The sequence below is a fragment of the Rhinoderma darwinii genome, chromosome 1 (genome assembly GCF_050947455.1).
Source record: "Rhinoderma darwinii isolate aRhiDar2 chromosome 1, aRhiDar2.hap1, whole genome shotgun sequence".
Taxonomy (NCBI): domain Eukaryota; kingdom Metazoa; phylum Chordata; class Amphibia; order Anura; family Rhinodermatidae; genus Rhinoderma; species Rhinoderma darwinii.
Window position 1 is genome coordinate 370,872,922 of NC_134687.1, and position 288,358 is coordinate 371,161,279.

Here is a 288,358-nt window from a genome sequence, read left to right on the forward strand (position 1 = left end):
AATCTATCTCCATTGGTGTGCATAATAGTTACTACATTCTATAGTGGGTTGGGCCCCTATCTAGACAACCACCTTTGAAAACCTGGTGCTAGCTAAACTTACTACATATCAGTATGTTTTATTGTAACTTTGTAAATACTTTTTATTAAAAATAATTTTTACTTTTTTAGATACAGCTGCTCTGTATTCTCTATACAGAGCAGCTATTCACTGAATCCATCAGTCTCGCGGACCTTGCGGGTTCTGTGACACGCAGGATTCCCCTGTAAACTATCACATAAAGCCTTAGGCTGGGTTCACACGACCTATTTTCAGGCGTAAACGAGGCGTATTAGGCCTCGTTTTACGCCTGAAAATAGGGCTACAATACGTCGGCAAACATCTGCCCATTCATTTGAATGGGTTTGCCGACGTATTGTGCAGACGACCTGTAATTTACGCGTCGTCGTTTGACAGCTGTCAAACGACGACGCGTAAATTGACTGCCTCGGCAAAGAAGTGCAGGGCACTTCTTTGCCACGTAATTTGAGCCGTTCTTCATTGAACTCAATGAAGAGCAGCTCAAGATTTACGATCGTCACAGACGCCTCGTATATTTACGAGGAGGAGCATTTACGGCTGAAACGAGGCAGCTGTTTTCTTCTGAAAACAGTCTGTCATTTCAGCCGTAAATGCCTGCTATCGTGTGAACATACCCTTAGGCTGAGTTCACACGTGGCGGAAACACTGCATAATAGTACGCAGCGCATCCGCCCTATACGCCGCAAGGAGTTCCGGCGAAAAAGCAAACCAAACTGTGGTGCAGTTTTTCACCCGCAATGTCCGCTGCGAAAAACTGCAGCACTTAGCTGGCAAGCTAGCAGGCCGGCCTCCAGGGATGACATCTTATCCCAGGAGACCGCTGCAGCCTGTGATTGGCTGCAGCGGCGCTCACATGGGATGAAGCGTCTTGCCAGGAAGATGAAACACAGACTACTAGGTAAGTTACATTTTTTTTTTCTGAGTTCCGTCTTTTTGCGGTGGGATCGCTGCGAATCCGCCGCAAAGAAACAGTACTGCTATTTGATGCAGGATTTATATCCCCATTGAATTCAATGGGGAAATCCCGCAACATATAAGCAGTGTGTAATGACGGGGTAGTGAGACAGACAGGTGAGCCCTAATCTACCCGCCACTCAGTCCGTGCCTACTTGCACGACCTGTCCAAGGTGATTGCGTACAACTGGGCGACAGTCCCTACGCTCAATATGTGACGGACTGACAAACAGACAAGGGTACACAGAAGCTAAGGGAAATGGGTCAGTTGCCCACGGCAACACCATGAGCAACAAGAGTAGTGAACGAGCCGAGTCAAACCAGGAGTGTACGAGGTACCAAACGTAGAGCAGGAGCGTAGTCAGTAAAGCCAGGGTCAATTTGAAGCAGAGGTCAATAGTACTAGCAGGAACAGCAGAGCCAGGAAACAAGAGAGAATCACAGGCAAAGACAAGAAGCTAATTAAGGTATAAATAGACCGAGGGCGGGAGCTAGAACCGTCTGGCCAGGCTGTGATAGGTTCTCCCACTCCTCAGCTTACCAGTCTAAGTGGTAGCAGAACGAGTCACTCTATCAGACCTAGGAGCAGATGCAGACTGATTAACCACGGGCGTCGACACAGAAGCTGTGTCTGGCAGATCCTTTACAGTACCCCCTCTTTTATGAGGGGCCACTGGACCCTTCCTCGGTGGACCTGGCTTATTGGGGAACCGAAGATGGAACCTCCTGAGCAATACTCCAGCGTGAACATCCTGGGCGGATACGCAAGTCCTCTCCTCAGGCCCGTATCCTCTCCAATGAACCAGGTACTGAAAGGAGCAATGGACCATCCTGCTGTCCACAATCTTGGCCACCTCGAATTCTACCCCTTCAGGGGTGAGAACAGGGACCGGAGGTTTCCTCGAGGTAACCAAGGACGGGGAGCAGCGTTTCAGGAGGGAGGCATAAAACAAGTCGTGTATTTGAAAAGACGGGGGTAACTCCAGCCGGAAGGAGACAGGGTTAAGGACCTCAATTACCTTGTACGGCCCTATAAACCGGGGAGCAAATTTTTTGGACGGAACTTTAAGGCGCAAATTTTTTGAAGTCAGACACACCAGATCCCCGACAACAAACAAGGGGTTAGCAGAACGTCTTCTATCTGCCTGAGTCTTTTGTATGCTCTGGGACGCCTCTAGGTTCTTCTGAACCTGGGCCCAGACTGTGCACAGTTCCCGATTAATGACATCTACCTCGGGATTGTTGGAACCACCAGGTGAAACGGAGGAGAACCCAAAATTACAGAAAAAGGGGGAGAGCCCTGACGAGTTACTGACCCGGTTATTAAAGGAAAATTCGGCGAGGGGAATGAAGGAGACCCAATCATATTGACAGTCAGAGATAAAACACCTTAAATATTGTTCTAGAGACTGATTAGTCCTCTCAGTTTGGCCATTAGTTTCAGGATGGAAGGCCGAGGAGAAGGACAGATCAATCTCTAACTTTTTACAGAAAGCTCTCCAAAACAATGAAACAAATTGTACCCCTCTGTTAGAAACAATATTGACAGGAACCCCATGGAGACGCAGGATGTGTTTGACAAACAAGGTAGCTAACATCTTGGCATTGGGTAGTTTCTTGAGGGGTACAAAGTGGCACATCTTACTAAAGCGATCTACTACAACCCACACCACCAACTTGCCTTGAGATGGAGGCAGATCGGTGATAAAATCCATGGACATATGGGTCCAAGGTCTCTGGGGAATGGGCAAAGAACATAGTAAGCACGCTGGACGGGACCTGGGATTCTTGGACCTAGCACAAATTTCACAAGCGGCGACGTGGGCCTTAACGTCTTTAGGCAACCCAGGCCACCAATAGTTTCTAGCAATGAGGTGCTTGGTACCCAGGATGCCTGGATGACCAGATAGTGCAGCGTCATGATTTTCCCTGAGTACCCTTAGCAGCAATTGCAGGGGAACAAACAGCTTGTTCTCAGGAAGGTTCTCGGGAGCTGAACCTTGATCAGCCGCAATTTCGGAGACTAAGTCAGAATCAACAGAGGATATTATTATACCTGGGGGCAAAACACAAGCAGGATCTTCCTCCGAAGGAGGGCTGGCCATGAAGCTACGCGACAGTGCATCAGCATCAATATTTTTAGACCCAGCCCTATAGGTGACCACAAAGTTGAATCTAGTAAAAAAACAACGCCCATCGAGCTTGTCTCGGGTTTAGCCACCGGGCAGATTCTAGGAAGACCAGATTCTTGTGGTCGGTAAGGACCGTTACCTGGTGCCTAGCCCCCACCAAGAAGTGGCGCCACTCTTCAAATGCTCATTTAATGGCTAAGAGTTCGCGGTTGCCCACGTCATAGTTACTCTCAGTGGGCGAGAACTTCCTGGAGAAGTAGGCACAGTGACGGAGATGGGTGAGAGTCCTAGTACCCTGGGACAAGACAGCACTCACTCCCACCTCGGAGGCGTCAACCTCCACGATGAATGGCTCCATTTGGTTAGGCTGAATCAGCACTGGGGCAGAGATAAAGCACTTCTTAAAGGGAATGTGTCGCAAATCTAAAAAGCCTGGACCGCCTCTGGAGGCCAGTGGAGGAGATCAGCACCTTTGCGAGTAAGATCCATAAGAGGCTTAGCGATGACCGAGAAGTTAGCAATAAATCTCCTGTAATAATTACCAAACCCCAGGAAGCACTGTAACACCTTCAGGGAGGCAAGTTGGACCCATTCAGCCACAGCCTGAACCTTGACAGGTTCCATGCGGAATTCATTAGGAGTGAGGATTTGACCCAAAAATTGTATCTCCTGCACCCCAAACACACATTTTTCGGATTTAGCAAAGAGTTTGTTTTCCAGAAGGGCCTGGAGCACCTTCCTGACATGCTCAATGTGGGAGGACCAGTCCTTGGAAAACACAAGTATGTCATCAAGGTACACTACAAGAAATACCCCCAGGTAGTCTCTTAAAATCTCATTTATGAAATCCTGGAAGACCACGGGAGCATTACACAACCCAAAGGGCATGACGAGGTATTCGAAATGACCTTCGGGCGTGTTAAACGCAGTCTTCCACTCATCATCCCCTTCTCTGATTCGGATTAAAGTTATATGCCCCCCCGAAGATCAAACTTAGAGAATCATTGGGCCCCCTGAATCCGATTGAAGAGATCATAAACCAAAGGAAGGGGATACTGGTTCCTTACAGTGACCTTATTCAAGTAATCGATGCACGGCCTAAGACCACCATCCTTCTTCCCTACGAAGAAGCCAGCACCTACCAGAGAAGTAGAGGGGCAAATGTAACTCTTGGCCAGGCTTTCCTGGATATATTCTCTCATGGCCTCACGTTCGGGACAAGAAAGATTAAATATCCTACCCTTAGGGAGCTTAGCTAATGGTACCAAATCGATTGCGCAATCGTATTCTCTATGAGGAGGTAACACTTCGGAGGCCTTTTTAGAAAAAACATCAGCGAAGTCCTGAATAAACTCAGGTAGAGTGTTCACATCCTCAGGGAGAGAAATAAAATTAACAGAAAAACAGGACGTCATGCATTCATTACCCTATTTAGTAAGATCCCCAGTAATCCAGTTAAACGTGGGATTATGCATCTGCATCTAGGGAAGGCCTAATCCCTGCATCACCAGTACAGAACACTGCTCCAAATGAATGGAGCCAACAAGGAGTTCAAAAACAGGGGTATGCTGCGTTAAATAACCATTAGGAAGTGGAGTGGAGTCGATACCCACTACCGGGACAGGTTTAGGCAAATCAATAAATGGCATAGCTAGAGACATAGCAAATTCCACAGACATAATATTAGCAGAAGACCCTGGCTCAGCAAATGCAGGGTCTCTTCCTACAGGTCCAAGACCTGGCTCAGAGGTGCAACCACCGTGATGCGACCCAGGTAGTGCCCCCCACCCCACCTCTTGAACCCCACCTCAAGTTGCCTGACCGGTTCTCAGGGGATCGGAAGACTTTTTTCTCCTTTCGGGAGAGTTGTAGGCTCTATTTCTGTCTAAGACCCCACTCCTCAGGTTCTAAGACCCAGCGAGTGGGTATAATTATGTCCCGGCTCCAGGACGGCCCCCAGGAATGGGCCTTCTCCTTGGCCCCTGACGCCCCTGGACTTTCTTCTGTTGACCTTTTTTTTTCGGCTCTCGGACTCATATATGACGAGACTGACAAGACTGCCTTTGTCGAGAGTCAGCTGGTGACCTTACGTCAGGGTAAGAGACCCATTGAGGAGTACTGTTCTGACTTTAGGAAGTGGTGTGTAGCTTCTCGGTGGAATGACCCTGCCTTGAGGTGCCAGTTTAGATTGGGTCTGTCGAACGCTCTGAAAGACCTGTTAGTTAGTTATCCCTCTTCTGACTCTCTAGATCAGGTTATGGCTTTAGCGGTACGTCTTGACCGACGTCTCAGGGAACGACGACTTGAACGTTTTTGTGCCTTCTCCTCTGGCTCCCCTATGATGGCTCCCGAGGCACCGTTGCTTCGTTCTTTCATGGAAAACTCGGATGTACCTATGCAACTCAGGGCCTCCGTGTCTCCCCAACAACATAGAGAGATCCGCAGGAAGTCTCTGCTTCAACTGTGTGGATGACAAGCATCAAGTGAACGACTGTCCTAGGCGTAAGAATAAGCAGCCGGAAATCTTCCGCGCCTAAGTGACCATCGGGGAGGTCGCTTGGGCGCACAGGTATTTCCCGTATATGGTAGTGGGTATCGACTCCACTCCACTTGCTAATGGTTCTTTTATGCAGCATACCCCTGTTTTTGAACTCATTGTTGGTTCCATTCATTTGGAGCAGTGTTCTGTGTTGGTGATGCAAGGATTATCGTCCGATTTGGTTTTAGGCCTTCCCTGGTTGCAGTTGCATAATCCCACGTTTAACTGGAATACTGGGGATCTTACTAAATGGGGTAATGAATGCATGACGTCCTGTTTTTCTATTTATTTGCTTTCTCTCCCTGAGGAGGTGATCACTCTACCTGAGTTTATTCAGGATTTCTCTGATGTTTTTTCTAAAAAAGCTTCCGAAGAGTTACCTCCTCATAGAGAATACGATTGCGCTATTGATTTGGTACCAGGAACTAAGCTCCCTAAAGGTAGGATATTTAATCTCTCTTGTCCCGAACGTGAAGCCATGAGAGAATATATCCAGGAAAGCCTGGCCAAGGGTTACATTCGTCCCTTTACTTCTCCGGTAGGTGCTGTCTTCTTCTTCGTAGGGAAGAAGGGTGGTGGTCTTAGGCCGTGCATCGATTACCGAAACTTGAATAAGGTCACTGTAAGGAACCAATATCCCCTTCCTCTGATTCCTGATCTCTTCAATCAGGTTCAGGGGGCCCAATGGTTCTCTAAGTTTGATCTTCGGGGGGCTTACAACCTTATCCGAATCAGAGAAGGGGATGAGTGGAAGACTGCGTTTAACACGCCCGAAGGTCATTTCGAATACCTCGTCATGCCCTTTGGGTTGTGTAATGCTCCCGCGGTCTTCCAGAATTTCATAAGTTAAATTTTAAGAGACTACCTGGGGGTATTTCTTGAAGTGTATCTTGATGATATACTTGTGTTTTCCAAGGACTGGTCCTCCCACATTGAGCCTGTCAGGAAGGTGCTCCAGGCCCTTTGGGAAAACAAACTCTTTTCTAAAACCAAAAAATGTGTGTTTGGGGTGCAGGAGATACCATTTTTGGGTCAAATCCTCACTCCTAACGAATTCCTCATGGACCCTGCCAAGGTCCAGGCTGTGGCTGAATGGGTCCGACCTGCCTCCCTGAAGGCTTTACAGTGCTTCCTGGGGTTTGCTATTTATTATAGAAGATTTATTGCAAACTTCTCGGTCATCGCTAAGCCTCTTACGGACCTTCCTCGCAAAGGTGCCAATCTCCTCCACTAGCCTCTGGAGGCGGTCCAGGCTTTTGAGGTCCTTAAGAGGTGCTTTATCTCTGCCCCAGTGCTGATTCAGCTTAACCAGATGGAGCCATTCATCGTGGATGTTGACGCCTCCGAGGTGGAAGTGGGTGCTGTCTTGTCCCAGGGTACTAGGTCTCTCACCGATCTCCGTCCCTGTGCCTACTTCTCCAGGAAGTTCTCGCCCACTGAGAGTAACTATGACGTTGGCAACCGCGAACTCTTAGCCATTAAATGGTCATTTGAAGAGGGGCGCCACTTCCTGGAGGGGGCTAGGCACCAGGTAACGGTCCTTACCGACCATAGGAATCTGGTTTTCCCAGAATCTGCCCGGAGGCTAAACCCAAGACAAACTCGATGGGCATTGTTTTTTTTACTAGATTCAACTTTGTGGTCACCTATAGGGCTGGATCTAAAAATATTAAAGCTGATGCGCTGTCGCGTAGCTTCATGGCCAGCCCTCCGCTGGAGGAGGATCCTGCTTGTGTTCTGCCCCCTGGTATAATCATATGCTCTGTTGATTCTGACTTAGTCTCCGAAATTGCGGCTGATCAAGGTTCAGCTCCCGGGAACCTGCTTGAGAACAAGCTGTTTGTTCCCCTGCAATTCCGGCTAAGGGTAGTCAGGGAGAATCATGACTCTGCACTATCTGGCCATCCAGGCATTCTGAGTACCAAGCACCTAATTTCTAGAAACTATTGGTTGCCTGGGTTGCTTAAAGACGTTAAGGCCTACGTCGCCGCTTGTGAAATTTGTGCTAGGTCCAAGACTCCCACGTCCCGACCAGCGGGCTTACTATGTTCTTTGCCCATTCCCCAGAGACCTTGGACCCATATCTCCATGGATTTTATCACCGATCTGCCTCCTTCCCAAGGCAAGTCGGTGGTGTGGGTTGTAGTAGACCGCTTCAGTAAGATGTGCCACTTTGTGCCCCTCAAGAAACTACCCAATGCCAAGACGTTAGCTAGCTTGTTTGTCAAACACATCCTGCGTCTCCATGGGGTTCCTGTCAATATTGTTTCTCACAGAGGGGTACAATTTGTTTCATTGTTTTAGAGAGCTTTCTGTAAGAAGTTGGAGATTGATCTGTCTTTCTCCTCGGCCTTCCATCCTGAAACTAATGGCCAAACTGAGAGGACTAATCAGTCTCTAGAACAATATTTAAGGTGTTTTATCTCTGACTGCCAATATGATTGGGTCTCATTCATTCCCCTCGCCGAATTTTCCCTCAATAACCGGGTCAGTAACTCGTCAGGGGTCTCCCCCTTTTTCTGTAATTTTGGATGTAATCCACGGTTCTCCTCCGTTTCACCTGGTGGTTCCAACAATCCCGAGGTAGATGTCGTTCATTGGGAACTGTGCACAGTCTAGGCCCAGGTTCAGTGGATCCTTGAGGCGTCCCAGAGCATACAAAAGACTCAGGCAGATAAAAGACGTTCTGCTAACCCCTTGATTGTGGTCGGGGATCTGGTGTGGCTGTCTTCAAAAAATTTCCACCTTAAAGTTCCGTCCAAAAAATTTGCTCCCCGGTATATAGGGCCGTACAAGGTCATTGAGGTCCTTAACCCTGTCTCCTTCCAGCTGGAGTTATCCCCGTCTTTTCAAATACACAACGTGTTCCATGCCTCTCTACTGAAACACTGTTCCCCGTCCTTGGCTACCTCGAGGAAACCTCCGGTTCCTGTTGTCACCCCTGAACGTGTAGAAATCGAGGTGGCCAAGATTGTGGACAGCAGGATGGTCCAAGGCTCCCTCCAGTACCTGGTCCATTGGAGAGGATACGGGCCTGAGGAGAGTACTTGGGTACCCGCCCGGGATGTTTACGCCGGGTTATTGCTCAGGAAGTTCCATCTTCGGTTCCCCAACAAGCCAGGTCCACCTAGGAAGGGTCCAGGGGTACTGTAAAGGATTTTCCTGACACAGCTTCTGTGTCGACTTCCGTGGCTCGATCTGCTACCACTCAGGCTGGTAGGCTGAGGAGTGGGAGAGCCTATCGTAGCCTGGCCAGACCGTTCTAGCTCCCGCCCTTGGTCTACTTATACCTTCATTTGCTGTTTGTCCTTTGCCTGTGATTCTCTTGCTCCCTGGCTCTGCTGTTCCTGCTGTTACCATTGACCTCTGCTTCATATTGACCCTGGCTTGACTATTCTCTTGTTCTGCATTTGTTACCACGTACACTCCTGGTTTGACTCGGCTCGTCCACTACTCTGTTGCTCACAGTGTTGCCGTGGGCTAATGCCCCACTTCCCTTGCTTTTGTGTACCCTTGTCTTATTTGTCTGTCGTGCACATATTGAGCATAGGGGCCATCGCCCAGTTGTACGCCGTCGCCTAGGACGGGCTGTGCAAGGAGGCAGGGACTGAGTGACGGGTAGATTAGGGCTCATCTGTCTGTCTCCCTATCCTGACATTACACAAGCACTCAATTCATGTATCACACACACTATCCCACACAAGAACACAGCAAGTCAATCCGGTTTAGTAACATCACTTGCTATACAAACCACTTGATTTAGCAAGCCAAAATAGATCAAAAGATTATTATTTAGTCCGCATGGTGAACGGTGTAAAAAATAATAAAATAAAAACGCCAGAATTGCTGTTTTTTTGTCACTTCATCTCCCACAAAAAATGGAATAAAACGTGATCAAGAAGTCTCATGAACCCCAAAATGGTACCAATAGAAACTACATCTCCCCCTGCCAAAAAAAAGTCCTCACACCGCTCAATCGACGGAAAAATAAAAAACGTATGCCTGTCAGAATGTGGTGACAAAACTCACATTTTATTTTTAACACTCAGTTTTTTCCTTGTAAAAGTAGTAAAACATGAAAAAAACTTTATCAATCTGGTATCGCTGTAATCGTCTTGACTCGCAGAATTAAGTTAATGCACCGTTTTTACCGCACAGTGAACGCCGTAAAAACAAAATATTGAGCAATTGCTGTTTTTTTCCTGTTTTACCACACAAATATTTTTATTCCAGTTTCCCACTACGTGTTATGGAACAACAAATGGTGCCGTGAAAATTGACAACTTGTTCCGCAAAAAAATCCCTCATATGGCAATATTGATGGAAAATTAAAAAACTTAATGGCTTTTGGAATGTGGGGATGAAAAAACTAAAGTGAAAATCCAAAAAATTGCTGCGGCGGCAAAGTTTGTGTATGTGTGTGTGTGTTTGATTGATTTGCTCGTGCACGAGTTAAAAGCAAAGCATCCTGGGATATAAGGGCACAAGATCTGGCTTCAATTCTCTTAGCTGATGTCACAATCAGGGAGTGCCCGCCCAATATACAGCAATAGAAAATTTTACTTTTACAGTCTGACAGGTATTATGGCTGGATCTCAGGCTAGGAAGGAGCTATCTGCATAATATAGGTATCGTTGGAATTGTAGTAAAAGGCTCTATTCAGCTATGGAAAAAAATAAATGATTTTTAGACAATGTCATTGGACGTACGCTTTAAAAGCTGTGTACACCTTTGAGGGGTGTTCTGTGTGACTGGTGTAACTTTATAATTAGTCTTTATTAAAAAAACAAAACTGAGATACAGCTGCCCTGTATTCTCTAGACAGAGTAGCTGTATCTATTGTTTTGACCTGAATCCGTCAGTCCGGGTTCAAAACATGGAAGAGGTGCAAATTTTTCTATTATAGGTTTCCCTGTTTATATTCCACTCCTGGGTTACAAAATACTAACCAAAATATGCAAGAGTGACTGAGACCTTAGAGCAGTGGTTCCCAACCATGGTGCCGCGAGAACCATTCAGGGGTGCCGCGACACTCCGCTTATCCACTGCAAAAAAAATAACAAAAAAAACCCATATTTTTTTGCTACAAGCTCCGCCCCCAACGCTTACTCTAACTATGCTTGTAGCAGCACACAAAAAATGGCGACAGCACACTGCAAACACCAATGTCACCTTAACTGCTAAATATAAATAAATATGCATTACATGCTAAATCTACTTACAATAGGGAGGTTCTTAGTGCACATTTTGATCAAAAAGTGTTTGCACATCTGCCACGACAAGGCGTCCTACATAGGTGGGGACCTACTCTGCACATACACCCAGAACAAGGACTAAGCCTACATATACCTGGGGATTGTAGGAACCAGCATTAAACTAATTAAAATCACGCAGGGCAGAATGGGAGGAGTGCAAGATCAAAAAATGGAGGCAGTCACTAACCCCACATATATGAATCACATAAACAACACAAAAGATGGAACAGCACATTCCAACAAAATGTGTATACAGGTGCAAGAAAGCCTGTGACTTGTAGCAGACGCCCACCACTTCCCACTAGAAGAGCCTGACGGAGAGAGAGGAGCCATGACTTGCCTAAGTAGAGTCGTGTGCTGTTGAACCTTTTATTCTCCTTTTTTCTCACCCCACCACCAAAGAAGACACGTAACAACAGAGGTTGGATGTGAAATGGCCACAGCAGCCGTTTATTAATTTACATTGGTTAGAAAAATGCAATTTAATCCGAAACATTCGGATAAGTACTTAGGAATTCAACCTGAGAATTCCTCCTATAATTCACATGACCCAACATGGGTCAGTATCAGTAAGAACAACAACATTACCACTAATGAGAGCAGGGGAAGTCCTTGAAGCCATTTTCCCGGGTTTTTACCTTGAGTTAGCCATCTGCAAACCACCACCAACTATTTACCTCTAGCTGTAAACCAGCTCGGAGGCACCGCTCACCTCTGCAGTTGGCTCCAACCACCAGAAGACCATTTCGAAGGGATAACACCCTATGAAGTCTTCCAAATAATATACCTTTTTGGGGGACGCATATCCCCTATGCGACCCCCCCACCAGTTCGTACTGACCAACCTCAAGGACTTCCCCTGCCACTGCGAAACAGGCCTTGACCACCTTAAGCCTGTGAGTCCCTCCAAACCACCACTGCCCGTTCAATTCCTTTTGCTAGGGCCAGGCTCCACAAATCCATCCCAACCTCGGTCAGATGCACTCCATCACTCCTCCAGTAATTTCCTTCCCCTGACTCCAAATCCCTGTGACGCACACAAATGCCCACGTTCCTGGCCACGAAACGGGACTATGTCAGACCAGACTATAACTAGGTGTGGATAAGATGCCTATAAACACAACATATCGTGTTTAATATCACGCACCAAGTCCCGAAAGGGGCGCACCCCCAAATCATTCCCGCCCACGTGTAACACCACGGAACCCTATCTAATTGAGAGTATGTCTGAAACTCGGTCAATACCCAGCTCCATAACATACCTCTGAATCCCAGCCAATGTAAGACAGCATCATTACGCGGAATGCGTAGCTGACGGCCATCGAGGCGGACATCCGCCCTCAGAGCCCCCCAATGCACATAAGAGTGTCCTAACAGCCATACCAAGCAAGGGTGCTGATCTGAAATGAAAAAAGGACAAGCACGCACACACGTAAGCCGATCCACTACGACCACAACAGCACAACCCACCTCCCAACAAACAAATTAACCGTACAATCTTATAACAAATGAGGGCGAACATAAATGCGAAACCTGTTGGACTCCCACCGCCCAATGCGACGCACACCCTCGTCATCAAGCCCCCAAAGCCCAGCCTCATTCGCCGCCCCGAAACGAGGGAGAAGTGTAAGAGCCAGAACCGACTCCGACCTCAGCTAAGCATTTTTTAAATACCGCATAAAATTGATACTTAGACAAAAACGATCCATTTTCATGACGGAGCAATGGCAATTCAGGCCCACCTACCCGTGGCTTAAAAGCAAACATGCAATCAACCGGACATATCGCCGACCCCGGGAGGGCAAACAACACTACGCGCTTCCCCTGTCCCAATTGATCAGTTTTGGACCGTAGCAGAAACAATTCGAGTCTGTCCCCATACAGACCCACATCCTCCTGTCTCAGACCCCCTGCCCGCGCTGTACTAGGAGAAACCAACTCACCAATTCGAAGTGCTCCAAAGAACGCTAGGGAAAAAGCTAAACGAAACAGCTTAACCTCAAAAGGTGAATTACAAACAGCCGACACAGATGTTCCCAAGGAACAGAGGAGAGTAAAAGACACGGGTCGCCTCTGATCTGCTTCAGCCCTACCTCGACGCAAACCCTTCAAAGCTTGCCCTACCAAAAAATCCTTGGACACATCCCTTAAACCCAGCAATTTAAAACCAAAAGCCAAGGCAGAGACGAAACGATTAACCTTAGCCAGAGAAAACCCCAACTCCCAAGCATCCCCCAACCAATACAATAATGCCACCAACCTGTTTCGATCCGTGCTGACGTTACCCAAACCTCTTACCTACTCCTCCCACAACCTCCAACAAGCAGAATAAGCACTCCACGTCGCGCTCGCCAATGACCTTTGAATCAACCATTCCGTGGAACCGAAACCAGATCCCAGAGATGTTCCGGACAAGCCAAACCGAGCCGATCCGCTCCCGGCGCCAATTGACGGAAACGATCCCACTGCGAGCGAGAAAGAGCATCAGCGATACAATTGTGAACACCCGGCATATGCACTGCAACCACCCACATATTTAAGGACAAGCAAACCAGTACTAAGTGTCGCAACAACTGAACCGCAGGTGGAGAAGACGCCGATATGTTATTAATCGCTAACACCACCCCCATGTTATCACAGTGGAAACAAACCTTTTTATCCCTGAGCCTGTCTCCCCAAATGGTTACCACAACCACGATAGGGAACAGCTCGAGCAGGGCCAGATTGCACGCAAGACCACTGACCACCTAGCTAGACGGCCAACTCCCCGCACACCATTGACCTCCCCAAACCGCCTGACCCTGCCACGTCAGTAAAAAGGTCCAGCTCGCTCGTATCCTGCACCAGAGACATCCATAGAGATCTACCATTATATTACATAGTTACATAGTTACATAGTTACATAGTTAGTACGGCTGAAAAAAGACACATGTCCATCAAGTTCAACCAAGGGAAGGGAAAAGGGAAGGAAAAATTTCTACACATAGGAGCGAATATTTTTTTGTTCTAGGAAATTATCTAACCCTTTTTTAAAGCCATCTACTGTCCCTGCTGTGACCAGCTCCTGCGGTAGACTATTCCATAGATTCACAGTTCTCACTGTAAAGAAGCCTTGTCGCCTCTGCAGCTTGAACCTTTTTTTCTCCAGACGGAGGGAGTGCCCCCTTGTTTTTTGAGGGGGTTTTACAAGGAACAGGATTTCACCATATTTTTTGTATGTGCCATTAATATATTTATATAAGTTAATCATATCCCCCCTTAGGCCTCATGCACACGACCGTAAAAACACCCGTTATTGCGGGTCGTTATTACGACCCGCAATAACGGGCTCATAGGCTTCTGTTAGCCACGGGTACCTTCCCGTTTGCTCACGGGAAGGTACCCGTGCCGTTAAAAAAGATAGAACATGCCCTATTTCATGCCGTAATAACGGCACGGGCATCCCATAGAAGTCTATGGGGCTCCCGTAATCATGGGTGGCTCCGTGTGTTCACCCGTGATTACGGGAGCGTTGCGAGGTGAGGCGAGGTCAGGGGACTACCCGGTCTGCAGGCCACAGCCCAGTGGCGTAACTACCGCCGGGACTACAATGAAAACTATGGCAGAGCGGGGAGGTATCTCCCCGCTCTGCCATAAACAAAAGACATGTATCCCCTATCCTGTAAAAAATAAAAATAAAAGACGTTCATACTTACCGACAACTTCCTGCTTCTCCAGTCCGGTCTCCCGCCCGTTGCCTTGGTGACGCGTCCCTCTCGACATCCGGGCCGACGTCCTGGATGACGTTTCAGGCCATGTGACCGCTGCAGCCAATCACAGGTCAATCACAGGCTGCAGCGGTCACATGGACTGCCGCGTCATCCAGGGATGTCGGACTGGATGTGAAGAGAGGGACGCGTCACCAAGACAACGGCCGGGTAAGTATGAATTTCTTTAACTTTTATTACAGAAAAGGCTGTCCCTTCTCTCTATCCTGCACTGATAGAGAGAAGGGGCTGCCGATTAGTGCAGTGCTATTTTGCTGCCAAAAACGTGCTCGTAAATACGGGTGGAATACGTGTGACACCGGACCCATATTTACGAGCACGGGTTCGTAAATACTGGTGCAAAACGGGTGGAATACGTGTGACACCGGACCCGTATTTACGCCAGTATTTACGGGTGTGAAAAAATACGGTCGTGTGCATGAGGCCTTAGTCGTCTTTTTTCAAGGCTAAATAGGTTTAATTCTTTCAATCTTTCCTCATAACTTAAATTCTCCATGCCCCTAATTAGCTTCGTTGCTCTTCTTTGTATTTTTTCCAACTCCAGGGCATCCTTTCTATGAACTGGAGCCCAGAACTGGACTGCATATTCTAGATGAGGCCTCACTAATGCTTTGTAAAGTGGTAATATTACATCCCTGTCCCGCGAGTCCATGCCTCTTTTAATACACCACAATATCCTGCTGGCCTTTGAAGCAGCTGATTGACACTGCATGCTGTTATTGAGTTTATGATTTACAAGTACACCCAGATCCTTCTCAACAAGTGAATCCGCCAGTGTAGCTCCCCCTAGGACATATGATGCATGCAGGTTGTTGGTACCCAGATGCATAACTTTACATTTATCTACATTAAACTTCATCTGCCAAGTGGATGCCCAAACACTTAGTTTGTTTAAATCTGCCTGTAATTCATGAACATCTTCCATAGTCTGAACTATATTACATAGCTTGGTGTCATCTGCAAAAATAGAAATAGTGCTATTAATCCCTTCCTCTATATCATTAATAAATAAGTTGAATAATAGTGGTCCCAGCACTGAACCCTGGGGTACACCACTTATTACCGGGGACCATTCAGAGTAGGAATCATTGACCACAACTCTCTGGATACGGTCCTTGAACCAATTCTCAATCCAATTACAAACTATATTTTCTAAACCTATAGTCCTTAATTTACCCATTAGGCGTCTATGGGGGACAGTGTCAAATGCCTTTGCAAAGTCCAAAAACACTAAATCCACAGCGGCCCCTCTGTCTAGACTTCTGCTCACCTCTTCATAAAAACAGATTAGGTTAGTTTGACAACTTCTGTCCTTAGTAAAACTGTGCTGGCTGTCACTTATAATGCTATTTATTGTCACATAATCCTGTATATAGTCCCTCAATAGCCCCTCAAACATTTTCCCCACGATGGATGTTAAGCTTACTGGTCTATAATTACCTGGGGAAGACCTAGAGCCCTTTTTGAAAATAGGCACCACATTTGCCCTGCGCCAGTCCCTTGGCACTATACCAGTCACTAGAGATTCTCTGAATATTATGAAAAGGGGTCAGAAATAACTGAACTAAGCTCTTTAAGAATTCTAGGGTGTAACCCATCTGGTCCCGGGGCCTTGTGCACATTTATTTTATTTAATATAGCTTGGACCATCTCTACATTCATCCAATTCAGTATATCAACTGATATATTAACAGCACTGGCACCGGCTACATCAGCTGCTCCTTCTTCAGTTGTATATACAGAGCTAAAGAACCCATTTAGTAACTCTGCCTTCTCTTGATCCCCTGTGATCAACTCCCCATTACCATTATCTAGGGTTCCTACATGTTCAGACGTGGGCTTTTTTGCATTTATATGCTTGAAGAATTTTTTAGGCTTTGTTTTACTATCCTTGGCCACCTGCCTTTCATTTTGTATTTTTGCTAATTTTATTACATTTTTACAGATTTTATTAAGCTCTTTATATTTTACAAAGGCTACAGCTGTACCCTCAGATTTGTATTTTTTAAATGCCCTTTTTTTGTCATGTATTGCCCCTTTCACAGAAGGTGTAAGCCATGTGGGGTTTAATTTGAGTCGTTTATACTTGTTACCTATAGGAATACATTTTGCACTATAATAACTCAAAGTAGATTTGAAAATCTCCCATTTATCATTTGTTCCATTATTTGACATTAGTTCTTCCCAGTCTATATCCTGAATTGCCGCCCTCATCCTGGGGAAATTGGCTTTCTTAAAATTAAATGTTTTTGCCCTCCCAGCCTGCGTTTGTTTTTTACAGTATAGGTAAAATGTAACTATATTGTGATCACTGTTACCGAGGTTTTCACGAACATTGACATTCCCAACAAGATCTGCATTATTAGAAATGACCAGATCCAACAGAGCTTCACCTCTAGTCGGGTCTTCCACAAACTGGCCCATAAAATTTTCCTGCAACAGGTTGAGGAAATGTCTCCCCTTTGCAGTTGAAGCTGAACCATGACACCAATTAATATCCCGGAAATTAAAATCTCCCATTATCACTACAGTACCCGCCTGTGCAGCCTGCTCCATCTGTTTATATATCTGACCTTCCATCTCCTCAGTTATATTGGGGGGGTCTATAGATTACACCAAAAGTAATTTTTTCAGTGTTTACCTCCCTTTCTAGTTCCACCCACAAGGTTTCAACCTCCTCACAGTATTCACCCACTATTGTCTCTTTCACACTCGCCTTCATATCACTTCTCACATACAGACATACACCACCACCTTTCCTATTTGTCCTGTCTTTCCGAAAAAGTGTAAAACCCTGTAGATTTACAGCCCAGTCATGTGAAGAGTCCAGCCATGTTTCAGCAACACCAACTATATCTATATTTTCTTCCAGTATCAAGGCCTCCAGCTCCCCCATTTTGCTTGCTAGACTTCTGGCATTTGTGAACATACACTTTAACTTGCCTGTCAGTTTTTCACTTTTATTATCAGAAATGTGATTTGACATTAATCGGGCCTTTTTATTTACACTGCTGTTTTGTAACGAAAGGATCTCCTTATCTTGTTGTCTAGTCCTCTCCCCACATTCTGTTTCTCCCCACAACTGTATTCTGCAGATGATTTGCACCCCCCACCAATATAGTCTGATCCCTCTCTAACCTGGCTACCCTTTTTTTTTCTACATTGACCTCCCTCCTCAGCCCTAGTTTAAATACTCCACCCCAGCTAGAATTCTCTCCCCCAGCACAGCGGACCCCCTTCCATTTAGGTGCAAATCATCTGCAGAATACAGTTTGTACCCCAATGAAAAGTCAGCCCAGTGCTCTAGGAACCGAGGAAATCGTCCCATACCTGGAGATCGGCCCGATATTCCACCCCTATCTTCACAAAATGATGTGGTGCGCGTACACCCGCTGTCGCTGCCGCCAATCGCCTACTAAAAACTCTACCCATTGGCATAATCCGACATGCAAAGTTCAGCTTCCCCAGCAGAGACTGAAGATCGCGCAAAGTGATTTTCTTTAAACGACAGGCTCGCCGCACCTCCTGACGCAACAACGTTAACTTATCCTCAGGCAGTCTACACTCCATAGCAACCGAATCAATCTCAATCCCTAAAAAACAGATATTAGTGACAGGGCCCTCAGGTTTTCCAGTCGCTAGTGGAATCCCTAATTCCCTCGCAACTTTTTGCAAGGAATACAATAAATTACCACAAATAGGCGAACCACTGGGGCCGACACACCAAAAATCGTTGAGGTAATGTATTAAAGAATCAACCCCGGCTACGCCCTTCGTTACCCATTCCACGAAGCTACTTAACGCCTCGAAATATGCGCAAGAAAGCGAGTACCCCATAGGAAGACACCGATCAACGTAAAACCCCCCATTCCAGAAACATCTAAACAACGGTTGACTCTCAGGATGAACTGGCAGGAGTCGAAAAGCCGCCTCGATATCAGTTTTTGCTAACAACGCGCCAGGCCACGCCCCGAACTAACACCACTGCTTTGTTAAATGACGTGTAAACTACCGAGCATAAATCATGATCAATCCCGTCATTCACCGACGACCCCCTGGGAAAAGACAAATGCTGAATCAAACGAAATTTTAGGGGCTCGCGCTTTGGCACTATTCCCAAGGGGGATACAATTAAATTCTCTATCGGCGGATCAACAAAAGGGCCCGCCATGCGACCTAACGAAACTTCTTTAAAAAGTTTTGCCGAAACGACCTCAGAGTGCAGATAAGCCGACTTAAGATTGCGCTGTGTAACCGGAACCTCATGAGGAGGAGGGGGAATAACAAAACCAAAACAAAACCCCTGATAAATTAACTTGGCCGCAATCCTATCTGGGTATTCATTTAGATACGGAGCCATCTTTTCCACCCTCACCGGCGACACCCCCTTGACGAGTCGAGGTGGACTGATTACCCGACCGTTTCTCTTTCCGCATATATTTTGCAGCCACGTGCGAGGATCCGTTGCATTCCAAACACACGTGCTTAATTTTACAGGTAGCCCCGAACTTACACTGGCCATCATTGAATTGCCAGCAAAAACCAAGTTTTGACCCAGAGCCCTGCCCGGCCTGGCTAGACTGACCTCCGTGCCCGACGCTCCCGGGAAAGGACTGCTTAACTTGAGCTGTCACCCTCAACTACAACGCAATATCTTTTTGATCCCACCGAATCGCCGGCTGAACCGCCTTCCGCTGGCGAAACTGCTCGTCGTAACGCAAGTACGCCTGACCACCATACGCCCTATGAGCTTCACCAATGGCATCTAAATAACAAAATAACGCCGAGCAATTTTCATGCGCCTTTTCCCCGATCACACTAGCGAAAATTGCAAAAGCCTGCAACCAATTGACGAACGCCTGCTTCTTACTCTCGTCCCACTTGCCCTTATCCAAATTGAACTTTGCAAGCGGCAGAAGAGAAAAAATTTCAACATACTTATCTTTCCAAATCCGCTCGCGTACCTCCTGTTTAAGGTGAGCCCCTGACGGGCACTCAAAACAAACGTAAACCTCGCCACGAGCACGATCATAAAGACGAATTCTATCCCCGTCCTTCTGCGCCTCGGTTTGTACAGACACCGCAACCGCCTCCCTGGACGCCCCCAAAACTTCCCTGACAATGGGACGTGACTGTATCGCCCCACCAACTTCACGAGAACCTTCCCAGACTACAACCGGGGACCGTGCCGGGACTACTGGCGCCGCTGCCCTATCTAAGTGCCCGACTAACTCCCGCAAACAACCCACTAAATCCGTTAAACTGTCACACCCGTCAGCGCCACTAACGACGGCCGATGCATCTGCGCTCGCTGACCCCCCACGACACCCGACATAAAAAATTGCTGGATACGGTAAAGAAGGAGTTACATACTCACCAAGCTGCCCAGGCGCTGTGTTCCCGCCAGCCAGAAAATCCAGACCACGCTGAGACACGTCCAACTCGCCATCTTCCAAGTCCTCCCTCGTTGACAACTGGCAATCACACCGACATCTACGACACGGGGACCCCGACGTGCTGACAGATGGCCCGGCGACCTGCCGCCCGACAGAAGGGACCCAGACTTCCGACCGTACCTGTTGCCTCACCGCTGCTGATGATCTTGGCGTCCTCCCTGAAGACCTCGAGGAAGCCAGTCCCCCGGCCGGAACATCACCATGCGGGGCGGCCGTGGAAATCCCCCTGGGAACGGCATCTAAAGGAGGTGACGTGACTGGGAGCCCGACCTGCGACTCCCTGTGGACCGCCAAGCCCCGTCGCGGTTGAGGATTCCTGCCAGGGCGCAGGACCTGGGAGGGGACGGCCATCCCAACTGCCTGGCCTGTAACGTCCTTAGTAGGGCTCCTCCTGCGATGCCGGACCCGCGGGACCACCTCCGGGCTAAGCCTCTCTGGTGGGCGAGAACGCCGGGAGCGGCGGGGTGACCGCTCCGACGGTGCACGCTCCTTCATTATAACAGGAGCATCATTCACTAATTCCCCTCCCGCCGCCATGCCACCGGAAGTAGAGAGGGGGCCGGGGGAGGGGAGCATGTCTGGCCCTGCAGTGGACACAGAGCGCCGGGCTCGGCGTGAAGAGGGGACAGCCTACGGTATCCTGGCTTGCGCACCCAGTCTCCTCTAGCCACCCCGGACCGTGAAAAACAGCTGCAGCACGGAGCTGCTTCAGCATCCTGTCGGCGGACGTCATGATTCAGGTAAGAGCAGGGGCAGTGAGAGCTTACTATTTTGCTGTTGTTCCTCCCGCTGCTTCTGGCTCAATGCCGAAAAAAGCAGGAAGAACCGTTATCCCAACCGCCAGCTCCTCCCTTCCCCAACTCCTCCTTGCCCTCCCCTGCACTAACCCCTTCCTGACCAAATTAATTAACCCCTTCCCTCCTATAGCAGTCATGGAGGCTTCCCTTTAAGCCCTCCGTTCTGCAGTCCAGCCTCTCCTTTAACGCTGGGCAGGGTAAGTATTTCTTATATAGTTTGTTAGCAATTTGTGAAAACTGGAGCTAGGGGAATGCTGGAAGTTGTAGTTCTCTCCTCTTATACTCCTCCCTGTAATGTCCTCTGATATCACATAAGTCTAGACATGATGGAAGTTGTAGTTCTCTCTTATACCTCCTCCCTGTAATCCTGTAATGTCCTCTGATATCCCTTATTAACAGTCTGGACATGCTGGAAGTTGTAGTTCTCTCCACTTATACCTCCTCCCTGTAATGTCCTCTGATATCCCTTAATAACAGCTTGGACATGCTGGGAGTTGTAGTTCTCTCCTCTTATACCTCCTCCCTGTAATGTCCTCTGATATTGATTTCAATGGGAGGTCAGAGGCGGAACGGCGAGCGGGCAAAAGCTGCCACAGAAAAAAATCGGATGTTTTTGGCGCTGATTCTGACGCGGTTTCCGCGTCAATCGGCGCCAAGAAACGCTGTGTGAACTGGCCCTTAAGCTGCATGGACAAGCATACTATATGTATGTATAATAGAAAAAATTGGCTTGGGGGGGGTGAGTAAATTGTACAGGTATTTAGTATTCAGTGCAATAAACAATAAACATGTGAATCCCATGAAACCTCTTTCATTTTCATTTGATATTTATGAGTAAAAAGAGCCTCTTCCAAAGAATACACAATACTCTTGGCAATGTTAATACAGTGTATTGAACACAAGACATGCTAATTGTGACCCCAAAGATATTACACTTTCAAACTCTGAGCACATCCTGTAAAAGTTATTGACATAGTCCTGGAGACCCCCTTTAACACTTCTTAATGCAGAGCTTGTAAATGCAACTTTAAGGGTATGTTCACACGGCTTATTTTCGGCTGTTTTTGAATTTGTGTGTGCACATACCCTAATAGAGTTCATTTTGCTTTATGCAGTTGCACTTGTATCACACTCGCACAACCTCGAACACTCTGCTGTGTGTTATGTGACAGGACTTGATCCCTTTGAACAAATGTTAGAACACACAAAACAGCATCTAGTTACACAGCCAAATGACAACAATTCGCAGCTTCTTTTTTTCACTGGGCTATTTTTGGCAGAGGCTTCTGTTGATTGCAAAGGTTTAGCCCTGTCAGTTTTTTGGGCAACCCCCTGTCCTTGTTCATATGCATTGTACAGACCCATGAGTCATGAGAGGGAGGGAGTGTGACCTGTGGGATAAGGCAGTAACTAGTGGGGTTACAGTAGAGCTCATCACAGACTGCGACTTCATAGGGATAATACTGTGCTTGTAGCTCAGGGAGAGGGAATCTCACACACTACTACATTCACTTATAGCATTTTCCTACACTGACAGGAGGAAACACTTGACAGCCTTGAAGACTGAGATTTCCAGGACTATCAGGAGTTCAGAGGAAATAAGTTACTGCAGTGGAATCTCAGCCAGGGAGGAGCTCATCGCCCCCTTCTCTTGGGATCCCCCTTTTATCCTGACATTCAGCTTGTTTTCCACATTTAAAGTGCAAGGAAGAATTCAGGGAACATTGGAAGGGAGACGAGCATGGAGGTGAACCCCATTCCTGTTGTAACAGTGCAGACTGTCCCCTATGATGATCAGAAACCTGGGAGCAATGGATTTAGGAAGCCGACAGCCGTCTTTGAAAGCAAGAAGAACTATTTGCAGAACTTCATCCAGAGTGTGCTGTCTTCTATAGATCTGCGAGACCGCCAGGGATGTACTATGGTAGTGGGCAGCGATGGCAGATACTTCAGCAAGACGGCCACCGAAGTCATTGTACAGATGGCAGCTGCCAATGGGGTAAGGCGGGCTTTACATGGCTTATTATAATAGATTTACATTATTTACAGATGTATAAAAAGTTATAATTTTCAGAACACAAGCTTATATATTCTTACGTAGTAAGTGAGGTCACTTGTATATTAGAGAATTTATTAAAATGTGATCGAAAATTGATTTGCTCCCTGCGTATACTCTCCCTGGCACAGCATACATGTGAATGGCACCTGTAAAGACCACTAAGAATCTGATTTCTCTTAGGCTGGGTTCACACGAGCATGTTACGTCTGCAATGGACGGAACGTATTTCGACCGCAAGTCCCGGACCGAACACACTGCAGGGAGCCGGGCTCCTAGCATCATAGTTATGCACGGACGTAACATGCTAGTGTGAACCCAGCCTTAGGCTGCTCCTTCCTAATGCCCAAATGTATCCTCGTAAGGGGAACGATTTTGGTAATTGGGGTTTAGTAGGGTATTGTTGTATTTGTAGTTGTGTAAGGTTAAGAGTAATCAATGCAAACTGGATATTTTCATTTTTGTACATATAATTCAGGTTCATTGACGCACACGCACACGCACACGCATACACCACAAAGAACTGCACTGTTTGAGCCTGGCCTAATGATGGTTTTTGCAGTTCTTTTGGGGGTAAGAAAACTGTGCATAAGAATGAATGGGGAGAGGTCATTCCCAAGCTATTGCAGACTAGGGTGCAGGTTTATCCAATGATAGCATGATAGAAAAGATCACCTGAGTCCGCAGTTTCTTATACGCTTAGTGGCCAGTTTATCATGAACACATGGTTGGACTTTTTGCAGTGGTTGTAAGGTCGCCACCTCCTAGCATAATGAAACGTACAGACATTAGTGGATGAGGTTGAAATACAAATGAACCCAAACACAATATTGCAGAAGCACAGAACTTTTTCAGAACGTAAATTTTCATTAGTCATCATGCTCTGTTAACATCTAGTTTTTTACCGTTCATTTAGCATATGTATATCGGGAAATGTTTCCAATGTATATGTCGAACGTATGGCCCTGACATATTTTACTGTATGGCAAACAGTTGCATGTGTCCCCCATTGACTTGCATTATAAAAAAAACCTTATACCACATGGTATTAGTTTTTTGTGGCGCACATCTGTATGGAAAAGTGCTCTATAGCCAACTCTTTTGAATACAGTAAAAAAAAAAAAAATGCTGACGCTTACCACCGAAATGTATGAAAAAAGGAAAACATTTTTGCCATACATTGGCCATTAAAGCCAGCCTAAAAATATGGTTTAAGGTTTTTCAGGATTTAGGCTTCAAAACCCTCATACAAAGAGCCAGTGACATACATAGAAGACAGGGGTTCCCATTATGGTGCAAGGTTTTGACAGAAAGGCTTGGTGTTTGTTTGGTTAAATGCAATTTCTATGGCGAGGCGAGTCCTGAAGACGTTCTTGCTACCCAGCAGCAGATGGGATGGGATTAAGCAGAGCTGGGCCCCCCTTTCTCCAAGAGCCCCATAATCTCTATGTTTTTGTGGTGTACACAGCAAACATGGAGATGGTTGTTTCCAGTTTGAAGATGCATTCGATTTATAAAGTGAAAAGAGGCTTTAATAAAACACGTTATCATGTATTTTGAAGATATTTACAATATTTCTACAATAGTAGCAACACAATACATATACCGGTAATACATTTCAGGAAATCCTAAAAGAGTCTTTGTTGTAGGGAATTCTGATAAATAAAACCTTGACTTTCCCAATATAATTATTCATTAGGGAGCACTTTAGACACACCTATGATTCATTTTGGCCACTGGTTGTATAGTATGGATAGTCAGATAAGTAATGTTTAATGTGAATTTTTACATTGTCTCCGAACACATAGTTTATATAATGTATGACTTAAATAAACCATACAAGTAATATATCAGCAGCAGATGTTTAAATCTCACATATATGGGGTGCTCAGCTCTGGGGCTGGCATGGAAAGCCTCTGATACCCTGCCGGACTGTAATTTCTCTTAATTATATTATTACATGTTAATAAATATAATATGCAACAGAGCTTCTTAGACCCCCACCTCAAAGAAAAGTATGAGTTGTCGGAATGTTACAAATGACATATTAAGGCTATAATTAAAGCGTCCATGTAGTACAACATTTCCCCTGCAGCAGTTAAATCTTCCACCAGATAATTTGAACTGTTTGCTCCCTAGGAGGGGAAGTCAACCACTAAGGTTCCTTGCTATTTACTTTTTAATATAGTCAACTTACATTGATTTACTTACTAAAATAATAAACACATACATTATATGGCCAAAAGTGTGTAGACATCTGATCATCTATACCTATATGACCTTGTTGACCATTTCATTCCAAAACCATTGGCGTTAATATGGAATTGGACCCCTTTTGCCCCTATAACAGCCTCCACTCTTCTAGGAAGGTTTTGAACAAGATTTTGCAGTGCATCCATGGGAATTTATTCCCATTCAGGCGTTCAGGAAAAATAGCATTTGTGAGGTCAGGCACTGATGTTGGACCATATAGACCTGCTTGCAATCGGCGTTGTAATCCTGCCCAAAGGTGATTGTAATGGGTTGAGGTCAGGGCATTATGCCGGCCACTCGAATTTCTCCGCACCAGATTCCTCAAATCATGTTTCTATAGACCTCGCTTTGTGCACTGGGACACAGTTAGGCTGGAACAGGAAAGGGCATTCCCCAAACTGTTGCCACAAAATTAGAAGCATGCACTTGTCTAAAATGTTTTTTGTTTTCTGTAGCAAAACTATTATCCTTCACTGGAAATAAGGGGGCCTAGCCCAAACCCTGAAAAATAGTCACAAACCCTTATCCCTCCTCCACCAAATATTACAGTAGGCACTAAGCATTCCGTCAAATCCAGATATGTCCATTAGACTGCCAGATAGTGAAATGTGATTCACTGCTCTAGAGAACGTTTTCACTGCTGCAGAGTCCAGTGGCAGAGTGCCTTAAACCACTCCAGCCGACACTTAGCATTGCTCATGGTGATCTTAGGCCTGTGTTCAGCTGGTTGACCATGGAAACCCATGTCATGAAGTTTCCGAAGTGCAGTTTTTTTGCGGATGTCACTCAGAGGCAGGTTGAAACTCTGTAGTGCGTGATAAAATAGATGGTGGGTGGTTTTTGTATGCCACTCACTTCAGCACTTTGGCAGCTCTGCAGGTTTTCATGGTCTACCGCTTTGTGGCTGAGCTATTGTTACTCGTAGATGCTTCCACTTCACAATAATAGCACTTACAGCTGACCGGGGAAGTTCTTACTGATCAGAAATTTCACAAACTCAGGCCCCATGCACACGACAGTAATTACGGACCCATTTATTTCTATTGGCCACGGACACCTTTCAGTATTTTTACCGATGGGTGTCCGTGCTGAAAAATTTATGGAACCTGTCCTATTCTCGTCAGTAATTACGGCAAGGACGCTCCCATAGAAGTCTATGGGAGCTTCCGTAAATACGGATGGCTACTGATGTCCATCCGTATACCGTCCGTATTTACGGAAGCGTTGCTATGCAACATGCTGATGACATCATTTGCATCCTCCCTCCATTGTTACGGATCCGTATATACGGATGGAATACGGATGCAATACGGATCGTATTTACGGACAGTATTTCGGGATAGATGAAAATACGGCCCTGCCCGTAACCACAAAGTATGGGAGCACGGCCTGCAAAAAACGAAAAGTAGGACATGCTCCATATTTCCCGGCACACCCTTCCATAGCGATACGGAAAGGTGTCCGTGGCTAATAGAAATGGGCGGGTCCGTAATTGCGGAACGTGTTATGGTCCGCAATTACAGAGTTTTTTTTATGGTTGTGTGCATGGGGCCTTAGGCTGGGTTCACACCTGCGTTGCTGTGTTCCGTTGTTCTGCTCCATCAGAGGTGCAGAACAAGGGAATAATGGAACCAACTGTTGCCGACGGAACCCATTGACTATGATGGGTTCCGTCGGTTTTCCGTGGGGTGTCCGTGGTTTTACCGGATACAATAGTGCAGCATGCTGCGCTATTGTCTCCTGTAGACTCCGGCAAACCCTGCCGCATCTGCGACGGAGGCCCCTATCGGAGCCTCTGACGGAGATGTGAACATAGCCTTACTTGTAGCAAAGATGGCATCCAATGACAGTGCTATGTTTAAAGTCACTGAGTTCTTGATTATGACCAATACTAGTAGCAATGTTTGTCTAAGGAGATTGCATGGCTGTGTGCCTGATTTTATGCATCTGTTTGCAATGATTAGGGCTGAAACACCCGAATTCAATAATTTGGAGGGATCTCCACATACTTTTGGGCATATGGTATATCTGGTCTATTTTTCAACATAATCACCTTCTCTGTTGAGACCATAGTTTCATCGGTAGACCAAAGAATTAAAGGGGTTTTCCAGCCACTAAAAATTGATGGCCTATCCTCAGGATAGGCCATCAATAGCTGTTGGGTCGGGGTCCGACTTTCAGGACGCCCGCTGATCAGCTGTTTTGAAGGGACTGCTTCCCCTTCATTTCTTCTTGCTCACTGTGAATCGTCGACACGGACTTAGCGGCGATTCACAGGTATTGCAGCCTTTTCTCCCATTACTTACTGGTAAAAAGATTTATCCTGTAGGCATTTACAAACTTTTTTTTTTAATCATCATCAGACTAGAAACATGAGGCTAAACGATATGTCTTCAGCTCCAAAGAAAAATGGGAATCAGATGGTGCTATAGGCAGGATGCTTCAACATTTCCCAGACCCATCTTCCCAAGGGATTCACAATGTCACAAGCAGGGAATTGTTATTATTGAAATGCATATATTGCACTGCCATACCATCAAGACCAGTACAAGTACATGTTCACAATGAATTCCAAATTGCGTGGAGCTCTTCACCCTCAAATACGAATTACAGATCAGACATGTTCTTTGGTCCACTCACGCAGCGTGGTCAACATTGCTATACCAGCTGTATTACATAATATGTTGTGCTAGGCGTTTTTCACACTGCCGTTAATATACGTTTACCTCTCTTCCATCAGAGGAAGAGAGGATCGAAAGATTAAACGGAAACCAACGGTTCCGTTAGAATTACCATTGATTGCAATTTCAATCACACTGTAAGGCGAAATTCACACGAACGTGTGCGTTTTGCACGCACAAAAAATGCTGCGTTTTTTGCGCGTTGCAGTTCCGTGTGTCATAAGTGTTTGGTGCGTGGCTGCGTGATTTTCACGCATATGCCATCCTTATGACACGTGGTTTTGAGGTTTAGAAAAAGAAATGAAGGAGGTGGTTTTATTTTTTCCTTAATTTCTTGATCTACTGTTTCGCGAATCACGCGCAGCACACGGAAGTGCATCCGTGTGCTGCGCGTGATTTTCACGCACCCATTGACTTCAACGGGTGCGTGATGCGCAAAACACGCTCAAGTATAAGACATGTCATGAGTTTTACACAGTGGACACACACTGCGTGAAAATCACGGACTATCTGAACGGCCCCATTGACTAACATAGGCCACACGCGTATCACGGACGTGAAACACGTTAGTGTAAATAAGGCCTAACAATCACGCTGTGCAGTGAAAGTAGCAGGGCTGGAACAATGAGAAGTGTATGACGCCGATTGGTCACTGATTGGTCAGCGTCATACACTCCTCTGTACAACGCCCACTTGGTAAAAAGTAAAAACACGCCCAGTTGTCTATTAAGAAACGAATTAGCATAAGGGCTTATTCAGAAACGTGATATACGTCCGTGCAACGCGCGTGATTTTCACGTGTCTCGCACAGACCTATATTAGTCTATGGGGCAGTGCAGACAGTCCGTGATTTTTACGCAGCGTGAGTCCGCTGCGTAAAACTCACGACATGTCCGTTCCTTGTGTGTATTTTGCGCATTACGCACGCATTGAAGTCAATGGGTGCGTGAAAACCACGCATGGCATACGGAAGCACTTCCGTGGGACGCGCGTTATTCGCGCAACAGCAGTGAAAAGTATGAATGAAAACAGAAAAGCACCACGTGCTTTTCTGTTTACAAACATACAAACAGAGTGTCATCAGGATGGCGGCTGCGCGAAAATCACGCAGCCGCGCATCATATGGTGATGACACACGGAGCTGTTAAGTGCCTTTTGCGAACGCAAAACGCTGCGTTTTTTTGCGTGTGCAAAACGCACACGCTCGTGTGAATCCGGCCTATATTTAAAATGGCTCATAACTTGCTCAAAAATGATAGTTTTTCAAAATAAAAACCACTGCTGTTATCTACATTACAGCGCCAATCAGATTATGTAGGAGATAGGCCATTTATAATCTGGTGACAGAGCCTCTTTAAGCCGTAGGTCCACAATTGCTCACTTTTTCTTAAACTTATACTTAAATATTAGGCCCTGTTCACACTGGGTTTTTTTGCAGGCAGAAAATTCTGCCTCAAAATTCCATCTGTAATTTTGAGGCAGATTTTGATCTGCCTGCATGCTGTTAACCGCGTTTTTAGCTGCATTTTTCGCCCGCGGCCATTGAGTGCCGCGGGCAAAAACGCCACGAAAAACGCTTTCTCTGCCTCCCATTGATGTCAATGGGAGGTCAGAGACATAAATGCCCGAAGATAGGGCACGTCGCTTCTTTTTCCCGCGAGCCGGATTTACCGCTTGTGGGGAAAAACACCTCCGCCTCCCATTGAAATCAATGGGAGGCGATTTTGGCAGTTTTTTTTGGCAAGTTTTCCGAATCAGTTTCCGTGTAAAAAAAACTCAGTATGAACAGGGCCTTAGGGAATTACATCTTACAGTAGCATAAATTAAAAAACCCCCAGCAGCTATTTTGTAAGTTGATTTGCAATGAATTATAATTTGATATCTTTGTAGTCGTGAAGCTTGTGAGGCTCCCTGCACACGTAGCAATAGTGTGCCAAGAACCATGCAGCAAAACCACATCTGGTTTTTCAGCAAATTACCACAAAGGCCACATTGCTTATACAGATGAAAACATGGTTTCATCATATTTCACCTGTAAAAGCTCCATGAACAAAAATGACAAAACAAAACTGAGGTAATGCGTGGTAAAACCATTTTGCGGTTCTTGGCCGCATGGCAAACTACTGCTCGGTGTACGGGCACTCTTATAAGAATGTGACTATAAAGGTAGCAATAGAAACGTGACTTATAATAAGAATATAGTAGAGAATTATTATTTGTGCATTTCCTGAATATGTTAGTGGAGGTTCACCAAAGAAGAATCTATACTTTAAGGCAACAGCTGTCTGAATTCCTTCTATACCGTTACTGTGAGCCATTGCACAGTAGTAACTAGCATCTGCTGAAAAATGTCAGCCATGAGTGACACGTGCACAGGTGATGTCACTTTAACTTAAACCTGCGATTAAACGTTCAGCTGTGACACGAATGAACCACAGTAGTGTTTTACATATATGAAAAAATATATATGGAATTATAAAAAAAAAGAATGGCAATATATTAGAATTATGACTCACTGCTTTATAACTATTGACTAAAAGGATGCCTCAAATGAAACTTTGAAAACATTTTCTTTCTATTTGGCTTTTTTTCTGAACCATCATTCGTAGTTATCATTGACTGCACCTTTCCTCTCTGTGGAGATAGGCCCCTTATTTGTTGGACACTATAGCAGCTGCTATGCCTGCTTACCTGGTCCCTTATGTCTCTTAGGGCCTGTTCACATCAGCGTTGGCTTTCCGTTCCGGGGTTCCGTGTGAGGTTTCCGTCGGGTGAACCCCGCAGCGGAAAGTCAAACTGAAACCACAGCTTCCGTTTCCGTCACCATTGATATCAATGGTGACGGTAACATTGCGGAAAGCAAACGCTGATGTGAACAGGCCCTTATTAAATGTCTGGGTAATGTCACGTACAGGTTCTATACTGCACGCCTTATTCATAAAAATTTCATGAGCTGCGCACATGAGCCATGTATGTTTTATTCTGCTATCTTTGTATATCATGGGTGTCACTTATTTTGCTTGCCACTTAAGCCTTCCATTAGCAAATACTTGCTCTGATAATATCCACTTTAACTATACAAATACTGAAATGGATGAAATATATGGCTTCAGAGTACATTAAGCAACATTTTATATAGACTGTAGTACATTCACATCATATTTTTAGCCAATGTTTAACGTATAAACCGGGAAAAGTTCCTTTCGTATGTGTTAAACATAGGCTAACAGTGGCATCCGTCACCCATAGATTATTATAGGATCCGTTTAATGTATACGTCATGAACTCTCATGACTTTTCATGACGTATATGTTAAACATATCCCATAATACTCTATGGGTGACAGAGTTTTATGGGACCCATTTAGCGTACTATATACCTCATGAACTTTCATGACCTTTTCATGACGTATATGTTAAATGGATCTCATAATTGTGTATAAGTGACAGATGCCACTGTTAGGCATCCATCACAGGCATCTGTCACCCATAGACTATAATAGTATCCATTTAACGTAAAAAATCTGAAACGTGAAAAATATGTTCTCTTCATGCGATGGACACACAGGTACGTGGCTAATAACACGACAAAGATCTGATAACTGTAGTGCACCTGCAATGAGCCAAACACCTACTGTAAAGGATCTTCATATGACCAGGAGGCAGAGGCGTAGCACCCAGGGCAAAGATTCTGTCCCCCCCCCCCGAACCTCTTTCCCAACATCTCCTTCCACCTCGACAGGTTTGCTTTCTCTACCAATCAGTGAGATAAGCATAAAACCATTTGTACATTTTACAAGCGATATAGTTATATAGAGTAGTTAACATAACAATAAATTAAAAGAAAATAAATAAAGAGGTCAGTGCCGGACTAAAACAGATTGTATAACTGAGGCTAATGAGACTATATGGTGACATAATGAACAACCTCCACTTGTAGATAGTGCCACACAGCCCCCTGTAGATAGTGCCGCACAGCCCCCTGTAGATAGTACAACACAGCCCCACTGTAGACAGCACCACACAGCCCCCCTGTAGATAGGGCCACAGTGCCCTCTATAGATAGTCATCCCCTTGTAGATAGTGCCACACTGACCCCCTGTAGATAGTGCCACACTTCCCCCCTGCAGATAGTGCCAGACAGCACCCCTGTAGATAGTGCCACCCCCCCCTTGTAGATCATGCCACATCCCCCCTTGTAGATAGTGCCACACACATCCCTTGTAGATAGTGCCACACAGCCCCCTTGTAAATAGTGCCACACACACTCCCCTTGCAGATAGTGCCACACAGCCGCCTGTAAATAGTGGCACACCCCCCCTGTAAATAGTGCTACATACACCCTCCTGTAGATAGCACTACAGCCCCTCCACCCTGTACATAGCACCATTGAGTCTCCCTAGAGGAGCCTCTGATATCACTGTCCATATATATGGATAGTGACGTCATGGGCTTCTCCAGAAGCGAAATCCCCGGGAAGAGCGTCGGCAACGCTTTGGCCAGGGATTTCTCCATACCTCCCAACTTTCAAGTATCACGCATAGCAACAGAGTATATAATGCCCTTCATTGCAGTATAATGACCTCTAGCTGCCACCATACAGTATAATGATCACATAGCTGCCACCATACAGTATAATGCCCCCATAGATGCACCCATACTGTATAAAGCTCACAGCCCACATAGATGCCCCCATACAGTACAATGCCCATACAAATGCCCCATACAGTATAATGCCCACAGAGATGCCCCCATTCAGTATAATGCCCACACAGATGCCCCCATGCGGTATAATTCCCAATCAAATTCCCCCATACAGCATAATGCCCCTATAGCTGCTCCCATACAGCATAATGCCCCTATAGCTGCCCCATACATCATAATCCCCCTGTAGCTTCCCCATACCATATAATGCCCCCATAACTTCCCCAAACTGTATAATGCCCCATAGTTGCCCCCATACAGCTTAATGCCCCCAAAGCTGCCCCATACTGCTTAATGCCCCCATGGCTGCCCCCACACGTATAGTGCCCTATAGCTGCCCCCATACAGTAGCATTCCCCCACAGCTGCCCCATACAGTATAATGCCCCTATGGCTACCCCTATACAGTATAATGCCCCCATAGCTGGCCCCATACAGTATAATGATGCCTTAGATGCCCCCATACAGTAAAATGCCCCATAACTGCCCCATAGAGTATAATGCCCCCTTAGATGCCCCTAGTGCCAGTGCCCATGTAGATAGTGCCACAGTGCCCATGTAGATAGCACCAGTGTCCCCTGTAGATAGCGCCCCTATATAGTGCCCATGTAGATAGTGCCACATCCCCTTGAAGAAAGCCCCACCGTCCCTGTAGATAGCGCTACCCCCTTCCCCCTGTAGATAGCGCCATTGGAACTCCCTCTAGGAGCGGAATCCCCAGCCAGAGCATAGGCCGGGCATTCTGCTCCTAGATGCTACTGTTCATATATGGACAGTGATGTCACTGTTCATATATGGACAGTAACATGAGGGGCTGCTCCTGGAGCGGAATCCCCTATCATAGCGTCGACAACGGAGATTCCGCTTCAGAGGAGCCACTGACGTCACTGTCCATATATGTGGACAGTGACGTCAGTGGATCCGCTGAAGCGAAATCTCCGTTGCTGACGCAATGGCAGGGAAATCCACTCCAGGAGTAGTGACGTCAGTGACTTCTCTGAAGCGGAATCCTTGTTGCCAATGCTATGGCAAGGGATTCCGCTTCAGGAGTAGCCACTGACGTTACTGTCCTGGAGCGGAATCCTTTGCTATAGCGCCGGCAACAGGGATTCCGCTTCAGAGGAGCCACTGACGTCACTGTCCATATATGGACAGTAACGTTAGAGGTTACTCCAGGAGCGGAATCCCCTGCCATAGCGTCGGCAACAGGAATTCAGCTTCAGAGGAGCCACTGATGTCACTGTTCATATATGGACAGTGTCGTCAATGGCTTCCCCGGGCACAGCGCTCTAAGTAGCGCTGTGCACGGGAGTCCTCGGCAAGCGGAGGAGCTCCCTCTGCTCCTCCACTCTAAACTAATGCTGAAGCAGGGAGCTTACTGTGCTTCTGCATTACGTTCAACTGTATTTGCGTCCCGAGGACGCAGATACAGTTGACTGCGTGACAGGCCGCCCGGGACGGTTGGGAGGTATGATTCCTCTCCTGGAGGAGGAGCCCCTGACGTCACTGTCCATATATGGATAGTGACGTCAGGGGGGATTCCGCTGCAGGAGGAGTAGTCAATTGTACCAGCGCCCGGCCCGGCAGCCCCCCTATCGTCTCTCCCATTTGCGCCCCGGGGCACATGCCCTGTCTGCCCCTACTAGCTACGCCCCTGCAGGACGTGTTTTTAAGTAAAAAATTAAGGTCCCATTCAATAACTTCAAGCAGAGATGTCGAATATGGTGAGGAGCTGATACAGAAAGTATATTGGAAAACTGTATAACTTTTCATTATTCAATGAATAAGTTTTACAATTGGTTACTTTTCTAGTGTGTCGTTCAAAAACATTTAATTTTAGATTTATAAAATACGGTTTGGATTGCAATACCAAGAAAGATGATCAAACTTGGGGCTATTCAATGTAGAAAAAAGACGACTTAGGGGCAATATACAATGTACAACTCTACAAGGGGCATTGTACAATCTACAAATATATAATTGGACAGTACAGAGATCTTTCTAATGATCTTTTTACACCTAGGCCTGTAACAAGGACAAGGGGGCATCCTCTACATCTAGAGGAAAAAAGGTTTCACCACCATCACAGATGGGGATTCTTTACTGCGAGAGCAGTGAGATTATGGAACTCTCTGCCACAGGATGTTGTGATAGTTCGTTCATTGAACAAGTTCAAGTAGGCCCTTGACGCCTTTCTTGGAAAAATATAATAGTACAGGTTATGAGTACTAGATTCTGGAGTTGGGATGCTGATCCAGGGGTTTATTCTGATTTCCATTTGGAGTCAGGGTGGAATATTTCCCATAATAAGGAAATTGAAATCCACCTCATGGGGTTTTTTGCCTTCCTCTGGATTATAGTTTGGACTTGATGGATCTGTGATTTTTTTTCAACCTTATCAACTATGTAACTATGTCAGGTGAAGTAATACTGTCATACAGTGCAGTACATTATTGACATAGCCATTAGTAATTTTTTTTCCCTGTTGTTCTCCAATTGCTACATCACATCATTCGTTTTATGGTTTTCACATTCATGTGCCTAGTCTACATGAGTGATTTCAGATTAACCGCTTCCTGTCACAGCACTGCCTATTTACGTCCGAATAGAAAGTGCCACTTACCATTAGGACATGAATAGGCGTCTGAGCATTGCCCCACAGAAAGCAATTTCCTGGCCTTCCCTTCTCTCACCACGCTTACTCCGTGCCACTATTTCCATACCTGTTTCTGCGAGTCTTTGCCCAATTGGCTTAGTTAACCTCTTAGATTCCTCTATCAATAGCAACCGTGTCAGCACATCGTGTCCCCATGGTTCCCTAGCAGCCGGGACCTGACAAAGGCCCCACAGGACTACCACAGGCATCTGTCTGTTAGACCATGCCAGAGGCATGGCCTAATAGTTTACCTTTCAGTCTTAGGTCAGGATCCCACAAACCGAAGAACAAAGCTCATAATTTTCCTTCAGTTTTTTTTTAGCCAAAGCTAAAAGTGGATCCAAAAGGAGGGAACGGTATAGAGAAAAGACCGATGCATCACTGTTCACTCCTGTGTTTGGCTAAAAAAAACTGATCCAAAAACTGGCATGGTTTCCACGTCAAAATCAGCGCCAAGAAACTGTGTGGACTGACCCTTAATGTTTTTGCGTCAGGCATGTACTATAACTATTCTTTTATTTAAGCTAATTAGATCCACAATTCTTTATAGAGGTCGGAGCTTTGTTTTGCTGAAACAGAGTTCCAAATTAGGCCTACTGCGCACGACCGTGGTGATTTTGCGGCCTGCAAAACCACGGATTTGTTGTCTGTATTTGCAGTCCATTTGTTTGCAAAAAAAAGTTCCATAGTACACAGTGCCATCAGTATTCACCGATCTGCAAAAAAAAAAGGAAGGCTGAAATTGAGGTCACCAGTTTGTGCCAATTTCCTGAGTAGGTCACTTGTATCAAATACAGACAGTAAAATTACATGTACTGACTTTTTGCAGCCTGGACGTGTGCATGGGGTCATATAAATGAATGAGTCCGTGTGCTATCTGCAACGTTTTGGATACCACATTGACAAAAAGGTTGTGTGCATTATGCCTTACCTGCTTCTCTTCACACATCATTAGAGGTACATGAAAAAATTCTGCCTGCCTGTCGCCACCACTAGGTGGAGTTCACTGCAGAAGGTTTTAAACATGTCCCATTGGACTGAATATGCAGTAAGCTGCCCCTAGAAGCGGCAGAAAGAGTTTTATCTTTCAACTCAATGTTACAGCACAGAAGGGGTTTCTAGGTACTAGGACCGCCTTCTAAGTTCACCCCCAGATATCAAATAGATAGATGGAGTAAAATGGGCTTTTTTTTGGTTCAAAATTTGGTGAGCCTTATGACTACATCTGCTTGAACAATTTTCTCTTAAAACCCTGCATGTTAATGTGTTTAGATCACTATAAAACGGAATGCAACTTTCCCAGGGCAGAGGACAAGAATGACTCACAAATCAGAATTAAGGATTTCAATGATTAGAGATGCTGGGATAGAGGATTTCCAAGTGCCTCCTTTATACAGAATGTTTACTTGTGGCTCTTGAGCTGCGTTTCTTTCACTTTTCCAGGCCTGTTTAAGAGCTGGAACGTCTAGTTGACAGCTGTGTCTGAGAGGTGAATATTTGCCATACATGGCAGGCTTTGCACAACTTTTATAATTAAACCGAAGAACAAAGCTCATCATTTTCCTTCTTATTTTTAATTGTATTACTATTATTATTATTATTATTATTATTATTATTATTATTATTATTATTAGAAAGAGAGGGAAGGAACTAGTGGGTGTATAGTGAAGTCCAGCGCAGTCTCCCAGGGATGCACAATGTTCAGTGGATGTGTACAGGGAACATTTTATTTGGCAGCTGCAGATATGTAACCACAACAATCCAGAGCCATTAAACAGCACAAATCAGCTGTACAATTGAAAGAACAACCATAGAAGGTTATACCATAGATTTTCTCATTGAGGCTACTGAACACTGATCGCATTAGTGCTTTTATGTGTTTCTATACCTCATTAAATGTGTTATATTAGATGTTTTTTTTTTTATAGAATCAACAAAAACTTCACCTATCATATAAAACTTATCAAAGCATACGAGTGCAATAATACTGTCCATAGATAAAAATAGTATCCTATCCACAGGATAGGGGATACATGTGGGATCGCTGGCAGCGTTAAGGAGAACGGGGGACCGAATGTCCCCTGAAGTCCTCCATGACAAACCTCGGACTTCCGGGGTCTGTCGGCAGCTCCATAGAAATGAATTGTGCACCGGTCGTGCCTGTGCGCATGCGTGACCAGCGCTCCTTTCAGGGGATACATTACTTTTGTAGGGCAAACTATAGGCCGTTTTTTGGGGGGGGGGAGTTGGGGGCTGTATGGCGTTACCTACAGGGGGGGCTGTATGGAGTTACCTACAGGGGGGGCTATATGGCATTATCTACAGGGGGCGCTGTATGGCGTTATCTACGGGGGGCTGTATGGCGTTACCTACAGGGAGGCTGTATGGCGTTACCTACAGGGGGGGCTGTATGGCGTTACCTACAGGGGGGCTGTATTGCATTATCTACAGGGGGGCTGTATGGCGTTATCTACAGGGGGCTGTATGGCGTTATCTACAGGGGGCTGTATGGCGTTATCTACAGGGGGCTGTGTATGGCGTTATCTACAGGGGGGCCTGTATGGTGCTATTTACAGGGGGCGCTGTGTGGCGGAATCTACAGGGGGGCACTATCTACAAGGGGGGGTTGTGTGATACCCAGAGGAGGGAGGGGGGCCCAGTCAAAAGTTTGCTATGGGGCCCAGTCTTTCCTAGTTACGCCCCTGCCTCCTCCACAGATGCAGTTTCCTAATTGACGTCGCCCCCTATATTCTCCTTTTCCCAACAACACAGATCTCTCCCACCAACAGCAGCACATTCTCCCTGTCCAGTTAGATATTAATCACATTCTGTTTTACCCCTTCCCCAGCAGCACATCCCCCCACTCCCACCTGAAGCCCTCCTGTTCCTTCTCCTGGTCTCTCTTTGATGCTGTGAGCTGCAGTACAGTATAATAACTGGCCAGCAGCCAATCACAGTGATGTTTATTCATTCCAGTTCACTGTAAGTGTAGCCTCTTACCATTGGCCTGTTTGACCGATAATAAAAGGGTACAGGCTTCACTGTGGTACACTGCCTGGCAGTCACACCCTGCAGAGCACAATATGAAACAATCTTTCCCTGTATTGTCGGTTATTTTATTGAAACTCGCACTGGAGAGAATGAAGAGTTTTTGGTAGGCGGTTAAAGACCCCAGGGTACAGCAGGTGCCCAAAGAAAGAGCTTCAACAGCACCAATGATGGTTTGGCCCTGTCTGAAGACTGCTAGAGGGCTCATAGCCCAGCTGAAATATGACATTCCCCAGAGCCCTGAATGTTATTGCTGCCACTGCTAAAGAGAATGACTTGAATAATGATATTGTCATACCTCCCAACTTTCAAGTATCACAAAGAGGGACAACCTATGCGGCACGCGGAGCGTGGCAAATGGTTTACCTTCTAAGCCACGCCTCTAAGCCCGCCCATACACACCAGGTTCAGCCCACACAGTATCATGCTCCTATAGTGCCTCCCCACAATATAAAGCCCCCCATAGAACCCCCAACACAGTATAATGCCACTATAGCTGCCCCAACACAGTATAATGCCCACTAGCTGCGCTCACACAGTATAGTGCCCTCTAGCTACCCTCATATAGTATAATGCATCCATAGATACACCTATACAGTATAATGCCGACACAAATGCCCCCATACAGTATAATGCCCACACAGATGCTCCCATACAGTATAATGCCCACACAAATTTCACCATAAAGTATAATGCCCCATAGCTGCCCCATACAGCATAATACCCCATAGCTGCCCCCATATATTATAATGCCACCATAGCTGCCCCATACAGTATAAGGCTGGGTTCACACGACCTATTTTCAGGCGTAAACGAGGCGTATTATGCCTCGATTTACGCCTGAAAATACGGCTCCAATACGTCGGCAAACATCTGCCCATTCATTTGAATGGGTTTGCCGACGTACTGTGCAGACGACCTGTAATTTACGTGTCGTCGTTTGACAGCTGTCAAACGACGACGCGTAAATTGACTGCCTCGGCAAAGAAGTGCAGGGCACTTCTTTGCAACGTAATTTGAGCCGTTCTTCATTGAAGTCAATGAAGAGCAGCTCAAGATTTACGAGCGTCACAGACGCCTCGCATAATGCGAGGAGGAGCTTTTACATCTGAAACGAGGCAGCTGTTTCTCCTGAAAACAGTCTGTCTTTTCAGACGTAAAAGCCTCTCATCGTGTGCACATATCCTCAGGCTGGGTTCACACGACCTATTTTCAGACGTAAACCAGGCGTATTATGCCTCGATTTACGCCTGAAAATACGGCTCCAATACGTCGGCAAACATCTGCCCATTCATTTGAATGGGTTTGCCGACGTACTGTGCAGACGACCTGTAATTTACGCGTCGTCGTTTGACAGCTGTCAAACGACGACGCGTAAATTGACTGCCTCGGCAAAGAAGTGCAGGGCACTTCTTTGCAACGTAATTTGAGCCGTTCTTCATTGAAGTCAATGAAGAGCAGCTCAAGATTTACGAGCGTCACAGACGCCTCGCATAATGCGAGGAGGAGCTTTTACGTCTGAAACGAGGCAGCTGTTTCTCCTGAAAACAGTCTGTCTTTTCAGACGTAAAAGCCTCTCATCGTGTGCACATATCCTCAGGCTGGGTTCATACGACCTATTTTCAGACGTAAACGAGGCGTATTATGCCTCGTTTTACGTCTGAAAATAGGGCTCCAATACGTCGGCAAACATCTGCCCATTCATTTGAATGGGTTTGCCGACGTACTGTGCAGACGACCTGTCATTTACGCGTCGTCGTTTGACAGCTGTCAAACGACAACGCGTAAATTGACTGCCTCGTCAAAGAAGTGCAGGACACTTCTTTGCAACATAATTTGAGCCGTTCTTCATTGAAGTCAATGAAGAGCAGCTCAAGATTTACGAGCGTCACAGACGCCTCGCATAATGCGAGGAGGAGCTTTTACGTCTGAAACGAGGCAGCTGTTTCTCCTGAAAACAGTCTGTCTTTTCAGACGTAAAAGCCTCTCATCGTGTGCACATATCCTCAGGCTGGGTTCACACGACCTATTTTCAGACGTAAACGAGGCGTATTATGCCTCGTTTTACGTCTGAAAATAGGGCTCCAATACGTCGGCAAACATCTGCCCATTCATTTGAATGGGTTTGCCGACGTACTGTGCAGACGACCTGTCATTTACGCGTCGTCGTTTGACAGCTGTCAAACGACGACGCGTAAATTGACTGCCTCGTCAAAGAAGTGCAGGACACTTCTTTGCAACATAATTTGAGCCGTTCTTCATTGAAGTCAATGAAGAGCAGCTCAAGATTTACGAGCGTCACAGACGCCTCGCATAATGCGAGGAGGAGCTTTTACGTCTGAAACGACGCAGCTGTTTTCTCCTGAAAACAGTCTGTCTTTTCAGACGTAAAAGCAAGCTAGCGTGTGCGCATACCCTCATGCCCACACAGATGACCCTTATACAGTAAAATGCCCATACAGAAGCCCCCATACAGTTTATTTCCCTATAGCTGCCCCCATACAGTATAATGCCCCATGGCTGCCCTCATACAGTATAATGCCCCCTTAGCTGACCCTAGTGCCAGTGCCCACATATAAAGTGCCAGTGTCCACATAGATAGTGCCACAGTTCATGTAGATAGCACCACAGTGTCACCTGTACATAGTGCCCATGTAGATAGTGACACACCCCCTTTGGTGATAGGGCCATACCCCCCTTGAAGACAGCACCAATCCCCCTGTAGATAATGCTACCTCCTCTGTAGATAGCACCATTGGGGCTCCCTCTAGGAGCGGAATCCCCAGCCAGAGCATCAGCCACGATGTGGCCAGGGATTCTGCTCCAGGGGGAGCCCCTGACATCATGGTCCATATATGCAGTCGGCAACACTCTGGCAGGAATTTCCGCTCCAGGACTAGTCCCTAACGTCACTATTCTTATATGGACGGTGACGTTAGGGGTTCCCTCTAGGAGCGGAATCCTCTGCCAATTCAGCAGTAGTCCCTGATATCACTGTCCATATATGGACAGTGACATCAGTGGTTCCCTCTAGGAGCAGCACTGTTCATATATGGATAGTGGCGCCAGGGGCTTCTCCAAGGGGGAATCCCCGACCAGAGCGTCGGCAACGCTCTTGCCAGGGATTCTGCTCCTGAAGGAACCACTGACGTCACTGTCCATATATGGACAGTGACGTCAAGGGCTTTTCCAAGACAGGAATCCCCCGGCCAGAAAGCTTGGGACAGTTGGGAAGTATGTTATTTATGCAATTGCTTGAAGGAATTGTACCAACTGTAAAACCCTTCTTAAAATGAAGAAATCAGCTGTTGACTGTGGATCTGGCTTCTATAGCACTCTCAACTGCTGAAGGGGAAATAGTATTAACCCCTTCCCGCTCTGCGCAGTACTATTACATCAGGCTAAGCATATCGTTTGCGCTCAGCTCAGTAATAGTATGTTGGGGATTTAATAAAGCGTAATTTTCCCCCGGCGCGTGTATGAGCTGTGATAACTGCTGTTTCCGACAGCAGGCTATCGCAGCTCAATCCCGAGGCCGATTGTGGTGGTCCCGCCTAGGTGATGCCCGCTATTGGTCAGTCAGTGACTACTGACCAATAGCGAAGATCGCTGACATCAGATCCTGCCGCTGACATCAGATCCTGTTGCATCCACCTTGAACTTCTCTGTTGGTGTTAGTGAGTCGTTCAGAGAGGGCGTTAGGAATGCTTGTGAAAAAAAAAATTGTGCTATGCTAAGAGCATTTTTGTCCTCCATCTACTTCACACTAGTGTCATCCCCCTCCTTGTGTCCCCCTTGTGTCTCCCTTGTCACCCCACATTTTTGGTCACTGATCTCCTATCACTGACCACTTTGCCATCTTCAGGGCCACATTTTTTGGTCTCTGGGGGCTTTTTTCCCATGTGTATATATATATATATATATATATATATATATATATACACTACCGTTCAAAAGTTTGGGGTCACCCAGACAATTTTGTGATTTCCATGAAAACTCACACTTATATTTATCAAATGAGTTGCAAAATGACTAGAGAATATAGTCAAGACATTGACAAGGTTAGAAATAATGATTTCTATTTCAAATAATCATTTTCTCCTTCAAACTTTGCTTTTGCCAAAGAATGCTCCATTTGCAGCAATTACAGCATTGCAGACCTTTGGCATTCTAGCTGTTAATTTGCTGAGGTAATCGGGAGAAATTTCACCCCATGCTTCCAGAAGCCCCTCCCACAAGTTGGATTGGCTTGATGGGCACTTCTTGCGTACCATACGGTCAAGCTGCTCCCATAACAGCTCTATGGGGTTGAGATCTGGTGACTGCGCTGGCCACTCCATTACAGATAGAATACCAGCTGCCTGCTTCTTCCCTAAATAGTTCTTGCATAATTTGGAGGTCATTGTCCTGTTGTAGGATGAAATTGACTCCAATCAAGCGCTGTCCACAGGGTATGGCATGGCGTTGCAAAATGGAGTGATAGCCTTCCTTATTCAAAATCCCTTTTACCTTGTACAAATCTCCCACTTTACCAGCACCAAAAAAGCAACCCCAGACCATCACATTACCTCCACCATGCTTGACAGATGGCGTCAGGCACTCTTCCAGCATCTTTTCAGTTGTTCTGCGTCTCACAAATGTTCTTCTGTGTGATCCAAACACCTCAAACTTCGATTCGTCTGTGCATAACACTTTTTTACAATCTTCCTCTGTCCAATGTCTGTGTGCTTTTGCCCATATTAATCTTTTCCTTTTATTAGCCAGTCTCAGATATGGCTTTTTCTTTGCCACTCTGCCCTGAAGGTCAGCATCCCGGAGTCGCCTCTTCACTGTAGACATTGACACTGGCGTTTTGCAGGTACTATTTAATGAAGCTGCCAGTTGAGGACCTGTGAGGCGTCTATTTCTCAAACTATGGACTCTAATGTACTTGTCTTGTTGCTCAGTTGTGCAGTGGGGCCTCCCACTTCTCTTTCTACTCTGGTTAGAGCCTGTGTGTGCTGTCCTCTGAAGGGAGTAGTACACACCGTTGTAGGAAATCTTCAGTTTCTTGGCAATTTCTCGCATGGAATAGCCTTAATTTCTAAGAACAAGAATAGACTGTCGAGTTTCACATGAAAGCTCTCTTTTTCTATCCATTTTGAGAGTTTAATCGAACCCACAAATGTAATGCTCCAGATTCTCAACTAGCTCAAAGGAAAGTCAGTTTTATAGCTCCTCTAAACAGCAAAACTGTTTACAACGGTGCTAACATAATTGCACAAGGGTTTTCAAGTGTTTTCTAATCATCCATTAGCCTTCTAACACAGTTAGCAAACACAATGTAATCAACAGCCATGATTAAGGACGTTGGACACGTCTGAAACGCGGAGGCTCCATCACTGGATCGATATTCCTTCTTGCACACTAGGACTCCATACCTTTGGACCTTTTTAACCAGAAGACTAGTAAAACTTGGAAATAGTTTCCGTTTTATTCCAAACACAGCGCTGAATCCAACTCTCTGTTACCCTCTACCATTAGAACACTGGAGTGATGGTTGCTGGAAATGGGCCTCTATACACCTATGTAGATATTGCATTAAAAACCAGACGTTTGCAGCTAGAATAGTCATTTAGCATATTAACAATGTATAGAGTGTATTTCTGATTAATTTAATGTTATCTTCATTGAAAAAAACTGTGCTTTTCTTGCAAAAATAAGGAAATTTCTAAGTGACCCTAAACTTTTGAACGGTAGTGTAGTAATAGAAAAAAGCAGCACTCAAAGATAAATTCCAAAATGGATATGGGTGCCCAGCAGGTAATCCTGATCCAAGGATAATAAATGTATATAGAAATAAATCACACAGCACTTCGGTATGGCAAATAAAGGTGATTTATTTCAAACAGCAAAACAGGATGCAACGTTTCTGTCCAACCTTAGGACCTTCAACCATGCTTGAAAAAGGTCCTAAGGTTGGACAGAAACGTTGCATCCGGTTTTGCTGTTTGAAATAAATCACCTTCATTTGCCATATTGGAGTGCTGCAGGATTTCTTTCTGTACTGTATATACATATATATATATATATATATATATATATATATATATATATATATATATATATATATATATAAAACAAAAAAAGATATAAAAATGTAAAAGTAAAAAAAAAGTTAGTTTAGATAGTTACCAGTTAGTTAGTTTAGTATTAGGGTTGGGTAGTATCAGGGAACCGTCAAAAAGCGTAGTTAGGTTTAGTGTCAGGAAATTTAGCGTCAAGAATCCATCAACGTAGTTAGTTTTCGCGTTAGGGATCCAGCACCCGGCACCAAAGTTAGTCTTCGTGTCAGGGAAGCTAGGAATAATCTAGTTAGGTTTAGTGTCAGGGAAGCTTCGAATAATCTAGTTAGGTTCAGTGTCAGGGTATCATCGCCATAGTTAGGTTTAGCATCAGGGAAGTTAAAAAAAAATCTAGTTAGGTTTAGTGTTAGGAACCCTTGTTAGGTTTAGCGTAGGGAAGTCCACTCATTCTATTAAAAAAGAAAAAAGTTTTGTGGACGTTTGCTTCTAGTTAGGGAAGTATATTTTTATTTTGTTTTTTACACGTTTTCTATAGTTTTTTTTGCTGTATACCCAATACCAATTTTTTTTGTTACACGTGTCACCTGAGCGAAGTGACCCCATTTGGACCCCTACACTAGACAATTATGAGCCCCAAATCCCCGAGTACACGGGTAGCCTGGGGATAAAATTGAATACGGCATGGTTCCGTTAGATGGACTTTTTCAAGTTCTTTTTCACTGATGTCTTTATAGAGCTTATGGTGTCCCAGACAAATTTATATGTCCAACAGTATATCACTAAGAACCCCACATCACTTTATGCCCAATCCCACAGGTGGACCCCTCCAGATGCAGCAAAGTTGGGCAAGTTCTGGGGACTTCACTTGAACATGGGACTTCTGAAGAAGCCATCCATTAGGGCCTACTGGAGCACAGACATCTTATAACACACCGTACTGCATTGCCATGTCCAGGGTGTGTTGTGAGGCAATACTTTGCTTCTTGCATTATGCTGATAATGAGCAGTGCCCACCCCAAGATAGCCCCAGTTTTGACAGTTTGTATAAACTGAGACCCATATTAGACCATTTCAGTGCCCGGTTTGACCAAATATACACCCCCGAGAAGTGTATTTCTATTGACGAGTCCCTGGTACATTTTAAGGGAGGCTTCTGCCAGTACCTGCCGAGTAAGAGGGCAATGTATGGCGTGAAGTTCTATAAGCTGTGCATCAGTGTATACTTACAAATTTAGGGTATATGAAGGAAAGGACACCAGTATTCAGCCCCCAGAATGCTCCCCCTTACTACTGGGAGTTAACACAACAATTGTGTGTGATTTGTTGCACCCACTGCTGGACCAGGGTTACCACCTCTACCTGGATAATTTTTATACCCGCTTCCCACTCTTCAAGTGGCTCGCTCCCAGAAGTACTGCGACATGCAGCACTGCTAGAAGACATCTGAGAGACCTCCCTAAGACTCTGCTTGGGCAAAAACTCAGAAGGGGTGAGAGCAGGGCACAATCTAGCAGCAACATATTGTGTGTCAAGTACAAGGACAAGAGAGATGTCCTTGTATTGACAACAATACATGGCCACACCAGTACCCATGTATCTGTACGAGGTACCACTACAGAGACCCCCAAACCAGACTGCATCCTGGACTACAGAAGGTACATGGGAGGGGTGGACTTGTCAGATCAAATCCTGAAGCCCTACAGCGCCATGCGGTGTGGTATAAGAAGCTGGCCATGCACATCATACAGATGGCATTTTACAATGCATACGTGCTACATAGATGTACATGCCAGATGGGAACTTTCCTGGAATTTCAAGAGGTGGTTATCAAGAAACTAATCTATAGGGATCATGAAGGGGGAGGGGGGGGCACCCAGTACTTCACATGCATCATACTAGGGCAACATTTTCCAGGATAAGTTCCCCAAACTGGCAAGAAGGAAGGATAATTATAAATGGAATATTCCTAGATCTATTCTAAGAAAAAAATCACAGCTAAATCAATCAAACAGGAACAATGTTCGTTCCCAAGATCTTCATGTCAGCTTTTCTTCAACAGAGGCTGAAACCTCTGACTTCAATTCTATTACAGATTTTACTGAATCAGAGAGAGTCTAGCACTCCGAAAAAATATACACCACAAAAAAATGGTGATTTGATTGTTCGTTCAAAAAACGAATACGGAGGGGTGGCAGGCAGAAGAAAAACAAAAAGATACTGGACAAGGAAAATACCAACTTAACTGGACATTCTAAAGATAACAGTGTCATCATATTATCTCCAACAATTCTATCCGAAAACTAAATATATGTTCTTTGAAAGGGACTAAATTTTGTACCTACATCTAAATTGAATCTTTTTCAAACTATACTGGATGTCAACAAATTTGCTTATCTTCTAACAGTAAGGCCTCATTTACATGAACGTGATATACGTCCGTGCGACTCGCGTGCTTTTCACGCGGGTCGCACGGACCTATACAAGTCTATGGGGGCATGCAGACAGTCCGTGAGTTTTGCTCAGCGTGAGTGCGCTGAAAAAAACTCACGACATGTTCTAAAAATCTGCGTTTTTCGCGCATCACGCACCCATTGAAGTCAATGGGTGCGTGAAAACCACGAAGGTCGCACGGAAGCACTTCCGTGCGAACTGCGTGATTCGCGCAAGAGCTGTCAAACTGAATGTAAACAGAAAAGCACCACGTGCTTTTCTGTTTACAAACATCCGAACGGAGTGTCTTAGACATGAGCGAACCGAACTTTACCGGGTTCGGCAGAACTCGTTTTGACCGAACCCGGCAGGAGACAGTCACTGTGCAGGGTGCTGAAAGAGTTAAACTGGTTCAGCACCCTGGACAGTGACTTCCGATTCCAATATACGTGAACGTGTAAAAAAAAAAAAGTTCTGACTTACCGATAACTCCCGGCTTCTTCCTCCAGTCTGACCTCCCGGGATGACAATTCAGTCCAAGTGACAGCTGCAGCCAATCACAAGCCAAGCACAGGCTGCAGCGGTCACATGGACTGCCGCGTCATCCAGGGAAGTGGGGCCCGATGTCAAGAGAGGCGCGTCACCAAGGACGCGTCACCAAGGACGCGTCACCAAGGCAACGGCCGGGAAGTTCTCGGTAAGTACGAACCTCTTTTTTTTTAAACAGGTTACTCGATATGGTGATCGGAATGCACTGTCGAGGGTGCTGAAAGAGTTACTGCCGATCAGTTAACTCTTTCAGCACCATGGACAGTGACTGACGTCGACTAGCCTCATCTCTATGATGGCGGCTTCGCGAAAATCACGCAGCCGCGCATCATACACGGATGACACACGGAGCTGTCAAGTGCCTTTTGCACACGCAAAACGCTGCATTTTTTGCGCGCGCAAAACGCACACGCTCGTGTAAATGAGGCCTAAAGAGAATTTTTTTTGAGAATGATCACCTTCAAGAGATCAAACGTAATTTCTGTAACACAAACAAAGAATCTGTTTCAAATCCCTTCACGTTAAACATCATGGACACAATTGATCATGGTTCACATGAATGCGGTTTTTCCAACAATGAATTTCAATATTTCAATTTTTCGGAACAAAAAACACTCTTGCATCTGACAGATGTGTAAAATTAAAGTAATAGAGTTGTTTCACATGATACACAGGTAGCTGAGTTCAAATTGTTGAATCCCAGTTTTTACCCGACTCAATCCAGGGTTAGTATCCTAGACGACTTTCAGTTTTATATATAAAGGGATTTGAAGTTATTGCATGATGAGATTTCAACTCCCATTTCGCATAATGCTGAAACAAATCCGGTCAGCCATAAACACAATCTTACAAAAAATGATTTTTTTTGCCCTAAATAAACAAAATAAAAATATTGTTATATGGAGAGCTGATAAGGGGGGATCAGTAGTGGTATTAGACTCCTGTTTATATAAAAAACAGGTATATGAACTACTGGTCAACATCAATACTTATCCTAAATTGACGCTTGATCAAACTTCAACGTGTACATTGTCCTTAGGTAAACTTTTAAAAGAAGGCTCCGGTTTGGGAGTACTTGATGAAAAAACTATGAAATATCTCACTCCAGATTTTCCAATTATGCCTATATTTCATGGACTACCGAAAGTCCACAAGGAGGTCTTTCTCTGTCCCTTACGTCCGATTATATCAGGCATATGATCTTTAAATGAAAGGCTTAGTGCATGGATGGACAATTTATTACAACCATTAGTTCAAAGAACCCCAGGTTTCTTAAGGTACAGCAAAGAAGTTTTAAAATATTTTCAAAACTTCACATGGTCCAATACCTTTCTTTGGATTACATGCGATGTCGTGGGATTATACCTTTGCATTCCCCACGATTTTGCTCTTCATGCTGTTAAATTCCATTTAAACAAATAAAGTTCCTATACTCCAGAATTACAGAAATTTATTGTTATGTCAATGGAATATCTCCTAAACCATAATTTCTTCAGCTTTGATAGTTTGTTCTATTTACAGATTGAAGGTGCCCCTATGGGCTCAAAATTTTCACATTCTCTAGCCAATCTATATATGTCATGGTGGGTAGAAAATGTAATTTTTTCAGAATTCAATATATTTAGTGGGGCCATCATGTGGTATGGACGCTACATCGATGACCTGCTCCTGGTTTGGGGTGGTGATGTAGCGTCCATACCGCAATTTGTGGACCTCATTAACGATAACACCTTAAATCGAAAATTTACCTTTAATGTATCCAACACTCAGACTCCCTTTCTAGATATACTTTTGATTGGGGACACCGACTGGAGATGTGTGTCTACTTCTCTATATCGAAAACCTATGGCAGGCAATACTATCTTGCATGCATCTAGCTTTCACCCTATTCACACCATCAAATCGATACTGCAGTGAGAATTAATCACAGCAAGAAGAGCTTGCTCTGATGATGTGTCTTTTGCTACACAATGCAAAGACATAGAAACGATTCTCACACATAGAGGCTATAAAAAGTGGATGTGGAAATGAGGTTCAAATTACATCAACAATAAATCACAGAGGTCTCTTTTGGAAAATAGCAGAGGAATTACTTCCCCAGCCATGTCCCCTATAGTTTTTTCCACTGCTCATAGCTCCAATTATACGGAAATTATTAAAGAGGCTCTGTCACCAGATTTTGCAACCCCTATCTGCTATTGCAGCAGATCGGCGCTGCAATGTAGATTACAGTAACGTTTTTATTTTTAAAAAACGAGCATTTTTGGCCAAGTTATGACCATTTTTGTATTTATGCAAATGAGGCTTGCAAAAGTACAACTGGGCGTGTTTAAAGTAAAAGTACAACTGGGCGTGTATTATGTGCGTACATCGGGGCGTGTTTACTACTTTTACTAGCTGGGCGTTGTGTATAGAAGTATCATCCACTTCTCTTCACAACGCCCAGCTTCTGGCAGTGCAGACACACAGCGTGTTCTCGAGAGATCACGCTGTGATGTCACTCACTTCCTGCCCCAGGTCCTGCATCGTGTCGGCCACATCGGCACCAGAGGCTACAGTTGATTCTGCAGCAGCATCAGCGTTTGCAGGTAAGTTGCTACATCGACTTACCTGCAAACGTGGATGCTGCTGCAGAATCAACTGTAGCCTCTGGTGCCGATGTGGCCGACACGATGCAGGACCTGTGAGTGACGTCACAGATCTGCCCTGCCAGAAGCTGGGCGTTCTGAAGAGAAGTGGATGATACTTCTCGCCAGAACGCCCAGCTAGTAAAAGTAGTAAACACGCCCCGATGTACGCACATAATACACGCCCAGTTGTACTTTTACTTTTCAACACGCCCAGTTGTACTTTTGCAAGCCTCATTTGCATAAATACAAAAATGGTCATAACTTGGCCAAAAATGCTCGTTTTTTAAAAATAAAAACGTTACTGTAATCTACATTGCAGCGCCGATCTGCTGCAATAGCAGATAGGGGTTGCAAAATCTGGTGACAGAGCCTCTTTAACATCATTAAAAAGTACATCCCAATGTTAAACCAGGATAATACCCTGTCTCAGATTATAAAACAAGGCTGCAAATATGTAGCTAAAAGAGGTAAAAGTTTGGGTGACATTCTTTCACCCAGTCTCTTTTCATCTAATACCACCAGTAAGGTATGGTTATCCCAAAAGTGTTTTTTAAAATGTGGTGGTAAAAGATGCAATGTTTGTAAGTACAGAATGAAGATCAGAGAATTGAATTTGCCTAATAACAAAATACAAAGAATAGATTCATTCATGATTTGTGACACACACCATGTAATCTATATGATTAAATGCATTTCCTGCAATTTAGGTTATATAGGGTGTACAACTAGAAAGCTTAAAATACGCACAACGGAACATATGTCAGATATCGTGAAAAATTCCTCAAAAACTTCTGGTGCTGCTAAAAATTTCATTCACAAACATAACTCTCTTGAAATCTTCAGGTTTTATGGTATTGAGTTAGTAGGGAAGCCTGTTAGGGGGGGGGGGAGGGTGACTGGTTTAAGACATCTCTTTAACAGGGAAGCCTTTTGGATTCTCCAAATGGAGACTCGTTACCCCAAAGGTTTAAATTGGAGAGGAGACCTCCTATATCTTTATTGAGGCCCCTTTATCTCCTCATAACCTGTAATTCTGAAGATATATAAAGTTATTTTGTTCTTCTTTTTTGCCGTATACAGGGATAATAGGTGTGTTCTGCATACTAACGTTCTTCATTCTATACAATATATCTTTAGTCAAAAAGCCTGTATGAAAATGGATACATACTGCTTTACCACTCCTAATATTTAATCTCTAGCAGTGTAATTCCACAATGAAATGCTTCATACACTAATACCGATAAATGATTTATAAAATTTGTATACCTGGAGTTTTTTTTGTCTAACTCTTGTCTCAGATGATACATTCTAAAATATTTTTCGTTTATAACATTTATTTCTAAACGACAGATATTTTTATTACTTAAAAATTTCTGAATAATATCTATATGTTTTTTCTTTCTGCACTTTTTGCCTAATATGCATAATAATTCATTTCTACTAGTTGTGGATTGTATTTATAGACACATTCTCTATTTGATTATATTTCTCTGGATATATTCCTTTCTTATATTCTAAAAAATATACTATATGTAACCTCATTACAAAGTAACATTTTCATAGGTTTCTATATGCACCCACATATATTGTGATTTTGTTATACATGAAACCTGTTTCTTTTTCAGATGGTATGTAGAGCTGTTACTGAGATAATGTATCAGAATTGGCTAGTTGTGATTTTAAAACACATGTATCGAATCTGTTACATATGCTATGAGTAAGAACAGATTTGTTTTGAAATGCGTAAACTGTGACACGCCTTACCTGTGTCCTCTATGGATTTTTTTTAGGATGACCTAATAAAGCTCCTTTTATATTATATATTGTATGGATGTGCTGAGGAACTTTCTTTCTTCTAACAAGGACACAATATACCAATGTGACACGTGTCCCGAAAAACCAGGGCTCTGTATGAAAGAGTGTTTTAAAATTTATCATACATCCCTTGATTTTTAATTTACCCCCCTTTTATTTACCCTGATGCACTCCGCACAGATTTTCCCCCTCATCTCTCCCTACTGAGCACTTCCACGTTCCCAGGCAGCAGATAACAGCAACACGTAGGTTATTGCCATACCCAGGAGAACCCACATTACAGTTTATGGGGTGTGTGTCTCGAGTGGCACATGCTGGGCACAATATATCGGACACTGAAATGGCATAGAATGGTATAGAAAATTGCAAATATCACTCTGCACCATTTGTTGCGCGTTACCTTTTACAAATTACCTGTGGGGTCAAAATGCTCACTACATCTCTAGATGAATGCCTTAAGGGGTGTAGTTTTTAAAATGTGGTCAATTCGCGAGGGTTTCAACAGTTCTGATACCTCTGGGGCTCTGAAAATGCGACATGGCAACCGAAAACCAATCCAGCAAAATGTGGACTCCATAGCGTTCATTACCTTCAGAGCCCTCCCATGTGCCCAAACTTCAGTTTATAACCACAAATGGGGTATTGTCACATTTAGGAGAAATGACGCAACAAAACGGGGTATTTTATTCCTTGTGAAAAGAAGATTTTTTTTTTTATTCACAGCCAACTTCAAATACATTCTGTGAAAAACTGGGGGTCAAAATGGTCACAACTCCCATAAAGAATTCCTTGAGGGGTGTCGTTTCCAAAATGGGTTCTTTTTTGGATTGTTTTTCTATGTCTTGGTACCACAAGACCTCTTCAAACCTGGCATGATGCCCAAAATATATTCTAATAAAAAAAAGAGGCCCCAAAATCCACTAGGTTCTCTTTTGTTTCGGAGGCCTGTTTATTAGTCCAATAGCACACTAGGGCCACATGTGGGACATTTCTAAAAGTTGCAGAATCTGGCAATACATATTTAGTTGTGTTTCTCTGGTAAAACCTTCTGTGTTACAGAAAGAAATGGATTAAATTTACATTTCTGCAAGAAAAATGTAATTTGCAAATTGCACCTTCACTTTTCATTTATTCCTGTGAAACACCTAAAGGGTTAAGAAACTTTCTAAATGCTCTTTTGAATACTTTGAGGGGTCGAGTTTTTAAAATGGGGTGTCTATGGGGGTTTCTAATACATAGGCCCCTCAAAGCCACTTCAGAACTGAACTGGTACCTTAAAAAAAGGCTTTTGAAATTTTCTTGAAAATATGAGAAATTGTAGCTAAAGTTCTAAGCCTTGTAAGGGCCTAGAAAAAAAAAAATGTTCAAAAAAATTATGCCAACATAAAGTAGACATATGGGGATGTTAATTAGTAACTATTTTGTGTGGTATTACCATCTGCCTAAGGCCTTATTTACCCGAGCGTTGCGCACCTCGGACGTGAAAAACGACAGTTTTTCACGTCCGAGGTGCATCTGTGCTCAGAGCTGTCACGCATCCCCCAGTTGAGAGTCTATGGAGGGATGCGTGATGCGTGAAAAGATAGGACATGTCCTATTTTCCCACAGACCCTTCACACGGTCCTTTAAAATAACGGCTGTGTGAACGGCCACATTCAATTACAAAGGTCCGTGTGATGGCCGCTGTTTCAACAGCAGTCCCACGGATGTTTAATACGCTCGTGTGAATTAGGCCTTACAAGCAGATACATTTAAATTCAGAAAAATACTGTTTTTCCCAAGTTTTCTTTAATTTTTACTATTTTTCACAAATAAACACGGAATAAACACATAAACACTGAATGTATCCACCAAATTTTACCACTATCATAAAGAAAATATGTCACAAGAAAACAGTCTCAGAATCGCTTGGATTAATAAAGGCATTCTAAAGTTATTACACATAAAGTGACACACGTCAGATTTGAAAAATTGTCTCTGAGCCTTAAAGTGTAGCTAAACGTTTGACAAACTTCTGACATGTCATAGTGACATGTCAGAAGTTTGTATTGGTGGGGGTCCTAACACTGAGCCGCTTCGTGTCTGTTCGGCTTTTTCCAGAAATAAATATATCTGTGTACGGATTCAATAGAAAGTCTAAGAGCCCGTACTCCAATGCATCGGATTTCCGGAAAAAGCCGAACAGACACGAGCGCTTCAGCTGCTTCAAACTAGCGATTGGTGGGGGTCTTAATACTCGGACCCCCACCAATCCAAACTTCTGACATGTCACTGTGACCTGTCAGAAGTTTGTCAAACGTTTAGCTACACTTTAAGGCCCAAACTAGGCTGCACCATTAAAGGGTTAAAGAGCGCCCATTCAAATAAATGGGCAACCATGTAGTACAGGGGCAAAATAGCCCTCCTCTAAAAGGGAAAACTTCCTCTCTAGAACCACCTATAGGTGACTACCTTGTAAGTCAATGTACGACCCTTTATAGAGCCTTGAAACATGACTAGGATAAATAGCCAAACTAGAAACACCCATCTGTAGATGGCTAATAACCGAGTCATCTTCCAAAGCTCTTTAAAAGGTCAGACATTCACTTACCGGGTAGTCACTTATAGGTTGCACTAGGGAGACCGTTTTTTTTCTTTTGAAGGAGAGTTATTTTTCCTACTTTTTCCCAGGGAGGATTGCCCTTAAAGAGACTCTGTTACCACATTATAAGTGCCCTATCTCCTACATGCTATTTATTTAGAAAAACGATCTATTTTTACCACGTTAGGAGCGATTTTAGCTTTATGCTAATTAGTTTCTTAATGCCCAAGTGGGCGTGTTTTTACTTTAGACCAAGTGGGCGTTGTACAGAGGAGTGTATGACGCTGACCAATCAGTGACCAATCAGCGTCATACACTTCTCTCCATTCATTTAGTCAGCGCATAGGGATCCTGCTAGATCAGTATGTGCTGTCTAAGGCTGGGTTCACACTACCTATTTTCAGGCGTAAACGAGGCGTATTATGCCTCGATTTATGCCTGAAAATACGGCTACAATACGTCGGCAAACATCTGCCCATTCATTTGAATGGGTTTGCCGTCGTACTGTGCCGACGACCTGTAATTTACGCGTCGTCGTTTGACAGCTGTCAAACGACGACGCGTAAGATGACTGCCTCGTCAAAGAAGTGCAGGACACTTCTTTGGACGTAATTTGAGCTGTTTTTCATTGAATTCAATGAAGAACAGCTCAAATTGACGGCCGTCAAAGACGCCTCGCATAATGCGAGGAGGAGCAATTCAGTCTGAAACTACTGAGCTGTTTTCTCCTGAAAACAGTCTGTAATTTCAGACGTAAAAGGCAGCTATCATGTGCGCATACCCTTATACTGACACATTAATGGTACTGAAGTGTTTAGACAGTGAATAGACATTCCTTCCAGTCAGGACGGGATGTCTATTCACAATACCTACACTACGGGAACGTTTCTGTGGTACTTACAGCAGAGCAAGCGTAATCTCGCGAGATCACGCTGTAAATGACAGGTTACAGCAAGATTACGCTTGCTCTGCTGTAAGTACCACAGAAACGTTACCAAAGTGTCGGGATTGTAAATAGACATCCCGTCCTGGCTGGAAGAAATGTCTATTCACTGTCTAAACACTTCAGTAACGTTAATGTGTCAGTATAAGACAGCACATAGTGATCTAGCAGGATCCCTATGCGCCGAGTAAATGAATGGAGAGAAGTGCATGACGCTGATTGGTCACTGATTGGTCAGCGTCATACACTTCTCTTTACAACGCCCACTTTATCTAAATACACGCCCACTTGGGCATTAAGAACGTAATTAGCATAAAGCTAAAATCGCTCATAACGTGGTAAAAGATAGTTTTTCTAAATAAAAAGCTGTCATCTACATTATAGCGCCGATGTCCTTATGTAGGAGATGGGGCACTTATAATGGGGTGACAGAGTCTGTTTAAGACTCCTTACATCAGCTGGATGTCCGCATGGAGAACCAGTACCTTTCAAAAGATGTGAATGAGTCTGCTAGAGTTACACTTTCCAATGGCTTACCATTCTTCCACACAGGGGCGTAACTAGGAAAGACTGGGCCCCATAGCAAACTTTTGACTGGGGCCCCCCCTCCCCTGGGTGTCACACAACCCCCCTTGTAGATAACGCCATACAGCCCCCCCTGTAGATAACGCCATACAGCCCCCTCTGTAGATAGCGCCATACATCCCCCTGTAGATAACGCCATACAGCCCCCCTGTAGATAACGCCATACAGCCCCCCCTGTAGATAACGCCATACAGCCCCCCCTGTAGATAATTCCATACAGCCCCCCTGTAGATAATTCCATATAGCCGCCCCTGTAGATAACGCCATACAGCCCCCCCTGTAGATAACGCCATACAGAGTCCCCCCTGTAGATAACGCCATACAGCCCCCCTGTAGGTAACGCCATACAGCCCCCCCTGTATGTAACGCCATACAGCCCCCCTGTAGGTAACGCTATACAGCCCCCCTTGTAGGTAACGCTATGCAGCCCCCCCCTGTAGGTAACGCCATACAGCCCCCCCTGTAGGTAATGCCATACAGCCCCCCCTGTAGGTAACGCCATACAGCCCCCCCTGTAGGTAACGCCATACAGCCTCCCCCCTGTAGGTAACGCCATACAGCCCCCCCCATGTAGGTAATGCCGTACAGCCACAACCCCTCAAAAAAATCAGAACTACAGTGTGTCCTACAAAAGACATGTATCCCCTATCCACAGGATAGGGGATACATGTGTGATCGCTGGCAGCGATAGGGAGAACGGGGGACTGAAAGTCTCCCGAAGTTCTCCATGACTAACCTCTGACTTCCGGAGTCTGCGTAGCTCAATAAAAATGAAAGGAGCGCTGGTCACGCATGCGCACAAGCGTGACCGGCGCTCCATTCATTTATACGGAGCTGTCGACACAGACCCCGGAAATCCGAGGTTTGTCATGGAGAACTTCAGGGGACTTTCAGTCCCCTGTTCTCCCTATCGCTGCCAGCGATCACACATGTATCCCCTATCCTGTGGATAGGGGATACATGTCTTTTGTTTAATGGCAGAGCGGGGAGATACCTCCCTGCTCTGCCGTAGTGTTCAGTGGCGTCACGCTGTAGCAGCCATAGCGGCTGCTAGTGGAGCCTCCGGCCATGGTGGGGGCCCGTGCCAGCGGGCGACACGGGCCCCCTCATGCCGCGGGCCCCGTAGCAGCCGCTACGGCTGCTACGGCGGTAGTTACGCCACTGCTTCCACATAGAGGGAGGGCCCGAGTAGGGACCCCCTTTTAAGATCTACATAAGCCCCAATAAAGTTTATGGACATGATGGGACAACCCCTTTAATAAATTCATGTCGTTTTCAAAAGGTGGGCATCCCCTTTAAATGTCCAGTTGTGACCTTAAAAATGTTATCTTCCTCATAATCTCTGGGTAATGATTATCTGCTATTAATTTCCTTTAGTGTTTGTTACTGGAATGCTTTTTAATTCTGCTCCATTAGGAAAGAGCTGTGATCTGTGACTACAAAGATTCTGAAATTAGCCTCCTATTCCATCCGTGGCTCTGATTTCCTATCCTGTTTTTTGCCTCCATGATTTGCACTGCTATTCTGCCTAAACAGAGTTGCTGCTATGTAAATAGACATGCACTCCACAAGTTGATCAGGAAGTTAATGTATAAAGATCTGATTACCAATACATCAGGGATAAAATGAGTATAAACGACATGCAACTAAACCAACAGTGAACAAAAGAAGTTTATTGAAGGGTGTCTGTCAGCAATTGTAGATCTCCGTAACTATATCTGTGGTGTCACTACTGAAAGTTGCATGACCAAGAAATCTACATTTAAATGTCCCCGGCGCCACGATTGCAGGTGCCACAGAGTAGGCCCCATTCATATTCAGTGCTCCAGGCTCTCGGCACTGAAAGCTGCCAGCCTCAGCAGTGACGGCTCTAGAGTCCAATCAGGAGATCGCTAGAGCTGTCACCCAGTCACTCAGAGCAGAGGGGGCACTTGCGGCACCTGGGGCATTAAAACTGAGATTTCTCGGTCATGCAAACTGCATGACTGACACCACAAGTATAGCTATGCTGTTCTCCCCCTCGTATTGTATATATAGCGCTGTCAGCAGTTTTGAGGGCTCAAAACTGCTGAAAAATTCCCCTTAACATATGCTGAGCCAAGTGAGCCTCAGTAAGAGGGATCCTGGAGATCCACTATGAAATCTCAATAATCAATAATAATAATAATAATTTGTGGGTGCTATGAGGACCACAAACAGCACAAGTACTATTGCAGCTTTGTAAATGGGAAATCCAGTCAAAATTTTAATTTGATATATAATAAATACATGTGGGAAGACCACCGCTTATTTGAATATATACTAATAAAATTCCCATTCAAATCAATGTTTGGTTTGGCAATTGTTACATGCAGACATGACAGAAAATAATTGTGGCCAGATTTCCCCTTTAAGTGTCAAGCAACAGTGTTAGCACTTTGCTATTGAGCGCACATATTTTAATGGATTTATGAATTTTTACTTTTCTCCATAGACTAAACAACTGCAAAAATCAATACTTTACTAATTAACTTTGTCATTATAAGCCACAAAGCAGGATAAAATATTGACTTTATCCTGTGATTGCTTTTTATCATTTTTCCAGCCCATCTTTGCCAGTCTATTACTTTCCCTGCCTTAATCAAAAAAGTTTTTGGCAATGTTAATCATTGAATAAGTGTCAACTAACAGCCTGTCAACAAATTACAGCCAAATATGGTAATGTTGGCTGAGCTTTTAGATTAAAAAATATTAATTATGTGTGCTGAAAATAACAAACGTATTCATGCCAAGTATGGACACTGTTACCATAAACAAGTTTCCAAGAGTCAATTACTTAAATGGGTTGTATAGGATTAGAGAGACATGGTTGCTTTCTTACCAAAACAGCGCTGCAACTGTCCACAGGTTGTGTGTGGTATTGCAACTAAGCCTCATTCACTTCAATGGAACTGAGCTGCAATACCAGACCAGACTATGGACGAATGCGGCGCTGTTTCTGGAAGAAAAACGCCATGTTTTTCTAATCCTGGACTACCCATTTAAAGAAACTCCTTAGTCGTAGGGTCAGTTTTTATAAAATGTCGTGGGTTCAAAGCTGTTACTACAATTTAATACTGATGAGATTGTAAGTATTCAGTGCCATCAAGAATCTTGGTACTAATTTTATAATAACTTTACAGTAATACTATTACTATTATTTACTGCCTTTTATATATTTACGGGGAAATCATTTATCCCCTGTGACCAAGTCCTTGTGGAACCCCAACAGGTCATGTATTGAGAAAACTTTCATGGTCAGGCATCAGGACAGGAGAGTTAACCCACTGTGTCACTATTAGATTTGGCTATGGATAAAATGGGGGACGGAGTCTAAGGGATTTTGCAATCTGGACATTAAAACACCTCTCGGATATGGAGTTTGTGCAGGAAATCCCCAGGTCATGGAGTAGTCTCCAAATAGGGACCGCTGACGGCTTGCAGATAATACTTTCAAAGCAATGTACCAAAATCAATGAATAGAAGCATGGTCATACAAATCTAAAGTCAGGGCTAGCAGAGTTTTTCCAACACGATAAGACAAATACAGGTTAGGGCAGGCAGAGTTAGGAAACAGTCAACAGGTCAAATCTAAAATGGCAAACAACAAACACCTTTACAAATGGACTTGATCAAAAGAATCTTGATGCTCAGGCAAAGTGTAGCAGTTCTGAGCAGGTTTAAATAATCAAAAGGTGTTCAGCCACAGGTTGAGGATCGATCTATTGACATAGGCCTGTACCTTAAGGCTGGGTTCACATTACCTATTTTCAGACGTAATGGAGGCGTTTTACGCCTCGAAATACGTCTGAAAAACCGGCTCCAATACGTCAGCAAACATCTGACCTGTCATTTTACGCGTCGCTGTCAAAAGACGGACACTTCTTGGGACGTAATTGAAGCCGTTTTTCATTGACTCCAATGAAGAACAGCTCGAAATTACGTCCGTAAATGACGCCCCGCATAACGCGAGTACATGCAATTACGTCTGAAATTCGGGAGCTGTTTTCTCCTGAAAACAGCTCCGTAATTTCAGACGTAATTGCAGTTATCGTGTGCACATACCCTTAGGATGTAGTAGAGCTTTGCGTGCCGCACTTTGGGGAGTTTGGCGGCAGTGAGACAATGAAAGGGATGTCGGCTACACAGGAATGAGAAGTTATAAAAACCTTTGTGCAATATTAAAGAAATCCTTACTACATGACCTGCTGGAGCTCCTTGAGGACTGGATTGGGAACAGATCTAGGTTAAAACTCAGCGTCTTTGGGCCATTATCACTGATGTGTTGTTTTTTTTTTTGCAGTGACCACTAGGGTGCACGAGCGAGCTCTTTCCCGGCCTTAAAGGGCCAGCGCGCACATGTAAAGGATTAAGTAATTATCCCCAGATCTCCCTGGACTATAAGTAGGGCCCTGCCTTTTCACTCCTTTCCTGAGCGTTGTTTGTATTCCTATGTTAGTCTTGCAAATGGTCCCTTAGTCGTATCCTGTTCCCAGTGTTCCCGTGCCCTGTTACCTGTATCCTGCATCCCGTGCTGTATTTGTTCCTGTGCCCTCTCTAGTGTTGGAGTCATGTTGTGCCGTCTGCTAAGCTTGCTGTCTTACACCACATCTGGTGTCATCTGCCATGCCTGGTACCTCCTGCCACGTTTTGCATCACCTGTCGTGAAAGTACCATCTGTGCCTAATCCGCTGCTACTGTCTGGATTATTGCAGGTACCCTTGTGCTTGGACTTTGTATAGACTTGGTACACTGTTGTTTGGCCATCTGCTACTCCGCTACGGTGGTGTGGCCTAGTGGGTCCACATACCCACAGATTGTGACAGTACGCTCAGGCCATGGACCCTTCTGGTCAACCCAAGCCCTTGACGATATCACAAGTCATGCAGGCAGATATGTGAGACCTTCAATCACGACAGGACCAACTCCTCCAGGTGGTGAACGCTATTGCACATCGACTGGCTACGCAAGCTGCAGTCTTCACTGCACCTGCTGCTATTGCTCCTGCTGTTCCTTCAACTACACCTCCTGGCGGGACCGATTCCCGATTCTCTCTGCCACTACCTCCTCACTATGACGGAGACGCGAGGACCTGCAGGGGATTTCTGAACCAATGTCAGATCCACTTCCGTCTGCATGCCAGAGCATTTCCTTCTGATGACGCAAAGATAGTCTCGATTTTTACTGGCAAGGTACTGGCATGGGCGAACCCCATCTGGGAGCGTCAGGGACCAGAAACCCGTGACTTACAGTGTTTCCTACTGACATTACGCACAGTATTTAAGGAACCTGGATGAGTCTCTTCTGCAGCTGCATCCCTGCTGACCCTGCACCAAGGCGACACCTCCGTGGGTGTGTACGCCATTCTGTTCCGTACCCTGGCAGCAGAGCTGACCTAGAACAAAAAAAGCCTTGGTGGCTACATTCTGACAGGCTCTATCCTCTGATATCAAAGACGAGCTTGCCGCTCAAGATCTGCCTTCTACCCTAGATGACCTCATTCTTCTAGCCACCTGGATTGACATGAGGATCCAGGAACGGTCTCAAGAGGTTCGCCGGGTCAGAAGATTTACTAGGCTGGATCCTACATTTCAGCAACCCCTGCTGTCCTCATCAGCTGTTCCACCAGTAGAGCCTATGCAAATAGACCATCTCAAGATGTCTGTCCAAGAGAAACAATGCAGACGCACTTCAGGACTTCCATCTGTATTGCGGCCTCTGAGGTCATTTTGTGCGTCTGTATCCCCAAAAGCCGAAAAAACTCCAGCGCCTGGGATTGTTTGGAGAGCTAACCCTAGGTAGAAAAAGACTAAATAGTAAATTTTTTCACAAATTGGCCATTTCTGTTACCATAGTAACTAGTGAGAAGACACACCTGGTCCCTACCTACCTGTGGCAAACGTTATCCAACAGGACCTAGTGGATCAGCTCCAGTTGCCAACAGTTCCCTTGGAGACACCCCTGGATGTTGCCTCAGTGAAGGGACTTTCTTTGCCCGATCCTTGCCCGATCCTTGTGTCTGAGACCATGCCTTCACACTGAGCAAATTGTATTCCTCATATTGCCGAAAGGCGTCAATCTTGTGTTGCTGGGTCTGCCTTGGCTCCGGCTTCATGCCCCGGTCCTGAACTGGAATTCCGGAGAAGTTCTCCAATGGGGCTCCAAATGTCTCCACCGCTGCCTGTTACAGATCCATCCTGTCCTGCCTCCTATGTCTCAGTCGTTAACAGGATTACCCACTCATTTTGCGAAGTTAGCAGACGTCTTCGGCAAGAAGGAGGCTGAGATGCTTCCCCCACACCGGGCGTACGACTGTCCGATTGAACTGGTTCCTAATGCTTCACCTCCCCGTGAACAGGTATACCCCCCCTCCTTGCCAGAGACTGAATCCATGTCGGCCTATATGAAGGAGAATCTGGAGAGGGGTTTCATACGAAAATCCTGCTCCATGGCCGGTGCTGGGTTCTTCTTTGTAAAGAAAAAAGAGGGATCTCTTTGACCCTGCTTTGACTACTGTGGTCTCAACCGGATCACGGTCAAAAAGAAATAACTTTTGCCACTGATCTCTGAAATATTTGATCATATATGAGGAGCCAAGATCTTCTCTAAACTAGACTTGCGTGGGGCCTACAACTTAATCCGAATCCGTCAAGGTGACGAGTGGAAGACGTCATTTAACACTCGAGACGGGCACTATGAATACCTGGTGATGCCCTTCAGCCTGTGTAACGCTCCCGCGGTCTTCTAAGAATTTGTGAATGATATCTTCAGAGATCTACTTTATGTCTGTGTGGTTGTCTATTTCGAGTACATTTTGATTTTCTCCCCAGATCCGATGACACATTGGAGGCATGTGCGTCAAGTCTTGCTGCGATTAAAGAAGAATCGCCTGTATGCCAAGTTGGAGAAATGCACTTTTGAAAAAAATTCTCTGCCCTTCCTGGGTTACATCATCTCGGCTCAGTGTCTCAAGATGGATCCTGAGAAAGTCAATTCCGGCCTGGAAGGGCTACATCCTCAGGGCTTGCGGTACATACAGCATTTTTTGGGATTCGCTAACTTACACCGGCAGTTTATCCCAAACTTCTCTTCACTGGCTGCTCCAAACTCTATCCTTACCAAAAAAAAAGTATAAACGCCAAGGTGTGGACTCCAGAGGCAGAATCAGCATTTAATAGCCTCAAGAGTGCCTTCACTTCAGCCTCGATCATCCTGATGTGTCTCGGCAGTTCTCGTTGGAGGTGGACGCTTCTTCTGTTGGTGCAGGTGCACTTCTGTTCCAGAGAAGCTTCAAAGGAAAGGCAGTAGTATGTGGCTATTACTTGAGACTCTTTTCCTCTGCCAAGCACAATTACTCTATTGGGGATTGGGAGTTACTAGCCATAAAATTGGCTCTGGAGGAGAGGAGACATCTGCTTGAGGGCGCAGCTCACCCCATCCTGATATACACCGACCACAAGAACCTTACCTATCTCCAGGCGGCTCAACGGATAAACAACCGTCAAGACAGGTGGTCGCTATTCTTCACCCGTTTCCAATTTGTGCTTCACTACCGTCCCGCTGACAAAAATGTGAGGGCCGATGCTCTTTCCAGGTCGTTTGAAACATAGGACACTGTAAAGACCCCTCAATAAATCATACACCTGTCCTGCATTATCACTGCCAATCCTCTGCAAGTTAGAGACATCCCTCCGGGGAGGACTTTTGTTCGGTTGGCAGACAGGAGAAGAATTCTTCGCTGGGAACACAGCTCTAAACTGGCTGGGCACGCTAGTGTTTGTAAGACTAGAGACCTGATAGCTTTTCATTTCGGCTGGCCCACGCTGCCCAAAGAAATTGTGGACTTTGTTTCTTCCTGCATTGTGTGTGCTTCTAACAAGGTTGCTCATTCCAAGCCTGCCGGTCTACTCCAATCTCTGCCTGTACCCAATGCACCCTGGCAGCACATTGCGATGGACAGACCTTCCTCCCTCAGCAGGATGCAATAATGTCTGGGTGGTGGTGGAGCGGTTCTCGAAGATGGCACATTATATCCCGCTGACTGGCCTACCTTCTGCTCCTTGACTGGCAAATCTTTTCATTCAGCACATCTTCCGCTTGCATGGCTTGCCCCTTCATATCGGGTCTGATCGGGGGGGGGGGGGGGTTCAGTTCACCTCAAAATTCTGGAGAGCCCTCTGTAGACTCCTGGATGTGAAATAAGACTTTTCCTCAGCCTACCACCCCCAGTCCAATGGTCAAGTTGAGAGGATTAAGCAGATCATGGAGAATTATCTTCGTCACTTCATTTCCATGCAGCATGATGACTGGGTACAGCTTCCTCAATGGGCCAAGTTCTCATATAACAATCACACAAGTGAGTCCACTACTTCCACACCGTTCTACATTGTCTACGGTCAACGAATCCTTCTTCATGTTTCGTCTACATGTCAGGTACCTGCAGCTGACTCTGCATTTGGGTACTTTCTACAAATCTGGCAGCAGGCCCGGTCCCCTATTCTGCTGGCAGTCGATCGCATTAAGCAAAATTCGAATACAAGAAGAAGAGAGCCATCTCAGTTTCTTCCGGGTACCAAAGTCTTTCTGTCCTCAAGAAATATCAGCCTGCATACCGGTGATCTCCATTACAAATTAATGTGGCTTCTAAAGGAATTTGGTGAGTGATAGTAAGAGTAGGCCACATATAACAGCCAAGGTTCAGCAGATGTGTGGCTGCGCTGTAGCCGAAAACTGCATCAACTAGTCCCCTTAAGGACGTGGACTAGTTGGCATGTTCAGGACGCCGCCCCATTTTTCAAATCTGACATGTGTGACTTTATGTGGTAATAACTGTGGAATGCTTTCACCTATCCAAGCGATTCTGAGATTGTTTTCTCGTGACACATTGTACTTTAACTGGTTCAGAACCAGGCTATTTTGAGCCTTCAGAACCAGACACTATTTAGCCATTTTTAACACGCATTACTTGAACGGCTATAACTTTTTTACTTGTTGGGCTAGCGATGTGATTTTTGCAATGTTTTTTTTCTTAGACAATGCAGGTTTCTTTTTTTTAATCATTTTTATACATCCTTTTTGCTATTTTAGAATTTCTAGGCTTAAAGTTTGAACATTTTTGTAAAAAAATATGCTTTTTTACATTTTAGCTATTTCTTTCTGGTAATAATATAGTTTTACTCTAAAATAGACCTTTTATTTGTGATCGTCATTGTATACCGTAAATTTAGATATATTACATGTCTATTTTAGGGTAATTGGGTCCGGGCTAGCGTTACAACAATAATTGGTGGGAGGGAACGTTTTTTGTCAGCCTTAGCAGTGACAGCTCTTGTGTCCAATCAGGAGATCGCTAGAGCTGTCACCCAGTCACTCAGAGCAGAGGGGGCACTTGCAGCACCTGGGGCATTAAAACTGGGATTTCCCAGTCATGAGGGCTAGAAACTGCTGCCAAATTCCCTTTAACATATGCTGAGCCAACTCAGTAAGAGGGATCCTGGAGATCTCGGCATCTTAGTGGCTAATGGCAGGGAGCAGAGCTAGCTCCATTCCCTGCCATTACAGCAGAGTATCAGCTGTAACATACAGATGACACCCACAGCTAATGGTGCAGGCTCAGCTTCTGAGCCCGGGCCATATTCTTTTTGCGAACAGAGGCCTTTTAGGCCTTGCCTCTGAGCGGGGATTAATAGGCCTCCATACTCGGCAGACAGGAGCCAATTGTTAGGCCTCCAGTTGCCAAAGCAGCCATCGGAACCCCGCAAATGTATCCGATCTACTAGTAACTACTAGTAACCCCATAGATGCAGCACTCGCTTTCGAGCGCTGCATCTAAGGGGTTAATCAGCCGAATCGGGGGTCCTGGCCTTGCAGCAGTGATAGTGTTAAGCTATCACTGCTTTAAAACTGTGTCTGCAGACACAGTAGCCCGTTAACGCGATAACATAAAAGTACGGCATTTCGCGTTAATAGGGCAATGCCCATGACGTAATTGTACGTTATAGGGCGTAAATGGTGTTAAGTGGTTAATGCTTGTTTTTAGCAGCACAGTTTCACAAGTGTTTGCTTGTTTTTCTTATCTGAAGAGTCCACAATGCGGGTATATATTTTATTTTGGTTCATTCTTGTTATACAGTATGATCTACGTACATTAATCTTTTATTTGAATATAATGGCATGCATGTGCTATAGGTGCATTATTTATAGATCTGTCTGTCATACAGTATCTACTTTATTTTAAATATTAAAGTTTATTTAACACTTATAAATTCAGTTTATTAAAACTCTAGTTAAACAGGACTTACCCACAGACAAATACCTGCCACATGCATACTGACATAGAAGTTTATAAACAGTACAGTATATGATTTTACAACATAAGTAACTTCACAAGATTAATAAGGTTGTAAAATAATAGTCTTCTATATACAGTAGTTAGAAAAGCCATGTTTATTGACTGTTTATGTACTGTTATGTAGACACCACTTTATATCTTTATAACAAGTTAATTATTAAAATGATAAAGATTAAATTATCATTGAATTTTTCAATTTGTTTCAGAATATTTTTCTACATGCTTTACAATTCAGAAAATGTAGGAATCATATTTGCATCATATATAATATTGATAATTTTGGAATATTATAAGGTATTTATATTCAGTTGTTTGCACTATATTTTATAGTGGAAATAGTGGGAATTTGTGAATAAAATATTATCAGTGCTATAATGACTGTTCTTTCCCATCCATGATTCATCAATGTGTTGCTGGTGTGGACTCTTGGCATTACATTACAGAAATATTTTTGTTGTGAAAATTTGTTCATTATAGATGTGGCAAACATTCTACATGCTGCTTCTTATTTGTCTCCAATTATAGCGTTTAATTGCATCGACCACCTATCATACTGTTTTGTACAGAAAAGCAGTGCTTACGATCGGAGTACACCTCCATAAAACAGTGCTGGAAATTACATATTAGAAAAATCCAGCTCGGCACAAACAATAAGCGCCTTCTACCTCATGCACACGAACGTAATTACGGGCCCATAGACATCTATTGGCCACATGTACCTTCCTGTATGCTTACGGGAAGGTGCCCGTGCCATTGAAAAATATAGAACATGTCCTATTTCAGGCCGTAATAACGGCACGGGCAGGCCTATAGAAGTCTATGGGGCTCCCGTAATTATGGGTGGCTACGTGTGTGCACCCGTAATTACAGGAGCGTTGCTAGGTGACGTCAGGGGATAGTCACTGTCCAGGGTGCTGAAAGAGTTAACTGATCGGAAGTAACTCTTTCAGCACCTGGGACAGTGACTACCGCTGGAGTTAATATTATTAAAAGTTAACTTACCTGCTTCTTCCTCCAGTCCGGCCTCCCGGGATGATGTTTCATCCCATGTGACCGCTGCAGCCAATCACAGCCAATCACAGACTGCAGCGGTCACATGGACTGCCGCGTCATCCAGGGAGGTTTGGACTGGATGTCAAAAGAGGGACACGTCACCAAGACAACGGTACGTATGAACGTCTTTTACTTTCAATCGCTGCGGAAACTCTGCCCGAAAGGGCTGCCGATTAGTGCAGAGAAATCGGGTCTGTAAATACGGGTGAAATACTGGTGACACCGGACCCGTATTTACGGGCACGGGTCCGTAAATACTGGTGGAATACGGGTCGAATACGTGTGACAAAGGACCTGTATTTACGCCAGTATTTACGGGAGGAAAAAAATACGTTCGTGTGCATGAAGCCTAATTTGGGGGCGCTGAGCAAGTTCACAATAACCATGGAGAAGGGTAAAAGAGCCAACCTGTGGTGGCCCTCCCTTTTCCCATTATGGTCGCCACTTTTTCCACCAAAAAATACCAACCAGGTTCAGGGTCTATTTAAACGAGCTGGTTTTGTGAAGGTTTTGCAGCGATTATGCACAAATCGCAAAAAAAAAACAACACAAAACCGGCATGTGTACAACACACCCTAACATGGGTAAATAGATTCTAAGGGTGCGCGGCCTGGCAAAGGAGTAGTATTCAATCCAATTAGGAAATAATCTGACTGCGCACCCACTGTTTTATTATTCAAAGATACAGGCACTTGCTATTATGGGTGTAAAATGTATACCTGCAATAGGCCGGCTAGGCTGGTGGTTTACCAGCATGGTGGCAACCATAATTCCCAAAGGCTCCATAAGTTGCAGGGGATCCTCTAAAGGACTGTATAGCCTTTTGATATTTAAAACAATGGGCCTATCTGAGGGCTGCAAAGAATAGAGGGGGAGACAACGAGGGGATATTTTTTTCTATTAAGCTCTCATACAAGAAAAGCTGTCACTCATTCTGTGTGGGAGGTAGAAGCAGTACTCAAAGGAGTTCTGTATAAATCCTGAAAGCATATAACCCCTTAAGGACGCAGCCGGTTTTGGTCTTGTGGCACAGCCGATTTTTTTCAAATCTGACATGTGTTACCTTATGTGGTAATAATTTTTCCTGGAACGCTTTTACCTATCCAAGCGATTCTGTGATTGTTTTCTCGTGACATATTGTACTTTATGTTAGTGAATAAATGTAGTCGATAAATTCAATATTTATTGAAAAAAAAATTTGAGATACTTTGCAAAACTTAGCATTTTTCTAAATTTAAATGTATTTGATGTAAGACAGATAGTAATACCACACAAAATAGTTACTAGTTTACATTATCCATATGTCTAATTTATGTTTGCAATGTTTTGTGAACGTCCTTCTATTTTTCTAGGACGTTACAAGGCTTAGAACTTTAGCAGCAATTTCTCACATTTTCAAGAAAATTTCAAAAGGCTATTTTTTCAGGGACCAGTTCAGCTCTGAAGTGGCTTTCAGGGCCTTATATATTACAAAGTCCCCATAAAGCACCCCATTTTAAAAACTGCACCCCTCAAAGTATTCAAAACAGCATTAAGAAAGTTTTTTAACCCTTTAGGCGTTTCACAGGAATTAAAGCAAAATAGAGATGAAATTTACTAATGAAATTTTTTTGCCAAAATCCATTTGTATAAATTTTTTCTGCAACACATAAAGTTTTACCAGAGAAACGCAACTCAATATTTATTACCCAGATTCTGACGTTTTTAAAAATATCCCACATGTGGCCCTAGTGTGCTAATGGACTCAAGCACAGGCCTCAGAAGCAAAGGAGCACCTAGTGGATCTTGGGGCCTCCTTTTTTTAGAATATATTTTAGGCACCATGTCAGGTTTGAAGAGGTCTTGTGGTGCCAAAACAGTGGAGACTCCCCAAAAAGACCCCATTTTTTAAACTACACCTCAAGGATTTTTTTCTAGAGTATAGTTAACATTTTGACCCCACAGATTTTGTTGCTAAATTTATTTGAATTAGTCTGTGAAGATGAAAGTCTACTTTTTTTCTGAAAATCGTACAAATGTGAAATTTTTGTAAGGACTAAAGGAGAAAAAGCACCCTATCATCTGTAAAGCAATTTGTCCCTATTACGGCAATACCCCATATGTGGTAATAAACTGCTGTTGGACCTACGGCAGGGCTCAGAAGGGAAGGAGCGTCATTTGGATTTTGGAGCGCAGATTTTGCTGGAATGGTTTTCAGTGCCGTGTCGCGTTTGCAAAGCCCCTGAGGGACCAAAACAGTGAAAACCCAATAAAAGTGACCCCAGTTTGCAAACTACACCCCTCAAGGAGTTTTTCTAGGGGTATAGTTAGCATCTTGACCTCATTGTTTTTCTGCTGAATTTATTTGAATTAGTCTGTGAAAATGAACATCTACATTTTTTCTGCAAAAAATTTAGAAATGTTACATTTTTACAAGGAATAAAGGTCAAAAAGCACACCAACATTTGCAAATCAATTTCTCCCGATTACGGCAATACCGTATTATCATATGTGGTAATAAACTTCTGATTGCACCCACGACATGGCTCAGCAGAGAAGGAGCGCCATTTGGAGTACAGATTTTGTTGGAATGTTTTTTGGGTGCCATGTCGTGTTTGCGTGTTTGTTAGGGGAAGACCCCAAGAAGTGACCCTATTTTGGAAACTGCACCCCTCTTAGAATTTATTTATGGGTGTGATCACTTTTATGACCCCATATTTATTTTTTTGCTGAATTTAGTGGAAATCTGGCATGAAAAATAAAATTTTACATTTTTCACAAATGCGTCATTTATTGGACAGATTTTTCAGACACAGGGCATGTAAGTGAAGGAAAGCACCTCAATATTTATTGGGTTATTTCTTATGAGTTCAGAAACTCCAATGTGGTCTAAATATGTTGTCTGGACACATAGATGTGACTGGAAATGAAGGAGCACCACAAGGATTTTGAGGCCTTATATTTACTTGGATGATTTTTGGGCACAAGCATAGGCCAAAAAAAATTGTGCAGATCATACACATTTGTTAGAGTATTAGGTATTCATCTAGGGGTATAATGAGAATTTTTAGTTTTGTTATACTTTTTTTTTAGAGTGTCCAATTTCAAAAATGGGTAAAAGACCAGTGGGGGTCTTAAAAGTATAACATTTTTAATCCAGGGAGGTGTTGAAGATGTGGAAGCAGTCCTTCATGCAGAGTCCGGGTTTTGATGAACAAGTGTCACACTGATATATGGCATCCTTTTGGATACCCCTTTTTACACAGACATAGCACCTTTTTGGTGCCCTGCATTTTTATGGTGTAGCAGGCACTTCACTTGAAAAGTGCTGCCCAGGAACGATACGGCAAGAACTACTTGATGCAGCAGAGGTTTCCCCCACCTCATCTCCAAGCAAAATAAATTGTATCATTTTTTCTTGGTATTCCAAGTATGTACCCTGGTGGCCAGTGTCACAACAGAGTACCCAATAATACAAAGTCCAGCACAAGGGTACCTGAATAGTCCAGACAGTTGCAGTGGCTAGGCGGCACAGATGGTATTTTAGACGGCAGATGATGCAAAGCCTCGCAGATGACACCAGGCGTGGTGTAACACAGCAGGCGTGACCAGAGGCACAACACAACTCCAATTTCTAAGGCACAGGAGCAACGGTAGCACAGGATACAGGTAGCAGGTACGGGAACACTGGGAACAGGATGAAACTAAGGAACCATTTGCAAGAGTAACACGGGTAAACACAACAACGCTCAGGCAATGGAGGAAGGGGCAGGGCCCTTCTTATAGTCCAGGGTAAGTATGGGCTAATTAATGATTCACTTCATGTGCGCTGGCCCTTTAAGGACCCTACTGGACACAGCAGAACAAAGCGAATGTGAGCGCTGGCGTCTCCTGAGGAGGAGATGCGGACCAGCGCTCACAGATCCATGGCTGCGGCCGTTGGGGGGTGAGTAATCCCGACGGTCCCTGCCCATGGGCGTTACAGCCAGCTTTACAGAAAATGTAAAAAGAATTGTATAATGCCATCTGGACAAGGTACACTGATAATTTCTTGTACCAGATTTAACTTTTTCGCATGCCAACCTCCCCATTTATTTATTATATGCCTGAATGCAAGCAGGCTTCATTGTGGACAATGTGAATCGACGTGTGGGGACAGTGGTGCAGCTGGCATCATGCATAGATGTCAACATGCAGACATTTTTTTTGTCCCTGTATTTTAGACAAAGTACCCGATCCTGCAGCAATGCCCCGCTTTCGCCAATTTGCAGGGATTGGCTGATTAGGGTCTTGAGGTGCCTCTGTTTCTTTCGGACCGTCCCACACGCCACAGTTTATTTGTCTTTTAGACATTTGAACAGGGGTACACTTGTGTACCAGTTGTCCAAGTACAAGCTGTACCCTTGATCAAACAGTGGGTGCAGGAGGTCCCACGCTATATTAACGCTGGTATTTATGCAGGATGGACAGTCTGGGGGCTATATTGTCCTGTCCTTCCGCTCATAGATCCGGACAGCGTATGTGTATCCGGTCTCAGATTCGCACAGCTTGTAGACCTTGATCCCGTACCTGGCGTGCTCATTGGGCAAATATTTTGGCAAAACTTCAGCCTGCCCTTGAAGTGCACCAGGGATTTGTCAATTGAAATGTCTTTTTCGGGGGTGTGGATGTCTGAAAAATTTTGGGGAAGAATGTTAACGAGGGGCCTAATTTTAAAATGTCTGTCGGAATTGGGGTCATCCGGGGGCGGGGGGGGGGGCATTGGGTGTTGTTGTTAAAGTGCAAAAATTTATGAAGGACTTCAAAGCATGGTCTTGTCATAGTATTGCGGTACAGCGGATAATGATATAAAATGTCTGTGGACCAGTAGAATATCACTTAGGGCTTTTTAGTGAGACCCATATTGAGTTCTAACCCTCAATATGTTTGCCCTTCTGTCTGCACATGAATTCCGCAGCAGTAAATTCTGGGATTTGGGAGGTGTACTTGGTTGGGGGTCACCAATCACTGCTGGCAGTACCAGGGTCAGGCAGAACGGCAGTTTCAGGGTCAGGCAGATTCTGGGCTCTAACCCTCTTGCGGCTACGAGGACATTCCTGGAGGAGGATGGGAGAATGAACTCTGGTTCCTCACCACACACACACACACACATACACACACACACACACACATATAGCTCAGTGAACTGTAACAAACAGTTGTATGACAAAGATATTTTTTATCATAAAACACTAAAAACACTAACTAACGCTTGTTAACACTAAGGGTATGTGTACACACAAAATAAAAAAACGTCTAAAAATACAGAGCGTTTTTCAAGGGCAAACAGCTCCCGCTTTTCAGCTGTTTTTTATTCAAAGTTGCGTTTTTCGCTGCGTTTTTAGCGGCCGTTTTTGGAGCTGTTTTTATGTAGAATCTATGAAAACCGGCTACAAAAAGTGACGTGCACTTCTTTTTCGCGGCCGTTTGTTTTACGCGGCCGTTCGTATAAACGGCCGCGTAAAAAAACGGCCCGTCGGAACAGAACGCTGTTTTTCCCATTGAAATCAATGGGCAGATGTTTGGAGGCGTTCTGCTTCTGATTTTACGTTCGTTTTTCGTCCGTTTACGGCCCGAAAAATGGCCGAAAATAAGCCGTCTGAACATACCCTAAAACTGACACACTAAGTTGTTTTTTTTCACGTAAAACACTAAACACTAACCAGCACAAATTATTTTTTTTATAACACTTAGTAAGGCCCCATGATATGGTGTAACTACCGCTGTAGCAGCCGTAGCGGCTGTTATGGGGCCCGCAGCATGAGGATGCCTGTGCCGCCCGCCGACACTGTCCCCCATGCCCAGTGGCGCTACTGGCATCCGTTATGGCTGCTACAGTGGTAACGACGCCACTATAGGGCCCACGCAGCCTGGCCTCTAACATTTATGGGCCGGGCTGCAGCGAGATGATGGGTGGTTTGATTATAATATGATTTTCTTTTTGTGAAACAGCATCTCCCAGCATATCCTTACCATTATACGGGCCATACTGGGAGCTGTAGTTTTACGCCGTACAAACCTATACAACAGGGGATGCACTAAATTGAGCTGTATTTGTATTCTTGTCCTGTATATATGTACTGAGCTTGGTTCTGGTGCTGTATTTATGTACTGAGCTTGGTTCTAGTGTTGTATTTATGTGCTGAGATTGGTTCTGGTGTTTATGTGCTGAGCTTGGTTCTAGTGTTGTATTTATGTACTGAGCTTTGTTCTGGTGCTGTATTTATGTACTGAGCTTCCTTCTGGTATTCTATATATGTAATGAGCTTAGCTCTCGTGCCGTATATATGTTTGAGCTTGATTCTGGAGCTGTAATTATAATAACAAAATTGCGGGGCAGATGGAATTGTTTTCAATTCATTGTATATTTAATGGGAGCCTGTCTGGTAGTTTTAACCTCTTGAACCGCCGCCATGCAGTAATACATCACTTGACATTATTTCCAAATGAATGTTTTTTCAGATGCAGCAAAATCTATAAAACCAACTTTTAAAAAAACGTGCACACTATATGCTAATTACTCATTAAAAGGTCATGGGGTGGTGTCGCTATCCTGAAGAGTCACATAATCCTGCCTCCAAACCCACCTTTCCATGTTTGATTGACACCCCCCTGGCTGATACAGCTTTCTCGGATGCGCCATTGCCTTGTACTACTTGGACACGCACTGTGCTGCTTCATCGCTGCACCGCACATGCCAGTGGAGTACAATGCAATGGCGTATCCGCAAGAGTTTGAGGGGGCTGCTAGTGATGTAGAACAGCCAGGGGGATTTCAATCAAAATCTGGGGGGGGTGCCATTTCAATTTTCGCCTCAGGCAGCAGAAAAGCTAGAAATGGCCTTGAGGCTGCAGGCCACTTAAAGAGGCTCTGTCACCACATTATAAGCGCCCTATCTCCTACATAAGGAGATTGGCGCTATAATGTAGGTGACAGCAGTGTTTTTATTTAGAAAAAAACGATCTATTTTTACCACGTTAGGAGCGATTTTAGCTTTATGTTAATTCATTTCTTAATGCCCAAGTGGGAGTGTGTTTACTTTAGACAAAGTGGGCGTTGTACAGAGGAGTGTATGACGCTGACCAATCAGCGTCATGCACTTCTCTCCATTCATTTAGGCAGCGCATTGTGACACTGCGTTGTTCACTATGTGCTGTCTAAGGGTATGTGCACACGACCTGTTTTCAGATGTAATGGAGGCGTTTTACACCTCGATTTACGCCTGAAAAGACGGCTCCAATACGTCGGCAAACATCTGCCCATTGCTTGCAATGGGTCTTACGATGTTCTGTGCAGACCAGCTGTCATTTTACGTGTCGCTGTCAAAATACGGGGTGTAAAATGACGGCTCGTCAAAAGAAGTGCAGGACACATCTTGGGACATTTTTGGAGCTGTTTTCTCATAGACTCTATTGAAAACAGCTCCAAAAACGGCCGTAAAAACGCAGCGAAAACTCAGCGAAAAACGTGAGTTGCTCAAAAAACAGCTCCGTATTTTCAGACGTATTTTGTTAATCATGTGAACATACCCTTATACTGACATATTAACGTTACTGAAGTGTTTAGACAGTGAATAGACATTCCTTCCAGCCAGGACGGGATGTGTATTCACAATCCCAGCACTTCGTTTACGTTTCTGTGGTACTTACAGCAGAGCAAGCGTAATCTCGCGAGATCACGCTGTAAATGACAGGTTACAGCGAGATTACGCTTTGCTCTGCTGTAAGTACCACAGAAACGTTAACAAAGTGCCGGGATTGTGAATAGACATCCCGTCCTGTCTGGAAGGACTGTCTATTCACTGTCTAAACACTTCAGTAACATTAATATGTCAGTATAAGACAGCACATAGTGAATAACGCAGTGTCACTATGCGCTGACTAAATGAATGGGGAGAAGTGCATGACGCTGATTGGTTAGCGTCATACACTTCTCTGTACAATGCCCACTTGGTCTAAAGTAAAAACACGCCCACTTGGGCATTAAGAAACGAATTAGCATAAAGCTAAAATCGCTAAAAACCTAACGTGGTAAAAATAGATCATTTTTCTAAATAAAAACACTGCTGTCACCTACATTATAGCGCCAATCTCCTTATGTAGGAGATAGGGCACTTATAATGTGGTGACAGAGTCTCTTTAAGGCCTGCAGCCTATAAGGTGCTGGGAAGACTCCCTGCGCAGGCCATTGTGATGACGTCACTGCATCACGCTGGTCTGCGCATTTGTGTCCGGACCGGAGCCTGTGCAGCGCTCCGTCCATCGCAAGAATGGGGCAAGGTAGGTACAATATAATTTTTTTTTTGGAGGGGGCGGGAGGCACTATATACAAGGTGGAGAAGGGTGGCACTATATACAAGGGGGAAACAGGGTTGCACTATATACAAGGTTGGAGCAGGGTGGCACTACATACAAGGGCAGCTGTGTGGTACTATATACATTTGGGGGCCGTGTGGCACTATGCAGGGGGGCTGTGTGGCACTACTAAGGGAGGGGCTGTGTGGCACCACTAAGGGGGGCTGTGTGCCACTGTCTACTAGGGGGCTGTATGGCACTATTTACAAGGTGGAGGGCTGTGGCGCTATCTACAGGGGGCTGTGCGTGGCGCAATCTACAGGGGTCTGTGTGTGGCACTATATACAGGGGGAGCTGTATGGAGCTATATACAGGGGGCTTTATGGCAATATCTACAGGGGGGCTGTATGGTGACTATCTACAAGGGGAGGTGGGGGGCACTATGTACAAGTGGGATGTGACACTGTCTACAGGGGGGCTGTATAGCACAATCTACAGGGGGCACTATCTATAAGGGGGGACTGCGTGTGGCACCTAGGGGGGGCAGTCAAAAGTTTGTTTAGGGGCCCAGTATTTCCTAGTTACGCACCTGGCCCCATGCACACGAACGTAAAAATCGTCCGTAATTGCGGACCACAATTGCTGTCCGCAATTACTGACCCATTCACTTTGATTGTCCACGTTTATTTACGGGAAGGTGTACGGCCACAGTAGTGTACCGCAAAAGATAGGACATGTTCTACCTTTTGCTTACATTGTATGGGAGCACGGGCCGAAAATGCAGGCGGCTGTCCACGGCCGGCCTTGCCCGCAATCGCGGTCCTTGATTACGGGCATGGCCGTGTGCATGGGGCCTCACACTTACTAGCTGACACTTACTGATGCTGACTGACACATACTGACTTTTACTAAGTGACGCAGACTAACTGATAAGTGACGCGACTGACCATTATGGATTGACACTTACTGACAAGTGACGTGACTGACAGTGACAGATTGACACTAACTGACAAATGATGCGACTGACAGTGACTGATTCACGCTGACTAACTGACAAGTGACGCGATGGACGATACAGATTGACACTGACAATGGATTGACGCTGAATAACTGACAACTGGCGCGACGAATTGGCGTAGACGAGCTAGACAACTACCTAACAACTAAATCTAATTATTATTTTTAGGGAATTATGATGGAAAAAAAATATTGAAAAAAAAAAATCTTCCTTATACACTGGGCGGGGGTGGGGACACTCACTGGGAACAGGGAGCTAGAGATGAGGGGTTAATGCTGTTTTTCACATGTGAGGGGCACATAATACAGCACAGGCTCTGATCTCTAAAAACGTATCTTCACATGCTAAGAGATCAAAGCCTGTGTCCATTATTTTTCACCTGCCCTAGGTGAAAACGCACTGTGATTAGTGGATCTGAACACACCCACCAATCACAGCAATCGCCGGCAATGGACCGCTTTTACGGGTCCATTGCCGGTGACTGGGGAGTGTTAGGGTATGTTCACACGGCCTATTTTCAGATGTAATTCGGGCATTTTACGCCTCGAATTACACCTGAAAAAATTGCTCCATTACGCCTACAAGCATCTGCCCATTGCTTTCAATGCTTTTTACGATGTTCTGTTCCCACGAGGTGTAATTTTACGCGTCGCTGTCAAAAGACGGCGCGTAAAAAGACGCCCGCGTCAAAGAAGTGCATGTCACTTCTTGGGACGTTTTTGGAGCTATTTTTCATTGACTCCATTGAAAAACAGCTTCAATAACGTCCGTAAAATACACCGCGAAAAACGCCAGTAGTTACAAAAACTTCTGAAAATCAGGAGCTGTTTTCAGGCGAAAACAGCTCCGTAATTTCAGACGTATTTTGCTACTTCGTGTGGGGACAGCTACTCCCCCTGTTCCCGATGCACACTGTCACTCACAGTGTGCACCGGGAACGTCTCAGTAACTGTAAAGTAAAAATTCAATTCCCGCCAGGACATACAGTTGCGTCCTGGTGCGCCAAGGGGTTAAAAAAAAATATTGAAGATAATACTGAATCAAATTATAGAAAACTGTATATTCCCGAGCTTAGCATCTCCCTCTCTACTGTATGCTCTGCTGCCATCAGATAGATATGCAAATGACTCATAACAAATGTAACTCATATCAAATGACATATTTCAACTTGAATAAGCTTCATGAAGGGAAAAAAGATCATAATGGCTGGTGCCAGATGGGCCAATATAAAAAAAAATGCAATTAGTTCCAAATTGTTATATAATGATAATAATTTTATTAAATGGCACATGTGGCTACTTGTACACACACCAATGAGGATGTAACTATTTTTCTTTCTTTCTTTGCTGTATGTAGATTGGCCGCTTGGTTATTGGTCAGAACGGATTGCTGTCCACTCCTGCTGTCTCGTGTATTATTAGGAAAATTAAGGCAATCGGGGGTATTGTTCTAACAGCTAGCCACAATCCAGGAGGACCAGGTGGAGACTTTGGAATCAAGTTCAATATTGCTAATGGAGGTAAAAGACCATTTTGCAAAAATATGAATCTCAAGTGGTATCAGAGCCATTCATGAGAATAGATACAGAAATGTGCTTCAGACATGCCTGCTGCGCTACATCAACCAGAAAGCTTTATCTGCCAACCTATTCTATTCTATCTTCAGGCCTTACTGTAAAATGTATTTGCATTAAAACATTGCATTAGAACATACATTTGCACCCCATATAATTAATGAAAGGGTCACTCTAGTCAAAAACGAAAAAATCACCAAAGTCTCATTTACTTGAATATTTCCATCACAGGGATCCCCTGGTGTCCCCCACATTGAGGCAGCAGACACCCGTGCTAGCCATAACAAAATAGCAGTGCTGTTCTGAGCCAGAGTCAGTGTAGCTTCAGAGTTAGTGTAGAAAATATACACGAGCAACATTAAATCATTTTACAATGATGACTACACCCCCCTATAGGACACTAGTAATGATGGTGCTTGGATAATGTTAACATGTGTAAATCCCTAATTTTTCTGCCAGTCAGGCTCTATGATGCTCATTTCTAACTAACAGTTTTATTTTCTCAGCCTGGGAGGGGCTTAGTTGTGTGCACCCACCCACTGACATCTATGTAAGGAGAGGTAATTAACAAGCAGTTGACATGTCATGGATTCATGGAGATAGAAACCACTTGATGCTGCAATCAGGGGCATAGCTAAAGGCTCATGGGCCCCGATGCAAAAGTTCTTCTTGGCCCCCCCCAAACTTCTCTTGGCCGACGGCCCGCAGCTTTCAGCTGCATCGCTGGGTCTCCTAAGTGACCCAACGATGCAGTACTAGCAGCCAGGTGCGTCACTAAGGTCTTAAAACGTCAGGAGAAATAGCCCCAATACATACGTGTCCCCCCCAAAAAAAACATGTGCGCGTGTATGTATATGCGTGTGTATATGTGTGTGTGTTTATACATAGGAGACAGCATCTATAGTGCTATGATCCTATAGCTATGGATAGGATTAGATACATTGGCTCAGCAGACTTTATCACATATGGCAAGCTTAGATATAGGGCCCAGCTCGCTGACATTGTGGCTCCAGCGCTGGACCCAGGAAAGGTAAGTATAAGAATTGTTTTGTTTTTTTATGTGTGTTTGTGTTTTTTTACAGGTTCGATTGTTGGACTACTTTGGATTCGAGGACTACTTTCATGACGGTCTTTTTTTTATTCTCAATAAAATGGTTAATGAGGAGACCTATAGACAACTGAATGATACTAATGTGTATAAGAGGGATCCTAAAAATAGCATTCAGAAATACATTAGGTTGCTGGTGTCTTTGCGAGTGACATGATAGATAAAGATTTAAATTCTTTTTTAACACCTACATTTCCAATAACTCCAATGCTGTATTGCCTGCCCAAAATTCATAAGAGCATTACTGCCCCTCCAGGTAGGCCTATAGTTTCGGGGAGGGAGTCCCTACTTAGTCCGTTAGCGATCTTTCTGGACAAGATTCTAAGGGAATTTGCTATATCTGCCAAATCCTACATCAGAGACACTGCTGATTTTTTACTTAAGATCAGGGGCATATATATATTCCTATAGGGGCCTTGGTAGTCTCTTTCGATGTGACTAGCTTATACACATCTATAAACCATGAAAGAGGTATGAGCAGTGTAGGTAGAGTATTTGATCATACTGAATTTTCCAATGACGGTAGGGAATTTTTAATGGGTCTTTTGGCGGTCGTGTTGACCTGTAACTATTTTTTATTCAATGACGAATATTTTATACAACTCAGAGGGACAGCCATGGGGTCAAATGTGGCCCCCACATACGCCAACATAGTTATGGCTGATATGGAGGAGACGTGGATATATGTATCCCAGCACTTTACTTCGGTACTTGGGTGGTGGCGATACATAGACGACGTCTTCCTCATTTGGACGGGTGACCTGCCCAGTTTGAACCTGTTCTTTGACTTTCTGAATCAAATTCACCCTGACATTAAGTTCACTGGTGGTCTCTGGCACTAACATCCAATTTCTTGACACTATGGTCTTTATACAGGACCAAAGACTTAGGACTGATTTACATGTCAAACAGACGGACTGTAATAATTTGCTTAGTTATGACAGTCATGATCCTAAGAGGATGATTAGGTCCTTACAGTATAGCCAGCTATTAAGGGTTAAGAGGATATTGGAGGACCCTAAAAGTTTGGATGATAAACTAAACATAATGGCAAAAAAGTTTCTGGAGAGAGGTTATCCAGGGAAGCTTTTACATAAACATCTAGAAAGAGTGAGGTTAACAGATAGAGATGAATTCTGTCAGGGTAACAATAAAAATAAGAACAACCATAAAAGTAATAGACTTCCTATGGTTTCCACTTATAATGTACTGTATGTAGCCCAAATATAGCAGGGATTATTAAGAGACATTGGAGAATTCTTGGCAACTACTATGACAAATAGTGGAATTTCAGTCTCCTCCACTATTTTCTTACAGAAGACCCCGTAACCATAGGGACAGGCTTGTCATGACGGACGTCAGCAAAAATTAAGGTCTCAATAGAGGTGGACAGTCTGATTTGACACGCAGGGGTTGTTTCCCCTGTCTATCATGCGAGAGTTGTGCCATAATGCTCAAAGGCAATGTTTTTGTACACCCTGCTACTGGAAAAACCTATAATATTAATTCTCACTATACATGTAAAAGTGATTTTGTTATATATGCAGTGCCCATACAATTTGATTTACGTGGGTGAAACTACAACTGAGTGTCGATTAAGGTTGAATAACCATAAATCTAGCATATGTACAAAGAAAAGTGAACTCCCTGTGTCACGACACTTCATGGAGGTGGGACAGACTGTCCAACAACTCAGGTTCACCCTCATTGATAGGGTTCCTCCATTAAAGCGTGGTGGCAACAGGGAACTGATCCTAAAACAACGAGAGGTTCAATGGATCAGTAGATTGAATTCATTATGCCCTAATGGCATATAGGAGATATTATCCATGACTTGGTCATAATACTGGTATAATTAATTTAATATATACTTGCTTTGATCGAAAATATGAGCATAATGTATTGGCAGCTTACCCTAGCCAAAGATGGTGCTATAGAGCATATCTAACTGCGCGGCAAGAACACTCCCTTATTTTAATTTTGTGACGTTTGTTGCCACACTGTTGTACTGTGTCATGGTAACCATAGAAAACGTGTATGGCTATACTCAATGGAGAGCTAGTGTTTGGGCATGCGCAACTCGGTTGTAATGACCGGGGGGTAGGGAAACGGACAAGTGAGCCCTAATCTACCCGCCACTCTGTCCCTGCCTACTTGCAACGACCCGCCCTAGGCGACGGGGTACAACTGGGCGGCGGTCCCTGCACTCAGTAAGTGCACGACAAACACGACAAACATACAAGGGAATACAAGCAAGGGAAAGGGGCAGTTGCCCACGGCAACACTGTGAGCAACCAGAGTGGTGAACGAGCCGAGTCAAGCCAGGAGTGTGCGAGGTACCAAACGAAGAGCAGAAGAGTAGTCAGTAAGCCAGGGTCTGTATGGAGCAGGAACAAAATAGAAGGAGCTGTAGCTGGGCCAGGAAACCACATGAAAAAGAATAACAAGCAAGGAGGAACAGGAAATGCAGGTATAAATAGACAGAGGGCGGGAGCTAGCTGAGTCTGGCCAGGCTGCGATAGGCTCTCCCACTCCTAAGCCTGCCAGCCTGAGTGGTGGAAGCTGGAGTCAGTCTCAGGGATGTAGATTCAGGTGCTGACTGATTAATTAAGGGAGTTAACCCCGAAGCTGTGCCTGGCAGATCCTTTACATCGGTGCTTGAAACCCCGAGAATCTCTTACTCGACACATATAGAGTCCGTTCAGGAGAAATATATGTTTCGATTGGTGAGTGTCAGCTTTTTCAAATTTTTATTATGATCACTATTTAAATTCAATTAGTGTATTAGACTTATTTAAATGCACATGGTTGTTATAATATGATACAACAGTTTTCTATATTATATGTCATGACTTGACTCTTAACCCCTTAACCCCTTAGTGACCAGCCCATTTTAGGCCCTAATGACCAAGCTATTTTATTTGTTTTTCTGTAGTCGCATTCAAAGAGCTATAAAGTTTTTATTTTTTCGTCTACATAGCTTTATGAGGACTTGCTTTTTGCGGGATTAGTTGTGCTTTTTAATGGCACCATTTTTGGGTACATATAATTTTTATATTAACTTTTATTAACCTTTTTGGCAGGGATTATAAAAAAAAAACTGAAATTTCGCCATTGTTCTATGCGTTTTTAAATTGACGCCGTTCACTATGCGACGTAAATAACATGTTACCTTTATTCTATGGGTCGGTACGATTACGGCGATACCACATATGTAGAGTTTTTTTTATGTTTTACGACTTTTGCACAATAAAAACACTTTTGAACTAAAATTATTTGCTTTTGCATCGTCGCTTTCCAAGAGCCGTAATTTTTTTATTTTTCCATCAATGTAGTGATTTTTTGGGCTTGTTTTCTGTGGGACAAGACGTAGTTTTGAATGGTACTGTTTTGGGGTGCATGGCTCTTATTGATTCATTTTTATTATGACTTTTTTGGGGGGCAATGGAAAAAAATTTCAATTTCGCCATGGTTTTTTGCGGTTTTTTTTACGGTGTTCACTTTGCGGTTTAAATGACATATGAACTTTATTAATGGAGTCATTACGGTCGCGGCGATACCACATATGTGTACTTTTTTTTTTTTTTTTACACTTTTACTAAATAAAACCACTTTTTATGGAAAAAAATGGTTTTATTTATTTTTTTACTGTACTTTTTATTAATAATCTTTATTTCACTTTGATGACTTATTTTATTAGTCCCACTAGGGGACTTTACTGTGCGATATTCCGATCGCTGCTATAATGCTCTGGTATACTTCGTATACCAGAGCATTATTGCCTGTCAGTGTAACAGGAATATGTCCAGGGCAGACCTGGGGGCTTTTATCAAGCCCCCGGCTGCCATGACACCCCATCGGAGACCCGCGATTTCATTCGCGGGCCGCCGATGGGTGACAGAGGGAGCGCACTCCCTCTGTAAACAAAGTTAAATGCCGCGGTCGCTATTGACGGCGGCATTTAATGGGTTAAACGGCCGCGATCGAAGTAAACTTCGATCGCGGGCGTTGGAGCAGGAGCTCAGCTGTTATCAGACAGCAGAGCCCCGGCTCCTGCCTGCACGGGAGACCCGTGCAGGACTTAGACTAGGCTGACGTGAAAAGGCGTCAGCCTAGCCTAAAGCCCATTAGTGACCGACGTAAAAAGGCGTATTAGTGGTCACTAAGGGGTTAAGGACGCAGCCACTTTTGGACCTTATGACAGCCTCATTTTTTTAAATCTGATGTGTGTTACTATATGTGGTAATATTTTGGGAATGCTTTTACCTATCCAAACGATTCTGAGATTGTTTTCTCGTGACATATTGTACTTTAAGTTAGTGCAAAAATGTGGTCGATATATTCAATATTTTTGTGTGAAAAACACCAAAATTGAGAGAAAATTTGCAAAAAGTTAGCATTTTCTAAATTCAAATGTATCTGCTTGTAAGACAGATAGTTATACCACACAAAATAGCCACTAGTTAACATTTCCCATATGTCTACTTTAGATTGGCATCATTTTTTGAACATCCTTTTATTTTTCTAGGACGTTACAAGGCTTATAAGTTTAGCAGCAATTTCTCAAATTTTCAAGAAAATTTCAAAAGCCTATTTTTTCAGGGACCAGTTCAGTTCTGAAGTGGCTTTGAGGGCCTTATATATATATATTAGGAACCCCCACACATCACCCCATTTTAAAAACTGCACCCCTTAAAGTATTCAAAACAGCATTTAGAAAGTTTCTTAACCCTTTATGCGTTTCACAGGAATTAAAGCAAAGTGGAATGGAAATTTGCAAATTTCATTTTTTTTTGCAAAGTACAGTAAAAAATAGTGTAGTACCGTGTTAGCCAGAGACAATATGAAATGTTAAATACTTTTGTGTCAAAAAAGACAAAAGTATAATAGGTATGATACCTATTTCTAAGTCATTCATTTGTAAACTGCCTGAAGAAGGAGCCTCTGCGCTCTGAAAGCTTGCATATAGAACTTTTATGGTTAGCCAATAAAGGTATCATACCTATTTTATTATACTTTTGTCTTTTTTGACACAAAAGTATTTAACATTTCATTTTTTTTTTGCAGAAATTCCATTTTAATCCATTTTTCCTGTAATACTGAGGGTTTTTGCCAGAGAAACACAACTGAATATTTATTGCCCTGATTCTGAAGTTTTTAGAAATATCCCACATGTGGCCCTAGTGCTCTACTGGACTGAAACAAAAGCCTCAGAAGCAAAGGAGCACCTAGAGGATTTTTGGGCCTTCCTTTTCTTAAATTATATTTTAGGCACCATGTCAGGTTAGACGAGGTCTTGTAGTGCAAAAATAAAGAAAACACCCCAAAAAAGACCCCATTTTGGAAACTACACCGCTTGAGGAATTAATCTAGGGGTGTAGTGAGCATTTTGACCCCACAGGTGTTTCATAGATTTCATTAGAATTGAGCAGTGAAACTCAAAAATGACATTATTTTCCAATAAGATTTAGCTTTACCTCAAAATTTTTCATTTTTTCAACAAATAAATGAGGAAAAGCACCCCAATATTTGTAAAGCAACTTCTCCAGAGTACAGAAATACCAAACATGTGGTCATAAACTGCTGTTTGAGCAAGCAGCAGGACTCAGAAGGGAAGGCACGCCATTTAGCTTTTGGAGCGCTGATTTTGCTGGATTCATTTCTCTGAACCATGTCGCATTTGTAAAGCTCCCAAGGTACCAGTACAGTGGAAACCCCCCAAAAGTGACTCCATTTAGGAAACTACACCCCTTGAGGAATTCATCTAGGGGTGTAGTGAGCATTTTGACCCCCCAGGTGTTTCATAGATTTCATTAGAATTGGGCAGTAAACATGAAAAATTTCATTTTTTTCCACTAAGACGTAGCTTTAGGTCAAAATGTTTCATTTTCTCATCAAATAAAGGAGAAAAAGCACCGTAACATTTGTAAAGCAACTTCTCCAGAGTACGGAAATACCCCATATTTGGTAATAAAGTACTGTATGAATACACATCAGGGCTCAGAAGGGAAGGAGCGCCATTTGGCTTTTGGAGAGCAGATTTTGCTGGATTGGTTTTTCTGTGCCATGTCGCTTTTGCAAAGCCCCTTAGGTAGCAGTACAGTGGAAACTACCCAAAAGTGACTCCATTTGGCAAACTACACCCATTGAGGAATTCATCTAGGGGTGTAATGAGCATTTTGACCCCACAGGTGTCTCATATATTTTATTAGAAATGGGCAGTGAAAATGAAAAATTACATTATTTTCCAATAAGACATAGCATTAGGTTAAAATTTTTCATTTTCTCAACAAATAAAGGAGAAAAAGCACCATAACATTTGTAAAGCAACTTCTTCAGAGTAGGGAAATAACTCACACGTGGTCATAAACTGCTATTTGGACACACAGCAAGGCTCTAAAGGGAAGGAGCGCCATTTAGTATTTGGAGTGGAGATTTTATAAGATTTGTTTTTTGACACCATGTTGCATTGAGCTATAGTACCAGTACAGTGGTACCCCCAATAAATTACCCCGTTTTGGAAACTAGATCCCTCAAAGAATTTATCTAGGGGTGTAGTGAGCATTTTGACCGCACAATAGATCCCCAGTCTCTGCAGCGGCTAACACTAAGCCCCACCTTAGTAATGGATGCTGTCAACCAGCCAGCAGCCATTAGTAAGGCGGTAGTAATGAAGTTTAAAAGAAAATACAAAGACATAGAAGAAAAAAACACAAGACCCTCGTTAACCATTTTATTGATAATAAAAAATGCTGTAATTGAAGTAGTCCTCGAATCCGACGTAGTCCAACGACCGAACCTGTAAAAAAAACAAATTAGTAGAACATGTGGTAGGCTTAGATACAGTGCCCATGTGTGATACTGTCTGTTGGACCCTGTATCTAAGCCTACCCCAAGGTAGGCTTAGATACAGGGTCCAGTAGGCAGTAATCTTATACAGTATAAGATTACTATCTGCTGGTGACTTGTATCAAAGCCTACCATGTGGTAGGCTTAAATACAGGGCCTTATTATTTTTCCTTATTATTTATAGTGGGGACCGGTAGCCCCACTCACCTGTATGCCTAATAGTGTAGTTCCCCCTCCAGTGGCTCCAATCAGTTATATACAGCTATCTCTCACAACTGCTCGATGGCCATGAAGCTTGAGAAGGACAACTGATGGAGCTGTATTTATTTGTTAAAGGGAAATATATAAGGCTATTCCACAAGTACACCCTGTGTCCATCTAAACCCTAATAGCCCTATGTGTTTCTTCACTTTTATTACTCTGCAGTGAATTGTCAGGGGCTTTGCAGAGCTAATGTAATTAATCCTCTGACAATCCAGACGAATTCACCAAATGTGTACAATTCACCAAACATACAATTCAGGATTCTGAATAGATATCACGTCCTGGCTGGTAGTGATGTCTATTCACAGTCAGGACACTTCAGTAACGTTAATATGTGAGTAAGTGACGGCACATAGTGATCTAGCAAGATCACTATGTGCTGAGTAAATGAATGGAGAGAAGTGTATGACGCTGATTGGTCACTGATTGGTCAGCATCATACACTTCTCTCCACAACGCCCACTTGGTCAAAAAGTAAAACAAGCCCAGTTGTCCATTAAGAAAGTCATTAGCATAAAGCTAAAATAGGTCATATCTCCGTCAAAAATGATCGTTTTTCTAAATAAAAAACACTGCTGTAATCTACATTACAGCGCCGATCACATTATGTACAAGATAGGGCACTTATAATGTGGTGACAGAGCCTCTTTAAGGAGTTGAACCTTACTGCCATATTATTGTTGCCTACAATTATTTAAAAAAACCAAATACCATTCTCCATATTGGTCCATCATGTATTTGATGCGAACAGTAAAATAGGAATAGTTCTCGGGGAAGATTATTTTTCACATTATTTTGCACATGCCCAAAGATGCAAACTTTTTGCTACATATGTTTGTTTTTTTGTTTATTCGCTCTTATACATCTGTGATCACCAATCAGCTGACAGTTTTAAAGGTTTCACTAGCATAGATAGTAGCGAATTGGAGCACATAGGTATTCCTATGCATTATAATTAAATAAAAGAAAAATTTAAAGTGAAAGCTTCCTAACGGGACAAAAAAGTTACTTAATTGAATAAAGTTGAATAAAATAATTTGTTTAAAAAAAACACCGAAATGCAGAAAAAAATACAGGTTTTTTTTTAATGGGAAACTCCAACCAAAACTAAAGTTTGGCATGTGTTCCATAAAGAATTCCATGTGTCAGTGTCAAACCTGTTCTTTTTCTTGCTGCCCCTATTACTAATTATCATACTGGGGCTGTTGCATAGCAACAGTAAGGCCTTATTTACACGAACGTGTATTATGTCCGTGCTACGCGCGTGGAAATCACGCGCGTCGCACGGACTTATGTAAGTCAATGGGGCTGTTCTAACAGGTGCGTAAAACTCACGACATGTCCTATACTTGCCTGTGTTTCGTGCAGCACGCACCCATTGAAGTCAATGGGTGCGTGGAAATCGCGCGCGACACAGAAGCACTTCCGGGTGACGCGCGTGATTCGCGCTCCAGCTGTTAAAGGAGTGAAGGGAAACATAAAAGCCCCTCCTTCTTTACTGTTTCGTAACCTAAAAACAGAGTGTCATAATGATGCCGGCTGCGCGAAAATCACGCAGCCACGCACCATATACAGATGCCACACAGAACTTTTGCACGCGCAAAACGCAGCGTTTTTTGCACGCGCAAAACACAGCATTTTTTGCACGCGCAAAACACACACACTCGTGTGAATCCGGCCTTATAATCAGACATCAGGAATATGCTTATTTTTTCTTGAGTCAATGGGGATAATCCTGTGACACTCATACAGGCACCAGAAACTTCCTGTGTGAAGAGAACGCAGGATTTAGATGGTGTCTGATCAGAAGCAAACAGAAGGCAGGGAAGAGAGTACAATATACATTTTAAAAAGTAGCGAGCTTGATATTTAATCAGTTGGGGGAGGGGATGCTATGATGGAAAGTTGTGCTTCTGCTGAAGGTCTCCCTTAACAAAACCAGTTTTTATTAAAAAAAGTTATAAAACAAAAAAAATTATTGTCGCAACCGATAAAATAAATGTAAGAGTTAATTTCAGAAGAACACCCTGAAATAAATCACAATGGCATAATAAAATGTTTTGCACAAACGTTAATTTCTATGCATCAAAAGATTATGTAAAAAACAAATATACCCCGAAATACAAAAAAAACAAGACCTCACACATCAATATCAGCTATGACTCTTGGAAAGCTCTGAGGCAAAAACTGGAGAAATGCGCTGTGTCTTGAAAGCCAAAAATAAGCACAAGGCTTTATCCAATCCTGCCTATTTCCCTAGAAACCTAACAATTTTGATAGATGATTTTAATTCTGCTGCTTGTTAAGTCGTATATAGAGCTGCCACTACATATATGCAGTCTAATAAATCCTTAAAATATTGTTCCAAGCAGATGTTTCTTTATAGCTCTGGATGCAGATGTTGTTCACTGCATCCAATGCTTTCCATCCAAATCTGTCACTAAATCTTGACAGCCCCAATTGCTACAGTAGCTGTTACATTGCAATATACATCTGCTTTACATATATGTTTTTGGTTCATATATTTGTATTTTTACTTGCTTTTCCATTCTGTTTTGTAGGTCCTGCTCTGGATGCTGTTACAGACAAGATTTATCAGATCAGTAAAACTATTGAGGAATATGCTATTTGTCCAGACCTGCGGATTGACCTCTCAAGAGTTGGGAGACAGGATTTTGATTTGGAGAATAAGTTCAAGCCATTTAGAGGTAATGAGGATTTCTTTACTGTTTGTTGCTAGTATTAAATATGCTCTTTTGGACACCTCACATCACAGTAACTACAGAATGGATGTCTAAAGCTCAGACTACAGATGACAACATTATATTTATAAATGTAAAGGCAAATCTTTTCCATAATGTAATCCTTCATTTTTGGACATACTTATACATCAAAATATTTATCAAAATACCTGGATAAGAGAAAATAAGTAGATATAGCACCGTTACTAAGGGGCTAGAAATGAATAAATGATAGACCAATATGCAATCTGACATCCATTGTGTTAGGCCCTCTTACAACTGTTCAAGAGAAATTCATCCCCATCCTCCTCCTAAAAGAGTCTCGAGACCCTATCGATGTATACACACTTTCCTCTCTCTCTCTCTCTATATATATATATATATATATATATATATATATATATATATATATATCTGTATGGTATCAGGAGGTCACATCTTTTTTATAAATCCCCTCCCTCCATCTATATATAGATATGTATTCTGGGTTTTGGTACCAGAAGATCATAATCCTGGATAATCAATACCCAGGAATAACATTACGCAACATATAGGACTAATGAAAGGTGCAAAAGTCAAATGAATAGACATGAGAGCAAGATAGCTATTAGAGAGATATCTGATCTCTCATGTATGAAAACAGAAACTGCAGGATGCAGTTCCACTAATTAGCCCCTCTATAAGTGTTAATGGGCAATCATTTGGCCATATACCCTATTAATATGACAATGGTCAAAACATCACTATCGTGATATCCCAAGCAAGAGAAATCTTGAGTAGGGAAGAGGAAAGCACACTAGGTATAAGTATTACTAATAAATAAATAACTAATTTGTATAGATCGAACACTGCTATGACACTCAGTAGAACTACAACAACAGCACACCGTGAAACAGCTAGCCAATAGGGGAAACACATGCAATAATCCCTATGACGATGTTTAAGCTGATCAGAGGACTGTAATATTGCTGTGAGGAGGATGATGCACGTATACCTCCCCGCTGATTGGCTGCCAGATGGTCGAGTCCCGGATGGGCGGGCTCTGTAAAACATACAAAAGACGCTAGAAAGATCGGCTCGCTGCCACTGCCAGATATAAGATTGATTGAGCCACAACTCTGTCTGTCTCCCTGACGAGCCAAATCTTTTTGGCGAAATGTGTAGGAACAAGAGTGACAATGTTAGAAAATCAATAGAAGAATTTATTAGGGAGAGCTGCCGGCGGTAATAGGGTCGTCCTTTACAGAACGGGCGCCCAGCAGTATTACCCAATACAGGGACAGTTCAGCCTAGTCATAGGGGATAGAATTCAATTTGAGAAATTGTGAAGCACCGCTGTGCGTTTATCTGTGAACATATACTGAACATAATACCAGCAGTGAATCAAAGAGAATCAGATCCTAATACTCAAAAGAGATACTTATATATCAATATATTTATGGTAATGTGTGCTATTCCACGTTTTATGAACTCATTAAAGGCTCAGTTTTATAATTACTCCTTCCTTACACAATTCATTTTGAGAAATTGGGAGGAATAACAGGAACCAGCCCATTGTTTTGAATATGGGAATTTCACTGCAGGAGGGGGTGGCGGCGGCTGGTTCCAGTGGCGCCGCCGCCCCCTCAGAAAGGCAGCAGGCCGCCACCTGAGGCAAGAAGATCATCTCGTCTTATGGACGGTGCGGCCCTGGCAATAAGTATCTTGTACTTTCTGACTCCACCTGCGCTTTAACTACCAGTCACTGACTACTTTGGGAACTGTGACCTAGGGATTTCCTGCTGAATGCCGCTGAGGCTATTAATAGGCTGCAGCGATGGTGTACGGTCAACATGATGTCACTGCTATATACAAAAAGAGAACAGATCTGACGGGAGCCCCCAGTGCAGGAACGTCTGGGAGGAGAGAGGTAAGTATAAGTTGTTTTTTTAATTTTAACTCCTGCTGCTTCAACAAAATGTTTAATTTGTATTCCCTACAACCACTTTAAAGGCTATGCCCACCTTTGAAATAGTTTTTTTTTTTTTCAAATAATCAGTGTGTTTTGTTCAACTTTCTAAATAAATACTTTTTATTAAAAACAATTTTTACTTTTTGAGATACAGCTGCTTTGTATTCTGTATACAGACAGGCCAGTGGGACTGACGGGTTCAGTGTCAGCAGGTCCTGTGTCTCTGACACGCCGGATCCGCCTGTTATCGATCACATCTGAGTTATGAACCATCGACACGCAGGACCCGCTGACACTGAACCAGTCAGTCCCACAGACCTGACGGACTGAGGTCTCAGCACTAGATACGGCTGCTCTGTATACAGAATACAAAACAGCTGTATCTCAAAAAGTAAAAATAGTTTAATAAGGCTCCGTTCACATGTGCATCAGGGCTCCGTTCAGGCATTCCATCTGAGCTTTCCATCAGAACAGAACCCTGACTGAATCAATATTGTAGTCGACTGTGCTTTTGATTCTGTCAAAACGACGGAACCCTTGCACAACGGAGACAAACGCAAACCATTTGCACCGGATCCGTCACCATTGAAATCAATGGTGATGCAAACCTATGATTTCCGTTTGTTTCAGTCAGGGCTCCGATCTGACGGAAAGCTCAGATGGAATGCCTGAACGGAGCCCTGATGCAGATGTGAACGAAGCCTTAAATGTAATTACAAAGTTGCACCAAACACACAGATTTTTACAGAAAAAAAAAATTCAAAGGTGTACATTTTCACGTAATCTGAACAGGGTTTAAAAGGGCAACAAATGGTAAATGTGCACTATGAAGGCACTGAATTCTGTGCCCATTTGACATTTATTAACACTTTAGTGCCTTTCAGTGCCACCATGGTGCCCATTTGCCACTTATTGCCCCTTTAGCGTCCTTCTGTTTGGTGGCCCCTTGATGCTGATTTGCCATTTACTGCCCCTGTATCCTTTAGCATCTTTTGCCACAGAAGAACAATAACGGGGCAACAAAATGGCAAAAGGGTATCAGGGGGCACTGAATAGAAGGACACTAAAAGGGCAATAAGTGGCAAATGGGCACCAAGGCTGCACTGAATCCTCTGCCCATTTGCCATTATTGCCCTTTTTAGAACCCCATTAGTTCCCACATTCAAACAAAGTCCAGTCAGTGACTTACCTGCTGGGCTTCTGGTAAACACTGCCTGCTGGAGCCGCCCTGGAGAAAACATTCCCTTGGTGTCTCCACCAGCCCTGGAAACGCACAGGAAGCGGGGTGTCTCCTCCCTGTCTTGCGTCCTGAATGATGTCATAACCCCTGTCTCGTCATTCAGGACCCAGGACAGGGTGAGCGGACAAGCGGTGGCCAGGGCGCGGGGCAGCCAGTATGAGGTCGGTGCAGTAAGTGAGTGGCACCTGACCCGCTGGCGTCCCGAGTAGTGGCCATGGCGCAGTGCATGAACTCCTGGTCGCGCCCTCCTTACAGTGCGGCGGGCGGTGCCCTGTGCGACCACATTGGTCGCACGTACCTAAGACCGGCCATGCCGGTGAGTCACCTAATCTAAATGTTTATTCTGCCTCTAATCAGTACTGTAGTCACTGTATGTTCTGCAGCGAGGTGATGGGTGGTATGATTTTTGTTGGGTGAAACAGCATCTCCCAGCATATCCTCACCATTGTTCGGGCCATGCTGGGAGCTTTAGTTTTACGCCATACAAACTTATACGGCAGGGGTTGCACAAAATTGAGCTGTATTTCTTCTGGTGTTGTATATATGCACTGATCTTGGTTCTGATGCTGTATGTAAGTACTGAGCTTTGTTCTGGTGCTGTATATATGCATGAGATTGGTTTTGGTGCTGTATGTATGTAATGAGTTTGGTTCTGTGGATGTATATATGTACTGAGCTTGGTTCTGGGGATGTATTTATGTACTGAGCTTGGTTCTGGTGCTGTAAGACCCAGCAGCAGTCTGTCACTAGCGGCACCCAGCGATCATGTGACCAGTCACATGATCACCAGGAGCAATAGAGATAGCGGTGCATCCGCTGCCTCTATTCCTATACACAGCGTTCATTGAGCGCTGTGTAAAAGACATCGGAGAAGACAGAAGCAGTGAAAGCTGCTTCTATCCTCTCCTCAGGGTCCACGGCAGTCACTGTCAGCCGGAGACCCGACATTCAGCTGCCCGATCGCTCGGGCCGCAAGTTAAAACCCGAGCCGTAAAAAGTCTATGGCTCGAGTTTTAAGGACCCTGACCGCTGGCCGTAAAAACACTATATAAAGTGGGAGCTGTATAGCGCTATATACAGTAGGGGCTTTATGGCGATATCTACAGGGCGGCTGTATGGCACTATCTACAAGGGGGAGGTTGGGGCGCTATCTACAAATGGGGTGCGACACTGTCTATAGGCGGGGCTATATAGCACTGTCTACAGGAGGGTTGTATGGCACATTCTACAGGGGGCACTATTTATAAGGGGGGCTGCTTGTGGCACCACGGGGGGGGGGGCGCCCGGTCAAGAGTTTGCTATGGGGTCCAGTCTTTCCTAGTTACACCCCTGATCGGAACTCTTTATTAAAACCATCGTCCTGGCACTCAGGGGCTCTTTTCAAAACAACCTGTCACGTTATTCTACAAAAATGTCTGCTGCCATAGACGAGTTAGGTGACAGGGTGGACCATGTTGAAAATAAGATGGGGGAAATCACTCATGCACATACAATGATATGGTGGATGCTCATTAAACCCTGGAAGAAGAGGTAACTTCTCAGATCTAAGATGGCCGCCTTAGAAGACAGAAACAGGAGAAACAACATTAAGTTTAGAGGCATCCGAGTCTGTTCAACCGGCTGCACTTATCTCATATATCCAACAACTTATTAAGGATCTGATACATTCAGCCCAGCCTGCAGATCTCATAATTGATAGAGCTCATAGGCTCCTCAAACAAAAATCCTTACCTCCTGAGATCCCTAGAGATGTAATTGCCCAAACCACTTTTTCCACACGAAGGACTCCCTCATGTCTGCAGCGCGACGCATTCAAGTTTTAACCGCCATATGAAAAAATTCACCTGTATGCAGACCTATCCCAGACGACCATACAAACAAGAAAAAAAAAACGTACCTCTCACTCTAGTCCTGAGAAAGAATAATATTGTCTATAAATGGAGCTTTCCTACAAAGCTGCTCATCCACAGAAATGAAGTCATGCATGCCATCACTAATCTGGAGGAACGTGGCTCCATGCTTAAACAGTGGGGACTATTGACTTTGTCTCCCTCTTTTAATTCACATAGGGATGCACCTGCGAGAATCTCTCCAGACTGGCTTCAAAGATTTAAGAAATCGCTGATTCCACATGCGTCCATTTTTCTCTTATTTTTTATAGAGGTCGATTTGGTCTTTAGGTAGACTCTTTCCCCCCACTATTCAGTGGCTGATTGCCAATATATTTGGTGAAGTTACTTCTGTTACTAAATGGTATTTGGATGTTTTCCTCCACCTGGGTCACATACCACTCTATTCTATTTCTATCTCAATGGCGACTCTTAGGATTGATAACGCTTCAGAGTTGTTTTTTCTATGGCTCTTAAAATTACATCTTTATATACGAAGGGGTTGAACTCCCCTTTTAAAAGGGCTTCATGTGGAGAGATGCGTTGTCCTATAATTCGGACATCCTCTGCCTGCAGCAAAACCACTTCTCCCAATCTAATTGTCCAAAATGTACGCATCATAGATTCCCCATCATCCACGTGGCTAATGCTGTTAAAAAGAAAGCTGGTGTATTGATTGCTTTAAGGGATTCTATATCCTTTCAGTTGTGTGATTATATTGCTAATGTGAGGGGGAGATTTCTTGTCCTGGTGGGCATGTTCAATAATTGCCGAGTTACAATAGTCAACATATATTCTCCCAACGTTTCACAAATTCGCTTTCTAAATAAGAAAATGCGCAAGATTCGTAAGATTGCGAAAGGAAAGCTTATTGCATGCGGAGATTTTAATATTATCCCGGATGCTCAATGGGATACTACTAATCAGGACAGGAGATCTCCTCCAATTCTTTCTATATGGCTTCATAAAGAAGAGCTGTATGATTTATTTAGATTCATGAATTCATCCTCTAGAGAATTTACTTATTATTCTCCGAGACATAGGTCCTTCTCCAAAATTGACCTGTTTCTAGTGGATATGGGATCTCTTCAGAATTTTAAGTCATCGGAGATAGGACAAACAACGTGGTCTGATCAGGCTCCTATGTACCTTTCTATTTCCCTATTCCAGAATCCTTCCCCTTCCTTTTTGTGGCGTTTTAATACATTTCTCCTTAATATTCCTAAATATAAAGACAGTATATCTGTCCAACTAAAAAAGTTTTTTCGTTGAATTGCTCCCAAGATGTTAACCCTTATTCCTTATGGAATGCCCATAAGGCAGTTCCGAGAGGTTTTTTGATCCAACAGGGGGCTCGTTATAAAAAAATGAAATTAGCTAACTTAGACTCTCTGTTATCACAAATGCGGTCCCTAGAAACAAAACTTCAACAAGATAAGTCACCGTCTATACATGACGATCTTATGTTAAGACGTCAGCTCAAGTCCCTTTTATAAGATGAGTATGACAAATAGATCACCTCCCTGTATATGACCTGCTACACCTCTTATAACAAAGCTAGCCGGTTGATGGCCCTTAGAATAAAACAACGTCAATTGAAAACGGAAATTCCCCACTTCGTCTCACAAGTTACTGGTTCTAAGATTATAAACCTCCAAGAAATTGCAGACCAATTTAGCTCCTATTATTCTACTTTATATATTCTGAGGGAAGACCCTTCCACCCCCCAACCCACTAACCTTGATATAACTACATTTTTGGAATCTATCCATTTACCTTCTCTCTCTTTTTGAATGCCCCCATTACACAATCTGAGGTTTCCAAAATAATGGGATTAACAAAAGCTAATAAAGCTCCAGGGCACGATGGCTTCTCTAATGAATAATATCGAGCCTTCGCATCAATTCTCTCCCCACACCTGACCACAGTTTACAATTTAGCAATGTCATCAGGTAATTTACCACAAGAGATGCTTCAGGCAACAATAGTAACAATCCCCAAAGGGGAAATCTCCAACCACCTCAGCCAACTTTAGGCCAATATGCCTTCCCAACTGCGACACGAAGATATACGCCAAGCTCCTAGCTACCCGTTTAATAGATGTTCTTCCAACTATAATACACTCAGACCAGGTAGGTTTCACTAAAGTGCAACAAGCTCCTGATGGTACAAGACAAATTCTTAATCTCGTGGCTAGAGTGGGGAATAGTCTAGAGACTTCTCTCTTCCTTACCTTGGACGCAGGGAAGGCGTTCGACAGAATACATTGGGGTTTTGCTTTTTCTACTTTGAACAAATTTGGATTTACTAGAAACATTTTAAGTGCTATTCAGGCTCTTTACACCTCTATTATTTACACTTGTAGTGGAACCCCTAGCGGAATTCATACGATCTAACCTGAACATAATTGGTATCCCAGTAGGGTTTGGTCAACACAAGTTAGGTCTGTTTGCAGACAATATCATTCTTACAATTACTGATCCTCTACCTTTCCTGAGAGAAATCTCCAATACTATTTCCCGATTTGGCTTAGTTTCCTACTACAAGATTAATGCTTCTAAATCCCAAATATTTAGTGTGCATATCCATTCTACCTTGAAACAAATTATACAGAGTTTCCCTTCCAATAGGAAAATATCTCTATCCCCTACCTAGGAATTCAAATGTATAGACTCCCTAAATTAAATCTTGGGCCTCTCCTGTTATCTCTCCAAGGTGAACTTAATAAAATTTTAAACATGAACTATCTTGGTTGGGACGCAATGTTTGTTATGAGATATTTATATTGCCCAAAATTTTATATTTCTTGCGGACCTTAACTATCCCTATACCTACTTCACTGCTTATAAAATTCCAAACACATCTTAGATCCTTTTTGTGGGGTGTCAGGAAACCCAGAGTAGCAACATTCATTCTCACAGTTCACAGAAACAGAGGAGGTCTGGGGTTCCCAACATAGTGAATTACCATAAAGCATTACTAATCAAGCAAGTGGGATATTGGTTATCTTCAACCACAGGTTCCAGTTGACCCTCCATTGAAAATCACCTGATTGGAGGACACTCCTTTTATAATGTTCTGTTAGCATATGCTTTATATCATATTTTTTGGGGATTTTCCCTACTCACTCCTTTCTGGAATTATATTTTCCACCTTCTTTTGGATATAACTGGGGTGCCTATTAGTGAAAACCCTGCCCTAGCATTACTATCGGTGGAAGTAGAAGAGATAACTGTAGATTTTAGACGCTTAGTTTGCCATATATTGCTTTCTGCAAAGCTTCTCATAGTCAAGGCTTGGAGGTCCGCCACGTCGCCTTTTTGCAAGGAGGTGATAGACAAAATTTCAAATCATTGCATATACAGTATGAACACCTTCTCTACCTTCGTCAGAATAGATATGCATCCTCTGCTACTTTCTGGGATCCTTGGATCTGGCACTTTGATGATTCATGCTGCTTTATACTTGTGTCTCTCGCCCCCCCCCCCCCTCCTTCATTTCCCACAGCCCTGATCCTTTCCTCTACTGGTTTTCCATGTATTTAGTTGTTGTATGTACAGTACCTTATGTTCGGTGCTGCCCTATTATGGTAGATCTATTGTATGCTACACGTTTTCTACTTTATTATTCCAATGTCACTACATCTGTTTCTTCTTGAAAAAAATTGCAATAAAAATCTAATGATCAAAATAATAATAATATGTAATTATCTTTATTTGCATAATGGCAACATATTCTGCAGCACTTTATATTTCAGAGGGTACGGGTACAGATAAAATCATACATTACATAGTGACAAAACTAATTAACAATTTTGGCAAGAGGAGTGAGGACCCTGCTCGCAAGAGCTTACAATCTATGACAAAATGTAAAAGTGCTTGTTTTATACAATGGTCCAACGATCTCTTATAAAATAGGGTAATACACATAAAGCTGCATGAGCCAGTCACCCAGCTAGTATCTGTGTATACACTGATATGAAGTGCATTAGGGTGCAAGGAGTGTGGGGATACTGCTGAATGACAGGTTCAGATTCTGATGGGGGGGGGGTGAAAGAAAGGAGTCTAAAAAGAAGTATTTTCAGGGAACGCTTGTTCTGATGGTATAGCATATTCTAGAGGGCTGGCTAGCTCGTTGGTAGGGTGTGCACGTGTAGGGTGGCAGACAGAAATGAGGAAGGAGATGTAAGGAGGTGCAGCACTGTGGAGAGCTTTGTGGGTGAGAGCAAGGGAAAACAGCTTCTGATTTTCAGAAATTTTTTAAGCCACTCGCGATTTTCGCGGAGTTTTTTTACGGCTGTTTTTGGAGCCGTTTTTCTATAGAGTCAATGAAAAACTGCTCCAAAAACGTTGCAAGAAGTGACATGCACTTCTTTTTCGCGGCCGTCTTTTTACGTGCCGTTTTTGGAAAGCGAGGCGTAAAAAAAGCCCCGTTGGAACAGAACACCGTTTTTCTCATTGGAATCAATGGGCAGATGTTTGTAGACGTTCTGCTTCCGTTTTTTCAGGTGTTTGTCGAGGCGTAAACGCCCCAAAATACGCCTGAAAACATTACGTGTGCACATACCCTAATAAGCATTGGTGTAGCAGTTAGAAGCAGAAGGACGAGTCTGGCTTAGATTATATTATAATTTTTTTTTAACCTGTAACAACACTTTTAGACAACACTTTTAGAAATTTTATTTGACTGATTTTAAAGATGTCATATTTTTTATGAACATTATCAAGCGTAAACTCTTTTCAGACTTGTATTTCTATGGAAGTCATAATAACCAAAGGTGTTTGATCCAACCTCAAATTGTTTTACTTTTCTTTGCATTGCTTTCTAGTTGAAGTAGTGGATTCAGTGGAAGTTTATCTCAATTTGCTCAGAACCCTTTTTGACTTTAATTCTATTAAGAGCTTGCTTACGGGTCCTAATCAGCTGAAAATAAGGATTGATGCCATGAATGGAGGTAAGGGAAAGGCTACTGAACATTCTTACTAATGGAAAATATGGAACAGTGATCAGACAATGAGAACTAAAATAAAAATGTAACCCCCTTAAAGGCTATGTAAACCTTTTGAAGGGCATTTTTTTTAAAAAAATAAACAGATCAGTGTGTTTGGTGTAACTTTAATTAGTTTTTATTAAAGTTTGTTTTACTTTTTGAGATACAGCTGCTCTGTAATCTCTATACAGAGCAGCTGTATGTAGTGCTAAATCCTGTTTCCGTCAGGTCTGCGGGACTGACAGGCTAAGTCAAAGCGGGTCCTGCATGTCTCTGACACGCAGGATCCACCTGTTATCCATCCCATCTAAGTCCATAACTTAGATGTGATAGATTACAGTTGGACCCAATTTTGGCCATGAGGACAGAACAATTTTTCAATTTATTTCCTTTTTGCATCCCATAAGGGCATGGCCAGACGTGGCGTTTTTCTGTAGACACTGTCCGCATCAATGCCGCACATAATCTGCGTTGCAGATTCCGTTGCGCCTTTGCCTAAAATGTGCAGTAAATTGATGCGGATTAGCCATTGCGTATTCAGGTGAAGAGTACATCCTGCTGTCTTTTGAAACATTTAATCTCAGTCTGGCTATAGACCTCGAAACACATAGGTCCAGCCAGAATGAAGAAATATCCTGTTCGTAAAACCAATACGCTCTGCAGCACACATAACCTCTGCGGATTTCATTGCAGAATTTTGAATCTCCATTGAAGTCAATGGAGAAATTCCGCAATGAGTCCGCAACAAGTCCGGTACACTTCCGCAACAGCCAGTGTATAGTGCGGACACCAAATTCCGCACCGCAGCCTATGGTCCGCAGCAGAGTTATCCGCCACGCGTGCACGAACCTAACTAAAAAGGTGTGGAAACCAATGGAGAAAATGTCCGCTGCGGAATTCCAGAGCAATTCCGCCACGTCTGGCCATGCCCTAAGATTTTTATTTTTTGTTCGATGCAGCTGTCTGAGACTTTGTTTTTATCTGGACGAGTTGTACTTTATGTAGAGGCCATTTTTTGGTACATTTACATTATCGTTTAATTTATAGAAATTTTTATTTTGACAAAAATCGGACAAAAAGCGGTTTCGCTGCAGTTTATTTTATTATTTTTTTTACAGCATACACCGATGATCATAAATTATGCTATACGTTTGTTGTGCAGATTCTTATGGTCATGGCGATACCAAATATGTGTTTATTCTTCTATGTTTTGGGACTTATATTTTGCAAAGTTTATTAATTGTAAAAAATGTGCATTTCTCAAAAAAAATCTATTTAACATTACTTTTTTTCAAATTTATTTAACTTATTTTTTTTTTTTATTCCATAGGGGGGTTTTTAATTATTTTTTTTTACTTTCATGTGCTGGCATCGATCTATGTGCCAGTACATTAGCCTGTGTACTCATACTACACAGGCAGTTGTTAGGGCATACCTCTATATAGTTTCGGTAGCTTTTAGTCAAAGATATGTAAAAGAATAAAACGAAAAAATGTGACCTTCAGAAAGAGAATGCCATCTGGATTATGATGGTTTTTTGAACTCCTCTCTCTATTGGATCTGGGCTTCCAGGTGTTGTAATATAAAAATAACAGGCACTGTTAAATCAATGGAATTTAATTCTGACACCTTATTAGTATTAAATGTTTGTGATCATCTTTGCGAGAGCTAAGTACTGTCTTAGTTAAGTATGTACACTGTATCATCTATCTTCTAGTGATGGGTCCTTACGTCCGCCGAATACTCTGTGATGAGTTAGGTGCACCTGCCAATTCTGCAGTTAACTGTGTCCCCTTGGAAGACTTTGGTGGGCAGTATCCTGACCCCAATTTAACATATGCCAGTGGTCTTTTGGAGGCCATGAAAGCAGGGGAACATGGCTTTGGAGCTGCATTTGATGCTGACGGAGTAAGTATTTTTAACTTGCTGTTAACATTGTCTGTTGCATGGAGAACTATTTGACACTTCTGATCTATTGTATTATGTGATATACCTGCCTAAAGATCATCAATGTCAGAAGAAGAATACATTTTATATTTAAAACCAATATTATGATCAATTTTGAAATAACTAAGATAAGATCATTCGCACAGCAGATATTCTGTTGTTTTATTACAAGGGCTATACATGATCAGCAACTAGTGGCCCAAGAGAATTTGTGTATTTTCAGAGAAGGTGTGTAATACAGGGCATATATACAGCGTCGGACTGGCCCACTGGGCAGCGAGCTGCTTTTATCCGGCAGCAGAGCAGAGAGACATTGTCTCCCTGCCCCGCTGCTTACACTTGTAGGCAGGGCCGGCGTTAGGGCCCCCTGCCGACTATAGAAGCTGCTATGGGGCCCGCAGCATGAGGAAACCCACGCCGCCCCGCCCTGGTGCTAGTGACTGCCACATTCACTTGTATCTGAGTCTGAAGATACAATTGAATAGTATAGGCTGCAGGCAACGTTAGGCCTGCAGCCCATAAACCGCTGGGATAGAGTCCCTGTGTAACCCGGCGTGATGACGTCATTGCATCACACTGGCCTACGACATCTGAGATAGTGGGGCGCTCTGTCCGTCGTGGGAATGGGGCTAGGTAAGTACAATTTTTTTTCTGGGGGGGTCTGATTCTATCTACTGAGGGGGCTGTGTGGCGCTATCTACTAGGGGGGTGCGGCACTATACAGGGGAGGGCTGTGTGGCACTATACAGGGGGAGTGCTGTGTGGTGCTATCTACTAGGGGGGCTGTGTGGCCCTACCTACTACGAGGGCTGTGCGGCACTATACAGGGGGAGTGCAGTGTGGCACTATCTACTAGGGGGGCTGTGTGATGCTACCTACTGGGGGTCTGCGCGACACTATACATGGGGAAGGCTGTGTGGCGCTAACTACTAGTGGGGCTGTGTGGCACTATACAGGGAGAGGGCTGTGTGGTACTATCTACTAGGGGGCTGTGTGGCACTATCTACTAGGGGGGCTGTGTGGCGTTATCTACGAGATGGGGGCTGTGTGGAACTATCTACAAGAGCGGGGCTGTGTGTAGCACTATCTACAGGAGGGGGGCTGTGTGTAGCACTATCTACAAGAGGGGGGATGTGTGGGGCGCTATCTACAAGAGGGGGGATGTGTGGGGCGCTATCTATAGGAGAGGGCTCTGTGTGGCACTATCTACAAGAGGGGGGCTGTGTGTGGCGATATCTACAGGAGGGGGTCTGTGTGTGGCCCTATCTACAAGAGAAGGGGCTGTGTGAGTGGCACTTTCTACAGGAGGGGGGCTGTGTGTGGCACTATTATTATTGTGGGGCCTAAAGGGGGTACTATTATAGTGTGTGGCACCGAGGGGGTATTATTTCCATCTGGGGCACTATAAATGATGAGGTTTTTGTAGAGGGTGGGGAGGTGCTACAAAAGAGAGAGGCCAAAGATGTTTTTGTTTCAAATTTTTCAGAGGCGATTTGTAGTTGGGAGAAGGCGTCAGGGCAATCTGGGCTGGATGAAGAAGAAAAGGAAAAGTGAGTGACTCCAATCTGAGAAGACGTCACCGGTGAGTCACTGGATTTCACTCTATTGTATTAAAGGAGTTCTCAGCTCCGGTACCCACAGCTATATTTAGAACTGACCGCAGAATCCAGGCGTAGACCAGTGGAGAGAAGGTCGCACATGCGCGCAGCTCTCTCTATTCTGTTGTATGGTTGTTATGGAAACAGCTCTTGCTCGGCTGTTTCCGTAATTCCCATTATGGAGAGAGCATGGGTGACCCTTAACGACATGTACGTGGCAGCCGTTAAGGTGAAGTAAGGAGCGGGCTCACGGGCTGAGCTCGCTCCGTACTTAGCAGGTGACTGCTGTGTAATACAGCCGACACCTCACTGCAATTGATCCAATCAAAGAACACTTTGATTCCGCCCGTTTAACCCCTTAAATGCCGCGGTCAATCGCGACCGCAGCATTTAAATTGTTAGAATCAGGAGGCGGCCTCCTCCGACGTGCCATCGACCACCCCATGACGGAATCGTGGGGTACCGATGGTCATCATGGCATCTTTGTACCTCTGACAGGGCTTTAAAGGAGACTGTCAGTATAGCGATGTACTGCAAAACATTAGTATTGCAGTATATCATGCAAGCGATCGTTGGTTCAAGTCCCCTAGGACTAGTAAAAAACAGTGAAATAAAGTTTTTTAATACTCCAAAAAAATAAATAAGCGTTCCAAAAAAAAACCTTTTCCGATTTTTTTCCTATACCAATGTTAAAAAGTATAAAGGTTAACTTGTATCACCGCATCCGTAAAAGTCCGAACTATCACAATATAGCATTATTTAAGCCACTCGGTGAACGAGGTAAAAAAAAATATATAGAACATCCAAACTGCTGTTTTTTGGTCACCTTAGCTATCCCAAAATTTTTTATAAAATGTGATCAAAAAGTCAAATGTACCCCAAAATGGTATCAATAACAACTACAGCTCGCTCAATCAACGTAAAAATAAAAAAATTATGGCTCTCAGAATATGGCGACACAAAACTATTTTTTTTTTAGCTATTTTTTTTATAAAAGTGGTAAAACATAAATTTGTTATCGCTGTTATCACATCAACCCATAGAATAAGGTAAACATATAGTTTTTACCACCTGACGGACGCCGTAAAAACAAAACCCCTCAAATAAAATTGCTTAATTGTTGTTACTTGCCCTTTCCATCCCACAAATATATATTTTTCAGCTTCTCAGTACATTATGCAGTACAATAAATGGTGCCATGATAAACTACAACTTGTCCTGCAAAAAACAAGCTTTCATACGGCTATGTCAACGAAAAATTAAAAAAGTTATGGCTTTTAGAAGGCGGGGAGGAAAAAACGAAAATGAAAAACCAAAGATTGGTGTCCTTAAGGGGTTAATATATAGCTGACACCTACAGCATATGGAGAGGTTTCAGCCCTTGGGCACTTCCCCCATTGATTTTTTTCCCAGGTGAGTGAAAAGCAACTGATACAGAGAGCTGAATTGTATCTTGAGACACATTTTTCTATTGAGGAGCCATGTTTGCTGCATATAAGTGAATATGAAATGCTGGGATATGTTTCTGCCTCAACTGTCCTGTATGCAAATATGGCATAATAGGATATATCAGTGAAGGACCAAGAGACATTTTCAAAGATTTGCTTATCTATATTAGCTATTATTAGCTAGGTATTGTGAGAAATTGCATTCCTAGTAGGACATCATATAGTAGTTGTATGGGCTACTGTCACGGCGCGGGTGTGGACCCACTGGGCCGTACCGCGTAGCGGGATAGCAGCTGGCCAAACAGGTATACAGTGGAGGAAATAAGTATTTGATCCCTTGCTGATTTTGTAAGTTTGCCCACTGTCAAAGTCATGAACAGTCTAGAATTTTTAGGCTAGGTTAATTTTACCAGTGAGAGATAGATTATATTAAAAAAAAAACTGAAAATCACATTGTCAAAATTATATATATTTATTTGCATTGTGCACAGAGAAATAAGTATTTGATCACCTACCAACCATTAAGAGTTCAGCCTCCTCCAGACCAGTTACACGCTCCAAATCAACTTGGTGCCTGCATTAAAGACAGCTGTCTTACATGGTCACCTGTATAAAAGACTCCTGTCCACAGACTCAATTAATATCAGTCTGACTCTAACCTCTACAACATCGGCAAGACCAAAGAGCTTTCTAAGGATGTCAGGGACAAGACCATAGACCTGCACAAGGCTGGAATGGGCTACAAAACCATAAGTAAGACGCTGGGTGAGAAGGAGACAACTGTTGGTGCAATAGTAAGAAAATGGAAGACATACAAAATGACTGTCAATCGACATCGATCTGGGGCTCCATGCAAAATCTCACCTCGTGGGGTATCCTTGATCCTGAGGAAGGTGAGAGCTCAGCCGAAACCTACACGGGGGGAACTTGTTAATGATCTCAAGGCAGCTGGGACCACAGTCACCAAGAAAACCATTGGTAACACATTACGCCGTAATGGATTAAAATCCTGCAGTGCCGCAAGGTCCCCCTGCTCAAGAAGGCACATGTACAGGCCCGTCTGAAGTTTGCAAATGAACATCTGTATGATTCTGAGAGTGATAGGGAGAAGGTGCTGTGGTCAGATGAGACTAAAATTGAGCTCTTTGGCATTAACTCAACTCGCCGTGTTTGGAGGAAGAGAAATGCTGCCTATGACCATAAGAACACCGTCCCCACTGTCAAGCATGGAGGTGGAAACATTATGTTTTGGGGGTGTTTCTCTGCTAAGGGCACAGGACAACTTCACCGCATCAATGGGAGAATGGATGGAGCCATGTACCGTCAAATCCTGAGTGACAACCTCCTTCCCTCCACCAGGACATTAAAAATGGCTCGTGGCTGGGTCTTCCAGCACGACAATGACCCGAAACATACAGCCAAAGCAACAAAGGAGTGGCTCAAAAAGAAGCACATTAAGGTCATGGAGTGGCCTAGCCAGTCTCCAGACCTTAATCCCATCGAAAACTTATGGAGGGAGCTGAAGATCCGAGTTGCCAAGCGACAGCCTCGAAATCTTAATGATTTACAGATGATCTGCAAAGAGGAGTGGGCCAAAATTCCATCTAACATGTGTGCAAACCTCATCATCAACTACTAAAACCGTCTGACTGCTGTGCTTGCCAACAAGGGTTTTGCCACCAAGTATTAAGTCTTGTTTGCCAAAGGGATCAAATACTTATTTCTCTGTGCACAATGCAAATAAATATATATAATTTTGACAATGTGATTTTCTGTTTTTTTTTAAATATAATCTATCTCTCACTGGTAAATTTAACCTAGCCTAAAAATTCTAGACTGTTCATGTCTTTGACAGTGGGCAAACTTACAAAATCAGCAAGGGATCAAATACTTATTTCCTTCACTGTATATGCAATGTCTATAGTTCTGAAAGGGTACCTGACACAATGTAAACAGTAGCGGTGGTTTCAGGCTAAGATGAGGCTCAGTAGACAGACACCCGGCGGGGTGCGGCACAGTAGATGCAGCGGAGGGCGCAACACGACTCCATCTCTGGAAGGCACAGAGGCACGGTAGCACGGGATACAGGATACAGGCAGCAGGAACGGGAAACGCTGGGAACTGGAAAACACTTAGGAGACCATTTGCAAGGACAAACTAGGGTGACACAACAATGCTCAGGCAATGATTGAGATAGCAGAGTCCCTTTTATAGTCCAGAGGCATTCTGGGCTAATTGCAGCTATTCTGCAAATGTGCGCATACTGGCCCTTTAAGGCCGTGCAAACGCGGGCGCACGCACCCTGCAGGAGACAGCGTCCGAACGAGGAAGTGAGTGCTGGCATCTCCCAGGAGGGGGATGCCGCCCGGAACTCACTCGTCCATGGCCGCGGCAGTCAGAGGGTAAGTCAGGACGACGGTCCGCAGCCATAGACGTTACAGCTACAATGTACATTATGTAATATTTACTGTAAGTGGTATTAGTCACATGCCATCTTGCTCATGTAACCATACTATGTTAGTTATGCCAGGAAATGCCCATGTTACCACATTACCTAAATCCTTATAGAAACTTCATAGATTAATTTTGATGCAAACCTGACATGACTATGAGGGTATGTTCACACGCAGTGACCAAAAACTTCTGAAAATACGGAGCTGTGTTCAGGCGAAAACAGCTCCTGATTTTTAGACGTTTTTGTAACAACTCGCGTTTTCGCGGCGTACTTTACGGACGTTATTAGAGCTGTTTTTCAATGGAGTCAATGAAAAATGGCTCAAAAAATGGCCCAAGAAATGACATTCACTACATTTTCGCGGGAGTCTTTTTACGCGCCGTCTTTTGACAGCGACGCGTAGAATTACACCTCGTGGCAACAGAACTTCGTAAAACCCTTTGAAAGCAATGGGCAGATGTTTGTAGGCGTAATGGAGCCGTTTTTTTCAGGAGTAATTCGAGGCGTAATACACCCGATATACGTCTGAAAACACTGCGTGTGAACATACCCTTTCTGTTTAAAGTAAGATTTAACACATTAAGAATTTGTTATCTACGGTATTTTGCATAAACAACAGATTTCCTAGCTTAACAATATTAAACGTCTACATTTGTTTCAGGACAGGTACATGGTTTTAGGACAAAATGGCTTTTTTGTGAACCCTTCCGATTCATTAGCAATTATTGCAGCCAATCTGTCCAGTGTGCCTTACTTTCGACAAATGGGAGTGCGAGGCTTTGGGAGGAGTATGCCTACAAGCACAGCCATAGACAAGTAAGTACAATCTGAATAGTTAATTTAAAATGAATTCGTACTACTCTGCCTCTTATATATCCCGCTCACAATATTCTTTTGACAAGAAATAAATTGAAACGATCATGTGATGATTTTAGAAATGTAGACTTTTTTGCAATTTTTTATAAAAATCACTTTCAGCTAAATTCAGAAAAGTGACTAGAAAATTCAAGTCCTAATGTTGTGCTTTTGTATTCAGGCTGGGGCTACACATAGATTTTCAACTGTTGTACAACTTACACACAACAGGGTCAGCAGCAACTGGCATATGATCTGCGCACAACTTGATTCCGTCAGCGCCATCTATGTATAGTCAGAGGGATGGGAGGGCTGTCAATGACTGGTTGCCGGGGAGAGCTAACAAGAAGAAGGTGGGAAGATCAGATACAATGACTGATTATATACAAATACTTGAATTGGATGCTCTGTGCTTAGTCAGAAATGAGTTTACAATTACTAAAATGCACATAGAGTAGTTGCGGAACTGCACATAAGGAGCCCAGTCAAGTTCATATTTGGCTGGATATAAACTTCACACCTCATTTTGTGTACACGTTTGTAGTATACGACGACGTATACGTTTTTAAAGTTACAAAAACGTATGCATTTGTAGCATACGCTTAATTTTTTTGTAGTATACGTCGTATACGTTTGTGTCCGTTCTTACTTCTAAAAGCGTAAACGTTATTTTGTTCTTTAGCTAAATCAATCTTTGTAAAGTCAAGATTTCCCATATTTAGTGACAAAAACGTATACATTTTACTTAAGCAAACGTAGGGTTTAAGATTGCATACGTCGTCCATACGTCGCCATTGACTTCAATACAAATAAAAACGTATATGTGTGGTATATACGTTTTGGAAGTGTACTGAACAGGACATGGGAAAAAAAAGGATAGAACGTAATCACACAAAACATATGCACAAACTACACCATTAGGGCGTCCGTCCTGACCATCAAAATGTGCACGTCAAATGTACAGTAAAAACGAGATGTGAACTTAGCCTAAGATATATTGGACAGTATTTCCAACACTACAATCTCAGCAACCGTGACTACACAGGACAACACTCTTATGGCTGAAAAGAGTTTTGTGGATTTGTGGACACACTGTAGGTAGATGAACAGTGCTGTCCCATTATAGGTACTATGGATCCATAGGTATTCTATGTGCCACCATATTGTGCCTTCGTGTGGAACTGTACAGAGGTATTCTCCCCTAGAAGCAATGCTTCTAGGGGTGAATATCTCTATAATACAGCAAGCAATGGAACATGAGACAATTTTTTTCTGTCAGATTCCTTATGAATCTGTGATAAAGAAAAAATCTTTGTATACCTCTGTATAAAACAGGGATCTCAAACTCGGCCGGGTAAATGGGCCACATATAGAAAAAATGTGAAGTTGACGGGCCGCATTACTTTCAAATTTGATACAATACAAAATTATTGTTCATCAATTAGCTATTTGAACTACTATAACAATACTACATTACTATAATACTACATTACTATAATAATACTACATTACTATAATACTACATTACTATAATACTACATTACTATAATACTACATTACTATAATAATACTACATTACTATAATACTACATTACTATAATACTACATTACTAATACTACATTACTATAATACTACATTACTATAATAATACTACATTACTATAATACTACATTACTATACTACTACATTACTATAATAATACTACATTACTATAATACTACATTACTATAACAATACTACATTACAATAATACTACATTACTATAATAATACTACATTACTATAACAATACTACATTACTATAATACTACATTACTATAATACTACATTACTATAAAAATACTACTTTACTATAACAATACTACATTACTATAACACTACATTACTATAATAATACTACATTACTATAATACTACATTACTATAATACTACATTATTATAACAATACTACATTACTATAATAATACTACATTACTATAACAATAATAGCACGTTACTATAACAATACTACATTACTATAATACTACATTACTATAATAATACTACATTACTATAATACTACATTACTATAAAAATACTACATTACTATAATACTACTTTACTATAACAATACTACATTACTATAACACTACATTACTATAATAATACTACATTACTATAATACTACATTATTATAACAATACTACATTACTATAATAATACTACATTACTATAACAATACTACATTACTATAATACTACATTACTATAATAATACTACATTACTATAACAATACTACATTACTATACTACTACATTACTATAATAATACTACATTACTATAATACTACATTACTATAACACTACATTACTATAATAATACTACATTACTATAATACTACATTACTATAATAATACATTATTATAACAATATTACATTACTATAATAATACTACATTACTATAACAATGCTACATTACTATAATAATACTATATTACTATAATACTACATTACTATAATAATACTACATTACTATAACAATACTACATTACTATACTACTGCATTACTATAATAATACTACATTACTATAATACTACATTACTATAACAATACTACATTACTATAACACTACATTACTATAATAATACTACATTACTATAATACTACATTACTATAATACTACATTATTATAACAATACTACATTACTATAACAATACATTACTATAATACTACATTACTATAACAATACTATATTACTATAATACTACATTACTATAACAATACTACATTACTATAATACTGCATTACTATAATAATACTACATTACTATAATACTACATTAGTATAATAATACTACATTACTATAACAATACTACATTACTATAATACTACATTACTATAATAATACGACATTACTATAACAATACTACATTACTATAATACTACATTACTATAACAATACTACATTACTATAACACTACATTACTATAATAATACTACATTACTATAATAATACATTATTATAACAATACTACATTACTATAACAATACATTACTATAATACTACATTACTATAACAATACTACATTACTATAACAATACTACATTACTATAATACTGCATTACTATAACAATACTAAATTACTATAACAATACTACATTACTATAATACTACATTACTGTAACAATACAACATTACTATAATAATACTACATGACCATAACAATACTACATTACTATAATACTGCCTTACTATAACAATACTACATTACTATAATACTACATTACTGTAACAATACTACATTACTATAACAACAATACTACATTACTATAATACTACATTAAAATAACAATACTACATTACTATAATACTACAATAATTCTACATTACTATAATCTTACATTACTATAATAATACTACATTACTAGAATACTACATTACTAGAATACTACATTACTAGAATACTATATTACTGTAACAATACTACATTACTATAATTATACTCCATTACTATAATAATACTACATTACTATAACAATACTACGTTACTATAATTATACTACATTACTATAACAACAGTACTACATTACTATAACAATACTACATTACTATAACAATACTATATTACTATAATACTACATTAATATAACAATACTACATTACTATAATAATAATAATACATTACTATAATAATACGACATTACTATAATACTACTTTACTATAATAATATTAATAATAATACTACATTACTATAATACTACATTACTATAATCATACATTACTATAATAATAATTCTACATTACTATAACACTACATTACTACATTACAATAACACTACATTACTATAATAATACACTAATATAATAATACTACATTACTATAATAATACTACATTACTATAACAATACTGCATTACTATAATACTACATTGCTATAATAATACTACATTACTATAACAATAATACATTATTATAATAATACTACATTACTATTGTAATAGCGCTGGGTTTAAACTTACCGGAAATTTGCAAATTTATTCCACGTGCTTATTTTAACAATCTAGTTTTCCAGTTTAAGTGACGCTGAATGCAGTCTGACGGCTCAGTTGGCAGCGTTTGGCAGACACAAGTATGTCAAGATTGGGCAGCCCCTTTTTAGATACTGCCACAGTGCCCTCTATAGATACTACCACAGTGCCCTCTATAGATACTACCACAGTGCCCTCTGTAGATACTGCCACAGTGCCCTCTGTAGATACTGTCACAGTGCCTTTTGTAGATACTGCCACAGTGTCATCTGTAGATACTGCCACACTGACCTCTGTAGATACTGCCAAAGTGTCGTCTGTAGATACTGCCACAGTGCCCTCTGTAGATAATGCCACAGCGCCCTCTGTAGATAGTGCCCCACCCCCTTGAAGATAGAGCCACCACCCCTGTAGATAGCGCTACCCCCGTAGATAGCGCCATTGGGACCCCCTCTAGGAGTGGAATCCCCAGCCTGAACATAGGCGGGGGATTCTGCTCTTAGAGGAAACCCCTGATGTCTCTGTCCATATATGGACAGTGACGTCAAGGGCTTCCCCGGGCACAGAGCTTAAATAAGTCCCTCTGCTCCTCCACTCTGAACTAATGCTGAAGCAGGGACCAGGCGGTTCCCTTCTTCAGCATTGGGTTCAACTTTATTCGCGTCCTGATGGCGCAGATACAGTTGACTGCAAGACATACCCCGGCCGCCTGGGACAGCGGGACACCGCCCGAAATCTGGGACTTTACCATTGAATCCGGGACGGTTGGTAGGTCCCCAGGGGGAATGTAGCACTTTCAACAGGGGGCTGTGTGGCCATTGCTCACCAGCGACTAAGCATGGGAAAGGGACTGCGGTCCTTCATGACGTCAGGAAGGGCGCCGGGGCATTCTTTCTTTGGCCTGCTCTCTCCTCTCCCGAGGGAGCTACGGTGCCCTGCGGGCTGCAGACGACAGCCTCAGAGGCCGCGTGTTTGCGGCCCCCTGGTATAAACGGTGAGTCATAAAGCTGTACGGTATGGCCACATGGCCTTCTATGGGTGCTGCATTAGGACTCCATACAACTAAGAACTAATATGGCCGTATATACGAGACCTTGGACTAGGTTCTTGAAGCCTGGTGTAGGAGACCAAATTATTGTGCCATTTATATTATAATCGTGAATCACATTTTAAGTATAGTTAAACAATCTAAATTAAATTTAAGTATAAAATAAAAGAATAATATCAAGATTGTAACAGGCGCATTGCTGTTTGTTATATTAAGCAAAGACCATGTAATATAATGTTAAAGTGATTTTTCTTTCTGCCATACTTGGACAATGACCTCGATAGATCCAATTGTGATAAAGCTAGGAAGAAAAATGGGATGCACATGTTTAGTTTTTTTTTCCTCTGGCATAGAGCAAGTAGACTTTCTCGCTGTTGAAATAAAACAGTAAAGATGAACGAGGGATCTTTTAAAACTAAAAGAAAATTACCTTATTCTAAACTTGTCTGTAAGGTCAGGGGTGATTTATTTTAGCATCTATTAATATATATATATATATATATATATATATATATATATATATATATATATATATATATATATAGATATATATATATATATATATGTATAAAAAAAGTGTATGGTTTCTTTAATTTCACCGGAAGTGTACTGCATTTGTTTTTGGAGTGAAACATAAAAAATATTTAGACCATTTCAGGACTTTAGCAGCAGAGTGAAAACCATGCATGCTAGCCTATTTACACCCATACAACTCATCTTGTTCTGTGGCAAAGTAGAGTAAAAAGAAATCAGACCTTATTGATGACATCCTGTTTGCAATGATAACAAAGATTAGGATATAATTAAAAGTGGTAGTGCAGCACAGGTTCTGTATAGATGGAGGGTTGACCTTCTGAATCATTTTCTCTGGTGGGGCCAAGGAATCCCGGTCCGACACTGCAGTGTACAACTATGTCCGATAAATCACTCTTAAAGGGAATGTGTCGCTAGAATTTTTTTTTTATTTTTTTTAGTTAAACAATTATTATTTGAGTGATTACACATTGTTTTAATTTTTTTATTTTTTCACAAGTCAGGAAATATTATAAATTAGATTCTAATTTATAACATTCCCATGTGCTGGGCACTAGAGGGAGCAGTTCCCAAAATTGCAGCATGGTCAATATGTATTTATGCATTACTGATCTGGGTGTGTGCGTTTCCGCCTGTCATGTGTCGTTGTGAGCATGTGTGAGTGGTGTGCGAGTATGTTTTCCTGTGTCTTGCAGGCCCTACTCCTTGCTTGGTATGGATTATGGGGCATTCGTATGTGTACTGGGGCGCCATACGGGCGGATGTACAGCTCAGGATTCCCTGGGATACAGCGATATTACGATGGATGGGTTTCCATGGTATGACCTGGGGTAGGGTTTTGCCGGAGTTTAACACCTTCGTACTTTTGGACAGGGTACCAGGGGGTGCTGGTTTTACATGTGGGTGGAAATGGGAATTGGTGAGAGATGTCAAACATGACCTGTTGTGCTTGTGGTCACCCCACCACAAGCTGGTGATTGTGTGGTCAGAGATGGTCTCGAGGAAGAGTTGGCGGTTGGCTCGCTCTGTGGCTAGGGTCAACAAGACTCGTATTAAGGCCAACAGGGCCATATCAGGTTTCGTTGTGCGGAGTGGGGGGTTGCTGTACGGCATTGGGACTTGGAGGCTGGGACAGGAAACTATTGGAGGGAGGATGGAGTGCACTTAAATGACGTGGGAATGGATATGTGGAGTCTGGCTCTGTCTGAGGGGATTGAACGAGCGGTGGGCGTGTGGAGGAGTTCACAGGCTTGAGGAGGTCAAGGCCTATGTTGCTTTGGCGGGGGGGAGTGCCTGAAGTAGGTCTAAAAAAGTGGTGGGGGGGGAATGCATCATGGGATGCACCCCCCAATTAGTTGGAAATCGGCTTCTTAGGGTGTTTCCCCTTTTGAAGGCTGTGACATATATGATGGAGGTCATCTGCAAAAGGTAATCGGTGCCCCCGAGCAGGGTTATGGCTGGGGGTAAGGTATTGGTGGGCAGATGACCTGTAAATAAAATATTGGGGGCTTCAAGGACTTGCCGCTGTCATTCTTTTTGTTTTTTATGACCCTGAGAGGGTCACAGGGTTATTTATGTTATGATTAATTCCTCGGGGGGAATTCAAAAGTTATGTTATTTGGTTATTTAAAATTCATTGTTATTTAAGATAATAAACAGCTGCTGTGGCCATTAAAATCCAACTCTGTTTCAGTGTCTGCTTTATTAAAAGGTAAGGGACATAAAGGGGTACACGACTCGACTTATTTGAGTCATAGATAACAATTCATTCAGAATCTGTGAACAGCTAGGTGACCACCCCTATATACACACTATAATAGCTGACATTAGTTGTTGCCACTTCTGGAAATTTAGCATTTATTAGATCAAGATACTATGGCTTAAAGGCTGTGTACACCTTTAAAAATGTGGTGTTTTTTTGTTGTTATTGATCACATCTAATTTTATAACTTAGATGTGATCAATAACAGGTGGATCCTTCGTGTCAGAAACACGCAGGACCCGCTTTCACTAAACCCATCAGTGCCGCTGACCTGACGAATTCAGTTTTCAGTGCTAGATACAGGTCCTCTGTATACAGGATACAAAGCAGCTGTATCTCAAAATGTAAAAATAATTTTTAATAAAATTTAATTACAAAGTTGCACCAATCACACTGATACACTTTTCTTTTTTTTATTAAAGAATAAAACAAATAAAAAAAGTTTTCAAAGGTGTGCATAGCCTGTACAGTACCATAGAGGCAGCCCATTCAGTTGCTATGAGACCCTTGGAGAGGGCCCTGGTTGGAACCATCGCCTTTGTTTTTGGTTTAGCGAGTACCTGTGTAGTTCTCCCCTCTCTCCAGGTACTGCATTGTTAGCAAACAAAGGGGTAGGGAATTCGCCCAAGTATCATGGAAAGGGAATAGTAGGAAAAACCTGTCAATGGGACACAGTTTGATCTGTCTTTGCTATGAGCTATTTTGTATATGCCACTGGCAAGATATTTCAGAAATATCAGAATAAAATATTAAAGCACATAACACAAGAGGACAACAAATAATAGCAATAGAGATGGTAGAATGTACAGTATATGTTAAATTTAGGATGGTTAATAATTAGAATGGTTAATACTCTAGGGGAAAATGCTGAATTTGAAATAACCTATTACGGAGCACTAACACTAACTCTATTATAAATGCTCCTAGCTAAATTTTGTCAGTACCCTCAAGCCTGTGCCTGATATTTCATTATGTATTTTTGGTGTGTATCATTGGTAGATTGACAACAATATACTCAGTGGCGTTGCTAGCAAGCCCTGGATCTTTGACCTGATGCCCCGGATCCCGGGCCACTGCCACATTCAATTGTATCTGCATCCTCAAGACGCAGATACAATTGAATTATATGGCAGAGCAGGGATCCATCAAGTGAGATTCACTAGGCAACAGGCCACACAAGGCCTGCAGCCTATAATAAGCTGGGATAGCATCCCTGTGCAGGCCGGGGTGATGACGTCACGGGATCACGCAGGCGCACGCAAGGGTCCAGTCTTACGTTCTGCAGGACTAAGGAGACTGAGACTGCAGCTCCATTCGTCGTTGGAACCGGGCTAGGTGAGAATTAGCTTCTGTTTATTTGTCGACTGGGGGAACTATCTACAGGGGTGTTGTGACACTATCTACAAGGGGGGGGGGGGTGGCGCTATCTACAGGGAGGGGTGTGGCACTATATACAAGCAAGGTGTGTGGCACTATCTACAAGGGGCCTGTGTGACGAAGTCTACAAGGGGGCTGTGTGCCACTATCTACAAAGGGGATGTATGGTGCTATCTACAATAGGTGCTGTGTGGCACAATCTACAAGGGGACTGGGAGGCACTTCCTACAAGTGGTGTGCGTGGCATCATCTACAAGAAGTGTGTGTGGCATCATCTACAAGGGGTGTGTGGCATCAGCTACAAGGGGTGTGTATGGCATCATCTACAAGGGAGACTGTGTGGCACTATCTACAGGGGTGTGTGTTGCACTATCTACAAGTGGGCTGCGTGGCACTATCTACAACTGGGCTATGTGGGACTATTTACAAGGGGTGTGTGTGTGGCACTATCTACAAGTGGGCTGTGGGGCACTATCTACATTGGGGCTGTGTGGCACTATCTAAAAGGGTTGTGTGAAATCATCTAAAAGTGGGGCTGTGTGGCACTACCTACAAGTGGGCTGTGTGGCACTATCTACAAGGGGGGCTGTGTGGCACTATCTACAAAGGGGGGCTGTGTGGTACTATCTACAAGGGGGTGTAACATAATCTACAAGGGGGGCTGTGTGGCAGTATTTACAAGTGGGCTGTGTGGCACTATCTACAAGGGGGGCTGTCTGGCACTATCCACAAAGGGGGGAGTGTGGCGCTATCCACAAAGGTGGGAGTGTGGTGCTATCTACAAAGGTGGAAGTGTGTGGCACTATCTACAAAGGGGGGAGTATGTGGCACTATCTATAAAAGGGTGTGTGTGTGTGTGTATATCTTTGCGTGTATCACTATATATAGGACGCGTGTGTGTAGCACTATACACGGGGTGTGTGTGTGTGTGTGTGTGTGTAATACCTTCTACAGAGGGTGTGTGTGTAGCACCATCTACAAAGGGGTGACTATAGGGTCCGTAGTCTTATAGATTTGCTGTCTCCGAGATATATATTTTTTTCAGGGGGGGTAAATATATCTTAAGCCTTGTGCCCCTGATCTTTTAAGACCCTAACAACACCCCTGAATATACTTATATAACCGCTAAGATTCTTTTTCTCTTTCTGCAGAAATAAAACCAAGGGTTGCAAAGGGTATAAATACTGTTCACAAAACAAAGCATGTTATGCTTATGTTTGTTACAAAGTAATAGCCTATATTATCTCTCTAAGGGTATGTCTACACTGAGGAATTTTGCGGCGGAATCCGCAACGGATCCGCCAAAGTCTGTGGTGTAAACTAGTCCTAAAAATAACTCTCCAACAAAAGCAGATCCTTTTATTCTACAAACTATGGACTTTATTCACAGCACACTGTTTTAGATATTTGCTATTGTTGGCTTGTGATTAGTATTTATAAAGCTAGAAATGAATATTTGGACAACCAGAAGTCAGCTGTATTTTACATACACTTGGGGCTTACAGCCACCATCTTTCTGTAAAATGCGGTCACAGCTGCTGGTCAGCCACTAGTACTACAAGAACATTTGCTCTATGTTAAGTGCTAAAGATTGAGGAGAGTCACTTGCTGCTGTTAAGAAGCTTCCTAAGCTTATTCTTTTGCTAGGCAGCTGCTCAAGCGTAGCAACAGCAGAGATTATGCATAAGGGAGTTTAAAGGATTCCTAACAAATATATACTCTATTTCTATCAGAGTTTTTCTGAACTCAAGCTCGTCACCAAACCAAATAAAATTAACAATGAGTTCAGAGTAAAGACATTGGAAACTTGTTACAGGCATGTCCAACAATGACATACTGTATTTGGATACAGTCGAATCTGAAATAGAATTAGCAGTGCTTTCTAACTTTTGTATTCCCCGGTGTTGGAATGGAAGAGTTTCCCTAGAGATTCATGATTTGAGTTTCCATTACATTAGTGGACAGTAAACTATAAAATATTTGAGTTAAAAATTCAAACTAGATATATTATACATTAATTGTAATCGCCAGCATGTATCTCATGTTGGCAGACCTCAAATCCATATTGTATACAGATGTATGAAAAGTGAAATAGCAAAACTAACAATAGCAGTATAATGGACTAAAATTTGCATGACAATCAAAATTACTTCTGCTATTCTTTGTTTTAAAACAACGGACACCATTATAAACAGAAACGATGACACATATGTGAACAGAGTCTTATATTGTTGTCCAGAAGGAAATCTTTAAAATCTACTTTTCTGTTCCGCTTTTGTATTTCCTATGCCTGAGTAAGAAAAAGTGGCTGAGCAAATCACATCACATTTGTGGCTCGGCGTGCATGTTTGTGTCTTGTCTGGCCTACAAATATATATGGCAAAGATTTGCCCTCTATTATTGGCAGACTCGGCCTGTCCATGTAATGCATGGAAGACCATTTATATAAATGGCTGCTATGTAATACTACAGTATATATGTCCTGCAGCGGTAGTCAGAGCCTTCCCCGGCAATATCAGCTTTTTGCCGTGGGTTTATGAAGCTGAACCTGCTGTGCCAAGACGTTGTCATGTTAAGACAACTCCTTTAATGTGGTATGTTGTTAATAATAAAACCAATGTAAACCAGCCCATTGTCTCTGTCACTATTACATACTACTGTCAGATAGCACAGCATCTAACACGTTTGCTCTAAACATCCTGCTGTATGTATGTGATATCAGCTATTGGCAGGGTTGCCAATCTCATGTTTGGTTTTTTTTGGACGACTTTTTGACTTCTCCAAAAAATAATATCCACATATCACGTATACACAAATTACACATGCATACCCACAGCGAGCATATAAATGTATATACATGTGAATTCATAATATATGCACATATATACATGTTTGAAGGCATATACACACATCACATACATATAAAGACTGGGTGTACCATTTTATTGTCCCCTATGCTACAGCATTTGAATAACAAATAAGGCATATAACCCCTATCAGCACACAATAAAATCAATACAGACCCCAGATCCTCTAAATTAAGACAAACCCCCTGAACAAATACAGACCCTCTAATAAACTACAGACCTTACACAAGACCCCATAAATAGTTACGTACTCTAGACATCCAAAATACAGACCCCCTAAAGTAATACAAACCTTAGACCAGATGTCCAGATACCTTCCTGACATATGTGAAGGGGGAATTACAGAGATATTGACATTTTTCTATTTTGTTATATCAGCCATTTTTTAAAAGGGACAAGAGGTAGTGCAACCATATTGGTTGTCACCTTTGAATTATCTTTTTGGAAACTGAAATAAGAACTGTCCCTTTCTTATTGATATACAGTAACATAATGACAGAATGGTGGTTTACCATCAATTGTTCTGTAAGGACAGATTCTTTAACATGTCCCATATTACAAAAAAAAATAAAAATCTGCATCATGGGTAGACATGTATAGCTGCACAGGGGCCCAGAGGAGGTCAGGGGCCTACTCTGGCCACAGGGGATTTTTAAAGAGGCTCTGTCACCAGATTATAAGTGCCCTATCTCCTACATAATCTGATCGGCGCTGTAATGTAGATAACAGCAGTGGTTTTTATTTTGAAAAACTATCATTTTTGACCAAGTTATGAGCAATTTTAGATTTATGTTAATTAATTTCTTAATAGACAACTGGGTGTGTTTTTACTTTTGACCAACTGGGCGTTGTACAGAGGAGTGTATGACGCTGACCAATCAGTGACCAATCAGTGACCAATCAGAGTCATACACTTCTCATTGTTCCAGCCCAGCTTCTTTCACTGCACAATCACACTGTAAAAATGGGCTGGAACAATGAGAAGTGTATGACGCTGATTGGTCACTGATTGGTAAAAACACGCCCAGTTGTCTATTAAGAAACTAATTAGCATAAATCTAAAATTGCTCATAATGTGGTGAAAATAGATCGTTTTTCAAAATAAAGCCCACTGTTGTTATCTACATTACAGCTCCGATCAGATTATGTAGGAGATAGGGCACTTATAATCTGGTGACAGAGCCTCAAGTATTCTGCTTCCTGCGAGATTACTAGAATATAAAGACAGGCATATGGTGCTGTTGCTGTGTCAATTGTTAGCCCGGTATTGCTATCAAGTGAAGTAAAGTGTACTCTCCATACCAAACAATCATATCATGTACAAATATCACTACCAAGAAATAGATCTAGATGCTCTGCTCGGTCTGAATATTTTTGGTGTAAGCTGCCTTTTCTCTCTACATCATAAATCAATAACAACCTTCTGCTACTAATACTTTTCACCATATAAGGGGCAATTTTTATTAAGTCTTGTGAATTGCTGAAGCCATTAAAGGCGAAGGAGCAAGGGAAACATTAAAGCAAATCTCATTTACAGTCTTTTGGCAGCAAAGAATTCATGGATAAGTAAAATATGTTTGACAGAGGGGGATTCATGGGCCGATAGAATGATAAATATGGATATACAAAACATGAGCATGTATACGTAAGAACATTTGGATACAAGTTCTCCCTGCATTCCCCCCATTAAATGTTTTCAGACATTGCTTGCTACTCAATGTCTACCATCTGAATCGAAGTCTAAATTCACAAAATTGAGAAGTATGCTCTCAGTATATAAGTATATACCTGTTTTACATACACAAGTTTTGCAAGTTCTACTTATTGGCATATTCATATATTAATTGTGATTCATCATAGAAATTAGTGAAGGGATTTAAAAAAATTCATGAAAAATGTATGCCTACCGTGACATTTTTGAATTTCAGTAATAATAATTTTTATAAATAAATACAAAGGAGATGTTCCTAAAATCAAATAACACAATATTAAAATTGCAAGCAGAAATAAAACTAAAACTTTATCTGACTCACTAAAAAAACAACCCAATCTTCATCCATTTTCACTATACTTTTCTCCTGTTTGAGAACTAGGACTATTTCACCGAACTATTTGTAGCAGGACGAGTAAATATTTAAGTGTGTCTGGATAAATAGTAATACATAGTGCCATAGAGTACCCACATAAATAGTATATAGTGTCTACATACAGTAAATATTACTGTATTACAGTGTCGAGATACATGCTGCCATATAGTACCCAAATATACTGTTTAGTGCCATACAGTAGTTGGAAAAAGAGGGATGCCTAATAATTTCTGTGACAAACAACCAAAGGCAAACTTGCTACAAAAATTTGCCATGGATTCATTGCGGATTTGCCGCTGATCCACAGCGGTAATTATTGTTAAAATAAAGCTGGTATACCTTGGGACAGGTGTATACAGCCTGCACATTTCAACTATTATTATGAATATATTTGTAATGCAAAACCTTACAATGGCATGTCAAGAATCCGCAGAAAAGACAGATAAGATAATAAATGGGTGCTGTTTGTATAAGCAAGAACTGTGGTGTCGAAAAATAAAGAAATATTTTTTGTAGAGAACAAATTACTGGAAACAATGAGTTTAGTCTTGCATCTGACAAATACCTGAAGTAAATGGAGTTCATGTACAATATGTACAGTATTTTTCAAAATGTCTTTATTTAATTATCAACGTTTGTAGCCTTTAACTTAATCTGACTGAAACAGGCCAGCAAATGGGAAGGAAGTATTAAAATGAGAGGAAATGGAATTTTATTTCCACATGTGTATTTATTTATTATAATTCACTTGTGGGAATAAGACTCATAGGGTACAGGCAAAACTGCTTTTATTTTGTTTATTTAGTTTAAACTTTCATTCTTTAACAATGCAGGCATGAATCAGACCATGAAACAAATGAAATAGTACTGTAAAAATCTGAGCAATTTGCCTTGACTGTGTCATTAAAAGTTTAGTGAAATAGTACAAAAACATTTCCTAATAATAGCTACGAGGAAAGCCATCCACTTTACAACAAAAAGAGAGAATACACAAGACAGAAATTTTACAAAAAAAGTAATGCATCTTTATTCAAGTTCCAACAATGGTCAACATCACACCCCAAGCCATCCATCATAATCGAACATAGCAAGAGGACTCATGGTATGTACTGAGCACAAATACAAGTTCAGATATAAAAATAATCTGTTGTGGACAGAATTGTTTGTCGTTTGTAGTATAGCAGCAAGCAGGAGTTGACTGACTGGGCAATCGGACAATGCCCGAGGTCCCAGAGTTAGGGGGCGTCAAAGTCTGACACTCAAAAAGTGCACCACTTTACTTTAAAGAAGTCCGAGCTACATTTTCCTGACATGGAGCTCTGAATCCTATGCTTTAATTCACACAGCCTTAGAGTTAAATGACAAAATTCAGGCCCCCCCCCCCCAGCAACCGCCAGTAGGGGGAGCTCACTGCAGATTTATACAGCTCCATTGAGTTCAATCAATACTGGCTGTTTTGTAGTACAAGAGGTAATTGTTGCCACCCACTCTTCCTTGAATCCACCCTTGATGTAAAAGCTCATTAAATATATATATATTTTAAAAAAAATAATTGTGGGGGGATGTTGATACTTGTTGATGTATAATATCTGGCATTTGCATTTCAGAGTTGCAAAAGCATTGAAAGTTCCTGTGTATGAAACTCCAACTGGATGGAAATATTTTGCAAACCTAATGGACTCTGGGCGCTGTTCATTGTGTGGAGAAGAAAGTTTTGGAACAGGTAATCCATATGTCTTTATTATTATTTCGGTGTTGAGATTCTGAGCTTGCTGAAGGCTACATGCAGTGGCGTAACTACCGCCGTAGCAGCCGTAGCGACTGCTACGGGGCCCGCGGCATGAGGGGGCCCGTGTCGCCCGCCGGCACGGGCCCCGACCATCGCCGGAGGCTCCGCTAGCTGCCGCTATGGCTGCTACAGCGCGACGCCACTGAACACTACGGCAGAGCAGGGAGGTATCTCCCCGCTCTGCCATTAAACAAAAGACATGTATCCCCTCTCCACACTATAGGGGATACATGTGTGATCGCTGGCAGCGATAGGGAGAACGGGGGACTGAAAGTCTCCTGAAGTTCTCCATGACAAACCTCGGACTTCCGGGGTCTGTGTCGGCAGCTCCGTAGAAATGAATGGAGCGCTGGTCGCGCTTGTGCGCATGCGTGACCAGCGCTCCTTTCATTTTTATTGAGCTGCACAGACGCCGGAAGTCAGAGGTTAGTCATGGAGAACTTCGAGGGACTTTCGGTCCCCCGTTCTCCCTATCGCTGCCAGCGATAACACATTTATCCCCTATCCTGTGGATAGGGGATACATGTCTTTTGTAGGTCGGCTTTTTTTTGGAGGGGGGACGCTGTATGGCGTTCCTTACAGGGGGGGCTGTATGGCGTTCCCTACAGGGGGGGCTGTATTGCTTTCCCTACAGGGGGGGGCTGTATTGCTTTCCCTACAGGGGGGGCTGTATGGCGTTCCCTACAGGTGGGGGGCTGTATGGCGTTCCCTACTGGAGTGGGGGGCTGTACGGCGTTCCCTACAGGGGGGCTGTATGGCGTTCTCTACAGTGGGGGCTGTATGGCGTTAGCGCCATACAGCCCCCTCTGTAGATAACGCCATACAGCCCCCCCCTGTAGGTAACGTTATACAGCCCCCCCTGTAGGTAACGCCATACAGCCCCCTCTGTAGATAGCGCCATACAGCCCCCCTGTAGGTAACGCCATACAGCCCCCACTGTAGGTAACACCATACAGACCCCCCTGTAGATAACGCCATACAGCCCCCTCTGTAGATATCTACAAAGGGGGCTGTATGGCGTTATCTACAGAGGGGGCTGTATGGCGTTATCTACAGGGGGGCTGTATGGCGTTATCTACAGAGGGGGCTGTATGGCGTTATCTACAGGGGGGCTGTATGGCGTTATCTACAGGGGGCTGTATGGCGTTATCTACAGGGGGGGGGCTGTAAAAAAGGCACTATCTACAAGGGGGGGTTGTGTGACACCCAGGGGGGGGGGGAGGCCCCAGTCAAAAGTTTGCTATGGGGCCCAGTCTTTCCTAGTTACGCCCCTGGCTACATGACCATTGTGCTTTGTGAGCAAAGGTTCATGCCTGCAACAAACATGCACTCATAATACTTACTAGCTGCTTTTATCATAGAACCAAAGAGAAGCACACGTAGGGCTAGATATGTCTGCAGCAACAACCTCTATATGTACTTATTTTATAATAACACTCATTTGTAGATAAGAAGAATGATGAATTGCAGCAGTTTTATTGTTTTTGGGACAATGAAAAATGACAATGATGCGCAACTACAAAAAAAACCTCTGAAAACATATGAAATTGCAATTTATTTAGACTGATGTTGACGGTTCCCTGTTTTCCTTTGCAAAGTCGCTCAACATTAGGCCATACCATGGAGCCCTAATGCACTCTGTGCGTCACTGTATGAGGTGTCTTATTAGGGGCTCATTTTCCCCTAGAAGCAATACTATTCTATCCCTCCCTATGAAATTGGAGACATATAGAGGTACAGTAGGGCTCCATAGAAGCCTAAGGGTGTCCTATTATGGCTGTGTACAACTCAGAGATGGTAAAAAGCCATAATATGGCCAGGGACATGAGCCTTTTTATATGTAGACTATATCTGTAAAATGTATAAAGTGCATTATTGTTCAGCTCTTACATGATGTGAAGTATTTCCCTTCTGTGGAAAGACGATTTAAACGCCAAGATAAACATTCACAGTAAACATAGCCATGTGTTGAATTAGAAAGGACCAAAAAGAGACTAATTACAGTAACTTCATTTTGCATTATGAGAGTGGTATTCCTATGTTCACGGCTTTAACCCCTCCCCCATCTTGATAACAATAACCTAGTGATAAAATACAGTAAAAGTGTAGTCATAAACATAAATATGGCTAAATTAAATGTTAATGTGATCCAGCTGCATGCCTATGAAATAAGCAATAGAACTGTTTTATAGCATCACATTTTTGCTTTGGCCCGTAAATAAAAGCAATTCTTTGCTATAAAAGGCCAGACAGTTCTGAAACGATCTTATACAGAGTTTCCCAGAACGTTTTTTTGGCAGCGCGTCTTGGAGCTAGCTTCATGTTTCCAAAAACTCTTCCTTTTCTGTAGAAGCGCATGGAGAATGTCCGAGATGTACTACTTGTGATGCACTGTGCCAACTTTAGAGCTAAGAGAGGCCCGCGAGCAGTTGTGATTTTATCTCGCAGTCTGCTCATCTCATACAGTTGTGTCTCTGCATTCCAGAAATGTTTGGGATTTAAATTATTTGACTTTGCTGCCCGTACATATTCCATGGGGTCATCAATTTAGGAATTGACACTCTGCCATCTTTCCAGTGTGACTTCACTGATATTTTCTACAGTGTTCCTGCATTAGATTTGTGTGCATTGTGGTACAAAGAATGGTTTGGATGAGGAATAGATGAGCGAGACACATCAGGGGTGTTGGCTGACATCATTTCTATGAACATATGTCATAAAATGTAATGGCATTAACAGGAACTCAGAGGTTACAATGTGAGCTGAAGGGGCATCGATGCCCCTATGGCTTATACTTCAAAGTTCTAGCATCTCTGAGGATGGGGTGCCCATTTATTTTAATGGTGGTTTAATGTATATGCTAAAATTATTAGGGGTGTGGTCCTTATAAGCAATTGGAGATTGTTGGATGTCTTTCTGACATATCAGACGTTTTCACAAACTGAAGGTACAACATGGAAAAATGTTTGCCAGGGAAAATGGATATCTATTTACACTAGAATATTTGCATGAGAAGCTCTCTTATGGTGTCCAATATAAGTGCAAAAATTTAAAATTATTTAGGTTTACCAGTGTATACAGTGTTTCCATGTTTAAGTACATTTCTTTTGAGTAACATATTTCCATATAGAATAATGGAAATAATGACATTTAATACACAATTACTTTTCTTCTTTAGGTTCAGATCATCTCAGAGAAAAAGATGGACTTTGGGCAGTTTTAGTCTGGCTTTCAATTATGGCTGCTCGTAAGCAAGGTGTAGAAGAGATTGTGCAGGATCATTGGACAAGGTTTGGACGCCACTATTACTGCAGGTAACCGTTTCCTAAATTATGTATTATCCAGTTCTTTATTATCTTTGCCGACAGGAAAAAATAGTATAGTTGTCATACAGTCAGGTGCCATAATGTATTTTTTTCTTTTAGTGATCAAATATATATATATATATATATATATATATATATATATATATACTAAAAGTTGTGTATTCTTGTGTATTCTCAGCAGTTTTCTGTTTCTCTATGTATTACTCTTTTTTGTAGTATATTGTTCTGTTTTAGGATAATTATTCATCATTGATACATATAACTTGTAAGCAGCGTGTAAGTATATCAGTTCTCAGTAGTTTTGATTTAAGCAAGTTGTACCTCTTTAATGTACCTTCTCTTACGCCTTTATTTTACATAGGGGGCATTGATATCAGGGATACACATGATTATATATTACCAGTTTTTATGTGCAGTACCATTAAGAGAGGAAGGCACAAGAGCTAGCTGTCTAGAACGTAGCTGTCTCCATTGCTTAGTAAGATACTGTAATGTAATTGTCAGCAGTGCTCACACAGTACTCCTCCTCATAACAATAATATACTAAGTTATCTCCTTTTTTACCCTCTCTGTGCAAGAAAGTGAATACTAGGTACTGAGGGCAACAAACAAATAGACATCAGGGATTGGAGGTAACCAGCCAACTGGCACCACTGACTGGGGCAACAAAACACCGGACTCCAGAAACTGTGGCAATAAAGCAACAGACACCAGACATCAAGTCATTTTTAGGCTTATATCTTGAAATATAAGCATCTTTGACAGAAGAATTAGTGGTTCTGAGGTAAAAGATAGGTGTAATATTTTTGACTAAAGACCAGAGTATTCACTGACCATTCTGTTCACCTGAGTGGAACATATCAAATCCCTTATGTTACTTTGTGCTGTATACAAAACAACTTTATTACTAAAAGCATTGACATTTTCTCTATTCAGTGACTGAGATTTATAAGTTCTCTGTTATCCCCCCCAAAAAAGTTCAGTTTTGTGTTTCCAAACAAAATTACAAATGGAAATTTTAGAATATCTTTGTATCTTTGGTAATTGTATCATCTGAATAGTAGGTGTAGAACTGTGACTAATCCAGTAGTCTGAAAAATGTGTCTCCTCCAGTACCTCTTAATGGTAGTTAGGATTCATGGCACATGTAGGACTAATTGATATTGTTACAGGAAATTAAAGGAGTTGTCCAGTCCCTAAAAATTGATGGCCTATCCTCAGGATAGGTCATCAATAGCTGATGGGTCGGGGTCCAACTCCCGGGACCCCCGCCGATCAGCTGTTTTGAAGGGGGTGCTGTGCTCGTATGAGAGCTGCTCCCCCTTCTTTTCTACTTGCTCACTATGAATCATCGACACGGATTTAGCAGCGATTCACAGGTATTGCAGCCTTTTTCTTCCTTTGAGGTGAATGGGAGAAAAGGCTGCAATACCTGTATTCCCAAGAGTCGGACCCCGACCCGTCGGCTATTGATGGCCTATCCTGAGGATAGGCCATCAATTTTTAGGGACTGGACAACCCCTTTAAGGGCTTTACAGTGGTATAAAAATAGTAATGAGGAGAGGCCGGGCCAAGCATATCTCTGCATATCTGACAATTATAGTATGATGTAGAAAGGATAACATACAGTACTATTGGAGAATTATTCTCTTTTCATTGATAATTCAGTTATCTATATTAGTACAAAATGCTTGAGAAGTAGAAATTAAAGTCATTGCATTACTGTACCTATTTACTGTTTAAAACAGAATTTAACATCAATAATCACATATATGGCTCAGATCGTTTCTATTTTTTATTATTAACATTGGTGACATAACCCTAGACTATGCCATCAATGTTTGATCAGCTAGGGTTGGGCAGGCCCGCCTCCGATTATAAGAATAAAAAAGAGCAGTGGTGCTCAGTGGAATGTTGTGGCTCCTTTGCATCTTTCCAGACTGCACTTGTCCTGGCAGTTTGTCTAATATTGCAGTTCAGTCCCATTTAAGTGAGTAGGTCTTGGCTGCAATACCAGACACAATTTATGGACAATAGGGGCGCTGTGTCAGAGAAAAAAATAGCAGTGAGTTTAAAAAAGCAAATAAAGCGCAAAATCATTATAATGCAAATGCGATGGAAATCCTACACATTCATTTCCAAATCAAAACAATAAGAACATTTATCCAGTTTGCGTTAATCCTGTACAGAAAGTAAAGAAAAAGGAATATTAGGCTGTTTAAAAAAAAAAAAAAATAGCGTGCCAGCATTTTTTTTTAAAACCGCAAAAATGTAATGTTTAAACTGAAAAAATTTTGAGATTTCACTTTACTGAACTAATATGTAGTGGCATAACCATTGTTTCTGAGAACTGCTTGACATCTGTGTTGCGTGGAGTCGACCAACTTCTGGCACCTCTGAACAGGTATCCAGTCCAGGAAGATTGGACGACATTCCACAGTTCTTCTACATTTTTGGGTTTTGCCTCATAAACCACATTTTTTATGTCAAAGTTATGTCAAGTTCTCTATGGGATTGAGGTCAGGGGATTGGGCTGGCCACTCCATTACCTCAATCCTGTTTGTCTGTAACCAAGATGTTGTTCGCTTTCTGGTGTGTTTTGGGTCATTGTCAAGTTGAAACACCCATTTCAAGGGCATTTCTTCTTTGGCATAGGGCAACATGATGTCCTCAAGTATCTTGATATATTCAAACTGATCCATGATCCCTTGTATGCTATAAATAGGCCCAGCACCATGTTATGAGAAACATCCCCATATCATGATATTGGCACTACCATGCTTTACTGTCTTCACAGTGTACTGTGGCTTGACTTCAGTGCTCGGGGTCGTCTGACATACTGTCTGCAGCCACTAGACCCAAAAAGAACAGTTTTTCTTTCATCAGTCCACAAAATGTTGCATCATTTCTCTTTGGGCCAGTCAATGCATCCCTTGGCAAATTTTAACCTATTCAGTACATGTCTTTTTTTCAACAACGGGACTTTGCATGGAGTTCTTGTTGGTAACTTGGCTTCACTTAATCGTCTTCTGATTGTAGCAGTACTCACTGGTAACTTCACATCTTCTTTGATCTTTCAGGGGGTGACCATTGGCTGAGCCTTTGCCATTTTGGCCATTCTTCAATCCATTTAAACAGTAATTCCCCGCTTCCTTCCACGTCTTTCAGGGTTTGGTTGCCACTTCAAGGCATATGAGATCATTTTAGCTGAGCAGCCTATAATTTGCTGCACTTCTCTATAGGTTTTTCTTTCTCCAATCAACTTTTTAATGAAAGTACGTTTTCCATCAGAGCAAGGTCTGGAACGACCCATTTTCCCCCAGTATTTCAGAAGGAAATGCACTATAACCAACACGTGCAATATTTGCCGTCCTCCTACCTTAAATAAGGGCCAAAATTGACACCTGTTGTTTTACAGAATGAAGGACTTCACCAATTTAACTCCTCACTGCTATTATTTTGAACAAGCCCCTTTCAATGAATGATTTAATTACTCAGAATGAGCGGCATGTAGGTCCTAATTGTTTGCTCTGTTTATTTTCTACTACTCTACTACACTTACAAGTAAATTATTTGCTATGTAGAAATATCAGTTCTACCAAAAACATAGATTTATCAGGTTACTGATGTTGGACTACTATTTTGTTTAACACTACTGTACATACTCACCAAGGGTCCTAGTTTTGGCAGTTTAGTACCAATTTTCTGCCAAAAATCCTGGTACCACGTATATGTCTCAGATTATGTTGGTTTTTTTTTGTTTGTTTTTTTGCAGAACAGTCTGCTTTATTTTGCCTTAAATCCTCACAGGATGCTTTGTAAATTAGAAAATCTTCTAGATGCTTTAATAGCACTAAAGTATGGCTCCTGGAACATCTTTGGAGGATCTTTGAAGCTTTTTGTTCCTAAGTTGTTTGGAAATGGCTGAATGCCCAAGAGAAGCATTAATGGCAACTATGGCAAAAATGAATTATGGGAATCTGAAACACGTGCTTCTTAGGAAATTATGCAGGAAGCAATATTGTAAATGTTTAGGTTTTTAGACTATATCTTGGTATGGTACCTCATCTGATGTTTATCTACAGATGAGTACTGATGAAAAAACTATCAGATAACATTAAAGGGGTTGTCCCATAAAGAATATTGTTTATCGTTAAATCCAGCCCCAAATACTGCACATTTTTGTATTTATATTTGATGCTTATATCGGCAGATATTCCAGAAATTATGTTAGCATAGCGCCACCTGTTATTGTTACTCAATAGTCTTTCTGTGTTCACCTTAGTAAATATACCGAGGTGGACACGCATTCTCAGTCTTGTTTCTCTCTCTCTGCCCCACAAGGTATATGGGGGGATCTCTGGTGTGGTGAGCCAGCTGTCTCTGAAGCTGCAGTGTCTTCTCTGCTTGTCAGAGGAGATGTTGAGCAAGCACAATTGCAGTAACGCTGTCTCACTCTCTTGTCACTAGCTCAGCATCTCCTCTGATAAGCAGACAGCTCACCACACCCTGCATACCCAGTGGAGCAGAGAGAGAAGCAAGACTGAGCATGTGTGTCCACCGTGGTAAATTTACTGGAAGGCTATTGAATAGAAACAGCTGGTGGCGCTATGCTAACATTATTCATGAAATATCTACCGATATAAGCATTCTTTTTTAGTAAGTGTGAATACAATTTTTTTTCCTAATTTGGGGCTGGATTTCAAAGAAACCTGTCACCAGCATTTCACCTATTGACCTTTTTTTTTTTTTTTTTTTTCAATAAAATTATTTTATTTTTCTTTACGTAAGATATAACAAATATGTAACATCCATAGTAGATAACATCCTTCTCTATTACATACAGAAAGTTTTTTCTATAAAACCAATCAATCAAACAGCAAACCTTACCCAATCCCCTTATCCCCAAGCCCCCCCCCCCACCCCTCCGGCCAAAATACAACAACAACAAAAACCAACAACCAAAGGATTTATTTTCATGGTAGATCAAATATAGTAGTATTACCAGCGACTCCATGTAATGTTCCATATGTACATGCTACCCCTATCCCTATGCCATATAAATTGATACTCTTTAAATTTTTTAGTTATATTAAACCATTCATTAAAATCTGGGGGATCCGTGGACATCCACTTTCTTACTATAATGAGTCTAGCAAAAAAACAAAAAACAGCAGCCTTGCGATCATGATCTTAAGATTGGTTGGTGCAAGCAGAATTTCTGTGCATCCCAATATTGCATAGACTATGTCAAATGGGGCTTTAATCCCTAACCTATTCTCAATAGCTTTATATATTTTTCTCCATCATGCTACAATTTTGCTGCAGCAGCTCCATACCATATGTACAACATCTGTTTTTTCATGTAAGCATCTATTGCAGGATGCATTATCTCAGAGACCCATCGTTGGTAGCAGTTCTGGAGTGTAGTAGAGCTTATCAATCAAATAGAATTGTGTCCATCTATAATTATTATTAAGTGTCACTACTTTGATATTCTTCAGAATATTTTCCCATGTTTTATTATCAAGGCATCCAATATCCCTCTCCCATTTATGTGAACTTCACTTTATTGAATTATCATGCAATTTACTAATTAATAAACTATAAACACGTGAAATAGCTTTTCTATCTTGACTGTACTTTCTCAGTACATCCAGCTCTCTGTGATCCATGCCAAGAAATAATTATTTTCCTTTCCCCACTGCATGTGCGAATTGTATATACCTATTCAACTCTACTCACCCCTTGCTGGCCGCTGCTGTCAAAAGTTAATTGCCGTTATCCCCTCTCCTAAACTCATCCTCCTATCGTAAACAAAGGTCGGCAAACATTTTGCACCTTTTATGGTAATAATCCGTCAGTCTCATTAATGCTTCTTCTTTTGCCCGCCCACCGCCGAAAACTGGCCCACCCTGAATGCCGAAATCTTGTCTGAGATAGCGCACATGCACCCGCCATGTATGGTCCAAAACCCTTCCCTGCTTCGTCCTGGCCTAAAATCTAGTTACTGTGCCGATATGTTGTCCTATTGTGCACACGCACCAGAACAGGACATCGATTTGCAAACATGGGATTTCGTGTGTTCTGGGGGAGGCGAGGAGCTGTCAATCAAAAGAATGAAGATAAGACTTTTCAAATAAAGATATGACTCTTTTATGCTCATTAGCATACGGCACAGGAACACTAAGGCCTCATTCACACGACAGGGTTTCCCGGCCGGATGTCGGCCGTTCATAAATCGGCCGGCACCCGGCTGCATTAGGAATAATAGACCCCTAATAGGGCTATTCACATGACCGATTTTTTGACGGCAGGGAAAACCGGCCGTCAAAAAATAGGACATGCTCTATTTTCGGCCGGGTACCCGGCCGCCCGGCTCCCATAGAAATCTATGGGGCCGGGTAATACACGGCCATCACCGGAATGTGTCCCGAGTGTTGGCCGGGTTTTCCGTCGCTTGCGCTCTATCTCCTCCTCCTCACAGCGCAGAGTGCATGTGAGGAGGAGGAGTTTATGCCATTCGGACGAATGGCTGTACACTGTGTGGCAGGGCCGGGGTGTACAGCAGGTGGAAGGGAGCGCTGCGCTGGCTCCCTTCCCCTGCTTGTTTTAAAAGCGCCCTGGCCCGGCGACACCTTCCATGGCGCAGCTAGCAGCTGCTGCTGCTGCTGCTGCGGCTGCTACTACTGTAGCGACGCCACTATAGCAGAGCATGGAGGTATCTCCCCGCTCTGCTATGTGCTAGCTCCATTTTAGCTCCCTGAAGGAGCGGAATCCCCGTGTGTTCGGGGATTCCGCTCCTGGACAGAGCGCTTGATGTCTCTGTCCATATATGGGCAGTGACATGAGGGGAAACTCCTGAAGCGGAATCCCCGAACACATGGGGATTCCCCTTCAGGAGTTGCCGCTGATGTCACTGTCCAGATCTGCCCGGCCCGGAACGGATGCAAAAATAATGCAAACCGGCCGGGAAAAATGGCTCATTTTACCGGCCGATACTCGTGCTCGGGCGGGACCCGGTCATGTGAATCCCGCCTAAAAACTGAATATTAAAGGCACAGAGCCGACTAAGAAGATAATTATAGGTTACATAAAAATAATTTTTCACCCACTACCACCAGGTATTGCTGGTTTAATAGGTGAAATGCTGGTGACAGGTTCCCTTTAACTGTAAACCATACTCTTCATGGGACAACCCTATTATATTTTTCATTCTGTTGTCCCATTGACTGTTTATCTTTTGTCCATGAGATAATGTATATTTTTCTGAAGTCACTAGTTGGATAGATGTAAAATCTGATGCAACAGATGACAACTTTTGAACATAGTCAGTGATTAAAGCAGATCAGATGTTAGATCTGTTGCAAACATTTTATTTGTGTCCTAAATCAAGTATGGAAAAAATCACAAGCTGGATACATGTGAACAGAGCCAAAGACATAATAGAGCAAAAAAATTACAGTCAAACAGTAAGCATTACCCCACTTTGGAAATAGTATGTGTGCTCTTTTGCCTGTATCTAGTCATGTCATTGCCATACTTTTGTCTTCCCTTTATAGATTTGACTATGATGGTCTTGAACCAAGGACAGCTTTCTTCATAATGAAAGATCTGGAGTCTACGATAACCGAAAAGACATTTGCTAGTCAGCAGTTTGCAGTTGGAAGCCATATGTACAGTGTGGAGAAAACAGATAGTTTTGAATATGTGGACCCTGTAGATGGGACTGTGACAAAGAAACAGGTAAGAGCATGAACATAGTGTTTTACATTTTATACCAAATGTAGTTTCATTGCAGAATCTATGGTGTTTGCACATAAATGCATCCTGAGAATTATCTCCAGGAAACAAAATGGATTAACCATAGGGTTCTCCAGGACTTTATTATTAATGGCCTTTCCTTAGAATAGGCCATCAAAGTGTGATCGATGGTGGTCTGCTACATTTTCCTTCACCTCTTTATTTTTTACAAAGGCACAGGCGCTCGTCCGTACAATTGCCTGTTAGTGCAGCTCGTCCCATTCAAGTGAGGTTGGGTCCCTACCAGACTCCCACCAATCAAATATTGAGGGCCTATTCTAAATATAGGTCATTAACATTAAAAATCCTGCAGAACTTGTTTAGAACCCAAGCTGTCCGTCCTTGGTGCTATCTGCCAGATCCCACAGATCATCAAGACTGGCCGACAATAATCTAATGTCTATAACTAGCTTAAAGGGGTTATCCAGGAGTTTTCAAATTTTAAAGGAGGGCAGGAAGAATATAAAATATCATCCTTTTAAAATACCCCCGCTCCTGCACTGACACACTGTTCGCCTTCGCTCTGGTCCTGGAAACTCCTGTAGCGGTCGTGTGCCATTTATCGGTCCCGTGCGACTGCAGCGAATCTCTTCCTGCATTAGAAGAATTCACACTGACTACTAAGGAGGCGGACAGTTTGAACTACCAGTGATACAATATGATTCAGTGCTAATGACTTGAAGGTTCCAGCGTGAAACCGAACACTCAGTGGAGGGCAGAGAGAAGATAGAAATCCTGGTACCACTTTTAAGGATTTTCTTTACTTCAGCCTGCTTCCTTAGACCCTTTACTTTACCTGATTACTACAGATGTGATTAGAATGGTGGCATCTGTTACTGGCACTATAGATGGGCATTTGTGGCAGGCATTATAGGGGGCAGTAAATACTAAGCATTAACTTTGTATGTACATGAAATATTTTCCTGTCCAAAGGCAACCATACACATAGGCCCCATGCACACAAACGTGTTTTGCGTCCGCAATTCACCCGCAAATCTGCAGGTGAATTGCGGTCCCATTCATTTCTATCGGCCTATGCACACAACCATGGTTTCCACGGTACGTGCATTGCCCGGGAGCCTGGACCGCAAAAAGTTAGGACATGTCTTATTACGGCCGTATTTTGCAGTCCAGGCTCATTGAAATGAATGCACACGGGCATGTGCACGTCCCGCGATTTGCGGGTGGCCCACGGATGACACTCCACAGCCGTCCGAGCCGCAAATCACGGGCCGTGCACACCATTACGGTTGTATGCATGAGCCCATACACGGTTTTGTTTTTTGTTTTTAGCTGTTTTGGCTTTATATATTTATTTAAGTGATCATATAAAACTGAATACTGTGATTACTTGGAGAGAACTATCCTAGGCAGTTGGTACTGCATATTCGGAACAACAGTAAATGATTTCCGCATGCCAGTCAAGCCCTTATTTAATAGAAGAGTCTAACATGCCTTTAAGGTGTCAGCTCATGATGTATTCTCAGCTGTGCTCTTCAAGCCTTTCATCCTTTTAGGAATATATCAGCAGTCACGTCTCCTTTGTGCAGCGCCTGTGTGTGTGGGCAGGGATATAAATACATTACTTGTCCTAAAGGTCATGTTACTATTAAACATATCCTGCAGTTTCTAACCTTCCTTTAAGGTATTCGCCCTGCACTAGTGAAATTGATGCTGAATATATGTGTCTGGAAGAAGTGATTTTTGTAAAGGCCTATGTCAGGGCCTTGAAGACTTTTTATATTTTTATTTTATTTCCACATCTCAAAGTAGTGGCTTATTCTGGGGAAAGGCCAATCGATGGAAATGTATGCCCGTGGTAACTTTCTTTAGAACAAATTACTTGCTTATAATATCTATGACCTGTGTCACTGTGATTCCATGTAACTGTTTATGTAGTGGTATGCGTTTATGCGTCATTTGTAGGTGGCTTACATTCCGATCCTTAAAATAAATTAAGGAGGAAATACTTAGGTGAAAGTACTAAAAAGTCATTTCTGATGTTAGTCGTTCCATCTGTCAAAGTACCATTATAATTGCATTCATTTATCATGTAAATGGATTACCATAATTAAAGGGCAATTGAAGTCACAGTGAAGTAAACATACCTAAATTAAAAATAGATTTTCTCAATACTTTTTATTTATTTTTAAGTGCTGAGTAATGCACTTTGCATGACCTGTTGAGAGGAGTTGGTGAACGCAAATGGCAACTGCTCCAAGCACATTTGTGCTCTGGTTGTCATTTTTAAAGTCCATTCAACCTTTGGCCTAACAATCTAATCTGACTGTAAAAAGTTCTAGAACATTGAGCAGACCAGAATATGGGCCTGAACAGGAAGGGCTACCCCCGAAACATGCACACTAGGATTGGCACAGCGTACATACCTCTTTCTGTAATGAGAAGTGCACATGTTATATGTTATTTTCTTGTAGTTGACTGTAGTTGGCGACTTTTTTTTAAAATTATCTTAGTTTTTATTTAATAATAGCAACAACTATATGTTGCTCATAGGAGTGCATTTATTTAATCATAAGACTCCTAACAACATAGACAGTGAGAATTTTCACATGTGCCAAGAAAAACTGCTTTTAAGAGAAAATGAAACATACACCCAGTGGTGGATTAAGTGTACCATGGGCCCTGGGCTGTTGACACTACTTGGGCCCCCTCCTTCCCCCTCACACGCAATTTAACCCTCCCTACCCGCTGACACTGTAACCGTCAGTGCCACTGACCTGACAGATACAGGTTTTAGCACTAGATATAGCTGCTCTGTATTCAGGATATAAAGCAGCTGTATCTCAAAAAGTAAAAATAATTTTTTAATAAAAAGAATTTAGAAAGTTGCATTAAACACACTGATACATTGTTTTATTAAAGTAAAAATAAATAAATAAATAATAATAATAAAAAAAAATATAACGCCTCTCTTTAAAGTGTAACTAAACTTTTACCATGTCATAGTGATATGTCAGAACTTTTAATCGGTGGGGGGTTCGAGCACTGAGACCCTCACCGATTGCTAAAGTGAAGCGGCAGAAGCACACGATTGAATGCTGTGCCGCTTCACTTCTGATCGGCATTCCTCGGAGTGGTGTACGTCCGTACACCGCTTTCTCGGTTTTCCGAGAAAAGCAGATCAGAAACGAAGCGGCACAGCGGTTACCTGAGCGTTTCTTCCACTTTGTTTTAGCGATCCATGGGGGTCTCAGTGCTCGGACCCCCACCGATCAGAACGTCTGACATTTCACTATGACATGTCAGAAGTTTTTTAGAAGTTTAGTTACACTTTAAAGGGGTTTTCCCGTGAGGGAAATTTATGACATATCCTGTGGATCCTGTCAGATAGGTGCAGTTCCCAGAGGTGGGACTCACATCTATCTCTAAAACCGGGCCCCCTAAACCCTGTTCTACCTCTTTCTGCTATCTCTGCTTCTCGGACACTTCCTGACCATGGACTTTCCATAACTCATAGTAGTGAATGGCAGTTACGGAAGCAGCGTAGCATGCAAGCTATGCTGTTTCCGTAACTACCATTCCGTTCTATGGGACTTACTGAAACAGTGTACCAGAACCAAGCTCAGCACATAAATACAACACCAGAACCAAGCCTCAGTATATATATACAGTACTAGAACAAAGCTCACTACATGTATACAGTACTAGAACAAAGCTCACTACATATATACAACACCAGAACCAAGCTCAGTACATAAATACAGCCCCGGAACCAAGCTTAATACATAAATACAGCGCCAGCACAAATACAGCTCAATTTTGTGCAACCCCTGTCGTATAGGTTTGTATGGATAAAACTACAGCTCCCAGCATGGCCCGAACTATGGTAAGGATATGCTGGGAGTTGCTGTTTTCTTAAAAAAAATATCATACCACCCATCATCTCGCTACAGATCATACAGTGACTACAGTACTGATTAGAGGCAGAATATTTACATTAAGTGACTTACCGATGACGTCATTTCAGATTCTAGTTCTTCTTTTTCTCTTTTCTTCTCCATCCGGTCCAGACCTCTATGACTTCTCCTGGCCACCACCCATTTCTGCAGTTTTCCGCTCAGATGTCTTGGGCTTCTCACTTTTCAAACATTTCTGCATCTATAAACAAAGATAAAGTTATCATGGTCCGCACAATGCATCCCTATATATAATAGTACCAAACACTGCACCTCTAATTATAATAACGCCATACACTCTGTCCCTGATTGTAATAGCACCATACACTGTGTCCCACACACATAGTGCTCCCTGTAGATAGTGCCCCCATACAGCCCCCTGTAGATAGTGCCCCCATAGAACCCCCTGTAGATAGTGCTCCCATAGATAGTGCCCCACATATAGCCCCCCTGTTGATAGCGCTCTACATATAGCCCCCTGAAGATAGTGCTCTACATATAGCTCCACCTGTATATAGTGCCCTACATATAGTCCCCCTGTAGATTGTGTCCCACATAAAGCCTCCCCTGTAGATTTTGCCCCACATATAGCCCCCTGTAGATTGCGCTCTACATAAAGCGCACCCTGTATATTGTGCCCTACATATAGTCCCCCTGTAGATTGTGTCCCACATAAAGCCTCCCTTGTAGATTGTGCCCCACATATAGCCCCCTGTAGATGGTGCTCTACATATAGCGCCCTACATATAGTCCCCCTGTAGATTGTGTCCCACATAAAGCCTCCCCTGTAGATTGTGTCCCACATAAAGCCTGCCCCGTAGATTTTGCTCCACATATAGCCCCCCCTCCTGTATATAATGCTGCCCACATTTTTAGTTGAAATCAACAAAATTTACATACTCACCGTGATCCCATTCCCACGCCGACCTGTGTCAATGCAGGCCTGCTCTCTTCTGAGTAGGTCTGCTGGGGCTGAGCGACGCCATCACGCCGCTTCCGTGGTTGAAAGGCGCAGATTGGCAGGGCAGAATGACATGCCCCATCAATCAGCGCCCTTCAACAATGGAAGCGGTGCGATGACGTCATTGCACCGCTACCATCGTTGATTGGCAGGGCAAAATGGCTTCCCCCGCCAATCAGCGCCTTTCAACAATTTGAAAGGCGCTGATTGGCGGGACAACTCATTCTGCCCGGCCAATCAGCGTCATTGTAAGGCGCTGAATGGTCGGGCACAGAACGTACCCGGCCATTCAGCGCTTATGCATGTAATTGTACCTGCGTTCTATAGACGCAGGTACAATTAGAGCAGGAGGGGGTGGCCGCGGCTGGTTTCAGTTGCGCCGCCGCCCCCTCAGAAAGGCAGCTGGGCGGACGGTCCTGCCGTATTCCCTCTCAGCCTGCCCCTCCTCCCCATTAGCGGTACTAGCGCGCTGCAATGTAGTTTTTTTAAAATGATGTGCGGTTCGCCCGAACCGCCCATATGATAATCCGCCACTACATACACCAATAGTGTTTCAGGAGTCTTTAGAACTTCAGGTTACAGGCAACATTTCATGATATTTGTTAGAAAATGCAGAAACTAGTCCCATGCAGTAAAAATGAACCACAAAACACAGCTATGTTATAACTTTAGGACCACATTTTAAGACATTAACTACAAGTCAAGTACAGAAAGCACCATATTGCAAGTGTGGGACCTACATGAGTGTCCCACATCCTGTACAGGTACATCAATGACATTTGCTTGTCCCCAGATCACACCAAAATTGCCTGGATCTCTGAGCAAGTAGCTAATGTCTATGGGAAGCATACAATACAGACATAGGTGTACATCAGATTTGGTGTTAAGTTTAAATGAATCTATTTTACCCTGCTATCAGCAATTTAAGGCTGTAGAGAGGCTTAATGTAGTGCTCAGTGACACCACTGATATTTGGTTCAGAAAAATATCTGGCCCCATGGTCACTATTTTATCTCTCATATTTCCAGATCTGATGACCTCCAGAACTTATAAACGTATCTATGAATGATATAAGCAGATCTTTTTAGGCCCCCTTCACATTGTGTTGTTGCCTTTCGTCACAGTTTAGTGCCCTTTGCATTTGCAACACTGCTCCAGTGGCCGGATGGAAATCCGCCCGTTTAACCCCTTTGATGCGGCGCTCAATATCGGGCGCCGCATCTAAATGGTTTTGGAGAGAGGAGGCTCCCTCTCTCACCCCACCTGCACCCTGCTTGCGATCGCAGGATGTCGGTGCTTTCTATGGCAGCCAGGGGCCTAACAAAGGCCCCCAGGTGCCAGAGGCGTGACCTAGCAGATGCCTGTCAGTTTTACACTGACAGGCATAATACACTTCAATACAGAAGTATTGCAGTGCATTATAAAAGCGATCAAACGATCGCATAGTAAAGTTCCCTAGTGGGTCTAATAAAAAAGTTTCATAAAGTTAAATAAATAAATAAAAACCCCTAAAGAAAAAAACTGGAAACAATAAAATAAAAAACAATGCCAGAATTGCTGTTTTCTTTGCATCCTGCCGTCAAAAAAATTTGATAAAAAGTGATAAAAAAGTCGCAAGTACTCCAAAATGGTACAGATAAAAACTACAAGTCGTCCTGCAAAAACAAAAGCCTTCATACAGCTGCATCGGCGGAAAAATAAAAAAATTATGGGTCTTCAAATATAGAGACACCAAAACAAATAATTTTGACTGTGTAAAGTAGTAAAACATTAGAAATCTATATAAATTTGGTATCGTCGCAATAGTAACAACCCGCTGAATAAAGTTATTATGTTGTTTATACCCCATGGTAAACAGCGTAATTTAAGGACGCAAAAAAAGAGTGGCAAAATTGCTGGGTTTTTTTCTATTACCCCCCAAAGTTAATAAAAGTTAATCAATAAATTATATGTACCCCAAAATGTTATATTTCTTGGAATGTGACGATGAAAATACGTAAAACATTGCTTGGTCATTAAGGTCATTAAGGTTTAAAATAGGCTGGTCAATAAGGGGTTAAACTAAATCAAACAAACACCTTTATATAAGAAAAAAACTTCTCTTTCCCACTGGACGGGGCACCTAGAAAATGTTTAGCTACTGGGTACATTTTATTTTGCACTTGGTGTTACACTTTACAGTGGGATTTGTACCTTGATCTGAGATGATTACCTGTAAGGCTGGGTTCACACGACCTATTTTCAGGTGTAATGGAGGTGTTTTACGCCTCGAATTACGCCAGAAAACACGGCTCCAATACGTCGGCAAACATCTGCCCATTTATTTCAATGGGTTTGCCGTTGTACTGTGCCGACGACCAGTAATGTTACGCGTCGCTGTCAAAAGACGGCGCGTAAAATAACAGCCTCATCAAAGAAGTGCAGGACACTTCTTGGGACGTAATTGGAGCCATTTTTCATTGAATCCAATGAAGAACAGCTCCAAATTACGTCCGTAATTGACGCCTCGCAAAACGCGAGTACGAGCAATTACGTTTTAAATGCAGGAGCTGTTTTCTCCTGAAAACAGCTCCGTAATTTCAGTCGTAATTGGCGTTATCGTGTGCACATACCCTAACAGCTCCTACACACAAAAATATACACAGATACCATACGTTTTGTCTGACAAGTGTCTTAAACCAAGTTTTTTTTTCTTACCTACTCTGAGATTAACACGCTTATACGTATACCTAATATCTTAGGAAGCTAAAAACAACTTGTTTTACCTGGGAAGGCCTCTCAAGGTCTCTTCGTGGGAGGTGGGTATGATGAAAAGGTTGGCACCGGTCTGCCAGGACTGTTCTGGACTGTTCTGTAGGCAAATCAAACAGCTCTAACAGAATTTACCAGCAACAGCACCAATTAGATCTTATCAAATTGACCCTTGCAGTCTTGGAGGCATATGTGAAGCCACATACCATCAATACAAGTGCCATCAAGAATGCCTTGGATTGTGGACGGATAAAGTTAGGTAAACCGGTAGCACCCATTAGAATCTGGTTTTCACGCCTTCCGCTCCCAGTTGGATACTTCCTGTGGAGAACAATCTTTTTGTCACATAATCATTAATTGATCTTAATCAGGTAATTCAATGGAAGAAAAAAATTAATAAGGACATCTTTACATTAAACATTCACATTGGGCAGTATACTAAAAGTGATACACACAAACTGATTTTCTTCTTTTTATATATACTTCACAGAATTTTCTTATCAAAGAGCTGCTTCAATCCTCAGCAAAACTAACAATATTGCGCACACACAGACCAGATCCAGGTATAGTTCCTCCTGATCTGGATTTTCTGTTTTAACATTTTCCTCTCACAACAAAAAAATGTTTTCAAATCGGAATCTACTGCCATTGAGAAGTTATCAGTTACAAGTTATAACACTGACACCTGCATTCAATAGTCCAATGCTAAGGCACGCTGATCCAGAACTTTACATAAAACTTAACCTCGGTATTTAATATCCCACAACACTTCTTGAATACCGATATCAAACAAACTAACCTGGGTCAGCATCTAGAGAACCGCTGATATCTTAGTTATTGTACAAACACCAGTTCAATACTTGGGGTAAAAACTGTTTCCCTGTCACTTACACACAACTTCACTGAAAATGTTCTTGGCCGTGTTCTTTGCAGTTGGGTAAATACTGGCCAGGCTTCAGGCCACCCCGAAAACAGGTCTACACATACGAGCACATATTCATACACACCTACCTCGGGTAGTTGTATGTTCTGCAGTCGCTGGAACAAGTAATCTGGCCGGGGTGCACTTCTCATAGGTAGCTTTGCTGTTTTACCTATGTCATGCCATGCACATATCATGCAGGCTACCACAAACCTAGTGTTGGCATTATTGAATCCAGGAACATGCCAATTTACTGTTACCTGTCTGCACATACTCTCCTTGCCAGGTCTGTCATCTCTTGAATTCTCAATTGGCTTACCCGATGATCCAACAAAGTTCCTACTACCAATGGGCCCATAATCGTGGGCGATGCCAACAGCGTGCCTAGAGTGAGTGTAAATGTTGGCCATCTTACCTTTTGCCAGGTTACAAGCCTAAGCGAGTACCTCCAGCTCGGCTTCTTGAACAGAACAAGAAGGTGGGAGTGGTCTCTGGATAATTTACCCCATGCATCTTGACCACCGTGTTTCCTGTCTTGTACATACTGTATACGATATGGATGAACTATTGTTCAAAGGTGAACTCTTATTTATTCTCAAAAATACAAATTAAATGTTATATACTTCTCCACACTCATCTGATAATCCAAAACACCTGAGAATCCCACCCCCATCAGGTCCTGTAAATACCTGATTATTACCACAAGCAACAAAAATTATTTTACAAAAATTTGGCATAAAACTAACAATGTTCAGGCAATTTCCATCTATTTCCCAGACTCAATAATGCAGATGAGCTGAGGGCTGCTATCAAAGCAACCTGGGCTTCCATAACACCTCAGCAGTTCCACAGGCTGATCGCCTCCATCCCACGCTGCATTGATGCAGTAATTCATGCAAAAGGAGCCCCGAGTGCTATAAATTAGGTATCGCCGGAATCGTACTGACCCGCAGAATAAAGTTAACATGTAATTTATAACGCATGGTGAGCGCTGTATAAAAAAAACCTAAAAAAATGATGCCAGAATTGCTGTTTTTTTGGTCACCTTGCCTCCCAAAAAATAGGATAAAAAGTGATCAAAAAGTTGCATGTACCCTAAAATGGTACCAATAATAACTACAGCTCTTCCCACAACAAAACAGCCCTCATACCACTACGTCTATTAAAAAATAAAATTAGTTAAGGCTCAAAAAAGTCAGGAAACAAAAATATGCGGTTGTGCAGATCAGAGGGGAACATTTTGTCTGTTTCAAGAGGCGATTTATCAGGGCCCTAAAATTAGGGAACCAGGAATGGGAGGGCCCAAACATATCTGCTGGAAGTGAGGGTGCCCGTATTATACCAGGACAACACTTTTCCAGCAAAATTCCCAAAACTGCAAAGGTGCGGAGTGTGGACCAAAGTAACACCATTTATAAGTGCGACACCGGCCTGTGCAGAAAGGATTCTTCACAGCGTAACACACATCTATGGATTATTTTATTGTTTACCCCATTATTACACCACCTGACTATGCCCCTGATGTACTCCGCACAGCTTACATATGCCCCCACATTATAAACTGAAATACCAGTAAAACTCCAAACAAAACTACTACCAAGCAAAATCTACGCTTCAAAAGCCAAATGGCGCTCCCACCCATCTGAGCCCTACAGTGTGCCCAAACAGCAGTTTTCTTCCACATATATGGCACCGCCATACCCGGGAGAACCCTTTTAACAATTTTTGGGGTGTGTCTCTCCAGTGACATAAGCTGGGCACGACATATTTGCCACTGAAATAGCATATCTTGGGATCTTTTATCACTTCACATCAGAGCCCTGCAATTGTGAACCAATACTTTATATGTCGCCAAATTAGGCCTCAATTTCGCATGGTACTCTTTCACTCCTGAGCCCTGTCGAATGTCCAGGCAAAAGATTGGTGCCCCATGTAGGGTGATTCTAAAACTTGGAAACACAGCATAATAATTAGAGAGCTGTCTTGTTATGGTGGCACAAGCTGGGCTCCACATATTAGCATATCTATGGAAAAAAATCTAATTTTCACTCTGCAATATCGAGTGCACACTAATTTCTGCAAAACACCTGCGGGGTTAACATGCTCACTACACCCCTAGGTGAATACCTTGAGGGGTGTAGTTTCCAAAATAGGGTCACTTCTAGGGGGTTTCCAGTGTTTTGGTCCCACAGGGGTTTTGCAAATGCTACATAGTGACCAGAAACCAATCCAGCAAAATCTGTACTCTGAAAGCCAAATGGCACTCTTTCTCTTCTGAGCCCTGCCGTGTGCCCAAAAATCAGTTTATGACCACATATGGGGTATAGCCGTACTCGGATGAAATTGCTTTAGAAATGTTGGGGTTCTTTTTCTCCTTTATTTTTTGAGAAAATGAAAAATTTTGCGCTAAACTACGTCTTATTGGAAAAAATGTACATTTTATTTTCACTGCCCGATTCAAATTAAATCTATGAAACACCTGTGGGGTCAAAATGCTCACTACATCCCTAGATTAATTCCTCAAGGGGTGTAGTATCCCAAAGAAACCAATCCAGCAAAATCTGTGCTCCAAAAGCCAAATGGCGCTCCTTCTCTTCTGATCCTTGCCGTGTGCCCAAACAGCAGTTTATGACCACATATCGGGTATTTCCGTACCCCAGAGAAGTTGCTTTACATATGTTGGGTGTTTTTCCTTTATTTGTTGAGAAAATGAAAAATTTTGAGCTAAATCTACGTCTTATTGAAGAAAAAGGATTGTTTTTATTTTCACTGCCCAATTCTAATAAATTCTATGAAACACCTGTGGGGTTAAAATGCTCACTACACCCCTAGATGAATTCCTCAAAGGGTGTAGTTTCCTAAATTGAGTCACTTTTTGGGCATTTTCACTGTTTTGGTCCCTCAGGGATTTCCTGCTAAATTTGAGCTCCAAAAGCCAAATCGCGCTCTTTCCCTCCTGAGCCCTGCCGTGTGTCCAAACAGCCGTTTATTACCACATATGGGGGTACTGTTTTACTCAGGAGAAATTGCTTTTCATAGGTTGCAGTGCTTTTTCTCCTTTAGTCCTTGTGGAAATGAGAAAAAATTTGCTAAACCTACATTTTCTTTGAAAGAATGTAGATTTCCATTTTCACGGCCTACTTCCAATAATTTTATGCAATAAATCTGCAGGGTCAAAATGCTCACTATACCCCTGGATAATTTCCTTAAGGGGTGTAGTTTCCCAAATTAGGTCACTTTTGGGGAATTTCCACTGTTTTGCTTCTCAAACCTGACATGGTGCCTAAAATATATTCTAATAAAAAGGAGGCCCAAAATCCACTAGGTGATCCTTTGCTTCTGAGGCCTGTGCTTCAGTCCATAAGCACACTAGGGACACATGTGGGATATTTCCTAAAACTGCAGAACCTGGGCAATAAATATTGAGTTGAGTTTCTCTGGAAAACTCTGTGTTACAAAAAAAATTGATTAAAAATCAATTTCTGCAACAAATAAATGAAATTTGTAAATGTTACCTCTACTTTGGTTTAATTCCTGTGAAACATCTAAAGGGTTAACAAACTTTCTAAATGTTGTTTTGAATACTTTGAGGGGTGAAGATTTCAAAATGGGGTGACTTTTTGGGGGTTTCTAATATATAAGGCCCTAAAAGCCACTTCACAACTGAACTGGTCCCTGAAAAAATAGCCTTTTGAAATTTTCTTGAAAATGTGAGAAATTGCTGATAAAGTTCTAAGCCTTGTAACGTTCTAGAAAAATAATGTTCAAAAAACGATGCCAATGTAAATTAGACATATGGGGATGTTTAATAACAACAGTTTTGTGTGGTATAACTGCCTAACTTACAAGCAGATACATTTAAATTTAGAAAAATGAAAATTTTTTAAATTTTTCACTACATTTTGGTGTTTTTCACAATTAAATACTAAATGTACCGAGCAAATTTAAACAGTAACATAAAGTCCATTGTGTCACGAGAAAACCGTCTCGTGTTATTACCACATAAAGTGACACGTCAGATTTGAAAAATGAGGCTCTGTCAGGAAGGTCAAAAGTGGCCAAAGTGGGAAGGAGTTAAATGTATTTTTTTATTATTTTTCCTTAATTACTGCATTTTGCCAAATTTATTAAGACTGACATTTTAGACATTATTAGACAGAAGCACGCTGAAGTAAGATGCAATATAAAATGCATTATAAGTACCACAGACTAAAATCTATGACAGTTACAAGCTGGCATACATTTCTGCTATAATTTAGGCAATTTCTGGCGTAAAATATAGTAAATATAGTAAATTTGTAAGGCCGCAGTTTTTAAAAAGTGTCAAGATAAGCATAAAAGTGAAAAAAGTTTCAAATTATTGTGCAAAATAGGCATGCGCCAAAATGTGAAGCTCGGCTGTTTTCATAACTCCACACGGCCCTCTCTCCTCTAGTCCCCAACTGAAATATGCGACCTGCGACTAGTGGCCGCTGCATTGTGCGAAACGGGGGATGGGTGGCCCCCATTTTCGATATAGGTGGGGGTCCCAGAGCTGGGACCCGCATCTATCAGACATTTATTGCATATCCTGTGGATATGTCATAAATGTCTAAGTTGGGATTACCCCTTAAGTGTTTAAATTGTCTTACTACAACAGATGTATGCAAATCTGCGGAAAATTTGCAATGAATCCACGAAAATTTCCACATATTACATACGAATTTTGTGATAAATGTACAGCGGGTTTCACCCTATGATGAAATTTGCGGTGAAGATCCACAAATTTTTTGCAAAAGTATTAGTCTGCTGCTGATATGAAGATCTGCCAAATCTGCACCACAATTCCCCCACTTCTGGCCGTATCCTTACAAATACAATTACATAATTGCATTGAAAAAAATTATGTCCGTCACAGAAATTATTAGGAAACCCTCTTTTTTAACCACTGTGTGGCACTATATATCAGGGTGCTATATGGCATTATCTATCTGGCCATTTATTAAGGCAATTTATGCGCTTTTTAGTTGGGTACTCCATGGCACTATTTATCCTAGGCTGTATGGCACTATTTTTTACCTTTTATCCAGGCACACCTAAATTCATACAGGTGTGACCCATATTGTATGTCTTGATATAAATAAATCATGTGCCAGTTCACTGTATTGACCATGCGTATATTAATACATGTTAATAAGATAACCTCTAAGGCAATGTCCCAATCTGAGGGTATGTGGACCCACTGGGCCGCTCCGCCGTAGCGGAGAGGCAGCTGGCCAAGTCAGTTCATGCAAAGTCTATACAAGTTCGTAGCACAAGGATACCTGAGATAGTCAGACAGACTCTGGCACGGATGGGGCTAGATGTAGCAGGTTGTGCCAGACGTGGCGGATGGTACCAGGAGTGGCCGATGACACCAGATGTCGTGTATTCCAACAGGTGTGGCAGGTTGCACCAGACATGGCGGATGATACCAGGGATGACAGATGACACCAGATGTGGTGTATATTAGCAGGCATGGCAGGTTAAGCCAGACGTGGCGGATGATACCAGGAGTGGCAAATTACACCAGACGTGGCGTATGACACCAGACGTGGTGTATATCCGCAGACGGCACAACACGACTCCAATACTAAACAGGCTCAGGAACAAAACACAGCACGGGATACAGGTATCAGGGCATGGGAACACTGGGAGCAGGATAACACTAAGGGACCATTTGCAATACAAACATGGGAAAACTACAACAACGCTCAGGCAAGGAGTGAAAGGGCAGAGCCCTTTTTATAGTTCAAGGTGATTATGGCTAATTAAATTTTTTTTGCATGTGTGCACGCTGGCCCTTTAACCAGTTAGTGACCGCCAATACGCCTTTTAATGGCGGCCACTAACGGGCTTTATTCTGATGCATATGCCTTTTTACGGCACTGCATCAGGATAAAGTAAACAGAGCAGGGAGCCGTCAAATCTCCCTGCTCTCAGCTGCCAGAGGTAGCTGAGGGCTGGGGGCATCCCTGCTCTGCCGTGTGAGATCGATATTAGTATCGATCTCACCCGTTTAACCCCTCAGATGCGGTGCACAATAGCGTGCACCGCATCTGAGTGGTTTTGGAGAGAGGGCGGGAGCTCCCTCTCTCTCCCACCGAGACCCGGCGATAAGATCACCGAGTGTCTGTGTCTCCAATGGCAGCCGGGGGCCTAATAAAGGCCCCCAGGTCTGCCTGTAGGGAATGCCTGCTAGATCATGCCGCAGGCATGACCTAGCAGATGCCTGTACGTTTTAAACGGACAGGCAGTAATACACTGCAATACAAAAGTATTGCAGTGTATTATAATAGCGATCGGAGAATCGCATATTAAAGTCCCCTAGTGGGACTAGTAAAAAAGTTAAAAAAAAGATTAATAAAGTTAATTTAAAAAAAAATGTGAAAAAAAATGTAAAACCCACCTTTTCCCCTTACAAAATGCTTTACTATTAAAAAAACAAAATAAAGTTAAAAAGTTACACATATTTGGTATTGCCGTGTCCGTAACGACCCCGACTATAAATCTATTACATTATTTAACCCGCACGGTGAACGCCGTAAAAAATGTAATAAACTATGGAAAAATTGCTGTTTTCTGTGAATCCTCACTTAAAAAAAATTTGATAAAAAGTGATCAAAAAAGTCGCATCTACTCCAAAATGGTACCAATAAAAACTACAAGTCTTCCTGCAAAAAAAAAGCCCTCATACAACTGCATCGGCGGAACAATAAAAAAGTTATGGCTCTTCAAATACGGAGACACAAAAACAAATAATTTTGAAAAAAAAGCGTTTTTACTGTGTAAAAGTAGTAAAACATACAAAAACTATACAAATTTGGTATCATTGCAATCGTAACAACCCGCTAAATAAAGTTATTGGGTTATTTATATCCCACGATAAACGGCGTATATTTAAGACGCGAAAAAGAGTGGCGAAATTTCAGGTTTTTTTCTATTCCCCCCCAAAAAAAGTTAATAAAAGTTAATCAATAAATAATATGTACCTCAAAATGGTGCTATTAAAAAATACAACTTGTCCCGCAAAAAACAAGACCTTATACAGCTATGTCGACGCAAAAATAAAAAGGCTATAGATCTTGGAATGCGACGATGGAAAAACGTAAATAATGGCTTGGTCATTAAGGTTTAAAATAGGCTGGTCATTAAGGGGTTAAGGCCGCGCACGAGCGTGCGTGCGCAGATTATTGGAGGCTGTAGAGTGGAGCGGAAGTGAGTGCTGGTGTCTCCTAGGGTGGAGATGCTGGTCAGCACTCACAAGTCCATGACCACGGCCGTTGAAGGGTGAGTAGAAATGACGGTCCGCGGCCATGAATGTTACAGGCAACATATTTCCAAGCTGAACAAGCACAATTTTTTCAGCCTCTTATTGTAAGAGTCAACATCTATTGCATTTGAACCTGCTCCAGCTCTTTAAAATCCTGTTTATTGTGATAATGTCTCAATAGTTTTTGTATTAATTTCTTGGCTATGTTCTATTGTGAGGAAGACACAATCGTATTTGTTATTTCTAGGCTGTGTTTTATTGTGGTGATGTCACAATTGTTATAATTTTTAATCCTTTGATGTGTTCTATTTTGATTATGTAATAATAGTTTTTCTCTCTATTCCTAGGCTGTGTTTTTTGTGATTATGTCACAATAGTGTGTGTCTTTATTCCTAGGTTGTGTTCTATTGTGGAGTCATATTATACCTTGTCTTCATTTATAAACTGTGTTCTATTGTGATGATGTCACAATAGTGTCTCAGTTTATTTCTGAACTGTTTTCTATGGGAATAATGCCACAACAGAAGTTGCCTTTATTACTAGGTTATGCTTTATTGTGATTCTGTCACAATAGCCTGTGCTTTTATGTAAGCTTTTTTCTTTTGTGATGGTATCATGACTGTTTGTCTTTATTTGCAGTTTGTGTTTTATATTAATAATGTCATAATGTAGGAAGAAGATGAAAAAGCTGCACTCACCCAAAATGGTTCAAAAACGTATTTAATGTGGCAAAGCAAGAAGGGACAGAGCAAAGAGCCAACAAAGTTACAGCCTATGTAGCGCTTGTACCGACCTATAAACAATGATGCAGATGGCATGCTTTAAATAGACCGCCCTGCATCATTACTCAAACAATGTGAAAAAATAGAAATGTTACAGAGGACAGAGCCCCCTATATTGATAATGGCACAATAGTGTTTACTTTTATACTTATCTTGTGTTCTAATGTGAAGATATCACTATATTGTTTGTCTTTATTCCTATGCTATGTTCTATTTTAATGATGTTACAATAGTGTTTCTTTGCTTTGTTCTATGGTGATGATAGTACAATAGTGTTTGTCTTTATTTCTGTGCAGTTCTATTCTGTTTTATGTTATAATAGGGTTTATGTTAAAAAATTAATTTTGTTTCTTTTTGGTGTCACAATAAGTTTTTTTAATCCAAATCATACGCTACGATTTATTTTGATGATGCCCCAATAGTGTTTTTCTCTATTCCTAGGCTGTGTTCTATTGTAGTGATGTCGCTGTAGTGTTTGTAGTTATTTCTTGGCTATGTTCTGCTGTGATGATATCGCAATAGAGCTTGTCTTTATTCCTAGACTGTGTTTTATTATAATGCTGTCACAATATTGTTTGTCAAGGGCATTGCTAGACTCTGGGGCACTTGTTTACTGGGGGGGGGCTATACATATTGACAAGAAGCACTGTGTAGTCTAACATGCCATTGCCACCCCTAATAATGCCCCATCACAAGTATGTATAGCATATCTCTAAATGTAAAACAAACCAATTATTACCACCATATACCAGACAGGTAAATATATTACTATGGCTCTGCTCACATCTGCATTTATAACAAAAGTCAGATGCTCTGCCAGATCCTTCACACAACGAATACCATGACTGATGGACCCCCTTGACTTACAATGGGATCCATGAGGTTCCACCGAGGTGTTCATCATTTTGACAGTAGAATAGCACCAAATTTGACAGAATCTGCAATGGATGCTCTGAGCAAAGCCCCCAACGCATAAGTGAACATAGCCTATTCAAATTCTGTCAGAGAATAAACAACAATTAAATCCAATGACCGTTAAGTAAGTATCTTCTCTGTTTGTAGTCGTTCATTTTCCCTATTTTTTCCATCTGGCCTTTTTTTATCTGGCTTCTTCCAGCTATGACGCACCCCTGCAGAGTTTGCTGCCTTTGGCTCCTCACTTTTACACCATATATCTCCCATGACAGCCACAGATTGCCCCACTACAGCCACAATGCCTCCATGCCAATCACAATGTCCTCAATGTCCCTTATGCCAGCCACACTGCCCCCTATGACAGCCACAATGCCCCATGACTGTGACAATGCCCTTTATGCCAGCCACTACACCCCCTTTGCCAGCAATGATACCCTCATGACAGTCCCAATGCACTCCATCCTAGCCACAATGCCCCCATGAGAACCACAATGACCTCCATTCTGTCGTTTACATTATGAATAGACTTCTAGCATGCAAAAATAAGATATCATAACAGCATTTTTTTTATGAGACATACGAATGAAGATTCAGTGAAGGTTTATAACTACTTATAATCGTCACTTACATTTATATAGATTGTTATTTGAATATAGCTGAATATATTTACAAATGTATGTTTGATTAATGTTTTTGCCCTAATAGAATGTGTTTCAGGGTTTTCAGGAGAAAGGATACAGCGCCATCTACTGTCTGTTATTTTATGTTGGAGAATAGGATTGGATATTGAGAGAATGAAATAGAAAAAAAATAAAACTTAAGCATTCAATTTAAGTAGCCGTTGATTCATATTTTTAATGACAAATACAGAAGCTGAAGTTAAATCAATTTAAAAGGCTTTACAGTATTTCTCCTAGTTAAATTGTATTCTCCATGGATGTGTTAGAATTTAAAACCTTTTATTATTTTCTGTGTAAGGCGTCATGCACACGACCATAAGGTTTTTTACTTTACGCAAATACAGATCTGCAAATATGAATGCACATCCATAGCCGTCCGCAATTGCGGAAGCGGCCATAGTCTTCTGTGGGCGAGTCCGTGACGCAAAAGCGGAGAAGAATAGGACATGTTTTATATTTTTCTGATCATTTCTACAGACAGACATCCGTAAATATATGGAAAGGTGTCCGTGGCCTATAGAAATTAATGGGTCTGCAATTTCATCCGTAATTACCTGATCCGTAATTATGGATGAAAACTATGGTCGTATGCATGGGGCTTTACACATTAATTGATATAGGGGGGGGGGTGAGAGAAAAGTGTCTTTTTGCTATTGGTTAGTTTTATTTCAAATTATTTACTACATGTTTTCATTTGCAGAAGTTTTTATGATTTTAGTGTTTTTTATGTATAAAATGCGTAATATTTTGTAGACTTTTCTAGCTATTACTCACACTTCTGATTTATATATATATATATATATATATATATATATATATATATGTATACTGTATATACTTTTGATCACATTCATAGGTGTTGAGGTTTTCATGGAGGCCCATGAGTCCAAGAGAGACTAACATTTAAAAAAAAAAAAAATGCAGAAAAGAGTAGCTTCATTTTGAATATTAGGCAAAGCAGGAAAAAAAAAAAACAACAAATCAATACTTACTCCACTGGCATTGTCATAGCGACACGTCCTTGCTCCCCACCTTTGGTCTCATGCCACACGGCCTCCTGTGATGATGTTGCAGCCCATGTGACTGTTACAGTCGGTGATTGGCTGCAGCAGTCACATGGCATAAAACGTTATCCCAGGAGGCCGGCAGCAGGGAAAACAGCCGGGAAGGCAAGAAGCCGTTGCTTTGGCAACACCAGGCAGGTAAGTATGGAGTTTTTTTAAAATTACATTTTAACAAAAAAGGTTGGTTTTTCTTTCAGATTTTCAGCTTGTCTGCTGCAAAAATCACAACATTTGCTATTTGTTGTGTTTTTTCCAATAAACTCAATAAAAGCAACAAAAGTGCAACGACTCCGCAGCATAAATTACCATTATGCGGATTAAAAGTCTGCACCGCAGGTAAATTTTGCAGCGTGTGGATGAGATTTGGTTAAATTTAATCCACTTTGCTGCTACTGTATTATGCTGCAGATTTTTTGCAATGAAATCCTCTGTGGAAAATCCGCCCCGTGTGCACGTACCCTTTAAGTAGGTTATCTAGTTTGAACAACCCCGTCCTGTATTACAGGTCCAGTGATGATGAGTTCCTAATTCTGTTGCGGTGGAAATTAAGCATTACACTGCACCCATCGAAATTAAAGGGCTATCTGAGTAATGCACGGACAAACTAGCCTTCTCTGGCTAAGGCTGAGTTCACATCTGCATTTGTAAATTCCTTTTTTCTGTTCCGTCATAGAAAAACAGAATTCAAGTTGTGACGAATCAGTCACTTAACGGACACGAATGGCGCCCAACGGACCCCATTGACTTATAATGTTGTCTGTTATTTTGCTAGAAAAAATAGCTCTGCATGCTGCTCTATTCTTCCCGTCAAATGTGACAGAAGCTCTGAACGGAGCCTCCAGCACAGATATGAACAAAGCCTAACAGAAAGGAGTACCGAGCATCGGACCCCCTCCATTACATCCACATGTCCTTATGTCAAACAACCCCCTTAGTAAAATTACTATTGCATGTACAAATACAGTACTTCATTATTATGAAGCACAGTAGGTCAAATTTTTTCAATACTATTTGCCACCATGGTAAAATTACCATCAATTTATCTAATGGCTGCAACATATATGCAGGGCTTATGCTAAATGTCTTTATGTCATAATTGTAAATATAAAATTAGACATAAGCTCTGTGCTGTAACTGCACACCACATTTACACGTACCAATTTTGCATAAAAACTATAAATACTCGTTCAATATGCAAATTTGTATGCAATTGGAATATCAAACATTTACACTCCATGATGATTGGTCAATCGGTAGGATCAATTGTAATTGGTCAAATCAGTACAATTGTTGGTACAAGTAAACAAGGCCTTTAGGCAAACTTCTGTTGTTAAACATTGATAAATGTCACACACTCCAAGGCCCTCTCTAAAGGACAAATTGAAAAAGTGTCATAAATCTTAAAGGCATCTCAGCTGTTTGACAAATGTGGAGTAAAGGCCCTTTTATGCTGGGTAATTATCAGGAAAACGAGCATTCAAAGAATTGTCCTGTGCAAACAGGGCCCCAGATGAACAAGCAAACGCTCGTTCATCTGCTGATTGTATCGTTTTAAAAGTGCAGTATATTATCGTTGTCGGCAGCACATCTCTCTGTGTAAACAGCGAGACGTGCTGCCGACATGATAGAAATGTATTGGGACGAGTGATCATAGTAACGAGCGCTCATCCCCATACTAGCTCCTTGTGAAAGGCGCAAACAAGTGCCGATCAATGAGCTGTCTTGTTGATCGGCACTTGTTACACCTGCCAAAATGTTGCGGTGCTGCAGTGTAAGAGCACCTTAAGTATACTAAGGCTACATTCAGACGAGAATTTGTGCGCAAAAAACGCAGCATTTTTTGCGCGTGCAACACGCACACGTTCGTGTGAATAAGGCCTAAGGCTTACAGCTGCGAGAAATTGATAAGTCTACACAATATGTATTGTGGTTTCCATTTAAATTTGCAAAACAGATATCATATAATATTATGCGATATATCAAAATACCTGACAACACAATATTCAAAGATAACCACAGTCCCCCTACCCACCCACAGCCAGAGAAATAAAACAAGCTGAAAGGAAGTTAGTGAAATCTTTTGATGATGGAAGGGAATAGATAAATAAGTTGTGCAGAAAAGAGAGGCAGCAAGTAATGGAATCCAGAGAATAGAAGACCAAAATAACCATAACTTTTCCATTTCTTGAACTCGCTTGTGGCTGATGTCGGTCACATTGTATTAAGGCTACTTTCCACCTTTTACAATGGAGCCCTATGGTTACAATCCTGGTACCGTATGCATGCTGTTCTAAGAGACAAAATAGGAGCTTGATAAAATTAACATTCTCCTTATCTTTTATTTTCCTAGGGACTCAGGATTATTTTTGCAAACGGATCAAGGATCATTTTTAGACTTAGTGCCTCAGGGTATGTGGGAACAACTCTAAGAATTTATGCAGAAAGCTATGAAAAGGATCCAAGCAAACACAACAAAGAGACACAGGTAAATTTATTTTCTTACCGTTAAATGGACAATAACTTTTTAAACAACTTATACTAATCTAATATTCGTATACCTGATATAGATCAACTTTGTAATTTACTTGCTGTTAAAATGTAGTTGTTTTATCCATGCAATTTTTGTGTGAAGTTACTGCCACTAGGTGTCTCATAGTGTAATCTGCTGTTCTCCCCCTGTTGTGAAGCAAAGTCCCAGAGCAGAATTGACAGGCTACAGAAGGTAAGGGTATGTCTCTTCACTGCCTGGCCACACAAGTTTATAGAGAGGGTGAAGGGGAGCAGGAGCATATATATGTGTGTGTGTGATAGATAGAGACAGGAGAGCAGGATTCTTCCCTTCTATGTGTGCAGTGTATAGAAGACATGGCTGCCATTAGGCTCCACCCACTAGCTCAGAGACAACTGAGAATTTCAGATGGTGCCTGCAGAGGTGGAAACTGCTAAAATATGCAGAATACAAGTCATATAATGACCAGAAATAGGATTATTCCTCATGTGCACACATATGACAGCTTATTCTGAAACGTCATCTGAAAAGTTAGGTACACTTTAAGCTAAATTTGGTTAATGGTGAGGCGTCACCTATGACATCTGAAGCAGTTTATCAATATTACTGTACATTTAATACAGTACAAATTGTCTCTTTCTAAAGTATAAAATCTTGATATAATCGTATAATTAAAATAATGTTTAATGGTGTATTCATTTTATTTTTAAGTTCTCGGCTGACCTTGTGCTTAGATGTATGTTACAGACATAATAGGAAACATATATGAAAATGTTGAGTTCATACTGCATAATAGTGTAATTGATGGAAATTATATTTCTGACCATTTTATGTTTGAGACTCCTAATTTTTTATTATTATAAAGGAAGGGCTTGTCTGTCAAAGCCTAATTTGCAGTCAATAATATAATTATGTAGAAAAGTCACCAAAAGTGTTTGTTTTGTTGTGAAATTCATGTCTATAGAAGTTGCAAAGTGCTTAAAGGGAATGTGTCGCTAGAAATTTATTTTTATTTTTTTAGTTAAACAATCATTATTTGAGTGATTACACATTGTTTGAATTTTTTTAATATTTTCACAAGTCAGGAAATATTATAAATTAGATTCAAATTTATAACCTTTCCATGTGCTGGTCACTAGAGGGAGCAGTTCCCAAAGTTGCAGCAGGGTCAATGTGGTAAAGCAACCTCATTGCTTTATGCTGCAAATTTGGGGTAGACACACTCGCTCTAGTGTCCTCACACAATCCCCCCTCCCTTATTCTGGCTAGTGCCAGGAGAAGGAGGGGGTTGAATCTTCAAACCTCCTACACTGTGTGCCACCATTTTCTGAGCGAATGCACAGTGTAGGAGGATTAGATACAGTGCAAAGCAGACAGTATAACACTAACATACACGAACATAATACACACATCACATACACAAACTTACCTGCTCCTGCCGCCGCTGCCGCCTCCGCTCCTATCCTTGCGCCTTCGCTTCCTTGAACATATGGCCGGAAGCCGCGGCCGGAAGTCGTCACCTGACTGTATGGCAGCAGCTTCCGGTCCACATGAAAATGGCGCCGGATTTCGCTCTGCTAACGAGCTGCGTTTTGGTCTGCGTGGGAGCGGCGCATGCGCCGTTCCCACACAGACGGTGTATGCTGCAGTGAATGGAACGGCTCCCGTTCTCATTCCCTATGGGGATGTATGTGCCGTATTCCATCTCTGTATGTGTCGTTAATCGACACATACAGAGATGAAAAAAAAAATGGCAGCCCCCATAGAAAAGTAAAAGTAAGAAAAAAAAAAAAGTAGAACACAAGAACACAAATAAATACAATTTATTTTAATATCCCACTAAAAGCAATATTAGAAAAAAAATTAAAAAAATTCATGACACCTTCCCTTTAAAGGGGTTGTCTGTTTTCAGCAAATTCTGTCCATGGACGATGGACAACATTTATTTGTTGACAAACCTCTTTAAAGCGGACCTGTTACCTGAAAATGCTGCCTTTTTTAAGGGCAGTATATTACAGGGACTGGTACATTCTACTATTAGTTCAAACGGCATTTAAAATATTGTGCTGTTTGTCTTATAGCAGATTTCCAAGAATACAACAGACTAAAAGATATGTATCCACTGTATTCATGAGAGGAGCGCTCCCCACGCCTTCTCCAGCATGCCTTACCGGTGACTAACAGCCAATATGTACACATGCAGATATACAGCAGCCAGCAATTAATGGCGAGGAGATGGAGGTCAGTGGGGGAAGGCTCCACTCATGAATACACCACATTCAAAATTATGAATCCACTGTATTCCGTGAGTGGCTCTATTAGCCAAATGGCACAAAAAATTATATAGAGTTTGGACTAATAATAGAGTATACCTGTTCCTGTAAGGCTGGGTTCACACGACCTATTTTCTGACGTAAACGAGGCTAAGTCCAGTAGTCTTTCACTAAAAACCCCACATCGTCATTTGCTAGACCCCACAGGTGGACCCTGTAGATGCAGCGGAGATGAGGAAACTTTAGGGCCTTGTTCTGCTTATAGGGCTAGTGAAGAAGTCAAAGATTAGGCAATACTGGAGCGCAGATATTTTGTACAATACCCAAAAAACCCGGCCTGTGCATAAAGGATTGGTTCAAAGCGTACCACACCAATCCATGGATTATTCATTCATCCCATTATTACATCATCCAATTATGACCTGATGCACTCCGCCGCGCTTACATATACCCTGATGTACTCCGCCCAGCTTACATATACCCTGATGTACTCCGCCCAGCTTACATATACCCTGATGTACTCCGTCCAGCTTACATATACCCTGATGTACTCCACACAGCTTACATATACCCTGATGTACTCCACACAGCTTACATATACCCTGATGTACTCCACACATCTTACATATACCCTGATGTACTCTGTAGAGTTTACATATACTCTGTCTGATGTACTCCACACAGCTTACATGTACCCTGATGTACTCCGCCCAGCTTACATATAGCCTGATGTACTCCGCCCAGCTTACATATACCCTGATGCACTCCGCCCAGATTACATATAGCATGATGCACTCCGTCTAGTTTACATATAGCCTGATGAACTCCGCCCAGCTTACATATACCCTGATGTACTCCTCACAGATTAAATATACCCTGATGCACTCCGCTCAGTTTACATATAGCCTGATGCACTCCGCCCAGCTTACATATAGCCTGATGCACACTGCACAGCTTACCTATACCCTGATGTACTCCACAGAGCTTACATATACCCTGATGTACTCCTCACAGTTTACATATAGCCTGATGCACTCCGCCCAACTTACATATATCCTGATGTACTCCTCACAGCAGTGGCGTAACTACCGCGGTAGCAGCCGTAGCGGCCGCTACGGGGCCCGGGGCTTGAGGGGGCCCGTGCCACCAGCCGACACGCCCACCCAAATGCCCGGTGGCGCCGCTAGCAGCCGTTATGGCTGCTACAGCGGTAGCACCGCTACTGTGGGGCCCGCGCCACCGAGCCTTACACAGGCCCTCTCATGCCTGTAGGTGTCGCTAGCACCGGAGGGGGCCCCAGTGCTAGCGGCAGCCAAATACATGTATTAGCACTGAATGGCCGGGCATGTTCCGTGCCTGACCATCCAGTGCCTTACAATGACACTGATTGGCTAGCGGCGCGATGACATCATCGCGCCGCTTCCATGCTTGGAAGGTGCTGATTGGCGGGGCAAGTCATTCTGCCCCGCCAATCAGCGTCATTGGAGGACGCTCGTTCAGCTCCTGCAGACATGCTCAGAAGAGAGCATGTCTGCATCGCCAGTGAACAGCGTGGGAATGGGATCATGTGAGTATGTCAAGTTTATATATTTTTTTCCTCATAAGAATGTGAATGGCATTATCTATAGTGGGGGGGTCTATCTACAGGGGGGGGTCGTCTTTATGTGGGCTATTATATATAGGGGGTCTATATGTGGGGCAGTAGCTACAGGGGAGTCTATATGTGAGGCAGTAGCTACAGGGGGGTCTATATGTGGGGGTGTGGGCCACTATATACAGGGGGCTCTATATGTGGGCCATTATATACAGGGGGGTCTATATGTGGGCCACTATATACAGGTGGGTCTATATGTGGGGCACTATATACAGGGGGGGGGTCTATATGTGGGGCACTAGCTACAGGGGAGGTCTGTATGTGGGGATGTGGGCCACTATCTACAGGGGAGTCTATATGTAGTGCACAGTCTACAGGGGTGGGCTATATGTGGGACACTATCTACAGAGGTGGGCTATACGTGGAGCACTAATATCTTTTGTAGGACACACTATAGGCCGTTTTTTTTTTTTGGGGGGGGGGCTATATGGCGTTATCTACAGAGGGGGTCTGTATGGTGTTATCTACAGAGAGGGCTGTATGGCGTTATCTACAGAGAGGGCTGTATGGCGTTATCTACAGAGGGGGTCTGTATGGCGTTATCTACAGAGGGGGTCTGTATGGCGTTATCTACAGGGGGGCTGTATGGCGTTATCTACAGGGGGCTGTGTATGGTGCTATCTATAGGGGGGCGCTGTGTGGTGGAATCTATGGGGAGGCACTATCTCCAAGGGGGGGGGGGGGTTGTGTGATACCCAGCAGAGGGGGGGCCCCAGTCAAAAGTTTGCTATGGGGCCCAGTCTTTCCAAGTTACGCCCCTGCCTCACAGCTTACATATAGCCTGATGCACTCCACCCAGCTTACATATACCCTGATGTACTCCGCCCAGATTACATATACCCTGATGTACTCCACACAGTTTACATATACCTTGATGCACTCCGCCCAGCTTGCATATACCCTGATGTACTCCGCCCAGCTTGCATATACCCTGATCTACTCGGCCCCAGCTTACATATACCCTGATGTACTCAGCCCAGCTTACATATACCCTGTTTTACTCCTCACCGATTACATATACCCCCACATTATAAACTGAAATACCAGTAAAACCCCAAACAAAGCTACTACCAAGCAAAATCTACGCTCCAAAAGCAGAATGGCGGTCCTTCTGAGCCTGAGAGTCTGCCCAAACAGCAGTTTATGACCACATATGGTGTATTACTGTATTCCGGAGAACCCGCTTAACAATTTATGGGGTGTGTGTCTCCAGTGACACAAGCTGGGCACAACATATTGGTCACTAAAATGGCATATCAGTGGAAAAATGGCAATTTTCAATCTGCAACATCCACTGTACACTAATTTCTTTCAAAACACTTGTGGGGTTAAAATTCTCACAATACCTCTAGATCAATTTCTTCAGGGATATAGTTTCCAAAATGTGGTAATTTTTTCAGAGCTTTCCAATGTACTGGTACCTTATCTCAGTGCAACATGGTGTCAGAAAACTAATTTTGTAAAATCTCCACCCCAAAAAACAAATTGCACTCCTTCCCTTTAGAGCCTTGCTGTGTGTCCAAATATGAGACCTACAGGGTATAGGGTTCAATTAACACATAACAATGTTTTTTAGGAAAAATACAAACTTTATTCACAAAATACAAAAAATAATTAAAAGATGAGTCATGCAGAGCATGAACTAGGCGTCACTCATTGCAGGAAATATGTATAAACAGACTATGTAACACATGGGCGTGAATATAAGGTAAATATAAGTAAAGATATGTCCGTTTGACTGGCTGATGGAGAGAAGTGCTGGGAAAATAGACTTTTCTGTACATATATATTTTGCAAGGAACATAACAACACAGTTGCAATCATGGACATATATGGGGTAATGTGACAAAACATATATTGTGAATGAAATAAAATAAAAAGAGAGACAAGATAAAATACAAAACAAGTGAAACAATATATATATATTTTATGCAGAAAATGTGTGAAAATGTTAATGCACTGATAAATGGATAAAACAACCGTGAGAGGATATATATATTAAAGTAAGTTAATAAAATAAATAAATAAATAACAGTGAATTATAAGTGTGTATATATATATGAGAACCTGCTCATATATGGAAAAATGTGTGGTGAAAGGATGTGTATAACACCATATATGTAATCAAAAAAAGGTGTCCCATATTCATTAGTCCAAATGTAACAGAGATCTAGTAAAAAACCCATATTAATTCGTCCCTTCATGGTATCAATGAAACTCATATCCATGCATATAGAGGTAAATATATATACAGAGGAGTACATGGAATATCGAAATCTCTATATAAAGTAATATACATATGCAGTGTCTCACAAACACCAAGATATAAGTGCAGAGATGATCCATACATGCATAATTGATGGTCACAATGCAACATGTGTAACCGCGCACACACGCAAAAAGGTATAACGTGTATACGCAAATACACATGTGCGCACAGATACAAAAATCTAATGAATGAAGAACAGAGAGAAGGGAAGTGGGTTCTGGGTTTTTCACATATTATTGCTGCAAAGAAGAATGCCATATGATTGTCTAGAATTCTTTCTCTTCTCCTATTTCCAATATCTCCATGTGGTAACATCACTACCATCCATATATACCTGAAAAATGAAGGTCGTTAGAAACACTAAATGCAAATACACATAAAAATGAACATAACATAATATTAAAAATGACCCACTGGAGGTCAATGGTCAAAGGAATGGAGCAAAATTAAAATTTTCATTAAGCCCAAAAGGGCGCAAGGTCCCCAGAGTCCAAATAAAAGTTTATGACCACATGTGGGGTATTACCGTACTCGGGAGAAATAGCTTTACAAATGTTGGACCGCTTTTTCTCCTTTATCCCTTGTGAAAAGGAAAACATTCAACTTTTTAGTGGAAAAAATGTGATATTAATTTTTACGGCCTAATTCCAATAAATTCTGCAAAAGGCCTGTGGGGTCCAAATGTTCACTATACCACTAGATAGGTTCCTTAAGGTGTGTATTTTCCTAAATTGGGTCACTTTTGGGGGGCCCCTACTGTTTTGGACCCGCAGGGGCTTTTGAAATGTAACGTGGCACCAGAAAACCATTCCAGCTAAATTTGAGCTCCAAATGGCGCTCCTTCCCTTTTGAGCCCTGCACCAAACAGCAGTTAATGACCACGTATGGGGTATTGCCGTAATCGGGAGAAATCGCTTTTCAAATGTTGAGGTGTTTTTCTCTTTTATTCCTTATAAAAATTGAAAATGTCCACGTTTTATTGGAAAAAAATTAGCTTTTCAATTTTGTGGCCTAATTCCACTAAATTCGGCAAAAAACCTGTAGGGGCAAAATGTTCCCTATATCCCAGATATGTTCCTTCAGGGGTGTAGTTTCCCAAATGGGTCACTTGTGGGGGTTTCTACTAATTTGGTCCCGCAGAGGCTTTGCAAATGTGACATGGTGCCGCAAATCATTCCAGCAAAATTTGAGCTCCAAAATCAAAATGTTGCTCCTTACCTTCTAAGCCCTTCTGCATGTCCAAACAGCAGTTTATTGCCACAAATGGGGTATTGCTGTGCTCAGAAGATGTTGCTTTACAAATTCTGGGGTACTTTTTCTCCTTTATTGTGAAAATGGAAAAATCTGAGCTAAAACTAAATTTTATTAGAAAATAACGTAGATTTTCATTTTCACGACCTAATTCCACTAAAGTCAGCAAAAAAACTGTGGTGTCAAAATGCTTACTATACCACTCGATAAATTCCTTGGAGGGTGTAGTTTCCCAAATGGGGTCACTTTTGGGGCGTTTCCAGAGATTTGGTCCCGCAGGGGCTTTGCAATTGCGACAAGGCACCCGAAAACCATTGCAGCAAAACTTGAGCTCCAAAAGCCAAATAGTTCTCCTTCCATTCTAAGCCCTGTCGTGTGTCCAAACAGCAGTTTTTTTTTGCCACATATTGGGTATTGCTGTAAACGGGAGAAATTGCTTTCCAAATGTTAAGGTGTTTTTTGTCCTTTATGTCTTGTAAAAATTAAAAATGTGTACGTTTTATTGGAAAAAAAATTCACTAACATAAAGTACAATATGCCACGAGAAAACAATCTCAGAATCGTCTGGTTAGGTAAAAGCATTCCAAAGTTCTTACCACGTAAAGTGACATATGTCAGATTTGAAAAAATCGGCTTAGTCTTTAAGGCCAAAACAAACTGTCCTGACGGGGTTAAAGCTTTTAAGAAAGGGAGAAAACTTTATCTGTTGTTGTCTCTCCATATTCTGTAATGCAGTTTGAAGAGTTTTCCAGGACATTTAAAAGGCTGGCTGCAGGCAGGGGATGTGCTAAAATAACAAAATAAGTAATTCCCACATGGTAAATCTCTCACCGCTCCACTGCCGCCGCTCTGGTGCTCCGTGCTTATCTGTTAACTTTTACAGGAAGTGATGACGTCCCATTTCATCCATATGACCGCTGCAACCAGTCATTGGCCTCAGTGGTGATGATGCTGGCAGGAGGCCAGTGATTGGCTACAGCAATCACATGATGTAAAGGGGCATAATCACTTGCTGTAAAAGTAAATAGACCGGCAGTGACCACAGGAGCAACGGCGCTGGAGTGGCAAGGGATTTATTATGTGATTATTTTTTTTTCTTATTTTACCACATCTCCTGCCTGCAGTCTGTTTTTTAAATGTCAGGACAACCGCAATAATGTCTCGCTAAATTGTGATCTTTTTGAGCTGGGAGAGCCCACTGTGAGGGGAAAGACAGTATGCAACATATGTACAGTGAAGATCTTGGCTGCTATTTTACTTCATGCTGGATAATGTTATATTAGTAGAAATTTATGATGAATTCCTCTGTATTATTAAAATTATCCAGAAGATAGGAAAAAGATTGGCACTGCTTTGGCTCTTAAAGCATTATGAGTCCAAGTAATGGATAGAAGCATGTATCTAAACAGATCCAATTAGATCCACAACAAGTGGTGCTCAGTGGTGAAAAGGCTAAGGTAAAGTACAACAATATTGGTAGAGAAAATCCACGACACTCACCATTCAGTAGAATTATAAATTTGTTGTTATGGCAAGACAGGTACAAGCAGTATGGATGTAGCGCTCCGGTGTATTATTAAGCAGCAGGAGGAGGAGGCTAGAAGAAGCTTAGGTAAATCCTGTCACAGCTTTGTCTTCAGTGTGTGTGTTAGGGATCTGCCAGGTACTTCATCTAGGTATACTCCTGGGATTAATCAGTCCACACCTGAGGCCAGACCTGTTCGACTGACACCATCTCCCACCAACCAGGGTGGCAGGCTCAGGAGTGGGAGAGCCTATCGCGGCCTGGTCTGTCGGAGTTAGCTCCGCCCCCTGTCCTTTATTACCTGCCCTGTTCTCTCCTTCAGTGCTTGTAATTCTTTTGGATTCCTGGCCCCACTGCTGCTTGCTCCAGCCTGCTTCTGCCGTGCTTCTGCCTTGCTGCAGTTCTGCTTGACCTGCTTTGCCCCTGGCTTGCTTCTGTCTCCGTGCCCGCTCGGGTGTAATCACTTCGTCCTGGTCCTGACTGTTCGTTCGCCGCTCCGTTTCCTCGTGGCGTTCCGTGGCTACTGCCCCTTCCCCTGCGTGTTCCCTGTTTGTTTTCCTGTGCACTTAGACAGCGTAGGGACCGCCGCCCAGTTGTACCTCGTCGCCTAGGGCGGGTCGTTGCAAGTAGGCAGAGACAGGGCGGTGGGTAGATTAGGGCTCACTTTCCCTTCACCTCCTTCCTGCCATTACAGTGTGACTACTGCTTGTTCTGTATGTGTGTGTAGTAAGAGACTTATATTAACCCTTTACAAGTAGTTGTCTTTCATACATCCATACTGTACCGGATCCAGTGGGAGAGTCACGGATTCGTCCTGGGTGGCCAGTGGCATATCCTGGTTCCAACTGCATGTGCATCGTAGCAGGGAGCTGTCAGCTCCCTGCTTCACCATTCACTATGTAACGCCAGCCGTGAGCAGCGTGGCGCAGACAGGCGTGATGCAATGACGTCATTATACCTGTCTGTGCCAAGCCACACATAGCATAGACCAGAGGAGACCTGCAGCGGAATCTCATCCACTTGTCACGGGAACGGGTCTAGGTGAGTATTTGTTTTATAATTTTTATCAGGCACTGTGAGGGAATTATACTGGGTGTGGGGGCAACCATGTGGCACTGTACTGTGGGGAAGCACTATTGAGGCATTATACTGTGTGGCACCACTATGGTGGCATTATACTATGTGGGGACCATTATGGGTGCATTATACTGTGTGGGGGCACTATGGGGGTATTATACTTTGTGGGGCCACAATGGGGCATTATTCTGTGGGGGAGGGGTAGATATAGGGCATTATACTGTGAAGGGGCAGTTATAGGGGCATTATATTGTGTGGGGACAGGTATAAGGGCATTATACTGTGGGGAGCCACATTGGGGGCATTATACAGTGTGGGGTCACTATTTGGGCATTATACTGTGAGGGGCCACTATGGAGGCATTCTACTCTGTCCTGGGCAACTAAGGGGGCATTATACTGTGTTGAGGGAACTATGGGGGCATTATATTGTGTTGTGGTCACTGTGGGGCATTATATTGTGTTGGGGCCACTATGGGGGCATTGTACTGTGCAGGGGTACTATGGAGCATTATACTGTGTGAGGGGGCACTATGGTGGCATTATATGGTGGAGAAGCACGATGGGGGCATTATATTGTACAAAACCTGTACATTAAAAACCTGTACCTCTGTGTGCAAAGTAGCCTGGATTCCAGACAGATACAGTTCACCTACAATGATACAGTTTAGCAAACTATCAGTACAGAAGATGGATTTGTGGTGTTAATTTATTTGGCTCACAGAGGATTTCCTAGACTGGTTACAAACCTTCAGTTGTGAGAAACATTAGGTCTCTGCAATTTTTCTCAGCTTTTGGATGTAAACAAGAATGTTACAATTCACTGACAGTAAGCAGTGATCTTGAAAACCATATTGAAGCACAAAGTACAGCAGAAAGTTCATATATTTTTTTCATTCTATAATGATTAAGCTTTATTTACAGTCAAATCTTAAAATCTCTATAATACAATGGCCGATTCTCTTTGAGATTCCTTAAAAAAAAAAAAAGGACTAGTAGATTAATAATTATGCTACACAAGAGCAGGGCCGGCCCTAGGATAGATGGCGCCCTGTGCGAAATGATCTTTTGGTGCCCCACCCCATCATTAAAAAAAAAATGGCCCTCAAAAAATTATAATGCCCCTTTAGTGCCCCCATACAGTATAATAATAATATTTAATAATATAATATATTACAACCCCTTCAAGGACACTGTATTGTGTCCTCTAATTTTGCCCACAGTATTATGCCACCTGTAGTACCCCTACACAGTATAATGTCCGCTTAGTGGCTCCCACACAGTATAGTGCCCCCCTGTAGATTTTTCCATATAGCCTCCCTGTAGACAGTGCCATAATCCCCCACCCCCTTTTTGTAGATCGTGCCATACAGCCTCCCACCTCCCCCTTGTAGACAGTGCCATACAGCCATACTGGCTGTACACTGTTTTTGGCCCTTCCCAGCCTCATAATACCAGCCTACGGCCGCCCCAGTACCCGACCATCACAACAGATGGTCGGGTACTGGATCGTACCAAGCTCTTCCCGGCACCCCTGGTGGTGGTGGGTACCGGGGTAATAATGGGTGGTTAGTGCTAGCCTCTGCACCGGCTAACACTAAGCCCCGCCTTAATAATGGACGCTGTCAATCAGCCAACTACCATTATCTAGGCACTAATAAAGTTTAAAAAAAAACACAAAGACAATTCTTTTTTATTGAAATAAGAAATCCCCAACAAAACCCTCGTTAACCATTTTATTAAATTTTAAAAAAACGTAGATCTACGCAGTAGTCCAACGAATCGAAGATGTAGTCCAATCGGTACATCAAAATCTGCAACAACATAAAAAAACAGTTATCAATGTGAACAATAACAATACTTCTACTCACCTACACACATATATACACGCACGCACACACAAACAACCATACACAAACACACATATACACAAACACACACATATACACACACCCATATACACAAACACACACATATATAAACACACACACACAAACATCTACACACAAACATATATACAAATACACCCATATATATACACAAACACACATAAACACACCCATATACACACATATACACAAACACACATATACAAAAACACACACACAAACATCTACACACAAACATATACACATACACCCATATATATACACAAACACATATACACAAACACACCCATATATACACAAACACACATAAACACAAACACACATATAAAAACAAAAACAGACAAAGACACATACCCAAACACACACACTGTTTCTTTTAAATGCTGCTTGGGAACCCGCTCGATCCACTATATAAGGCTGCGCTATAGTGCAGCATTTAAAAGAAACAGGATCCTGACCTTTCCATAGAGTTTAAGGCAGCACAGAGTATTTCAGGAGATGAGCGTGCAGATTCAGTGCTGCTGTGAACTCTGCTCTTACCATTACGTAGCTCTCAGTCTGTTACCTCTCCTCCACTCCTGTCCTCAAGAACACCTTCACATGATTGGCAAGTCACCACGTAATGGTAAGAGTAGAGTTCACAGCAGCACAGAGTATTTCAGGAGATGAGCGTGCGGATCTTGTGCGGGGTGGTGACTTGCCAATCATGTGAAGGTGTTATTGAGGACAGGAGTGGAGGAGAGGTAACAGACTGAGAGCTACGTAATGGTAAGAGCAGAGTTCACAGCAGCACTGAATCTGCACGCTCATCTCCTGAAATACTCTGTGCTGCCTTAAACTCTGTGGACAGGTCAGGATCCTGTTTCTTTTAAATGCTGCACTGTAGCGCAGCCTTACATAGTGGATCGAGCGGGTTCCCTAGCAGCATTTAAAAGAAACAGGATCCTGACCTGTCCACAGAGTTTAAGGCAGCACAGAGTATTTCAGGAGAGGAGCACGGCCGGCCACAGGCAGCCGGTCGTTTTTCCAAGCCGTGCTCCCATTATGCACACGACCGTAAAAACACCCGTTATTGTGGGTCGTAATTACGACCCGCAATAACGGGCTCATAGACTTCTGTTACCCATGGGTACCTTCCCGTTTTCTCACGGGAAGGTGCCCGTGCCGTTAAAAAAATAGAACATGTTCTATTTTTCTATTTTACGGGCCGTGCTGCTATAAAATTTAGGGTATGTTCACACGACAGCGTCCGTAAGGGCTGAAATTACGGGGATGTTTCCGTCTGAAAACATCCCCGTAATTTCAGCCGTACCGGCATGTGCAGGCGCTTGAACGCGGCGTCCATTACGGACGTAATTGGCGCTGCTATTCATTGGAGTCAATGAATAACGGCTCCAATTACGGCCAAAGAAGTGACAGGTCACTTCTTTGACGCGGGCGTCTATTTACGCGCCGTCATTTGACAGCGGCGCGTAAATATACGCCTCGTGTGAACAGACAAACGTCTGCCCATTGCTTTCAATGGGCAGATGTTTGTCAGCGCTATCGAGGCGCTATTTTCGGGCGTAATTCGGGGCAAAAAATCCCGAATTACATCCGTAATTAGTGCGTGTGAACACAGGGTATGTTCACACTCACTAATTACGGACGTAATTCGGGCGTTTTTGCCCCGAATTACGTCCAAAAATAGCGCCTCGATAGCGCGGACAAACATCTGCCCATTGAAAGCAATGGGCAGACGTTTGTCTGTTCACACGAGGCGTAATTTACACGCCGCTGTCAAATGACGGCGCGTAAATAGACGCCCGCGTCAAAGAAGTGACCTGTCACTTCTTTGGCCGTAATTGGAGCCGTTATTCATTGACTCCAATGAATAGCAGCGCCAATTACGTCCGTAATGGACGCGGCGTTCAAGCGCCTGCATATGCCATAACGGCTGAAATTACGGGGATGTTTTCAGGCGGAAACATCCCCGTAATTTCAGCCGTAACGGACGCTGTCGTGTGAACATACCCTTATAATGACAGCACGGCTCGTAAAAGTGGCCGGCCGTGCTCGTAATTACGAGTCGTAATTACGAGCACGACCCGTAAAATAAAAAAATAGAACATGTTCTATCTTTTTAACGACACGGGCACCTTCCCGTGAGAAAACGGGAAGGTACCCGTGGCTAACAGAAGTCTATGGGCCCGCTATTTCGGGTCGTAATTACGACCCTTAATAACGGGTGTTTTTACGGTCGTGTGCATGAGGCCCCGTAATGACGGGTGGCTACATGTGTGCACCCGTCATTACGGCAGCGTTGCTAGGCGACGTCAGTAAATAGTCACTCTTCAGGGTGCTGAAAGAGTTAACTGATCGGCAGTAACTGTTTCAGCACCCTGGACAGTGACTACCGATCACAATATAGAGTACCTGTAAAAAAAAAAAGACGTTCACACTTACCGGGAACTCCCTGCTTCCTCCAGTCCGGTCTCCTGGCCGTTGCCTTGGTGACGCGTCCCTCGCGACATCCGGCCCGACATTCCTTGATGACGATGCAGCCCATGTGAGCGCTGCAGCCAATCACGGGCTGCAGAGGCCTCTGCAGCCAATCACGGGCTGCAGAGACCTCTGCAGCCAATCACGGGCTGCAGAGACCTCTGCAGCCAATCACGGGCAGCAGAGGCCTCTGCAGCCAATCACAGGCTGCCGCGTCAGAAAAGAAGGTCGGACTGGAGGAAGAACAGAGACTCGTCCGCAAGACAACGACCAGGTACGTATGAAATGCTTTTTATTTTATTTTTAATCAGCAGCCTCTTTTCTCTATCAGTGATTGATAGAGACAAGTGGCTGCCGATTTGTATAATATTTTTGACCGGGTTCGGTCAAAACGGGTTCGGCCGAACCCGGTGAAGTTCGGATTCGCTGCGAACCGAACTTTTCCGGAAGTTCGGACCGAAACCGGGTTCGGTTGTCCCGGTTCGCTCATCTCTAGTGGTAACCTCTGACAGTAGCGAAGACAGACTCAGATGGGACTTTGGCAGGAGCAAGACACCAGGCGTCGTGTAACCAGGAAGCGTAGTACACAGCACAAGACAAATCAAACTCTAAACGGCACTTGAACCAGGATAGCACGGGACACAGGATACAGGTAGCAGGAACGGGAACACTGGGAACGGGAAAAGACTTAAGGGACGATTTGCAGAGACGAACATAGGTAAATGACAACAACGCTCAGGCAATGCAGGAAGCGGCAGGGCCCTTCTTATAGTCCGGAGTACTCATGGGCTAATTTGGGTATCTAATTCAGGTGCGCGCGACACAGCAGAGTGAAGCGGGAGTAAGCCCTGGCATCTCCCGAGGAGGAGATGTGGGCCAGCGCTCACTGATCCATGGCTGCTCAGGAGGTGAGTAAACCTGACGGCCCGTGGCCATGGGTGTTACAGCCAGTGTGCGTGTTTATTGATTTGAAAATAGATCAATATCATCTCTTGCACATGAACTATGTTTTGTTCAATTTGATAATTGAAAGACTTTACTACGTTGTTTTTTTTCTGTTGCTTGTATCAAAATCATGGGAAGCAATAAAAAAAAAAGTCAATGAGTAAAACCTTTAATAAATCGGAAGCTGGGCATACACTCAACAAAATGTTACACATGACGGCTTATGTGACGATTTATTGCACAATGAGTTGGCAGTGTCTGAGTTGTTAACGGTTCACAGGATGTTTTTCTGCTGTTTATTGTCCAGTGTATAACAAATTATATATTTTATTAAACATTATGGTTATTCTGATCTTTTTATAGTCATCAATGTGACTTGCTTAAAGTGTAACTCCAACTGAATACTATTTTGTTTTCAGGTCCAAAATTCTGTGCTGATTAATGTCATAATATATCTTTATAGGGTTGAAGCTTAATTTTTTGTTGCAGAGTTAGGCCTCATGCAGACGACCATAATAAACCAAATACGGTACCTATAGGATTCTATGGGCTCTACCGACACTCTGTGTGCCTCCATTTCAGGTGGAGGCACACAGAAGTTTTTCCTCACTGCAGAATCGTAGTATGTAGCATTTCCTGCATGTTATAGAGATAATCTCCCCTAGAAAAAAAAACCTTAGATGTAATCGATATTTGCTGGATCCTGTGTGTCAGAGACAAGCAGGACTTAGCCATCAGTTCAGCTGAACTGACGGAATCGTCTGAGACAGAACAATAAAGCTTCTATGTATCTTAAAAAGTAAAAAACTTTTTTAATAAAATACATTTTTAAGCAGCTTAAACAAACACAATACATTTATTTAATAATAATAAAAATACTTACAAAAGATGTACATAGCCATTAAAGGGGTTACCCACAAGACATGTGTTCCCTATCCACAGGATAGGGGATTCATATGTGGTCACTGGGGGTTCGACCGCTGGGACCCCCAGCCATGAGGAGAATGGGGGACCGTGAGTCCCACGAAGTGCTCCATGAGAATGGAGGCCTGATGCGCATGCTCAGCCAGCGCTCAATTAATTTCTATGGGACTTCCGGGACTGCTGAAATTAGATAAAATCAATGGAGCACTGGTCGAGCGTAGCTTAGTGAGCTCAAGAGTATGGGGGATGCACAGGAAAAATCCTGGAGACAATAATGTGAGGAGCAGACAAGAGGAGGGCAAAGAAAGAGGTCTTGTGAGGACCATAACTACATGCGGGTATGTATCAGGAGATTAGGTCAGAGATGTATGGAGGGGACAGGTTGTGAACAACCTTGTAAAATGTTGTCAAATTTAGTTTTTAATAATTTTATTTTAAGAAACGCATTTGTAAATCAAACATACAGTAAATGCACAATCAAGACAATTTGACTCATAGGGGGCCAAAAATAGAATAACAGTAATATACCGTATAAAATAACATAAGAGTATAAGGGGGTGAGAAAGAAATGACATACTGTATGAAAATAAAAAGGTCAAATATCAAGGTATGTAGGTTGTGGTGTACTAATGGCAATGTCATAACTGGGTCACTTCAAGCGGCCGTGGAGCAATAGCTTGTTGCAGTTCAGCGGTGGCGGTGTGATCCAGCTATGGTCTCCATATAGCCTTGAATCTGTTTGTAGAGTCGGTGATGGTTACAATAATGTGTTCAGATAGCATTATTAGATGGATTTGTTTTTTAACCACATAAAATGAAAGGGAAGAAGATTTCCATCTGACTGCTACGTGAATTCTCATGGCTAGACCAAAAAAATGTAAAGAGGCGGTGAGTTTTTTTTATTAACCCCTGGAAGTTTTGCCTGGTAGGGATGTGTCTTTATCTGTAAATTCTTCTAAGGTAAGTAGCTGAGAGCCTATCCTAAAATTGTGTAAATGTGTAAGCCTATTCTGCAACCACCACGTGGAAGCATTGAAGCTCAGTCCCGGAGGAAAACATGGGTGTGTTTGAAATTTAAACTTGAACCAGAGTGACCTCCAAATATGTAGCGAATGCATATGCAGAATATTTTAAGGATTGCTCTTGTAGGGGACCAGTAGCTTACATAAGTCCTCCCATGGTGTAGAGGGATAATAGGAATGATTACAGAGATACCCATCTAGGGGATTCTGATAAAGCAGACACTCCGAAGAGTTGTGCTACTTGTGCAGCTTAAGTAAAGTAAAAAAAATTGGGCAGCGACATACCTCTTAATTTTCTGTGAAAGAATATGGTGCTTTGAACAATATGAGGATGTTTTCCCTGCCACACAAATTTTGAGATATGGGAGCCGTTAGCTGGGTCAGTTAGGAGAACTTCATTAAGTTTTCAGCAAGAAAGAGTAGATAGGGGTAGTCAATTTAAATACAATTTCAATGAACTGGAAAATAATTCACTCCTTACTAAAGGCGCTCCTGCGCCGGTTAGAACTGAAAGCTGTATCTGCAAATGAGGAAAAGCTTCTTTTATTTTCTTAAAACAACATGTAGACAGAGAAAATGTACTTTGTGGTATAGTTCTTAATAGCTACCCGTTTCGACCCAGTACTTGGGTATTCATCAGGAATGCCGACCTGGAGGAGGATGGTCTTGTTCACATTGCTGGCCAGTTCAATTTTCAATTCAATGTGCTGAAGCAGAGCCGTAGTTCCTACATTTGTGCTTGAACAGCCATGGCTTATTTTCTGCCTGCAGCGCTTGCACACTGCGATGGTTTTGTGGGCCGGCGAAGTAGAGAAAAATTCCCACAATGAAGATGTCCGCACAATGCCACCACCAGCAACACTCGCAACATTTCTATCACCACAATCACCACCCAAGCTTGCCCTAGGTCTGACAGCTTTTGAGCCTACACCAACAGCAGCAGCTCCCAAACTGAATACAGTAGATGCTGAAATGTCTCTGGAAGGTATTGATTTTTTAGGCCGCACATCTCCACCACCCTCTTACTCTTATGTTATTACCTCCTCGTCACCTTGATCCGGTTCTCAGGTCCTGTCCAACACACAATCATCCTTGTCATCATCATCATCCCTTTTCTCAGACTGTGATATGTCATGGGCTTCATGCCTCCCCTAAATGAATCTCACCTCTATTTTTGCCCCCAGTGCCACTCTCACCACACCTACCAGTGCCCCTACCACCACCACCACCATGGTTACAAGTGCCACTACTACCACCGCCAACACATCTATGCATTTCAGTCATGTCCTCCACCTCCGCGTAATCGTCCTCATAGCAGTCCAAACGCTGACTGTTCTCATGCAACTCATCAACAGGAAGACTATCTTGAATATTTTCTTTAGCACCCAGGTGCTGTCTCTTAGGAGAAAAGAAGGCACTCCACTTCAGTCAGTGAAGACCTTGATGTCGAAAAAGAAATACTTCTATTGGGCCGAAAATTAACTGGAAAGGAAGAGCAGGAGGAATGCGCTGAATACTGACTCAATGTCACAGTGTTAGAGGTAATATCATCCTGCTGTGACTGAGGTGAACAGTAAGCCACCCAGTTCACAATGTCATCCTCTTCCTCCGCAATATTACGCTTACGGGAGGTGAGGGACAACTGTGTTCTGCTACTACTGTCCGGACGGCTGGTGCCGACAGTGCTGCTGCTTTTGCTGCTGCTTGCGCTATGGCCACCTACATTCTTACTGGCATATAAAGTGGCAAGGATGTTTCTTCTTACATTAACTTGTCTATTGCCACTCTGTCTTTTACCAGTAATTTTACTTTTAAATGAGGCACCACTGAGCCTGCGTTGGGTATTCTGAGAACAAGGGCTATAGTTATAAAGAAAAAAATTCCAAAGTCACACAGTCTGTCTGCTAATAGTGCACTGTATTGTTGGTGCTGATATTGTTGGCTAAGTTTGACGCAGAACTGTATGTAAAATACTGGTGGCACTATTATTAGCAATTAGATATATGCAAAAAAGTAAGTAATGGGGGGACTCAAGCATGCATGTTATATATAGTAAGAAGGGGTCTCTAGCATGCATTTAATATATAGTATTGGAGGTCTCTAGTAGGGATGGTATATATTGTAAGGTGGGATTTGTTTTCACAGCAATCACAGGATCAGGAACCAATAGTTTTTAGTTCTTGATCCCTCTATTGCTAACAGCTCATTCATGTATCTAGGATTGCACATTCGTGTGCGATCCCACGTGAGAACATTACCACCAGCCGCCGTCTTTCAACTGCTGCTGAATATAAAGCTTAGTTACCTCTGCTGCCGTTATACAGAAAGCGGAGATAAACAGGTTAGGGATGGGCCGCTTCTCATGGGCCAGTGCTGTGTGCTTGCCCCATGGCTAAAATTTCATGGCATACCCTGAAAAAAAACCTCCATTTTGGACTTTGTATTAGTTTCTATTCAATATCATAAAATACTGTACACAATTTAAGCCTTATATAGACATGTGAAAACTATCTAATACATCTAAATATTTTAGGGAAAGTAGTTGACATTACAGATAAGATATCAGTGAAGTTGCACCGAAGTAAAATATTAACTTAAAATTGCTAAGTGTAGTTATAAACTTGTTCAGCAAGATAAGCTTATTTACTATTACATAAATGAAGATACACGGTAATTTCTGCTAGATAAAGCACAGCTCATCTGTAATAGCCACCTTCAGCATATGAAATATTTAGCAATATGTAGTGTACAAAGCTTGAGGAAGCAGGAAGACTGCCTGAGAACAGGTACAATACCTAGTAAAACAGCTTCCTACACCACTCATTTCCCATCATTGAGTCTTTTTTATAACTTTATCTACAATTTACATATTTAGATAATTAGTATGCATAGCACAATAATGGCTTTGTTAAAACTGGCCACCATTCATCAAGTTAGTGGTCAGTACAGAATTCTTCTTCTGAATGAGCATTTAGACTACTGTGTGAGATGCAGTAATTAACAGAATTATATCTATCCTAATAAAATATTATTTCTTACCCTAAGAAAATTAATCTTTTCACTTTTCTTTTCTTAGCAAATGTGGAATGTGCTGTGGAGGGCAGGTATCCCCTTGTTAGAAACATAGGAATTTTTTGGGATCATCCATTACCCGGGCCCTCTTTCAACGCATCAATATGAGGAATTAAATGGGTTTTCCAGTGCTCAGAAATTGATGGCCTATATCAATATCTCATCGGTTGGGGTCCAACTCCCATCACCCCAGCTGATCAACTTAATGTGCTTTACTGCTCACACAGTGACTTGCCGACACACTTGTAGCGGTGGTTCACAGTATTACAGCCTTCTCCCATTCCCTTCAATGGGAGAAGACTAATACTGTGAGCTGCCGCTACAAGTGTGTCGGCGATTCACAGTGTGAGCAGTAAAGGAAATGAAGGTAAAGCAGTGCTCGTACGAGAGCTGCGGCCCCTCCAAAACAGCTAATAGGCGGTGGTGCCGGGAGTCGGACCCTGACCAATGAGATATGAATGGCCTATCCAAAAGATAGGCCATCAATTTCAAGGAACTGGAAGATCTTTCATTAAATTAATCTGGCTGGAAGTTTATTTATTTATTTATTTATTTTTATTTGTCACTGTATGTTATGCAATATTTTCTTTAACAAGTATTGTAGAAATGCAGTACCTCTATGCATATCTCCCAACTTTCAAGTATCGCAAAGAGTACAGTATAATGCCCCATAGCTGCCCCCATACAGCATAATGCCCACAAAGCAGACCCATACAGCATAATGCCCCCATAACTACCCCATATGTATAATGTCCCCATAGCTGCTCTTATGCAGTATAATGCCCCATAGCTGCCCCATACAGTATAATGCCCCTATAGATTCCCCCATACAGTATAATGCTCCCTTAGCTGCCATCATACAGTATAATGCCCCCAAATCTGCCCCATACAGTATAATATCCCCATAGCAGTCCCCATAAAGTATATTGCCCCCTTAGCTGCCACCATACACTATAATGACCCCTTAGCTGCCACCATACAGTATAATGCCCCCAAATCTGCCCCATACAGTATAATGCCCCTATAGCTTCCCCCGCACAGTATTGCCACCATACAGTATAATGCCCTCATAGCTGCCCCATACAGTATAATGCCCCTATAGTTTTCCCAATACAATATAATGCCCCCACAGCTGCCCCCATACAGTATAATGCCCCTTTAGCTTCCACCATACAGTATAATGCCCTCATAGCTGTCCCCATACAGTATAATGCCTCTTTAGCTGGCACCATACAGTATAATGCCCCATAGCTGCCCCCATACAGTATAATGCCGCCCTAGCTGCCCCATACAGTATGATGCCCCCTTAGCTGCCCCTAGTGCCAGTGCCCACATATAAAGTTCCACTGCCCACATAGATAATGCCACAGTGCCCATGTAGATAGCACCACAGTGTCCGATGTAGATAGTGCCTCTAGAAGCAGAATCCCCGGCCACAGCATCAGCAACGCTCTGGCAGGGGATTCCACTTCAGGAGTAAACTCTGACTTCACTGTCCATATTTTGACAGTAACGTCAGGGGTTCCCCCTAGGAGCGCAATCCCTGGCCAGAGCGTCTGCAATGCTCTGGCAGAAGATTCTGCTCCTGGAGGAGCCACTGACGTCACTGTCTATATATAGACAGTCATGTCAAGGGCTTCCCCGGGCTAAGCTCTTACTGCTGTGCCCACGGAGTCCACTGTACTAATGCTGAAGCAAGAGGAAGGGAGCTGACGGTTCCCTGCTTCAGCATTGGGTACAACAGTTTCTGAGTCCTGAGGACACAGATGCAGTTGATACTGGTATATACAAAACAAAACAAAAAAGAAAAAATTCCACAAACCAACCAGGCAGTCTTTGGGATAATAAGAATTGTATATAAATGTTATTAAATTCTATAAAAATATTTTTTTCCTTAAATATAAATTTATAGAAAAAAGAAGTTTGGATATAAATACTTTTTTCCAAACAGGATGTACACAATTATTTCATTAAAATACCCCCTGGCCAGGATACAAACACATATACCTATGACAATGCTTCAATTCATATATCCCCCTCCATGAACGATAAATTACGTTTATCATGTATCTATCTATGTGATTCCTTTTTTTTTTCCTTTTTTTTGTTTTGCATATCTGTTTTTCGAAACGGCACCGTGCTATATATTCATTGCATATTTTGGGATCTCTATTAGGTATGGTTTAAATCAATTTCCCTTTCCTAGTTGACACTGGGTTATACCACCGGTCGCCCGGGACAGCGAGACACCGCCCGGAGTCCGGGACTCTCCCGCTAAATCCGGGACGGTTGGAAGGTATGCTTATGGGGCACACCTGGGCCCAACGATCCAGGGGGTGGGTGTGGGCATAAGGTTTCTCAACCCCTTGTAAAACCATTGCCTTTTGTAAGACCCTTATGTCCAAATGTGCAGTGAAAACTTTGGAGACCGGGACATGGTAAGTTTCTCCAAGATTTGGTATAGGATGGCTAGTATTGCTCACTGACTCTTAGCTGGGACTTCTGACTCAGAGGTCTGAGCACCAGCGTTTAAAACAGACGTGATCCTTATGTGCTCTTTGTGAGATTAAAGAGGACTTGTCAGCTCTTCTGACATATAACACAGAAAACTAAAAGTTTGAATCAGCTCACAACTCCCTGGTAAATCCACATGTGAGCAAAGTAATACCAAATGCATAGTGCACGGCACAAAAACCCTTCCAGTCTTCAGAGATAACAAATGAAGGTATGGTCCAGCACTCATCTAAAGATAAAAACATTCTTTGTTTATTTACATCCACATATTAACCCCTTCTGCTTTAGGATGAAGCCAGATTTTTTAAATCTGGTATGTGTCACTTTATCTGAGAATACCTCGCCGATGGTTTCACATATCTAAGTTATTCTGACATTGTTTTTTCGTCACTTATTATACTTTTGTTTTATGTAAAACTTAGGTCAATACGGTTTACATTTTCGTATTAAAAACCCACAAAAATGGCAAAATTGTTTTTTACTTTTAACTCCAACATGGAACATATATATGCAGCATATTGTATAAATATGTTATTAAATTTGTTTTACCATTTGTCTATTAGATTTTGACCCAAATTTGTAACCCTTTCTTGTCACTTTTTGGGTATATCACAATGGTTTAGAAAATTATGTAATTTTTCAAAAATTTTGTAGGAACTTATTTTTATTCACCTTGCCACTTTGGAGGAGCACTGGAGGTGCTGGAATGATTGAAAACCTCCAGAAATTACCCCATTTTGAAAACTACCCCTCAAAATTTATCTAGGGGTGTGATCACTTTTTTGACCCCATAGTATTCTTTTCAGAATATTGTGGAAATCTGGCGTGAAAAATAACATTTTAAATTTTTTCACCAATGCTTCATTTAGAGGACAGATTTTTCAGACACAGAGCATGCAAGTGAAGAGAAGCTCTAAAAATGTATTGGGCTATTTGTTACCCTCAATGTGTTCCAAATGTGTTGTGTGGACACATGGCAGTGTCAGAGGTGTGGCATATCTGGAAGAACTCTTGTAAGGGGGATGACCCCCTCTTTTGTTATGTGTCACGGCTCCCGAGAGGTAGGAGCGGTGTCGTCATCATTGCAAAGGCATTGATGATGTTGTATGTCATGACGCACACGCTCCTACCCAGAACGATGGAGTGAAGTCTCCGTTGGCTCTGTGAAGGAGGATTGTGGGCGGAGTGATGGGGACGTCGTGACGCCACCAGGAGACAGGAATGGGGGGCTCGAGGGAGTGAGGAGAGAGGGGAGTGATGGGAGTGCGAGAGCAGAGAGCGAGGGACAGAGAAGGAGCAGAGTTAGGGAAAGCTAAGTAAGTGAAAGTGAGGAAGACAGAAAGACTGTAATAAAGAAAGTGAGGAAGATAGAAAGACTGTTATAAAGAAAGTTAAGAAGACAGAGAGACAGCACTGGAGAAGTTAAGAAGATAGTAGCAGTTGGAAGGAGAAGAAAACAAGGGAAACAATGGAAGAAGTAAAGAGAAGATGGGCCATTTTGCAAGATTGCACCCTCAGCATTGTTCCTTTGGGCCAATGCTTGTTTTAGGCGTCTCATACACACCCTCTAGAAGCCTGCACCCTTGAGCCTAAGAGAAGTAAGAATACTGTTTGCATTAACAAACGTTGTAAAGCATGTTATGAACCATTTAAATAGAGGAAGAGTGTAATGTCCGTGGCTGTGGGCTGTCAGCTCCGTTCCCCCCCTGACAGGCGCAGCCACGAGTCGACAAGCGCTGGCCCCAGCCTCCTACTCAGGAAACGCCAGCGCTCGCGTCCACTCACCTCAGCCAGATCCCATAGGGTGCGTGTGCAGGCTCATGCCCGCTCTTAACGGGGCAGCGCGCGTACTGGACCTTGTTGATTAACTTTAACCCGTGAGTACCCTGGACTATAAGAGGGGTCCAGCCCCCTAGTTCTATGCCTGAGCGTTGTTCCCTATAGTTTGTCTATGTGATGGCCTCCTAGTGTGTTTCCTGTTCCTGTACCTGTACCTGTACCTGTTCCAGTTCCAGTTCCTGTTCCTAGCATTCCATACCATCCTGGTCGAGCACTGTGCTGTGCCAAAGTCATGTCGTGCTGTATACCACGTCTGACCTGCTTCACCTTGCCTGACGTCTACCTGCTGCCTTGTCCAAGCCGAGCCTGCCCTGCTGCTGTCTGAGCTGCCACAGGTACCTATATGAACTATAGACATTCACCTGCACCCTGGCCAGCTGCCTTACTGTCAAGATGGTATGGACCAGTGGGTCCACAGACCCTTCGTGACAAAGAGTTGATGGTTGTGGAGCAGGCCATAAAATATAAGGGCAGAGTGATTGAGACGACATTGGACTTATGAACGGACAAATAGTACAATTGTTACTCATCACCTGCTGCCGTAATTGGTTGCATCCCAGGCGTGCCTGACCATTTGAGCTGCCGGCTGAGGGCGGGAGAGGGTTACCGTGAAAGGTAGGGGTTAACATTGCAAGGACCCATGGGGGTGCCAGAAGGTAGCGGTTAGTCCACTGACTTCTACGACGCAACCTGGGGCCGGAAGTTTGGCTTTTACCCTTGGGTTATCCTGGCAGTAGTGGGTAGCTCCCACCGTGACTGCTGGAGGCATATCGTACCCTAGAGCTTGGGTGACTTGGGGTTAGGCACAACCTCTCTCAGGGGGACCAGCTGAATCGTCATCCCTAACGTCAATTATCCCTGCCTGCTCCCACAAGTGGAAGAACCCTTTGTTCAATGAAAGTTCAGTAAAAAGTTGAAACCATAAGTGGTGTGTCTTGTTCTAAGTTTTCTGCTACCCGCTCGCTTACACATTTTGGCGTTGTCGGCAGGTTCTAACCCAGCACTGAAAAATTGATCCCTCCAGCAGTAGTGGCCCGTCTACACCAGCCGCGGTTGTGATCCTTATGGGGTCGCATTAATGAACATACCCAAGTTTGATGGACAGAGTGTCCCTATCACGGACTGGGCCGAGAGGGTCCGCACTGCTGCCCGGTTGTTCCAAGTGCCAGCGACACATCAAGCGGATTTAGCCCTCAATGCCCTCGAAGGTGATGCCAGAAAAGCAGTGCTAGTCTTGCCAGTGGATCACGGATTGGACTCGTTATACGGGGACGTTACATCAGCAGCAGACTTTCGTAAGAAATTCTATACGAGGGTGCAGAAGAATGGGGAGACACTAAAGCAACTTGCAGTAGGACTCCAAGGCATGTGGCGTTGCCTGGTGAAAAGGGATCCAGCAGGGTGTGCCGCACTAACTGAACCTGACTGGATCGTAAGGGACCAATTCATATCATGGCCTAAATAGTCATCCCTGAGGAGGGCGTTGAGAGACTTTGTAAGAGCCACACCGATAGCTACCATGAGCGAAGTCTGGAGCTACATCGAGAAGAGGCTGGTGTGGCCTTACAGTGTGCAGTTCCTCCAGACCAGACCAGACACTGGGCGGAGGTGAACGACCTGGAGCCGTATTTCAAGACTTTGCACGAGATGTCCGTGAATCTATAAGAGAATTAAAAACCGAAGTAGCCAAACTGAGAGTCGTGGTTGATAGACCAGAACGGTCACCTTGACTATCCCGATCACCTCAAGAAGGCCCTCGCCGCTGTTGGCGCTGTGATCAACCAGGTCACTTTGTGAGAGAATGTAGAGCGGAATGCTTCCCAAGACGAGAACAGCCGCCTTTAAACTAGAGAAACCTGCCGTTGAGAGCCAAGCCATGGGCAACTCACCATTGGGCCCACGTGTGAATGTGGAACTCTTTACGGGACGATGTCCAATAGTTACTGCCACAATTGTGGGAGTAAGAATTCCCTGTCTAATCGACACGGGTTCAGAGGTGACAACCATGACCTACCAGTTGTTTCATAAAAATTTTCAGAATAAACAGAGCTTAGAAGCACCCTGGATATAACTGACAGCGGCCAATAGCCTACCGATTCCCTATTGCAGGATTTACCTGGTTAGAATTGGAAGTCTTTGGACGCAAGTTCCCATGGGCTGGTATAGTGGTGGTGCATAATTGTGCCCGACCAGGCGTGCCCTTGATAATTGGTATGAATGTCCTACAAGAAATGCATGGACTGATGTTTAATGAGGTCAGTGATGGTTATTGGGAGCGACTGGTTTTCGATCAGAAGGTACAACAGACCCTGTTCTATGTGCATCAAGTCTGCCAGCGCAAAGAGAGCTGGAAGACCCTACTGGGGTGAGTAGGGATGGTGCGGGCTCCAAGTAGGACGGGGTTGTGAGTACAACCTCTGCAGGAGATTTCCATTCCTCTGACGGTAGGGACATACCACCGTTTAAAGGGCACACTGATTATGGTGGAACCATTAATGGCTGTGAATAATTCAGGTCAGTGGGTGATAGGGCGGACTCTGTGTCGAGTAGCAAGGGGCATGGCTACAGTCCGGTTGATGAATACTACCCAAAATATCATCGATATAGAGGATGGGATTAATAGCACTATTTCTATTTTTGCAGATGACACCAAGCTATGCAATATAGTTCAGACTATGGAAGATGTTTGTGAATTGCAGGCAGATTTAAACAAACTAAGTGTTTGGGTGTCCACTTGGCAAATGAAGTTTAATGTAGATAAATGTAAAGTTATGCACCTGGGTACGAAAAACCTGCAAGCATCATATGTCCTAGGGGGAGCTACACTGGGGGAGTCAATTGTTGAGAAGGATCTGGGTGTACTTGTAAATCATAAACTAAATTTCAGCATGCAGTGTCAATCAGCTGCTTCAAAGGCCAGCAAAATATTGTCGTGTATCAAAAGAGGCATGGACTCGCGGGACAGGGATGTAATATTACCACTTTACAAAGCATTAGTGAGGCCTCATCTAGAATATGCAGTCCAGTTCTGGGCTCCAGTTCATAGAAAGGATGCCCTGGAGTTGGAAAAAATACAAAGAAGAGCAACGAAGCTAATAAGGGGTATGGAGAATCTAAGTTATGAGGAAAGATTAAAAGAACTAAACCTATTTAGCCTTGAGAAAAGACGACTAAGGGGGGACATGATTAACTTATATAAATATATGAATGGCGCATACAAAAAATATGGTGAAATCCTGTTCCATGTAAAACCCCCTCAAAAAACAAGGGGGCACTCCCTCCGTCTGGAGAAAAAAAGGTTCAACCTGCAGAGGCGACAAGCCTTCTTTACTGTGAGAACTGTGAATCTATGGAATAGCCTACCGCAGGAGCTGGTCGCAGCAGGGACAGTAGATGGCTTTAAAAAAAGGCTTAGATAATTTCCTAGAACAAAAAAATATTAACTGCTATGTGTAGAAATTTTTTACTTCCCCTTTCCCATCCCACTTCCCCTTTCCCATCCCTTGGTTGAACTTGATGGACATGTGTCTTTTCAACCGTACAAACTATGTAACATACCAGCGGGTACCATGCTGGCAAGTATCGAACTGGTCAGGCCCGAGAACATGATCAACCTATTGGCACCTGTACTCACAGAGAATGTGCTAAGCAAGGGAAGTGCAGCCTCTTTGTCCGCGCAGGAACAAATTGCCAAGCTGTGGCACCAGCTAGAGCTAGAAGGATTGGCGCCAAGTACAGAAATGGAAGAACAATTGAAATTGCTTTTGCAACAATTCCACTGGGTATTCGCTCAACACGAAGAGGATTATGGGTGTACGGCCACCATTGAACACGAAATCCACACTGGGATTACACACCCTATCAGAGAACGCTACCATAATATATCACCGGCTTTATATCGCGAGGTTAAAGACTTCTTGCAGAAGATGATAGATGGCCAGGTGATTTGGGAGAGCCAAAGTCCGTGGGCAGCCCCGATAGTTCTAGTCCGCAAGAAAGACGGCTCTCTTAGGTTCTGCGTTGATTACAGGAAGCTCAACGCCTGTACTCACCGGGATGCATATCCGCTGCACCGAGTGGAAGAGTCCCTGACCGCCATGCAGGAAGCATGGTATTATACAACCCTGGACCTAGCCAGTGGGTACTGGAAAGTCCCCATGAAAGAGGAGTATAAAGAGAATACTGCATTCATTACTCCCACTGGTCTCTTCGAATTTAACCAATTGCCATTCGGACTGACTAATGCCCCCAGTACCTTCCAGCAGCTAATGGAGCATTGCCTGGGAGATTTGAATTATGAGTCTGTTCTAATTTATCTTGATGACATTGTCATTTTCTCCAAAACATTTACAGAGCATCTACAACACCTTCAAATTCTGCTGGAACGGTTGGGCGAATATGGCCTCAATTTGAAACCCATCAAGTGCTGGATCGGCCGCCAGCAGATCAAATACCTCGGTCATCTGGTGGATGCAGCGGGAATCGTCCCAGATCCCAGCAAAGTCATAGCAGTACAAGAATGGCCCGTTCCAGAAAACACAACCGAAGTGAGAGTGTATCTAGGGTTGGTTGGATATTACCGGATGTATATTCGGGATTTCGCCAAGATAGCAGGCCCGCTAATTCAACAAAAGAAAGGAACCCGCAGCTGCAGCATCACCGAACATTGGCAAGAACAGCAACAGCGGGCATTCGAGAAACTGAAAACAAGACTAGTGACAGCCCCTATTCTGACTTTCAACCAGCCATTTCGGCTATACAGGGATGGTAGCCTGAAGAGATTAGGGGCTGTGTTGGCTCAACAACAAGGGGAAGTGGAACGGGTTATCGCCTATGGCAGTCGCAGCCTACGAACATCGGAAGGTAACCCCTCGAACTATAGTTCTTTCAGATCAGAACTTCTAGCTATTGTGTGGACAGTCACGGAATGCTTTGCAGAATATTTATTCGGTAGTAAGGTGGACATCTACATGGAGAACAACCCCCTTACTTACCACAGTACTGCAAAATTAGGGGTGAAGGAACAACGGTAGGTGGCCCCATTGGCCAAGTTCGATTACACCATACACTACAAACACTGGAAGAATCACGCGAATGCAGATGCGCTCTCACAACAACCTTGTGAAGACCCCAGCAGAGAGGTTGATGACGAACGAGAGAAAGTAGAAATCCCCCCTCTGCGAGTAGTCCACCCGGAGTCGAGGGAAAGGAAGACTAATGCTGTGGTTCAAGTGACCAGCACGTTGACTGAGATGTATGACCGAACAGAATGGGAGAAACGTCAACAACGAGATGAAGATATCTGTACGGCTGTAGAATGGGTTCTCCAAGGGAAGAGACCGATATCAGCAGAAAGAAGCCAACTGACAACTCGAGCAAGGACATTGGCTCATCTGTTGGAACGGTTCAAATTCCGAGATGAAATATTATATCGGGGGGTGTGAGCTCCGCGAGAATATCGGGAATTGAGGCAGTTGGTGTTGCCGAAGATGGACGTGCAACCGGTGTCCAAATGGATGCATGAGAAGGGAGGCCACTTCGCAGTAGATAAGATGGTACAGTTGATCCGTAACCATTTATACTCCCCAGGGTTGGAGGAGGTAACCGGATGCGCATGTGAAGACTGTCCAACCTGTGTCATGTACAAGACAAAAGAACAGTTGGAAGAGCCAATGTCCATCAAAAAGGGGGAGCCGTTAGAACTGCTGACAGTTGACTTCTTGACCATACAAGAAGTCACCTCTGGTTACAAGTATGACCTACTATGCATCGATCACTTCTCAAAGTTTGCCGTGGTAATCCCTACTTGGGACCAGACAGCGCAAACAACAGCTACCGCCTTGTGGAGATATTTAATGCGTCCTTGTGGTTGCCCAAAACGACTGTAATCCGACCAAGGGCCAAATTTTGAATCAGAACTAATTTGGGAGCTGTGTATGCTACATGGGATTAAGAAGCCAAGGACTACATCCTATCACCCACAAGGCAACGGGGCCTGTGAAAGATTCAACTGGGCGCTACTCGAACTCCTGAGGACCCTCAGGTAGGACAAGCAAGAACGATGGCCCGAACATATGGACGATCTGGTGTGGGCCTATAATTATGCAGTATACCGAACTACTGAATGCAAGCCTTATCAGTTGATGTTCAGCCTCCAAAGTCAGTTAACGTTAGCACTTCTGTTGGAGACCCCAGAATCACAAGTGGATAATTCGCCGGCTCAGTGGGTACAGGAGCACCAGAGACGTCTGAACATCGCAAAAGGTGGACTAGAGAAAGTCATGTCGACAGAGATCGAGTACTGGTCCGAAATCGGAAGGCAGCACGAGGGGGTAAGCTGGAACCCAGTTTGGAAAGGAAACCATATGTGGTAATCAAACGTATCAATCCCGAACTACCTGTGTACGAGGTACGACCAGAAGATGATCGAGGGCCGAGTAAAAATCTACACTGAAATCTTTTGCAGCCGTTTACATTTTCAGTGCCAGACTCTATTGATTGGCCGAGGCAGGAGGACAGGAGGACAGGAGGACAGGAGAGATTCTCCACCAATGGATATTAAGGCGGACTGTTGGTTGTTGATGCCATCAAACAACCCCAATTTACCTCATGAGTCGATAGCAAGAGAGATGTCGGGACTAACGAAACTTTTGTAATCAACTACACCTGATGCAGATCTCGGGTTACGCTATCCCAAGAGGTGCAATCGTAATCAACCACTGACTTATTTGCAAGACTACGAAGTATAGTGCCGGTGACTGCACTTATCAACCAAGTATAAGGGGGGGTGATTCCCCCTTTTGTTATGTGTCCGGCACAAGGACACAGGCTGGCAATCGGGAGCATGGCTCCCGAGAGGTAGGAGTGGCGTCGTCATCATGGCAACGACTTTGATGTCGTAGTATTTCATGATGCACACACTCCTACACAGAGCAACGCAGTGAAGTCCCCGTCGGCTCTGTGAAGGAGGATTGTGGGCGGAGCGACGGGGGCGTCGTGACGCCACCAGGAGACAGGAAGGGGGGCTGGAGGGAGTGAGGAGAGAGGGAAGGGACGGAAGCGAGAGAGCAGAGAGCGAAGGACAAAGAAGGAGCAGCGTTAGGGAAAGCTGAGTAAGTGAAAGTGAGGAAGACAGAAAGACTGTTATAAAGAAAGTGAGGAAGACAGAGAGACAGCACTGGAGAAGTTAGGGCTTATTCAGACGAACATTATATACGTCCGTGCAACGCGCGTGATTTTCACACGCCTCGCACGCACCTATATTAGTCTATGGGGCCGTACAGACAGTCCGTAAAACTCACGACATGTCCTATATTTCTGCGTTTCTCGCGCATCATGCACCCAGTGAAGTCAATGGGTGCGTGGAAATCACGTGCACCACACAGAAACACTTCCGTGGGACGGGCGTGATTCGCGCAACAGCAGTCAAAAGTATGATTGAAAACAGAAAAGCACCACGTGCTTCACGCTCGTGTGAATCCGGCCTTAGTAAGATAGTAGCAGTAGGAAGGAGAAGACAACAAGGGAAACAATGGAAGAAGCAAAGGGAAGATGGCCCATTTTGCAAGATTGCACCCTCATCACTCAGAGAAGGAAGATAGAACTGAGTATTGTTCCTTTGGGCCAATGCTTGTTTTTGACATCTTGTACCCTCCTCCATTACCTGCCATAAGCATGTACCGTTGAGCCTAATTGAAGGAAGAATACTGTTTTCATTAACAAACGTTGTAAAGCATGTTATGAACCGTTTAAAAAGAGTTGATGGTTGTAGAGCAGACAGTTAAAAATAAGAGCAGAGTGATTGAGATGACATTGGACTTATGCATGGACAAATAGAACAATTTTTACTCATCATCTGCTTCCATAATTGTTGCGTCCCAGGCGTGCCTGACCATGGCTGAGAGGGTAGTGGTTAGCACCGCAAGGAACCACGGTGGGGCCAGAAGGTAGTGGTTAGTCCACGACACAACACGGGGATGGAAGTTTGGCTTTTACCCTTGGGTTATTCCGGCAGTAGTGGGTAGCTCCCACACTAGAGCTTGGGTGACGTGGGGTTAGGTACAACCACCTCTGTCAGGGGGACTCCAGTGGGATCGACGTCCCCAACCTCAGTTATCCCTGTCTGCTCCCACAAGTGGAAGAAACCTTTGTTCATTGAAACTTCAGTAAAAAGTTTAAACCAGAAGTGGTGTGTCTTGTTGTATGTTTTCAGCTACCAGCTCACTTACACTCCTTTCTACACAGTCCTGGGTGCGTGGGACAGGTATTGCACTGGTATGTCGTGTCTTTTCTTATGCCTCTTCTGGCATAAGAAAATATACGACACCTTTTCTGGGGGCGGCTTTTTTTCTCTTTGGGGCGAAACTTCACTAGGAAAGTGCTGCCCTGGAACTTTCCTGGGGACATCACTTGTAGAGGTAGAACGTTCTCCTACCTCTGCCACATTACCAAAGAGAAGGGTTTTTTTTTTTTTACATTCTCTTGGTATTCCAAGTATGTCCCCTCATGACCAGTGCTCCTGTAGATAACAAAGGAGTTGTACAATGCCAATTGGATAAAGTATACTGTCAGTTTTTTGTACCAAATTTCCGATTTCTGCATGGCATTGTACGAATTGAGTATCTGGTCAGATAGATCCACTGTCCCAATAAATTTATTATATGCCTGGATGCATATAGGCCATTACGTGGTGGTGGATGTTGCACCACGCTGTCACGTAGGGTTCGTGGACCCACTGGGCCGTACCGTCTTGGCGGTAAGGCAGCTGGCCAACTGGACGCAGGTAAAAGTCTATAGTTCGTATAGGGTACCTGTGGCAGCTCGGACAGTAGCAAGGCAGGCTTGGCAGGAACTTTGCAGCAGGTGGACGTCAGGTGTGGAGAAGCAGGACAGGCGTGGTATACAGCACAGCACGACTACAGCTCAGCACGGCACTAGATCAGGATACAAGTATAGGATACATGAACAGGAACACTGGGAGCAGGAAACACTAGGGGACCATATGCAAGACAGACTAGGAATACACATCAAAGCTCAGGCGTGGGAGGATGGGCTGGAACCTTCTTATAGCCCAGGGTACTCTGGACCAATTAGCTCAATCACAAACATGCTTGCGCTCTGGCTTCTCAAGTTTGGACTGAGCTCCTGACCGCACACCAGGGTGGTCACTGTGGAGCAGGACAGCCGTTTGCGCAAACATCTCTTGAGAGAAGGTCGTTGACTTGATGGAAGGAGTTTGTGGTCAGCGACCACAGACGTTACACACGCATAGGGACAATGGAGCCGATGTCATCAGGTATGGCTGTCAGCATTAGGAAATCCTACTTGTCCTTGAATTTAAAAAATCAGACGCCTTTCCTATGAATAGCCCTGCTCTCCCCAAGCTGCAGGGTTTGGCTCAGAAGGGTCTTTGGGAGGTTCCCTTGAATTTTTTTTTAGACCGTCTCATACGACATAGTGTTTTGCTCCGCCAGGCACTTAAACAGGGGTACATTCATGTACCAGTTGTCAATGTGTAGGTGGTACCTCTTATCAAACAGTAGGTGCAGGAGTTCCCACACAATCTTCCCAGTTAAAAGTGTGCGTTCAGCCCGACTTGGACTCCCACAATTTATACGTTGTTATGCTATACCTGACCTGCTTCTACTGGCAGAGAACGTGCTAAAAACAAAGTGGGAGGAGCAACAAACTCTCCATCTGTAGGGGAACGGGCACTCTGCAATGAGGTGGGGTGGGGCTGTGCACGGGACCCGGCAGCCCCGGCGCCTGGGAGATGAATCCCTAACTGCACTGGGGCTCAAAAGGAGTGGAGGACGGGAAGGCCGAGCGGACTGCCAGCCTCCCGCTGGTATGATAGGAGAAGATGGAGCTGAAGGAAGGGGGCCGAGCTCCGCAAAGAAGTGGCTACTGCCCCTTTATTTGTGCCCGGTGCCTCGCCGCTTCCAAAAGCTCATCCGACATCTTTCCACCGAATAGCATCACTGGAACCGCTAGGGATGACAAGTGACACACCCAGGTCTCTGCAGGGAAGAGACAGAACCGAGAAAAGGTACTTCCTTTTATTTACTCCAAGGGGGAGACAACTTAGATCCCATTGGTAAATTACTATTAAGACCAACCAATATAAAGAGGGAATTAACTATCAGTACGAAAAATGGGCTAATATTTCTCACATCAACTTTGTCATTAACCCTGTCCCATAAGTCAGGTGCTCTCGCTAATTGCTACAGTGCACATTAAACTAGTTCTAAATGATAGCAATAGCAATGCTATGATTAAGAACAAAATCAGTTCAGGATTCCCTGGTATGGTTTGTTATGCTGTTTCTAGGCGGATCTAAGTAAAAAACAAGGATGTTTTTATCTTTGGATAAGTGCTCTACTCTACCTTCATTTGTGGAGCTCTCCGGACATGTCTGTTTTAGTTATAACTAATGGTCTCCAAAAGCATACAGTGTTATTGGGCTAGGTATTGTTCCAAGGAACATCCTCCCACATCTATTAATGAGGCAACTCTATGATACATATATTATTACTTAGAAGGAACAGAGTCTGTAGCCAGTATATAATCGAAAGATATCAATACAAAACTTTATTTAAATATACACAATAACAAACATTAAAAGAGGCATAGTAATAGGAGAAACTCAATCACAAGATGACATAGAGACGAATCAGGAGAGCCAAGGTAAGTATGGAAGAACCTTTTAAAGTATGGGTTCAGAGTAAAACTAACATTAGTGTGGCATAAACTAGTTAGGTCTATTTATATATTTTGATGCTGTTAAGGGGCATGAATGGTCCCGAGAACAAGCATCAGATGAAAGAAGTAATGGGTCTGAACAAGACCCTAAGTGGACAATTACTAAAATAGTCTTACCCATAGAAATTCTTGGCTGAGTCCCGATGGTCACTGTGTGCGCCCCAATATCTGTTTTAGTAAATGCTTGTATTCCCAATGAAAAACAATGCTGCAGCATCTTTTGTTAAAACTCTGCACTATTCCATTCCTCTGTTATCACTACTGAAAATGTTATCATTCACTTTATCAAATGGGCGTGTTCCTAAATAGTCTGGCATGATCAGCACTGATAGGACAGTGTTAGGCACCCTGCACATGCGGCAGATTTTGTCCTTGCTGCAGAAACAACCCCATTAAGATGAATGGAACCGAAATTTCTGCAACAAAATCTGCCGCGTGTGAATTCACCCTTAGGCCTCATGCACACGACCGTAGCCGTGTGCACGGCCGTGATTTTCGGGTCGGCCGGCTGCGGACTGTCAGCGGACTGTCAGCCGCAGGCCGCCCGCAAATCGCGGGACATGCACATGGCCGCGGCCATTGTTTTCAATGAGCCCGGACCGCAGAACCGGGCCGTAATAAGACATGCCCGTTCTTTCTGCGGTCCGGGCTCCCGGGCCGTGCACGGACCGCAAAAACTACGGTCGTGTGCACGGCCCCATAGAAAAGAATGGGGCCGCAATTCTCCCGTGGATTTTCGGGGGAATTGCGGCCGCAAAAACACGGTCGTGTGCATGAGGCCTTAGACTGTGTAGGGGCACAACCCCAACTGTTAACACCCGGCTATCAATTTATTCATAAATTCCTAGGAGGAATAACAGGGGAATGGCACATTGCAGAGGTCAAAGAGCATTTTCATATTATGGAGAACTTCAAGCTTTTAATGAACTACGGAGAAAAAAAATTATCTCATTAAATGACTGATGCTTGAGCAGACATTTGTGGAGGAAGAGGTGCCGCATCCAGCTTCACCCTCCTTTTTCAATACCGTGACACAAGATGCAAATATTGCTGCAAAATTGTACTTAAATTATTGTTGGGGTATACAGTATATTGGGAGTACAGGGAAATCATATTATCTTGGTGGTTGAGAGGTTCGTGATAGCATGTAATATCCCTTGTGGACTGTAGTAACTTAGGGGATATTATCCCTTGTGGTCTATGGTCTCTAGTAAAGAGGATAACAGTAATATATCTGTGAGGCTCTGGCATAATTATGGGTAATACTAAGGGCCCTTTTACACTGGCCAATTATCGGGAAAACGAGCGTTCACAGAATGCTCGTTCCCGATAAATGCTGTGTGTAAAAAGGGCAATGGTCAGCCGATGAACAAGCAAACACTCGTTTACCGGCTGATTGCATCGTTTTAAATGTCTTAAATATTATCGTTGTCGGCAGCACATCTCCCTGTGTAAAAAGGGAGATATGCTGCCAACATGATAGAAATGTATGGGGAAGAAATGTATGAACAAGCAAACACTCATTTATCGGCTGATTGCATGATATAAATGTATGATCGGAATGCATGATAGAAATGTATGATCGGCGCGCGTCGGGCTGCGTAAAAGTACTTTAATACTTTATATGCTTTAAATACTTTTAAAAGATCAATAGAATTATTCCAAAGCATAGAAAAAATCCAAGTCGTTTCAGGCACTACTGGCATCATAGCATGACGAGTCCAGAGTGTCTTAAACATGTAAGCAGTTGGAATTGGAAAATATTACTTAGATGCTGCTTTTGTTTGAAATTTTGTATTTTGGTGTCGCCACACACGTCAGCAGTAGCCGCTCCATGAAGCTGGATATACCACTACTTGCTAATATTCCTGGTAGTTTATGGAGATGATGGCTTCCTGCTCCACCATTGTATTTAAATGTTAAAACTGGCACATGCTGCTGGCGTCCCCGGGCAGCGGGACATTGCCCGGAATCCGGAACTGCCCAACTGGATCCGGGATGGTTGGGAAGCGGGATGAAGGAGATTTGCCACAACAAATTCTTTATCTTGGATAATGGTAGAGCGCAATGATTACTTTTTATTACTTGTGACTTTTAAGAAATTGGACCCTTTCTTTTGACTGTTGCAGCACCCGTTTATCATTACGTGTTAGTAGGCTGATATAATATATTTTGGTATTGTGCTATGTAAAAGTGACAGTTGCAATGACAGCATTCAGAATATTAAGATCACATTATTATGTACTTGTTTACAGGGTTGCTAACCGTCTGTAAATTCACAGACAGTGCGTTGAAATTGAGGACTCTTGTTCAGTGTCTGTAATATAAAAATAGATGCATCCAGGAGCAGATTGGCAATCTGCCCTACCAGGCAGATGCTCGGTGGGCCGCTCTTCTAAATCAAACAATAGACATCTCGGCCCTCAGTGCTTTAATGCGTTCCTTCTTGATTCTGGGGCACCCAGGCCATTTGACCGGCCGGGCATCTGAGGCCCTGACACTAGCCAGCTTCAGGATGTTGTGTATGTCGGCCATGGCACACACAAGGTCCTGATGCTAGCCAACGTCAGGATGTTCTGTGTGGAGCTAAAGCTGCACTAACACTTGTTTTACATGTTTCTCTACTCAAGCGCAAGCATTACTCAGAACTACCTGCTCTGTCTATCTGTATAGAAGCCAATATATAACTAGTTGAACCCCATACACTTCAATTAAGTATTGGCTAATTGCACTGACAAGCTGCCAGACAATCTCCTGCATACTGATTATACAGATTCCCTAGTGTAGCTACACCCTTAGCACATTTTTACACGAACGGGATAATCGGTCGTGTGACAGACTTTTTTTTTTTAACGGCCATCACTCGGCTGCACTAAAATCAATGCACTACTGTGGGGCTATTTACATGGCTGTTTTTTTAACGGACCATGAAAGAATAGATGTCCTATATTTGCCCGTTTTCACGGATCCCTCAATAGACTCAAGTCTATGAGAGATCTGTGAATTCAGGTCCCGCGCGGGTATAAATCGGCTGTGAAAAACGGTAGTTTTTCACTGCTGATTTGACACCCGTTCGTAGGAATAAGCTCTTAGAGTGTCCCTCTGCATACTGCGCGTGCCTTCAGTGTGTGAACGTGTCCTCCTCCTCTTGCAAACAGCCAGCTGACGAGGGCCAGGATCTGGTGAGTCCAACAGTGACAAAGAAAGCAAGTGCTTGTATTTGCCCACCGCCAGATTTAAACACTTCTGTAGGGTCTGATAGTACGTCTATACGGGCTTAGCCCCTAGTACAGATATCATATTAGCCCACAAGTCATATCAGCCCCTGCCCCTACTACAAAATCATGTCAGTCCACACGGAAGTAATCAGTCCAGGTCATAACAGCCCCGATCAGCCAGTAGATATTTCGGACTGCAATGTAGGTTTACCACCAAGATTGGGCCATGGAAGTGGTGAAAATGGCTGCAATAACTCACCACTCCTCGCTCCCTAAGCCACTTCTGCTCCAGATACCCCCCACCGCAGACTATGTCCTGTGCCCTGGAGCTCAAGAGGCCCAGAGAGCGAGGAGCGGTGAGTGTGGGAAGGCGTCTGATCTGTGATCTGAATTAATTTTTTTTCTCTGGCCCGGGATCTGATTAATTTAGGGGTCTGTTCTGGGGTCTGAATTACTTTAGGAGTCTGGCCTGGGGCCTACATTTATTTGGAGATAGCTGCAGAATTGATGGGCTAAATATGTCTCAGCACCAAACTTTGCAGAGTCAGGATAATTTGTTATGGTGGCCTGAGCCAGATAGAGAAGAAAAGGAAAAACAGTGTCTACATTCAGAGAAAAAGTCACCTATGAGTCACTGGAGCTATAAGGCTGGATTCACACGAGCACATTACGTCCGTAAAGGACGGAATGTATTTCGGCCGCAAGTCCCGGACCGAACACACTGCAGGGAGCCGGGCTCCTAGCATCATAGTTATGTACGATGCTAGGAGTCCCTGCCTCACTGCGGAACAACTGTCCCGTACTGTAATCATGTTTTCAGTACGGGACAGTAGTTCCACGGAGAGGCAGGGACTCCTAGCGTCGTACAAAACTATGATGCTAGGAGCCCGGTTCCCTGCAGTGTGTTCGGTCCGGGACTTGCGGCCGAAATACATTCCGTCCTTTACGGACCGAACATGCTTGTGTGAATCCAGCCTTAGTTGTCAATTTAGTCATACAATTTGTGAAGGGAAAACAGGAACAGCACAATGCAGAGTTCTAATAAAAGGTGCTGCAGAATTTATATTATATGGATAAGCAAGTGACCAGTCCTGTGTAATTGTTATGTATTCTGCCTGAAAATGCATTTTATTAGTGGTGTAGTCTGTTGTATAGTCTGCAGAATGATAATACTCTGCAGACTGAAAACTATATGGTTACTGTATTCCAGCATTATTTGTTATGCTGGTGCTTGTATAGTGCTAGCGTGCTTTTGTACCCGATTGAAAAAGTGACACCTGTCTTTGACTGTCTGATTAGGTGTTTCAATGTTCCACTTTTATTTTGCTTCTTGTATTGATAGTGTGGTTTACATATTTAAGGGAGTGGCGAGGGACGCAAACAAAGTAAGTGAAATTCTCTGCTGTGCTCGTTGCTTTTTTTATGTCCCCCCAGATTTTAATCTTGGATCCGCCCCTCTACTAAGTACTGCATACCGGGAATACCCCAAAGGACCTGCCATTTTGGAGATGCTCTGATCCAGTCATCGAGCCATCGCAATTTGTCCTTATCATCTGGATGCGGGTGCACGGCATCACCGGACCGGAAAGAGCAGGATGAGGGTAGTTGAAAGGGGGAAACATGCTGGGGACTAAGAATGAGAGGGAGAGCCATGCTGGGGACAAAGAATGAGAGGGGAGCCATGCTGGTGACCAGGAATGAGAGAGAAGCCATGCTGGGGACTAGGAATAAGAGGGGGAGCCATGCCGGGGACCATGAATGAGAGGGCTTTTTATTTGTGTGCTGTACATGTTTGCTAACTGTATTATACACTTTAACCTGCCTTCTGTGAACTTTTTTGTTTGAGAGTACCACCCACATAAAAGACCATTTTCTGTTCAATTTTGGGCGGCCGATTGAGAGAAGTTTTACTGTGGAAAGTGGGTGTAATGATGGGGGTAGGGAAACAGACAAGTGAGCCCTAATCTACCCGCCACTCAGTCCCTGCCTACTTGCAACGACCCGCCCTAGGCGACGGGGTACAACTGGGCGACGGTCCCTATGCTCAGTAAGTGCATTACAGACAAACAGACAAGGGTACACAAAGCTAAGGGAAAAGGGGCAGTTGCCCACGGCAACACCGTGAGCAACAAGAGTTGTGAACGAGCCGAGTCAAACCAGGAGGGTACGAGGTACCAAAAGCAGAGCAGGAGAGAAGTCAGTAAGCCAGGGTCAGTATGAAGCAGGGTCAAATAGTTCAGAAGCTGCAGCAGGGCCAGGAAACCACACGAGAAGAATAACAAGCAAGGAGGAACAGGAAAGGCAGGTATAAATAGACAGAGGGCGGGAGCTAGCTCCGTCTGGCCAGGCTGTGATAGGCTCTCCCACTCCTAAGCCTGCCATCCTGAGTGGTGGAAGATGGAGTCAGTCTCACAGACATAGAAGCAGGTGCAGACTGATTACCAATGGGCGTATACACAGAAGCTGTGCCTGGCTGATCCTTTACAGTGGGTCTCTAGTCTGCATATAATATTTAATATAAATAGTAAGGGGGGATTTGTTGTCACAGCAATCACAGGATAAGGAATTAATATTTTTTAGTTACTGGTCCCTCTAAATGATCAAGCTGATGCTAGAAGGGACCCCAGTAAGAATTATCTATTTTATAGTAGCCGGCTGGGCTTCATGGAACAGCAAAGGACTACCCAGACCAGCTTACTACATAGTCAAAGTGAGCCCTAGGAACATTCTGTTGCTGGAATAAACTGTGTCACTTACATAACTGATGCGTGCTGGCTCACCTACTAATGTTGAATACCTATACAATTATAGACCATTGGCATTCGCCAAAAGATAATGCGTCCACACAGATCGCAAAACAGAACTCAATACCTATAAATGACTGTGAAGACAGCTAGTATATCCAAAAAAGAAACGACACATAGCACAAATTATGTACCATGACAATAAAAAACGAACTTTATTATATTGCACATAACAGCATATTGGCCATCACAAGATAAAAACAGTAGTACACACAATTAAAAAGGAGAGTGTGGAGAAACAGCGTAAATAATCCCAGTTATATGCTAACACAATATGAACATCATGTGATGTGGTAAAGTACAGAAATCTCCATCCAAGGAGGATGTATCATAAGCCAAATTGTAAAGCAAGAGACTGAAAAAGGTCATAGATGTGTTATGCACCTAGCCAGAAAGCACAAAATTGTGCACACCTATGAGAATACAAGGCTAGGACTTCACAAATAGACCCCAAAACGGCCCTATTTCATGGGCTAAGAGAGCTGCACAAACCCGTGGATTGCATAGTGGATCACACACGAGAAATCTCCACACAGACCGCCCCCAACGCGCGTTTCGCCATCAGCTTTCTCAAGGGGTGTCTAATGTGTCTGCTCCGCCAACCGTTCTGTTGCATTGGCCCCATCTACCAGCGCAATGCCTCACTTATTTGTGCATTAGCTTGGCCTACTGTAAAGGCTCCACCTACCAATGTATTTTTGCATTGGATCCCAACTACCACCAATGTGGCTATGGCTTGCTGACCCCGCCTACTTGTGTTGGCCTCGCCCACTGTCAATTTGGATACACCTTAAACATGAGGCCACTTATAGATGTTTTTCAGGGCCACTTTAAGTTCCCAATCCGTCCGCCGGATGCATCTATGGTAACCGGAAGAAGCTTGTGTAGCTTATCAGTGCTTGTTTTTCGGTGGGATTCCCAGCTTTAAAATCTACATTAAACTCCAATACAAAAGAAAACATTCACATGAAGCAAGCATGGACTTTAGGGTATGTCATGGGTAACTCACTGTTTGCAACCAAAAATGGCACTTTGGCAAAAAAATTCACATGGCTAGAGTAGGTACAAACTTATCCATTACTTTTCAGACACCTCACCACAGGTTATGGACATCTTTATAATGCATTTTCATTGACTTTAAAACAGTACACAGTACAGCTTACTAATACCTTCCACATAGGGCAGAGCCATGTGCATGGATCCTGTACAGCAGAAAACACTGTCCCCACGGCTTTGTACTAACAACATGTGGTTTTCATGATGGGATTTCTCATGGTATGGAAAGAATCTGTGGAGTGGGGAAATAAGCATAATACTTAGCAAAGTACTGGGATCTGCTTTGTTTAGGCAGAGGTGTAGCTAGGTTCTCCAGCACCTGGGGCAGAGATTCAGTTTGACCCCCCCCCCCCCCCCCCCCGAACCTCTTTCCCGACATCTCCTTCCCCCTTGCCTTGTTTGTTTTCTCTACCAATCAATGAAGTGTCATTTTTTTTCCAAATTTTTTTTATGCAACTCGAGCATAATGCCATTTTTCAATTTTACAAGCAATATAGTTCTATATACAGTACAACACCAGAACCAAGCTCATTACATATATACAGCACCAGAACAAAGCTCAGTACATACAGTAAAGGAAATAAGTATTTGATCCCTTGCTGATTTTGTAAGTTTGCCCACTGTCAAAGACATGAACAGTCTAGAATTTTTAGGCTAGGTTAATTTTACCAGTGAGAGATAGATTATATTTTAAAAAAAACAAACAGAAAATCACATAGTCAAAATTATATATATTTATTTTCATTGTGCACAGAGAAATAAGTATTTGATCCCTTTGGCAAACAAGACTTAATACTTGGTGGCAAAACCCTTGTTGGCAAGCACAGCAGTCAGACGTTTTTTGTAGTTGATGATGAGGTTTGCACACAGGTTAGATGGAATTTTGGCCCACTCCTCTTTGCAGATCATCTGTAAATCATTAAGATTTCGTGGCTGTCACTTGGCAACTCGGATCTTCAGCTCCCTCCATAAGTTTTCGATGGGATTAAGGTCTGGAGACTGGCTAGGCCACTCCATGACCTTAATGTGCTTCTTTTTGAGCCACTACTTTGTTGCCTTGGCTGTATGTTTCGGGTCATTGTCGTGCTGGAAGACCAAGCCACAAGCCATTTTTAATGTCCTGGTGGAGGGAAGGAGGTTGTCACTCAGGATTTGACGGTACATGGCTCCATCCATTCTCCCATTGATGCGGTGAAGTAGTCCTGTGCCCTTAGCAGAGAAATGTGCCATTCCGTTCTGTTACCCTGAGTTGGATTAATTTCCGGGCATGCGCACCAGCGCTGCCCGGACGCCGCTTTCGGCTACACCCACGGTATGCTCAGAGGTGAAGAGATAGATTTTAACCCACTGCACCTTTGCACTAATCACCTTGTTGTGATGATTTTTAAATTTTACTTGTCTGTATGTATAAATACAAACTTCTGTATATGTATCCAGCTTCTGTATCAATAATCACGTATATGTATTGTAATTTGCACAGTCCATTATGTACAAACGTCTGCATTTTTCATTGATTACTGTTAAACAGCACTTATGTTTGAAACCTGTTATAATATGTGAACTCACACTAATCATTTGCTTGAGAAAGGCTCCAGTGGACGGAGCTGAAACGTCGCACGGGCAATAAAGTACCCATTTTTTCACTTGAACCTTGGAGTTGCTGCTCATTTTTCAATTTGTAGATAGATAGATAGATAGATAGATAGATAGATAGATAGATAGATAGATAGATAGATAGATAGATAGATAGATAGATAGATAGATAGATAGATAGATAGATAGATAGATATGAGAGATAGATAGATGGATAGATTAGATAGATAGATAGATATGAGATAGATAGATAGATAGATAGATAGATAGATAGATAGATAGATAGATAGATAGATAGATAGATAGATAGATAGATAGATAGATAGATAGATAGATAGAGAGAGAGAGATAGATATGTGATAGATAGATAGATAGATATGAGAGAGATAGATAGATAGATAGATAGATAGATAGATAGATAGATAGATAGATAGATAGATAGATAGATAGATAGATAGATAGATAGATAGATAGATAGATAGATAGATAGATACAGGGGCGGACATACCGCATGTGCAGCCGGTGCAGCTGCACAAGGGCCCCGCGTGGGAAGGGGGCCCGTTCAGTGGCGTAACTACCACAGTAGCAGCCGTAGCAGCTGCTACGGGGCCCGCGGCATGGGGGGGCCCGTGTCGCCCTGACAGGCACATTACATTTTATGTACCAGGCCTGGCGGCACGGGCCCCCTCATGCCTAGTAGCATCACAACACTAGGCATGAGGGGAGGGAGGGGGCGGGGGCCCGGTGATAGCCGCCACACTGCACTACCAATCGGGAGGGAGGGGGCGGGTGCCCGGGCCCGGTGATAGCCGCTACACTGCACTGCCAATCTGGCACAGATGAATAGGACAGGACGGCGATGCTGGTGGTAGGAGGAGCGCTCAGGCAGGGGAGAGGACAGGGGGCGGTGCGACGTAAGACTTCGGGCGGCTGGACAGTACAGTCAGGACTGCCGGAGAACTCATAGGATGAGCGGAGGACAGACACAGGACGAGTGGAGGACGTGCAGACTGCAGAGGACAGGTAGATGAAGTTAAAAAGTTCATGTCAGAAGGGAGAAGTTTTTATGTAGAAAAATCTGCCTCATAATTCCTTCCGGAATTTTGAGGCATATTTTGACCTGCCGGTAGAACACTTCCCGCGTTTTTCATTGCGTTTTTTTGTGGCGTTTTTCGGCCATCGGGCCGTGGGCAGGGAAACGCAGCAAAAAACGCATTTTCTGCCTGCCATTGTTGTCAATGGGAAGTCAGAGACAGAAACGCCCGAAGAAAGGGCATTGCGCTTCTTTTTCCCGCATGCGGTTTTTACTGCTCGCAGGAAAAATTTCATGGATTTCAATGGGAGGCACTTTCTGACGTTTTTCGCGAAAAAAACCTCAGTGTGAACTCCCCCTAACACAGGGGCGTAACTACTGCTATAGCAGCCGTAGCGGCTGCTACGGGGCCGCGGCATGAGGGGGCCCGCGTCACCTGCCGGCACGGGCCCCCACCTTGGCCGGAATCTCCGCTAGCTGCCGCTATGGCTGCTACAGCGCGATGCCACGGAACACTACGGCAGAGCAGGGAGTATCTCCCCGCTCTGCCATTAAACATAAGACATGTATCCCCTATCCACAGGATAGGGGATACGTGTGTGATCGCTGGCATTGATAGGGAGAACGGGGGACCGAAAGTCCCCTGAAGTTCTCCATCACAAACCTCGGACTTCCGGGGTCTGTGTCGGCAGCTCCGTAGAAATGAATGGAGCGCCGGTCACACTTGAGCTGCGCAGACACCGGAAGTCAGAGGTGAGTGATGGAGAACTTCGGGGGACTTTCGGTCCCCCGCTCTCCCTATCAATGCCAGCGATCACACATGTATCCCCTATCCTGTGGATAGGGGATACATGTCTTTTGTCTTTTCACACTGTAGGTCGCATTTTTTTGAGTGATTGGGGGTGTATGGCGTTCCCTACAGGGGGGGGGCTGTATAGCGTTCCCTACAGGGGGGGGCTGTAAGGCGTTCCCTACAGGGGGGGCTGTATAGCGTTCCCTACAGGGGGGGCTGTATAGCGTTCCCTACAGGGGGGTCTGTATGGCGTTCCCTAAAGGGGGGTCTGTATGGCGTTCCCTACAGGGGGGGGCTGTATGACTTTCCCTACAGACCCCCCCTGTAGGGAACGCCATACAGAACCCCTGTAGATAACGCCATACAGACCCCACTGTAGATAACGCCATAAAGTCCCCCCTGTAGATAACACCATACAGCCCCCTGTAGATAACGCCATACAGCCCCCCTGTAGATAACGCCATACAGCCCCCTCTGTAGATAGCGCCATACAGTCCCCCCTGTAGATAGCGCCATACAGTCCCCCCTGTAGATAGCGCCATACAGTCCCCCCTGTAGATAGCGCCATACAGTCCCCCCTGTAGATAGCGCCATACAGTCCCCCCTGTAGATAGCGCCATACAGACCCCCCTGTAGATAGCGCCATACAGACCCCTCTGTAGATAGCGCCATACAGTCCCCCCTGTAGATAACGCCATACAGCCCCCTCTGTTGATAGCGCCATACAGTCCCCCCTGTAGATAACGCCATACAGCCCCCTCTGTAGATATCTTGAGATTCAGTCCTGCTTGATAGGTAACAGTGCAGTAAGCTAAGCATGATAAGATCATCTAAATTATTGCATCTCAGTTGCATGAGTGCTTTGTGTTATATTCAATGATTCAATTTAACCTAAGTCTCTAAATGTGGGCAAAGAAAATAAAAAAACTATACTCACCTCCTCCCTCGCCTCCGTTCACCCGCCGCAGCCCCCATCCTCCTGTCTCGGTCTGTGTTACAAGTGTACAAGGCTGCACTGGTGACGCGCTGCCGATGGCACGTGACCGCTGCTGCCAATAACTCCTCATTGGTGTGCTGCTGAGGACAGTAGTTCCACAGCAAATCGCTGTTGAGGGCATTGATTGGCTGCAGCGGTCATGTGCCATCGACCGCGCGTCACCACAGCAGCTTTGTAAACACAGAAAGGGATAGGGGCTGCGGAGGGGGAACGGAGGCGCCGGAGGAGGTGAGTATAGGTTTTTCATTTTCTTTGCCCACATTTAGGGACTTAGTTTAGATAAGAATTTAACCCGGAAAAAAATGTGTTACTTGTGTTCTAAACTGGTAATAAAATGTACAATATAAATCTTCCTTCATAATTTTTATTAGTAAGGTTTATTTTTATATGCATATATATGTTTAGGTAACTTTGTCGGTATTGGGGGGGGGGGCGGGGGGGCCCTGGCACATTATCTGCACAGGGGCCTTTTGCAGTCTGTGTCCGCCACTGGATAGATAGATAGATAGATAGATAGATAGATAGATAGATAGATAGATAGATAGATAGATAGATAGATAGATAGATAGATAGATAGATAGATAGATAGATAGATAGATAGATAGATAGATAGATAGATAGATGCCAATTCCCTAACTGAAAAGGCCTTGGCCGTGGCTCTCTATAGATAAATCAGTTTAGTAGTACACATCATTTGTTGGGGATTTCCAATCATAGACTACAGTATATGGAGTTGCAGCCTTTTAGATCACGGAATGGGTAAGGATCCTCTACCAACACACTGTTTAATATCAAATAGTTCTTTACTTACAGATTTATTTTTCTTTAAACCATATGTATTTTATGCACCATTTTAAACAAGCTTTTATCTGCAATATACAATATCGCTTGTGGCTGTAACAGCACGTCCCAATTACGATCACGTTGATTGGAGACTTTTCTATTTTTGGGAGTATGTTTGACGTTTTCTTTGGTAAACCTGTAGGACAGAACTTCATAGTCAACCAGTAGTTTAACAGGAAGTTTGCTGTACATGTTAAGAGCCTTAGACAATTATTGGCCTTTTCACAATATGGTTAACAATTCGGATGTCCAAGAAAAGAAACATAAGAATCATTAACTGATCAGTTTACTATTTTAGTTCTTATGATGCTCACAAGTTCTTGGCTTTAATGTTTTTAGTAGTTAATTAACATTTTCTTTAATTAATTACACTCTGAGATCTTTTATTATGGATGTCCCATACTAATTTTGCATGCATTGTGTTGCTACATTGTTTTTTATGAATACACTCAATTGTATTAGCTATTCCTATTCTGGGACCAATTGATCATAGATGTACTATGTTCCAATGACAACACCTTGTTGACAGACGATTTAGTCTCGCTGATAGGAAATTACGTTTCTTTATTGATTACCCCTAGGCTGTACCAAGTTAAATATACCCTTATTGTTTCTCATTGAATATTCCAACGCTATATTCACTGACTACGTTTTCCCATTATTAACATACAGAATTAACTGTTCGCTAACTGGATCTGCATTGTGCTTCAGATTACGGCCTCAATACTCATCCATGTTGTACAGAGGTGTAAAATGGAACCCACAGAGATCTATTTTATGGTGCCTATGGATGATTCCATAAGGAAGCATATGGAGTATGGATCCACTGAAAATAAATTTGCGGCATGCTCCATCGCATACCATATTATAGAGCTGTTCTTCCATAGAAACATTGTTTCTATTGGAGTATCTTTGTCCCCGACGAAGCAGTCACTATTATAGGGGCAATAAAAAGGAACATAATTAGCCTGTTGTAATGTCCATGGCTGTGGGCCGTCAGCTCCAACCTCCTCCTGACAGCCACGAGTCGGCAAGCGCTGGCCCCAGCCTCCTCCTCAGGAGACGCCAGCGCTCGCGTCCACTCACCTCAGCCGGATCCCGTAGGGTGCGCGCGCACGCTCGTGCCCTCTCTTAAAGGGGCAGCGCGTGCACCAGACTTCTGATGACTTGAACCCGTGAGTACCCTGGACTATAAGAGGGGTCCAGCCCCCTGCTTCTATGCCTGAGCATTGTTGATGTTTCCTAAGTTTGTCTATGTGATGGCATCCTAGTGTGTTTCCTGTTCCTTGCATTCCATACCATCCTGGTCGAGCACTGTGCTGTGCCAAAGTCGTGTCATGCTGTATCCCACGTCTGACCTGCTTCACCTCGCCTGACGTATACCTGCTGCCTAGTCCCAGCCGAGCCTGCCTCACTGCTGTCCGAGATGCCACAGGTACCTATACGAACTATAGACCAACTATATAGGACTATTGTCCTGCGCCCTGTTGGCCAGCTGCCATACCGCCAAGGCGGTATGGCCCAGTGGGTCCACTTACCCTTCATGACAGTATGCTCAGGACATGGACCCCGCTGGTCGATTCAAGACTATGACGACGTCTCAAGAAATGCGAGCGGATATGCTAGACCTCCGGTCTCGACAGGACCAACTCCTCCAGGCGTTGAACATTCTTGCATGTCGGCATGACCCTCAGACTACACCTCTTGGCAGTGTTGACCCGCGTGTTTCTTTGCCACTTCCTGACCGCTATGAGGGAGAGGCAAGTACTTGTCGTGGATTTCTGAATCAGTGCCAGATCCACTTGAGCCTTTATAATAGGAAATTTTCGTCTGATGGCGCAAGGGTTGCTTTCATCATCTCTCTCTTCACTGGCAAGGCTCTTGCATGGGCGAAACCTATCTGGGAGAGACAAGGACCAGAGATCCGTGACTTCCAATCCTTCCTCCGGACTTTTCGTATGGTGTTTGAGGAGCCTGGTCGGGTCTCTTCCGCAGCATCTTTTTTGATTAACCTACGCCAAGGAGAACCTCCTAAGTTTCTTCCTGGCACAAGGGTCTGGCTGTCTTATAGGAATATCCAACTGAGGGTGCCGTCGTGCAAAGTTGCTCCCAGGTTCCTCGGACCATTCGAGATCCTGCAGCAGATCAACCCTGTCGCCTACAAGCCTCGGCTGCCTCCTACCATCAGGATCCCCAACTCCTTCCATGTCTCCCTCCTGAAACCGGTGATTCTGAACAGCTATTCCAAGACTCCCAGCTCTGCGGTTGCCTCCAGCGGCCCTTCAGACACCTTTGAGGTCAAGGAGATCTTGGATACCAATAAAGTGAGAGGAAAAACTTTTTATTTGGTGAATTGGAGCGGGTTTGGTCCTGAAGAGAGGTCCTGGGTGCCAGAGGAGAATCTCAATGCCCCTACTCTTCTGAAAAAGTTTCTCTCTCGCACTGGTCCCAAGAAGAGGGGGCATAAGAGGGGGATACTGTAATGTCCGTGGTCGGCAAGCGCTGGCCCCAGCCTCCTCCTCCGGAGACACCAGCGCTCGCGTCCACTCACCTCAGCCGGATCCCGTACTTCTGATGACTTGAACCCGTGAGTACCCAGGACTTTCCTGTTCCTGTTCCTTGCATTCCATATCATCCTGGTCGAGCACTGTGCTGTGCCAAATTCTTGTCGTGCTGTATCCCACGTCTGACCTGCTTCACCTCGCCTGACGTCTACCTGCTGCCTAGTCCCAGCCGAGCCTGCCTCACTGCTGTCCGAGCTGCCACAGGTACCTATACGAACTATAGACATTGTCCTGCGCCCTGTTGGCCAGCTGCCATACCGCCAAAGCGGTACGGCCCAGTGGGTCCACAGACTCTTCGTGACACCTGTTCCGCTGAGAACTGGGCAATCACATCCAGAACACATAAATAGTTGCTTACCAATTCCAAATCTGGATTGTTCAGGAGATATACACAAAGTAAATAATATGATACTAATCTAACAAGAGGCCAGACAATTGTATAAGACTAAACACTGGTCTGAAACTGAAATAGTTTAAGAGGTTGTTTTGGGGTTATTTAATTATTGTTCTGCATAATTGTCCTTCATATTAAAAAATAGGGCCACATACCAATTAAAATTTAGGGCCTTCTTACCCGCTGTGCCTCCCCTCCTGCATGACGAAAGGGGCATGTAAACATTGTGCTGGTAGGTCAGCCCATGCATGTCCAGCTTGCTTCCTTCAATAGATCCGGTGGTGAACTCGCACATCAGTAGATCTATTGGGTCCGTTAACAGGGTGCTGTCAAATCGCAGTTTATTGTGACGATTAGCTCTGAAACTACAGCATTTTGCCGTGATGTACAGGTCATTTATATGAAGGACAATTCTGAAAAAAGAAAAATTATACTTCTATAATTACTTTTTTTTTAGTCAGATGGGACAACAAAACAGGATGCTGGAAGCTGTGATGAGCCTGATGCACAAACTGCCATGTCATTGTATAAACCATGATGGAGTTAAATGAGAGATGTGTGAGATAAATTATTACCCCCTAAAACTACAGTAATAGAGTACACAACAGGAAACTGCAGCCAGGCATACCACAAATGAGTTGGAGCCAATAAGTATTGAGCCAGAAAAAGAAAGTCCAATCTCTCAAATCTTGCAGAGGCTGGGATGGAAGGATTTGGTTGAAGATTAAAATGAAGTTCAATGTTTGAGCAACTTTTGGCCAAAAAGTAGAGGATAAAAAAAAAAATGAAGGAACATACTTTAGGGGTTTCCCCATAAAGCTTGGGCAGCATATATCTGTATGAATACACTGTAAATATATATATATATATATATATATATATATATATATATATATATATATATATATATATATATATATATATATATATATATATATGTGTGTGTGTTAACGCGATCGTGGGCCAAAATATATTAAACTGAAATTTGTAATGTCAACTGATACCCGCCCTCCAGTGATTTATCCAGTTTCCAAATCATAGGTGATATATATATATATATATATATATATATATATATATACATGATAGTAAAGATGACACAAGAGACCATGCTTGTATACTCAAAATCCTTCTTTGATCTTTATTGATCCAAACAAGTATATAAGTATAATGACAGGAAAGGTGTCGGCTTTGATTTCAGCCAATCATCTACAGTATGATAATGACTCTGACTCAGCCAATGAGAATATTTCAATGCATTATAATAATTCTTCACCGCCCCAGGTCCTTACAAGTTAATTTGTCTCTACTTCTTATCTCACTAGAGAATGGACTGTAGATAAGATGGCCCAACATTAAATCATTTAAACATAGCCCTTCTTCACCCCCTCTCTTATGGTAAACATAGTCATTCTTCCAGACTCAAGGACGATCAGCACTTTACAAGAATAATAAACACATTCAACATAGAGCTGCTTCAAGACAGCTGCTGACTTAGATTAACATATTACTTGTTACTTATTAATCTCAAGATGGCGCCTTCAGGCCAAAAGATGGATTCCAAAGATCCAAAATGGACGCCTACCATACAAGATGGAGTCCATGCAAAATGTTATCTTTTAAACATATTATAATCACTTTCACATTTCCCACCTTTTGTTTATATGAGGACATTTTGCATCCACGCCCGGTACTTAAAGGAGGGTTTATCCCCCCTTGAGGACTTACCTAACCTTTTCACCTCATCCCCTGGACATGTCAACAAAATTCCTTCCCATAATTCTTTCACTCATAGGGTACACTTGATCAACAGATCCAGGATGGGGGGTACTCATTTTAGCCTTTGCTGCGAATCATTGCAAGAGTTTTGGCAGGTCTCAAAATATGATCTTCAGAAGCAAATAGAACTGGCTTTCCTGAATGCTTCCTTTATTTTCTCAGCTTTATCTACAGTCATACTTGTGCTGCATAACGCCAAAATGGTCTATATAATGGCAACAGGCTGTATCAGCTACTTGGCACATGCACATCCCCCCATGGGCAGCATTCAAAACATCAAACACATAATCTGTTATTGTGTCCAATCTGTCGGCCACTTTCTCTATATTATGAGCATTCTTTACTGTTAAACCTACTAATATTGGCAATAATCCAAACTTCTCCATGGTACTTGTATTGGTCATAATTGTCGCACTGTCACTTACTGTCCTAATGGGACCTTTACCCCTGCAGATATAACAGGTTGTGGGCAGCATCTTCCTCAAACCTAAAGACACCCAGGTAACATAACCTCCGGGCTGTCACTGCTGTCATGTACTTCTTACATGAGTGACAACAACCAGTGACCTTCACCTCACACCTCCACATAAAACTCCTCAGATTGTAATTTGCAGCACCATGGCATATTTACACACATTATAATTATAAACCTCAGACAATATAAACAATAGAGCCTCAACTAATAAAATAATACTATCACCAATCTCATGCTATCGCCCCTCAGGTTTGGGTCCCATCAGTTCATTGACAAGTCATGTACATCATCGTCCTCTTCTTCTTTTTGTCTTCTGCTCTTCACTGACTGTCGCCCTTAGGGTAACCCACACAATTGTGGAGTCAGACTGTACGGTGGTGTCCAGTGGGGGATTTATTATATCCCCTCTCTTGGTCACTTACTTATTAAAGCACTTGGATGCTGCAGTGCTGACGAATTCACTCAGGTCTTTGCTTTACTTTGATCTTTGCTGAAGTCATCAGGACTTGGTTTGGTTCTTCTCATCTGTCAGACACCATCTCTTTTTAGTATACATCACCGGGCTGTACATAGCACCTCATGCTGTGAGCCTGGGGTGAGATCCCACATAGACGGAGTAGTGGAGTTTTATTGTGACTACCACAATCCCTCCGCATCTGTCCTCTTCCTCCGGTAAGTTGCTTGTCTGCATGGCTGCTTAGAATTGTGATACTGCCGTCAGTTCATGACAAGCACGTTGTATTGGCTCAGGCTGCGCCTGCCGCATCTCAGTGATGAAGTTCATCATATTAAAAGTCTTTTAGTTCATATTTAATGGCACTTGCTGGGGACCCAACCCTTATCAATTATTAAAATAAATGCTTAATCTGGTGATAACATCATCCGCATACACTATAAAAGTTGTTCTAAGTACATACAATAATAATGACAGGCCCTTAAACAAACACCTTTATGTAAGAAAAACCTGATACCTGATTAACCCTTTCCCGCACCTTGACGTAACTGCACGTCGAAGTGTGCAGTAACTTCGCGCACCTCGACGTGCAGTTACGTCAGTGCTTTGACAACTAACCGATGCTCGGCGCTACACCGCAGCGGCGGTTAACTGTGCAGGGTGTCTGCCCTGCATTCCCCATTGCCGATCAGTGGCCCATCGCCGCTGATTTCGGCAGTTAACCCCTTCGATACGGCGTTCGATTGCGATCGCCGAATTTAAGGTGTTTAACGCAGATTGGCAGCCTCCACGTGAAATCACGGGTGCTGGCGATGGTGCCCATGGCAACCGGACGCCAGACAATGGCTTCCGGGCTGCCATGTACAGAAGCCTAGGAGAACAGGCCGGAGGCTGGTCGTCGTAGGCTTCCTGTCAGAGTGACTGTCACGTCACAATGACAGTTGGAATGCATTACACTACATACATCCATACAGGGCTGACCTACATACATTCATACAGGGCGCATCACTCCAGCAAGTGGAAGGGGGCGCTACGCTGGCTCCATTCCCTTGCTTGTGTTTCTGAAGCCCCCGGGCCCGGCGACTCTGCAGTTGCCTTCCCGCTCGGGCGCTCCTTTTCTGCTCTTGAGCCAGCGATGCACTGTGATTGACACATGACGTGTCATGTTACAATGCAACATATGTCTCACAGTGCAGCACTGGGGCTGAGCGGTGAGTAAAAATCAAACAGCTCTCGGTTCCCTGGTCTCCAGGCTGCAAGGCGGCCATTATTTATACATAATTATTATTTTTAAATTATTATAGATTATAATTGCTATGTGGCACAAGGGGGGCATAAGGGGCCTGTTGGGGGCATAATGGGTCTGTTGGGGGCATAAGAGGGCTGTATACTCTGTGGGGGGGCACAATTATACTGTGTGATAGTGGGGGCATAAGGTGGCCGGGCATTATATTGTGTGTGGTGTGGCATAAGGTGGCATTATTTATACTATGTGGGGGTCACAAGGGGGCATTATACTGTGTGGGGTCACTAAAAGGTATTTTGCTGTGTTGGAGCACTAAATGGGGCGTTGTGCTGTGTGAGAGCACTTGGAGGACATTTACTGTTTGTGGGCACTAAAGTGGGCATTATACTGTGGGCACTAAAGGGGGCATTGTACTGTGTGAGGGTACTTGGGGGACATTATACTATGTGGGGGCACTTAGGGGACATTATACTGTGTGAGGACCACTAAGGAGGCTTTATACTGTGTGGGTGCAGTAAAGGAGGCATTATACTGTGTGGGGGCACTAAAGGGAGCATTGTACTGTATAGGGGCATTATACTTTTTTATGGGCCATTTTTTAATGAAGTGTGAAGCAGTTCAGCAGGCTGCTCTAAGTTCAGGACCTGTTAGTTACAGCTCCTGCTTAGAGGATGAGCGCTGTAGATGAAGCACCTGCACCGCCTGGCGTCAAAAGACGGTGGGTGGTCGTTAAGGGGTTAATGTGACACAACGATGAAGTTGAACTCAGAAATAAATAAAATCTGCATTTAGCAATCAGAGCGCATCGAGTTTGTGACTTTGCCCCATTTAACATTTGCTGCATGGATAGTTTTAGTGACGTAAAACAGAAAGACAGGTGATCAGTGAAGCACAACTTTTCTTAACCCATTTTCTGACAAACTGGTGTTAAAGCGACCCTCCGGTCTCAGGACAAAATTATAAATGTGATGGGGTATATGGAGTAATATTACCTGGTGCCATCCAGTTGTGCCCCTCTGCCTCCGTTTTAGGGTCCCCTCTATTGTCTGAAAATGTCCACAGCGCTTCTCAGACAGAGTCTAAGACACTCACATGAGCAGCTCTAGACAATCTGAGAACAGTGGGAGTCTAAGAAACGCTGGAGCCATTATGAGACAGCACAGAGGGGACCCTAAAACGACGGATCCGCAACAGAGGGGGGCAACTGGAGGGCACCAGATAATATTACTACATATACCCCATCATATTTGAAATGTTGTCCTGGGGGCAGTGGGTCACTTTAAGGCCGTATATCTCTAATATAAAAGTGCATTTTGGTTTAGCTCCGTAGCACTCAGTAGTCTATATCTATATGCAGGGCCGGACTATCATTGGAGCTCCTGGAGCACTTGCTCCAGGTCCCACTCTATGATTGTCTCAGAGGGCCCCCAGGCATATTTTTTATATTTTGGCATCTTTACTTCAAAACTGCTGCAAATTTAGCATGATTTGTGCATAACTGCATAGTTTCTAAAACGGTTCTACGCATTTACCACAAAAAAGGCTGTGTTTTTGCCGCGATATTGCGCAAATCTCACCAAATGAGTAACTAGGGGAGGATCAGGACCTTTTGCGACATCATAGTCACATGACAAAGGTCCTGAACCACTGAGGAGGATAGTAAAGTGATAGAAGCTACAGTGTAGGTCAGGTGACCTGAGTAAAGGGAGGATCTTACTCCTAATGCATCTCTATGCAGGGAGAAAATATACAAGGACATAGTTGCCAACATTTGAATTTTGTTTCCAGGGATACTTAGGGTGTGGCGTCTTCCGTGGGTGTGTCTTATGGGGCGAGGCTTATCTGATGGGGCGTGAATTTCAGAATTTCTGCATACGTATAAACAAACGAAAATTTCTGCACTAGTTTTGCTGACAACTACTATGGTGGCCGGTATCTCTCTGGTTTTCCGGTTGTATACAAGCAGGTGATCACTTTATCACTAGGACTAAGCGATATGTGTTGACCACTACTGGTAGCGTAAAACCAAAGGTAGTGCCACACTTAGTGCCCCTTGTAGATAGTGCTCCACGTTGCCCCCAGTAGATAGTGCCACACACTGTTCCCTGTATATAATGCCACATGGCCCCCTGTAGATATTTCCACACACTGCTCTCTGTAAATATTGCCACACACTGCTCTCTGTTGATATTGCCACACAGCCCCCCTGTAGATAGAGCCACACAGCCCTCCCTGTAGATGATGCCACACAGCCCACCGTAGATGATGCCACACAGTCCCCCTGTACTTGATGCCCCACAGTCCCCCTGTAGTTGATGCCACACAGCCTCCCTGTAGATGATGTCACACAGCCCCCTGTACTTGATGCCACACAGCCCCCCTGTAGATTATGCCACACCGCCCCCCCCTGTAGATGCCACGCTTTGGCCGGGGATTCTTCTGCTGGAGAAACCACTGACGTCACTGTCCATAGACAATGACATCAGGGGATCCTCCTGGACTGGAATGTGATGTCAGGGGCAACCCCAGAGCAGGAGTCCCGGATAGAGCGCTACTAGCCCTTTGCCTGGGACTCCAGCTCTGCTCCTGACATCACTGTCCATACATGGACAGTGATTTCAGGGGCTTCTAGCACTCTGCCTGGGACTCCTGCTCTGCTCCTGACATGACTGCCCATATATGGACAGTGATATCAGGGGCTTTCCCAGCCGGAGTCCTGGAGCAGAGCCGTTTCTAGCAGTCTGCCTGGGACTCCTGCTCTGCTCCTAACATACTGTCCATATATTCTCTGCTCTGGGACTCCTTTTCTGGGGAAGCCACCTGACATCACTGTCCATATATGGACAGTGAAGTCAGGGGCTCCGTCTATGAGCGGAATCTGAGGCAGAGCATTGGCAAAGCTCTGGCCGGGGATTCTGTTGCAGGAGGTGCCCTGCCCTGACGTCACTGCCCTTATATGGACAGTGAAGTCAAGGGTTCCGTCTATGAGCGGAATACCCGGCCAGGGCATCGGCAACGCTTTGGCCGAGGATTCCGGCGCTCCAGGAGGAGTGAATGGCAAAGCAGGAAGTGGATAGTTTCCTGCTCTGCCATAGTATTTAATTGTATCTGTGTCCTGAGGACAGTGTAATGTCGCAGTTGCCCGGACAAGTTCAGGAACAGTAATTTGCCAGGACTGTCTCTGTAAATTCGGGACAGTCCTGGCAAATTCGGGACTGTTGGCAAGTATGCAAGGATGCTGCAGTGAGAGGTGGAAGGTAATGAGTGGTCTGAAAAGGAGAGAGAGCAGTGTGAGGAGTGTGAGGAGAGAGGTACATGGGAGCAGTGTATGTGAGGAGGGGGTACTTGGGTGCAGTGTATGTGAGGAGGGAGGTACATGGAGAGCAGTGTGTGAGGATGGGAGTACATGGGGAGCAGTGTATGTGAGGAGGGGTTACATGGGAGCAGTGTATGTGCAGAGGAGGGTACACGGGAGCAGTGCATGTCAGGAGGGGGTACATGGGAGCAGTTTACGTGAGGAGGGGGTACATGGGAGCAGTGTATGTGAGGAGGGGGTACATGGGAGCAGTGTATGTGAAGAAGTGGAGGGTACATGGGAGCAGTGCATGTGAGGAGGGGGTACATGGAGAGCAGTGTGTGAGGAGGGGGGTAGATGGGAGCAGTGTATGTGAGGAGGGGGTACATGGAAAGCAGTGTGTGAGGAGGGGGGTAGATGGGAGCAGTGTATGTGAGGAGAGGGGTACATGGAGAGCAATGTGTGTGAGAGGAGGCGGGTACATGGGGAGCAGTGTGTGTGTGAGAGGGGGGTACATAAGGAGCAGTGTGTGTGAGGAGGGGGTACATGGAGAGCAATGTGTGAGGAGGAGGGTACATGGAGAGCAGTGTTTGTGAGAAGGGGGTACATGGGGAGCAGTGTGTGTGAAAAGGGGGTACATGGGGAGCAGTGTGTGTGAGGAGGGGGTACATGGAGAGCAATGTGTGAGAAGGGGGATACATGGGGAGCAGTGTGTGAGGAGGGGGATACATGGGAAGCAGTCTGGAGTGGGGGCCACGAGCAGCAGTCAGTGATGTGAGTGCACTGGAGGTACATGGGAAGCTGTGGGATGCTTGTTTAGTGATGTGTTGTAAGTAGTGTATGTATCCAGTGCTTATGTAGTGAAGTGTATGTACCGTCTGTGTGTGAGACGTGTGCGTGGTAAATGAAGGTGTCTAAATTTATTATTTAGGTGTCTTTTTGTGGGTCTGAGTTTATTTAGGGGACAGAATTAATTTTTTAAAGAGGACCAGTCACCAGGTCCTAACATTCTATTTACATATATTACCTCTACCCCGCTCCCTCCCTGTTTCAAGGTAGCCTAGGACAAATGCGTTTGATTAGAAGACTTCTACCAGCATGGTGTCACTGGGTAAGCCTTTTCATAAGATACTTTGCGCTGATTGGACAGCGTCAGAGGCCGAGAAGATGGCTCCACCCAGGGAGATTCACTGCAGTTTACGCCCTGTTGGCTTACTACAGTGAATTATATATTGGGCGCCTAAACTACGGAGCATCATTACTCAGGAACAGGGGGGAGCAGAACAAAAAGAAAAAGAGTGCTGGAAGCGGGCTAAAGATACTATATGTGAGTTGGATGTTAGGACCAAGTGACAGGTCCTCTTTAAGTCTGGTCTGGGATCTGATTAAATTAGGGGTCCTTTCTTGGGCTCTGATTCAATTTTGAAATATGTTCAGGGGTCTGAATTAATTTTGCAGAACCGCAAGGTCAAAGATGTCTCAGCAGCAAACTTTGCAGTCATCAGGAGACAACGTCACAGCAGTCTGGACCGGATGGACAAGAAAAGTAAAGAGAGCGTCTCAGAAAAAAAAATCAACTGTTAGTCACTAAATGTAATAGGTATGTATTCTGTCTGTGAGTGTGTCTGATTAGTTCAGAAAAAAAAAACCGATGGATATCACAATTATTATGGATCAGGTTACGTCTTCTTTATGTTACTTTTCTTAAGTTGGGTATAACATTTGCTCATCACGGCAGCAGCATCTGGGGGACAAACCAAAAGGCTGAGAACAATGAAAGTCAAGAGGAAGACCCTGTGGTGGATGATTTTTCAACTGACAGGTAGCAGAGTTACATGATGGGGAATTTTTTTTCCAGTTGTGTAACTGTGCTACCGGTCAATGGAAAAATTATCCGCCAGAGGGAAAAATGTTTCCCCATGGCGGAGTACCACAAAGAAACACCTGGGAATCAGACATGATGGGGAAACATTTTTCCCTGTGGTGGATGACTTTTCCGCTGACAGGTAGCAGATTTACATGAAGGGGAATTATTTTTCATAGACCTATAGTTTCTATTGCAACGCAGTGAAGACAGAAGTCACTGGAGGTGAGGAGAATTTTTTTTATTCTTCATATTACTAACTTTATTTTGTTTTGCAGGTTCCGCTGGACCGTTTGACTACGCTGTAGATTCGTTGGACTACTTCGATTATCTACAGGGCTTTTTTTTTATTAAATGGTCAAAGAGGATTGTGTGGCTCTCAGAATGTGGTGAAACAGAAGAATTTTTTTTTAACAAATAGTTTTTTCTTTGTAAAAGTAGTAAAATATAAAAAAAAAATCCTATTTTCTGTTGTCTCAAACCTGGGTGCGTCTTATAGTCAGGTGTGTCTTATAGTCTGAAAAATACGGTATATATGTATATTTGCAAGTTTTTGAAAGCAATAACTAAAAAAAAGGAATCAGGTCCAGGACTACGACACGGAATGGCAGTGCTGGGGGATAGGTCCTAAGAGAGAGAGTATAGAACCTTGTTGTCCTGTGCGTTAAAAGAAGTCCTTAGTGTATTTTATGTTCTGTAAAGAGCACTGTATGGGGGTATTATTTACACATGGCATGGTGATATTATTTGGACTTTGTATGGAGGTTTTATTTGAGTACTGTAGGTATTAGTTCAGCATCTACTGCTTTTAGACGGTATTATAAAGATGCTGTATCACACTATTTTTATGCATTGTATAGGTATTATTTGCACATTGAAAGTTATTATTATGTTTCTTTGTTATTATGTTGGTATTGTATGGGATTATTATTTCCATATAATATTGTAGAAAAAGTGGAGCAAATTGAGTGCCTGAAGATGTATTCCGTCATAATGGTTTTGACAGCATTAGGCTCTGTTCACATATGCATTGAAGGCTCTGTTAGGAGCCTTTGTAGCAGATCCTGCCGAAATTACTGGAAACAATAGTGCAGCATACTGCGCTATTGTTTCCGGGAAACCATGGACACCCTGACAGAAAGCCGATGGAACCCATTAAAGTAAATGGGTTCCGTCGGCCGCTGGTGGTGTCCGTGGTGCAATGGAACCGTTGCTTCTGGTATTCCCTTGTTCTGCTCCTCTAATGAAGGAGAACAATGGAGTAAGCCAATGCAGGTGTGAACCCAGCCAGAGATGGAAATATGTCCCTGCCTGGTAACAGTGATATTGTGCTGAAGGAAGAAGCAAAGTGTAGCAGGTAGGAGCCAGGTAGTTAATGGTGTTTTTATAGTGCAAAATTCTGGAGTTGGTGAAGGTCGCCAAGTTAGTAGGGGGGCCCCCATATAAATTTGCTGCTCCATATCCTAGACATCCTTAATCCCGCCCTGTCTATAAGAGACAACAAACCAGCTTTGTTCAATAAAGGATGGCATACATAAAGCACAGGGGGCCCCAGAGAAAAGATAAGATCCTTTTTAGGTGCTGCTTCCCAATTGCGCTCGCAGGCCGCCTATGGGTAACAGAGGGAGCCCCTCCATCTGTCAAACCATTTAGATGCTGCAGTCTCTATTGACCGTTGCAAATAGGGGTAAACGGTTGGGATCAAAGTTATCTCCGATCCCAGTTGTTGCAGCGGGAGCTCTCTCCATCTGTCAAACAACTTAGATGCTGCGGTCCCTATTGGCCATGGCAATAGGGGTTAAACGGTTGGGATCGGGGTTATTTCCGATCCCAGTCATTGCAGTGGGAGCCCTGCTGTCAGTCACAGCCAGGTGATTGCATGGACAAAGTGTAAATAGTATGAAATATTATGTACAATAAGTAAACGATTCAAGCAAGTCATTTATGGCATTGAGGACTACTAGTATTAGGATGTGTTCATATCAGTGTTAGGGTTCTGTTGATGAGTTCCGTCCAGTGGCGGATTAAGTGTACCATGGGCCCCGGGCTGTTGACACAACTTGGGCCCCCTCCTCCCCCCTCACACGCAATTCAACCCCTCCAACCCGCTGACACTGTAACCGTCAGTGCTACTGACCCGACGGATACATGTTTTAGCACTAGATATAGCTGCTCTGTATTCAGGATATAAAGAAGCTGTATCTCAAAAAGTAAAAATCATTTTTAATAAAAAGTATTTAGAAAGTTGCACCAAACACACTGATAGACTTATTAAAAAAAAATAAAAAAAATAATAATAATAAAAAAAAATGTATAACACCTCTCTTTAACCCCTTCCCTCTTTAGCCACTTTTGACCTTCCTGACAGAGCCTAATTTTTCAAATCTGACATGTTTCACTTTGCGGTAATAACGTCGGAATGCTTTTACCTATCCAAGCGATTCTGAGATTGCTTTCTCGTGACACATTGGACCTTATGATACTGGCAAAATTTGCTCGATATGTTAAGTATTTAATTGTGAAAAACACCAAAATTTAGCGAAAAATTGCAAAAATTAGCATTTTTCTCAACTTAAATGTATCTGTTTGTAAGACAGGCAGTTATAACACACAAAATTGTTGCTAACTAACATCCCCCATATGTCTACTTTAGATTGCCATCATTTTTCGAACATCCTTTTATTTTTCTAGGACGTTACAAGGCTTTGAACTATAGCAGCAATTTCTCACATTTTCATGAAAATTTCAAAAGGCTATTTTTACAGGGGCTAGTTCAGTTGTTAAGTGGCTTTGAGGGCCTTATATATTAGAAACCCCCAAAAAGTCACCCCCATTTTAAAAACTTCACCCCTCAAAGTATTCAAAATGGCATTTAGAAAATTTCTTAACCCTTCAGACTTTTCACAGGAATTAAAGCAAAGTAGACGTGAAATTTCATATTTTTTTGCAGAAATTAATTATTAATCCAATTTTCTTTATAACACAGAAAGTTTTACCAGAGAAATGCAACTCAATATTCATTACCCAGGTTCTGCAGTTTTGGGAAATATTCCACATGTGGCCGTAGCGTGCTACTGGACTGAAGCACCGGCCTCAGAAGCAAAGTAGCACCTAGTGGATTTTGGGGCCTTATTTTTATTACAATATATTTTAGGCACCATGTCAGGTTTGAAGGGCTCTTGCAGTGCCAAAACAGTAATAATCCCCCAAAACTGACCCCATTTGGGAAACTACACACCTCAAGGAAATTATCTAGGGGTAGAGTGAGCATTTTGACCGCACAGGTTTTTTACAGAAATGATTGGAAGTAGGCCGTGAAAATTAAAAACTAAATTTTTTCAAAGAAAATGTAGGTTTAGCTATTTTTCTCCTTTCATTTCCACAAGGACTAAAGGAGAAAAAGCACCACCAAATTTGTAAAGCAATTTCTCCCGAGTAAAACAATACCCCACATGTGGTCATAGACGGCTGTTTGGGCACACGGCAGGGCTTAGAAGGGATGGAGCACCATTTGGGTTTTGGAGTTCACATTTAGCAGGAATGATTTGCGGAGCCCATGTCACATTTACAAAGCCCCTGAGGGAACAAAATAGTGGAAACCCCCCACAAGTGACCCAATTTTTGGAAACTACACCCATTGAGGAAATTATCTAGGGGTATAGTGAGCGTTTTGACCCCACAGGTTTTTTGCAGAAATTATTGGAAGTAGCTCCTGAAAATAAAAATCTAAATTTTTTTCAAAGAAAATGTAGATTTAGCTAATTTATTCTCATTTCCACAAGGACTGAAGGAGAAAAAACAATGCAAAATTTGTAAAGCAATTTCTCCTGAGTAAAACAATACCCCACATGTGGTAATAAACGGCTGTTTGGACACACTGCAGGGCTTAGAATGGAAAGAGCGCCATTTGGCTTTTGGAGATCATATTTAGCAGGAATGGTTTGCGGAGGCCATGTCGCATTTGCAAAGCCCCTGAGGGGACAAAACAATGAAAACGCCCAAAAAGTTACGCCAGTTAGGAAACTAAACCCCTTGAGGAATTAATCTAGGGGTGTAGTAAGCATTTTTACCCCATAGATGTTTCATAGAATTTATTAGAATTGGGCAGTGAAAATAAAAACAATCCTTTTTCTTTAATAAGACGTAGCTTTAGCAAACATTTTTAATTTTCTCAACAAATAAAGGAAAAAAAGAACCTCAACATTTGTAAAGCAATTTCTCCAGAGTACGGCAATACCCCATATGTGGCCATAAAATGCTGTTTGGGCACACGGTAGGACTCAGAAGGGAAGGAGAGCCATTTGGAGTGCAGATTTTGCTGGATTGGTTTCTGGGCGCCTGTGGGACCAAAACAGTGGAAACCCTCCAGAAGTGACCCCATTTTGGAAACTACACCCCTCAATGCATTTACCTAGTGGTGTAGTAAGCATGTTAACCCTGCAGGTGTTTTGTAGAAATTAGTGTGCACTCGATGTTGCAGAGTGAAAATGGGATTTTTTTCCATAGATATGCCAATATGTGGTGCCCAGCTTGTGCCACCATAACAAGACAGCTCTCTAATTATTATGCAGTGTTTCCTGGTTTTAGAAACACCCTACATCTGGCCCTAATCTTTTGCCTGGACATTCGACCAGGCTCAGGAGTGAAAGCGTACCATGCGAAATTGAGGCCTAATTTGGCGATTTACAAAGTATTGGTTCACAATTGCAGAGGCTCAGATGTGAAATAATAAAAAGTAACTCCTGAGAAGTGACCCCATTTAAAAACTGCACCCCTCAAGGCATTTATTAAGGGGTGTAGTGAGCATTTCACCCCACAGGTCTTTTCCATAAATGAATGCGCTGCGGATGGTGCAAATAAAAAATTTATATTTTTCCAGAGATATGCCAATTCAGTGGCAAATATGTCATGCCCAGCTTATGACGCTGGAGACACACACCCCAAAAATTGTTAAAAGGGTTCTCCCGAGTATGACGATGCCATATATGTGGAAGGAAACTGCTGTTTGGGCACACTGTAGGGTTCAGATGGGAGGGAACGCCATTTATCTTTTGGAGCGTGGATTTTGCTTGGTAGTAGATTTGTTTGAGTATTGCTTGTGTTTCCATTTATAATGTGGGGGTACATGTAAGTTGGGCAGAGTACATCAGGGGCATAGTCAGGTGGTATAATAATAGGGGAAAAAAACAATAAAATGATCCATAGATGTGTGTTACGCTGTGAAGTAATCCTTTCTGCACAGGCCGGTGTCGCACTGATATATGGCGTCCTTTCTTATGCCCCTTTTGGTCCACACTCCGCACCTTTGCAGTTTGGGGAATTTTGCTGGGAAAGTGTTGTCCTGGTATAATACGGGCACCGTCGCTTCCAGCGGATATGTTTGGGCCCTCCCCATCCTGGTTCCCTAATTTTAGGTCCTTGATAAATCGCCTCTTGAAACAGAAGAAATGTTCCCCTCGGGCTGCACAACTGCATATTTTTTATTTCCTGACTTATTGGAGCCATAACTAATTTTATTTTTTCATAGACGTAGTGGTATGAGGGCTGTTTTTTCCGGGACGGGCTGTAGTTTTTATTGGTACCATTTTGGGGTACATGCGACTTGTTGATCACCTTTTAGCCTATTTTTTGGGAGGCCCGGTAACCAAAAAACCGCAATTCTGGCATAGTTTTTTTAGGTTTTTTATTCAGCGTTCCCCATGCGTTATAAATTACTTGTTAACTTTATTCTGCGGGTTAGTACGATTCTGGCGATACCTAATTTATAGAACTTTTTTATGTTTTACAACTTTTTGCACAATAAAACTACTTTTGTAAAAAGAATGTATTTTTTTTGTCGCCAAGTTGTGAGAACCATAACTTTTTAATTTTTTTGTCGACGGAGCTTTATGAGGGCTTGTTTTCTTGCGAGACGAGCTATAGTTTTTTTAGGTGCCATTTTTGGATATGTGCGACTTTTTGATCACTTTTTATTCCAATATTTGTAGGGCAAAGTGACCAAAAAACAGAAACAAACATTTGGCGTATGGATACGGCAATTTGCGGGAAGTCATGCCTTTCCATGGCGTACCCATATGGCAAATGTCGGGAAGGGGTTAAAGTGTAACTAAACGTTTAACATGTCATAGTGATATGTCAGAACTTTTAATCGGTGGGGGTTTGAGCACTGAGACCCCCACCGACCACTAAAGTGAAGTGGCAGAAGCGCACGATTGAATGCTGCACCGCTTCGCTACTGATCGGCATTCAACATCTGTACACCGCTTGCTCGACTTTCCAAGAAAAGCAGATCAGAAACGAAGCGGCATAGCGGTCACCTGAGCGCTTCTTCCACTTTGTTTTAGCGATCCAGGGGGTCTCAGTGCTCGGACCCCCACCGATAAAAACTTAAGACATTTCACTATGATATGTCAGAAGTTTGTTAGAAGTTTAGTTACACTTTAAAGGGGTTTTCCCGTGAGGGAAATTTATGACATATCCTGTGGATCCTGTCAGATAGATGCAGTTCCCAGAGGTGGGACTCGCATCTATCGCTAAAACCGGGCCCCCTAAATCCTGTTCTACCTCTTTCTGCTATCGCTGCCTTCCTGACCATGAACTTTCCATAACTCATAGTATTGAATGGCAGTTACAGAAGCACCATTCAGTTCTATGGGACTTACGGAAACAGTGTACCAGAACCAAGCTCAACACATAAATACAACTAAAGAACCAAGCTCAGTACATATATACAGTACCACAACCAAGCTCAGTACATATAGGCAACATCAGAACAAAGCTCAGTACATATATACAGTACCACAACCAAGCTCAGTACATATATACAGTACTAGAACAAAGCTCACTACATATTTACAACACCAGAACAATCTCAGTACATAAATACAGCCCCAAAACCAAGCTCAGTACATATATACATCCCCAGAACCAAGCTCAGTACATAAATACAGCCCCAGAACCAAGCTCAGTACATAAATACAGCACCAGCACAAATACAGCTCAATTTAGTGCAACCCCTGCTGTATAGGTTTGTATGGATAAAACTACAGCTCCCAGCATGGCCCGAACAATGGTAAGGATATGCTGGGAGTTGCTGTTTCCCCCAAAAAAATATCATACCACCCATCATCTCGCTGCAGATCATACAGTGACTACAGTACTGATTAGAGGCAGAATAAAAATTTACATTAAGTGACTTACCGGTGTCTTCATTTCAGATTCTAGTTCTTCTTTTTTCTTTTCTTCTTCATCCGATCCAGACCTCTATGACTTCTCCTAGCCACGACCCATTTCTGCAGTTTTCCGCTCAGATGTCTTGGGCTTCTCACTTTTCAAACATTTATACATCTATAAACAAATATAAAGTTATCATGGTGCCGCACAATACGTCCCTATATATAATAGTACCATACACTGCACCTCTAATTATAATAATGCCATACACTGTATCCCTTATTATAATGGCACCATACACTGTGTTCCACACACACATATAGTGCTCCCTGTAGATGGTGCCTCCATAGAGCCCCCTGTAGATAGTGCTCCCATAGATAGTGCCCCCATAGAGCCTCCTGTAGATAGTGCCCCACATATAGCCACCCTGTTGATAGCGCAGATTGGCAGGGCAGAATGACATGCCCTGTCAATCAGCGCCCTTCAACAACGGAAGAGGTGCGATGATGTCATCGCCTCGCTACCATCGTTGATTGGAAGGGCAGAATGACTTCCCCCGCCAATCAGCGCCTTTTAATAATTTGAAAGGCGCTGATTGGCGGGACAACTCATTCTGCCCTGCCAATCAGCGTTATTGTAAGGTGCTGAATGGTCGAGCACGGAACATACCTGGCCATTCAGCACTTATGCTTGTAGTTGTACCTGCGTTCTATAGACGCAGCTACAATTAGTGCAGGAGGGGGTGGCAGCGGCTGGTTTCAGTTGCGCGCCCCCCCCCCCTCAGAAAGGAAGCAGGGTGGACGGTGCGGCCTTATTCCCTCTCAGCCCGTCCCTCCTCCCCATTAGCAGCGCTGTCGTTTTTTTAAAATTATGTGCGGTTCGGGCGGCCATGGGCCCCCTGGGAGCCGTGGGCCCCGGGCGGCTGCCCGAACCGCGCATATGATAATCCGCCACTGGCTCCATCAGACCTTTCCGTCAGAGAAACCCATCAACGGAAAGGCAAACGAACACCGTAGCTTCCGTTTGCATTACCATCTATTTCAATGGTAATGCTTCCTTTGAAAATGGTTTCTGTTTATCTCCGTTCCGTAAGGTTTCAGTTTTTTTGGAGGAATCAATAGCGCAGTTGACTGCGCCATTGTTTCCCCCCAAAAAATGGAAACCTTCTGGAACGGACGAAATTAGATGATGTGAGCCCCATTGGAGACAGGGATTAATGTCAACGCTGATAATCTCTGTACATCACTTCTGCAGAATATTTTGGCGCTATGTAAGCAATGGGAAATAAGTAATGACATTGTAATGGTGCCGTATACTTACCTCTCCATGGTGTCCTCTGGCTCCTGGCCGCGCCTTGTCTCTCCATGATTCTGGGCTGGCCGAGCTCTCCATCTTTGCCGCCACTCTCCTACTGCACTTCCTAGTGCGCTAGCGGTGACCCTTAATACTCTTAAAGGGCCAGTGGACGCCTAATTATCTACCCAGCTTTTTCAGGGTATAAAGGGACCTATCCCTGATTTAATCTTTGGCTGAGCAATTTGCTTCCTCCTAGCTTGGTAGTGATCATTTGTTTAAAATTCCTGTTTTTGACTCGGCCTGTATCTGACTATCCTTGCCGGCTGCCTGCCCTGACCTTTTGCCTGTTACCCATGTCAAACCTCTGCCGCCTGCCCTGACCTTTTCTCTACAAACCATGAATGCTCGTCTGCCGCCTGCTCTAACTTATGCTATACCTGAGCTTGCATTCTGTCTGCTGTTTCTATGCCACACCTATTAACGTCGATCATCGCCAGTTGAGACAACTCTGGGGGTAGCGACCTGGGGTTCCTGAGCAACGAAGTCCAGGGGTTCAGGGGTTGAAGGGTGAATAACAGGGGTTCCCTTAGACTCCAATCCCCGGTTTAGCCCCACATCAAATCCCTTGGGGACACAGTGGATTTACACCATTCTCTACAGACCCCGTGACAGTGTTACTATCCATGGAGCCCATGACAGACATCACAGGTCAAATTGTCATCTAGAGATGTTTTAAAGGGGTTGTGCAGCACCTTTCTCTTCCACCTGATCTGAAATCGGGCGTGGAGAGACACTGCTTCACACGGAGTGGGACAGTGGCCGACGCTCAGCAGATATTGTTCATGTGTCCTATTTTAATTGATATGGCACGAGCAAGATAACTACTGGGCATCGGACGGTTGCCTGAGCAAATGTCCCACCCAACGTGCAGCAGTGTCTCTCCATTCCCGATGTCAGATCGGGTGCTGCACAACCCCTTTGAATTCATATCCATTGCTGGCCACATATTTTTTTTAAACATTTTTACTGAAAATATCAAACCATTATGCGATTCTGAAATAAAATGACCTTTTGGCCTTTTTTTTATGGATGCCAAACCAGCAGGATTTCCTGACCGTTAAAAGCCAGATTATCATATTATCACTACATATGACATCCTGTTGACCACTATTATTTGGTAATTTTAGTGTGTGGTCCAAGCTTTTACAACATATACTAAAATGGATTAACACAAACTTAATGAACCAATTAAGCCTTTTTTTCTGATTAGTTATTCAGTTATACGTAGGTGTCTACACTCCATGACCTATGGGTGTTATCTGAGACAGTTTTCATTAATATTAACTTTTACTTTATAACTGTTATGCATTCATAATGAAATCATATTCTATATCTGCTTGTTCTTTTGAGAATAAAACAGGAAATGGGCAACATCCCACAATGTTTTAGGGCTGAATTGCAGTATAGTTGAAGATAAGCACAACGCTTACAATATATTATATGACCTGTAGCATAAAAAGAATAAAGCAGAACACAGCATTTATGGTGCGGACTATGATTGCTCTCGAGGAAGAACACTTAGGAGGGAAATCATGCACCAGTCCTGAACAGAAGACCTCTGGAGTAAAATGTGCTAAATTAATTAATAGGTGCATGCATCTTAATTACATTAGTGCATCATGGGCTGTCCATGCGCCACAAACTGAAATTTACAGCAGCTATGAGTTGCGTAGATTTCCGCTATAATTTACGCAAATTTCTGACGTAAATTAGAGTAAATCTATAGTAAATCTGTTTGCTGTGGGTGGCCAAGCCTGCCCCGTCCTTTTTTTCAAAGTGTGGAGAGTGGTGTAAAATCTAAAAACAGTAAAAAAAATTGTGCAATACAGGTATGCGCCAAAATTTGCAACTTTTTCCGCCAGAAGACTGGCAGAAATCACTTAAAGAATCTTCCCCATAATCTCTATGGTTACGCATGTTCACATGTGGTGAAATCAAGGCCCATTCTAGTTTTTCTGCTGCCTGAGGCAAAAATTGAAATGGTGCCCTCCAGATCTTGATTGATATCCCCCTGGCTGTGCTACATCAGTAGTAGCCTCCTCCAACTCTTGCGGATGCGGCGTTGCCTTGTATTCCCCTGGCATGCACAGCGCAGCGATGAAGCCGGGCAGAGTACACCTCGCTGCCCGGTGTGTGCCCAAGAAGTACAAGGTAAAGTCGCATCCGAGAAAGTTGGAGGAGACTGCTAGTGATGTATAACAGCCAGGGCAGTGGCGTAGCAATAGGGGTTGCAACACTTGCAGTTGTGACCGGGCCCCTAAGACTGGGGGGGCCCACAGGGCTCCCGTGGCCACGCAGCGCTGACTGCGCTGGTCCCGCTTCCATCAGTATCTGCATCCTCAGGACGCAGGTACAGTTCAATTCAATGCTCACTGTGCTGTGAGTGGCTCGGCGCAGATGGGCGTGATGTAGTGACATCATCGCGTCGGTTTGCGCCGAGTCACTCACAACACAGTGCAGAGGAGGAGAAGGATCTCCTCCACCCGTCCTGGGAACGGGGATAGGTAAATAAATATGTTATTATTTTCCTATTAGGCAGATATGGGGGCATTATATTGGGTATGGGAGGGGGGCTAATATGGTGGCTGCTGAGGGAGCATTATACTGTATGGGGCAGCTATGGGGGGGCAGTATACTGTACAGGGGAATTATACTGTATGGGGCAGCTATGGGGGGCATTATACTGTATGGGGGGCATTATACTGTATGGGGCAACTATAGGGGCATTATACTGTATGGGGAGTTATACTGTATGGGGCAGCAATGGGGGGCATTAGACTGTATGGGGGCATTATATTGTATGGGGTGCATTATACTGCATGGGGGGCATTATACTGTATGGGACAGCTATGGGTGGCAATATACTGTAGGAGCACCTATGGGGGCATTATACTGTGGGGGCATTATACTGGGTGGGGGTAGCTATGGGGGGCATTATACTGTTGGGGCAGCTATGGGGACATTATACTGGGTGGGAGCAGCTATGGGGGGACTTATACTGTGTGGGGGGCAGCTATGGAGAGCAATATACTGTATGGGGCAGCTATGGGGGGCATTATACTATGGGGCAGCTATGGGGGGCAATATACTATGGGGGCAGCTATGGGGGCATTATACTGTGGTGTTCAGCTATGGGGGCATTATACTGTGGGGCAGCTATGAGGGGCATTATACTGTGTGTGGGGGCAGCTATGGGGGACATTATACTGTGTGGGGCAGCTATGGGGGGCATTATACTGTGGAGGCAGCTATGGGGGCATTATACTGTGGTGGCTGTCGGGCAAGGCGGCTGAGCATAGGCGTGCGCAGGGGTCTGGTGGTATTGGTGAGAGGTAGGGGGGCCCAAGCTGAATTCTTGCACGGAAAGGTGAGTTTGGAGGCAGGACTGTGTGACTCTTCAGTATAGCGGCACCACCCCATGACCCTTTAATGCAGGGGTGGGGAACCACCGGCCCGCAAGCTCATTTGGTCTGGCCCGACCTCACTCAGACCGCACCGCCACCGCGTCATTCGCTACTTGACTCCGTGGGACACGCACATATCTCTAGAACAGGGCCCCCTAATCCCCATTCTGCCGCTCTGTGTTGTGGCTGATGCAGTTGAATTCCGACCATGAAGAAGCTACGCTGTTTCCATAAGTCTCATAGAACTGAATGGTAGTTACGGAAACAGCGTAACGCGTCTGCTACACTGCTTCCATAACTGCCATTCACTACTATGGGAGTTTTTTTCTTCATGGCTGGAAATCAGCTGGAACACAGAGAGGCAGAACAGGGTTTAAGGGGCCCCATTCTAGAGATAGGTTTCGGGTCACAGATGTGGGCCCGCACCTATCTGACATTTATGACATATCCAGTGGATATGTCATAAATGTCCCTGATGGGAAAACCCCTTTAAGTAAGTCGGAACAACTTACTGCTGCGAGCACTTCTTTCCAAAACTTACCATTGCAAGGAGTCGACTGCTCCAGACTCACCGACGCAGTAGCAACATCATCAACACCGGCTAACATCACATGCCTCACCAAAGAGAAGCAGTACCAGCCATCACATTAGGGGGTAGTTAATTAAATGCTTGACAGAATATAGCAGGCTAATTTTTAAGCTGATAATTTTGTATGGCCTGCAAATGATGTTATAAATATCCAAATGGCCCTTGGCAGAAAAAAGGTTCCCCACCCCTGCTTTAATGAATTAACATATAGTGTGAACCGTTTTAAAAGTTGATTTTATAGATTTTGCTGCATCTGAAAATACAAGCGAATGTTTGGAAATATTGTCAGGTCATGTATTACCACATGGTGGCGGTTGAAGGGGTTAACACTACCTGACAGGTTCCCATTAACACCTTTCCGAGATTTGTTGTAAGTATACGTCATGGAAAGCCAGTGCTTCCCGCAAAATGTCGTATACTTACGACAAATGGATAGCACCGGCTCAGAAGCTGAGTCACTGCCATCATCCCCGGATGTCAGCTATATCTTACAGCTGAAACCCTACTGTAATGGCGGGGACTGAAGTTAGCTTCGATCCCCGCCATTAACCCCTTAAATGCAGCGGTCAAAAGCGATCGCTGCATTTAAGGTGTTTGCAGCTCATTGCCAACCCAGCAATGGAATCGCCGGGGTGTCAGTGATTGCAATGCCCACCGGAGGCCTAATAGTGGCTGTAGTGTCCCACAGGAGCACTACTATGAAAACTATGTTTGTCTTCATGTGTTGTGTTATGCTGCCATCTACAGGTTCAGAAATGTTATGACATTGTGTTTCAGCCTATGCGGAGTGGTTTTCTATAATGTAACAGAAGCTGGGAGGAGTTAATTAGGGAGTGGTTAGAGTGAGTCAGGGCAGTGGTGAGCTAGGAGTGGATGCAGCAGGAAGCACAGTGAAGGTGCTCCTGAGTTCAGCCATTTTCGGATTACAGAGAAAGACAGGCCTAAAGAGATTTATTGGAATAACAGCTCAAGGAGCCAGAAGAGTCCAGAAAGAGAGACTGTGAGTAGAGAGATAATAGCACTCCTGCATTTAGCATTGGGCTACACTGATTGAGCTGAATTTGGATGACATATTTGTATTGTACAATCTCCATTTTGAAAAGTAAAAGTGTGCTGCAAGCTCTCCTGATTAACTGCCACCACCGTCTCCTGTCTTCTATTTGCACTCTATACCAAGGGCACCCCAAATAACACCAGACAGGAGTCAGCCACCAAGGGAGTGCCCCGGGGGAAACAACAGTCATCATCATCATCTTGTGCAACCCCCTCATCACTGTGTGTGTGTGTCCCTGGGAGGTGGGAAGGCCTGCAAGGCAAAATACCACCGTGACACAAGACAGAGAGCCCAGTATCCACCATTTTGGGTTCCTGCATTCCCCGCCACCCACGGGCCACCACATATAATTTTGGCGTCACGAACAGGATGTCTATGGCCTCTGTGCCTTATGAACTAAGTCAGCGCTGATGCGCCACAGCCGGAGCCAGATTATCGCAGCCAGAGCAGAGTTACAGACATTTCGCTACAGCCGGAATAAAAGTTTCCCGCCAAGTCGCCGCCATATTGGAAGTGGCAAGGAGCTGCGCAACAGAACCCGCGAAAACAGCGGAGCAGCTAAGAGAAAGCTGGTGAGTGCCTGAATAGGCCAGTAAATGAGATTTAAAGTAAAAAGTGGCAGTTAACAGTGTAGAGACACCGGAAAAGATATCCGGAAAAGAGGCTTAGTGCATAGCCTGAAATTGAACACCCGTTGCTAGGGGTTACTGTAGGACTTATTGCAGAAAATGTCTGACGACGGAGATAACGGCTCTCCAAACCCCAGTGGGTCACCTCCAACAGCGCAAGTGATGCCACTCACTATGCCCTATTACTTTGGAGCACCATGGCTTCCTCGCTACAAAGGCGAAGTTCATTCCCTGAGGGAATTCAAAGAGAAGATGCTGTCCATGTTCCGTTTGTATCCTGTCTCAACAGACCAGAGGGTTGAGATATTGATAGGACAACTAGAGGGCGCAGCATTAAGAGAAGTGAAATCCTGGCCCAGAACAGAGAAAAAAACAGTGGAACAGATACTGGACCGATTGCGTGCCACATTTGAAGTAAGGACTGTGGCAGAGCTCAAGATGAGATTCTTTGGAAAGAAGCAGCAGCCCGGTGAGTCATTGAGAGACTTTGCTTTATCCCTGCAGGAGGCCCAGCGGGCAATTATGCAAGTAGAACCCTTAGATGCTGCAGAGGCTGACAAGGCCTTAAGGGAGCAGTTTGTTGAAGGAGCTGCATCTGAAGCTCTTAAAAGTCAGCTCAGAATGTTGGCCTCCCAGAACCCAAGCTGTATCTTCTTGGACTTTAAAGAGCTCGCAATTAGAATCCTGGGGACTGAAGCCGCAGCGGTTCAAGCCAAAGTTTTCCCCTATTCCATAGAGACTCCTACGGAGTCGCAAGTAGATCATCCTACAGCAGCGGGAAGTCAAGTTGCACTAGCTCAGTGTGCTCACATGCAAGCTCAAGATCCAGTTGGTGAACTGAGGGACCAAATTGCTGTCCTCACCAAGAGCCTCAGTAAAATGTGCCAGAAAATGGAAGATATGGAGCAACGCCAGAAAGAAAGCCGCCGCTACTCCAGTAACAGGTTCAGTAACCGATCAGAAGGGGGAAGTTACCGGAATTGGGGTAGACGCTCTTCTGACAGATTTGATACCACCGGAAGACCCATTTGTCGTAGGTGTCAAAGAGCTGGCCATATTGAAAGAGAATGTCGTCAGTTAAACGACAATCCCCCGAGGCAGAGGACCGCCCCTCGGGAGGAAGACCAATAGGTCCCACAACACCAGAATGGATTCCCCGGTACATTGGGCAGTGTCCAGTGATTACGATCCACCTAAATGGGATCCCACTGTCGGCCTTACTGGACACTGGCTCTCAAGTCACCACTCTGCAGAGAAGTTGGTTTGAGAAGTACTGGGACCTCGACCAGCTGATACAACCCCCAGACACGTGGCTTAACATTGTAGCCAGTAATGGACAATCGATACCCCATCGGGGCTACTGGGAACCCACGATCCAGATGGGAGAAACTGAACTGCCCCAGCAAGGCGTAATTGTAGTGAACGTCTGGGATGATGACTTTCCACCAGTGGTGCTGGGCATGAATGTTCTTAGGAATTGCTATGAAGAGATGCTAGATGCCCTACACCGAGCACTTTCTATAGTCCCTGTCTCCAATCAAAATGCAATTCAGCATGCTATCCGTCTCTTGAATGCCCAACAGAGGTTCACGAATGAAAAGGGTGAGATCTGCCGTGCCCGCATCATGGACTCACAACCAGTGACTCTGGAACCAGAGACGGAAACCATTCTGTGGTGTCGAGCTCGTCCAGGTTTGCAAGGTCAAGATTACCAGGCCCTTGTGGAACCTCTTCTTCTGGAAGATCATCCGACCGTGCTAGCAGCCAGAAGTCTAGTGACTGTTTCTAATGGGAGGGTACCTATTCGCCTCCTGAACATTGGTGATACGGCTGTGGTACTGAGTAAATACCGTCCAGTTGCTAAGCTCTCACAGGTCTTCTTCCAAGATGTCTGGAGCCCTGAGACTACAGTGTTCCAGCAAGCTACCCAGAATCAAGTTACCCCTGAGATGACAACAAAACCCTGGTGGACCGAGATCCATGTTGGCGATGCTAATACTACCGAAGAGGAGATCGAAGGAGCCCTGATGGTGGCCAAAGACAATCAACAAGCCTTCAGTAAACATCCTATGGATTTTGGGAAGGCTACTATCATTGAGCACACCATCCCTACAGGCGTCCATCCACCCATCAAAGAAAGGTACCGTCCCCTTCCACCAGCCATGTACCAGCCAGTGAAGAAAATGATTCGGGAGATGAAGGACGCAGATGTGATTCGGGAGAGCTACAGTCCATGGGCTGCACCCCTAGTCCTGGTGAAAAAGAAGGATGGCAACATTAGATTCTGCGTGGACTACCGCAAAATCAATAATATCACTCACAAGGATGCGTATCCCCTGCCACGCATTGAAGAATCCCTGACTGCTTTGGGGTCTGCTGCCTACTTCTCAACTCTGGATTTGACCAGCGGGTATTGGCAGGTACCTATGGCTCCCGAAGATAGGGAAAAGACTGCTTTCACTACTCCCATGGGGTTGTTCGAGTTTAATTGTATGCCCTTTGGGCTATGCAATGCCCCGGGAACCTTCCAGAGGCTGATGGAACGCTGCCTGGGTCACCAAAACTTCGAGACCGTCCTCTTGTACCTGGACGACGTAATCATCTACTCAAAGACTTATGAGGAACACCTACAGCACCTGGCAGAAGTCCTCAAAACCCTCATCCAATATGGCCTGAAAGTGAAACCCTCCAAGTGTCATCTCCTGAAGCCGGAAGTCCATTACTTAGGCCATGTCGTGAGTGCAGAAGGAGTGGTTCCTGATCCAGGCAAAGTAGCAGCAGTAAAGAGCTGGCCAGCCCCTACCACAGTCAAGGAGGTGAGAAGTTTCTTGGGATTTGCAGGGTATTATAGACGGTTCATCCCACACTTTGCCCAGATTGCAGAACCCCTCCAGGGATTGTTAAGAGGTCACTCCAAGGAAGCTATGAAGAGAAGGATCCCGATTGAGTGGGCTGAAGCCCATGAAGCCGCTTTCCAGAAGCTGAAGCAGCTGTTAACCGAACCACCTATCCTGGGATATCCTGACTACAACCAACCCTTTAGGCTGTATACTGATGCCAGCCAGAAGGGATTGGGGGCCGTCCTGTCGCAGGTACAGGACCAGAAAGAGAGAGTCATCGCTTATGCCAGCAGAGGTCTTCGAGGCGCTGAACGGAACGACCAGAATTATAGTTCCTTTAAGCTGGAATTCCTGGCCCTTGTGTGGGCAGTGACCGAAAAATTTAAAGATTACCTGGCTGCAACACCCTTCATCGTCTTCACGGATAATAATCCGCTGGCCCACTTGGATACAGCGCGACTGGGAGCTCTTGAACAGCGATGGGCATCCAGACTGGCGAATTATCAGTTTGTGATCAAGTACCGGACTGGTGCGTCCAACGTGAATGCCGATGCCTTATCCCGTTTGCCTGTGGGTGAAGAACTGGTCCGATGTAATGATGAATGGGAAGAGGTAGAGATGCCTACATTCTATGCCCAGTTTGCAACCCAGAATTCGGTGATCGCTCAGAGGAAGCGAAACGAACATCCGCAACCAAATGTTCCTGACTGCTCCCAAGATTCCAGACAGTGGGCTAGATTCCAACGGGAGAGTAGAAACCTACAGGAATTGCAGACTTCCCTTCTTCAGAAGAGGACTCCGGACCGAATACGTAGAGGTCAAGCTGATCAGGAATTAATTTGTCTATGGAGACTGAGGAATCGACTTTTCGTGTCCAGAGGTCTACTACAGAGGACTGCCCTGGATCCAGTAACGGGTGAGCGTCTACATCAAATTGTGGTACCCCGGCGAGATTCCAAATCCATCTTGGAAGCCTACCATGACAGATCGGGACACTTTGGGGTTCATAAAACGGAAGATACCATACGCCGACGATTTTACTGGATTGGCATGAGAGACGACATAGAGAAGTGGTGCCGAGAATGTCCCACCTGTGCTCAGAGCCGAGGAGAGCGTCATGACCAGAGAGCCCCACTTCACCCCATCATCAGTCATAGACCGCTGGAACTGGTAGCCATTGACCATGTCAAGTTTGAACCAAGCCGCACTGGGTATACTTATGCTATAACTATAATTGACCACTATACGAAGTTCGTGGTAGCTATGCCAGTGAAAGACCTGACTGCCAAGACCACCGCTGCCATCTTTTGGAAGAATTTCGTACTCCCCTATGGCTGTCCGGACAAGATCCTGACTGATCGTGGTTCCGCATTTGAGTCTCAACTGTTCCACGAGTTGTGTTCCCTCTATGGCTGTCAGAAGCTGAGAACTACCGCTTATCATCCCCAAGGTAATGGCTTATGTGAAAAGATGAACCAGACTCTTATTGGGATGTTAAGAACTGTTCCGTCCCAGAAGAGGGCTGATTGGCCGACTCTCCTGCCAGAATTGGTGTACCTGTATAACAACACTGTGCACTGCTCCACAGGGTACACTCCTTACTATCTCCTGTTTGGGCGTCAGGGCAAATTGCCTTCGGACTTGGCCATGGATGTCGAAGTTCCAGATACTATCAACCCCCTGCCAAACACAGAGTGGGTGAGTGATCACCAGCGTCGCCTGGCTGAAGCCAACGAGATTGTGGAAAGACGGATGGAAGATGCTCGTCAAAGGCAACAAGCAGGTTTTGATCAAAAGGCCGAAGCAGAACCCTTCCAAATTGGAGACCGTGTGTGGCTGAAAAACAACCATCGTTCAAGTAAGTTGGACAGCAAGTGGCAGAAAGAACCATACACAATTAAGTCCATCCCGCACCCTGGGACTGATGTCTATGAGATTGTGCGCGAAGGCCGAGATTCCCAAGTCGTCCACCGTAATCGTCTCAAGCTCTGCCTAAAGGAAGAGGTACCCGCAGAACCACAGACAACTGAGAAATCTCCTGCAGCTGAACCGCTACCGCCAACAACTAGTATGTCCCCTCTTGATTGGCTGTTCCAACCTTGGCTGTCTATTTTTGTTCCAAGAACTGTTCTTGATCCCGGCGAAGACCAAGTGACCTCGTCATCCGAGTTCCGGCCTGGTCCAGAGGAATCCAGGGACCCTGAAATTGCTATAGAGGAGCCCCTGAGGAGATCTGATAGAGCTACCCGAGGTAAGATGCCAGCTCGATATCAAGATTGAACTGTTGAATCTGAGACTTCATTTTTGGATTATCCTTCACCAGAGACATTGTATTGTTTGCATCCCAATTGGGTAACAAGCCCTTCATTTTCCCCAGTTCATATGACAAGGACTCTTGGACATTTTCCCTGTTCAGCATTATATCCTCATATTCCTCAGAGACTGTATGGACTCTTAGTTTATTATTGCAATTGTGATTAACCTTTGTTTTAGGTTAACCTGCCGCCTGGAGAGTCGGACGCCGAGGACGGCTTTATTTAAAGAGGGGCACTGCCCTGACTCACTCTAACCACTCCCTAATTAACTCCTCCCAGCTTCTGTTACATTATAGAAAACCACTCCGCATAGGCTGAAACACAATGTCATAACATTTCTGAACCTGTAGATGGCAGCATAACACAACACATGAAGACAAACATAGTTTTCATAGTAGTGCTCCTGTGGGACACTACATGGCCTCCTGGTCTGCCTAGTACGGAAAACTTTCAGCCCCCGGCCGGAGGCGGGGCCTAAAAGGCTTCCGTAGCCGCCGGCAAGATGGCGCCGGCTCAGGAGATGAGCCGGCGTCATCAGCGGTGGATGTCAGCTGTATGTTCCTGTAAGCTAGCTCCGATTCCTGCCATTAACCCCTTAGATGCAGCGATCGAAAAAGCGATCGCTGCATCTTTGTGGTTGTCAGCAGATCAGAAGCTCTGCCCTGCAATCGCAGGGCTGCCGACTGCCACTATGGCAACTGGAGACCTAACAATGGCCTCCTGCTCTGCCATTACGGAAGCCGATTAGGCCCCGCCCGGAGGCGAAGCCTGATCGGCTTGCTGTCAGTGAATAACTGACAGATCTAATACATTGCACTACATGGTGTACTAGGTAGTGCAATGTATTAAAAAAAATCTGACAGTTGGACCTTCAAGTCCACTAGTGGGAATAAAGAAAAGTGTCAAAAAAAAGTGTCAAAAAAGTACAAAAAAAGTTGTAAAAAACATAATAACAGTTTCATCAAACCAGCTGATAAAGGAGGCGCTGTAGTAATTCTGAATACATCTGACTACATCCAGGAGGCACATAGACAACTCTCAGACAAAAAATACTACACCCTGCTTAATGAAGACCCCACCAAACAATACACAGTGGAACTTGTCCATATCATCAATCGTTTCAACGCTGTGTCAGACAGTTTACTGGACCTTATACCGGACAATCCCAGAATGGGAACATTCTACATGTTACCTAAAATACATAAAGAAGGCAATCCAGGGAGACCAATCATTTCAAGTGTTGGGACTCTAACAGAATATTTCTGGCTGGGTGGAAAATCTTCTAAAGCCCTTGGTGAGGTGCACACCCAGTTATGTCCAGGACACCACAGACGTCCTCTTCAAACTCTCAGCCCTAGGTCCACTACCAGAGGGAACAATATTGGCAACTATGGATGTGGAGTCTCTGTATTCTAGCATCCCCCATGAGGATGGCATAGCCGCATGCCAACACTTTCTTCAAAAGAACAATCTAGCGACAGAGCCAGCCCTACAACTCATCAGGTTCGTACTCCATCACAATTATTTTTTATTTGACAAAGACATATATCTGCAGTGTATGGGAAGCGCTTAGGGTAGCAAAATGTCACCACAATATGCTAACCTGTTTATGGCCAAACTAGAGGAAGAGTTTTTGTCAACCTGCGCAACTAAACCTCTAGCATATTTCCGGTACATTGATGACCTGCTGATAATCCGGACAGGCTCTGAACATGAACTGTTTTCTTTCCATAAAAACTTTAACAAGTTCCATCCTACCATCAAACTCACTCTCAACTACTCTACATCTCAAATACATTTCCTGGACATGACCATATACATGAGAAACAATACCATACAAACAACAATCTACCATAAACCTACAGGCCGTCCAGCATATTTGAGATGGAAAAGCTTCCATCCGAGACACATAAAGAAATCCATAATCTACAGCCAGGCTCTGCGGTACATACGGATCTGTTCAGACAGTGAAGACAGAAAACAACACCTGCTATCACTGAGGTATACATTCTTACAACAGGGATACCATCCACGGATTATAGATGATCAGATCTACAGAGCAACAAGAACTCCAAGGAGCAATCTTCTGGAGTACAAAAAGAAGGAAGACAACAGCAGGGTGCCCCTAGTGGTCATATACAACCCACAAATGAACATCTTGAGCAAAATTGCTGCTCCAACCTGTATTCAACAAAGACAATAAACTTAAAGGGTTATTCCCAAGTTGATAAATGTAGCTATTAAACTCCCCCATGTAAAAATAAGAACTTTTCTAATTACCTGTCCGTCGCCCAGCGATGTTGTTTTCCTGCGATTGTTGATTGAAGTCCAGGTCGGTCCCTCTTTGTATCTTGCGCGTTGTCTAGGTTCCCGGCCACCGCTATTTACCTTTAGCGGTGGCCGCGCATGCGTAATGACATCCTCTCCTTCCTGAGGAGAGGATGTAATTTATCTTGTGAACGCGCATCTCGGCGCATGCGCCGTAGATGCACGGCGAGACACCAGGCGAGACACCAGGCGAGACACCAGTCGCACGGTATGTATATATATATATATATATATATATGTGTGTGTGTGTTTGTGTATATATGTGTGTGTTTGGGTATGTGTCTTTGTCTGTTTTTGTTTTTATATGTGTGATTGTGTATATGTGTTTATGTGTGTTTGTGTATATATGGGTGTGTTTGTGTATATGTGTTTGTGTATATATTTGTGTATATGTGTGTGTGTATATATGGGTGTATTTGTGTATATGTTTGTGTGTAGATGTTTGTGTGTGTTTTTGTATATGTGTGTTTGTGTATATGTGTGTGTGTGTGTGTGTGTGTGTGTGTGTGTATATATATGGGTTTGTTTGTGCATATGTGTTTGTGCATATGTTTGTGTGTAGATGTTTGTGTGTGTGTTTTTGTATATGTGTGTTTGCATATATGTGTGTATATGGGTGTGTGTTTGTGTGTTTATGTGTGTGTTTGTGATATGTGTTTGTGTATGTTTGTGTGTGTGTGTGTGTGTGTGTGTGTGTGTGTGTGTATATGTGTGTGTTCGTGTATATATGGGTCTGTTTGTGTACATGTGTTTGTGTATATGTGTGTTTGTGTATATGTATATGTGTGTGTTTGTGTATGTGTGTTAGTGTATATGTGTGTGTGTGTGTGTGTGTGTGTGTGTGTGTGTGTGTGTGTGTGTGTGTGTGTGTTTGTGTGTATATGTGTGTGTTTGTGTATATATGGGTCTGTTTGTGTACATGTGTTTGTGTATATGTGTGTTTGTGTATATGTGTGTGTTTGTGTATATGGGTGTGTGTATGTGTGTGTGTTTGTGTATATATGGGTGTGTTTTTGTATATGTGTTTGTGTATATGTTTGTGTGTATATGTGTGTGTTTGTGTATATATGGGTCTGTTTGTGTACATGTGTTTGTGTATATGTGTGTGTATATGTATATGTGTGTGTTTGTGTATATGTGTGTATTTGTGTATATGTGTGTGTTTGGGTATGTGTTTTTGTTTGTATATGTGTGTGTTTGTGTATATGTGTTAGTTCGTGTATATGTGTGTATATGTGTGTGTGTGTTTGTCTCTTTATGTGTGTGTTTGTGTACATCTTGTTGTGTTTGTGTATAACTGTGTATATGTGTGTGTATGTGTGTGTGTGTGTGTGTGTGTGTGTGTGTGTTTGTGTATATGTGTGTGTTCGTGTATATGTGTGTGTTTGGGTATGTGTGTTTTTGTTTGTATATGTGTGAGTTCGTGTATATGTGTGTGTGTGTGTGTTTGTCTGTTTATGTGTGTGTGTGTGTGTGTGTGTGTGTGTGTGTGTGTGTGTGTGTGTGTGTGTGTGTGTATATATGTGTGTGTTTGTGTATGGTTGTTTGTTTGTTTGTGTGTGCGTGTATATATGTGTGTAGGTGAGAAGTGTTGGTATTGTTCACATTGATAACTGTTTTTTTATGTTCTTGCAGATTTTGATGTACCGATTGGACTACATCTTCGATTCGTTGGACTACTGCGTAGATCTACGTTTTTTCAAATTTTAATAAAATGGTTAACGAGGGTTTTGTTGGGGATTTCTTATTTCAATAAAAAAGAATTGTCTTTGTATTTTTTTTTAAACTTTATTAGTGCCTAGATAATGGCAGTTGGCTGATTGACAGCGTCCATTATTAAGGCGGTACTTAGTGTTAGCCGGTGCAGAGGCTAGCACTAACCACCCATTATTACCCCGGTACCCACCACCACCAGGGGTGCCGGGAAGAGCTTGGTACGATCCAGTACCCGACCATCTGTTGTGATGGTCGGGTACTGGGGCGGCCGTAGGCTGGTATTATGAGGCTGGGAAGGGCCAAAAACAGTGGACCTTCCCACCCTTGTAATGCTAGGCTGCTGCTGCTGCTGTGTTGTATCGGGCTGGTTATAAAAATGGGGGGGACCCCCACGTCGTTTTTTTTTTTTAATTTAACAAATTTAACAATAGACGTGTCCCCCACATTTTTAATAACCAGCCATATACAAGGCCGCAGCAGTCTGGCATTACATGGGTGGGAAGGGCCACTGGTTTTGTCCATTCCCAGGCTAATAACACTGTGTTGTATGTGGCTGGTTATGATAAATTGGGTGGAACCCCATGTCTTTTTTAAAAAAAATTAAAAATGTATAAATAAATAATTTTAAAAAATGACGTGGGGTCCCCCCCACTTTTATAACCAGCCAGATACAACAAAGCAGCAGCAGCCTAGCATTACAAGAGTGGGAAGGTCCACTGTTTTTGGCCCTTCCCAGCCTCATAATACCAGCCTGCGGCCGCCCCATCACGACAGATGGTCGGGTACTGGATCGTACCTGGCTCTTCCCGGCACCCCTGGTGGTGGTGGGTACCGGGGTATTAATGGTGGTTAGTGTTAGCCTCTGCACCGGCTAACACTAAGCCTCGCCTTAGTAATAGATGTTGTCACTCAGACAGCGGCCATTACTAAAGTGGTAGTAATAACATTTTAAAAGAAAAGACAAAGATATAGATAAAATATTTTATTGAAATAAAGATCCCCCAACACAACCCTCATTAACCATTTTATTGTAGAAAAAAAAAACGTCATCTAAGTAGTCCTCGAAACCGACGTAGTCCAAACACCAAACCTGTAAAAAAATAAATTAAATAAAAATTAAATAAAACATGTCGTAGGCTTAGATTCAGTTTAATGTGTTATACTGACTGTTATACCATGTATAGAAGCCTGGCGCGAAGTTGACTTAGATACAGGGCGCCAGCAGACAGTATCATACATGGCCATACAGACATATATACAAACAAACATACAAACAAACATACATGCAAACATACATGCAAACATACATGCAAACATACATGCATACATACATACATTCATACATACATACATATATACAAGCATGCACATATATACATGCAAATATACATACATGCAAACATACACACATACATACATACATACATACACACACACATATATACATACATACATGCAAACTATCATACATACATACATGCATACACACATTAAAACATACATACATACAAACAAACATGCAAAGATACATACATACAAATATACAAGCATGCACAAATATACATGCAAACATAATTACATACATGCACATATATATATATAAACATACATGCAAACATACATGCAAAAATAAATACATGCAAACATACATACATGCCAACATACATACATACATACATGCAAACATACATACAAACATACATACATGCCAACATACATACATGCAAACATACATACATACATGCAAACATACATACATGCAAATATATACATGCAAACATAAATACATGCAAACATAATTACATACATGCACATATATATAAACATACATGCAAACATACATGCAAAAATAAATACATGCAAACATACATACATGCACATGTATACATACATGCCAACATACATACATGCCAACATACATACATGCCAACATACATACATGCCAACATACATACATGCAAACATACATACATACATACATACATGCAAATATATACATGCAAACATAAATACATGCAAACATAATTACATACATGCACATACATATAAACATACATGCAAACATACATGCAAAAATAAATACATGCAAACATACAAATATGCACATATATACATACATACATGCCAACATACATACATGCCAACATACATACATGCCAACATACATACATGCAAACATACATACATGCATACATACATGCAAATATATACATGCAAACATAAATACATGCAAACATAATTACATACATGCACATATATATAAACATACATGCAAACATACATGCAAAAATAAATACATGCAAACATATATACATGCACATATATACATACATACATGCCAACATACATGCATGCCAACATGCATACATGCCAACATACATACATGCAAATATATACATGCAAATATACATACAAACATGCACATATATACATACATGCCAACATACATGCAAACATACATGCACATATATACATACTGTGAGACAGTGACAGGTAAAGTCATTTAGGGAAGGTACATTTCCCCTAGAATCCTGTCATATGTATCCTAGGCTCCAGGGAATGAGTATCTTTTGCAATAGAAAGCTCTAGCTTTCCAATCTCGGCTTAAGGAAAAGCCGGAAAAAGGGCCTGGAGTTGGATTGGGGAAGAGCAGGGCGGGTTCCCCAATCCCTAGTCCATCTCTGTTTGTAGGACAAGGCTGCTGCTCAATTAGCTGCACCTGCAGCCTGTGTATAAAAAGGTGCAGACACAGTGTGTGTCAGTCTCACCCCTGACTCAGACCGGAGACTACTAAGTCAGGAGTAGCCTGTATTCTATGTGAGTAAAGACCTGTGTTACTTTGTGTCCAGTGCCTGGTAGAAAGGCACTTGGTATAGTTAGATAATATCTTGTTTAGTTAGTGCTCAGCCGAGCAGGATTTATTTTTGTATTTTGCCTTGTTGTACAAGAGGCTGTTTCTTTGACAAGCATAAAACACAGGCAAAGCCCTGTTATGAACTTTAATGCATGGTGTCCCTGTCTCTGGCTACTAAGAAACCGCTGTACCAACCTCTCCTGATGCTAAACCCTCACAATACATACATACATACATGACAAAATACATACATACATACATACATGACAACATACATACATACATACATGCACATATACACATACATACATGACTACATACATGACAACATACATGCACATATACACATACATACATGACAACATACATACATACATACATACATGCACATATACACATACATACATACATACATGACAACATACATACATAAATAAACTCACCTAAGTCGTTCCCACGAAGATCTGAACGGTCCGGTCACTTTTGTTTTTACTACTCCCATTCACAATAACACAGAGCGGTGGGCGCAGATGACGCAATCACGTGTGCCTGATATGATTACGTCATCTGCGCCACAACGCATTGTTACTATGAATGCGAGCGGCGCCAAGTAGCAGGAAGATGGCAAGTGACGGGACCGTTCAGAGCGCCGTTAGAACGTCTTAGGTGAGTTTATTTTTTTAAATATATTTTTAGTTGTTCGCCAGGTGCTGATGCAGCACCGTTGCGGCGGATTAAAAAAATTACAAGTAGTGACAGGGTGGGTGATGGAAAAGTGTAGTGTAGTGTAGGGTTGATGACATTCACGGTAAGGGGAGATTCACACGAGCGTTGCGTTTTTGCGCGCGCAAACAACGCGGCGTTTTGCGAGCGCAAAAACCATTTGACAGCTGCGTGTGTCATGCGTGTCTGATGCGCGGCTGCGTGATTTTCGCGCAGCCGGCATCATAGAGATGAGGCTTGTCGACGCCCGTCACTGTCCAAGGTGCTGAAAGAGCTAACTCTTTCAGCACCCTTGACAGTGAATGCCGAACACAACAGCGAAAAACCTGTTAAAAAAAAAGATAAAGTTCCTACTTACCGAGAACTTCCCGGCCGTTGCCTTGGTGACGCGTCCTTGGTGACGCGTCCTTGGTGACGCGCCTCTCTTGACATCGGGCCCCACCTCCCTGGAAGACGCGGCAGTCCAAGTGACCGCTGCAGCCTGTGATTGGCTGCAGCCTGTGCTTGGCCTGTGATTGGCTGGAGCTGTCACTTGAACTGAAGTGTCATCCCGGGAGGTCGGACTGCAGGAAGGAGACAGGAGTAATCGGTAAGTTAGAACTTCGTTTTTTTTTACAGGTTCATGTATTTTGGGATCGCAAGTCACTGTCCATGGTGCTGAAACAGTTTAACTCTTTCAGCACCATGCACAGTGAATCTCTCCCGACGTCGCGGACCGGAAATTTTTTTGCCGGGTTCGGCCAAAACGAGTTTGGCCGAACCCGGTGAAGTTTGCCTCGGTTGTCGGGGTTCGCTCCTCGCAAAGACACTCCGTTTGGATGCTTGGAAACAGAAAAGCACGTGGTGCTTTTCTGTTTTCATTCATCCTTTTCACTGCTGTTGCGCGAATCACGCTCGTCCCACGGAAGTGCTTCCGTGTGGTGCGCGTGATTTTCACGCACCCATTGACTTCAATGGGTGCGTGATGCGCGAAATACGCAGAGTTATTGAACCTGTCGCGATTTTTGCGCAGCAGACAAACGCTGCGCAAAAAGCACGGACTGTCTGTACTGCCCCATAGACTTGTATTGGTCCATGCGTGCCGCGTGAAAACCACGCGGCCCGCACGGACCGAATACACGCTCGTGTGAATCCCCCCTAAGTTCGTCTTAATCGGGCTTACCATGCCCACTTGAGACCAACATTCTCCCGATGTTGCTAGAACTACAGTATCTAGCAACGTCGGGAGCACGCACACTGCAGAGCAGAGAGGCTTGATTGACATCGAGCCGCTCACTCCCCTTTTTAGAAAAGATAACCAGCACTTGCTGAGTTATCAAGTGTAAAAAAAAAGGTACTTAGGAAATGAATTTTTAAAATTCTTTAACAGCAAATATTTTAAAATTTCATGCTTAGAATGTCTAAAAAAAAAAATTGGAGTCAACTTGGGAATAACCCTTTAAGGAAATATTCCCGGATTTACCTCTCCTTGCATACAAACAGCCACCAAACCTAAGGAATCTCCTGGTCAGAAGTGCCCTCTCATCACCATCAGAGACTGGCACCTTTCCTTGCAACAGTAGAAAATGCAAGACCTGTACCAACATCTTGTCATCAAACACCATCCAGATACCAAACACGCAGCAGGACTATAAAATCACTGGCTCGTTCTCCTGTACATCCTCCAATGTAGTGTACATGATCCTGTGTACAAGGTGCATCAATAAAGGAATCTACATTGGAGAAACAAAACAAAAACTACAAACCAGGATGAATCTACACAGACATACAGTAAAACAGGAGGTGGATACACCCGTGGGAAAACACTTCTCTGGACCTGATCAGTTTGGCAGATTTAAAAGTCCTAATACTAAAGGGTCATTTTAAAAACAACAGAGAAAGAAAAATTTGGGAATTCAAGATGATGATAAATTCCAGTCATTGACACAAGGCCACAATCTAAGGGTATGTTCACACGGCGGGGGTCCGTAACGGCTGAAATTACGGGGATGTTTCAGCCTGAAAACATCCCCGTAATTTCAGCCGTACCGGCATGTGCAGGCGCTTGAACGCCGCGTCAATTACGGCCGTAATTAGCGCTGCTATTCATTGGAGTCAATGAATAGCGGCTCCAATTACGGCCAAAGAAGTGACAGGTCACTTCTTTGACGCGGGCGTCTAGTTACGCGCCGTCATTTGACAGCGGCGCGTAAATATACGCCTCGTGTGAACAGACAAACGTCTGCCCATTGCTTTCAATGGGCAGATGTTTGTCAGCGCTATTGAGGCGCTATTTTCAGACGTAATTCGGGGCCAAAACGCCCGAATTACGTCCGTAAATAGGCCGTGTGAACATACCCTTACACCTTGATTTATGAGCCACTACATGGACACACGTCACATCCCCCATCAGACTGACTCCAGATGCCTTAACTCCTAAGTCATCACCCCTATAACCTCAGTTTTATTGCCCCGGCTTATCTTAACCCCTTAACGCACCATGACGCAACTGTACGTCATGGTTTGCCCTGCATTAACGCACCATGAAGTACAGTTACGTCATGGTGCTTTTTTTTTCGTCACCATGTCAAAACACATGGTGACAGAACAGTGACATCGGCTGTCATAGACAGCCGACAGTCACTGTGACTCGTCGGGGGAACAATCGCGACGCGGCGCCACCAGCGATCGCTGTGATTGGTCAGTCAGTAGAGACTGACCAATCACAGTATTGCAGCATGGTTACCCGGCTAAAAGAGCCGGGTAGCCACGCTAGCCAATCGGCTGTTGACAACAGGAGGCCTAACAATGGCGCCCCCGTCTGCCAAGTACGGCGGCCTGTTAAGCACCGCCTGGAGGCGGGGCTTAAAAGGTTTCCGGCCGCAGATGAAAGATGGCGGCGGGCTCAGAAGCTGAGCCTACACCATCAGCCGATGGATGTCAGCTGTTTGTTACAGCTGACATCCTGCTGTAACAGCAGGGAACGGAGCTAGCTCCGGTCCCTGCCATTAACACCTTAGATGCCGCGGCATCTTAGGTGTTTCCAGGTGACCGGCATCGCTGCGATGTAGTCGCACGGATGCCGATCATTACTATGGGAACCGGAGGCCAACAATTGCTTCCTAGTCTCCCACGTACAGAAGCCTATTAGGCCCCGCCCGGAGGCGGAGCCTAATAGGCTTGCTGTCAGTGAATAGCTGACAGCTCTAATGCATTGCACTACGTGGGTAGTGCAATGTATTCGAATAAAGATGACAGGTGCAGATCTTCAAGTCCACTAGTGGGACAAAAAAAAGTTATAAAAAAGTTCAAATGTAAAACTTTTAAAACCTTTTTTCCTATAATTAGTCTTTTATTATAGGAAAAAAATGAAACCGTTAAAAAAGTACACATATTTGGTATCAGCGCGTCCGTAACGACCCAAACTATAAAACTATAATGTTATTTTTCCCACACGGTGAACACTGCAAAAAAAAAATAATAAACAATGCTCTAATCACTATTTTTTTGGTCACCATCCCTTCTAAATTATAGAATAAAAAATGATAAAAAAGTCGCACATACCGCAAAATAGTACCAGTAAAAACTACATCCCATCCTGCAAAAAACAAGTCCTTACACAGGGATTTTTTTTTTTGTGCAAACGCTGCAAAACATAAAAAACCCTATTATACATATGGTATCGCTGTAATCATATCGACCCGCATAATAAAGTAAAATATCATTTATCGCCCAGGGTGAACACCGTAAAAAAAACAAAAAAAAAACATTGTCAGAATTGATGGTTTTTGGTCCCGCTGCTTGCCAAAAAAATGGAATAAAAAGTGATCCAAAAAAAATCGCACGTACAAAATGGTACCAATGAAAACTACAGATTGTCCCGCAACAAATAAGCCCTCACACGGCTCCGGTGGTGAAAAAATAAAAAAGTTCTGGTTCTCAGTATATGGTGATGAAAAATGTGCAGAGTGTTCCAAAAGCGGATAAGATCGGGCGCCATTTATCAGTGCGACACTGGCCACACATCTGCGGATTATTATTTATTTGCCGCATTATTATACCCTCTTATTATGCCCTGATGTACTCCGCACAGATTACATATACCACCACATAAGAAACTGAAATAAAAGCAAAACCCCAAACAGAACAGTTACCAAGCAAAATCTGCGCTCCAAAAGCCAAATGGCGCTCCCTCCCTTCTGAGCCCTGCAGCGTGCCCAAACAGCAGTTTACGTTTTATGAGGTATTTGTCTTCGGTGCCACAAACTGGGTACAACATATTGTGCACTAAAATGGCATATCAGTGGAAAATTGCAATTTTCACTTTGCATCATCCACTGGGCACCAATTTCTAATGTAAAATCACCTGTGGGGTCAAAATGCTCACTACACCCCTTAAAATGCCCTAAGGAGTTGTAGTTTCCAATATGGGGGTCACTACTTGGGGTGTTTGTTTTACTATTTGACTTCCGAGCCCTTCAATTGTGGGCCGATGCTGTGAAAAATCACCAAAATAGACCTTCTGAGCCCTGTCTTGTGCAGGCAAATGATAAATGCCTTGAGGGGTGCAGTTTCCAAAATGGGGTCACTTCTTGGGGCTCCCACTGTACTCTGGTACCTCAGGGGTTTTGCATATGCGACATGGCGCCCAAAAACCAATACAGCAAAATCTGCATGACAAATCGTGCTCCTGCCTTTCTGAGCCCTGCCGTGTGTCCAAACAGCAGTTTACGACCACATGTGGGGTATTGCCGTAATCGGGAGAAATTGCTTTTCAAATATTGGGGTTCTTTTTCTCCAGTATCCCTTGTGAAAATTAAGATATTCTTCAATTTAGTGGAACAAAATGTAGATTTTCATTTTCACAGCCTAATTTCAATAAATTCTGCAAAAGACCTGTGGGGTCTAAATGCTCACTATACCCATAGATAGATTCCTTGAGGGGTGTCGTTTTCCAAATGGGGTCACTTTTGTGGGGTTTCCACTGTTTTGGCCTCTCAAGGTCTTTGCAAATGAAACATGGCACCTGAAAAACAATCAAGCAAAATTTGAGCTCCAAAAGCCAAATGGTGCTCCTTCCCTTCTGAGCCCTGCTGTGGGTCCAAACTGCAGTTTATTACCACATATGGGGTATTGCCGTACTCAGAAGAGTTTGCTTTACAAATGTTGGGGTTCTTTTTTTTCCTTTATCTTTTGTGAAAATTGAAAAATCTGAGCTAAAACGACATTTTATTAGAAACAATTTAGATTTTCAATTTCACAGCATAATTCCCATAAATTCAGCAAAAACCGTGTAGGGTCAAAATGCTAACTATACCACTAGAAAAACTCCTTGAGGGGTGTAGTTTCCAAAATGGGGTCACTTTTGGGGAGTTTCCACTGTTATGGTCCCTCCAGGGCTTTGCAAACACGACATGGCACCGAAAACCATTCCAGCAAAATCTGCGCTCCAAAATCCAAATGGCCCTCGTTCCCTTCTTAGCCCTGCCATGTGTCCAAACAGCAGTTTATTACCACATATGTGGTATTGCTGTAATCAGAAGACATTGCTTCACAAATGTTGGGGTGCTTTTTCTCCTTTATTCCTTGTAAAAACTAAAAAATCATATGTTTTTTCAGAAAAAAAGTAGATTTTCATTTTCACAGACCAGTTCCAATAAATTTAGCAAAAAACCTGTGGGCTAAAAATGCTAACTATACCTCTTGAAAAATTCCTTGAGGGGTGTAGTTTCCAAAATGGGGTCACTTTTGGGGGGTTTCCACTGTTTTGGCGCCACAAGACCTCTTCAAACCTGACATGGTGCCTAAAATATATTCTAATAAAATAAGGCCCCAAAATCCACTAGGTGCTCCTTTGCTTCTGAGGCCGGTGTTTCAGTCCACGAGCGCACTAGAGCCACATGTGGGATATTTATAAAAACCGCAGAATCTGGGCAATAAGTATTGAGTTGCGTTTCTTAGGTAAAACCATCTGTGGTACAGAAAAAACTGTATTACAAATGAATTTCGTAAACAAATATTGAAATTTTTAAATTTCACTTCTACATTGCTTTATTTCCTGTGAAATGCCTAAAGGGTTAAAATAATTTCGGAATGCTGTTTTGAATACTTTGAGGTGTGCAGTTTTTAAAATGGGGTGATTTATGGGGACTTTCTAATATATAAGGCCCTCAAAGCCACTTCAGAACTGAACTGGTCCCTGAAAAAATAGCCTTTTGAAATTTTCTTGAAAATGCGAGAAATTGCAGCTAAAGTTCTAAGCCTTGTAACGTCCTAGAAAAATTAAATAATGTTCAAAAAATGATGCAAACATAAAGTAGACATATAGGAAATGTTAACTAGTAAATATTTTGTGTGGTATTACGATCTGTTTTACAAGCAGATACATTACAATTTAGAAAATTGCAGATTTTTGCAAATTTTCTCTAAATTTTGGTGTTTTTTACAAATAAATATTGAATTTAATGACCAAATTTTTTCAGTATCATAAAGTACAACATGTCACGAGAAAACAATCTCAGAATCACTTGGATATGCAAAAGCATTCTGGAGTTATTGCCACATAAAGTAACACATGTCAGATTTGCAAAAATCGGCTTTGTCCTGAAGGCCAAAACAGGCTTAGACACTAAGGGGTTAATGATGTATCACCTCATGCACTAATTGTCTTTGTGTAACATCTAAATGTTATGCTTTTTTCGAAGTCATTCATTTGTAAACTGCCTGAAGAAGGAGCCTCTGTGCTCTGAAAGCTTGCATATAGAACTTTTATGATTAGCCAATAAAGGTATCATACCGTCTATACTTTTGTCTTTTTTGACACAAAGGTATTTAACATTGCAAGTAATAAAATAAAACACAATCGCCCTTTTTCCCTTATCAAGTCCTTTATAGTTGAAAAAAATTAAATAAACCATAGATATTTGGTATCACCACGACTGTAACCGCCTAAACTATAAAAAATATGATGTTATTTATTCCACGCGGTGAACAGCGTAAAAAAATTGTAAAAAACCAATGCCAGAATATCTGTTTTTTGGTCACTTTGCCTTACAAAAATTTAAATAAAAAGTGATCAAAACGTTGCATGTATGCAAAAATGGTACCTATAAAAACTATAGCTTGTCTCGCAGAAAACAAGCCCTCATACAGCTCTGGCAACAAATAAATTAAAAAGTTATGGTTCTGACAACACGGCGATAGAAAAAATACATTCTTTTCACAAAAGTAATTTTATTGTGCAAAAAGTTGTAAAACATAAAAAAGTGCTATAAATTTGGTATCCCTGGAATCGTACTGAACCGCAGAATAAAGTTACCATGTAATTTATAACGCATGGTGAAAGCTGTATAAAGATAAATAAAAAAAACTATGCCAGAATTGCTGTTTTTTGGTCACCTTGCCTCCCAAAAAATAGGATAAAAAGTGATCAAAAAGTTGCATGTACATCAAAATGGTTAACAATAATAACTGCAGCTCATCCCGCAAAAAAACAGCCCTCATACCACTACGTCTATGAAAAAATAAAATTAGTTAAGGCTCCAATATGTCAGCAAATAAAAATATGCGGTTGTGCAGGCCCGAAGGGAACATTTCTTCTGTTTCAAGAGGCGATCTGGGGCCTTAAATTTAGGGAACTGTCAGGGATCAATACTATGTATATTGTTTGAAAAATATTATCCTCACACATATGTATATACATTTCAGTTCTTTGTGTAATATACTGATATATATAACAAGTTCTTTGTTCATGTCGGACACACCTATGGAAGACACCTCCCCCTGGAATGCAAGAAGAGTGAGTCTGAGAAACTGGTGGGGGCTTGGGCACTCCCACATCTCTGGGGAGGAGGCATGTGTCTCTTTCTGTGTTTCTTTGTTCTGAATAAAAAAGTTTTTTCAGTCTTCCTCCTGACTGGGAGAGGGAAGCTGTACCAAACATCTGTGTGGTGTACTTCTCTCCAGGCATGCCTTCAGCTTTCAATTTACAGAGGTGGTTATTCGGTGTGAAATACGGACCTGACATTTGGCGCCCGTATTTGTCAGGAAAAAGTCATTTTTGTTTCAGGCTGTTGTACATTACAGGGGGTTAAACTAGTGTTATGTTGAGATGTAGTTTTGAACTCTGCTACATTACTTTCGCAGAGTCCACAAAGGGGGGAATGGTGAAGGAACTGATCAGGTACAATTTTGGTTTGTTTTGAATTAATTAATTTGGTTTCAGGAGATCTAAAAATGTGTATGAGACCCCAATGAGTAATCCAGATTAAATGTGTATGAGAGTAACCTAAATGTTGAGGTTTTTCTGTGTAGATGGTTCCAGATCCTTCCAGAACGGTGAATATGGCACTGGGTAAGCTGTGCTGTAGTCTCCACCCAATATGAGGTATTGTGTAAGAGACCATCCCCCTCCAGCAAATTTACACAGGAGGCAGAGGTGACGTCCCTCACAGATGGGTCTTTACAGATTTAGATGGGGGAGAAGGCAAACAACAAAAATTGTCTGGACATTGTTAATTTGAAGTAAAGTTTTTAGGATTTTTTTTTATTTGTTTTCATATTAATCAAGTATTTGCAGAATCTGATAAAAGTGAGATTCTCAAAGTATTCTGGATTATCAGATGAGTGGGGAGAAGTGTATAACATTTGGTTTTATTTTAGAGGATGAAGACGCCACCCCTTTGAGATGTTCTATCTATATGTGACATGGGTTTCTAATGTAAATTTGTAATAAAGAGATTTTATTATACAGTATGTACAAGACAGGATACGAGGCACCAGGTAAATCATCCAGAAACCACTCTCACCTTCTTGTTCACCTCAAGGAGCGGAGCTGGAGGTGCTCGCTGAGGCTTGTAACCTGGCAAAAGGTAAGACGGCCGACATTTACACTGACTCTAGGTACGCTTTTGGCCTCGCCCACAATTATGGGCCCATTGGTAGTAGGAACTTTATTGGATCATCGGGTAAGCCAATTGAGAGAGCGAGAGACGACAGACGACAGACCTGACAACAAGGATATGTGCAGCCAGGTATCAGTAAATTGGCTTGTCCCTGGATACAATAATGCCACGACTAGGTTTGTAGCAGCCGGCATGATGTGCGCACGGCGTGACATAGGTAAAACAGCAAAGGTACCTGTGAAAAGTGCAGCCCGGCCAGATTAACAGTCCCAGCGACTGCAGAACATACAACTACCCAAGGTAGAAGTGTATGTCAATGTGCTCGTGTGTGTAGACCTGTTCTCAGGGGTGCCTGAAGCCCGGCCTGTATCTTCCCCACTGCAGATGTTGTGTGTAAGTGACAGGGGAACAGTGTTATCCCAAGTATTGACCTGATGTTTGTACAATGATAAGATGTCAGCAGTTCTCTAGATGTTATTCCAAAGTTAGTTTGTTTTAATAATTGTATTTAAGAAGTGTTGTGGGAATATTAAATACTGAGGTTAAGTTCTTATGTAAAGTTCTGGACCAGCCTTAGCATTGGACTATTAGAGTCATGCGTCAGATAAAAGGTACAGAAGTGGAATATTCCCATTCGAAAACATTTTTATTTGTTTATTTTTATTTTTGTTGTGAAAGGGAAATTTTAGAGCAGAGAATTCTGTGCAGTGTATATGTGTATGTATAGATATATATAAAAAGAAGAAGAATCAGTTTGTAAGTTTTAGTTACTGACCAGTGTGAACATTCGATGTAAAGATGCAATTTGTTAATGTTTTTCTTCAAATTAATTATTTGATTAAGATCAATTAATGTTTATACAATGAAAAAGCTTGTTCTCCAAAGGAAGAGTCCAACTGGGAGCGGAAGGCGTGAGAACCAGATTCTAACAGAATGTGGACGGATGAGGGAAGGTGAACCGGTAACACCCAAGGCACTCTTGATGGCACTTGCATTGATGGTGTATGACCTCACATATACCCCAAGACTGCAAGGATCGATTTGGTAAGATCTAATTGGTATGCCCCAGGCTTTACAGCTGATGCTGCTAAATTCTGTTAGAGCTGTTTGATTTGCCTACAGAACAGTCCTGGCAGACCGGTGCCAACCTTATCATACCCGCCTCCCCCGAAGAGAACCGACCTTGAGAGGCCTTCCCAGGTAGAACGAACCAGATTAGAGTAAGAAAAATACGTTTAAGACACTTGTCACATAAACATGTGGAATCTGTATATGTTTCTGTGAGGTGGAGATGTTCTAGGCAATCAGCTGAGATCAAGGTACAAATCCTGCTGAAAGGGTATCACCAAGTGCAAATGAAATGTACCCAATAATTACACATCTTCTAGGTGCCCTGTCCATTGTAACAGAGAAGTTTTTCCTTATATAAAGGTGTTTGATGTCATTTAAGGGCCTGACATTATTGTATGTACTTAGAACAACGTTTATAATGTATGCGGATGATGTTATCACCAGATTAGTATTTATTTTAACAATTGACAAGGGTTGGGGGTCCCCAGCAAGTGCCAGTAAATATGAACTAAAAGACTTTTAACACGATGAACTCCATCACTGAGATGCGACAGGCGCAGCCTGAGCCACTACAACTCGTTTATCATGAACTGACGGCAGTGTCACAATTCTAAGCGGCCGCCCAGACAAGTAACTTGCCAGAGCAAGAGAACAGATGCGGAGGGTTTGATAGTCACAATACAACTCCACTAATCCGCCTACGTGGGATCTCACCCCAGGCTCACAACATGAGGTGCTATGTACAGCCCAGTGACGTAAACTAAAGGAGACGGTGTCGGACAGATGAAAAGGACCAAACCAAGTCCTGATGACATCAGCAAAGATCAAAGTAAAGACCAAAGACCTGAGTGAATCCGTCAGCAGGATCAAGTGTTTTGATAAGTAAGTGGCTAGGAGGGGGTAATAATAACTCCCCCACTGGACACCAACGTAGTCTGACTCCACAACTGTGTGGGTTACCCTGAGGGTGACAGTCAGTGAAGAGCAGAAGACAGGAGAAGAAGGGGACGATGGTGTACAGGACTGGCAATGAACTGATTGGACCCGAAACCTGAGGGTGATAGCATGAGATTGGTGATAGCATTATGTTATTAGTTGAGGCCCTATTGTTTATAATGTCTGAGGTTTATAATTATAATGTGTGTAAATATGCCACGGTGCTGCAAATTACAATCTGAGGAGTTTTATGTGGAGGTGTGGGGTGAAGGTCACTGGTTGTTGTCACTCATATGTAAGAAGTACATGGCAGCAATGACAGCCCGGAGGTTATGTTACCCGGGTGCCCATGACCTATCATATCTGCAGGGGTAAAGTCCCATTAGGACAGTAAGTGACAGTGCGACAATTATTACTGTTAATAAAAATGTAGAACGGATTAATTATATATATATATTACAACCAGCAGCGGCTTGTAGATTATATCAAGACAACCATCCTGTATCCAGAGGAGAATAGGGAACGTTAGGACCACTCCGACACCTTGGAAGTCCAGGTACAAAGGGGGGTTACTCATCAGGAGTAGCTCGTCTCAAGCTGGTAAAGAAATCCAAAACCCCTACCCGCCTGGTTCGAGTGGTCAGTGGTAGGTTGCTAGGCAAGACTCAGGGATAGAGTACTAATATTTTTAGGGGGGACTGTCAGGGATCAATACTATGTATATTGTTTGAAAAATATTATCCTCACACATATGTATATACATTTCAGTTCTTTGTGTAATATACTGATATATATAACAAGTTCTTTGTTCATGTCGGACACACCTATGGAAGACACCGCCCCCTGGAATGCAAGAAGAGTGAGTCTGAGAAACTGGTGGGGGCTTGGGCACTCCCACATCTCTGGGGAGGAGGCATGTGTCTCTTTCTGTGTTTCTTTGTTCTGAATAAAAAAGTTTTTTCAGTCTTCCTCCTGACTGAGAGAGGGAAGCTGTACCAAACATCTGTGTGGTGTACTTCTCTCCAGGCATGCCTTCAGCTTTCAATTTACAGAGGTGGTTATTCGGTGTGAAATACGGACCTGACAGAACCAGAAAGGGAGGGGCCCAAACATATCTGCTGGAAGTGAGGGTGCCCGTATTATACCAGGACAACACTTCTCAGCAAAATTCCCCAAACTGCAAAGGTGCCGAGTGTGTACCAAAAGGGGGGTGAGAAGGACACCATTTATCAGTGCAACACTGGCCTGTGCAGAAAGGATTGCTTCACAGCGCAACACACATCTATGGCTTATTTTATTGTGTTTTTTTTACCCCCATTATTATACTACCTGACTATGCCCCTGATGTACTCTGTCCAGCTTACATGTACCCCCACATTATAAACTGAAATACCAGTAAAACTCCAAACAAAACTACTACCAAGCGAAATCTACGCTTTAAAAGCCAAATGGCGTTCCCTTCCTTCTGAGCCCTACAGAGTGCCCAAACAGTAGTTTACTTCCACAAATATAGCACCGCCATAAACGGGAGAACCCTTTTAACATTTTTTGGGGTGTGTGTTTCCAGTGGCATAAGCTGGGCATGACATATTTGCCACAGAATTGCCATATTTGGGGAAAAATTTACATTTTAACTTTGCACCATCCGCAGCGCATTCATTTATGGAAAAGACCTGTGGGGTGAAAATGCTCACTACCCCACAGGTCTACCCTACACCCCTTAATAAATGCCTTGAGGGGTGCAGTTTCCAAATGGGGTCACTTCTCAGGAGTTTCTTTTTATTATTTCACATCTGAGCCTCTGCAATTGTGAACCAATACTTTGTAAATCGCCAAATTAGGCCTTAATTTCGCATGGCACGCTTTCACTCCTGAGCCTGGTCGAATGTCCAGGCAAAAGATTAGGGCCAGATGTAGGGTGTTTCTAAAACCGGGAAACACTGCATAATAATTAGAGAGCTGTCTTGGAAAAAACAAAGGAAGTAATCCAGCGCTGAGTCCAGTTGTGAGTTAAAAAGGAAACGTTGTTCCCATCTTTATTGAAGTAGTATGATTAAAAATCATAGGGAGACGCAGTCCCAGAAAAATTGTGAGTAGGCGGTGTGCCCTGGCCTACGCGTTTCGAGCAGCTCCTGTGCTCTTAATCATGGCAAAGAAGTGTGAGGACAACCATCATCCTGTCTGCTTAATGAGCGTAACCAATGAGTACGCAGGAAAAACAGGTGAATAGTTAACCCTAGCTGCTGATTAACTTCTCAGGTGACCTCCAACCCTTGGGAACATGCTGGCCCCTTCTTTATTGACTACTAGTCTTCCTAAACCCACATGGTTAACCCATAAAGGGTACTTTAAATGTGGAATACATCCATGTAAGGTCTGTAACTTTTCCAAGATCACCAAGGATTTTTCTAATTCCTCAGGTAGCATCAATTTTCCAATAAAATCGTACATCAACTGTAACAGCAATAATGTCGTCTATGTTATAGAATGCACTATTTGCAAGCTAAAATACGTGGGGTGTACCATCAGAAAATTCAAACTCCGGGTTTTAGAACATCTAAGTTATATCAGGAACCCCAATTTTTTGAACATCTCAAACATTTCCAGACACTTTATTTCACAACATAACCGTTGTGTCAACTCATTTTGCTGCTATGCAGTGGAAAAAGTTAGAGGTACTGTAAGAGGGGGGAATATCAGACAACGCCTGTTAACGAGGGAAGCCTTCTGGATTTACAATTTGGAAACACGATTCCCACAGGGTTTGAATGTTAAGAAGGAACTCATGTTTCATTACTAAAATCATAAGTTACACACAATTATTGATTTTTATCTCCACAAGACAATGTGAGTTTAACAACTATATGCTCTTCCCCACGGGAAGATTATTTATTATGGAGCTATATTGTGGCTCATCAATATTTTCAGTACCACCAATTGTGAACATAGGATTTGTCATGAAATGGGTTGTTTTTTTCTTTCAATATCCCTGTGGTACTTTCGTTGAGACAAGTGGGCATATTATTTTGATACTCACCCACTCCAATTCAGGGACTCTTTCTAGTGATCTAGAACTTATAGATTTTCACCACATACTTTTTTTTTTAGTGATAGTTCCCAACATATCCAGTACCATCTAGTACAGGGTGAGAGATTGGTAGTACATACTATTGGATCAGATATCTGGGGATATACCCGATTTATTACAGTTTACCACCAATTTCAGCACCATACATTGAGGACAGCGACATTAGTCACGGAACCCTCTCTCTCCGAATATCTTTCAGATACTCGTGTTGAGATGAATGGGTATAATACTGTGACAGCTAATCATTCCTTTTACGGGGATCTAATCAAGGGTTTAAATTTCTTGAGGTGTTTTCCTTATATAATGCTTTATTGTGACAGGTTAGAGAGTTTTCAGCACCATCTAGTATGGACAGAGACATTTGCAATCTGAGATATTGGCCTAATAATGTGTGATAATATTTGAACTATTGGAATTTATCATAATCTGATTGTTCCTGGGGATCATACATTATTATTTGAAATACACTCACTGATAATATTATGTTCTAGAATATAAATTATTTGATATAACACAGTGGTTGACTACGTAATTCATACTCAATATTCCTTACTATTAACATTTGTTAGGAGGTCCCTCCTATATGGAATAAAGTACTTGAAATATATTTAGTACCACACATTTTTGAACAGTACCATTGGTTATATGGGTTACTTATGTAATTCTTGACAGAATACATTAATGTCAGTTTCATTTAGTCGGGCAAGGACAACTATGACATCTAGATGTCCGAGCAACATTCCCTGTGTGGAGTATTTTTCCCGTGAGATACAATCCAGAATTATTGAATACCAGATCTAGTGTAGAATGAATTCTGTTTATTATTTTTTGATATTTACATCTATAGTTACATTTCATCAGAGGTAGCTAATATATACATATGTTTCATTTTCTTATTCTATATATTGTAGAATTTATTGTATAAAAACAGGTCCTTATGCATTGATATTCTGGATATGCAGTTTCAGGTTGCATTCTATCTTGATTATAGATAAATCATGGGCATCGTGCTTTTTCCTCTCTGTGAGAATCGGTTTATATCTCCAGCAATGTCCTGTTGCGAATGTTGTCACACACCTAGGGATAAAGTATATTATACACAAGTACGTAATGCCAAATAGATATGGTACACAATGAGGGTTCTCCGACACTGTTTGACGTCATATAGATTTTCAGGAATAATTTTGGGAATACTCTTCTTTAATGTAGACTCAGAAAACATGTCTCTTTTTTGAAATAAATCAGTATAGGAAACATTGAGAATGATTTTGCATACATTCGGAACAAAACGCATGAATATTCTATACACCTGTTCAGACCTGATTGTTTTTTCTGTTCAATTCCAATATAAAACTCATGGAAATAGATATAATTTTTTTTTTTTTGGGATTATGAGATGAACTGAATTATATTTACAACATGTAATTATTATTACTATATAGTTTACATACCTTTATCTAGATCATATTTGTGTAAATCGATTTATATTTTACTTTAACGGGAACTACATTCCCGTTTTCTCTTTTTAATTGTATTTTCGATATGTTTTTGGATGCTTATATTATATATTTCAATACCTTATATATGTATTTGTTGGAGAATGTTATACTTCTGACTGAGCTAAACCATTAATATGTGTTGTTGTTTTTAAATTCCGTATACTGAATTGATAACATCTGTGATATACGTTGTGAGAACTGTGGGGACTAAGTCGTCCTGACTGCTATACTTATTATCTAACCCAGTATACTATATGCTGTAGCTTTGAGTATCCCTGAACTGGTTTTAATACAGTTGTAATTTCTATATTCTTTTACCATCTGAGTTGTTAACAGTACGGGTTCATAGAAAGGGTTTTCCTCTCTATGTTTAATATATACTTCCCGTATCTTATCCATATACAGGAGTATCTCACCTGAGAAGTTAATCAGCAGCTAGGGTTAACTATTCACCTGTTTTTCCTGCGTACTCATTGGTTACGCTCATTAAGCAGACAGGATGATGGTTGTCCTCACACTTCTTTGCCATGATTAAGAGCACAGGAGCTGCTCGAAACGCGTAGGCCAGGGCACACCGCCTACTCACAATTTTTCTGGGACTGCGTCTCCCTATGATTTTTAATCATACTACTTCAATAAAGATGGGAACAACGTTTCCTTTTTAACTCACAACTGGACTCAGCGCTGGATTACTTCCTTTGTTTTTTCCATTATATACCGCCAGCCGTAGCGGGAATCCGAGCAGAGAGTCAGGAGACGCACATACTGGTGAGCTGGAGGTTTCCTCCCTTTATTTCTTCTTCTCAGTATACGGCTAATCTTCCGTGCCCACCGGATTCTATGTGAATATTTATTGGAGTATACAAACGTTTGATACAACTGTATATATCAGGATACATACCAGCATTGGGACTCTTGGATTGGTGTCCAAATACTCCTATTTTTACAGCATTAATTCACATCCCAGGAGTGAGTTTCACATTTATATATCACTCATTTTGTCAACAATAATACTTTTCTGACACATGGCTTGTTTTTAACCATTTATGATCTAAGGCTTTATTTACGGTGTCTATCTCATTAAAATCCTCAAATACGGAAATGCCTATGTTGCCTAAGCCACAATGTTCGAGAACAGAAATGGCGGCTTTTGTATTTGGTGAAAATGCCCAAACGGATGGTGTGAACACATCCCTACAAAGCAAATTCAAAGATTTGGAAAAATTGGCGTCCAGTGAGACTAAAGTGTGGTGGGACCTCACCACACTGCGCAATTACATCTCAAAGGACATGATTCCGAGGGGTCTTAGACTGCGCAAAGTACCCACACATAAATACTCAGAAGAATTTCTGATTGATTGGAATAAAATATTATCGGAGTGCTCCATCAACCTCATGACTCTTATCACCAAGCATGAGGAGATTAAGCTCACAGAGCTACAAGTAGATCTCACTAAAATCAGGGAGGAAATTAGCTCATTTTCCAGTTCACCAGATTATGTAGTGTTACAGAGAAGAATGGACGATCACTTGGAAAAATTGGAGAAGTCCATTGCGGATACCAAAAAAACGAAATTTACACGTGACACCCAAGATTATAGAAATGATGAAGTGTATTCTTGGAACAGTGGCAACTATAATAGACGTGGAGCAAGATCTATATTAAGAAAACGCAACGATTCACACAAATTCAACTCCAGTTTACACAGAGTCAGTTTCAGTTCGACTGAACCTGAAACAACCGATGGAGCAGAGGGGGATTCGGATCCCGAATTGATGCAAGGAGCACGTACATTTAAGTCTCAATACGGCAATAAACGAGGATCTTCAAAAAACGGGGGAAGAGGGGGGGCAGGAAGCATAGATCGAACGGACTTTACTCAACCCAGACGATTGAGGAATCACAGGGGAACCTAGATGTGATTAACCTATCATCTGTACCTCTCTCCCCGATCCAACTTAAGGTTCTATCAAGGGGACTCAATTTCGTGCCTAATCAAAATTTTGATGTCTTTTCCACTCTTCTTGATATTAATAAGTTTGTCCGTAATCTTACGGTGAAAAGGCACTTCCTTACTTCAGAGATGACTATAGATGACCAAACAACAGACCCTATTGTCAATATTAACAACTATAGGACGCTCATGTTTCAAGAACAGTTGGCATTACTGTGTTTGGAAGATCTGGCGGATGAACGAACACAGAATTTAAACACCAGCCAAACTCCAAAATTTATTACAAAAAATCCTAGGTTTTATCCAACTCAGTCCCGCACGGAAGCTATGGACACTTTTCAATCAATTATAGAGAGAGAGTTACATAAAATCAAGAATCTAACTGGATGTGACAAAACCTCTCATAATTTATCCATTGCGGAGAAACAAGCTATTAAATCTTTGAAAGAAAATGTGGACATTGTAATTCGGATGGCGGACAAGGGAGGGTCCATTGCCATTATGGATAGGGCCATGTATATGGACCAAATTTTCTTGTTGTTGGATGACGCCAATACTTATGTCAAAATGTGCGATAATCCCACCAATGACTTCTCCAGTGCATTGAGAAGTGTACTTGATGAAGGCTTGGATGAGGGACTATTAAGTAAAAAAGAATATGACTACCTATATGTGGAATTTCCGGTAATACCTATAATGCACGCATTGCCCAAAACACACAAGGGCATTGTTCCGCCCCCGATGCGGCCTATAGTATCCGGTATAGGGTCCCTAACAGAGAGAATCTCAGAGTGGCTTGATTGCCACCTTCAACCATTGGTTTTAAGGGCGCCAGGTCATTTGAGGGATACGAAAGATGTTCTTTCTATCTTTCAGAACAAAATCTGGAACTCAGACCATACTTGGTTGAGCTGTGATGTGGTCTCTCTCTATACAAGCATTCCACACCGTGTTGCTATTGAGGCCCTCACCCACCATTTACACAAGTACAGTGGATATGACCCGATCTTGCAAAATTTTATAGTCAAGGTGACCAATTTCTTGATGTCCCACAATTATTTCAATTTTGCGGGCACCTTCTATCTTCAGAGGAGGGGGGTTTCTATGGGGGCAAAGTTCTCTCCGTCCTTGGCTAATCTGGTCATGTCCTGGTGGGAGGAGTCCACTCTTTTTTCCCTGTCCAACCCATATGTGGGCCATGTCCACTGGTATGGCAGATACATCGACGACCTCCTATTTATTTGGGAGGGTGATGTGTCTGCCATACAAGAGTTCATGGCCTTCATAAATGATAATGATCTCAACCTAAGGTTTACACATGTTACCAATGACACAACCATTAATTTTTTGGACATCAAATTTGTTTCCAAAAATGGCTTAAAGGTGTGCACAGAGATTTATCATAAACCCATATCGGGGAATACGATACTACACGCCACCAGTTGTCATCCCAAGCACACCATCTTGGCAATACCCGTGGGTGAGCTGACAAGGGCCAAGAGGAATTGTAGTACACAGTTGGGATATATTAAAGAGGAATCCAGGATATGTCGCAGACTTACAGCCCGTGGGTATAGGAATTGGTCATTGGAAAGGGCCAAAACCATCGTCAAAGATAAGGATAGGGATGATCTCCTGTCCATTGAACGTAATATAGACACTACAAGCTCTAGCACAGTAGACACTAACATACCAACTTTGGTACTTCAATACAGCAATCAATTCAATCTTATTAAAAATATGGTACTTAGGTACATTCCTTTGCTGTATGAAGATACTAAATTAGAAGAGGTATTGAGAAGCGGATGTCGTGTAGTATCGCGGAGACCTCCAACCCTTGGGAACATGCTGGCCCCTTCTTTATTGACTACTAGTTTTCCTAAACCCACATGGTTAACCCATAAAGGGTACTTTAAATGTGGAATACATCCATGTAAGGTCTGTAACTTTTCCAAGATCACCAAGGATTTTTCTAATTCCTCAGGTAGCATCAATTTTCCAATAAAATCGTACATCAACTGTAACAGCAATAATGTCGTCTATGTTATAGAATGCACTATTTGCAAGCTAAAATACGTGGGGTGTACCATCAGAAAATTCAAACTCCGGGTTTTAGAACATCTAAGTTATATCAGGAACCCCAATTTTTTGAACATCTCAAACATTTCCAGACACTTTATTTCACAACATAACCGTTGTGTCAACTCATTTTGCTGCTATGCAGTGGAAAAAGTTAGAGGTACTGTAAGAGGGGGGAATATCAGACAACGCCTGTTAACGAGGGAAGCCTTCTGGATTTACAATTTGGAAACACGATTCCCACAGGGTTTGAATGTTAAGAAGGAACTCATGTTTCATTACTAAAATCATAAGTTACACACAATTATTGATTTTTATCTCCACAAGACAATGTGAGTTTAACAACTATATGCTCTTCCCCACGGGAAGATTATTTATTATGGAGCTATATTGTGGCTCATCAATATTTTCAGTACCACCAATTGTGAACATAGGATTTGTCATGAAATGGGTTGTTTTTTTCTTTCAATATCCCTGTGGTACTTTCGTTGAGACAAGTGGGCATATTATTTTGATACTCACCCACTCCAATTCAGGGACTCTTTCTAGTGATCTAGAACTTATAGATTTTCACCACATACTTTTTTTTTTAGTGATAGTTCCCAACATATCCAGTACCATCTAGTACAGGGTGAGAGATTGGTAGTACATACTATTGGATCAGATATCTGGGGATATACCCGATTTATTACAGTTTACCACCAATTTCAGCACCATACATTGAGGACAGCGACATTAGTCACGGAACCCTCTCTCTCCGAATATCTTTCAGATACTCGTGTTGAGATGAATGGGTATAATACTGTGACAGCTAATCATTCCTTTTACGGGGATCTAATCAAGGGTTTAAATTTCTTGAGGTGTTTTCCTTATATAATGCTTTATTGTGACAGGTTAGAGAGTTTTCAGCACCATCTAGTATGGACAGAGACATTTGCAATCTGAGATATTGGCCTAATAATGTGTGATAATATTTGAACTATTGGAATTTATCATAATCTGATTGTTCCTGGGGATCATACATTATTATTTGAAATACACTCACTGATAATATTATGTTCTAGAATATAAATTATTTGATATAACACAGTGGTTGACTACGTAATTCATACTCAATATTCCTTACTATTAACATTTGTTAGGAGGTCCCTCCTATATGGAATAAAGTACTTGAAATATATTTAGTACCACACATTTTTGAACAGTACCATTGGTTATATGGGTTACTTATGTAATTCTTGACAGAATACATTAATGTCAGTTTCATTTAGTCGGGCAAGGACAACTATGACATCTAGATGTCCGAGCAACATTCCCTGTGTGGAGTATTTTTCCCGTGAGATACAATCCAGAATTATTGAATACCAGATCTAGTGTAGAATGAATTCTGTTTATTATTTTTTGATATTTACATCTATAGTTACATTTCATCAGAGGTAGCTAATATATACATATGTTTCATTTTCTTATTCTATATATTGTAGAATTTATTGTATAAAAACAGGTCCTTATGCATTGATATTCTGGATATGCAGTTTCAGGTTGCATTCTATCTTGATTATAGATAAATCATGGGCATCGTGCTTTTTCCTCTCTGTGAGAATCGGTTTATATCTCCAGCAATGTCCTGTTGCGAATGTTGTCACACACCTAGGGATAAAGTATATTATACACAAGTACGTAATGCCAAATAGATATGGTACACAATGAGGGTTCTCCGACACTGTTTGACGTCATATAGATTTTCAGGAATAATTTTGGGAATACTCTTCTTTAATGTAGACTCAGAAAACATGTCTCTTTTTTGAAATAAATCAGTATAGGAAACATTGAGAATGATTTTGCATACATTCGGAACAAAACGCATGAATATTCTATACACCTGTTCAGACCTGATTGTTTTTTCTGTTCAATTCCAATATAAAACTCATGGAAATAGATATAATTTTTTTTTTTTTGGGATTATGAGATGAACTGAATTATATTTACAACATGTAATTATTATTACTATATAGTTTACATACCTTTATCTAGATCATATTTGTGTAAATCGATTTATATTTTACTTTAACGGGAACTACATTCCCGTTTTCTCTTTTTAATTGTATTTTCGATATGTTTTTGGATGCTTATATTATATATTTCAATACCTTATATATGTATTTGTTGGAGAATGTTATACTTCTGACTGAGCTAAACCATTAATATGTGTTGTTGTTTTTAAATTCCGTATACTGAATTGATAACATCTGTGATATACGTTGTGAGAACTGTGGGGACTAAGTCGTCCTGACTGCTATACTTATTATCTAACCCAGTATACTATATGCTGTAGCTTTGAGTATCCCTGAACTGGTTTTAATACAGTTGTAATTTCTATATTCTTTTACCATCTGAGTTGTTAACAGTACGGGTTCATAGAAAGGGTTTTCCTCTCTATGTTTAATATATACTTCCCGTATCTTATCCATATACAGGAGTATCTCACCTGAGAAGTTAATCAGCAGCTAGGGTTAACTATTCACCTGTTTTTCCTGCGTACTCATTGGCTACGCTCATTAAGCAGACAGGATGATGGTTGTCCTCACACTTCTTTGCCATGATTAAGAGCACAGGAGCTGCTCGAAACGCGTAGGCCAGGGCACACCGCCTACTCACAATTTTTCTGGGACTGCGTCTCCCTATGATTTTTAATCATACTACTTCAATAAAGATGGGAACAACGTTTCCTTTTTAACTCACAACTGGACTCAGCGCTGGATTACTTCCTTTGTTTTTTCCATTATATACCGCCAGCCGTAGCGGGAATCCGAGCAGAGAGTCAGGAGACGCACATACTGGTGAGCTGGAGGTTTCCTCCCTTTATTTCTTCTAGAGAGCTGTCTTGTTATGGTGGCACAAGCTGGGCACCACATATTGGCATATCTATGGAAAAAATCTAATTTCAGGCCCCATGCACACGAACGTAAAAACGCCCGTAATTACGAGCCGTAATTACGGCCCGTAATTACGGACCAATAGACTTCTATTGGCTATGGGTACCTCCCCGTATGCTTACGGGAAGGTGCCCGTGCCGTTAAAAAATATAGAACATGTCCTATTTCAGGCCGTAATAACGGCACGGGCAGGCCCATAGAAGTCTATGGGGCTCCCGTAATTACGGGTGTCTACGTGTGTGCACCGGTAACTACGGGAGCGATGCTAGGCGATGTCAGGGGATAGTCACTGTCCAGGGTGCTGAAAGAGTTAAACGATCGGCAGTAACTCTTTCAGCACCCGGGACAGTGGCTACCGATCACAATATAGATTAACCTGTAAAAATAAAAAGACGTTTATACTTACCCAGACCTCCCTGCTTGTTCCTCCAGTCCGGCCTCCTGGGATGACGTTAGAACCCATGTGACCGCTGCATCCAATCACAGGCTGCAGCGGTCACATGGACTGCCGCGTCATCCAGGGAGGTCGGGCTGGATGTCGAAAGAGGGACGCGTCACCAAAACAACGGCCGGGTAAGTATGAATTTCTTTTACTATTACTGCGGAAAGGGCTGTCCCTTCTCTCTATCCTGCACTGATAGACAGAAGGGGCTGCCGATTAATGCAGTGCAATTTTGCAGCGAAAATGTGCACGTAAATACGGGTGGAATACTGGTGACACCGGACCCGTATTTACGCCAGTATTTACGGGAGGAAAAAAATACGTTCGTGTGCATGAGGCCTCACTCTGCAACATCGAGTGCACACTAATTTCTGCAAAACACCGGCGGGATTAACATGCTCACTACACCCATAGGTGAATACCTAGAGGGGTGTAGTTTTCAAAATGGGTTCACTTCTGGGGGGTTTCCACTGTTTTGGTTCCACATCGGCTTTGCAAATGCTACACAGCGACCAGAAACCAATCCAGCAAAATCTGCACTCCAAAAGCAAAATGGCGCTCCTTCACCTCTGTGAACAAAAACCAGTTTATGACCACATATGGGGTATTGCCGTACTCAGGAGAAATCATTTTACAAATGTTGGGGTGCTTTTTCTCCTTTATTTTCTGATAAAATTAAAAATTTGGAGCTAAAGCTACGTCTTATTGGAAAAAAAACCTTTATTTTTATTTTCACTGCCCAATTCAAATACAATCTATGAAAGACTTGTGGGGTCAAAATGCTCACTACACCCCTAGATTAATTCCTCAAGGGGTGTAGTATCCCAAATGGAGTCCCTTTTGGGTAGTTTCCACTGTACTGGTACCTTAGGGGCTTTGCAAATGCGACATGGTGTCAAGAAACCAATCCTGCAAAATCTGCACTCCAAAAGCCAAATGGTGCTCCTTCTCTTCTGATCTTTGCCGTGTGCCCAAACAGCAGTTTATAACCACATACGGGGTATTTCCGTTCTCCAGAGAAGTTGTTTTACAAATGTTGGGGTTCTTTTTTTCCTTTATTTGTTGAGAAAATGTTTTTTTTTTAGCTAAATCTACGTCTTATTGAAGAAAAAGGATTGTTTTTATTTTCACTGCCCAATTCTAATAAAATCTGTGAAACACCTGTGGGGTCAAAATGCTCACTACACCCCTAGATGAATTCCTCAAGGGGTGTAGTTTCCTAAATGGAGTCACTTTTGGGTGTTTTCACTGTTTTGGTCCCTCAGGGGCTTCGCAAATGCGACATGGCCTCCGCAAACCATTCCTGCTAAATTTGAGCTCCAAAAGCCAAATGGCGCTCTTTCCCTTCTAAGCCCTGCTGTGTGTCCAAACAACCGTTTATGACCACATGTGGGGTATTGTTTTTCTTGGGAGAAATTGCTTTACAAATGTTGTGGTGCTTTTTCTCCTTTAGTCCTTGTGGAAATGAGAAAAATTAGCTAAACCTACATTTTCTTTGAAAGAATGTAGATTTTCATTTTCAAGGCCTACTTCCAATAATTTCTGCAAAAAATCTGTGGGGTCAAAATGATTACTATAACCCTAGATAATTACCTTGAGGGGTGTAGTTTACCAAATAGGGTCACTTTTGGGGGATTTCCACTGTTTTAACACCGTAAGAGCCCTTCAAACCTAACATGTAGCCTAAAATATATTCTAATAAAAAGGAGGCCTAAAGTCCACTAGGTACTCCTTTTCTTCTGAGGCCTGTGCTTCAGTCCAGTAGCACACTAGGACCACATGTGGGATATTTCCTAAAACTGCAGAACCTGGGCAATAAATATTGAGTTGCGTTTCTCTGGTAAAACTTTGTGTTAAAAAAAAAATGGATTAAAAAGGAATTTCTGCAAAAAAAACAAGACTGTATGCATATAGCAACATTTAACCCATAAGTCTCTCCTCTCCATACTAAAATTAACATCACACCGACACATAACTCTCTTTTAAAGTGGGGTTGACCCGGGGGTCGGCCACAGCTTTATTAACACAATAAATGTAAATAACAAATTTACCAAATATAAAACGCAATGACCTTAACATAGGTCAATAACAACCTGTATGCCTGCCTAACCAAGGACATGTAGGTAAATCCCCATCTACTACCGCCTGCTGTGATATAACACCGTAATACCACATATCTCACCCATACATCATTGTCCACCGCATTGAGAACCATGTGAAACACATTGTTTCCTCCTTCTCCTTTTTTTTTTTTTAATTTTCAAAATATTTTTTTTTATTTCTTTTTTATTCATTCTCCATTTATTTTCCTTTTTTTTTTTTTTTTTTTTTTTTATATCTCCATCCAAATAACCGTAGATATTAAGGCCTCTTTGGTTTCCTTTTTTTTTTTTTTTTAAATTACATACACGTTCCACCACCCACCAACTAACTCGTACCTTTAGATTAACCATTCCTAAGGGAGGGAGGGAGGGAAAATTTCTGACAAAGAGGCCCACTACAGGTAAGCAGCCCCTTATATAACCCCTTCCGATACACTAAAACTGCCCCCTCTCCTCCTCTAACTCCCCCCCTGCCTAAATGACTCACCCCTGTAACAGGGAGGGGGAGAGAGACAACTCCTCAGCCTCACTTAACCCCTTCCCTGCAACAGTCCCTGGCTCAGCGGCTAAATGCCTGTGAGCCCCCATTGAAATATGTAAATTTCACCTCTACATTGGTTTAATTCCTGTGAAAAGTCTAAAGGGTTAAGAAACTTTCTAAATGCTGTTTTGAATACTTTGAGGGGTGACGTTTTTAAAATGGGGTGACTAATTGGGGGTTTCTAATATATAAGGCCCTAAAAGCCACTTCACATCTGAACTGGTCCCTGGAAAAATAGCCTTTTGAAATTTACTTGAAAATGTGAGAAATTGCTGCTAAAGTTCTAAGCCTTGTAACGTCCTAGAAAAATAAAAGGATATTCAAAAAATGTTGCCAATCTAAAGTAGACATATGAGGGATGTTAATTAGCAACAATTATCTGCCTAACTTACAAGCAGATACATTCAATTTTTCACTTAATTTTGGTGTTTTTCACAATTAAATACCAAATGTAATGAGCAAATTTTAACAGTAACATAAAGTCCAATGTGTCACGAGAAAACAATCTCAGAGTTGCTTGGATAGGTAAAAGCATTCTGAAGTTATTACCACATAAAGTGAAACATGTCAGATTTGAAAAATGAGGCTCTGTCAGGAAGGTCAAAAGTGGCCACATTAGGAAGGGGTTAAATATACAATGAATTAAAAACAATTCCATCTGCCTTGCAATTTTGTTATTATAAATATATCCTATATAATTACAGCTCCAGAACCAAACTCATACATATATACAGTACCAGAACAAAGCTCTATACATATATACAGCACCAGAAAAAAGCTCAGTACATAAATACAGCACCAGAACAAAGCTCAGTGTCACTATTCTTGGAGGTACGTGGACCCACTAGGCCGCAACGCCGTAGCGAAGTAGCAGCTGTCCAAACAACAGTCCTAGTACAATAGTACCTTAAATAGTCCAGAGAGTAATGGAGGCTCGGCACAGATGAATTTGTAGACACCAGACGTGGTGTATATCAGCAGGCGTGACCGGTGGCACAACACGACTCCAACAGGTTAAGGCACAGGAAAAGATATAGCACGGGAGAAAGGATACAGGTAGCAGGGCACGGGAACAACGGGAACAGGATAACACTGAGGGACCATTTGCCAAGACTAACATGGGAAAACACAACAACCCTCAGGCAATGAGTGAAAGGGCAGAGCCCTTTTTATAGTCCAGGGTGATCATGGGCTAATTACAGATCTTACTCATGTGTGTGCACTGGCCCTTTAAGGCCGCACTCTAGTGTGCGCATGCACTCTACGGGAACCAGTGCAGCAATGCAAAAGTGAGGGAGAGAGTTGCCGCCTGGCACTCACTCGTCCATGGCCGCAGCCATCGGGGGGAGGTAAGAACGCCAGTCCGCAGCTGTGGACGTTACACTCAGTACATATATACAGCACCAGAACAAAGCACAGTACATATATACAACACCAGAACCAAGCTTAGTACATATATACAACACCAGAACAAAGCTCAGTACATATATACAGTGCCAGAACCAAGCTCAGTACATATATACAACACCAGAACCGTGCTCAGTACATATATACATGTAGCACCCCAGGACCTAGTGCAGTACCAGCACACGGTAGATTTAAAATGTGGTTTGTGACGCCAACACTTGCGGGTAATGTGCGCTGTGCTGGAGAGGATGAGAGTTGTAGCATCTGTCCTCCTTAGTGTCAAAGGTGTAGCCGGTCGATAAATGTAACTCGACTATTCGTCCCCCACTACTCCTAGGCTGGTGCAGTGAAAGGGGGGCTGCAATATAATGGATGATGGTGGTAGTTGTTCCCCAAGGCCTGTGTAGTGTATCTCTCGCTGATGGCGGTTGGGGTGCCCTTGATGTTTACGTGCAGATGAACCAGAGACAAAAGTTATTTGTGGAAATAACTCACGATTTACTTGTAACTTGCAGATAACAACGATAAACAGTCCTTCCACAATGATGGAGGTAGTAGTAGTTAATCAGTATTTAGGTAAACAAGCTAGTGATTGGTCTTTAACCCCTTTAGGACGCAGCCCGTTTTGGCATTGTGGCACAGCCGATTTTTTTTAAATCTGACGTATTACTTTATGTGGTAATAACTTGGAAATGCTTTTACCTATCCAAGCGATTCTGAGAACGTTTTCTCATGACATATTGTACTTTATGATAGTGGAAAAATTTGGTCAATAAATTCAATATTTATTAGTGAAAAACACCAATATTCAGAGAAAATGTGCAAAAATTAGCATTTTTCTAAATTTAAATGTATCTGCTTGTAAAACAGATAGTAATACCACATAACATAGTTATTAGTTAACATTTCCCATATGTCTACCTTATGTTTGCATTGTTTTTTGAATGTCCTTTTATTTTTCTAGTACGTTACAAGGCTTAGAACTTTAGCAGCAATTTGTCACATTTTCAAGAAAATGTCAAAAGGCTATTTTTACAGGGACCAGTTCAGTTCTGAAGTGGATTTGAGGGCCTCATATATTAGAATCCTCCAATAAATCACCCCATTTTAAAAACTGCACCCCTCAAAGTATCCAAAACAGCATTCAGAAAGTTTCTTAACCCTTTAGGCGATTCACTGAAAATAAAGCAACATAGTGGGGAAATTTACTAACTTCATTTTGTTTTTGCCGAAATTCATTTGTAATAAAAAAAAATTCTGTAACACAGAAGGTTTTACCAGAGAAACGCAATTAATATTTATTGCCCAGGTGCTACAGTTTTTAGAAATATCCCACATGTGGTCCTAGTGTCCTAATGGACCGAAACACAGGCTCAGAACAAAAGAGCACCTACAGGATTTTGGGGTCTGCTTTTTTTTATTTATATTTTAGGCACCTTGTCAGGTTTGAAGAGGTCTTGTGGTGCCAAAACAGTGGAAACTCCCCAAAAGCGACCCCATTTTGGAAACTACACCCCTCAAGAAATGTATCTAGGGGTATAGTTAGCATTTTGACCCCACAGGTATTTTGCTATATTTATTGGAATTAGTCTGTGAAAATAAAAATTTTGCTTTTTTGTGAAAAAACATAGAAATTTGTAATATTTACAAGGAATAAAGAAGAAAATGCACCACAATATTTGTAAAGCATCTTTTCCCAATTACGTAAATGCCCCATTTGTGGTAATAAACTGCTGTTTGGACCCACAGCAGGGCTCAGAAGTGAAGAAGCGCCATTTGAATTTTAGAGCCAGATTTTGCTGGATTGGTTTTCAGTGCCATGTGGCGTTTGCAACGCCCTGGAGGGACTAAAACAGTGGAAACAGCCCAAAAGTTACCCCATTTGGGAAACGACACCCCTCAAGGCTTTTTAGGGGTATAGTGAGTATTTAGACCACACAGGTTTTTTGCAGAATTTAGTGGAATTAGGCCGTGAAAATGAACATCAACATTTTTGTCCACTAAAATGTTTAATTTTTTAATTTTCACAAGGGATAAAGGAGAAAAAGCCGCCCAAAATTTGTAACGCAATCTCTCCCGAGTACGACAATACCCCACATGTGGTAATAGTTGTTTTTTTTAAATAGAAATTAATTAACCTTTGCAGGACTGTTCCTTATTTGCTTTTACATATTAGTTTTTCACTCCCTGCCTTCCAAACGCCATAACTTTTTTATTTTTTCATCAATAGAGCGCTGTGAGGGCTTATTTTTCGCAGAAAGAGTTGTAGTTTCCATTGACACCATTTAAAGTACCATATAATGTACTGGGAAACCGGAAATAAAATTCTTTGCGGGGTGAAATTGGAAAAAACTGCGAATCCTCCATTGTTCTTTGGGTTTCGTTTTTATCGCTTTCACCATGCGGTAAAAATGACAACTTAACTTTATTCTGCGGGTGAATACAATTACGGTGATACCAAATGTATATTTTTTTTATATTTTACTACTTTTACGAAGAAAAAACTATTTATTAAAAAAAAAAATTGTTTTGTATCAACACATTCTGAGAGCCATAACTTTTTTATTTTTTGGTCAATTGAGCAGTGTGAGGGCTTATTTTTGGCGGTACGAGCTGCAGGTTTTATTGGTACCTTTTTTTGGTACATACGTTTTCATCACTTTTTATTACATTTCATTTAGAGTTAAGCTGACCAAAAAACAGTGATTTTGGTGTTTTAAATTCTTTATTTCTTACGGCGTTCATAATGCAGTAAAAATAAAAGAATTTCTTTATTCTGCGGGTCGGTATAATTACGGCGATACCATATGTATATACACTACCGTTCAAAAGTTTAGGGTCACTTAGAAATGTCCTTATTTTTGCAAGAAAAGCACAGTTTTTTTCAATGACGATAACATTAAATTAATCGGAAATACACTCTATACATTGTTAATGTGCTAAATGACTATTCTAGCTGCAAACGTCTGGTTTTTAATGCAATATCTACATAGGTGTATAGAGGCCCATTTCCAGCAACCATCACTCCAGTATTCTAATGGTACATTGTGTTTGCTAACTGTGTTAAAAGGCTAATGAATGATTAGAAAACACTTGAAAACCCTTGTGCAATTATGTTAGCACCGCTGTAAACAGTTTTGCTGCCTAGAGGAGCTATAAAACTGACCTTCCTTTGAGCTAGTTGAGAATCTGGAGCATTACATTTGTGGGTTCGATTAAACTCTCAAAATGGCTAGAAAAAGAGAGCTTTCATGTGAAACTCGACAGTCTATTCTTGTTCGTAGAAATGAAGGCTATTACATGCGAGAAATTGCCAAGAAACTGAAGATTTCCTACAACGGTGTGTACTACTCCCTTCAGAGGACAGCACAAACAGGCTCTAACCAGAGTAGAAAGAGAAGTGGGAGGCCCCACTGCACAACTGAGCAACAAGAAAAGTACATTAGAGTCTCTAGTTTGAGAAATAGACGCCTCACAGGTCCTCAACTGGCAGCTTCATTAAATAGTACCCGCAAAACGCCAGTGTCAACGTCTACAGTGAAGAAGCGACTCCGGGATGCTGGCCTTCAGGGCAGAGTGGCAAAGAAAAAGCCATATCTGAGACTGGCTAATAAAAGGAAAAGATTAATATGGGCAAAAGCACACAGACATTGGACAGAGGAAGATTGGAAAAAAGTGTTATGGACAGACGAATCGAAGTTTGTAATGTTTGGATCACACAAAAGAACATTTGTGAGACGCAAAACAACTGAAAAGATGCTGGAAGAGTGCCTGACGCCATCTGTCAAGCATGGTGGAGGTAATGTGATGGTCTGGGGTTGCTTTGGTGCTGGTAAAGTGGGAGATTTGTACAAGGTAAAAGGGATTTTGAATAAGGAAGGCTATCACTCCATTTCGCAAGGCCATGCCATACCCTGTAGACAGCTCTTGATTGGAGCCAATTTCATCCTACAACAGGACAATGACCCAAAGCACACCTCCAAATTATGCAAGAACTATTTAGGGAAGAAGCAGGCAGCTGGTATTCTATCTGTAATGGAGTGGCCAGTGCAGTCACCAGATCTCAACCCCATACAGCTGTTGTGGGAGCAGCTTGACCGTATGGTACACAAGAAGTGCCCATCAAGCCAATCCAACTTGTGGGAGGGGCTTCTGGAAGCATGGGGTGACATTTCTCCCGATTACCTCAGCAAATTAACAGCTAGGATGCCAAAGGTCTGCAATGCTGTAATTGCTGCAAATGGAGCATTCTTTAACGAAAGCAAAGTTTGAAGGAGAAAATTATTATTTCAAATAAAAATCATTATTTCTAACCTTGTCAATGTCTTGACTATATTTTCTAGTCATTTTGCAACTCATTTGATAAATATAAGTGTGAGTTTTCATGGAAAACACAAAATTGTCTGGGTGACCCCAACCTTTTGAACGGTAGTGTAGTTTTTTTATATTTTGCAGCGTTTGCACAATAAAATCACTAGTTTATAAAATAATTAATTTCTCAAATTCTGAGAGCCATAACTTTTTTATTTTTCAGTCAAAAAAGCTGTGTAAGTGCTTGTTTTTTGCGGGACAGGTTGTAGTTTTTATTGATACTATTTCGGGGTACATGCGACTATTTGATCACTTTTTATTTTATATTTTGGGAGGGGTGGTCATCAAAAAATAGTGATTCTGGCATAGTTTTTTGTTTATTTTTTTTTGCGGTGTTCACCGTGTGGGAAAAATAACTTTATAGTTTTATAGTTTGGGTCATTATGAACGCGGTGATACCAAACATGTGTACTTCTTTTTAACGTTTTCATTTTTTTCCTATAATAAAAGACTTATTATAGTAAAAAAAAAAATCTTTTATTTTTACACTTTTGTAAAACATTTTTATTAACTTTTTTTAACATTTGTATTAACTTTTAACACTTTCTTTATTTACCTGCAGCTCTCATTGCTGCTAGAATACATTACACTACCCAGTAGTGTAATGTATTCTAACTGCCAGTGTGACGTCACAGTCACTCTGACAGTAAGTCTACGAGGACAAGCCAGAGGCTGGTCCTCATAGGCTTCCATACATGGCAGACCCAGAGGCCGTTGTCTGGCCTCCGGATGCCATCATAAGCATCAGCAACCCCCACAATTGCATGGGGGCTGCTTATGTGCTATAAACCCCCTAAATGCGTCGATCGCAATCGAGCGCCACATTTAAGGGGTTAATTGCCTAAATCAGCGGCGATGAGCTGCTGATCGCCAACAGTGGAACGTCAGCTGTCGTGGGCAGCTGACCTGCCGGTTCCCAATGCACACTGTCACCGACAGTCTGCATCGGGAACGGCACAGTGACTTCCTGTCACTCAGACAGGAAGCCCATCAGGAGGCTGGTCCTAATAGGCTTCCGTACATGGCAGACACGGAGGCCATTACTTGGCCTCCGGTCGCCATGCTAGCCATCTGCAAACCTCACGATTTCATTGTGAGGTCTGCCGATGTGCTAGAAACCCCTAAAATTTGGCGATTGCAATCGATCGCCGCATTTAAGGAGTTAATTGCCTAAATCAGCTAAAATGAGCCGCTGATCGGCAACAGTGGAGTGTCAGTGTGCTATCGCCGATAGTGTGCATCGGGAACCGCGCAGTAACTGTACATCCTTCTGCACTAAGGCACTGGCCACCAGGACGTACAGTTGCATCGTGGTGCGCCTAGGGGTTAAAGTCTGATTCCAATCTTTCTTACTTTCAACAATAACTTCTGGCTTGATAGCTATCTAGTAGACAGCTCCCTTAATTTCTATAGATCCACTATATAATCTATCTACGAAATCTTTGCTAATAGTGGCAATAACAGGTAAGCTACTTCCTTCTGATGCTGGGTAGGACGTTTCCCGGTGTTTCCCAACAAAGCCTCTGAGGCCCACAAATACTTCTCCTTCAGAGATGACTGTATCTTTAGACAGCAAGGTTTCTTGGATGCTGCTACAAAGCTGCTTTTCAGGTATGCTTCTAGTAGGACTCAGTCTATACTCCACCTTCCTTCCTCTCAGGCATCGGTGGCTGATGTAGGCCCAGCTAGTTACACTGTGGCCTAAAGCACTGCTGGAGGTTGTGTCTGATATGTACCACATGCAAACTAAACTGAGCTCTATGGTATCTAAAACCAGGCTACATCCACCTTCCAGCAGCATCCGCAAATGTCGATGCGCCCTCTAGTGGATACCTAATTATAAGACCTCCACAGCTTCTACAGTGGTTAAAAGTGATAGTACATAATTAATACATTGGATAGAACCATAAAATAAGGTTATAACATGATAAAACGTTCAAATGATTATATCCTCTTGCTGCACAACCTCGCTGTCTACATATATACAGCACTAGAATCAAGCTTAGTACATATATGCAGCACCAGAACAAGCTCAGTACATAAATACAGCACTAGAACAAAGCTCAGTACATAAATACAGCACCAGAACAAAGCTCAGTACATAAATACAGCACCGGAACAAAGCTCAGTACATAAATACAGCACCGGAACAAAGCTCAGTACATATATACAGTACCAGAACAAAGATCAGTACATATATAAAGCAACAGAACCAAGCTCAGTACATAAATACAGTACTAGAACAAAGCTCAGTACGGCGTAAAACTACAGCTACCAGCATGGTCTGAGCAATCTCGCTGCAGATCATACAGTGACTACAGTACAGTGATTGGAGGCAGAATAAATATTTACATTAAGTGTCTCACAGATGACGTCTTCTCATATTCTAGTTTTTCTTTTTCTATTTTCTTCTCCATCCGGTCCAGACCTCTATGATGACTTCTCCCGGCCACAGCCCTTTATCTACTCACTTTTAAAACATTTCTGCACCTATAAATGAAGATAAAATTCTCATGGTGCCACACACTACGCCCCTAAATATAATAGTGCCATATATTTCAATGCTATAATAGCGCCATACACTGTGCGCCTGATTATAATAGCACCATACACTGTGTCCCACACACACACATAGTGCTCCCTGTAGATAGTGCCCCTTGTAGATAGTGCCCCACATAGATCCCCCTGCAGATAGTAGACCCTGTATATAGTGCCCCACATACAGCCCCCTGTAGATAGTGCCCCACATATAGCCCCCACTGTAGATAGTGCCCCACATATAGCCCCCTGTAGATAGTGCCCTACATATAGCCCCCTGTAGATAGTGCCCCACATATAGCCCCCCCTGAAAATAGGGCCCCACATATAGCCCCCCTGTAGACAGTGACCCCCATATAGTGCTACCTGTAGATAGTGCCCACATATAACCCCCCTATAGAGAGTGACCCACATATAGCGCTACCTGTAGATAGTGCCCCACATATAGCCCCCCTGTAGATAGTGCCCTACATATAGCCCCCTGTAGATAGTGTTCCAGATATATCCCCCACTGTAGGTAATACCCCACATATAGACAATGACTCACATATAGCGCTACCTGTAGATAGTGCCCCACATATAGCCCCCCTGTAGATAGTGCCCTACATATAGCCCCCTGTAGATTGTGCCTCTCGTATAGCCCCCTGTAGATAGTGCCCCACATATAGCCCCCTGTATATAGTACCCCACATATAGCCCCCTGTAGATAGTGCCCCACATATAGCCCACCCATAGGTAGTGCCCCAGATATAGCCCCCCTGTATATTGTCCCCCACATATAGCTCTGCCCTGTAGATAGTGGCCCCTGTAGATACAGCTTCCCTGTAGATAATGCTACTCACACTTTTAAGAGAGAAAAAACGTTACATATTTACCTGATCCCGTACCCGCACCGTCCTGTGGCAATGCAGGCCTGCTCTCTTCTGCTGGGGCTGAACGTAATCGCGCCGCTTGTGTCGTTGAAAGGCACTGATTGGCAGGGCAAGTCATTCTGCCCTGCCAATCAGCGCCTTTCAACGACACAAGCGGCGTGATGACATCATCGTGCCGCTTGCGTCATTGAAAGGCGCTGAATGGCCGGGCACGGAACATGCAAAGCCATTCAGTGCTTATGCGTGTAATTCTATCTGCGTTCTATAGACGCAGGTACAATTATAGTGCAGGAGGTGGTGGCGGCGGCTGGTTTCAGTGGCGCCGCCGCCCCCCTCTCAGAGAGGCAAAAGGCCGCCGCCTGAGGCGAGACGCTCACCTTGCCTCATGTACAATGTGGCCCTAGGTGAAATGTGCAGCAGAGTAGCAAGCAAAAGCCCAAATTACAGTATATAGGTTCTACATTTTTGTGTTTCAATAATTTTTATTGTTAAAGTAAAATTGCAGTCACACTGGACATATAAACATATTTACATAATACTGCTAGTTTAAATCTTACATGCACAGTTATAAAATTGTTCAGTAACTCCTTCCCGACATTTGTCGTATGGATACGTTATGGAAAGCTAGTGTTTCCTCCATTTTGCCATATCCATACGACAAATGGTGGACACCAGCTCAGAAGCTGAGTCGGTGCCAACATCGCCGGATGTCAGCGGTATTTGACAGCTGACATCCGTCTGTAATGGCGGGGAACCAAATAAGCTTTGATCCCCGCCATTAACCCCTTAAATGCAGCGCTCAAACGCGATCGCTGCATTTAAGCTGTTTGCAGCTCATCGCAACCCCAACAATTGCTGGGGTTCTGGTGGCTGCAATGCCAACCGGAGGCCTAATACTGGCCTCCCAGTCTGCCTAGCACGGAAGCCTTCCAGGACCCGCCCGGCGGCAGAGCCTGAAAGGCTTCCGTAGCCGACGTCAAGGTGGCGCCGGCTCAGGAGCTGAGCCTGGCGTCATCTGCGGTGGATGTCAGCTGTATGTTACAGCTGACATCCACCTGTAATGGCAGGAACCAGAGCTAGCTCCGATTCCTGCCATTAACCCCTTAGATGCAGCGATCGTAGGCGATCGCTGCATCTTAGAGGTTGCTAGCAGATCACCAGCCCTGTCATGCAATCAGGGCTTGCAACTGCTAATATGGCAACAGGAGCCTTAACAATGGCCTCCTCCTCTGCCATTACGGAGGGCGATTAGTCCCTGCCGGGAGGCGAAGCCTAATCGGCTTGCTGTCAGTGAATAACTGACAGAGCTAATACATTGCACTACATAGGTAGTGCAATGTATTAGAAAAAAAATATCTGACCGTTAGACCTTCAAGTCCCCTAGTAGGACTTGAAAAAAAAGTGTAAAAAAGTGTTCAAAATAAAAGTTTTAACACATATGATAAAAGTTTCAAGTAATAAAATAAAACACAATCGCCCTGTTCCCTTACAAGTCCTTTATTATTGAAAAAAATGAATAAACCATATACATTTGGTATCACTGCGTCCGTAACCGCCTGAATTATAAAAATATGATGTTATTTATTCCACGCAGTGAACGGTGTAAAAAAAACTTTAAAAACTATACCAGAATTTATATTTTTTACTTTGCCCTACAAATATTGGAATAAAAAGTGATCAAAAAGTCGCATGTATCCAAAAATGGTACCTATAAAATCTATAGCTTTTCTTGCAAAAAACAAGCCCTCATACAGCTTTGTCGACAAATAAATTAAAACGTTATGGTTCTCACAACTTGGCAACAGAAAAAATACATTCTTTTTACAAAAGAAATTTTATTGTGCAAAAAGTTGTAAAACATGAAAAAGTGCTATAAATTTGGTATTGCCGGATTCGGACTGACCTGCAAAACAAAGTTAACATGTAGTTTATAATGCATGGTGAACACTGTATAAAAAAAAACGAAATAACTATGCCAGAGTTGCAGTTTTTTGGTCCCTTGCCTCCCAAAAAATAGGATAAAAAGTGATCAAAAAGTTGCATGTACTCCAAAATGGTACCAATAACAAACTACAGCTCTTCCCACAAAAAAAACAGCCCTCAAATTACTACGTCTATGAAAAAATTTAGTTAGTTAAGGCTTCCATAAGTCAGGAAATAAAAAATCTGCTGTTGTGCAGGCCCGAGGACAACATTTCTTCTGTTTCAAGAGGCGAATTATCAAGGCCCTAAAATTAGGAAACCAGGAAGGATAGGGCCCAAACTTGTGTGCTGTTAGCGAGGGTGCCAGTATTATACCAGGAAAACTCTTTCCCAGCAAAATTCCCCACACTGCAAAGGTGTGGACTGTCGACCAAAAGACGGATAAGGAAGGACATTTATCAGTGCGACACTGGCCTGTGCAGAAAGGATTGCTTCACAGCGTAACACACATCTATGGATTATTTTACTGTTTTTTTTTTAACCCAATTATTATACCACCTGACTATGCCCCTGATGTACTCTGCCCGGCTTACATGTGCCCCCACATTATAAACGGAAACACCAGCAATACTCAAACAAATCTACTACCAAGCAAATACACGCTCCAAAAGCCAAATGGTGCTCCCTCTCCTCTCAACCCTACAGCGTGCCCAAACAGCAGTTTACTTCCACATATATGGCAGAACCCTTTTAACAATTCTTGGAGTGTGTGTCTCCAGTGGCACAAGCTGGGCATGAAATATTTGCCACTGAAATAGCATATCTTGGGAAAAATTGAAATTTTTACTTTGCACCATCCGCAGCACAATCATTTATGGAAAAGACCTGTGGAGTGAAGATACTCAATACACCTCTTAATAAATGCCTTGAGGGGTGCAGTTTCCAAAATGGGGTCACTTCTTAGGGGTTTCTTTTATTATTTCACATCAGAGCTCTGCAATTATGAAACAATACTTTGTAAATTGCGAAATTAGGCCTCAATTTTACATGGTACTCTTTCACTCCTGAACCCTCTCAAATGTCCAGGCAAAAGATTAGGGCCACATGTAGGGTGTTTCTAAAACCAGGAAACAGCATAATAATTATAGAGCTGTCTTTTATGGTGGCACAAGCTGGGCACCACATAATGGCATATCTATGGAAAAAAATCCCATTTTCACTCTGCAACATCGAGTGCACACTAATTTCTACGAAACACCTGCGGGGTTAACATGCTCACTACACCCCTAGGAGAATACCTTGAGGGGTGTAGTTTCCAAAATGTGGTCACTTTTGTGGGGTTACCACTGCTTTAGTCCCACAGGGGCTTTGCAAATGCGACATAGCACCAAGAAACCAATCCAGCAGAATTTGCACTCCAAAAGCAAAATGCCACTCCTTCCCTTCTGAGCCCTACTGTGTGCCCAAACAGCAGTTTATGACCACATATTGGGTATTGCCGTACTCGAGAGAAATTGCTTTACAAATGTTGTGGTTCTTTTTTTCCCCCTGTATATAGTGTCACACAAACAGCCCCTGTAGATAGCGTCACACACACACAGCCACTGTAGACTGCATCACACACATCCCACTGTAGATAGCATCACACACATAGCCCCTGTAGATAGCGGCACACACATCCCCCTGTAGATAGCGTCACACACATATCCCTGTGGATAGCTTCACACACAGCCCCTGTACATAGCGTCACACATACAGCCCCTGTAGATAGCGTCACACACACACAGCCCCTGTAGATCGCGTCACACACACAGCCCCTGTAGATAGCGTCACACACATCCCCCTGTAGATAGCGCCACACACACAGCCCCTGTAGATAGCGTCACACACACAGCCCCTGTAGATAGCATCACACACATCCCCTTGTACATAGCGTCACACACACAGCCCCTGTAGATAGCGTCACACGCACAGCCCCTGTAGACTGCGTCACACACATCCCACTGTAGATAGCATCACACACATAGCCCTTGTAGTTAGCGTCACACACACAGCCCCTGTAGATATCGTCACACACACAGCCCCTGTATATAGCATCACACAAACAGCCCCTGTAGACAACTTCACACACACAGCCCCTGTAGATGGCGTCACACACAAAGCCCCTGTAGTTAGCGTCACACACACAGCCCCTGTAGACTGCGTCACACACATCCCACTGTAGATAGCATCACACACAGCCCCTGTAGATAGCGTCACACATACAGCCCCTGTAGAAAGCGTCACACACACAGCCCGTGTAGATAGCATCACACACAGAGCCCCTGCAGATAGCGTCATACACATCCCCCTGTAGATAGCGCCACACACACAGCCCCTGTAGATAGCGTCACACACACAGCCCCTGTAGATGGCGTCATACACATCCCCCTGTAGATAGCGTCACAAACACAGCCCCTGTAGATAGCGTCACACACACAGCCCCTGTAGATAGCGTCACACCCCCCCTGTAGATAGCATCACACACATCCCCCTGTAGATAGCATCACACACATCCCACTGTAGATATCGTCACACACATAGCCCCTGTAGATAGCGGCACACACGGCCCCCTGTAGATAGCGTCACACACGAACCCCTGTAGATAGCACCACACACAGCCCCTGTAGATAGTGTCACATATACAGCCCCTGTATATAGCGTCAAACACACAGCCTCTGTAGATAGCATCACACAAAGCCCCTGTAGATAGCGTCACACACATCCTCCTGTAGATAGCGCCACACACACAGCCCCTGTAGATAGCGTCACACACACAGCCCCTGTAGTTAGCATCACACACACATAGCCCTTGTAGATAGCGTCACACACACAGCCCCTGTAGTTAGCATCACACACACATAGCCCTTGTAGATAGCGTCACACACACAGCCCCTGTAGGTAGCGTCACACACACAGCCCCTGTAGGTAGCATCACACACATCCCCCTGTAGATAGCGTCACACACACAGCCCCTGTAGATAGCGTCACACACATCCCCTTGTAGATAGCGTCACACACACAGCCCCTGTAGATAGCGCCACACGCACAACACCTGTAGACGGCGTCACACACATCCCACTGTAGATAGCATCACACACATAGCCCTTGTAGTTAGCGTCACACACACAGCCCCTGTGGATATCGTCACACACACAGCCCCTGTATATAGCATCACACAAACAGCCGCTGTAGACAACTTCACACACACAGCCCCTGTAGATGGCGTCACACACAAAGCCCCTGTAGTTAGCGTCACACACACAGCCCCTGTAGACTGCGTCACACACATCCCACTGTAGATAGCATCACACACAGCCCCTGTAGATAGCGTCACACATACAGCCCCTGTAGAAAGCGTCACACATCCAGCCCCTGTAGATAGCGTCACACACACAGCCCGTACAGATAGCATCACACACAGAGCCCCTGCAGATAGCGTCATACACATCCCCCTGTAGATAGCGCCACACACACAGCCCCTGTAGATAGCGTCACACACACAGCCCCTGTAGATGGCGTCATACACATCCCCCTGTAGATAGCGTCACAAACACAGCCCCTGTAGATAGCGTCACACACACAGCCCCTGTAGATAGCGTCACACACACAGCCCCTGTAGATAGCGTCACACAAACAGCCACTGTAGATAGCGTCACACCCCCCCTGTAGATAGCATCACACACATCCCCCTGTAGATAGCATCACACACATCCCCCCTGTAGATAGCGGCACACACGGCCCCCTGTAGATAGCGTCACACACGTACCCCTGTAGATAGCGCCACACACAGCCCCTGTAGATAGTGTCACACATACAGCCCCTGTTTATAGCGTCAAACACACAGCCTCTGTAGATAGCATCACACAAAGCCCCTGTAGATAGCGTCACACACATCCTCTTGTAGATAGCGCCACACACACAGCCCCTGTAGATAGCGTCACACACACAGCCCCTGTAGTTAGCATCACACACACATAGCCCTTGTAGATAGCATCACACACACAGCCCCTGTAGTTAGCATCACACACACATAGCCCTTGTAGATAGCGCCACACACACAGCCCCTGTAGGTAGCGTCACACACACAGCCCCTGTAGGTAGCGTCACACACATCCCCCTGTAGATAGCGTCACACACACAGCCCCTGTAGATAGCGTCACACACATCCCCTTGTAGATAGCGTCACACACACAGCCCCTGTAGATAGCGTCACACGCACAGCCCCTGTAGACTGCGTCACACACATCCCACTGTAGATAGCATCACACACATAGCCCTTGTAGTTAGCGTCACACACACAGCCCCTGTGGATATCGTCACACACACAGCCCCTGTATATAGCATCACACAAACAGCCCCTGTAGACAATTTCACACACACAGCCCCTGTAGATGGTGTCACACACAAAGCCCCTGTAGTTAGCGTCACACACAGCCCCTGTAGACTACGTCACACACATCCCACTGTAGATAGCATCACACACAGCCCCTGTAGATAGCATCACACATACAGCCCCTGTAGAAAGCGTCACACACACAGCCCGTGTAGATAGCATCACACACAGAGCGTCATACACATCCCCCTGTAGATAGCGCCACACACACAGCCCCTGTAGATAGCGTCACACACACAGCCCCTGTAGATGGCGTCATACACATCCCCCTGTAGATAGCGTCACAAACACAGCCCCTGTAGATAGCGTCACACACACAGCCCCTGTAGATAGCGTCACACACACAGCCCCTGTAGATAGCGTCACACAAACAGCCACTGTAGATAGCGTCACACCCCCCCTGTAGATAGCATCACACACATCCCCCTCGTAGATAGCATCACACACATCCAACTGTAGATGCCGTCACACACATAGCCCCTGTAGATAGCGGCACACACGGCCCCCTGTAGATAGCGTCACACACGTACCCCTGTAGATAGCGCCACACACAGCCCCTGTAGATAGTGTCACACATATAGCCCCTGTATATAGCGTCAAACACACAGCCTCTGTAGATAGCATCACACAAAGCCCCTGTAGATAGCGTCACACACATCCTCCTGTAGATAGCGCCACACACACAGCCCCTGTAGATAGCGTCACACACACAGCCCCTGTAGTTAGCATCACACACACATAGCCCTTGTAGATAGCGTCACACACACAGCCCCTGTAGGTAGCGTCACACACACAGCCCCTGTAGGTAGCGTCACACACATCCCCCTGTAGATAGCGTCACACACACAGCCCCTGTAGATAGTGTCACACACACAGCCCCTGTAGATAGCGTCACACACACAGCCCCTGTAGTTAGCGTCAAACACACACAGCCCCTGTAGATAGCGTCAAACACACAGCCCCTGTAGACTGCGTCACACACATCCCACTGTAGATAGCATCCCACACATAGCCCCTGTAGATAGCGGCACACATAGCCCCCTGAAGATAGCGGCACACACATACCCCTGTAGATAGCGGCACACACAGCCCCCTGTAGATAGTGTCACACACACAGCCCCTGTAGATAGCGTCACACATACAGCCCCTGTAGATAGCGTCACACACACAGCCCCTGTAGATAGCATCGCACATACAGCCCCTGTAGATAGCGTCACACACACAGCCCCTGTAGATAGCATCACACACAGCCCCTGTAGATAGCGTTATACACATCCCCCTGTAGATAGCGCCACACAAACAGCCCCTGTAGATAGCGTCACACACACAGCCCCTGTAGGTAGCGTCACACACATCCCCCTGTAGATAGCGTCACACACACAGCCCCTGTAGATAGTGTCGCACACACAGCCCCTGTAGATAGTGTCACACACACAGCCCCTGTAGTTAGCGTCACACACACACACAGCCCCTGTAGATAGCGTCACACACAAAGCCCCTGTAGACTGCGTCACACACAGCCCCTGTAGATAGTGTCACACACACCCCTTGTAGATAGCGTCACACACATCCCCCTGTAGATAGCGTCACACACACAGCCCCTGTAGATAGCGTCACCCACACAGCCCCTGTATATACCCCTGTATATAGCGTCACACAAACAGCCCTTGTAGATAACTTCACACACAGCCTGTAACGTCAGGATAGGGAGACAGACAAGTGAGCCCTAATATACCCGCCACTCAGTCCCTGCCTACTTGCACAGCCCATCCTAGACGGCGGCGTACAACTGGGCGACGGTCCCTACGCTCAATATGTGCACGACAGACAAAACAAGACAGGGTACACAGAAGCAAGGGAAGTAGGGCAGTTTCCCACGGCAACACCGTGAGCAACATAGTAGTGGACGAGCCGAGTCAAAACAGGAGTGTACGTGGTAACAAATGCAGAGCAGGAGAATAGTCAGTCAAGCCAGGGTCAATATAAGCAGAGGTCAATGGTAACAGCAGAAACAGCAGAGCCAGGAAACAGGAGAATCACAGGCAAAGGACAAGCAGCAAATTAAGGTATAAGTAGACCAAGGGCGGGAGCTAGAACTGTCTGGCCAGGCTGCAATAGGCTCTCCCACTCCTCAGCCTACCAGCCTGAGTGGTAGCAGATCGAGTCACTCTAGCAGACCTAGGAACAGATGCAGGCTGATTAATCACGGACGTCGACACAGAAGCTGTGTCGGGCAAATCCTTTACAGTACCCCCCTTTTATGAGGGGCCACTGGACCCTTCCTAGGAGGACCTGGCTTGTTGGGGAACCGAAGGAGGAACTTCCCTAGCAATAACCCGGCGTGAACATCCCGGGGGGGGGGGGTACCCAAGTCCTCTCCTCAGGCCCGTATCCTCTCCAATGGACCAGGTACTGGAGGGAGCCTTGGACCATCCTGCTGTCCACAATCTTGGCCACCTAGAATTCCACCCCTTCAGGGGTGAGAACAGGGACAGGAGGTTTCCTCGAGGTAGCCAAGGACGCGGAGCAGCGTTTCAGGAAGGAGGCATGGAACATGTTGTGTATTTGAAAAGACAGGGGTAACTCCAGCCGGAAGGAGACAGGGTTAAGGACCTCAATGACCTTGTACAGCCCTATATACCGGGGAGCAAATGTTTTGGACGGAACTTTAAGGCGCAAATTTTTTGAAGACAGCCACACCAGATCCCCGACCACAAACAAGTGGTTAGCAGAACGTCTTCTATCTGCCTGAGTCTTTTGTATGCTCTGGGACGCCTCAAGGTTCTTCTGAACCTGGGCCCAGACTGTGCACAGTTCCCGATGAACGACATCTACCTCGGGATTGTTGGAACCACCAGGGGAAACGGAGGAGAACCGTGGATTAAATCCAAAATTACAAAAGAAGGGGGAGACCCCTAACGAGTTACTGACCCGGTTATTGAGGGAAAATTCGGCGACGGGAATGAAGGAGACGCAATCATCTTGGCAGTCAGAGATAAAACACCTTAAATATTGTTCTAGAGACTGATTAGTCCTCTCAGTTTGGCCATTAGTTTCAGGATGGAAGGCAGAGGAGAAGGACAGATCAATCTCCAACTTCTTACAGAAGGCTCGCCAAAACAATGAAACAAATTGTACCCCTCTGTCAGAAACAATATTGACAGGAACCCCATGGAGACGCAGGATGTGTTTGACGAACAAGGTATCTAACGTCTTGGCATTGGGTAGTTTCTTGAGGGGCACAAAGTGGCACATCTTACTGAAGCGGTCTACTACAACCCACATCACCGACTTGCCTTGGGATGGAGGCAGATCGGTAATAAAATCCATGGAGATGTGGGTCCAAGGTCTCTGGGGAATGGGCAAAGAACATTGTAAGCCCGCTGGTCGAGACCTGCGAGTCTTGGACCTAGCACAAATTTCACAAGCGGCGACGTAGGCCTTAACGTCTTTAGGCAACACAGGCCACCAATAGGTTCTAGAAATGAGGTGCTTGGTACCCAGGATGCATGGATGGCCAGACAGTGCAGAGTCATGATTCTCCCTGAGTACCCTTAGCCGAAATTGCAGGGGAACAAACAGCTTGTTCTTAGGAAGGTTCTCGGGAGCTGACCCTTGATCAGCCGCAATTTCGGTGACTAAGTAAGAATCAAAAGAGGATATGATTATACCTGGGGGCAAAACACAAGCAGGATCCTCCTCCGGAGGAGGGCTGGCCATGAAGCTACGCGACAGCGCATCAGCTTTAATATTTTTAGACCCAGCCCTATAGGTGACCACAAAGTTGAATCTAGTAAAAAACAACGCCCATCGAGCTTGTCTCGGGTTTAGCCTCCGGGCAGATTCTAGGAAAACCAGATTCTTGTGGTCGGTAAGGACCGTTACCTGGTGCCTAGCCCCCTCCAGGAAGGGGCGCCACTCTTCGAATGCCCATTTAATGGCTAAGAATTTGCGGTTGCCAACGTCATAGTTACTCTCAGTGATGGAGAACTTCCTGGAGAAGTAGGCACAGGGACGGAGTTGGGTGAGAGACCTAGTACCCTGGGACAAGACAGCACCCACTCCCACCTCGGAGGCGTCAACCTCCACGATAAATGGCTCCATCTGGTTAGGCTGAATCAGCACTGGGGCAGAGATAAAGCACTTCTTAAGGACCTCAAAAGCCTGGACCGCCTCCGGAGGCCAGTGGAGGAGATCGGCACCTTTGCAAGTAAGGTCCCTAAGAGGCTTAGCGATGACCGTGAAGTTAGCAATAACCTCCTATAATAATTAGCAAACCCCAGGAATCACTTCAAAGCCTTCAGGGAGTCAGGTCGGACCCATTCAGCCACAGCCTGAACCTTGGCAGGGTCCATGCGAAATTCGTT

The 288,358-nt window shown here is 43.2% G+C and overlaps 1 protein-coding gene across 1 annotated transcript; it reads left to right on the forward strand.

The window, feature by feature from the left end:
* Window positions 1-22,433: 22,433 nt before the first annotated feature.
* Window positions 22,434-178,689, forward strand: PGM5 (phosphoglucomutase 5). Its single transcript, XM_075860417.1, has 13 exons — window positions 22,434-22,979; window positions 78,083-78,245; window positions 89,082-89,228; window positions 99,170-99,295; window positions 101,049-101,239; window positions 107,441-107,595; window positions 122,928-123,043; window positions 126,288-126,423; window positions 133,998-134,181; window positions 155,872-156,006; window positions 174,111-174,324; window positions 175,559-175,680; window positions 178,618-178,689. The coding sequence occupies exons 1-13, from the start codon at window positions 22,722-22,724 to the stop codon at window positions 178,687-178,689; spliced, it is 2,019 nt and encodes a 672-aa protein (XP_075716532.1). The 5' UTR covers window positions 22,434-22,721.
* Window positions 178,690-288,358: the final 109,669 nt, after the last annotated feature.

What these genes read in the sequence shown, in the direction of transcription:
- PGM5 (XM_075860417.1), top strand. Translation starts at nt 22,722, where the DNA reads ATGGAGGTGAACCCCATTCCTGTTGTAACAGTGCAGACTGTCCCCTAT. An exon ending in GGACTGTGACAAAGAAACAG is followed by an intron (nt 134,182 to 155,871) that starts GTAAGAGCATGA and finishes TTATTTTCCTAG; the next exon opens with GGACTCAGGATTATTTTTGC. An exon ending in TGCTGAAATGTCTCTGGAAG is followed by an intron (nt 174,325 to 175,558) that starts GTATTGATTTTT and finishes TCATGTATCTAG; the next exon opens with GATTGCACATTCGTGTGCGA.